Below are 288,358 nucleotides of genomic sequence, written 5' to 3' on the forward strand. Positions count from 1 at the left end.
GATAAAGATACTGATGTAAAATACACACCTAACCTGAGGGAATTACTGAATGAGCCACATGCTTTCCATATATCAGCTGAAATACAGAATTGGTCCCGCTGTCTTCTTGGTCTGTAGATAATTAGATTGGGAAAAAGTCTTCATAGACTCATCTGATATCCAATATCTGGTGTCTAAGTTTAGTATATGATCACTTGTCACGTCCCCAAATCACTAATGGACATGTATGGGAAGGTGTTAGTCCTTTTGTTGATATGATATTTATTATTTTAAAAATTGCAAAGAGAACTGGATTATGAGAGTCAATTCAGCAAATACTTTCTGAGCACCTACTTTTTCTGCTGATTATAAGCAAAAGCCCTCACTGCAATGGATGTGCTTCCTCTGGAAATGAGGGGCAGTGAGTGAGAAAGATAGAATTTAAGTGGTATGCTTATCAGGTCCCCCTACACACATTAAAGTTTTAAAAATGCTGTCTTAGAATTCAGTTGTACTATGAATGTGTTTATATTTTTAGCTTTTTATTGACATCTAGTTGTTTAATTCCTCCAACATTGTTGTTTTTTTTTTTTTTCAAGTTTTTCTTGGCTCTTCTCAGTTTTTGCTCCTTTATATACATTTTAGAAATGGCCTGTCAGTTTTCCCTAAAAAAACATTGGTGACACCTTGATCAGGATTGGATGCAATTTACAGATCAATTTGGAGAATATCGGTGTCTTTAAAATGTTAAGTTCTCCATTCATGAAAATGATATATCCTTCCATTTATTTAGATTTATTTTCATTTCTCTCAAAAACATTTTGTGGTCTTCAGTGTAGAGGTCTTGCACACCTTTCATTATACTTATTACTAGATACTTGATGTTTTTTGATGTTACTTTTGGTAGGCTAAAAAATGGTCCCCCCAATGATGTCAGGTCCTAATGCCCAAAACCTATAGATGTGACCTTATTTGGAAAAAAAAAGTCTTCATAGATGTGATTAGGTGAAGGATCTTGAGGTGAGGAGATTGTTCTGGACTATCTGGATGGGCCAGAAATGCCATCACAGGTATCATTATATGAGAGGCAGAGGGAGGTTTGACGAGGCACACAGAAGAGAAGGTCATAGGAAGTTGGGACTGAGAGACATCTGAAGATGCTGGCCTTAAAGATGGGACCGACATCACCAATGGTCCAAAAATGCCAACAGCATCCAGCAGCTGGAAGAGGCGAGGACAGATTCTCTTCTAGAGCTTCTGGAAGGAATGAAGTCCTGCTGACATCTTGATTTTGTCCCAATGAAATGGAGTTTGGACTTCTGGTCTCCAGAACTGTGAGAGAATGAACATTTGTTGTTTTAAGACACTTCTTCTGGAGTTGGTGTCTCTAGGTTAAAGAGGCCCCAAGTTCCTTGCTACCTCCATGTTTCTGTCCTCTCCTGCATCTTAGTCTAGCAGTTCTTGGTTCTTCACAATCTAAGTAGGTTTAAATTTTTTTACAAATCCATGGGCACCTGGGTTGCTCAGTCAGTTAAGTGTCTGAGTCTTGATTTCAGCTCAGGTCATGATCTCAGGGTTATGAGATCAAGCCCCCCATTGGGCTCCATGCTGGGCATGGAGTCTGCTTAAAGATGCTCTCTTTCCCTCTCCCTCTGCCCCCTTGCACGCACTTTCTCTCCAAAAAAAAATTTTTTTGTTTATAAATCCAGCTTTTATAGATGTTCTCAGCAGAAGTGTGGTTTTATTATCTAGTCCCACACTAACCTCACCTGCCATTTTCTTGTGTGTATTATAATTTTTAAAAGTTTATTCATTTCTTGGATTGTTTCTAACTTCTCTATATTACTCTCTTTCACTTCCTTTGTTCTTCCTCCTGTTTCTTTGTTTTATCACAGTCTGTTATGTTAAAACATAAGTTTTCTCCAAATGTCTGGTGAGACTTGTTTTTTAAAAAATATGTATTTTTAAAACAAGGCACTAAATGCAGTGGAGATGTGCGTGTGTGCATGTGTGTTTGTGTGTGTGTTTGTGTGTGTGTGTGAGAGAGACATTGTTAGTAGACTTCTTCACTGATCAGGGGTAACCTGGCAATTTTCTTGAGGGGACATCAGAATGTCAGTATATGTAGGTTTTCCCTTGAGCAGGGGTACACTCCTGGCTTCCAATGTCCTGGGAAGTCTCACCATTCAGTTTAATGACTTTTCACTTATTTTTTCAATATTCAGTCCATTTCTTCCCCACTTTTTTGAGTTGTTCCTGAGTTTAGATTACCTGAACCAGGAGGTAGAGTCTGACCAGCTCAATTTTAGGTGTCCATTTCTGGTCCAATCAGCTGTGATGGGGGACCTGGTCACGTAGCATATGGGCTGCCACTTTGTACTGAGCCTACTATTCATAAGGCACATTTTTACATCTTGGCTTGCTTTCCTTGGAGCACTTTTGAAAGTTCTGAAATCCTTATGTTTCCAGAGAAACCACTCCTCTTGACTGTGGTGAGTGAGGAAATAATCAAGCTCTTTTGTTGTTTGTTTGTTTTTTTTAAGATTTTTATTTTTTTATTTGACAGAGAGAGAGAGAACACAAGCAGGGGGAGTGGCAGGCAGAGGGAGAGGGAGAAGCAGGCTTCTGCTGAGCAGGGAGCCCGATGCGGGGCTCTATCCCAGTACCCTGGGATCATGACCTGAGCCGAAGACAGGTGCCCAACCACTGAGCCACCAGGTGCCCCGATCAAGCTCTTTTGGATCATCAGCTTCTTTTCTTCACAGACTTAGAAGTTTTCATAAGGCCAACCTGGGACACATTCCAGGTGATGGGATGTCCATCTGCTCATGGTGGTTAGTACCTGGGCTCTCTCAAAGCAACATCATCTGTGGGATAGGCAGGGGCAATAAGATTAGGGTAGAAACTTCCTTCATTCTTTGGGTGAATTCTGTTCCAAATTTTCACGAGGAGACTTGGGGATAAGCAGGATCCTGCTATCTGTGCATATTGCTTGGTAGCAACTTGGTAGAGTTGAACAAGAGGGAATCTACTTTAATCAAAGAAACTTCAGTTTGAAATGGAGCCACTCACTAGCTGTATGACCTAGGACATGTTTTTAAACTTGGGGTTCCAGTTTCTCCCTTTCTTTAAAAGGGGACTAATAAAGAAACTTTGTTCTGCTCATCTGCTGTGAAAACAGTAACCCGTCAAACACCTGTAGTTATTCCTTACACTCTAATCTTACAGAATTCCAGTGACTTGAAGGCATCTGCAAAGTTTTCGCCCTAGCAGGAGACCCAGCTTGATTCTGCATCCTCTTCTGCTGAGGACATTGCTAGATGGGGATATAGTGTCCAGGAACTTGGGTCAATGTTGAAGTATCATTCACAAAAGAGCTGAAATGGATGGTCTGAAAGAAGGGCTAGAGAGACATCAGCTTACAGGAAAAGCAAATTAAAAGCTAGGCAGTCAATCTGTCAATTCAAAAGAGCTGAGTCAAAAGTAAGAAGCTCAGTTGTGTACAAACTGGACTAAAACTTGAAAAATCAATCATGAGCGAAACTTTGAAGTGGCCTTGGGAGGCAGAGTCTGGAGTAATTCCCAGAACCAGGAGGTAGGGCTCCTCTGCTCTAGGCAGGACACAGCTTAAGGGCTGAAAACCCAGGCCCCAAAATAAGACAGCTTTACGATTTTTATTTTTTCTATTTATTTCAGTGAAAAATCTAACATCTACATAAGCCTAAGAAGTGAAAAGTAAAAGCCCAGATCTCTCTTCCCCCTTTGGAATCCTATTTCTATGCATTTACATCTACAAAATATTTTTTTTACATAAATGAGATCAACCTGTACATAGCATTATTTTTTCATCGAATAATATCCATGAACTCAACACATATTAATTGTGCACTATTTTAGGTGAGAGAGATGTAGAATACAACAGAAATCCATTTTTCCATATTGATCTGTGTCAGTTAACATTAGCAAAATTATTCTACTGTTTAAGGGATATTTATTGTTTTCTCTCAGTCTGAGTCTCGCCTTTTCATTTCAAATGGTGTCTTTCAAACCACAGCTTTCAACTTTGATTAAGTTCAATTTGTGATTTTTTTTTCCTTTTATGATTACTGCTTTTTTGGTGTTTTAAGGAAACCTTTCCCTATTCCGAGGCTGTAAAGATTTTATCATGTTCTCTTTTAGAAGTGTAATGGTCTAGGCTTTATGTTTTCTCTCTCTCTGAGTAGGACTTGGCCTGGTCGGAATCACAGAGATTGGTCCAGAAATGGGCAGCCACAGCTCAAACTACTGCATGAGAGGCTCCTTACCTTTTGGGGTGGTGAATTCTGTGGAATAAGTCCTGAGCTGCCGTTGACTGTCTTTGCTGCCCGAGAACGAAGCCTATGTGGAGGAAAGCAGAGACAAGAGATGGGAAGAGGCAGGTCCCTGATAACATTGTTTGAATACCTGGATCCCATTGTACCTGAAGCTATATATCCTTGCATCAGTTACAGGATAAACCTGTATTTCGACCTCAGGCAGTTTGAGTTGTATTTATTTCAACTACAATTGAATTTTAGGAGACTAATCTAACAAAGTATAAGGGTAACTAATCTAATCAGTCTTTTATAGATGGACATTTAGGTTGCTCCACATTTGAGTTGTTAAGTCTCTAACTTTCTGGGGCCAAGGGGAGAAGGAGAATGGATGAAGAATTTACAAAAAAGGAAAGGCTTTGTTTTGAGGGAGATGTGGTGAATTTCAAAAGAAGAACAAAGTCAGCAATGGGCTACTATGAACCTGCATAGCTGAGCCAAGGAGAGGGAACTCTTTCATTAGACTCTCCATTAGAGGACTGCAGCCCTCTGCCTGGGGCAGAGGAATGGCCTGGAAGAGATGGGGCCTCCTGCCTCAGCACCAGTACCAGGGGAGGGGAGAAGGCAGGGGCAAATGGCTGTTGCCATTATGAGTGCTCCTGCGCTGGGCTCTGATCCAGCCAACGCCATGCTCATGGTCACGGTCCTGGTGTCTGCCCTCTCCACAGATCTCTTCCTATCACACACTGCCCTCTCTGGAGGGGACCGTAGACCCTGAAACCCGGGGTCTTTCTGTGACCTTGATATAATATTTTTTTTTTAAAGATTTTATTTTTTTAAGCAATCTCTACATCCAACATGGAACTTGAACCCACAACCCTGAGATCACGAGTCGCCTGCTCTACTGACTGAGGCAGCCAGGTGCCCCTCTCTTGATATAATCTTGGATATAAATAATCATTTGAATTACTTTCAAGTTAGCAAGGCAAAATATCCGACAAAGGCATCACCATCATCATTTACCAAGGCTTATTTGAAAAGTGAGACTATATTGGAGAAGGAAAATACTTCAGCATATACTGTGGAATCAGAATGATTTCAACGACTCTACTGGATTAAAACCTTGGGCAAGTTGCTTCCTATGCCTCAGTTTCTTAATCTATAAAATGGGGATAGCAAACAATTCCTTCATATACTGTAAGGATTAAATGAGATAATTTTTGGCAGCATGACACATGGAACAGAGCCAGTGAATGGTAATAGTCATCATTAATAAACAAAGGCTCAGAAAAGTAGAGACATGCCCGAGTTCTCCTACGTAGGGAGAGTCCTGAACAGTCCTGAATGCATGACTTCTGCCTCTTGTCCTTTCCACTGCACTACACAGCTTCTGAAATGACTCTTTTAAAAGGACACAGGGGGAAGACACAGAATAGTCTCTCAGCCAGTGAGGGGAGATTGTGGAGATAACAGGATGTTCCCTAATTCCTTTTCCTTCAGCAATAGACAATTTTCCTTTCTCAAACCTTCTCTGAATCCTGGTCTATGTAGAATGAGGTCCTCGCAGGAACTGATGCTGGCCACCTCAATTTTCCCATTGTGTGGAAAATGTCTCTAGAATGTCCAGCTTCCCAGAGCTCCCAGCCCAGGCTCCCCCTAGTGGCTGCTGCGAGGCAGGCCCAGTCCCCATTGGGCCAGGAGGCCTTGGGGTCCAAGGAAGAGAGAAATCACGCCCTAAGCTCAACACCCTTCACAGAACATACCCAGCTGTGATGCAGTGCTTCCCTAGGGGGAGGATACACTCACCTTCTGCTCTGGGATTCCAGGACTAAGGGTATAAACAGTGATAGGGGACTGAGCTGAGGTCTTCCTGGAGACACATAGCTGAGGACCAGGGCGGAGGAAGACAAAGCCTTTGTGACCCCTCCAAATCTCACATAGCTTACCCATGTTGCTCAGGGTCTCCATGCCTCACCAATCGTCTTAACGGACATTCGCATCCAATCTGGACCTGCCCCTGGGGGACTGGCTCCAGAACCCTGTCCTGCCTTTGCCTGTTCTTGGTCAGCATTCAAGCAAACTCCTGTGCTTGAGAACCGTGTCTCTAACACTCAATTTTGGTGGAAGCCTGTGCTATTTGATCCCCGAGGACACCCCTGTGAGCTTGGTTCTTCCATTATCCCTGTCTTCAAGATGAGGAGACTGTGATTCAGAAGCCCTCCCTCTCCTGCCAAGGATCACACACCCAGGGAATGGAAAAGCTGACATTCGAGCACAGCGCTGAGAACTTCAAATACTGTTCTCTCTCCACCAGGCTACCCTGCACTGAACACAGTAATTATTTGTTACCTACAGACGCTATCAATCATAGAACTGAATAAAAAACTTGGAATCGCAGCAGAGAGGAAAAGCCTTATTATCCACAGTTCTACTTGTATCTCCTTTCCCTGCTCTTACCCATCTTCCTCCCTCTCTCTGGTTTGTTCTACACGCCTTCTTTTTATCTAAGAACTGCTGCCAAGCCACAATTTCCTGTGTTTTGTCTTGTTATCCAGGGACGAAAGTAGTGTCTGCTGGCCTGATCCGTGACTTGGGGCCATAATTACTTCTGGACTGTTTGGGTCCAAAGGGCTTGCTAAACATCTCAAAGAAATATCACAGTTTTCCGGTTCTTTCATCTACCCTGTGGAAGTTAAATAGAAGAGGATTAACGTGATTGGAACACTGTTAAATATCCTATTCTGAGGGACAAATATATATACATTTATTCCTCATCACAACTATCAGTACTTCCACTAGTACAGATGAGAAAACTGAGGATCTTAGAAGTAAAATGGTCTGTCCCAGGTCATATCTCTGGGATATAAAGCACTGAGATTTGAACCGAATCTGTCTGAATACCAGTCTATAATCTCTCTTATACCATACCTCCTTCTTGTTAAAATATTTTTTTTTCTTTTTAAGTCAACTCCAATGAGATGTAATTAACTTATAATAAAATATCCTCATTTTAAATGTACAGTTTGATGAGTTTTGACAAATGGATATACCTTGTCACTGCTACCATATCAAAATAAAAAAATATTCCCATTATCCTAAAACGTTCCCTTGTGCCCCATTGTGGTCATTTCCACCTCCAGTGCAGGTAACCATTAGCCTGCTTTCTGTCACTATAGATGAGGTCTTTTCTAGAACTACATATAAGTGGAATCATACAATATTGATACTTCAACACATGAATTTTGGGAGGGCATAGACATTCAGTTCATAGCAGTGTTTAGTTATAAATTAATTTTTAAAAATAGGATATAGGTCTATTCAAATTTTCTATTTCTTCTTGGGTCAGTTTTGGTAAGTTGCATTCTTTTAGGGAATTTGTCCACTTCATATATAAGTTGTCGAATTTGTTGATATTATGTTGTTCATAATTTTTCCTTATTATCTTTTTAATATTTGCAATATCTATAGTGATGTTCCCTCTTTCATTCTTGAATTGGCACTTTGTATCTACTCTCTTTTATTCTTGGGAAGTCTAGCTGGAGTTTTTTCAGTTCTATTGATCATTTCAGAGAACAAGTTATTATTTTCATTCATTTTGTTTGTTGTTTATCTGTTCTAAATTTTACCGTTTTCTGCTCTTGGTTTTACTATTTCTTTCTTTCTGCATTTTTTGGGCTTAATTTACTCTTCTCTTTCTAGCTTCTTAAGGTGGAAGCCTAGATCATTGATCCCATTTTCTGTCTATTGATTCAGAGTTTACATTTTGTTTGCTTGATCTTTCATCTCCATTACTGTGTAAATATTTTCCCCACTATTGCTCATTCTCCTATTATTTTGGAACATGTCTTGTTTTGTCTAATATCTGTTTTGATGGATTTAATAGATAGAACTATACTTTATTCTTCTTTGCATCCTGCACAAATATTAATGTAATGTTCTGCATGTAGTAGGTACTTAAAAATAATTATTAAAATAAATAATATTTCAGTGTGTTTCCAAGCATCAGATACAAATGGGTGGAGGACAGGGCATATAAGAGGGTTTGGGCTTAATATTACTGTTTGGTCATCAAAAGTCAGCTCAAACATCTCTTCTTGGAAGGAGACTCTACTGGTGGAGAGCATTACTTTCTCATTCAGTTTTCTTTATTGTATCATAATATTTAAAACGTTAGTTTATAAGTCTGTCTCCTACTCTAGTCTTAATTTTTTGACAGCAGGGCCCCTGTCTTGTTCCTCAGGGCCTAGCACAATGCCTGACATATAGAAATCACTCAATAAGTGTTTATTGGGCAAATGAGAGAACAAAAGGCCTTCCTCTGCCTCCAGAGTCTGGTGAAACATTCAGAACATATGTAACAATCTGTGCATTCTGCTGTGCTATATTTCAGAGGATAAGCATGCAGGCCTATTGTATTTTTGAAATGCATTTTAAATGGAAAAGCATTCAGCATGTGTTGTAAGTTACTGCTCTCACTCAGAGCAGGGTCCGGAATCAATCAATGTCTGGGACCCAACAGCAAGTGGACACCACCACCGCCCCCCTTTCATTGGTCTGGATAGAAAAGAACTGGCTAAAACCAAATGAAGCTCTCCTGTCTTTGTTCCCAGAGGTGAGGACTGTTTCACAAAAAAAGGAGGGTCTGCATCTCCATTGTCTCAGAAATACTGAATCCAGAGCAATTATGTAATAGGAGATGCCCCTCAACTCCAGCCAGATCAATGTGCTCCCCTTCTGGGGCTGCTATCACAGTGCCCTTTCTGAAGCTCTCAACTTCATAATCTCTCACGGGCTTAGATCTTGTTTTCCAAGCTCCTTCCCACCCATTACCTTCTCCAACCATCACAACAGCTGCTATATGTTCTGGAGGGCGCTGAATAAAGGAAAAAGATCCAGCTGGAGCCAGACAGCGCTGATTCAGCTTCTGCTCAACCACTTACTGATGGGTGGCAATGGGCAAATATCTTTATCTCATCAAGCCTCGGTTTTCTCACTTGTGAAATGGGGGTGATAACACTCACCTCACAGGCTTGTGGTGCTTGGAGCTAATTTGTACAACCCATATGTTTGGCACCTGTTAGGTGCTTGATGGATGGTAGTTATTATTTTCATGTTTGCAAATGTTGTAATTATTTTGGGTTCTTGTGGCAATTCAGGGTGAGATTAAACCAGGTGCAGTAAAGCAATGTGAGTGGACATGATATTGCTGCCAGTTTACTGCCTTCCAGAACAACTTCTATGGGCAAGAATAGAAGGAACTTAAACAAACAAAAACAAAAACCTTCCTCCAAATTAAATGGAGCAGAGGGAGGCCCTGTAACTTAAATAATGCTGGAGGGCTGCTCAATCCATCCTGGAAGCTGTATAGACCTTGTACTTAAAATGATTGCTTTGGAGAATTTGGTATTAATCGGTTTCTATGAGTATCATTTTTTTAAAAAAGATTTTATTTATTTTTTGAGAGAGAGCACGAGCAAGAGAGCAGAAGCAGGGGGAGCAGCAGAGAGAGCAGCAGAAGGAGAGGGAGAAGCAGGGAGCCCGATGTGGGACTTGATCCCAGGACCCTGGGATCATGACCTGAGCCGAAGGCAGATGCTTAACTGACTGAAGCACCCAGATGCCCCTCTATGAGTATCATTTAACAAAAATTGAACTGGCACCTCCTCTGTGCTAGATGCTATGGTTAGGGAGATAAATGAATGAATAAATCAGTAACTGAATGAACCTTCTCTCTCCAACAGAAGGCCGTACAAAGAGCACAGAGGATGGACTCACTAACTTTGTCCAGGAGAATTGGGGAAGGGTCTACAGAAGAGTTTTGAAGGATAGGTGGGTTTTCCTCAGATGATGCTATCACTGAGTCTTAATGGCCTGATGAGATTTTATGAAGGACAGCTGTGGGGAACAATGAAGTTGCAGGGATTAGCTGGGCATGATAGCGGAATGTTTGCTCTAGATTAAACAGAACTGAGTGAGAATCCATGCTCTGTCATTGTTGAGCTGGGAAAACTTGGAGAAGTTGACTCAGTGCTTGTGTTTACTCAACTTAAACTGGAGATACTAGTAATGCCTACTTTGGGGATTTTAAGAGATTAATAATTTCCCATCTTTCTCATATAGAGTTGAACTAATTGAAAGGGCAGAAATTAGATAGGCAAATATCAAATGCTGCTTTATACTAATAAAACTGTATTCAAAAACTTGGATGTTTAGAAATGAAGGGTTTCCCAATATTGTGCCCCAACATTAAACATATTCACTAGGCACAGGCAGAAAAGGAAACTACCAGCCCCTCTCCTGTGACAGATCTGCTCCACTAAGCTTACTCTGAGGCTTCCCAAGCAGACCAAAATACATCCTTTCTTTAGGAAGGCAGATCAAAGTGTGGTCTTGGATGTGGCTGAGCCATGTGTGTCTAGTTCCTTTTTCCCCAACCCGCCAATGGGCTGAGTGACTCTCCCCAGGGAGATGAGGGGGTGAGCAAGAGGCCACGAGTTTTATTCTAATGGAGATCCTTCCACATGAAAACGTGAAGCCACAGAAGGGGAGGCTGCCTCCAACACCTATGGCAAAGTGTTATTGTGAGGATGAACATGATGTAATATGTACAAAATACTAAACACAATGCCTGGCACACAGTAAACACTCAACAAATGTTAGCCTTTATGATTGTTGTGATGGCAGCAGATTAGCAGGGTCATATATATTTTCTGATATTCTTCCATTACAATATCCATGGAGATATGCAAAAAGACAAACACTGGAAGCTAAAGAGAAGACCATATGCCAATATCTGAGGGAGAATTTCTTCCAGTTGTACCGTTCATAAAGATACACATCTGGACTACACTCTCCTTTAGAAAACATGGAACCTCCTTTTGGGAAGGAGTCTAAACTGACCCCAAATATCAACAAACCCTATGCAGCTACATCCCTTCTGCATTTGGGGATTATCTTTTGAGCTTGACAAATGTGGTCCTATCCTCTCATTTCCATAAATTTCACCCCACACATATCCAAAAGCTACAATTCTCAGGATGTGTGATATATTTCTTCCTAAAATGAGTAGTTATCCAAGAAAAAACATTCTGGTAGAAATGGTAGAGTTTGGGGAACTGTGGTAGGTAGAGATGGGGTAGTGGTGGAGGAAAAGGCAGGATAAAGGATATGGTCTTTTATGCTCTGACAAAATAATTAATGGGAGCATCTGACCCAAACATCAGGGAGAGAGGAGAGCTCACCTCAGTCCTGCTCAGTCAGTGAGATGCTCACCTCCCCAGCCCTGGACTAGGGGCTGTGTACATCTATCCCTGTTTTGAGTCTAGATCTTAAAGAGGAATACTCTAGCACTCAAGTGCATATGGAGAGAAATCAAGGAGATTCCATGGTTCCCACCTGTTGGCAAAGATTGGGCCTTGTTTAAGGATGACAACAGTAAAAAAGGAATCCTATACAAATTATTATAGCATAAAAGAAATGGAAAATTATTCTCTAGGCACAGAGGAAAATCATAACTCTAAAAATTACTTACTACAAGAGTTAGAAAAGGTTTTGAAAGACATTCCTTTATTATTTTCAATAAGATCCAAGAAGTCATGGTCTCTCTGAAAAGAGATAAGTGAGTTTTATCAGCAATGGTTGGGGATAAAAAGGGAGCTTGCAAGTCAACTCCAAAAGTAAGACTAAGAATAATATCAGTGTTGGACATAATTTTATAAAATCGAATGGTTCCTGAAGAAAAGATGAGAACAAATGAAACAAAAATAAGAATCTAACTTTTTTTTTAAAGATTTTATTTATTTATTTGACAGAGAGAGAAAGAGAAGAGTAGGGGGAGAGGGAGAAACAGGCTCTCTGCAGAGCAGAGAGCCCGATGCGGGACTCGATCCCAGGACCCTGAGATCATGACCTGAGCCGAAGGCAGATGCTCAACTGACTGAGCCACCCAGGCGCCCCAAGAATCTAACTTTTAATCAAGAAGCTATTCTTCAGTGGGAAGACAGACAAGTGATTGGAGATCAACATGGTTTGGTATGTTCCAGGTGACATTAATATTCATTCTTGATGATATTTTTTGAATTTTAAGGAAAACAAAAAAATTCTGTAAGAATGCATGCAAAATAAACAATAAAACAAAACCCCAGATTATCTACAAAGGAGCCAAAATTAGATTTCTCTTTGGTGGCACTGATTAACTTAAGAAAATTGAGCAATGTCTGCATAGTTTTAAAGGGAAAAATGTTAACCACGTTTTTGTCAGAGAAACCAAGTGAGAGATGAATCTAAAATAATCCAAGAGTGTTAAATTGTTGTATAATAGGATAGGTGGTAAGCATTAAAAACAAACTTGAACATAAAACATTGAACATAAAAACTTGACTGTGTCAGTTAGGGTCCTGTCAGGAAGCAGTAACTAGGCATTTCAAACAGAGGGAATTTAATACAGGTGATTTGTTTCTTAGGGGATGGTCTTCTTGAAGACACAAATAGGCCATTACTTCTCAAACTTTAATGAGTATTGAAATCACCTGGGATCTTTTTCAATGCAAATTAAAATTCAATAGGTTTGGAGTAGAGCCTGAGATTCTGCATTTTTAAGAAGTTCCCAAAGTCAATGCTGCTGGCCCATTAACCACTTTATGAATAGCAAGGAAACAGGGGAAGCTGAGGCAACCAGAGATTAGGAATAGCAGGAAGACATACTTTTCCTTAGAACTGAAAGAACACTGGGAGGAGACAATGCTTCCAAAGCCTCGAACTTTGTACCATCAAGGGCTAGCTAGCAACATGGTCAGGCCTTCCTGATGGGAGCTGGGATCAAGGGGGAGGGGTTATCTGGCAGGATCTGAAGTTACAGTGGAGATGCAGCTGCTGCTGGAGACCCAGCTGGAGGCAGAGAGATAGGGAGTAAATGCCCTGGCTTCTGCGCTCCTTCTAGCCTCTGATCTTCTGCAAGCTTTTTCTACTAGCTTGAAGTACCTTCCCCAGTACGGCATGCAGCCTCACTGGCTCTCAGCTTCTCCCTCTGGGTCACTGTTAAATTTCCCATTCCTTTAATGTCCTGAACAATTAAGTTTGATTTCATCTTGGTTCCAATTTCTACCTCCAAACTGGTGCAAGTCAAACATATCACAAAGGGTTCTTTAGGGTATAGGATCTACCCTCTTAGAAAGAGTTGGAGAGGTGGTGTAGGGAATGAATGTGAGGGAAATAGCAAATATAGTTGTTATTAATAACAAATGTAGTTTTTCTTTTATGCTTATTATACTATGTGGCTCCTATCCTTCAGGGCCTTGAACACACCAAGCTCTCTCCCACTTCAAGGTCTCTGTAAAGGCTGATCCCTTACCATGGAATGCTTTTCCCCATCTGTGGCTGGTTAACTCTTGCTCACCATTTAGATCTTAGCTCAAATGTCTCTTATTAACAGAAAGCTCCCTAACACTCCAGACTAGGTAAGATATGCCTGAAGTAATTCCTCATAACATCTTTTCCTTGCTCTTCAATTTCAGCATGATATTATATATTTCTCTGATTATATTCTGTGTTCCTTTCCTCCACTAGGCCATAAGTTTCACGAGGGCAAAAACTTGTCAACATTGTTAAATGCTGTATTTCCCATGCCTGGAAAACTAGACTAATAAATGGGTGTACCTTTCCATTGCATTTCTATGAAAAAGCAAGCGGGGTGTTATGGTGGCTAAAGGCATATTCCTGCTTTTAATATTTGCATGTGAATATTGAAATAATGTAAAAAAAAGAATGTGATTTTTGGAAGGCACTTTGCCTTAGTAATGAGCTAGTTAATCAGGAGCTGATATTCTAAACTTTCATATGTTGCATCGTAAGTGTATCTACCTAAAGCTGGTGGATAATAGCAATGGATAATTGCAATTTGGATAATGGATAAAATAGATAAGAGCAATTTACCATTTGAACACTTACTCAGTGCCAGACACTGTGCTGCTTTGTAGACATTATTTCATTTAATCTTCACAACCACCTGTGAAGTTACTACTCCCATTTCACTAATGAGGATACTGAAACTCTGGGAGGCTGAATGATGTCCCATAGCTCGTAAGTAGCAGAATAAGGATTAAGACCCATGTCTTTTTGTATTAATCAACCAATATAATTAACTTTTACAACTTCTATATAACTAGTTTTAGGCTTAATTTAGTAGGCATATTTCTCCCTTTTTCTAATTCAAGGGAAAAAAAGGGAAATGACCTAAGTTATGAATACAATATAGTCTTCAAGGAACTTTATTGCTTGGATGAGAAAGGTAAGTGATGCAGGCACCTGTTTGTGCAGAGTATGGCAGCCTCCAAGGAATCCAGTGTGGGGTATATAGGTCTCCCACCTGCAAAGAGTCAAGAGAAATCTTGGGAAGTAAGTTCAAATTGGAACCATGAAAAATCTTGGCAGATTGAATTCAGTGGTGTGCCAGCTCATAAGAACTGACTGTTAAATTTTGAGGAACTTTGTGAGCTGATTATTAGCTGTAGCCTTTATTAAAAATTAAATTTTATAAAGTTATAATTTAAAATTATATTAACAATGAAGATAATATAAACTTGAAACTCATCATTTCCTAATTATTTTACTACAATTTTCTATTATCTATGCTTTTGAGTTATTTGTATCTATTGAAACGGAATGGTAAAAATACATGTAGTGGTGTGCCACTCTGCCTCTCTTCCTAACTCTGTGTTCAGTGATATTATGGAGGTCTCTTGAAGTGGTCTATTGTGGAATATTTACACCATGAAAGTCAGCAAATGGTACAAATCAGCTTCTGCCCTCCTGAAATCTGGTTGTTAAACATTTATCAGGACACTATTGCTTTAATCCCTGGGAACAGGGCAAGGTTCCAAGCCAATGTCAAAAGCAAAGGAACAGTAATGATTAAAACTGCAGTTGCCTGGAAAAAGAAATCAAGAAAACAGTCCTATTTACAACTGCACCAAAAATAATGAAGTACCTAGGAATATATTAAACCAAGAAGGTGAAAGACCTTTACTCTGAAAACTATAAAAAACTATGAAAGAGAATGAAAACACAAATGGAAAGATATTCTATGCTCATGGATTGGGAGAAAAAAAATATTGTTAAAATGTCCATACTACCAAAAACAGTCTACAGATTTAATGCAATTCCTATCAAGACCAACAGCATTTTTCACAGAACTAGAACAAATAATCCTAAAATTTGTATGGAACCACAAAAGACACTGAATAGTCAAAACAATCTTGAAAAAGAACAAACCTGGGAGTATCACAATTCCAGATTTCAAGATATACTACAAAGCTGTAGTAATCAAAACAGTATGGTACTGGCACAAAAACAGACACATAGATCAATGGAACTGAATGGAAAGCCCAGAAATAAACCCACAATTATATGGTCAATTAATCTTTGACAAAGGAGGCAAGAATATCTTTCCAACAAATGGTTTTGGGAAAACTGGACAGCTACATGCAAAACAATGAAACTGAACCACTTTCTAACACCACCCACAAAAATAAGCTCAAAATGGGTAAAAGACCTAAATGTGAGACCTGAAACCATACAAATCCTACAAGAGAACACAGGCAATAATTTCTCTGACATCACCATAGCAACACTTTTCTAGATATGTCTTCTAAGGCAAGGGAAACAGACACAAAAATAAACTATTAGGATTACATCAAAATAGAAAGATTTTTCACAGCAAAGAAAACCATCAACAAAACAAAAAGGCAGCCTACTGAATGGGAGAAGATATTTGCAAATGATACATTGGGTAAAGGGTTAATATACAAAATATATAAAAACTTATGCAACTCAACACCAAAAAACCAAATAATCCAATTAAAAATGGGCAGAAGACATGAACAGACATTTCTCCAAAGAAGACATACAGATAACGAACAGACACATGAAAAGATACTGCCATCACTAAGCATCAGGGAAATGCGAATCAAAACCACAATGAGATACCACCTCACACCTGTCAGAATGGCTGAAATAAAAAAGATAAGAAACAACAAGTGTCAGCAAAGATGGGGAGAAAAAGGAACCCCCATGCACTGTTGGTCATAATGCAGCCACTATGGAAAGCAGATATGGAGGTTCCTCAAAAAATTAAAAATAGAATTACCATATGATCCAGTAATTCTACTACTGGGTATTTACTCAAATAATACAAAAACACTAATTCAAAAGGATATATGCACCCCTATGTTTATTGCAGCATTATTTACAATAGCTAATTATGGAAGCAGCCCAAGTATCCATCAACAGATGAACAGATAAAGAAAATATGGTGCATATATATACAGTGGAATATTATTCAGTCATAAAAAGAATGAAACATTGCCATTTGCAACAACATGGATGGATCTAGAGGGTATAATGCTAAGTGAGATAGGTCAGTTAAAGAAAGACAAATATATGATTTCATTCACATGTGGAATTTAAGAAATAAAACACATGAACAAAGAAAAAAAGAGACAAACAAAAATCCAGATTCTTAACTATAGAGAACAGACTGGTGGTTACCAGAGGGGATGTGGAGAGGGAATGGGTGAAATATAGGAAGGGGGATTAAGAGCACACTTAATTGTTGAATCACTGTACTCTACAGTTAAAACTAATACAACACTGTATGTTCATTATACTGAAATTTAAAAAGAAACAAACAAAACTGCAGTTGCCTGTGGTTGCTCCCCTCTGTTATTTGGGATAACTAGCCCTCAGAAGGCTGAGGAATGGGGTTTTAGTATTTTACCAACAGAAATATTTGGTATAGATGTCCTGATGATAATGCAGTTATGAAGTAGAAATCATACACTATTAATATAAACTCAATTGGTAAAAAATTTTTAGGGGCTAGAGAAATCTCATATTAAGTAGTTATAGATGGGATGATGGGATTCTTTTTTTATTAGACCTGATTAAACTTGGAGGTAATGTGTGAAGTTTAATCTGTGTTTACAAATTTTACACTTGTCACTCCTGCCACTATCTGGCTACTGTCCTGCTGTCCATGACTATGAAAGGTATAAGTTGTTCATGTTTATCCTCCTGCTTCCTGTCTTTTACTAGTCAACATTTACCCCACTGGGAGTTCACTTTCCCTCACTTCTGGGTTGCATTATCAGGCCTTTTGGCTGCTGTGGGCAGTCAGATCCCATACCCTGTGGAGTGGCATTTCATCTGAGTCTGCAGGTTGTGGGAGGAGCCATAGACTCCAGGTAAGTGGCTGGCCAGCCCTAAGCAGCAGAACCACAAGGTCCTGCATGAAGTTCTTTGGCTGGGGTGGTGAGTGAAGCAGAGCAAATGTCTGGGAGTCCAGGAGACAGGTGAGACTGAGATACTATAAGGATGTACAAAAATAGGTCAGTTTATAGGGCTACTACTAGTATCTACATCATAGGGCTAGTGTGTGGATTAAATACATTACTAGTTGTAAAATGCTTAGCAAAGTGCCTGGTATGGAGTGAGGTCTCAGATACTATTAGCTAAAATGCAATCCAATTTATCATCTTTTTCTCCATAGACACTGATCTTTGTGAAATGCTCAGAGAAGTCCTCTCCACTCAGCTATGATAAAAATAGCATCCATCTGGATTTTATTTTGGCACACGAAGTGAGGTCAGAATCATGCTTTATGTTTTTCCAAATGACTTGACACCAGTCCAAACACCATGCATTGAATATTCTGTATTTCTCCCTTTGCCTTGAAATTTGATTTATAATATATTAAATTTGTATATTTATTTTCTAATTTACTTTTTAATTTTGTTCTATTGACATATCTATACATTCTGTTGTACTATTTTAAGGATTGTAGCTTTATGATAATGTATTGTAGGACATGATCCCATTTCTGCTCTTCTTTTTTTAAAAAGGATTTTCCCAGCTATTTTCACATGTTTATAATTTTAGATGAAGTTAAGAATCATTTTTTCAAATTCCTTCTTCCAAAAAAATCCTGCTGGGATTTTGATTGTGAATACATTGAATTTATGGTTTAAGTTAGGGAGAATTTGTGATGATAAAATTTACTTTAAAGAAACCAAAATATTGCTCTCCATTTATTCCAGACATAATGTTTCTTAGTAGAATCTTGTGGTTTCTTATAAATCCCAAACATTTTTAATTACATTATTCCTGGATAATTTATAATTTTCTGTAGTTGTGAATGGAATGTTTTCTTCTATCATATATTTAACTTGATTATTGTTTGTATATCAGAAATTTATTAGCTTTTAGTTATTGGTTTTTAAGCAGCTTTACTGAGCTAAATTCTATAATATTGTTGAATTCACCTATTTCAAGTGTGCATTTCAATGATTTTTAGTAACATTGCTGAGGGATGCCACTGTCACCATAAATTAGATACATTGCTTTTTCCAGTAAGATCTCACATGCCAATTCACAGTTAATCCCAGCTCCCATCCTCAGTCCCAGGTGAACAGTAATCTATTTTCTGGCTTTATAAATTTTCTGGATAATTCATATAAATGGAAATATGTAGTTTCTTATGTCTGGCTTTCTTTCATTTAGCATAATTTTTTTCAAGTTTCGTTTATGATGTTGCCTGTGTTATTGGGTTTTTTTTCCCTGCTGAATAGTATTCCACTGTGTATTTATATCACATTTTCTCTATCCATTCACCAACAATGGATATTTAGGTTGTTTTCAGTTTTGTGCTATTATGAATAATGCTACTATGAACATTTGCATGAAGTCTTTGTGTGGTCATATGTTTTTATTTATTTTGGGTAGATACATAGGAGTGGAATTGTTGGGTTGTATGGTAATTTCATGTTTAACTTTTTGAAAAACTGCCAAACTGTTTTCCAAAGTGACTACGCTATTTTATATTCCCACTAGCAATGTATGAACGTTCTCTATTGACTTTAAAATATTTATCTTGTATGTGACTACCTTATTGAATAATCTTTTACTTCCTAATAGTTTTTCTCTTGGCATTTGTATTAGTATATACTCTCAATTGCAAGTGGCAGCATTCCAACTCAAACTAGCTTAAGGAAAAAAAAAGAAATGTATTGGTTTATGTAAATAAGGACAAATGAAGTGATCATATACAATTAGAATTCAGAGACTTAAAAGATAATGAAAAGATGTGTCTCTCTCTCTCTCCCCCTATGCTTTTTAATATTTATCAGTCTTGAATATCTTGATGGATGCTGAATGATGATACAGTTTTCCTCCTTTGATTTCTTTCTAATGGATTATGTTAATCAAGCTCTTGCTAGCATACCATCCTTGATTCTCTAGAAGCAACCCCAGTTGATCATATTGTACTATTATTTTATGTATTCCTTCATTTTATTTGCTAATACTTTGTTTAGAATTTTTCTTTTTAAATAAACAGGCAATCTTGATCTTCTTTGTTTTGTACTATCTTTAACCAATTCGGTTATTACAATGTTTGCTAATAAGATGAATTGGAGAGTTCTCTATATATTTATGTGGCTTAAAATAATTTGAATTAAAAAATAATTTGAATAGAGTTGTTATAATTTGTTTGCTCAGTTCTAAACCCATTTGGACTTAGTGCCATTTTCAATTGGTAGATTTCTTGTCACTTTTCAACTGCTTTTAAAATTTGTAATTTGAATATGAATTTACAGTCTGAATCTCACTGGACTTACTGCCAAAATCGATCTTCTACAGGGGATTTTAATAGAACCCAGAGCTTCACAATACAATATTAAATTATCCAGGATATAATCTTAAATTACTTAACATACAAAGCACCAGACAAACGTGGTCAATTCTCAAGAGAAAAGGCAACAACAGATGCTAATCCCAACATGTTTAAGCAGCCATTATAACTATGCTACATTAGGTAAAGGTAAACATTCTTGAAATGAATAGAAAGGTAAATTGAATATTCATTATTTTATTTTTAAGGATTTTATTTATTTATTTATTTATTTGACAGAGAGATAGAGAGCACAAGTAGGCAGAGCAGCAGACCGAGGGAGGGGGAGAAGCAGGCTCTCCACTGAGCAGGGAGCCTGACGCAGGGCTAGACCCAGGACCCCAGGATCATGACCTGAGCTGAAGACAGATGCTTAACCAACTGAGCCACCCAAGCGCCCCTTGAATATTCATTCTTGAAGTGAGTAGAAAGGTAAAAGTCTCAGACAGAGAAATAGAAACTGCAAGAAGGACCAGTTGGGAATTTTAAAACTGAAAAGTGTAATATCCAAAATAAAAAATTCACTGGATGAGAAGATGACAGAGGAAAGAGTCTATGAATATGAAGATGGAGCAATAGAAATTATCCAATTTAAAAAACAAGAAAAAAAGATTGACAAAAAACAGAACAGAACTTCAGGCACCTGTGGGATGTTATCAAAAGGTCTAATATTTATGTCATTGGAATTGCAGAAAGAGAGGAGAAACGATGGGTTCAGAAAAAGTATTTGAAGAGATAATGATGAAGAACTACCTAGGCTTGGTGAAAGACATAAATTTGTATTTCAAGAAGATCACCAAGGGGTGCCTGTGTGGCTTAGTCAGTTAAGCGTCTGCCTTTTGCTCAGGTCATGATTCCAGGGCCCTGGGATCGAGCCCTGCATCAGACTCCCAGCTCAGTGGGGAGTCTGCTTCTCCCTCTCCTTCTGCCTGCCATTCCCCTTGCTTGTGCTCTCTCTCTCTCTCTCTGTTAAATAAATGAATAAAATCTTGAAAAAAAAAGGTCACTGTATCCCAAACAAGATAAACTGAAACAACCATGCCCATATATCCATCATAGCAAGACTTCTGAAAACCAAAGAAAAAGAAAAAGTCTTGAAAGCAACCAAAGAAAAGTGACATATTTCAAACAAGGGAATAATAATTTTTAAGACTGTAGATTTCTTACCAGAAAACTTGAAAGCCAAAAAACAGTGGAATGAAATCTTTAAGGAAAGAAAGCTGTCAATCCAAATTCTATATCCAGTAGATATTCATTAAGAAGAAAGGTGAAATAAGATATTCTCACTTGAATAAAAACTAAGAAAATGGATTCATCACTACTAGACCTGGTCTTCAAGAAGTGTCAAAGGAAGTTCTTCAGGTTAAAGGGAAATGATACCAGAGAGATCCTTGGAACTTCAGGAATTAATGGAGAGTAACAGAAATGGTAAATATCTCAATATATGGAATAGATGATTTTTCTTTTTATAAGTATTTTTTTTTCTTCTCTTAAAGTTTTAAAAAGATGTCTGGCTGCTGAAATCAAATATTATAAAATTGTCAATGCATCTAGATGTAATACATATGACAACTGTAAACAAGAAATAGAAAGGTAATGGTTGTAAGACATCTACATTTTACTTGATATGGTGAAATATTTATTCTAAGGAGGCTATGAAGTTAGTTATATACATTGTAATCCCTAGAGCAACCACTAAATGTGAACTTATTTATTCCTGGAAACATTCAATGGCCTGAAATCTACCCTGTTAAAAGCCACTCCAACAGTCTTCAAATTAGTGTTTGCATGGTGTATATTTTTCCATCTTTTAATTTCTAACTTCTTTTTTTTTTTAAGATTTTATTTATTTATTCATAAGAGACAGAGAGAGAGAGGCAGAGGGAGAAGCAGGCTCCCCGCTGAGCAGGGAGCCCGATGCGGGACTCGATCCCAGGACCCCGGGACCACGACCTGAGCCAAAGGCAGACGTCCAACCATCTGAGCCACCCGGGCAGCCTAATTTCTAACTTCTATTATCTCTTTATATTTGAAGTGAGTTTTTCAGAGGCAGCACATAGTTGGATTTCACATGTTTTTATCCAAATTGATAATTTTTGCCTCTTAATTAGGACAATTAGACCATTTACATTTAATATGATTACTCATACAGATAGGTTTAAGCCTATTATCTTCCCTTTTTTCCCCTATCTCTACCATCTATGCTTTGTTACCTTTCCTCTTTTGTGCTAACTTCTTTTGGATTAATTGAATATATTTTTGTAATTTCATTTTATCTCCTATGTTAGAATATTAGCTATGACTATTGTTTTAGAGATTGCTTTAGGGTTTATAATAGACATCTTTAACTTATCATATTCTAGCTTCAAGTAATGTTATACCATCTCATATATAGAAAAATAACATTTCAAAATAAGGTTCCACTTCTTTCCTTCTAAGCTTTGTGCTATTTTTGTCATATCTTTTACTTTTACATATGTTGTTAAACTTTCATTAAATAGTGATGGCTTTTGTCTAAAGAGTCAATTACCTTTACAGGCATTCATATTAAGAGAAGAATCTTATATATTTGTGTATGTAGTTACCATTTGCAATACTCTTGCTTCCTTTGTGTACATCTGTATTTTCATCGGATATCTCTTTGCTTCTGCCTGAAGGGTGTTTAAAAATATTTCTTGTAGTGTGGGTCTGCTGGTAGAGAATTTTTTCAGCTTTTCAATATCTGAAAAGAATCTATTTCACTTTCATTTTTGAAAGATATTTTTGCTGGGTATAAAATTCTAGGCTGACAGTTTATTTTCTTTTGACATTTTAAAGATATTATTTGTTGTTTTCTCACTTAACATTGTTTCTAGCAAGTTAGCTTTGTTTCCACATAAGTTATATATTGTTTTGTTTTATTTATTATTATTTTTAAACTGCTGCCTTTAAGTTATTTAGTTTTATCACTAGTCTTGAACAATCTGATCATGATGGGCCTTGGTATAGTTTTCTTCGTATTTCTTGTGTTTGGAGTTTGTTGAAATTCTTGTCTCTGTGGGCTTATAGTTTTCATCAAATTTTGAAAAATTATGGCCATTATTTCTTTAAATATTTTTCTACTATCACATTTTCTCTCTTTCAGGGACTCTAATTACAAGCACAGTAGCAACTTACAGTTTTCCCATAGCTCATTAAAAATTTTTTCTTTCTCTGTTTCTTCTTTTGGATACTTTTTATTGTTCTATCTTCAGGTCACTGACTTTTTCCTCTGCAAAATCTAATTTGCAATTACTTCTATCCAGTGTATTTTCTATCACACATGTTGCAATTTTCTTCTCTAGAAGTTTTATTTGGTTCTTTTTTTTTAGTCTTTATATCTCCATTTAATTTTTCTTAACATGAAGAATATAGCTGTAGTAACTATTTTAACATTTGCTAATTATAATATTTGTGTCAGTTCTGGTTGGTTTCTATTAATTTATTAATTTCTCATTACAGGTCTTATTTTCTTTCTCTTTTATATCTGGGAATTTTTGGTTGGATTCTAGACATTATGAATTTTTCCTTAATGCATGCTGAATTTTTTTATTTGTCCCCTTTGTTCTGGGGCATGCTTAAGATACTTGAAACAACTAGATCCTTCCAGGTATTGCTTTTAAAATTTATTGGGCAAAACTGAAGTAGTGCACAATAGAGGACTAATAATTCCCCACTATTGAGATAAGAGACTTTTGTGTACTTTACCTCACATTCTGAGAATCATAAAGTTTCCCAGTTTAGGTGGTGGGATCAGGCACCATTCCTAGCTATAAGTTAGCACTGGCTACTGTTATTTCTAAATCTTTTAGGATGTTCTTTACCCAGCCATGGCTAGTTTTGTCACACAGGTGTGCTTATACACAGCTGAAAACTCAAGGGAACCCTCTGCAGATCCCTGCAGTTCTCTTTCTGTGATACTCCATTTTCTCTTTACTCTGTCCCACAAATGCAAGCCACCTTAGTTTCCCCAGGCTCTCAGCTAAATATTCTTAACACAATGATTATTTCCTTTTGATGAACTGACCCCTTTAGTCCCTCTTTATCCATGGCAATAGTCTTTGTTTTAAATCTTGATATCATTACTGATATGTCAGCTTTCTAAGTATTCTACTCAATGCCCTGAATTGTGAGGGTTTTCATGCTGGCTGGCAGGAAAATGAACTATTCCTGGCTTTCTGTGAGCTTTGGGGATTGATCTCTCTGCTCTTTTTGGTTGATTCTTTCCCCAGCTTTTGGGTAGATTCCTCACAAGCACAAATGTACTCAGCTGAAGACTTAAGAGGCTCTGATGATCTCTGTAGCTCACTCTTGGTATATCTTTCTCTTCTCTGGTTCCTTGTTTTGTGTGCTCTAGCCACTCAGCCTCCCTTCCTCCCAGCTCTCTCTTCTCAACTCACAGAGTCTGCAAACCTCCACCTTAATTCTACGTTCCTCTGTTGTGGCCTAGAAATTCCCTCCAAGCCATAATTTGTGGCAACTGTTGAGCTCCTTTTCTATGTTCCCCTTCTCTCAGGTGTCACTGTCCAGAACTAATGTCCAATGTCGAAAACCATTGTTTAATATATTATTTTGTCCTTTTTTTTTTTTTTTTTTGGTTGTTTCAGATGTAAGGGCAAATCCAATTTTCTGTTACTCCATATTGGCCCTAAGTGGAAATTTTTATCTTTAATAACTTTAGAAGTATCTGTTTTATGGATACACCGTATCTAAGGTTTTTGTATTCTAGGTGGTGCATACTGTTGTTCAATTATGATGATTTATGTTTTCGAGTGTTTAATATTGTTATTTTTTATTATGAGCTCATCTTCAGTTGTGGTTTTTCTTTTCTTTTGGTCAGAATCTTGTGCAGCCTGCATTGAGAGCATCTCTCTCCAGATAGTTTTGTGTTCCCTTCTACCAGATTATGTTAACTTCTCAGCTCCACAGCATTCCCACAGATAAAAACCATTAAAGATGGACTCACAAAATATGCAAAATAATCATTTGTAGACATTGGACATCATCGGTGTCCTCAGATCACATGGAGAATGTAGAGTCAAAGTCCAAACCCATGTATGGTGTGGGCCCACATTTTTGCATTGCCAAGAGAGACTTTTTCTTTTTTCCATCCAGAGCCTAAGACAACACGGACAAACTTTCTTATGATCTTTGCATGCTGATAGTTTGTTTTGTTTTGTCTTGTTTTGTTTGCTAGAAGGTGGATATTTCATTTCTAACTCCTAGTATTAATAGGATTTTTCTATCCTCACAGAATGTTAAAACCCAAATCCCTAGATTACTAAAAATAGCATCTCTTTCCTTCCTCTAAAACCTTTGCATAGTCGGTTCCCATATTTATTATTCCAATTTGCAGTTTCCTAAGATGTAGAAATTTCTCTTTATTTCTTATAGTGTTAGCTATTTAAAAAATATACATTTGAGGGGCTCCTGGGTGGCTCAGTTGTTAAGTGTCTGCCTTCGGCTTGGGTCATGATCCCAGGGTCCTGGGATCGAGTCCCACATTGGGCTCCCTGCTTGGCAGGAAGCCTGCTTCTCCCTCTCCCACTCCCCCTGCTTGTGTTCCTGCTGTCACTATCTCTCTCTCTGTCAAATAAATAAATAAAATCTTTAAAAATATGTATATATATATATATACATTTGAAACTATTTTATAGTGTTAACTACACACACACAGACACACACACACTTTCCAGATAACTATATATTTTCTATAGATAACTGTTTTTCTTATCTTTTTTCCAGATAACTATATTATATATTTTGATTGCTAGTTAGTGGCAAAACTTATTGACTTATTGAGGCTTCCAGCCTTCAATAATTTGAAGTTAAAGAATAAGTATCTAAATACAGGTAAGAGAAAGGATATTAATAAAGATATTGTCAGCAATTAAAGGAAATGGTGGTTGGGTAATGGTACCAGGGAATGAAAAAAGCAAGAAGAGAAGAATGGGGTCAGGCGGATGAGGATAGGTGTAGTAAACCTAATAATCACCATTTATTAGGTGCTGACTATGTGCAGGGCACTTTACATGTGGTGTCTCACTGACACTTCCTTTAGAGAAGATAATAGTAACCCCAGCATCCAGAGAAGAGAATTGGAGCCCAGGGAACCAGAATGTAAGAGAGCTGATTTTAATTGGATCTATTTGCTTTTTCTATTAAACTATGCTGCCTCTCAGGTGTGTAGAGCACATCGGATTCTTGTGAGAAAGAAGAAGAAAGGTAAGATTATTATATTCTCTTTGAATGAACATTTTGTTCCTAAACTTACTGTTATTTTGTAATAAGAGTATGCTACTATACATAATACACATACATATATAGTTGACCCTTGAACAACACAAGTTTGAATTGCATGGGTCCACTTATATGCAGATTTTTTTCGATAAATATAGTACCATAAATGTATTTTTTCTTCTTTATGATTTTCTTAATAACATTTCCCTTTCTCTAGCTTACTTTAAGAATACAATATATAATACATAAAACATACAAAATATGTGTTAATTGATAGCTTATGTTATTGGTAAGACTTCAGTCAATAGTAGGGTATTAGTAGTTAAGTTTTAGGGGAGCCAAAAGTAACATGCATTATTCTAGAGGTGTCAGTCCCCCAACCCCTGCATTATTCAAGAATCTACACTACATATATATGTATATACATGTTCACATACATATATACATAGATACTTATTATTTATATGATAATAATGATAATTTTATCTGTATCTATATTTCTATATCTCCAAAGCGGGATTTTTCATGGTGATCCAGGCAACATTGTGCTATCACGTCTGTCTGATTTTGTTAGTGGGAGTCAGCTGGGTGCCAGGCCTGAGCACTCTTGAGAGGGTTCAGCAGAATTTTTAAAGGGCTAGATAGTAAATATTTTTGGCTTTGTGGCCCATGTGTTCTTTTGTCACAGCTACTCAATTCTGTTGTAGCATGAAAGTAGCTATAAACAATAGCCAGATGAATGGGTGTGGCCATCTTCCAATTATATTTTATTTACAAACTAGACCATGGGCCAGATTTGGGTCTATGGGCTGTAGTTTGCTGACCCTTGCTCATAAGTCTATTCCATGATGAAATGCCATGATCACATAAATGCATTAATAAACCAAAGCTTCCACTGCACACATGAAACTCTCAGAGGCTGAGTCAGGTAGAGAGAATGTGGATGGCAACTGTTGGAGCTCCCAGAGAGTTGAAAAAAAGTGAGATGGAACTCTGACACACCAGAGTTGTTGTCTTATCATAGCCTGACTGCAGAGAGAAGGTGGAAAATATTGGTGTTGGCCAGGGAGCTTTTCATAAAGATAATGATACTATTCCATAGACTTTTGGAATCATCCTTGTCATCCCAGAGCCTGGTGGGCCTGGTAGAATGACAAAGTGAGATTATAGTTTATATTTATTATATGTTAGAAAAGTATGTAAGTTTTAAAGTCTTTTTTAAATAGTTAAACTTAGTTTTAATATTAATAGTTAGCTTAGTAATTTTATAAAAAGACAAGGTGGCTAGGCCAAAGAGTGATTTTCTAGTTATGATAAATTCACTTTTGAATGTCATTGATCTTAGTTTCATCAAGGGTGTAACAGGCTGGGCTGAATTCAAATTGGGATCCACTGACCTGACTTGGCTGCTCAAGAATCTAGGACTCTGAGAAGAGATGGGTCCAGAATAATCCTGTTCTAAGCAACAAGGTTACATGGAGTCACTGTGCATCTAGTATACCGTTTACAGAGAGCAGTGTGAATTTTAGTTTGCTTCCAGTTTGGACCCAGACTTTCTTATACAGCTTTTTTGTTTGTTTCCTTCCTAGAGTTTCTAATTACCTGTTTTTGTGTTTCTAATTTCTGTTTTTCTGTTGACATGAGGATAATGTGCCTTTATCTTAGAATACAATCTATCTAGCTTCCATTTTTAAATAAAAATTTCTATTTAATTTTTTGAATATGGGATACATTCCCACAAGTCAAAGATCAGGAATTCTAAAACAATCCCCTTCCCACTTCATTCTTATATTTGCTCAGTTCCCGCAATAGGTAGCTACTTTTATTAGTTTCTTAATAATCCTTTCATTGAATTTTTCTTTGTACGTAAGCTGGAGCACCTAATTATTTTTTTTCTCTTCCCCTTTTTTACACAAGGGACAACATAAATATTTTTCTGCATCTTATTCTTCAGCTAACAGTATATCTTGGCGATCCTTTGTGTTAATCCATAAAGAGCTTTATCATGTGTTTTTACAGCTGTACAGTTTTCCATTGTATAAATAATCATGATATATTTAATTCTCAGTTTACTGACATTCTAATCTTTGGCTAATGCTGATAATGTTGCAACGAATAACCCTGTCTGTTTGTCATTTTACATGTGCCTAAGCACATGATAAATTCCTAAGAGTGAATTTCTGGAGCAAAGGTTATGTCCGTTTGAATTCTCATAATTATTGGCAATTTGTCCTCTCTACAGGTTGTACCATTTAAAACTTCTGGTAGTAATATATGAAAATACACATTTCTTCAGCAGCATCACACTATTCTGAAATCTTCTGGTTTTTGCTAGTGTGATGAGTGAGAAATAGTATCTAAGTATAGGTTTAATATACATTCCCTTTATTATGAATCAAGTTGAGCACCTTCTCATGTGTTTTGTGAACTGCTTACATATTTTTTCTGTGAATTTTTATGTCCTTTAAAATTTTTTTTTATTAGAGTTTAGCCTCTTGCTTGTCTATATCTGGATATTTTATATTCTAGGGAGATTAGCCTTCTGCTCTCATGAATTGCAAATATTTTCCTGAGTTGTCATTTATCTTTTTTTTAATTTAAATTTGATTAGCCAACATATAATACATCATTAGTTTTAGCTGTAGTGTTCAATAATTCATCAGTTGTGTATAATACCCAGTGCTTATCACATCACGTGCCCTCTTTAATACCCATTACCCAGTTGCCCCATTCCCTCACCCACCTCCCCTTCCACAACTCTCAGTTTGTTTCCCAGAGTCAAGAGTCTCTCATGGTTTTTCTCCCTCTCTGATTTCTTCCCATTCAGTTTTCCCTCCCTTCCCCTATGATCCTCTGCACTATTTCTTATATTCCACATATGAGTGAAATCATATGATAATTGTCTTTCTCTGATAGACTTATTTCACTTAGCATACTACCCTCCAGTTCCATCCATGTCAATGTAAATGGTAGGTATTCATCTTTTCTGATGGCTGAGTAATATTCCATTGTATATATAACCACATCTTCTTTATCCATTCATCTGTTGAAGGACATCTTGGCTCCTTCCACAGTTTGGCTATTGTGGACATTGTTGCTATGAGCATTGGGGTGCAGGTGCCCCTTCATTTCACTACATCTGTATCTTTGGGTTAAATACCCAGTAGTGCAATTGCTGGTTTGCAGGGTAGCTCTATTTTTAACTTCTTGAGGAAACTCCATTCTGTTTTCCAGAGTGGCTATACTAGTTTGCTTTCCCACCAAAAGTGTAAGAGGGTTCCCCTTTCACCACATTCTCACCAACGTTTGTTGTTTCCTCTCTTGTTAATTTTAGCCATTCTGACAGGTGTAAGGTGGTAACTCATTGCGGTTTTTTTTTTTAAAGATTTTTTTTTTTTTTTTTTTATTTGACAGAGAGAGAGATAGCGAGAGCAGGAACGCAAGCAGGGGGAGTGGGAGAGGGAGAAGCAGGCTTCCCGCAGAGCAGGGAGCCCGATGTGGGACTCGATCCCAGGACCCTGGGATCATGACCTGAGCCGAAGGCAGACGCTTAACGACTGAGCCACCCAGGCGCCCACTCTTTGCGGTTTTGATTTGTATTTCCCTGATGACAAGTGATGTTGAGCATTTTTTTTAATGTGTCTGTTGACCATTTTTATGTCTTCTTTGGAGAAATGTCTGTTCATGTCTTCTGCCCATTTCTTGACTGGATTGTTTGTTTTTTGTGTGTTGAGTTTGATAAGTTCTTTATAGATCTTGGATACCAGCCCTTTATCTGATATGTCATTTGGTGCAAGTGTAAGTGGGATCGATTCCTTAATTTCTCTTTCTTCAGTCACATTGTTAATGTATAGAAATGCAACTGATTTGTGTGCATTGATTTTATATCCTACCACATTGCTAAATTGCTGTATGAGTTCTAGCAATTTTGAGGTGGAGTCTTTTGAGTTTTCCACATAAAGTATCATGTCATCTGCAAAGAGTGAGAGTTTGACTTCTTCTTTGCCAATTTGAATGCCTTTTATTTCTTTTTGTTGTCTGATTGCTGTGGCTAGGACTTCTAGTATTATGTTGAACAATAGTGGTGAGAGTGGGCATCCCTGTTGTGTTCCTGACCTTAGGGGAAAGGCTCTCAGTTTTTCCCCATTGAGAATGATATTTGCTGTGGGCTTTACATAGGTGGCTTTTATGATATTGAGGCATGTTTCCTCTATCCCTATACTTTGAAGAGTTTTAATTAAGAAAAGATGCTGTATTTTGTCAAATGTTTTTTCTACACTAATTGAGAGGATCATATAGTTCTTGTCTTTTCTTTTATTAATGTGATCTGTCACGTTGATTGATTTGTGAATATTGAACCACCCTTGTATCCCAGGAATAAATCCCACTTGATCGTGGTGAATAATCCTTTTAATGTACTGTTGGATCCTATTGGCTAGTATGTTGGTGAGTATTTTGGCATCCATGTTCATCAGGGATATTGGTCTGTAATTTTCCTTTTTGATGGGGTCTTTGTCTGGTTTGGGGATCAAGGTAATGGCCTCATAGAACGAGTTTGGAAGTTTTCCTTCTATTTCAATTTTTTGAAACAGCTTTGGTAGAATAAGTATTGTTTCTTTTTAAATTTTTGGTAGAATTCCCCTGGGAAGCCATCTGGCCCTGGACTCTTGTTTTTTGGGAGGTTTTTGATTACTGTTTCAATTTCCTTCCTGGTTATTGGTCTGTTCAGATTTTCTATTTCTTCCTGTTTCAGTTTTGGTAGTTTTAAGTTTCCAGGAATGCATCAATTTCTTCCAGATTGCCTAATCTGTTGGCATATGATTGCTCATAATATGTTAAAATTTTCTGTATTTCCTTGGTGTTGGTCATGATCTTTCCCCTTTCATACATGATTTTATTAATTTGGGTCCTTTCTCTTTTCTTTCTGATAAGTGTGGCTAGAGGTTTATCGATCTTTTTAATTGCTTCAAAGAACCAGCTTCTAGTTTCACTGATCTGTTCTGCTGTTCTTCTGGTTTCTATTTCATTGATTTCTGCTCTAATCTTTATTATTTCTCTTCTCCTGCTGGGTTTAGGCTTTATTTCCTGTTCTTTCTCCAGCTCCTTTAGGTGTAAGGTTAGCTTGTGTATTTGAGATTTTTCTAATTTTTTGAGAGAGGCTTGTATTGCAGTGTAGTTCCCTCTTAGGACTGCCTTTGCTGTGTCCCAAAGGTTTTGAACAGATGTGTTTTCATTCTCATTAGTTTCCATGAATTTTTAAAATTCTTCTTTAATTTCCTGGTTGACCCACTCATTCTTTAGTAGGATGCTCTTTAACCTCCAAGTGTTTGAGTTCCTTCCAAATTTCCTCTTGTGATTGAGTTCAAGTTTCAAAGCATTGTGGTCTGAGAATATGCAAGGAATAGTCCCACTTATTATCGGTTGAGACCTCATTTGTGACCCAGTATGTGATCTGTTCTGGAGAAAGTTCCATGTGCACTTGAAAAGAATGAGTATTCTGTAGCTTTAGGATGGAATGTTCTGTGTATATCTGTGAAGTCCATCTGGTCCAGTGTGTCATTCAAAACCCTTGTTTTTTGTTGATCTTCTGCTTATATGATCTGTCCATTGCTGTGAGTGGGGTGTTGAAGTCCCCTACTATTAATGTATTATTATCAATGTGTTTCTTTACCTTGATTATTAATTGGTTTGTATAATTGGCTGCTCTCATGTTGGGGGCATAAATATTTACAATTATTAGATCTTCTTGTTGGATAGACCCTTTAAGTATGATATAGTGTCCCTCTTCATCTCTTACTACAGTCTTTGGTTTAAAATCTACTTTGTCTGATATGAGGATTACTACCCCAGCTTTCTTTTGAAGTCCATTAGCATTGTAAATTGTTCTCCACCCCCTCACTTTCAGTCTCGAAGTTACTTTAGGTCTAAAATGAGTCTCTAAAATGAGACCAATCTGATATCCTGTGTCTTTTGATTGGAGCACTTAGCCCATTTACATTCAGAGTAACTATTGAAAGCTATTAATTTAATGCCATTGTATTGCCTGTCAACTCTCTGTTTCTGTATATGGTCTCTGTTTCTGTATATGGTCTATATTACTCTTGGGCTCTCTCTTTGCTTACAGGAACCCCTTAATATTTCTTGCAGGGCTGGCTTAGTGGTCACAAATTCTTTCAGTTGCTGTCTATCCTGGAAGCTCTTTATTTCTCCTTCCATTCTGAATGACAGCCTTGCTGGATAAAGTATTCTTGGCTGCATGTTCTTCTCATTTAGTACTCTGAATATATCATGACAGCCCTTTCTGGCCTGCCAGGTTTCTGTGGATAAGTCTGATGTTAGTCTGATGTTCCTCTGTCTGTAGGTTAGGTGCCCCTTTTCTCAAGCTGCTTTCAGGGTTTTCTCTTTGTCTCTGAAATTTGCAAGCTTCACTATTATATGTTGGGGTGTTGATCTATTTTTATTGATTTGGGAGGGGTCCTCTCTACCTCTTGGACATGAATGCTTGTTTTCTTCCCCAGATTAGGGAAGTTCTCAGCTATGATTTGCTCAAAGATACCTTCTGGCCCTCTTTCTCTCTCTCTTCACCCTCAGGCACCCCAATAATTCTGATGTTGATATGTATCATGGCATCACTGATTTCTCGAAGCCTCTCTTCATGAGCTATTCATTGTTTTTCTCTTTTCCTCAACTTCCTTCCTTTCCATCAACCTGTCTTCCACATTGCTTACTCTCTTTTCTGCCTCATTCACCCTGTTAGAGCATCCAATGTAGACTGCATCTCAGTTATAGCATTTTTAATTACAGCCTGATTAGATCTCATTTCTGTACTAAGAGATTCTTTAGTATCTTTTATGCTTTTTTTCAAGCCCAGCTATTATCTTTATATTTGCTATCCTGAATTCCACCTCTGACATTCTACTTGTATCCATATCGATTAGATCTGTGGCAGAGAACATTACCTCTGGTTCTTTATCTTGTTGTGAATTCCTCCTTCTAGCCATTTTGCCCAGAGAAGAATGGATTAGTGAGTGAGCAGAATCAAAAATATTAGCCCCGACCCAAGCAAAATACACACTAGACAAATCCAAAGAGGTCAGAAACCAAAGCAGAAAAGCAAACAAAAACAAAACAAAATGAAACCAAAAAAAAAGGGGGAGAGAAGAGAGAATATAATCTTACAGCGTGGATAAAATAGGGTGATCCACTTGTTCCTGAGTGAATTTTGTCTGTGTGTTAGAAGATGCTAAATCCCAAAATTGCAAAGAAAGGAAAACTTATATATATATAAGTTTTATATATACATATATAAGTTTTATATCTATCTACACAAAAATAAAATTGAACAGAGTGAAAGGAAGCCAAAACTGAAGCATATATCTATAAAATGGTAGATGTAAAAAATAAAAGTTAAAAAGCAACTTAAAAACAAAGAGTTGATAAAATAAGAAACTAGTTGAAAAGAGAAAAAAGAAAAAAAGAAATGCAAAATTTTAGACTGAAAGATAAATGAATCATGAGAAAAAAACCTTGAGTTCTATATACTATTTTTCCCCTAGCGCTGGAGTTTTACAGTTTTGTGGGATCCCTAAACTTGTGCACCTGTTCTTCCAGTTGGTCTTCTGGGGGAGGGGTCTGCTGTGCAGCTTCTCAGGTGTCTTTGCCTGGGCGGAGTTGCATTGCCCCTTGTCAGGGGACTGGGCTCAGTGTAAGCTGGTCCTCTGTGTGGCTTTTGTTCCCTGAAGGCTTTCCACAACTCTTTAGAGGATCAAAATAAAAATGGCCCTGCCCCGATCTCCAGCCCCAGAGCCGAAAGATCGAGGTCCCCTATCTTCAGGAAACCTTCTGGGACAAACGGTCTTCACCTTTGTGTGTGCCAAACTCCGTAGACTCCTGTGGTGTGTGCCCACAGCCATCCTCCCAGAAGGAGTCTGAGTGTCACTCGTTACTGCCCTTTGTAGGGCCCTGGTGCTGAGAGCAGTTGCGGGATGGTGTGCGTACCTGCTCTGCCAATCCCGGGGGATGGCAGATAGTCCCCGAATTCCAGCCTGCTGCTGGATGCTCAGGCAGAGAATGGTCACTGGATTTGGCCTGGCTTGCAGTTTATGGCGAACCAAGCTGAGAGTCCCCTCGTGGTATAACCAGTTTCCTCAATCCACTGCTTGGGCACTCCACTGGCTCAGACACCCCCGTTAGTTCTGAAACTCCTGGGGTCCTGAGACCACACTGACCCACCATTCATCTGCCCATTTCATCCCCTGAGCCCCTTTCAGACAGAAATGTCTCTTGCTGGAGCAGATTTCCAAGGGTTCCGATTTTGCCCTCCAGGGCTATATCATTTTCCAGTGGCCAGCGTATGGAGGCTCCCTCCCCCCTCCATTTATCTTCCAATATCTCCCCTCAGACTCACTTCTCTGCACCTTCTACCTTGCAAAAAGCAATCGCTTTTCAACTTGTAGAGCTCCAGATATTTTTTTCTTACATCTGAGGCTGAATTCATGGGTGTTCAGGATGGTTCGATAGTTATCTAGCTAAATTCAAGGGACCAGGTGAAACAAGGTCCCCTATTCTTCCACCATCTTGCCCTTGTCATTTATCTTTTGCTATTTTGATTATTTAGTAAGTGAAATTTGACTTTCGTTATAGTAATTCTTTTTTGCTTTAGAGTAGTTTGTTGTTGTTGTTAGTTTTTACTGTAGTCAAATTTAACAATCTTTATTTCTGGCTTTTAGATTTTATGCTTTAATTAGAAAGGCCTTCCCTGGGCGCCTGGGTGGCTCAGTTGGTTAAGCGACTGCCTTCGGCTCAGGTCATGATCCTGGAGTCCCGGGATCGAGTCCCACGTCGGGCTCCCTGCTCAGCAGGGAGTCTGCTTCTCCCTCTGACCCTCCCCCCTCTCATGTGCTCCCTCTCTCTCTCTCTCTCAAATAAATAAATAAATAAATCTTTAAAAAAAAAAAAAAGAAAGGCCTTCCCCATTCCAAGATCCTAAAAAAAAAAATCACAGTTTTTTCCTACAACTTTATGTTTATTTTATTATCTGATCTTTTGGAATTTATTCTGGAATATAGTGTGAGATATGGATCTAACTACAGTCTATTGTTATTACTCACAGATACAGTATATACAAATTCACTTCCTTTTTAAAATTCATTTGTGACCCCAAATTGATACTTGCAGGGACTTTGCTGTCATTTGCTGACAAGTATTATAAAAAATCTGGGTTGCCTGACACATGCATGTTCCCAGCTGAGGCTGAACAAGGTGACACTCAGCCTTCGTATTTCAGCTTTTGAACTGTGAACGAGTGTCCTTCTTGTGGTCTATTTAGTGCTACATTTTTTACATCTCTGCACTGTTTGTTGGTAATTTTGCAGTTTAAAATGGCCCCCAAGTATAGCACTGAAGTGCTGTCTAGTGTTTTCAAGCCTAGAAGGCCATGATGTGCCTTATGGAGAAATATGTGTGTTAGATAAGCTTTGTTCAGGCAAGAGCTACCGTGCTGTTGGCCATGAGGCCATGAGTAGACACTGTGTATTAACAAGGTGTCTTTAAACAGAGACACCTAAAACAAGGTGTGTATTGATCAGTTGATAAAAACGTTGTGACCAGAGGCTTGCAGAAACCTAACCCTTTATTTCTCCCAGTGAAAATGTTTCAGTATTCACTAATTTAGTGTTTGCAGTGTCTTTATAGAATAGCACTACTGCTAATGAGAATTAACTATATGTGGATTTTCCAGATGACTCCTAACTGCCCCAACACCTCCACTGGATAGTTCATTTTTCCTTACTGGTTTGATATGTCACCTTTATTGTACATCAGAGGTTCATTTCTTGCTCTATTCTGTTGGTCAGCCTGTGAGTTCATGTACCAAGACCACATTAGGCTTTGTTAAAAAGCTAGCATAGTTCCCTCCTCATTTCTTTTCCAGGATATGTTTGTTTCTGTCTTTTACATAAACTTCTAGGGTCTCTTTATCTGATTCTGAAAAACTTAATTGAAAGTTTTGTTGAGTTAATTTACAAGTTAGCTCAGGGATGATTGACATCTTTATGATATTGAGTCTTGCCACTCACTCAGGCAAATCTTTTATTTCCTTTAGGAGATTTTTAAAGTTTTCTTCATATAGGCATTACACGTTTCTTTATTATTTTTTTTTATTTTTACTACTATTCTTTCTCTGAGGTTGTCAATCTCAGAAATCTATGGAAGATGGGAAAAAATATGTTCTGAGCCTAGTTGATGTATTTAAATATTTTCACATAATTATTTAAAGAGAGAGAAACATAAATAACAAATCAATTTTGGAATGATGCGGGGAGATTAATGAAAATGTAGGAAGGGCTTTATGGATCATTTTACTTATTTTAGCAAATACTTCCAGGGCTTTACTATATGTGTCAGGCTGTTCTGAGTACTTTAGAATTATTAATCCATTGAGTCTTACAACAACTCCATAAAAATGGGTATATTATCATTATCACCCCCATTTTACCAATGAGGAAACTAAAGTGGACAGAAACTTGAGGTTGAGCTGGTTGAGGGGGCAACTGGGTTCAGGCACAGCCAACTGACCTGCAGGGCCATGCTCTTCACCAGATGCCTCACTGCATTATATGGAGAAACAGTTGGAATGGGGACTGGATCATTATGGCCCCAAATACTGAAATACCAATGTATAGAGGTAACTTACAGAACAAATTTAATATGATTCTTCAGAACTTGAGAGGACCTCATGGTATCATTGACACTGTGGACACTAGAATAGAATATGGTGACGGGGGTGCCTGGGTGGCTCAGTCGGTTAAGCGGCTGCCTTCGGCTCAGGTCATGATCCCAGGGTCCTGGGATCGAGCCCCGCGTCGGGCTCCCTGCTCAGCAGAGAGCCTGCTTCTCCCTTTCCCTCTGCCTGCCACTCTGCCTACTTGTGCTATCTCTCTGTCAAATAAAGAAATTTAAAAAAACCTTTAAAAAAAAAATTAAAAAAAAAAAAAAAGAATATGGTGACAGAAGAGTCACCTTTATTTCAGAAGAGAGCAGGGATGGAATGTGGGTCACCTGAGAGAATCAGTGAGCCTGGGAGTGGTGAGGATACCTGTGGGAGTCTGTGGCCGGCCACATGGCCATGGGGAGACATTGAATGATGCCATTTGACCCAACCAACAGGAAGGACACAAATGGCACATGTCGCCAAGATAGGGAGGGAATCACCTCTCTGCATCCTTTCCCACAACCTCACATTCAGCTGCCAGCAGGATGACTGACAAGCAGATTTGTGAATGAATTCATCTCCAAGAATTCTAAGAAGAAATTCAACTGTTTCTTATTCTGATCAATGAGGCGAGATTGGCTGGCTTAATGGGACTGGGAGGAAGCCATGTTATATACAGCCAAAATGCTGTAAAAATGACCATATTATCTCACTTCATTAGATTAGGGTAGTCAGATGTGTACCCTAAAATTCAGGGTGAAAGATTCTAAATAGATAAAAAGCAACATAGGCATGAATGTATAAATTGAAACTGTGAAAAAGAAAAAAATACAGGGAGGTTATGAAGAGATGAAGAAGATAATTGATGTTAATTATGTGCCAACTGTGCCTGTCTGCTTTACACACATGTTGTGGCTCAGGAGTAGACCATTAAGACAATGAAGCATAATAGAAAGTCTAGAAACAGACTCTTGTATTTATGGAAATTTAATTTATGACAAACATAGCACATCAAAGAATAGTGATAGGAACATTGGGTCTCCACTTAAAAAGTTAGAGCCAAAGTTACATCCTAAAATAGGTTCCAGATGGAATATAGAGTTAAACATAAAAATTAAATGTTAGAAGAAAAGAATAAGAATATTTTATCATCGTGAGTAGGACAGGACATAAAATTCAGAAGCCATATGTAGAAAGAAACTGATGGATTTGACTATGTCAAATTTTAAAAACTTTTGAGTAACAAAACATATCAAAAAAACAGCCTAGGTGAAACGTTTTGCCACATTTATAATAATATTCAGTGTTCCTAAAAATCAATAACTAAAAGACAGAGAAACCCAATAGAAAACATGGGCAAAGAAAATGAGCAGGTGATTCATAGAAAAATACAAATGGCCAGTAATCAATGGATAGAAGTGCAATGTCCCAGTAGACCAGGAAGCACGAATTAAATGAATAATGAAATATTATTTTTTTACCTATATGTTTAAATGACTTTAAAACTCATAACACCCATTATTGGCAAGGGTGTTGGGGAACAGGTGCTCTCAAATGATGATAGAGTGAATTAAATTGATGCAGAATTTTTGGAGTGAAATGTTCTTTCTCTCAGACATAACAATTCAACCTTAGAATATTCATCCAAATGGAGGAGCACAGTGATAGGAGTCTGACCTTGCCTTTGGGAGCAAGGTAGCCTGGGGGCTAAATCATTGCCTGTTCGCTTATTCCCTGCTGAGTTTTTTGGCGAGTCATTCAATTTCTTTCTCAGTTTTGTCGTCTAAAAAATGGGAATGATAACAATAGCACCGAGCTCAAATGGCTGTTGTGGGCATTAAGTCTGTTAATGCATATGGAGGGCTTATATTAGCATAGTTAGCACCCAATTGTGATAACTATTGTTGTTATGTAAACACAATGGAGCCAGGACATTCACAACAGTATTATTCGTAAAGGTAAAAAAATTGGAAGTAACCAAAATGGTTGCTTTAATGGGGGAAAGGTTGAATAAATACTAGTGAAGACCTGTAGGCATTAGAAGAACAAAGAAGCTGGTTATTCATTAGTTAAATCTTTCTTTATTGAGTGTGTGATAGGTACTGTTCCAGCGCTGGAGATCCAGTAGTGGATGGAACAAAGTCTTCTACTGAAAAAGAAAATGCTCTGGTAAGTGTTGTTCAGAAGGCAGCTGCAGAACCATGTGCTTAGAATGAATTTATTAATGATCAAAACTAATAACCATACAAAAATCGACAGATACGTGGAATGCTGAGAAAATATTTGGAAAGATACTCAACACACTGCTATATCTGATTCCCTCTTTTCACATCTCCAAAATGGGGATGTGTCTTACAATTGACGGCATTTCAGCTAGCATAAAATAGGGCATGAGCAAGGGTTATCTTGGAGGCAGGACCTAAGGCTGGGTAAGGATGATGAGAGACTTCTGTATTTATTCTATATCCTTTTATATTGTTTGAAACTTTACTAAGAGAGTGCGTGTGTGACTTACTTGTGTAAGAAAGCAACAACAACAAATCTGTTGGGGTTTGAGGAGGGCAGTCCAGACCAGGTAAAGTGTTGCAATCCCACCCTGATGCTCAGGTAAAAACCTTACCTTGCAAATCTTACCTGAATTCCTTCTCTTCCTACCTTGGCCTGTGGGCCTTCTTGTACTTCGGCTTTAGGCAATGTTCTTCTGGTTATAAGTAACCCAAACCCACTCATATTAGCGTAACCAAAGAAAATGGGGAGAGGGATTATTATAAGAATAGGTAGAGAATCTAATCCTTGAAGAATCCAAGGATGTAACCAAGCCTGAACAAAGATGCCTTTAGGAGCCAGGCTCAGGGTCTTTCAGGGGCTCTCGCTCTCTCTCTCTCTTTCTGTTCATCTGGTCAGTTCATTTCCCTCCTTCTCTCTCCACAGAGGAGGGTTTTAGGCTTTCCTATCTACGGGATAGAAGACAAATTCCCCATGGCTGCCAAATTACATCTCTTTAATTCAAATGATGAACTGGTACATCTAGCATCTCTGGACCCCAAATCTAAACTCCTGTGAGAGAGAATCTCATTATTCAGTTTGGGTCAGGTGTCCACTTATGATCAATTATCTCGGGGGTGGAGAGCAAGGCCTATGTTCAGATAATGCTATAGCCAAGGGCTACTTTTGTGGCCAAAGGACTGCAGCTTCTCTGGAAGGCAGATTATGGGCAGAGCAGATGACTTCATCATTATAGCTCATTGATGTCATTTCCATGCCATCTTATTTCCTTGATTCTTTCTGTTCTGGTCCTAAAAGGCTTATAAGGTTTTGGTGCCCTGTGGTACCAACAAAGTCAGGATGCTGTTTCCCTCCCTAGATACTACTGTTTCTCCCCAAAATGGTCCCTTCCTTGTAAGATTCTTAGCCTGGCTTCTTGGCTTTGGGAGAGACTGCTAGTTTTACTTTCAGTGGCCTTAATTAGGTAAGACTTCACTAACAAACCAGTGACCTATTGGTTTATCTCTTAGCCTTTGGATATGGAATGGTCATTTTGCAAACAGCTTCCAATGTCTCCATTCCCCCCATATCCTAGCCTAATGGTGCTGGGATAACACAGTCTTAGCTCAACAGCTCAAGTTACTACAGAGAAGTCTGTTCAAGTGCTACCATTCCCTGGTACCAATACCACGGAGTAGGGGGCGGAAATCAGGACACAGGGCTCCCTCCCCTGAGCTGGAGAATTTCTCCAGATGACTGGTACCAGAGATATTTTGGGGTACACACAGAAGTCTCTAGGCTTGAGCTTCTTTTTTAGTGTGGTGACAAGAAATTTTCTTGTGAGCTGCTCTCTGAGGGTGACTGAGAACATCCTAGGTTTCTAATTTTAAATGGAAAGTAACATCCATCATCATCAACATTCTTAAAGCCCAAGCGAGTTGTAATGTGGAATTTTAGTGACTCACCTGGTCTCTGGAGTGTGTGTTAAAGGATACAAGGAAGGCCTTGAGGAAAATGAAAATGCATTGGGTTTGAGTCCTTAGGGACAGCTGCAGGGTGGGGCAGTGGAAAGGAGGGGTGGAGGGGGGGGCGTTGGGCCAATTCCCTTCAAGTCATTTTCTTTAGAAAATGGAAAGTGGAACCGAATCTAAAGATCAGCTGAAGAAGTGGGACTCCTTGATGAGATTCTTGTAATGAACTCATATCCGCAGCGGTGCGGGAAGTGGCCTGCACCATTCAAGGCCTGGGCAGCTGTAGGAAAGAACTGGACAGGCCAGTTCCTGTCTCTATTTTCAATTTGAGCAAAGGCGGAGACTTTGCTCGTCCTCTGCAAAGCATCCTTGGACCAATGGCACTCCATGCATTTTTCTGAGACTTCGGATCATTTGCAGTTTGCTCCACAACTCCCACACATTTGCCTCTTCGTGTCCCAAAGCTCTCACTGCTGCAACGTTCCCATAGGAATGTGGCCCCCTGCCAAGCGACCTCATGAACATTCCATTCATCTCCTTGGCTGGGAGGCAGCAAGGAAGCCAAATTGGCTGGTTGTTTAACCGTTTGGGTCCCAAACTCACCCTGAAATGAATGGTCAAGCTTGTTGGCCTTTTCCTACAATCATACAGAAACACAGAAGATAAAACAAAAGAGAAGTATTTATTTATTCATATGGTCCCATCTGAAAAACAGCTATTTTTAAAGGTAGCCTAATGAAAACCACATTCTCTGGTTCTCCTTGTTGTGAAATCATCTTCCACCAGAAAGGCATTTTGAAGTAATGAGGCTTTGTGAGGTGTGACTAAAAACAACGTGACTAATTTTTTTTTTTTTTAAGCCAACACAGCAGAATAGAGCCATCTAAATAAAGGTTATTGCCTTCCAAGTAATCTCAGTGGGACATTATCCTGCAATTCCAAGATGCTCAGACATGTATAAAATTCCTTTTAAGGAATTACTGGCTGAGTCTTGCTCTCACTGTTTTGCTTTCTGTTTATCATTCGTTCAGCATGTATTAGACGCCTCCTGTGTACCAAGCACTCTGCCAGGCCCTTGGGACAGAATGATGAGATGCACTCTCATTGAATGTTGGATAGGAGAAGGTCCTCGGGGACCAGTAGAAAAAGTTAGCTTGACCCAGGTTTGAATCCCGGGTTAGCCTGCTGCGAGTTGTGTAACCTCAGGCAACTTTCCTAAACTCATTGCATCAGTATCCTTGTTTCTAAAATGAAGACAGTAAAACCTACTTCTTAAGATTGCTTTGAAGGGAAAATCAGATGAAATGTGTAAGTAACCCTAACACGAGGCCAGTACAGAGTAAGTGCTCAGCAAATGAGAGCTCTTGTGATTATAACTGTTTGAATGATATAGTTAGTTGGACCATCTTTCTTCGGGCTAGAGCCTGAACGCAGTTTTTGAAAAATCAACCATTTTATCATCGTGTATATGGGTAACACAAGGTACAAAACTCAAGAGTGTACAGAAATGACAAAAACTTCTTCTCTTGAGCCTCTGCCCCTGGTTCTCCTCCCAGAGATGATCAATATGACCAGGATCTTGTGTATTTCCAGATTTAACTGTTAACTATATTTCTTGGGCATTATTTCATAATAACACTTACTGTTTGTTCTTGGTGAATCACTTAAAAAAAATTTTTTTATTATTTTTTTGTTTTTTTCAATTAATCAACACATAATGTGTTATTGGTTTCAGAGGTACAGGTCAGTGATTCATCAGTCTTATATAACACCCAGTGCTCATTACATCACGTGCCCTCCTTAATGTCCATCACCCACTTACCCCATCCCTCCACCCCTTTCCCTCCAACAACCCTCAGTTTGTTTTCTGATTAAGAGTCTCTTATGGTTTGTCTCCCTCTCTGGTTTTGTCTTGTTTTATTTTTTCTTCTCTTCCCCTATGATCCTCTGTTTTATTTCTTAAATTCCACATATCAGTGAGATCATATGATAATTGTCTTTCTCTGATTGACTTATTTCGCTTAGCATAATACCCTCTAGCTCCATCCATGTTGTTGCAAATGGCAAGATTTTTTGATGACTGCATAATATTCCATTGTATATCTATATCCCTCATCTTCTTTATCCATTCATCTGTCGATGGACATCTGGGCTCTTTCCATAGTTTGGCTATTGTGGACATTGTAAACACTGGGGTACAGGTGCCCCTTCGGATTATCACTTTTTTTTTTTTTTAATGATTATATGCCATTCTATTGACTGGATGTGGTATCCTAATTGATTTAGCTAGTCCCCTATCAATGAACACTTGTGTCTAATCTTTGGCCATGGCAACAATGCAGCCAAGACCATCCATGTGCCTAGCTCTGACTAAGGATGATAAACCAAAGGCATGCAAAAGGCTCCTAAGGCAATATCATCAGAATAAAGTACCTGATTGGAGGCAGATAATGCTGATCTGATTGGACACATTCTGGATCGTTTTCTCAAAAAAACTCACTCTTTTAATTCCTAGAATATTTATACCTGTTTGAAAAGTGCAGAGTCTTCATAATATTCTAAGAACGGTGGTATTTTAGCTCAGACAGGATTGTCTTAAGGCCCCCCTCCCCCCAAGATATATAATACAGGGACAAGTTTTTCTTTGGTTGACACCAATAGGTCAAGGATGCAGAGATTCCAGACAGCCACTCTAGGAGCAGCTGTTAGGAAGATTCACACTCTAAATTTGCTGCCACAGCTTGAGATGGTGAAATGTATTAAAATGTACCACATCAGTCAACATGGCCTCAATGAGATGAAGGCTGCCAATTTGGAAGGAGGGCAAATGTTCTCTGGCGGCCATCTTTGCTGATGCTCAGGCCCGCACAGGCTATGCGTGGAGTTGAATCAGAGAGAACCTATATGTGAGGTTCTGGCAAAATCCATGCACAAGTAAGACTCAGGGATTAGTTTTCCTGGATGGGTAATTATTTCTGAATCATGAGAAAGCACACGAGGAAAGGAGGCAGGGGAATGGAAGTCTTTCTAAGAAGTCTCCACCGTCAGAGGCGCGGATCCTCAAATGAGCTCCATGCAAATGAAAACCGGTCCCAGTGGCATCTCGAGCCAAAGAAGATTCTTGGTTGGGGTTGAAAAAATGTCAGATAAATAGTTTTTCCTTGCTTCTCAGCAGGCCCCAGCTATCACTGCAATCCAGATCTGGCCTCTGAGCGGTTCTGGCAGGTTTATCTTGGACCAGCTGCTGTGATGAAATCGCAGTAATTCCAGGTTTCCCTCAAATCCAGACTGAGCCAAAGGCAATCCGGGCTTCTAGCATCCGGCTTACTTCATTGCCCTCTCTCCGGTCCCTTCTCCACTTTCAAGCTTCTGATTTTTAAAAAAAAATTTAATTTCTTAAAAAATTTTAAAGTAATCTCTACAATCAACCTGGGGCTTGAACCCACAGCCCAGAGATCAAGAGTCACACGATCCACCAGCTGTGCCACCTGGGCACCCTGCTTCTGATTTTTTTTTTAAGCCGAGATAAGGGTGGTAGAGGAAACCTTCCAGGGCAGCCTGGAGATCTAGAAAATGTTTATTTCAGATTAATTCAAGAAACCTCCATTGAGTGAGTCTACTTAGGTGGGCTGCGTGGTGTGGGGCTGACTACTATGGATTGTGTAGCTGACAATATGCCAGGCTTCCTACACAAAAGATCCCACTTAATCCACCGACGGCACTATGAGCTAGGAACTATTATCCCTATTTTACTAAAGAGAAAATTGTCTTAGAAAGGTTGAGTCTCTTACCTTAGGACTCACAGCTGGATTTGAACCTGTGACCTGAACCTCAGGCCTCTGCTGATTCTTGCTAGGCTATAGCACTGGCTATGGGTAAGAAGGCCTTATTTAGAGTCCAGGAAAAGAGACTGGGACAAGAAAAACTAAGGCAAACAAAAGGGAGGAAACTGAGACCCAGATGACAGAAGGTAGAGGTAGATGGGTACAGTATATGGAAAAAATGACAGGCTTAGGAAGGGCTGCTTATTGAATTTCTTTTTCTTTTAAGATTTTATTTATTTATTTGAGAGAGAGAGAGAGAGCAAGAGAGAGCACAAGCAGGGGAGAGGGAGGGAGAAGCAGGCTTCCCGCTGAGCAGGGAGCCCGACGTGGGGCTCGATCCCACAACTTAAGCCAAAGGCAGACGCTTAACCGACTGAGCCACCCAGACACCCCTTTATTGAATTTCTTATAATTTCTTTAAAATAGCCTTCCTGGGCTAGATGGCTCACTGCCTGTCCCCCAAATTCTGGGCTCCCAGGAGGATGGCAGCAAATCTGGTTTAGGGCAAAAAGCATCCTCAACCCAGACAGGGAGATGGACTCTGAGCAGAGTGCACCTCAGCAACACCCAGCAACTTGTGTTGGTGACAAAGAGGAGGGTGGATTCATAGTGGAGCTGTGGGATCCTGAACCACATGATGTGTCAAGAAGGACACTTCTGAGCAAAGCTAGTTAACAAATGACTTTTATTTTCACCTGTGGCATCTTCGAACATGTTCTCTGGATCATCCTGAGGCAGCTCCAGAAGGCTGCTGGTAACAAAGGTCTAACATTCAAAATGGAGGAATTGCTGGATTCCGGAAATGGAATGACCTGAGGAAAATTCATTATCTAAAAAGTAAAGAGAGAAGAAGCGTCCCACTTCCCTGACGGTGAGTTCTTCCTGGCAAAGTCTCCAGCCAAGGGAGAGGAGACATTTTAATCTCTTGATTATTTTGTTAGAAACTTAATGTGAGGGCGCCTGGGTGGCTCAGTCGTTAAGCGTCTGCCTTTGGCTCAGGTCATGATCCCAGGGTCCTGGGATCGAGTCCCACGTCGGGTTCCCTGCTCTGCGGGAAGCCTGCTTCTCCCTCTCCCACTCCCCCTGCTTCTGTTCCTGCTCTCGCTATGTCTCTCTCTGTCAAATAAATAAATAAAATCTTAAAAAAAAAAAAAAAGAAACTTAATGCGAGGTACTAGAAGTCAGAAGAAAATGATAAAACTGCCCAATTTTGCATGTCCTGGTAGGGGAGGGGCAGTCTCCACTGACTAGAGCAAAAAAGACAAGGAGAGACAAAAATCGGTCTTATGATAACTTTTGGGACCTACATATCCATATACTGGCTTAATATTACAGTTTTTTTAAATTGGTAAACTAGAGCGTTTAGTAGGTTGAGAGGGACAGAGAATACAGTTGGTAGAAAGAAGGTGGTCTCTGACTTAGGTACACCTGAATTTGTTCTTGGGTCTGACACCCATGAACTGTGAGACTTTGGGCAAGTAAGTCCTTGTCCCTAAGCATTCCTATCTGCCAAACAGGATACAAAAATTATCCCAAGCCCTGGCATGAATGTTCTATATTTCCAAAATGTCTAGCATATTATGTGTGCTGAGTAAATGTTGGTTGAAAATAACAAGAATAGTACTATTTAATAATAATGATGATGATGATGATGATAACTACAAGGTACCAGATGATAAGCTCAAGCTCTGCCTTGCTCATCGCTGTATCCCCAGCGTATTACCAACCACTTGGCACGTAGGAAGCAACCTCTGTTTGTTGCATTAAACCAAGCTGGTTGGTTGTGCACCATCTACATGTAAAGCATGGTTTTGAACCCTCTTGGAATTATAGCAGCGAGTGAGATGCAGGACAAAGTCCAATAGACAAGGATTCAAGTCATGGAGTTCTCAATTTTGGTGATTTTCACCAGCAAGTTCGAGAAAACAGCATCCCCCAGGGTCAGAGAGAGTTGGTCAGCTCCCCAGCCACCCTCTCCTTTTTCCTTGCAGACAGAATCCCGGTTGTACTTAGGGCTCCAGGCCCCCTCTCCATAATTCAGGGAGGAGCAATCCTCACTCTTCGGGCCAGTCTTTCTGGTGATCTCATTCCCTTTGCCTGTGAGTTGTGGCTTCAGGGTGGCCATGAGGCTCTGTCCTGGCCAAGGAGACACGAGGAGGGAACATCACTAAAGGATGCAGGGAAGAAGAAGACACATAGGATAAACAAACTCTCACCCCCCCCCCCAAAAAAAAAACCCACCAGAAAAAACCTGTCTGCCCTCCACTGGCTATCGCTGAGGCTGCCTATGAAGCCTGGAACGGAAGCAGCCATTGCAAGCCCGTGTGGAGAAACACCGACCCCCTGACGGGGGGCCGAGCCGAATGCGGGAAAGAACCTGGGTCGCTGATGACGTCATGGAGCCACTGAATTAACTGGTGCTGGACTTCTTGTTACGTAGATGAGTTTTCCTTATGGTTTAGTCCAGTCAGGTCAGAACTTGTGCTTTTTTGTAGACAAATGCCACCTAGATAATACACTCCTTCCTGGCCTTGTTAATGTTGGTTCCCCTCACTTCCTCTTCCGGGAAACAGGACATGCATCCGCCAGGAATATTGTCGGAGGGGTTCCTGCCTTGTGTGGGAAATGCAGCAGGTCCTTTCCAACCCTGGAATTCTCTGTTCCTGTGCTCTGCGGAGAGGAACTCTGCACAGCCTCTGGAGGGGGTTTCTCAGGGAGATGGCAGGCAGTGGGGGGCAGGAGGAGTGTGGGGCTTGGAGGCAGACATCCTGAGGTGCATCCTGGTGATGCCATTACCAGTCCTGCAGCTCTGGCTGCATCACATAAGCTCTCAGAAACTCAGTTTTCCTACCTGCAAAATGGGGATAAAATTAGCCCCTACCTCAGGATGAGGATTAAATGAGAAAACCGTCAAAGTGCCTTTCCATGTGAACTCCTATTTATAGATAATTACTTTCAAGAAAAAGCCAAAACAAAGAGCAGAAACAAAAGGCTTTTGTTTACCTCACTGGAAACAGAGAAGTGAAATATAAAGACATTTGTTGGGAAACAATTTGGGGAAAGTGATGGTCTTCTCCAGGCAAGATTTCATGCTCTTTCCCCCACCAGCTTTTCCAACGAACACCACTCTTTCTCAGTGCTTCTAAAGAGCAGTACAGCTGAGAGCAGAGGAGAAAGAGGAGTCCCTTGGACAGTGGCCTGCAGCCCCACTGCCACCAACTATTAATAGCCCATAAACCCTTGGAGTGGAGCCCCAGCCCCTGCCACCCCCCGGGACAGCAGAGGGGTCAGAGCACTGCCTGATATGGTCTCAGAATCCTGGTGATCCCTGGAATTCTCCCAGTTAGGGAACTTTTGTCCTGCTGGGCCGGGCCTGGCTGGGCTTCCTCCTGCAGAGACCCCAGCCTGAACTGCTAGTCAGGTTCACATTCAGAAGCATGAATTGACCTCTTTCTGGGTCCCCAGGCCACATATTACCTGCCTTGACACACAGGATCTCATTGTACCCTCACAGCAATGGGCACGGCTATCCTCTGGAAATAGAACCCAGCTCCGAAAGGGGTCATGGCCTGTTCAAGGTCATTCAGAGGGCAAATTTGGTTCTCAAACCCAATTCACCTATCTCCATGCCAGTACTCTAACATTTGTATTAGACTGTGAAGTCTAGTGGACTTCTGGGTCTTCAACAAGACCATCCAAATGCCCTGGTCATGCTGGCAAGGAGGGTGGGGGGGTGGGGTAAAATGAGTCGGAGAGCAAGGGCAAAGCCAGCTGGCCCCTGGACTCTGTGGACTGGAGAAGCTGACCTGGCGTGGCTCTGGTGGCTACGGAGCCACGGGCTCAGAGAGCAGGTGGGGCCCCTCCTTCCCTCTCTGATCCTATTGCTTCCCCACTTAGACAACTTTAGAGACCCTCTCCAGTCCCCGAATGGGGGACAAAGATAGTCCCTTAGCTTGATGTTTGGGGTCCTTCATGACCGAACTCCTGCTCTTCTTTCAACATTTACTCCTATTCTGTACCTTCTATTCTCACCCACACCTACTGCCAGGAGCCAGGGTAGCATTTTGAGGGCAAGGATCAAATCTTAGGCCTTTTTGGACCCCCAGGTCCTGGCCCAGCATCCAGAGCAGCTGTGATGCCCAGGAACTGCCAGAAGAACTGCCTCTTGTCAACTGGGTCCAGAGAGCTGGAATAGGAGGGATGGGGCATAGGACGTGGGGCAAGGAGGCCACACACAGAGGAAGGTCCAGACTGCCCCTTCTGACTCCAGGGCTGAGTTCAAGAGATCCTGGGCCTGGGATGCTTGATCTTCTCTCCTTTAAGTTAAGTTCTAGCGCCTGGAGTTTTGGTGCTGTTGAGGGCATTAAGTCCAGGCTGTTTCCAAAAGGAGTCCTTCTCCAAAGAGTTGGGCACAAATATTAGACTGTGAGTGTCTGTCTTCCGGGGTGTGGATGCCGGTGCATCCTACTGGGGAATGAGAGCACAAGCATTTCCTGAGTGCTGGCAAGGAGCCAGGAATCATTCTGGGAGCTGGTGGCCCAAGAAGCACACCCAGAGAGGAACCAATCTAACTCAGATGTCATTTTTCCCCGACAAAGAGTAGGAAGGGGCTTCTTTTCTTTCCATGACCATGGCTCTCAGAGTCTGGGGGCCTGGATGTTTGTATTCTCAGTTCCAATCCATGTGTGTTCCCTCCTGCTCTGGGTTGGGCAAGAGTTAGCTCTTCGCCGGGGCGTCTGGTAGGAGAAGTCATTTCTCCGCTGTGGCTTCTCTGCGGTTGCAGCCTCAGGGAGCACTGCGAGCCATGGCATGGCCGTTGGACCAAGCTGCGCCCTCGGGGGCATACTCTCTTCCATGGTCCCTGTGCTCTTTCTGAGTCCTCTGGGAGGCTATTATCACTCTTATTCCGCAGGTGAGAGAAGACAGAAGGAGCCTCAGGGAGAAGCTGGAGCTGAATCTGGAACCGCAGTCTCCGTCCAGAGCTGCTACTTTGGTACTTGTGTCCCTCATCCAACTAATGAGGAGTCAGCTCCTCACCCAGAGGACAGTAAAAGCTCCAGGCTTTGCGCTCCATGCCTGGCCCAACCGCCAGGGTACCTGGAAGCCACGGGTTGCCCTTTGAAAAAGCATGTGGTCACTGAGACATGATGAGCCAGCCGCCAGGGGGACCTGGGGCTTTGGCTGGTACGTGCTTTGGACCACGGACAGTCCTGTTCCACCCCAGGCTGAGTCATCCGTGGACAGTCACATCGGGTCACTCTATGGCCTCATGTTACTTGTTTTATAGCATTTCTGGGGTTCTTGCAGACCTTCCCAAACCTCCTTTGGGGGACCGGTTTCATAGGCAACCGCTACTGAACTCACTTGCTTTTTCACTTTTATTTCCACCGCTCCTCATTACGGCTGTGCCGTTTCCTCCCACAGCCTGTGTCCCTAAGAAGGGAAAGAGCTCCTGTTTCAGGAGACGTCTCATATGCCAGGCATGGTGACGTATCATCTCTTTGAATTTAATCCTTATAACAGGCCTCTGAGAGTTCATTCCCATTTTTACAGTCCAGGATGATAAGACGGGAGGATTTAGTATCTTTCCTTACACAGCTAGTAAGGAGCAAAGCCAGAATTGGAACCTGGCCTTCTAACCCCACCTATACTTTCCCATACACCCACGGTCCCCTAAGGAGGTTGGCTGCTACTCTGGTGGCTACTTAAGCTCAAACTCAAGCTTGACCTCTGCTGTGGCTCCAGACTGGCTCTACTGAGCTTCCAGACTCTTCTATCCCAGGTGCTCTGCTCAGTCCTTCTTCCTAGTGATTTTATTTGCTGAGAATCCTAGGCTCTGAGAGCTGAATGGGACTTCAGAAGTCACCCAGTTCCCCCTCCCCTGGAGTCTGAACCTCTTGCCTGATCCTCACAGCTTCCTTGGAGGTAAGCAGGACAGGTATTGTTTCCTTCTTTTTTGAATAAGAAAATGTTTTCAGAGAGGGCATGTGGGATATTCTCCATTTGCCCCTGCAGTCCTGCTTTCAAACTTTCCCTACCCTTCTCTGTGCTCCAGGAGGCTGCAAGAGCTGGCCTCCCTTGGCCTCTGGGCAGGAGGCTAGAAGGCTGGAGTAGAAAGGAGGTTGTTCATGCTCTCTTGCTTCCTCCCTGCCTGGCCTCAGTTTGCCGGTGGTAAGTAGATTCCTTCACCGAAAGCCACAGCTCCTGTCCAGCAGGCCCTTCCTTGCAGCTATCGGTCTCACTGGGTCCCCACAAGACCCCTGTGCCCCTGGCCCTGGCATGGTACCGGCTGCCCCGTGCTGCTGGTCTCCAGCGTGTCACCACCCTTCAGTGATTCCCTCAGGCCTGCCCCCAACTTTGAAAATCATTCCTTCATTAAATTCCCATGAACCATCCCATTGTTAATCTTGCTCACTCCTTTGGAATGGTCCATCCATTTCCTGCAGGGACTCACCTGAGACAGAGGTGAAGTGACTCACCAAGGTCTCCTGGCCACTGAGGGGTGGAGTTGGTTTTTGAACATGGGGCTCAGGACTCCTTATACCAGGGCCAGCCGTGCTCTCCAGCCTGAACCCTTCTGCCCAAGACTGAGCACAGGTCTCCTGCGTGCATTCCTGGGGTATACAATGGCCTACTCTGGGTTACTTTTTGGGGACTGATTACCCTTGGCTCTTCTTAGGTCAACGTTACTGAATGCAAGAATACCCCTGGGTCAAGACCCTTCACTTTTCCCCCTGGTTGGCCCCACCTTCTCAAGGGCTATCATTGCTGACCCAGATATAGTTCAGTCCTTCAGCCTAGCAGTCAGAGCCCAGCCCTTGAGGGCCTTTCCTGGCCTGGGGCTCAGCCCTTTAACGATTTCCCTGAAGCTTTGAATCTGCCAAGCTTCTGGTCACTAGCTAGGCAGGGGGTCAGAACCATCCCTCTCTGCCTGATGTTGGATATCAGCCACCATGATTGTCTCTTCCCAGGTCCACCCCACCTAAATCTTGTCTGAGCTTCCGAAGCCACAGTGCTTGCTGCCTCTGACCACCGTTCATGGTTGGGCCACTGATCGCCAGAACTCTGCTGTCATCCACAGTGGCGAAGTTCTGGGAACTCTGTCTCCTTGAGGAGGACCACAAACAATGGCCAGATTTTGGAGCAGAGATACCGACATCCTTTACTCCCGACCCCTAGCGAAGGGAGCACTGTCTGGGCATGCTGTCAGAATCTCAGTCAGGCAGCGTGGACTCATAATCAGTAACAGTTCCGTGGAGAAATAAGAGTGCCAGGAAGGGAAACTAAGGCAGAAGTCGGGTGTGTTGGGGGAATGGTGATAGGCCACTGCTCAGATCACAGCCTCTTAGGCCTTGGCCACTAAGCATGAGTAAAATAATGTCACTGGGGCGCTGAGGGTGCCCCCTGTGGGCCCTGGGCCTGAAGGAGGCTGAGCGTGCGGGGGGAGGCCTCCTTGTCTGAGGTGCATGTGGTCCGGGGGTGTGTGTGCATATGCGGGAGCAGAGCAGGGGCCTACAGGGACAGGTGGGCCCGCCCACCTGGTTTTTTGCCCATTTCTCTTGTTCGCCTATGCAGGGGTAATCCCTCCCTTCTCTTTCCCTGCTGGTCTATCATGAAGCTTTTTAAAAAAATAAATTTATTTATTTATTTATTTATGCATGCCCCCAACACGGGGCTCAAACCCATGACCCTGAGATCAAGACCTGAACTGAGATCAAGAGTTGGACACTGAACCACTGAGCCACCCAGGCGCCCCTATCAATGGGGCTTTTATATTCATATCTCCCTCATCGTATGTCATCCTAGAAGGATCCTACTGCCTCCTCATCAAGCCCCGTCTTGAGTTGCAATAATTCTGACTTAGTCTAGTAGATAGAGCACGAGTGTGACATATTTCTATCCCCTTTGGGGACATCCCTGGGGAGCTGCTGGGCATTTGATTTAAATCCTGACCCTGCAATCCCTGGCTCCCCTGGACTGGAATGGCGGCGGGCAGGGCTGCCCCGAGGAATGGGCGAGAACTTGACCTGCAGAAGGAGCGACTCTGCCCATGGGCCACATTTGGGCCAGGACCCACGTGGGTCTTGCATGGGTCATGAACAAGCCGAAGGCTCCATTGTCGCACAAGAGCTAGAAGCAGTGTGGCTAGTGCAACGCACATGCGCTGGAGAGCAGTGCAGACCTGAGCTCTACCACTTCTGGGCTGTGCAACCTGGGGCAGCTCATTGACATCTGCAAAATGTGACGCTAATTACCCCTCCCTTATGGGCTCGTGAAGATTAGCAGAAATGCTTATAGACAGAGTGGGCGTCAAGCACATTAGCAACTTAAATATCATCCCACGAAAGCAGGGGTCAGTGAGGTCAGAGGCCCCTAGGGCCAGCTTAGCTTAGCCACCAAGAGGTTCTGTGGCCCTGGGCAGGCTGTCCACCTACGAGCCGGCAGGGCTGGATGCGGTGATTTCTCAGTGCCCTGGCTGCAGCAGGCCAGGGTCCCGGGCTGCAGGCTTGGAGATGCGGGGAGGCAGCACGAGGCAGACAGGGGCGCAATGGCAGGAGCACCTGGGAGCGAATGAGATACACCTGTCGGGAGCACAGATCACAGCACCAACAGCTGTGAGGGACAGCCCCTATGAGGAGGCAGCTGCGGTGAGGCCTGGGAGAGAAGCCAACCTGCCAGGCGCCTGCCAGAAGGACTCAACCCTCTCACCGGAGCGCCGAGACGCCCTGGATGGATGGAAGCAAGGTACCGGTCCTTGTGTCCCAGGGGTGGGGAGACTTCCTTGGCTGAGGTCGCTGGTGCAGTGGGAGCACCTGGGGGAGGTTGGGGAGAAGAAGGGAATCAGCGCCAGGTCCTGAGGGGGATCTGGGTGGGCGCCCAATACCCTCAGCAACAGCCTTGCCCTCCTCTGGCCATTTCTAGAGGAGAGACTTGGTGTGCTGGCTTCCCGGTCTCGGGGCTGGCCTGGCCTGGCCTTCTGCAGCAGAGGAGAATCAGTGTCTGTCCGTGAATACTCACCCTCTGCACGGGGCTGCCAGAAATTCTGGAGGCAAAAGCTGAGGAATTCGAAGCATTTATGACTTAGCGGGATTGTTCCCAAACTGCAAGCTTCTCTAAAGAGCCTTCTGGATTTCATTGTGGTTGCTTCTCAGCTCTTAGATCCTGGCCAAGGGCTCCCTGGGTCTCACTTTTCAGGGCTGGCCTCTGGCTGTAGGGTCTGGGCCTCTGTGAGGTTGGCTGAGTAATGCGTGGGTGTTTGCAAACCTTGCTGCCTGCCCCAAGGTGAAAAGCACAGAAACTGAAGTTAGGAGTTCTAGCCCTTTCTAGAAGGTCATCTTGGCCACACCACTTAACATCTCCAGGTTTTTTGCTCATCTCTCACATGGCTTGGTACCCCTGAGAACCTTGGGTAGTGTCTTTTCTAGAGGAGAAAAATCTGAGTAGAATAACATGCTTTTTTCTAGTAGCTGTTTCTCTTGACTTTGAATGGTAGCTACTATGTTCTTACAGATTCTGCCTCTTACCCTGATCCCCAGATGCAGCTAATTGGCCCAGGGGTGAGCATCTGACCCACACAGGGCTAGCATTCAGGCTCTTATTTGGAGCCCCACATTGGTATCCTAAGCTATAAATACTGTGCACAATGGCCAATAGCTTTCTTTTCTACATTTCCTCTTCCCTCCACTCCACTGCAGACATCACTGGCCAGGAAGAGTGCTGGATTGATTAGTGATGTCTGCCATAGGTGTGTGAGGAGCAGAGTAAGCATGCCGCTATTTGCCGACTCTGGTCCTGTGCTTGGAGCAATAACAGCAGTGAGAATTCATATGTGACACGAACTCTCAGCTTTACCCAATGTCCACAGCAACACTCTCGTTCAGTCCCCTCAACAAGCACTGGGTGATACAATGGTCCTGTTCAGTCTGGGATGGTCACTGTCAGAGTTGGAGCACAGCTTCAAGCCCGAAGAGGGTGAGGGGGGAAGGAGACACCTGAGTCAGGCAAGCAGAACCAAACCCCATACTTAACATGTGATAGGCGCCCCCCTTATATCTCACTACAAAGAAAGGGGCTCAGAGAGGTAAAGTGACTTGCCCAATAACACACAGCTAGTGAGTGCCAGGCCTTGAGCCCAAGTGCTATGTTCTAAGTAGAAGTTTCCAGAGCTTCTGGCTGTACCTAAAACATGTGCACTCTCGCGTGGGTCCATCCTGGGTCAGTGTAACTTGATTCCCTGACACTTTGGGGAAAATGTCGAAGAAGATGGCTGCTCGGTGGCTTGCTTGCTTTTCCCTGGAATTCCATTTTGAAATCTCTCATGGAGTTACTGTAAATATGCATGGTCGTGGCACCTTCAGCTTATAACCAGCATTCACGCAGAGGCCAGCGGGAGTAATCCTGGTTGTGAATGGAGGAAGCAGAGACTTTCGGTGGAGGGGCCTAGGCTGGGCCAACAGAACTATGCGCTCTCCGCAGGGTGGCCGGGCCCGGCCTGGACGGTGTGCCAGGATGGCTGTCCCCACGCTGCTTTGGTTGCCTGCGGCTGGGTCCACACACATTCCCTGAAGCAGATGCAGAAGCCACCCCCTGACCACGGGGTGGGGGGTGACAGGGAGGGGAGGGAGATTGGAAAGGGTGGAGAGAGGGCTCACGGGCAGCAGCTTGGCAGCCCCGGAGAGGCTTGGTTGCTAAAGACCCAGAGTCTAGCTGGAGCACCTGGGCACCTTGATGGCAGCGCCCTCCTCCCTGGCTCTTTTGTCCAGCTCACAGGCTGAGCGCCTGCCTCCATCCCCACCCCACCCCACCACCCCACCATGGGGCTCCGAGGCCAGCTGGTCCGTCCCCTCTGTGAACGATGCCCTCTGAGCTCAAGCCTTGCTTACTGCCCGGGCTCAGCCCTACCTGCCGGAGTCCTCCTGCCTGAACCATGTCCAGCCTGTGGGAGGCTCACCTGTGAGACGTCAGCCGTTCTGGCTGCTCTCCTGGGCACAGCAGTGCTCAGCTGTCCTAGCCCCCAGGCCCCTTCCCTCCCTCCAGACACAAGCCTCATGCTCAGCCTCTCCCCTGCTTTCTGCCTAAGGCCAGACAGCCCCCCAAATCCCCACTCCAGGGCAAAGGCAGGTCACTTCTTTGCTGGAGAGAGTGAGGCTCCCTCAGCCATTAACACCTGCGCCCCTTCCCAGAGCACCCCAAATAACCAAGTGTTTGGCAAGAAAAGACACAGAACGGACCTTCAAAAGAACACCTTTTGAAGTGTTTTGTTAAATCTTTCTTCATTCAGAGTTTCCTACAGTTAGTTAAGGAATGCTGCACCATTCCCCCTCTGCCAACCAACTAACTAGATAAATACATAAAGCATAGTCAAGAGGAAACACAGTATTTGAGATGTGAAAAGGAACACTGATCCACAGTTGGAATCAAACCCCACTGATCTTGCTCTTGACCTCCGTCTCTAGCCTGTGTGGCCCCAGAAATCTAGGATGCTAGGAATATGGAGGCAGCAGGGAATTGTGGGGAGAATAAAGCCTTCAGAGTCAGAACCAAGTTTGAGTCCCAGCTAGTGAACTTCTATTTTCTCTTCTGTAAAATGGGTACAACAGTTGCCCCTCCCTGAGAGGTTGCTTGCCCAGTTTTCTGCAAAAGCCAGCCCTGTGCCTAGACACAGGGTGGCAACACAACAAGAGTTTGTCTCAAGTCTTTGACCTCTGGAGCTCATCTCTGACTCACGGCCTCCTGACCACAAAGGGGCTTGGAGCTGAGCTTTCCTGAGAGGGAGTATCCGTCCCCTGGCAACACCCTCACAGCTTTGGTAAAACATGGGTTTTATCTGGCATGCAAAGAGGGTCTGAGCCCCCTAACTCCCTAGCAGGAGCCTAGCAGGGACTGTGGCTGGAGGGGGTCATGCAGAAGCCTGGGAGGAGATGTAGCCCGGTTCCGTGTGGGGTCTGAATCGGGGGTCAGAGGACAGTAGCAGGGTTTGGAAGTCACTTGACTGCAGGCACATGGGGACGAGGCCACGCCTGTTTTGTTATCTGCAGTATTCTGCACCTGGTGGCGCAGGCAATATTTAAATCTTTATTGAACAAATGAATAAATGAATGACAGCCTTATCAGTCAGAGCCTGGTTGCCTCAGGAATTCCTTCTAGAAACAAGGCAAAGGAGAACAGCTCCTGGCAGGAAACAGAGGTCCTCCGGCAAACAGACGGGTCTGTCTGGATGCAGGGAGTTAGTGATTGGGCAGGCAGCATAGAAGCGGGTTCGAGAGGCCCGGAGCAGGGCAAAGGGATTCTGGTCTCCGGACAGGCAAACCGCTGAGGGGACCGAGGAAGACCTCCTGAGTTCAAGAGGTTAGAACCTGAACGCTAGAGCCTGGCGGGCCGGGCTCACGGCCCAGCTCTGGCACCCGTGGGGCACGTGACCCGTATCAGGTACTGGATCTCTGGGCCTTTAGTTTTCCCTTTGTAAAAGGAGGATGCTAATAGGATGTACCTCACAGTCCTGTAGAGGGGACTCGATGCGATTATTTGTAGAAAGTCCACGCTGTAAGCGCGCAATAAGTACCACTGTCAGTATTATTGGAGAGGGGGGTGGTGAGATGATCTGAGCTGGGTTTCAAGACCTGGAGGCAGGGAACGGGTGCAGGATGGATGAGCCCAAAGGGAGACTGGTTAAGAGGTCATTGCAAAATCCAGGCATGAGGGGATGAAGCCTAAATTAGGGGAATACTCAGGGTTTGAAGAGGAGAACAATGCAAAACAGGTGGTTCATGAAGAAGCAATTGATAGAACGGATTGGCTGTGGTTGGGGTGGGGAAGATCAGGGGAGGGGAAGCAGAAAACTCAGAACTCCTTTGTGCATCTGAGAGCACCTGGGAAGGAGATGGCACCTCTGGAAGAGACAAAGGATGTCTAGAGAAGGAGCAGGTATGGGGCGGGGGGGTAAAGATTCAGCGTGGGTGTGCTCGGTTGTGCTAAGGGGAGATGTGAGGCTGGAAATGCCCAACCAGCTGGGTGACTATGTCGGGGCTAGGGAGGAGACGGGCCATAGTGGAAGCCAGGCAGAGACCTAAGAAGTATGGAGGATGCCCCTAGGCAGCATTTACATTTGTGGAGCCGGGAAGATGGAAAAAAGCCCAGCTAGGAGCCAAAAGAGCAACAGAGAGCGGGAGAGAAGCAGAAAAGTATAGTGTGCGTGACCTTTGTAGCTGAGTTCCTGGAAGGAGGTGATGGCCAGCAAGGTCAGAGGCTGCAGGGCCAGGAGAAGAGGTGTCACGGCCAGCCCCGTGTGTGAAGAGCTGACCACGCAGAGAGCAATTTCAGCTGCTGAAAAACTAGTAGTGGATTCTCGAGGTTCATAAAAGGAAGGGGGAAGGGAGGAAGTGGAACCAGCTTGGATCTGTATCCTTCCAGGAGAGTGTCCCAGAGAAGATGTGAACCGGGGCAGACGGTGGAACTGCTTGGAGAACTGGCTCAAGTGCCGGTTGTTTTTCACTGAAGGAATCTGCATGGTTTGGAGCGAAAGCCCAGATGCTGGAGGAGAAGGGGGGGCTGGGCTCGGAGGAGGGGCAGCAGCCTGGGAACTGGGGCGGGAAGATGTGAGAGGCAGTGAGATGTTGGGATGCTCTGGAAAACACAGGAAGCAAACGGCTTTGATTTCTCAGTAAAGGAAGAGGTGAAGACCTCATGCGGGGAGGAAGTAGGCAGAGGGGTCTGGGGAGAAGGTAGGGAGTGGGTGTTTGGGGGAGGTGAAGGGAATCCATGAGAGAAGACAGAGGACTCAGAGAAGGCAAGGAGCATCTAATGGCAATTGAGTAGTCCGCTGGTATGTGTCCATTCTGTGATTTGCTACAGCAATTCTATGCTGGGGAACAAGAATAAAAATGTCCACTAATGGGGCTGACCAGAGGGTCATTTGGAGAGGCAAGGAAGCTTTGAGTGCAAAACAGAGTTCAAATGATTGGCAATGGAGCCCGGCGTGGATTTTGGGGGACTGACTGACTGTTTGCAGAATAAAGACAATGATTTCTCAGCAACAAGTATGACTTCAGACAAATGACCCTAAATCTCCATTTGGCTTTAGGGTGAGTTGTGTGTTCTCTTATAGCAGCAAATCTGTATGGAATGTGAAATTACTGATCCTGGGGGCAGACAACCCTAAAGATTATATGGCAGCTGGGGCTGGGTTATTTTCTGGGAGAATCTACCTAGATTCTCTCTGAGATACCTACTCAGTGGCATCTGGTCCTATCTTGTCATTGTCACTGAATTATTTTAAATGAGCTGCATCTGCCACCCACCTCCATTGGGATGGAGGAATCCATGTGGGAAGGGACCTGTACTTTCCGATCCCATTTTGTGCATGGAAAGGGGCTGAACTCAGAACAAGGCTTCTTCAAATATTCCCCGACTTGATTGCATTCTGATCATGTGCAGTTTGGGGCCTGGCCCAGGGAGTTGACCGGGATTCCTATTGTCCTCTGGTGTTTGGTGTCCCACTTAACAATGCCAGGGCATACTCCTTGTGTGGGGATGGGAATCCTCATGAGAAAACAGGAGAGAAAGCTATCTTACTGACAAATAGCACCGAAGGCATGCAGGTCAGGAAGCCATTTAATCCGGATGGGTGAATTTTATGAATGAAAGAAATTTGGCAGGTCCCCTGATCAGGGTGGTTTCTGGTGAGCTTGGTCTCTCACAGGCAATGACAGACCTGGTCATGGGTCTGGACAACAAGTAATTCCAAAACGTGAGAGAGGGATATTATGGGAATGAGCTGCGAGAACCGAAGATGCAAGAACTCGAGGCTCAGAGATAGCACATAGAATGCCACCACCCACGAGCGCACCGCATTAACCGAAGACTCAGAGCGTGGACGAGATGAGGGTTCTGTGGCCTCGGGAACCTAGCTTAGTGCATGCGCCCCGGTCACCATTGTTATTGTCCATTATTTCAAGCCAACTGCCCCCAGTTCCGTGAGAGTTTGTATTCTCCAATATCATGACGAATGAGGAAAGATGGGGTAACCTCTGAAGCTGGAGTGGAAAAAGGCTTCCAGAAGCTGCTTTTCAGAAACACTGGCAAGTGTTTGCCAAGGGCGGGTCCAGTGTTTCTGTGGGCAGTTGGCGAGGCCATTGTCAGGGTTTCCGGAAAGACATGTGAGAGCCTCAGAGTCACACGGTCCCAAGCCCGTCTCCCATGCCAGACCAATGTGTAACAGATTAAATGTTTATCTATTGTCCTGTCTGCCTCAATAAAACATGGCAGTCTTTAAAACGGCTGTCTTAATGACGTTTGTGTGTCTTGGAATGCGGCCCTGGGCTAGCAAATCGCATCTGAAGATGTGAAAACGTGAAAATCGATAACAAGAAATGAAAAGGCTGTTTCACTGACAAAACCTCATTTATCTTAATCTGAGGGGCTTCTCAGAATTTCCTAAGTGCCCTTTGAAATGCCAGCGTCAAAGCCAGGGCCCACGTGCACTACGCGCCAAGGCCTGGGTTGCTCAGGCCACGAAAGCTCCTGAGAAGCGTCCTTCTGGGGCAGGCACCCACGGCACTGGTTTCCCGCCAAATTGCTCCCCAGCGGGGGTTTCCAGGGCTATTTCTGGGATTTCAAAACTCCCAGTGAAAATAATGTACCATAGGAATGAAAGGTATTTCACAAGACCCTAACCGTGAAGCCTAAGTGATCCACTTCTGGTAGGCTTTATTATAATGTGGTAGGCACGCTAACAGTAATTCATGCTGACTAATGTGAACTGGGAAAATGAAATTATTATTCCACCTCCAGGAAGCCTATACCTTGTCCTGCCCCCAGGCTGGATGACCGCATTCCTGCCTCCCCCGGTCTCCTTCCCCCTCCCCCTCCCTCTCCCCCCCCATCCCCCACTGAATCCACACAGGGACCAAACAGCAACAGTCCTCTGTGGTGACGAGGTTGGGAGCACTGAGCCCCAGGGATCTGCTTTCTGGCTGTAAGTCCTCCCCTTTGCTTCATGCACACAGCCCCATCCTGTCTTCTGGTTCCAGAGCAAAATGCAGGAGGCTTGGAGATGGCTTAGGTCCTCCTGCCCTGCCAGTAGCCCCAGGAGGGTGAGCCTTTCCTAAGCACACCCAGGCTTCCAGCTCGGGCTGGAGACCAGATTGGGGCTGGGCAGGGGCTCCATCCCCTCTCCTGGTCTCCTTTGTTCTCCAACTGTCATCCTGGTTTGCAGATGGAAGGCCAGTCTCAGACCCCCTACGCTGACTGCTTTCTCCAGTTTTCTCACCCACGGGCCAGAAGGCTTTTATGTATACATTGCTTGCCATTTTTCTGATAAAATCCACAGGCCTCTGCTACCTCCAGTCTGGTACCTCTTCTCCCTGCCTCACCCCTTGTCCTCTAGCCATCCTGGCTTTCTGCAGTTTCCTCCAGGGAGCCAAGTCTTCTCCTGGCTTAGGATCCTCACCTGAGCTGTTCCCTTGAACGGCGAGCTCTTCTCTTGTGTAGGTGTCCCTTGAAAACCTCACTTTGCCAGAGACCTCTCTTGACCTCAAAACCTAAATGAGACCTCTCTCATAGACTTTTGTATTTGTTCTCAGCGGCTATCACCATTTGTAGGTACCGCTGATCTGTGATGATTTTTTTGTGCATCTCTCTGAGTGAGCTCCACAAGGGAGCCTCCTTCACCACTGGACACAGCACAACTAAGACGTCATAGAAGTTCAGCACATACTCGCTGACTATCTGGCCCACTGGCTAAATTTTATGAACCGATGAGTTCCACAGAGCACTCATTCTGCAAATTTTTCAGGGGGCAAATAGGTCCCATGGTCAGATGCAATCTGGGCGTGCCCTAGTCTGTCTCCCTGTAGAGGGTCATAATATACGTCCGTGTAGGAAACTGAGATGCGCTCCAATTAGAACACAAAAAGCAAAAAATAAAACCAAAGCTGTAGAAAGCGAGTTTACTTTTCTTTAGCCTCACATTTCCCAAACGTATTTGAATGTGACATTTTTTTTACTTAATATCTACTAACATCCTGCAAATGTACTTTAAGACCTGCTTCACTGGTGGCTTTGGACTTGGGAAGTCCGAAACTCCAGATTGTCAGGCTTGGTGTGGGGGCTGCTCATCCTGCGTTGAAGACCCTCATGGATGCCCAGGCATGTATTCGCGTCTGCACTCACCACCCTAGTAAAGCAGGGGGCGCGAGCAAATTTTGGACCTAGCCTGGGCTTAGATTTTTCAGGGAAAAGAGAGGAAAAGACAGTCTAAATTTGGTATTTGCAGATATAACTTGGTGTTTGCAGATACGATCTTTGGAGTTATAACAGTGAGAAACCTGCACATACGAACTTGTCTTTTGTTGAGACTTGAATCTGCAGGTGTTGGGAAGCTGGTGGGTGGACACAGGTCCCTTAGTGGCTGAGAGAGTCTACCTCCTACATGGCATTTCATTTCAATTCAGTTCTCCTGTTCTTAGTATTCTCTTGAATTTTCCAATAGACGTAAATGAATTTTATGGGGAGGGGGGTGATTGCATGCCATATTAGCATGAGTGTAGGCTTCAGGACCTATCCCTCTTGAATAGCTAGGATGTTTTATGTAGGTAGGGTTCCTGAGGTGGAGCTGTAGTAGATGCAGTGGGTCTCAAATTATTTTTGATCAGCCCCTACTTAGGGCAAAACTGCTTGACCTGCAGACTCCATCTAGTCTCATTTTCCAGTGGAAAAATAAATTAGTGATAATTTGGGGGAAGTGGATTATGTATACATTTGCTTTAGCACTGGAGTATGGACAATTCATATTTGGACCACAATGTATACATGTCTTAGAGTCTGGTTATTGGAAAATTATAGTTCCAGAAGACTTTTGATGCAAATAAGCTTCAGTATGCTATGTAGCGTTAACCAAGCAACCCACAACAAAATAAACTGATAATGATAAAGCTAAGCTGACAGTAATTCATAATTAGAAAGGACTGACTGTAGCCATTGCAAATCGCAACCAACTCAAGGCCACACTGATGAAGTGCTGATAAAGAGTCTTCTCCCAGATTTTGGGCACGTCAACTCTGGGTCTGCACACGGGAAATGGGAGTTTTCTGATAGAACAGAGGAGCATTGCTAGGCTTATAGCACAATACACACAGTATTTAGTAACCATTAGTCCTTTCTTAGTCGACTACAAATTAGTAGCCATAGTTATATGTACAAATGAAAACTTAATCAAACTGTACACATTCAGCATAATAATCTAAAGGAGGCCTTTCAAAAAAAAAAAAAAAATTCAGAGGCCACCTGAGAATATGTCTGGTAACATACCCCTGACCCCCAACTACTACCCACTAGATCACAGTTTCAACTTTTGAGATCACTGTCTAGGCAGCATTCCCTCCTTCCCGGGGAGGGCTTTCATTTCCTAGCTCAAGCAGACCAGAGGTGTGCATTTGGATTTATAAAGTATTCATAGTCTCACTTGAAAAAGTTTTAATATCCAGTGTAAATCTCCACGATATAACGTTAAGTGAAAAAAGCAATGTGCATGGCAGTATGTATAATATGCTATTTATGTAAAAAAAAAAAGATTTTATATGTGTGTTAATGCTTTATATGGCCTGAGAATCTCTGGAAATGAATATGCAAAACGGATTCAAATAGTTGCCTCTGGGGAGGGTTATTGGCCCCTGGGGGAGGGGAGGGAGGCAGACCGGTTTTTTACTAGGGACCCATTCATGCTTTTTGAATTTTGTACCACTTATATATGAACTATTAAAAATATCAATGTAAAAAAAATAAAAATATCAATGAATGTAGGAGAGAAAAGGCACAATAATAACAACAACAACAACAAAAAATCCAGTAAGCCCACAGAGACTTGATTCTTGGTTTCTTTTTCTTTCTTTTTTTTTTTTTAAGAGGTGAGGGTGAAGTTTGGTTTATTTATTGTTCTGATGCCTTTCTCCACCTCCAAAAACACCACTGTGTATTAAGCAGGAGATTCTAGAATCTAAAGGAAAATCTCCAGGTGAGGGGAGATGACAGACCCAGGCCCTAGGCCTCTGGACTGAGGCAGAGACCTCCGTCTGGTTATTTAAAACCTTCCCAGTGTTCTGATGTGTTTCCATTACCATATAAACACAAAATACAAAAGGGGTGCTCTTAATGAGGCCCCTTGTACTTTGTACATTCGCAGCTTGAATGTAAAGAAAAAAGGACAACAAAGGAGACAAAATTCGCACAGCAAAGCATGTTTAAATGAATGCATTCCTCTTATTTCATCCCGCTTTCGGACTGCTCAAAGAGACAAAGCAATGGTTTATCTTGATTTGCTATCAGGAATTTAAATGAGCGCAAACAGAAATATTACACTATTTAGTGTTTCCTAATGAGAAAAATGTAATATTGCGTTAATCATGTAAAAAGAATTGTGTTCTTTTACATAAATTGGCACAAGAGAGTGCATTGTCTTTCTATCTTAAAAGCTCATTATGCTGAGTAACAATTATTTCTTAGAGCAAAATATCCACAGAAATATGTGGTCTATCTAAACTTTATGGGTTCGGAGTTACAGCAGGTAGACAGAGAGCAGGAAAGGTTTCAAAGCTGGAAGGAAATGTTTTGGACAATATGGGAGGCCTAACTTGGCGGGGTGGGCGGTGATGGTGATAGAGATCAAAATTAATTCCTCTAACTGGAGGTGGGCTTTGGGCAATGATCTGAAAGTAGTGACAAAGCGGGCACAGACTTCGGGTGGGTATCTAGGCTGGTGTCCATCTGGCAAATTTAGGAAAATTCTATAATGAAGTTGTAATAACAGAACGAGTTATTATTTACCCCAAGGCCTTAGGCAATTAAGGGCAACTGTTAAGTACCATAAGCCCCATCTCTGCCTGGGGGTACTCCCCTCGCATGTCAAGTGTGCAAATGCTTCCCCACGCTTCCTGTCCTTCTGGTCCCTCCCACTTCAGCCCCTTTCCTATTCCCGAGGAACGCAGCAGCCTAGGACAAGCAGAGCCCTGTATTTCAAAGCTGGGTTCATGGAGAGGGGATACAAGTAACCACAAACCCGCGAGTAAACCCACGCAAGGAGACTGCTCGACTTGGGTCTAAGTGACTTACATTTTTCCTCGCCTGAATTAGCCGGTAATTGCAAGTGGGCAGACTTAGCCAGAAATGGTCTAAATGATCAATTAGAAGGCAAAAAGGAGTTCCTTTCTTTAAAGTTCAAGGGTCCCTGTTGAAGAGCCCTACTTCCTAAGCCCTGCTCACATGGGCCTGCGCCCAGCTCTCCGTGGTGCCCGAGTATATTGTACATTTGCTTAACGATAATGAATTGAGTACTTATTTTGCAGGAAAATATAGGGCACTCCCATTACATGCAATCAAGCAAAAAGGCTGCAGAATGTGCCACTCCATTAATTTTAAACAGAATTCTTCCCAAATGTCACCCTGAAACCAGAGTATGGGGTGATTACAAATCTGAAGGAATTGAGAGTAATTTTCATTTGTACAAAGTAGTTGAGGGACAGGACTCCTGCCACACACACACACAATTAATTGAGTTAAATTGGATTAGCCGATGTCAGTGTGAATCACTAAGCCCTGACCCAGCCCGCCTAGTGGTGAGATGGGGCGGGGGGCGGGGGCTCTGCCATCTTTGAGAGCGCAGGTGCACGCCCCACCCCCCACAACTACACAGCGTGCAGAGTGTAATGTGATGGGCTAGTTATTAACAAACATGTTCAAGGAAGAAAAATGCCAGCCTCTGGCAACTCACTGAGCCTCAGTTTCGTTGTCTATAAAAGGGGATTATATTACCTGCTTCAGTGGGAGTCATGAGTACGTCGGAGCGCTTAGCGTGGTGCCCGGCACGTAGTTTGCGACCATTAAATGGTACCTATTACCTTTATTTTAATCTTCTGAGGGGGAGTCTCTTGTGCCTAAACTGGTTCCCAAATCACACTGAGGAAATCTGGACCTGGCCCCAGGGTGGGAGCGATGGCCCGTCAGTCCCCAGGGCCTGGGAGGTGCGAGTCAGCCCACTGAGTTACTGATCCTTTCCTTCCTGACTCCAGCCCTGCTGTCCCTGGGTGGGAGCTGGGTCGGCGGGAGAGCAAAGAGCTGGACACGGGAACAAGCAGATGAGGGCGGTGGGGGACGGGGCTGGTGTGCCCCTCACTCCATGTTCCGGTACTTGGTGAAGAGGTTGTACAACACTCGGAGTGTGGATTTCAGGTCACAGTTGACAATGTCTGCATAGAAAACAAAAACGCACGTGGCTTCAGTGGGGCCACACAGCCCCCTTCCTTCTACCACCCACCTCGTGTGTCCAGCATGGCCCTGGGGTGAGTGTCCCGCCCCCTCACCCCCAGGACATCATCTGGTGCTTCTGAAGAGCTCCCAGTGCTGCTGGGAGAGAAAAGCCTCCCCCACCAGACAGCCAGAGGCAGGGGGGCGGTGAAGGCTGGGCAGTGTGTACAGTAAGAATTCGGAGCAGGGGGCGGCAAGGCGCCGAGGTGCTGGGCGCAGGGGGTCTCGCCTCTCACTAAAATAAAGCAGACCCTGGAGCCTCCAGGCTTTGCTCTGGAGACATCTCCAGGTGGGGGGCCCCTGCCCCGTCTCCCGAGTCTCACTTGTGTCCGGGGCTCCTCTGCCTTCAGCCTCCGCCACCAGAGCCAGCTAGGAGTGGTGGGGAGGAGCGGGGGGGGGGGGGGCGGGGGCTATAGAGGGGGGCCCCAGGTGGGGAGTTAGGACGGAGCTGCCTCTCCCTGAGGAAGGGAGGGCCCCAGGGGCACAGAAGCCCACCTGGCAGACAGTACTCAGTAAACAGGTGGCATCAGGGGACAGACTGTTTCCGGTGGAGGACGGAGCAAGGCAGCTGGGTTTGAGGCTGGGAGTTTGTGTTTTCAGGAGAGTTCTGCCATGGGTTCCCCAGCTTTTATACAACCATTTCCTCCCTCCCTCCCTTCTATTTACTGGTCACCTTCTCTGGTTGCCCCTTGAGCCCTCTGCCAGCTCCTCTGCCCTACAAGGCCCCCCTCCCTAGTCTTGTCCTCCCACACTCACTCCCTTGGAGAGCTGTCCGTGGAGAGAACATAAGAAAAGAATCCTGTCTACTACTTAGGAGTGCGTATTTAGGTAAAAAATAAGGAAAAGTGAAAGAAAAAGAAAAGCAAAAGGCAAAAGCCCAATGACTATAAAAGTCAGGACAGTGGTTACATTTAGGGAGAAGGCTGAGGATTCTGTAGCTGGAAGGAGCACCTGGGAGCTGCGTGGTGTTTACACCATGGCTTGGCAGGACGGTACTTCACGGACCTGTAAGTTATGTCTTATGTACCTTTCTGTATATGTGATGTTTTGCACAGTAAGAATTTTTAAAAACCTGTGTAGAAGGTCAGATGAAGTAAGTGTTGTAAGAGAAAACAATAAATGCTCTGGGATTCAGAGGTGGGAAGTTCCTGCAGAGCCACTGGGAAGGAAGGGATTGGGGAAGATGTTGGAACTCTAGCCACGCCCTGGTCAACAGGAACAGGGGCTCTTGGAGATCAGGCAGAGCAGGAGGCCGGTGGCTCTGATAGGCTGGGTTGTGACCCCCAGGTTGGCTGCCACAGCCAGGCACGCTCGGGCCCTGGGGCCCAGGCTCTGCAAAGATTGACACTGACTGGGCCACAAGCTGAGGGTCCAGGGCCTAGGATTCCTCTGACCACTGCCCCCCACCCCCTTGCCCGCCCAGCCTCATCCCAGCTGAAACCAACCCTGTTCCACCCCAGCTGGGCTCGGACCCTGCTCCAAGCTCTCCTGCTGATGGATATGCTCATGGCCTTCCCAGGACTACTTGGGAAGCCTGGAGCTCAGCTTCCCTTTCTGCTCCCATGTCGGTTCAGGCACATATATGTATTTTTTCAGGCACATATTGAGCCTCTGTCGAGACCCTATCCAGTGGCTCCACCCTGCTACCTTGCCCTGCCCATCCAAGGCATTCTCCCTAGGTGGAGTCCTTTGCCCTGTAGGCTGATTCTTGCTTTTCCCTGACTGCTTGCTATTGAGTAGTTCTTAAATTCCACTCAAGTCAAACGTTAAGAAGTTAGGGGAGGAACTGTTGGAAAGCAGAGAGGGACAGAGGTGAGCTCAGCAAGGGAGTGAGCATGAAGGGGAAGGTAGGGACCACGGCAACAGGCTCCTAACTGGGCTCCTCGGAGCCTCTTGCCCTCTCCAATCCATGCAACCCACTGTAGTTAGACTATTTAGTCTCTGGGTATGGTTGTGCAGGATGTACACTGCACAACCTTAGGGTGCGTCATTCACATTTCCAGGGCATCATTACCATAGACCACAACATAAATGGTGCCCCTTGAAGTTGTACAGCTCACGACTTGTATGGCCATACACCCATTTCACTTAAGCTAAGGTTCAAAATCCTAAATCATGAATTTGCAAGGCATGATGTGAACCCGGCCTACCTTTCCAGTCTGCCTTCATGCCACACTCCCCCTCATCCACTCTGCACAGGTCACACGGACCTCCTTTCCTTCCTTCCCAATGGCTGCGCTTCTCCATCATCTTGGCCTCTGCACACGCTGTGTGCCTGGATTACCCTTCCCAGATCATTAACTCCTCATCTTTCTGCAGACCTCAGCTCAAAGCCCCACCTCCTTAGGGAAGCCTTCCGGACCCCTGGCCTGGGTGACGGTACCCTGCTTTATGATCTCAAAGCCCCCCTGCTCTTCCTTCATGGCACTCACTCCAGTTGTAAATTGGTGATTTGCGTGTTCATTGGATCCAGTCTGCCTCTTCCCTGGACGGCGTGTGACTTGATCACTGACAGCCAGCCTTGCTTGCTCCAGCACTTAACCTAGTACCTGGCATGCACAGACCTCAAGAGGTATGAGTAGATAGCTGGATGAATGAATGATTGCCCAGTGTCGTGCGAGCCAAGGAAGAAAATTCCAGGAAGAGGAGATAGCCAACAGGGCTACATGCTCCTAAGAGGGGAAGACTGGAAAGAGTTCCCAGGGGACACGGCTCCAACGGGTGGCGTGGGAGAGAGCAAAGCCATGTGCAGGGAGAGGCAAAGTATTACCCACAGAATGGGCAGATGCGGAATGGAGGCAGTGGGCCTGGGCACAAAGGAGGAACTTGGGGGCCTGATGGAGGACAGATAGGGATGGAGGCAGGAGGAGTTGTTTTCCCCTTGTAAGGACAGGTGAGTTGTGAGGTTTCTGGAGAAGGAAAATGTCCAATATGATGGGAGAATGTCTCAAACTGACCATTTAATTTTAAGGCCCACTAAGATTTGAAGCCCATCTTCGTGATAGCTGCATAACCCAGTTATGTCATTTAACTTCTCTGAATCAGTTTTCTCACTGGTAAAATTGGGTTTTACGAAGAACATCTAGAACACATTAAGGGCTCCCTAAATGGTCGTTCCTTCCCCTTTCCCATCTTTGCCTGTTAACAGAGCTGCTGCGTACAGCTGTGCAGTGTGTATACTGCACAACTCCTGGGGGTGCCATTCACCTAGACTAGGCCCTGGGAAACCTGACTTCCTTCTTCCTACAGGCCATCACCTTATCAAGAAAGCCAACGGTCACACAGTTCCAAGCAGGTCAGTAGATGGGCTTTCTCAGCCAGAAGAGGGGCTCTGGATTCCTGGGAATGAACTGTGACTCCATGCTACATAAACAGAGCCTCTTGAAAGCCCTGGCCTACTAAACTATGTGATTAGTAACTCAGTCCTGCTCTGATGGCCTCTGCGTGCTGGCCCAGGGCCCCTCTCTGGCAGCAGTCTGGATGCTGGGGCTCCTATTTAGAAACTACCAGAGCAGAGTCTGGCTAGCTCGCTGTGAGCAGGGGAGAGACCAATCGGACGCCAGGCTACTCCAGGGAGAAAAGAGCCTCCGGCCAAGGGGAAAAGGTTCCATGTTTGCTCCTCTTGCCTGGTGGTATGAGTGCCTCTTCCTGTTCATTAGATGACCATCCCAAATGAGTTCATGGCTCTCGAACTGATGCAGAAGTCAAAGGAAGGGGACGGGAAGTCTTCACAGTGGAAACTCAGTCTTTACCCAGAGGGACAGGGCCCTGGATGGCCATGCCCTCCATGGACCTCCTCCCAGTCTGGGGCAGTCACTGAGCCCCTTTCTCTGACGCTTCCCTGCTGGGTCCCCAGATCCCTTGAGCAAGGTGGGAAGACAGCGGGCAGCTCAGTGCCACCAGGTGGTGGGGGCTGGATTAAGTTGGGCAGTCGCAGGCCAGCTCCTCGGGGTGGGTCTGGCCCCCTCCCGATGGAGCTAGCTGATCCTGGGTCTCTGTCTGGCTTACCTTGCTTCTCCCTGTTCCCCACTTGGGCTAGGACCCATCCTCTGGAGATGGGTCATATTGGTGTTGGCCTGCTACCCTATCTGGGGAATCTTGCTATTTTCTGTACGTGTTAAAAAAAAAAAAAAAACAACTGAAAGGTGATAAACATCCAGAAAAGTTCATGGAACATATATTGGCAGTTTTCAATGCTTGAAAGAGAACCCCGAGGTAACCAGCACCCAAGAGAGAAGCAGAACGTTGTGAGTACCCTTGAAATGCCCCCTCCCTCTCCACATTCCGTTCACAAACCTCTTGCACCCAGCAAAGATAACCACTATCTGGACTTTCTATTTTATTATATTTTGAAAAGATTTTATTTGACGGAGAAGGGGGAGAGAGAGAGCACAAGCACGGGGAGCAGTAGGCAGAGGGAGAAGCAGGCTCCCCACTGAGCAAGGAGCCCGATGTGGGACTCCATCCCAGGACCCCGGGATCATGACCTGAGCCAAAGGCAGACACTTAACCGACTGAGCCACCCAGGCGCCCCAACATATGTACCTTTAAAGAGCAGATTTTAGTTTTGCCTGTTTTCATGCTTTATATCAGTGCGATCGTGCTACGTGTATTCTTTTGTGATTTTCTTACTCCAAATTATGTTTATAGGATTCATCTATGTTGTGTGAGCTGTTCACTTTTGTAAACAACTTTGAGGTGTCATTTGTCTTATTGAGATAGAACTATAATTATCCAGCTCTAATTTTCTAGTTCTTCAGGAATAAGTGCTTCTCCATTTGTCGTCAATTTATGGTCCATCTTCAGTGCCTTGAAGTGGTCGTGTTGGATCCTCGTGTCCAGTTTTATACTTGCTTTATTTGCGGAAAAGAATCACTGACTTCTTCATGCTGCAGTACCTAGAAGTCCTTTCCCTGACTTCTCAGTTCATTTTTTGTCATTGTTGGGTATTAATCCATGGTCTGATGATACTCCAACGCATCTAGTCTGATAGGATGTGCAGTCCAGGCTCGGCTGCCGTGGCTAGTATTGGGCTAGTTTCCTGGTGTATGGACACGTAACCTATAAGCGAGGTTACTGCATCAGATGGTGTATTAGTTTCCTGCTGCTGTTAACAAATTATCATGGGTTTGGTGGCTTAACACAACCCAAATTTGTTATCTTAGAGTTCTAAAGGTCACAGTCCAAAGTGGGCTGCCCTGGGATAAAATCAAGGCATCCGCAGGACTGCAATCTCTTCTGGAGACTCCAGGGAGCATCAGTTTTCTTGCCTTTTCTAGCTGCTAAGGGCTAGCTTCTAGAAGCCTGCATTCTTTGGCTTGTAATCCCTTCTATCCGCAAAGCCAGTGATGGCTGTTTGAGTCTTTCTTATTCTGAATCACGCCGACACTGGGTCTTGTGCTTCCCTTGTGATTATGCCGGAACCCTCCAGATGCTCTAAGATCCTCAACTTAATCACATTTGCAAAGTCCCTTTTGCCATGTAAGGTCACATATTATCAGGTTCTGGGGATGAGGATGGGAGCATTTTGGGGCCATCCTTCTGCCTACCATAGAAGGTAGTGCAAATCCTCGACTGTATTACGTAAAGACAAACTACTCTTCAAAAATGGTTATATTTATATTAACACCAGCAGTTTCTGTTGCTCCATATCATTGCTAACACTTGATATCATCAGTTTTGCCACTGTCTGGTCTGCACACTATTCTCCTCAGTGAATGGGGGCAAGAAATGGAACTATTTTCGCTATTTCCAGCCGCTAGCCAAGGCCTTCCCCAAATGAACTGATCACTTGGACCTCAGCTCCTATTACCTGCCTGGAATTTTTAGCATTGCTTAAAATCTGGCCCCAACTTTTCAACTTTTTAAATTGTAGATATTCCATCAGCCTGCTGGCTGATAGACAGGCTCCATTCCTGGCGAGTACTAGATTTCTCCTGAGTCTGCACTTGGCTATAATGCCGGAGTCTTAACCATATTCAGCGAGGAGTCTACTTGAATAATAATGGGGTAGGCGTGTGCACTGGAAGACAGGCGGGGTGATGTCCTAAATAAAAAGCCACCAGCTTTATGCCAGGATTTCAACTGCTTCATTGGCCGTGAACATGGTGCTAACACTTGGGCTACTAAAAGTTGATGAAGCCTGGGCAGCCAAGTCATCTGGGATGCACACCCAGCTCCCAGGAGATTTCAAGGTACGATGGAACTTTGAATGTCAAACAGCATGGCAGAGAGTGCACTTTCCTGAGCTTAAAATCCTTTGCCATGAAAAATGCCTCCACCACAGCCAATCTGATTTTGAGACACCCTCAAAGAATTACCCACATTGGCATCTTTTGTAAAGTCTGCAGCATTTACTACCGAATCTCACTTTCCAGGTAGAGGTGCAGAAGCCAGAGGGGCTGCTGGGGTATATACCTCTTACTAAGTACAGTTTCACAACAGGCCGGTTCAGTTCTCCTTTACGCACTGGAAATTTTCAGCATGGGGTGATGCCCAGTGTAACAACAAATAAAACAGATGTGTTTTTCCATTGCCATGGGTCAGGAAGTTTCATATTAAGCAGTTCAGTCAGTAATTGTACAAGAAATGTCCTCTGAATCCTGAAATATCCCTATAGGTTAATTGATCCTGGGAGAACGGTCTGTTCTGAGGGAAATAAACGTTTGACAGTGGATATATGGGGGGAGTAATACTTCTGGTCCGTGACCAGGAAGTTTCATATTAAGCGGCTCAAGAACGTGGAAACAGAAACGCTGGCCAGAACTCTCCTGCTGTCTCTCTTACTCTGAAGCGGGGTGTTCGTCATCTGGCCACGGGGCTCCAAGTCCATTCCTGATGGCATCAGGATGGCCAGAGTGACCTTGGCCCCAGAGGGCCCCTAGAAGGACGCCAACCTTGCTAGAGGCCCTCGGTAGTGACCAGATGCTTAGAACAGGTGACAGTAAGTGAGAATAAGGGATTGCCTTTTGTTGGCTAGAGCCAAGTTAGCGAGGTCTGTGACGAGACATGACATGGGGACCCAGCCCGTCTCTTCACGATCCATCTCTCCCCTCTGGTTTTCCTGCTTTCCCCTCCAGCTTCAAGTAAAAGCATTCCCACAAGATACTGTCCTTAACCTTTTTCTTCTCTCTGCATGCTTTCCTGTTGTTGGTCTTCCACTAAGTGGAAGATTTCCAATTACATAACCGCAGCCTTGATCTTTTCCCCAAACTCCAGTTCTGCTTGGTCAAGAGCTCGGCTTCCTAAAGCTGACATCCTTATGTCCCCTACCAAGCTTGCTTTTCTTCCCGGGTTCCCCAATGTTGCTGCCAGTGCCCCAGAGCTAAATATCTGTTCTTCACACTGCCTTCCAAAGGATCTCTCTGGAACAGAGCTCTGATCACGTCACTTGCCTGCTTAAGAACCTTCCATGTCGGGTGCCTGGGTGGCTCAGTTGGTTAAGTGTCTGCCTTCGGCTCAGGTCATGATCTCAGGGCCCTGGGATCGAGCCCCGAGTCAGGCTCCCTGCTCAGCGGGGAACCTTCTTCTCCCTCTCCTTCTGCCACTCCCCACCCCGCTCGTGCTCGCTCGCTCGCTCCCTCTCTCTCTCTCTCGATCTCTCAAATAAACAAACAAAACCTTAAAAAAAAAAAAAAAAGAAGAAGAAGAAGAAGCTTCCATGTCTCCTACTGCCTAGAGAATAAAGTCCAAACTTTCTGCCTTGGTATCAAGTCTGTCTAGGACCTAAACCAGCTCGCTTCATCCTCACCAAGCACTATTCAATTCATACTCTTAATATTCCAGCCAAATAGGTAACTGCTTACATTCCTTATCAGGTGCCAGGCGCTGTGCACCAAACACCATCACACTGAATCCTGTCATGTGCATGTCTCTCGGAGTTCCATTCTTATAGACATGAAAAGTAGGCTCAGAGATGGTGGGTAAGTTGCTGGAGGCCACACAGCTGGTAGGGTGGGGACTGGATCCAGGGCCATCAGCAGCTTAGCCACACCCTCTGCCGTCTCACAAGCAGAGCCCCTTCCCCTTTCCCAGGCGGGACTTGTGCTCACCCTGTCCTCCTGTCTGGGGTGCTGGCTCCTCCCTCCCAATGGCCAAATACAAAAGCCCTGCCTGACCTTCCTGGTTTAGCCCCAGGGCCGCCATCTCCATCAAACTGTCCTCTGCCCGGACCGAAGTGATGGCCCCTCCATTCTCTCGCTCTCTTAGCGCTACCTCTTTCAATGGCAGTTGATACCACTGTCATTCTGTTGTGGTTACTGGGGGCATCTTTTCTCTCCCCTGAGGGTGGCAAGTGCCTTGAGGTCAGGAACAGCCCACCCCTCTTGGCATATCACCATTGATGGGGCCGTGCGCCCCTAGACAGCACATGCCCCCCTCGATGTGGAGGTGTGGGAGGCTCAGCAATGGGGAGGGAACACACCCCACCCCTACTTGTCCACTTCCTTTAAACAACTAGGAAAGTGCAAGCAAAAGGGCCCACGGCTGGAAAACAGAATATTATCTGCAACACAGTGTTGACTCACCAGTGCTGATAAAATGGAATATTTCAGTCAGTAAGTCAATAATCGTCCGTACCAAGAAGACTCCCAGGAGAGACAAGGCTCACAAATGCACACAGCTCCAAGTGTGAGCATGGGAGCGCTGCTTGAGCAGTCTGTTCCTTGTGCATTTTTATTCAGTCTTATATTTGCAATCCGAACCCAGCAAATCAGGCCTCCTCTTTGGGCGGAGTTGGAGTGAGCAAAGAACAGGAGAGGCAATTATGCTCCGAGCAGAGCTGCCGGCGAGGACTCCTGCATCTCCCCCTGCCTGGCCGGGATACAGCTATGTGACAGGTCAGCACCCTGTCCAGTGACAGAAAGATCTGGAAACTGGGCACAGGGCAGTTCCTGTGGCCCCTCTGCTCAGGCCTTCCTCTGCGATCCCATGAGTGGGATCTTCACTTGCAGTTCACAAAGGATCTCTAGGACCGAGCAGCTTCGCCCTGTCCCACCTTCCCTGACGCAAAGAAGATTTCAGAGAAGAAACCCTTGCCCTGATGTCAAACATGAGGCTTGCCCTGTGCCCTGAACACCCATGTGCAGGGACAGGGTCTCTCAGTCCTGTCACAGACCCAGGAAAGAGCCAAGTACCTTCTGGCCGTGGCTTTGGCTTTTCCAGTCCCCCGTCTTGCATGAGCTCAAAGGCAAACGAGACGTTCAAGACCTGGGAAGAGAAATGTGGTGCCAGTGTCATTGTGCCCAGACTCCTGGACGCTTGGGGCTCCCGGCCCCTGACCCCGGGAAGCGAAGGAGCCAGCACTACAGCCAGAGGGGCAGAGGCCGAGTAAAAACGGGGCCCTAATGTGAAGGAGAAACAAAGCTACCAGGATGGGCAGCCTGGCCGGACCCAGCTGGCCGTTGGTGAAACGTTCCCGGAGAAGTTCAAGATCTTCTTCCTGGCCTACTGTGTTCCCGTGTCAACTGCCAGGACTTTAAACTTAGGGATATGAGTGTGCACAGTTGAAAGGATCAGATGGCAAGACATGGTCAAGAGGCAGAGAGCGGTTTCTGCTTTGGACCGGATGTCCTTTGTCTAGCAGGCAGGCTGGGGCAGCCCGTGAGAGGCATCGGAAGTAGGCTGGGGGTGAGCCTCAGGTCTGGCCAGCCTTGCGGCCACCTTCCTTGTCATGTCTGGGGAGAGATGAGGCTGGCCTGTGTACCTGGCCGGAAGCGTATGGCTAGGGGGCCAGGGCCAGACGGCAAAGGGAAGGGAGAGCTGTTCACGATGCTCAGGGGTCTGCAGGTGGCTCCTTCCCAGCTGAACTGTTCATCAGAACAGGCCCCACATCCCACTGCCGAAGACTCGGGGCAGCTGGGGAGCCCTTACCTTTTCCCTGCATGGCCCTAGCAGAGGTGTGGGCGGGTGAGTTGATGGGACACGCGGCCTGGGGGCCTCCCTTGATGTCCCCTCCCCTTACCTTCTGTTCAAAGCTGTCCGGGGTCAGGAAGAAGCTGTGCAGGGGCACGAAGTAGCCCTCCAGGAGCCCCATGAGCAGCACCAGGTACACCCCATCTGCAAACTGGAGGGAGTAGGTCAGGTGAAGGCACTGGGTCCCAGAGACCCCCAGGCAAGCCCTATCCAGGGGGCTCGTCAGTCGCCATGTCAGTGCCCCAAAAGCCTTGACATCCCCAGGCAGGCTGCTGGCCGGGGGTGAGGGGCGGTGGCCTGAGGCAGGAAGGTCCGCTTTGCAGCAGGCCCACCCCACGTCCGGCTTGTCCCCCACGGGAGCCACCACCCACGGTCCTGGTTTCAGCTGATCCAGCATGTACTGAGCACTGACCATGTACCCAGCCCTGATGTGGCATGGGGACCAGAGAGACAGGTGAGGCATGGCCCCTGCCCTTGAGGAGCTCCAGTTGGGTGGGGAGACGGATGTGGAGGAAAGGCAGCAGCTACTCTGATGGAGGGAAGCACGTTGGCCTGTGTGACCATGACAGAGGTTCCTCACCCCACTGAAGACGACAGAGAAGGCTTTGGGAAGTGGCTCTGCCCGAATGGAGAGCTGAGGGGTGAGCAGGAGTAGCTAAGGTGGGGCAGAGGGAGGCCGGCAAGGGGGTCCAAGGCCTATGGCCCAGTGACAGAGAAAGAAGTCTAGTGTTCTGTAGGCCTGGGCAGTCTCCTGTCTCACCTCTTACTTTATTACTGTTTGAGAGACAGCATGGTGCAGCTGGTGCGAATGTGGGCTCTGGAGCTAGGCCTCCAGCTGTCCTACTTTCCAGCTGGGTGACTTGAGAAAGTTATGTAACTTCTCTGTGCCTCATTTTTCTCATCTCTGAAGTGGGGATGATGATAGTATAGTACCTACTCTATAGGGTTATCGGGATGATAGACCAATTAATATGTGCAGAGTGCCTAGAACACCGTCTGGCATTTAGGCAACACTTACTAAATTTTAACTATTGCTATTACTATCTGGGAAGACAGCAAAGCAATCAGGATACAACTCCCTGGCTCTTGTTGACAAAGAACAACTGTGTGCTGAGGGCCACAGCAAGAGGCTTAGAGCCTGGTCCCTTCCATCAAGGGCAGTTGGGAACCTGGTCTGAGGGCCAGTAGATTCCTGGGCTAAGTGGGAGGTGCAGGTCTTCTGCTGACAGGGGGCATGGGCAAGGAGAGTGTGTGCTGGGCAGTTGGGGTGGGCTTTGTGGAGGCGGTGGGGGCCTGTGGGCTGGGAGACATTTGGGATGAGTTAGTATTCCCAGAGGTGGAGGATGGCCAGAACAAAGATCTAGAGGTCAGATGCATACTTGAAATTAGAGAACGTTTTAAAGGGGGTGGGGGCTCCCAAATCTTTGTGGGCATAAATCCAAGTTGCTAAAGAGTTAGGAGGTCAAAGTTCTTGGAATCATCTCAAGGAACTTAAAACTAGACAGAATTGCCTAGAACGTGGGCTGGACCCACTGTCTGAACTCTGCTGGGTGACCCGGCTGGTGGGCCTGTGACTCAGCCTTTATGATTGGTGTGCTGCTTGGCCTTGAACTTGACTTAGGAGCAGCTTCCTCCCTTCATCCATCCAGCTGGCCTTCAATTCCAGTGGGGATAGCCCAAGCCTGACTCATCCCAGGAGTCAAGGAGAGCAGACCCCAGCATCTGTGTCAGAATCAAGGCCCTCCCACGGAACGAGTCAACTGGGCCTCTTTTTGGTGGTGGCTGGAAGGGACTGAGAATAAAAGAATCCAATCTGTCTACTCACGGGAGGACCCTGGGTCAGGGTTACTCAGAACTCTGAGTGCCACTGACCTAGACCGTTCCCATCCCTGACCACTGGTTCTGATGACTTGGTGGTTGAACCTGCAGACCGACCCCAATCATGCCTGGCAGAGGCTCCCTCTCCCACCACTCCTTACCCATGAAAACTGAAGTGGGAATCCCAGACTCATGCTAGCTCTCTCAAGGGCACCTCACTTTTCCAAAGGGTACCCTGTCTCCCAAATGAGTAGATAAAGCTCACTTTATAGAGTACAGACACCGAACAGTCAGGGAGAGCTCAGTGACAGACCTGGGAATTGCCTTAAACATAATAGGAGATGCCCACGTCCTCAAAAGAAAACCATACTTATGAAGTTTATCGCAGATGAAAGGGGGTTGGGAAATAGGGTGCGTTATACAGTCTTAAAGTATCTCCTGATAATGATTAGTTATAAGGGTGGGGGAAGCTTTACAGTAGAGAAATCTGGTGGAGACTAACCAAGTGACCAAAGTTACTGTCACCAGTAATGGGCCTAATGGACAAAGTGCCTGAGAAGGGCAGTGTTACTGGGGTTGGAACCATCACTGTAAATGCATAACTTGAATCTAATCATGAGGGAAAAAAATTGAGAGACAGCCTTTGAACCTAGTGACCTGCACTCTTCAAAAATGTCAATGTCATGCAAAAAAAAAAACAGCTGAGGATTTGCTCCATATTAAAAAGAGACTAAAGAGACAGGACCATTAGAAGCAGCTTGAGAATATTACAACACCTGTGTTTCTTTGACTCAGAGGCTGTTGTCAAAAGTAGTCAAATATCCACGATTTTATGTGGTTCAACCTAAATAGATTAACACCTTGACGTTATAGTTGCTTGAATCTGGTAATTGTAATGTGATTATTTAAGAGCATACTTATTCTTAGAGATGTTTGCTGAAGTATTTAGGGGTGGAGGGAGAGAAATAGACCCTGAATGTGGTCAGATGCTAACAATTGGTGTATGTAGGTGAAGAGTATATGGATGTTCATGAGAATATTCTTGCAACTTTTCAAAATAAAAAATTAGAAAAAAAATCAGCATTCCAGGCAGTTCACCCCTCTGAGCAGAACAGAATGCCCCTCCCTCCTGGGAGAGCTTCAGGATCAGTATGGATCAGTATGGAAAGCCATCCTGGCTGTGCGGGGGTGAGGTACTTGGAACAGTGGCTGCACTCAGGGCTGTCACCCACCTGGGTTTCCAGTTCTGTGACCTCCAGGTTCAGTTTATTCAGGTGCTTGTTCACAAAAGTGATGAGTGTCTAAAAGAGAACCACACGCCAGGCATGAAGATGGAGACTCCTGCCAGTGTCAGACCCTGAAGGCCACCTCTGTGACTCTACTGTGAGGACAAGGACCAGTGTGATAACACAGGACGAGGTCCAGCTGAGGGTGCTAGCAGGGATCACTGCTGAGCTGAGAAGGAGCAGCCTATGAGGCTCTTCTGCAAAGCTCCTTGAGTTCCCAGGAAAGGACAGCCCCAGGGTTTGTGATCCCATGTACTATGTGACTTGAATAGCCAGTTTCAGGGCTGTGAAAGGGGCAGGAAGTCCCAAGAGGGCAGAATGATAGGTGCAGTGTCCTAGTCCAGGCTTGGGAGGGGGGGCAGAGAAGAAATGACCTCCCTGGGTCCCTCCTTCCAGACCTTCCCAGGGGCAGGTGCATGTGCCCTGGGGAGGAGTGAGGGAGGAGGCCTGATTGGCCAAGGGTTCAGTGTGGATGGGAAGGCAGGGTGCTCATAGTCTCAGAAGCCCCAGGAGACACTGTCCTCCTGATAGGAGGAGGGGGTGGATAAGGTGTCCAGTGGGAACGAGAATGTAAAGTGTACCTCACTTACTCAGAGTGGGAAAGCCCCGAGTTTGCAGAGAGCTGGTGAGGACGCCAGTTTCAGGAAGCGTGCAAGCTACCGGCATGGGTTCTTAATGTTTGGCTGCATCTCGCTCCCCTCCCTCCCAGGCACCTCTTGCTCACCTTTTTCACTACATTGAGTTTGTCTGGTGCGTGGTCGAACAAGGTGTCAAAGGCATCACGTTCTGGAGAAACAGGAAAAGGTAAAGTGGAGCAAAGACCAGCTTCCTGGTAGGGAAGCCCCCCCACCCAGGGCCCAGCCAAGGTGGCCATACCGTCAGCTACAGGCAGGAATTCTTCAGTGCGTGAAACAATGCTGGAACTCGGGAAGCAGGGCTTGGGGCAGAGATTCTGGATTGATTCTTAGCTTAGGGGCTTTCTCTGTTTCTCTCTCTCTCTCTCTCTCTCTCTCTCTCTGTCCACTTCCTACATTAACCCTCTTTTGGGCTGGGGTTGGGGGGCTCTGTTGGACAGTTTGACTTGGTGACTGGTCCTTTCTCTTCACTATTTATATCCATTACATCATGATTTAGTCACGGGTCTAAAGTGTTTCTGAAGCTTTTTGGAGGCGGAATGTTTTCCAAACGTCAAATCACCTCACCCCCTAATTTTCAAAACCAGGATAGCCACGGCAAACCTCGTGGTAGAGTGCACGGATGATGGGATTGGGAGCCTGGGAGCTCTGGGATAGAATGTGTGCTCTTGCTCTTGAGTGATCTAGTCACTTCAACCCTTGCGTCTCAGTTTCTTCTTCTGTCAAATGCCATCTGAAAACAAAACCTCCCCTAGGAGTGTTATGAGGATGAAAGACAAGAATGTATGTGCATGCGTTCTGTAAACTTTGAAGCGTCTGCTGATCTGAGTTTATTAGCATATTTCAAACATTATCCATAGTAAATATGGGATCGCTGAAAGTAGCAAGGCTGTGCCCCCTGCCCCCTGTTTTCCTTGCTGTAGCCCCCAGGCTCTTTGAACTCAGAGGTGAAATAGTGGATAGGATCGGAGGCAGGGAATGAGAAGAATGTCCAGGAGGGACGTGGGCCTGGGAAGCTTGGTGGTCCTGGGGCCTGCCTTTTCCTGCTCTTGCACCGATGAGTAAATCTGGGACTGCCAGAGGGGTGACTGAGGTCTCGAACATTCACAGACTGTATAAACAAACGCAAAGTTCTGGGAAACTGGAGCAGTATGACGTGTGATGAGGAAAGAGGGATAAGAGGGCTTCTAGAAGGGCCAGACTGAGGGGGAGAGTGGACTGTCCCGAGTGTGTACGTCCACCTCTTTACTTCCACAACACACTTAGAGCACGACTGTCCCGCCGATGTCCAGGGCCCATCCCGAGCCCGGCAATGCCAGTGGTCTGGTTACTGATGAGAGGACTGTGCCGCTGTGGCTCGTTTTCCTCTTCCCACCAGTAAGCCAACCCTCCCTACTAAGCCGCCCTGTCACCAGGCTGGTGCAGACACACATGCAGGAAGCAGGCCGAGTGCCTGTTCTTCCCAGCTGCTGCGGAATTAACTAGACCCCTGTGGCAGCCACCAGCACCAGAGGATAATCTTATGCAACTCACCATGCCTTCCGGAGAGAGCCCTGCAGGAAAAGGAGAAAGAAAACAGTATGAGTCTTCTCTCTCTGTCCTTCACTGAAGAGCCCACAAAGCTTCTTTCCTTGGCATTTTATTCTGCACTAAGTCTCCAATTGTCGGTCACCGTTACCCCATGACCACCTGTTTCTTCCCTCTGCTCTACAGATACGCTGGTGTTCACACAAAGCCTGGTATAAATGATACTTACAGGACTATTTCTTGCCCTATGTAAAATCCCACTGTCGCTTACAGTTGAGAAGGAATATCGGACTTGGGGTTGCAACATTCCCAACCATTGCACCGTCTGGGCTGCTATGGGCATCTGCCTAGGGACATCGGCTTTGTCTTTCTCCTGTTTATTCTGTGATTCCCGCCAAACTGCACCTGCCATTGACTCAAAATCGGTTTCTCAAAGAGGGCAGGAATTGGAACCATACTCATACCGGTGAAGCAGCAAAGTACTAACAGCACAAGCATTAGAACAGACTACTTAGGTTTAAATCCCACAGAGCCACTTGCTTGCTGTGTGATCTTGGGCAAGCTACAGAACCTCTCTGGGCTCCAGGTCTCTTATCTCTAAAACAAGGATGATAATGGTAAATACCTCAGTATGATGTTGTGAGCATTACATGATTTAATATGTAGAAAGATTTTAGTGTAATTCCTAGTATATAGTAAGTGCTCAATACATTTTTTCCTATCATGTTTTTGGTTCTTATCATATTGGTTTATTGCAACTGTACATCTATCACCTACTAAATGATAACTTGAGGGTAGTGTACTGGAAAGAATAATGAACTTGGAGTTAACTGTTGGAGAGCCCAAGGACAGCTGCTTTTCTACCTTTGGGATGGAGTCTTAGGAAGTGTAGGCATTGCTTTGTGTATTTATTATGAGTACCAATAGATATAAAAGTGCTTCATAAACTGTTATGTGTTGCCATTGTTAGGAGTTGACCTCCACCTTCATGTCTGTGTGGCAAGATGGCAGAGGGAGACCACAGGAAGCATGGCAGGCAGCTGACTCATTACTCTGCAAACCTAAACTTCATGTCCCCTGGTTCAGGAGTTTCTCACAGGCCACGTTCCTCTCAGGTATGTCTTTCTCTTCTCCAGAATGTGAAATAACAGGCGTGGACAAGCCCAGCAAAGGGCAGGGGTGTGGGGCAGGGCTGAGCCAGGGGACATGAACGACATGTCACAGGACCCAGGCCAGGGAAGTAGTGTGCCTTGTGGATCAGGTGCCCTCTTGACTTCCAAGACTAGCCCCCAGAGTGACGGAGGCTGCCTGACAGGCTCTCTGCGGGCCATAAACTGGGCATCTTGGGAAGGGCCACTGCCCATCTCTGCCCTACCCTGGTCCTGTTGAAGCCACAAGCACATTGTGGTTCAGACAGGCCACACCGGGGACCTCCCTCAGCCACCACTGGGGAAGCAAGCTGCCTAGAGATTGGGCAAGACTTGGAAGGCATGGGTCAGCTGTGAATCCTCACCACCACTCTGGTTACGCAAACGCTCCCCACTTCAGAGATACAGAAACCAAGGTCTGAACAAGTGGCAGAGCCTGGATTTGAACTCAAGTCAGGCTGGCTTAGAGGTCCCTGCTCTTTCCACTTCGCTGTTGTTCAAGGTAACATAGAAGAAAGTTGGGGCCGCAGGGGATGCTGAAAATGTCCTTTGCCTGTGGCCGGGGCTCAGGCCTGCCAGATGATCTCAAGACCCTTGCCCCCAGCGTCCTGCTTTTTCTACCTCAGAACAAACTTCGTTTCCCCACGGCAAACCTCTTACATATTCTGAGATTCCAACTGCTTAACGGAAATGAAAAAAACACAAAACACCAACCCACCACTCTGAGGTAGAAAAGGGCTTTCTGGGTCATGGCACGTGACCAAATACATCAGATTCAGAAAAGGAAGAAAAACGTCCTTTTGAAGGTTCACACTTTAAATTCAACCCCATGTTTATGGCATGACGATTTCATGCTGGTTGGCTTTTTTGGGCACACTTTTTCCTGGAGTGCCACAAAATTAGAATTTTTCAATCACGGCTAATTCTCTCTCCCCACGTCCCCACCCAAGTTTGTATCTTAAGCATTGAGAGGCATGTTTTGAATGCATGGAAAAGGCTAAACTATAATCATTGGCTGAAGTCTAATCCCTCTTGCAATCCCAATAAATGAAAACTAAATATCAGCAAATGGATGAATTTCGGAGAAACATCTGTGTTCCATTAGAGAATCGCTGGCAACAATGGTGTTGACATACTCTGTGTTACCAGTTATTTCCTCTTGGATTTGCCGAGACTGGAGGATTCCTTCTCGTTTCTGAAACAGGGGTGGGGAGGCGGGCGGGGAGGAGGAGAGAAAAATATGCTTTAGAAAAATACAAAAAACTGATTAGCATTCCTGATATTGAGAAAGTTACTGGTGTTTAAGAAATGAAACCCAGAGAAGAGATCGCGCCAGAAGCAAAATGAGGCCCCTGATTTCCTGGGACCGGACCATACCATTCATGCTTAAGGGCAATTAGTGTTTATTCCAAGCAAGTTGGCTGTTTCTTGGACGGTGAAATCTTTTCTTTCTTTATTGGAAGACATTTTTGCTGGAAGCCAACTGCCTCCTGGAGTAATCCACAGTAAACCGAATGGAAATGAAGGCCAGGGTGTGTCTGCCCTCCAGCTGGGGCCACAGAGGGTAGGGAAGAAACACATTTAGCGGTGGGGCTGGGGGAGAGGACAGAGGCCAACTGGGAGAATTTAAACAGAGGGAGAGTTTTCGGTTTTGTTTTTGTTTTTAAGGGATAAATAGGGGAGCTCTTCTGTGAGCTGTACGGTCCTGAGGTAACTGGCTTATTCTCTGAGAAAAGAGCACTAAGCACTCTGGAGGCCCTCACGCCTACCCACCCACTCATCCATTCATCCGTCGGTCTGTCCATCCATCATCTGTCCACCTCCTCCCATCAATTTATCTTTTTTCTTTATTTCATGAGTCAGTGTCTTCTCTGTACAAGAACTTATGTTGGACTGAGAGCAAACACTGTGGAACGTCTGACCTAACTTCTGACCTTGAGTAAAATGGGGTAGATGAAACAGGTAGGTGAGAAAGATTTCCAAGAAACAGTCCGGGTTTATGCCTGATGGCGCCGCTCGATTATTATAGCAGGATTCCCCGTTCACTCTCAGAAGTGTCATGTGTCATCAATTATGTGGTCACTCCAGGCAGACAGGACATGCTGAATGTGGGACAGAAGCAGGCACTTTCGTGGGGATGGTTGGGGACCCCTTCCAAAGGGAGGGTGTCCTTGAGCTAGAACTTGGCAGGACATAGAGGATTTGGCTGGACACAGAGGAGAGGATATTCCAACAGAAGGGATGGCCCCAGCAAAAAGGCAGATCAGGAGAGCACAAACGTGTCCGGGAGGATGTTTGGAGGGCTGGTGGCTGCCCTTAGTTGGTGGAGAGTCAACTGCGTGCCGGTCTGGAGTTTAAACCTCATTGTGTGGGGATGGGAGCCAGTAAAGGAGTGCTGGGGCTCAGGAAGACCTTCTGATAGGTGTGGGGAGGGAGATCCCTTTCATCAGGTCTCTATAGCCCATTCCCAGACACCTAAACGACAGTAGTTTGGGGATGGCAAGCGGTTGTCAGGGCAAGTTCATCTTACAAAGGCGGAGAAGAGCATCCAGAAGGAGCCTCCAAGCCTTAGCATTTCAGCTGAAACCTGCCTTCTTGCCCTTCTGCCCAAACTTCCAGAACCTTCTCTTCTAGTCCCAGTAGCCACAGAAACGAGAGTCCTTGCAAAATGCTTTTATGGAAGGAAAGGTAGAGCTGGATAAAGGCCAAGAATATATCTGCACTAGATTAGGAAGAACAGATTATCAAAGTAAAAAAGAAAAATGGTATCATTTAAAAGGGATCCAGTAAGGATAAATCAAGACTTTTTCCCAGATCAGCTTCAACATGTGTTTAAGTTTCACATGGGGCTAATGGAATTTGTGTCCTTGTCTTGTGAGGTTCTTCACAGACATAAAAACTCATCTTCAACTTCTTGCAGAATTCATTGCTTTTGTATAGAATGGAAAGGAAATCTGGGTTAAATAACCCCTGACGCAGCATCCAGATTCACCTTGATCTATTATTTGTTGCTTCAAGAACTCTCTCTGTGGTTTAGTCAGTGTCTTCTGACTAATTCTGAGTCCTGCTTCTGTTCCTGTTTAAGTTGACAAAGGAAGACACCCCATAAAACCTGACATGCATAGGTGCCGTTCTGTGTTACCTTGTCCTCTTTTTACCCTCATGCTAACAAAATGGTCCACAGAGAAATGAAACCGACAACAGCTTTCTGATGACCTGTAACTGAACTCAAATAAGGCATGAAACGTGGGCTTGCAGTTTCATGCCACTGTTGCAAGAGGATTCTACCCCCTAATCTTGAATCAGAGTCTTAAAAAATATAATGAAATGAATTTATACATTATTGACTGGTGAAAACAACACAGTAGGGATGGTTTGGATTCACTGGTAAGATGCTTGTACCAGGATGCTCTGGGCTGGTCACATATCCACGACAGACATAAAATGCTTGCCACAGTTGAGTGCTCAATACATGAGACCAGTTCATTCCTTTTAGCTGCACTTAGCCTCTGAACCACACACATTCTCACCTCCTCTGACCCTCTCTTCACCCTCTCTCTGCTCCTTAGGTGTAGTCTTGTCTCCTGGCAGGCAGGGCCAAGATGACCATTCCTATTATCCCCTTGATGTTTAGCAAGTTAAGTTCTCAGAAGGTATGGAAGAAATCCTTTATTACCAGGGCATGGCCGAGCAGCTGATCAAGGAGCACCCTCACAACCTCCTCCCCTTCACTAACATCTGATCCCTGAAAGCTCAGCTTTTGTCCTGGAGACTTGGCCTGGTGGGGTCAGGCAAAGCCTACCAGCCCTCAGGACTCTTCCTCACCAAGGGATGGTAGAGCCGCCATATTGTTCTCTTCTCCAGAACCCTGGCTAACCAGAGAGCTACTTATTAGGGGAGTCCTCCCTTGCAGCATGTTTACTTGAAAAGAACAGAAACAAGCAAACAGAATGCTGACCTTTCCTAAATGGGCATAAAGTTGGAAAATGAAATTGAATTTGAGTATGTAATGGGGTTAGGAGCAGAGTGAGAGAGTCACAGGGAAAGAGCACACCCTCATTGTGGAAATTATACAGCCATATGTGAATGGAAATTCCATCCAACAATCTGGAAAAGATGACCTGAGATCCCAGCCATGCTTCTGTGGGCAGGTGAAAAGCAGCAGTGCCCGGAATACAGGCCCGGCCAGTCAGGGGCTCGCTCTCAAACACACATGCACCCATGCACACAGCCCTGCACGTGCACGGGTGTCTGTCTCTTCCCAATATCTGTGCCTCATTTGTTTAACCAAAAAATGACTCTCCGTGGCTTGCAGGGTTTACACACAGGGATACACCTTTTCTCCTGATCCTACTGCGCACACTTCTCAGACCTACACACCTCACACCCTCGAATATACAGTACACAGACACCCTCCTGACAACAACATGTAAACCCCAGGCATATGCCGCACACAAGGCTAGCCCATACTCAAGTATCCTTTGCACAATAACTGATTGCTGCCCACATGCATCAGGCAGTGCACTCACATGTCTTCCAACATAGAGCATATCAAGGATACTCAGCATTCATTCCACTATCCTTGTAATAAGCTCCCCAGGCTGCCTTAGCTCCCTTACGAACTCAGCCTCTATCCCTCTTTAAGGGCGCAGATGTTTGTCGTGCTGTCTCACCTGGACCACAACCACTTGGATGGAGACATGATCTGGGAGTCGGATTGGTGCTCGGAAATACTGGGACAGAGCAACCAGCAGATGCAAGATGGCTACCAGGCTCTTGGCATGAACAGCTGAAATAAAAGATGATTTAAAAATTAGAGAATCTTCTTCCAGATCCTAGGCGAATATAAGCAGATATTCAAAATGTAGCAGTACCAACACCCAATGCACCTTCTATCCCCCACACCCCCACATCCCCCCACTAAGGATCTCACAGGCCTCCCTGTTAGGCCCCCTCATTCTTGGCCAAGTCCCATGGAGCTGCTCCTTGGATCATGTTATTGTTGGATTTCCAATATAGTGCCTCTCCACTCTAATCCAAGTTTCCAGTAGGGCCCCTGACAACTGCTGAATTTTGAGATCAGATCAGCCCTCTGCCACCCCCATGTTTTTGTTCATTCTATTCTAATAACCATGAGCATGTCTGCTCTGCATCCTCTTTTCCTTCCCACTTGACTGTGAACTCTTTGGGTTATCACTGCTCCTTGTGTCCCAAGGCTCTACCCAAAGCACGTCCTCAGTAAATGAACACTGAGTCAGGAACACTGGATCCTTTCCTTTGTTCAGGGCTTACGGTCCCTTGAGGAAGTCATGACATATCTAAAGGGCTCGGTTGCTCTTTTGAGTACTGTGTATGGTCAGCGTAGGCAGTGCCCCTTGGGGAATAGCGGGGAGAGGATGTTTATGACCCAACTAGCTTCTACAGCTACTGAGCAGCATGCTAGATGTTAAACCACTCATACTGGAGAATGGTGAGCAACCACTGAGTTGTAGTTTTTGCAGCAGCTGAGAGGAGAAAAATGCTGTGACATAATGGGTACACATGGGGTCAGGCAGACCGGAGCTTCAGTTCTCAGTTGATAAGCTCTGTATTGGTTTCCTGCCTACATGACCTTGGGGAGGCCATTGAAGGCCTCTGAGCCTCAATGTGCTCATCTTCACAAATGGGGAGAACAGTCCTGTGCAGAAATACAAGCTGTCAGAATTTCTAGAGATGATGAGAGCAAAGCTTCCAGCACGTAGCCAGTACCTAGGAATGGCTGATATATTTTTTTTATTATAACTTAGGAGAAAATACCTGGCACCGAGGCAATTCAGTCATATCAACACTCTCCTCTTTCTTTCTCCTAAAAGGAAAGATTCACCAGATACTTTACCTGCCTTCCCAGTCCTATCAGCCTCATGGGCTCCTCCTTACAGAGGGGCACTTAAGGAAAGAACAAAACATGCTCATTTTGTGTACTTAGCACAAACTGGGCCCATTATTAGGGTGTCGCTCTGTCTGCCCTGGGATTGATGAATCTGCTTCAGCAGAAGCTTTAAGAAATCACCAAGAAAAGGAAATGACTCAGACATTCCTTGGGAACTCATTAGAGTTACTTGTTATCACTGCTATTTCGAAGGTTTTCCACTGAGCAGCAGCTCCACACCAACATACAGCAGATGATCTGCTCCTAACTCGGCCTTCCAGAAGACGTTTTTTAGTTCTGGGCTTTTGGGCATCGTCCAAAGTTTCACCCACAGTGACAGCCTCAAAAAAGGCTCCTGGCATGGGAGTGACCTACTGCCAAGGTGTGCTCACTGCTGGGCAGAGGCATCATTGGGTTTGCCCGTCTGATCAGAACTGTCACACCATCAGTCCGGGCGCCAAGGGCTGTAAGGACATTGGCTAACTCTCTCCCTTTTAATGACAAAACATGATGCTAGAGAAGGTGTGGTGGAAAAGGTGGTTCTTACACACTGGTGACCTGTACTTCATCTTGACTGTCTCACTAAGCAACACGGAGCTATTTTATATGCACCATACAGATGCCAGTCTCTTCTGATGAGCGTTCTGTCCTCCTGGGAGTTTTTTCAAAAGAAGTAAATTACAGTTTCTCTCTCCCTCTTTCTCCCTCCCCCCCCCAACACACTACATGTGCAAAGATGTTAATTATTATGTGATATATCATCATTAAAAAAATCTGGAAAACACCATGTCTAATAACCAGAGGATCGTTTAGACCAGTGGTTTTCAAAAGAAAATTTTTATTATGCAGAGAAACCCTTTGTTTAAAAGCCATTAGGCAAAACAGAGAAGAAAAAAAGTACAAGTGCTCTGGTCCCCAAGTCCTAACTGCAGCCCACCCACAGCTGCCTCTCTCTTCAGTGATGTCTGAGTTCCTCCTAGCAAATCATTAGGTTGGGCCAAGCATGGTTTAATGGTTTAATAATTACTGCTTTAATAAATTATGGTATACCCACATAACGGAATAGTTTCCATGCACTGAAGATCACTGTTGAAACAATGTAACTATAAATGTTAATAATGTAATGTTAAACAGAAACAATAGAAACAACGTAAATATATACACTTAATGGATATACAGATATAATACATACATGTATACATATACACACATATATGCACACACATACAGACATGTGCTTATGGCCAAGACTTGGAAAGGAACATTAAAAAAACGAAAACATGGTAGTTTCCTATTTCAAAATTTTCTTTAGGTTAAAGACACGTCATCTTTTCCCATTAAGACAAATCCTAACAACCTTTGCATATCTGGGTACCCTCCTCATTGTCACCTCTGAGCATGTCTCCTGGTTTTCTCCCTGATGCTAGACAGAATCTAGAACCACTGTGATCTTGCACTCAAGTCAAGATGGCAATGTGCAGATCTAGAGTAGGGCCAAGGCTGTACTGTATAAATTGGGCACTTAGCCACTGTGCCGAGAGCTGAAAAACAATTTCAGAGGAGCTGCTGAGTTAGAAATAGTCCTCCAAATAGGAGTTGTTGTGGAACTATAAATTGGTGTCATTTTTGGGGGAGGCAATTTGACAATATGTATTATGACCTTAGAAATGTACATATACTTTGGCCCTAAAATACCATTCCTAGGTATTTAGCCTGAAGAAGTAATTGTGGCTATGAGCGGAGAGAACTCATCAGGCTATATTGATAAGAGTGGGAAAAAAAAAAAAACAATCTCAAAAATCCACCATTAATTAAATAGTTATGATATACCCATACAATGTCCTGTTACATAATGTTAAAAGTGACAGAGTATTTAATGATCTGTCAAAATATATATCTTCTAAACATACACAGACTGATTTCATCTTTGTAAAAATAAAATATATTTACATAAGTATGTATACACACATTTATCTATTTCTTACACACATACACACGCACAACTTGATGGAGCACACCACCAGGTGACAGTTCCCGTCTTTGGGTGGGCAGCTTAAAGGAACAGCATGTGCAGGCTTAGTGCACAGGCTCCACGACCAGACTCTCTGCCTCTCATTCCTGGCTCCATCACTTACCACCCGTGTGACCTTGGATGACGATACTCCTTTAGCAAATATTACTGTGCTTAGTAATTGCCAGTCACTCTTCTAGATTTTGGGGATTTGGTAGTGAAGAGACAAAAATCCCTGACCTCATGAAGCTTACATAAATTGTTTCTTAACCTCTCTCTGCCTCTATTTTTCCATCTATAAAATGGGCATAATAGAATTCTTTTTTTTTTTTAAGATTTTTTATTTTATTTATTTATTTGAGAGAGAGAGTGAGAGAGACAGCACAGAGGGGGTAGGGTCAGAGGGAGAAGCAGACTCCCCGCTGAGCAGGGAGCCCGATGCGGGACCCGATCCCAGGACTCCGGGATCATGACCTGAGCCAAAGGCAGTCGCTCAACCAACTGAGCCACCCAGGTGCCCAGGCATAATAGAATTCTTACCTTAGATGAGTGTGGATTATAAGGATCAAAAGATGTAAACTGCTTAGAATAGTACAAAGCACACAGAAAGCACCATAAATATGTTAGATCTTCATATTTAAATTTCTTTTATCTTTATAAAATTTAGTAATGAAAATTGTTGTGAATAGAACAGAAAGAAAAGGAAGATTTCCCTAAAGCACTAGATGAAGAGCCTTGTAAACTCATAGCTGTCCCTGACACCTTTATCCTGACTGGAAAGATGAAAAAATGTCAAACAGCCAGATAGGAGAACAGGAGGGACGGAACTTCTCCCGAGGAGTTAGGCCCACCACATTCCTTATGGAAGAAGCTACTGCCGCTCGTAAACAGGCATCATAGGGAGCTAGCCACTGAGAGAATTATCCCTCTGACCTAGTAATTCATCTCAGTTTTGGAAATCTATCTGACAGGAATAATTTAAGAGAAGCCAAAAGCGACACAACCTAAGACATTCGACTTGGCCCTGATAGGAGCCATAGGCGAGCAAATGTCCTAATAGGATCAACGTCAACATAGGGTTTAAATTTACTATGGGATTATCTCCCCCATGAAATAGAAGCAAAAGTAAGTACAAAGACCCCTTGGGAATATAGGAAATATGATCTAATATTAAGAGAAAGTAAAACACCAGAGTGTATGCGACTTCATCAAGTAAAAATAGGCATGGATATGGACAGTAGTGGGCAAAAAATGGAAACAGCTAGATGAGAGTGATAATACAGGGGATTATTTTCACATTTCCCTATAAGAAATGAAGGTAAATGCGAACCAAACAAATCATTAAAAGCCACTGAAGACAATGGTCCTGAAGTGGCTTTAAAAAGTTCCATTCTTCTGGGACACCTGGGTGGCTCAATCAGTTTTAGCGTCCGATTCTTGGTTTCAGCTGAGGTCATGATCTCAGGGTTGTGAGATTGAGCCCCGGGTTGGGCTCTGAGCTCAGCACTGAGTCTGCTGGAGATTCTCTCCCTCTGCCTCTCGCCCCACTCATGCATGCGCTTGCGTGAGCTCTCTCTCTCTCTCAAATAAATAAATAAAAATCTTTTTTTTTATTTGTTAGAGTGAGTGAGAGAGAATATGAGTGAGGGGGGAGGGACAGAGGGAGAAGCAGACTCCCCACTAAACAAGGAGCCTGATGTGGGGCTTGGTCATGACCTGAGCCAAAGGCAGATACTTAACTGGCTAAGCCACCCAGGTGCCCATAAATAAATCTTAAAAAAAAAAAAAAAAAGCCCCATTCTTCTATCTCAGTCTTTCCCGAACTGGATTCCCTGGTAAGTTAAAAGGTGTTTTGTTTTGTTTGGAGGGGTGCATGGAGATGGTCCATATTCAGGGAGTAGGAAGGATGAAATGAAACTAAGAAGGGGTCTTCATCAGAAGACTTTAATTTTCATGACTGTTGTGGATTTCCAAAATGTAAATGCAGCTCCTACACACGTGATCAGGTGCTCTCCCCTCCCCTCACCCCAACACTATAGGCATTCCCAGACCCTGGGGCAGCGTCCAGGGCCCAGGGCTTGGCCTCTCCTCCACCTGCTCTTGGGTGTTTCTGTCAGGCAGCAGACACCCCGTCCCAAGCACTGTGTGCTGTGCACGCAAAGATGTAATTCTGCTCCCAGTGTCTCGCCTCCGATGTCAGATGCTAGAAACTCGCTGAAGAGGTTGTGTCTGGCAGCTACTGGGTCTCTAAGTTGAGGGGTAAAGATTTCCTTTTCTTTCCCAAGTTGGAAAGGCGTGTTTTGTTTTGTTTTTTTTTGGTTTTGGTGGGGAGGGAAGGTGTCCACTGTAAATTGTATAAACTGGATACAGTAAGGTCTAGTACTTAACCCCGTAATACTTAACAGCAGAGAACACAATCTAGATCATTCTATTAATCTGAATTCTTCTTTTCATCTATTACAAAGAAGAAAATAAGTTTAGACTCCCTCTGAGAAATCCGTTGTTGCCGCTGGATTCACCCGATTTGCTGATTTAACGCGGATTCTGTTAGGGACTCATCGTGTCCAAAGTAGACTGGCAGGCCCTTAAGGCAGCAAAAGAATGGACAGTTTACACTTTCCCAGACCCTGGAGCTACACTAGCTGTGCAACCTGAATTTGAAAATCCCATTCCAGGGCCTGCAATCTCAGCCAGATCTTTGCTCCTTCTGGAAAATACGGGGCTGAGAGGAAGGGCATGGGCTTAAGAACAGAGCCAAGTCCTTGTACCCTTGCTCCTCAGCTGCCTGAACGTAGGGATCCCCACGTCCTGAAGCCTCTCTGAGCTGGAGACACAGCTTTCTCAAAAGGTTGTGCTGGGGCTCAGGAGGAGCTCATGATTGAGCTCCTCCTCCTCCCCATCTCCCATGAGCTTGCTACAATCAGCCTTTCACAGAAGGGCACACCGGACTTTGTTCTTTTCCCAGCAGCGCAGAGAAGTTCTCTAAGGAAGGGCATGTCTCTCTCAATGATAAATGGGTTTGCACCCCCCACCGTGGGCCTGCCAGCTTCCTGGATGGCTTCTTGGGGAAACCCTAGGGAGGGGATGACAGCCCCATCCTTCTTTGTAAAACTCACAGTCCACGTTCCACTTGATGCTCCTGGGAGGAAGTTTCAGGGTTTCGTTGATCTTCTCCAGGACAGTCTGCAGCTTTTGCTTCTGAGCAATCTCCGACTGGGTGACTTCAGCAACATTCAGCTTCTCACTCTCAAGCTTCTCTGGGGTGACAAGGGGGAAAGAGAGCCACTGTTATCTCCACAGACAACCCCAACTCACACGCTTACTTGCTCATTCATTCCCTCACACGTACTCCTGCACTCACACATTTGCTCAGTCCACAAGGGCATACTGAGCACCTGCTATGTGAGGGACACTGCCCTCCCCTCATCTGATGGTGGTACTGGTGACACCAGTATTGTGAGAGCTTGTGACTGTGTCTTGAATGATAAGCTCCCAGGAGCACAGAAGTGGGGCATGTAACCCAGCCTGTCATAATTGAACCCTTTTCCACCATTCTGGATTTTTCCTTCTTTTCAACTCTGCCTTCTCTAAGCATACTCTGGGCCCCGACTAGAAAGCCTTGTGTGCCTCCCCTGGGTCTTTTGCACACTTCTGTCTTGTGTATGTATGCATGTGTCATGCTGAATCACATTTATCTGTTCTAAGGAACTTCTTTCCTCTTAAACCCACCTGGACTGTAACTTATTTGATGTGTCCTGTTTCATGAATTCTAGGGCATACTTCCACCCTGCCCCCCCACATTTTAACATCCCTGAAATCAGTGTCTTCAAATTGATGACATTCTATAGTTGTGGTCAGCCAGGTGGAAGATAGGAGTTCTCACTGTTTCCTCGTGGGTGTAGTGTGGCCACTTCTATGTCTCAATCAGCCTAGAAGAACACTTTCCAAAAGTAGAAAATAAAAATTCTAAGGGAAATGAAAGCTTTGGGTAATAGTAATTTAAATGATTTTTCTTTTTTTGAGTGGTACTTGTAAAATGGTATGTTTTAAAATCAATTTTCTTGCATGCAGTGGCATAACCCCATAATACTTACAGGCAAAACACAGTCTAATCATTTCATTGGTCTAAATTTTTATCTGTTAGAACAACTTTTGGATTTCTGAATGGGAAGTATTATCTGCTGTTGGATTCACCTAATCTACTCTCCACAACTCATTCAGGATTGATAGAACTGACACTCTGAAATAGGTTAAAATGTCTTTTTCCTTCATTTTTAAGGACTACCCTCCAAAAGAATTAAACTTTATGTCAATGATCCCCTCATTGCTTATATTATTTCTTTTATTTTTCAGTAGTTGTAGCTTATCCGGTCAAATACGCATTGGGTAATTCTTTGAAGAAATTTCTGCAGGTTCTGTGGATTTAAGGATTCTTTTCTGCACCTGGATAGAATGAGCTCAAGCTCTTCTCATCTGTGAAGGCCCGAATGTTCTCCTTCTCTCCTCTTTAGTTGCTTATGGCCATCATTCTTTATTTCTAAATGTCAGGGATTTAATAAGCCTATATTTAATTGTCTTCCTCTTGATTGTTCGAACGTGAAGAGACCATGTGTGCTTTTTCCATTTTTAGGCTGTGAATTCTTGTCTTGGATCCTCTCCTACTGAAGAAATGACAAGCTGCTTGTATCTTATGTCGCAATCACAGTTTTGGTAGTTTGGTAGAGGCTGCCCAAAGTGCTAGGTTAAGGAAACTTCTGAAAGCTTCTCTTGGCTAAGAGAAAAAGATCACCAGGTTAGGATAGTGACGAGTGTCTTGGGAGAATGCTTGGGGTGGGGGTGAGGGGACGAGTGGCAGCGTCAGAACCACTCTCCAGCTGGTTCTGTTGTGGTGTATCATTGCCTGTGATTTTTCATATTTATAACCTTCTGCTGGCATTGGACTTCTTAGGTCTCTGAGTCTGTTTTCTAGCTCACTAACTTTTTTTTGCATTGTTGTCCATTCTGTTCTCATTTTTTTAAAAATTGGATTTTAGACATTACCTACTAGAACACTTAATTTTTTCTGTTTTTGCCAATATTTTTTAATTGTCACAATACTAACATTATAATGCTTTCTTCTTAAAATTAAAAACGTTCTGATTTTTAGCATCTGGCATTATTCAGGAGGAGACTTTTTATGGTTTGCTTATTTCTTTTGCATTACTAATTTTGGAGGAAATGTAATTCTGCTTTACTTTTTTTTCTACTTTAGTTATGCTTTGGGTTTATTTTTTTGCTTTTATTTTTATTGGATATTGTACTTTAGGCACTGATGTTGGTATAACGTAGATTTGAATAGATAGAATATCTGAAGTAACCTTTATTAATAGTTTTAGGTGTATCTTTTCATGTTCACACACACACAGAGTTCTCTCTCTCATTCTCCTTTAATGAAAGTGAGATTACCGTGTATATATTTTTCTGCTACCTTTTTTTTCCATTCAAACATATATCATGAGTATCTTTGTCAATATATATGGATATAATTCATTTTTGGGGTACCTTTTGACCCACCTTTACACACTCTGTCCACCCCCCAACCCCTTACCTCTGGTGACCACCACTCTCTTCCCTGTATCTATGAGCTTTTTTTTTTTAAATAAAGATTCAACATATAAGTAAGATCATATGGTATTTCACTTAGCATAGTGCCCTCAAAGTCCATCTACATTGTTGTAAATGGCAAGATTTTATTCTTTCTTTATGACCAAATAATACTCCATATAAATATACATACACCATATCTTCTTTATCTATTCATCCATTGATAGACATTTAAGTTGTTTTCATATCTTGGCTATTGTAAATAATGCTACAGTGAACATAGGGATGCACATATCTTTCAAGTTAGCATTTTCATTTTCTTCTTTAGACAAATAACCAGAAGTAGAATCAGTGGATCATATGGTATTTTCATTTTTAATTTTTTAAAGAACCCCCATATTGTTTTCCACAATGGCTGCACCAATTTACATTCTTAGCAACAGTGCATGAAGGTTCCCTTTTCTCCACATCCTTGCCAATATCTTTTTTTTTTTTTTTAAATGTTTTATTTATTTATTCATGAGAGTCAGAGAAAGAGAGAGAGAAAGAGGCAGAGGGAGAAGCAGGCTCCCTGCCTAGCAGGGAGCCCGATGCGGGACTCAATCCCAGGACCCTGGGATCATGACCCGAGCTGAAGGCAGACGCTTAACCATCTGAGCCATCCAGGTGCCCCGCCAATATTTCTTATTTCTTGTCATCCTGACACTAGCCATTCTGACTGGTGTTAGGTAGTATCTTATTGTGGTTTTGGTTTGCCTTTCTCCGATAATTGTTGTGCACCTTTTCATGTGCCTGTTAGCCATCTGAGTGTCTTCTCGGGAAAAGTGTCTATTCAGATCTTCTGTGCATTTTTAAATTAGATGTATTTGCCCCCCACCCCTTTTTTTTTGTTTTTGCTATTCAGTTCCATGAGTGCTTTATATATTTGGATATTAAACCCTGGCAAATATTTCCCCCATTTCGTAGGTTGCCTTTTCATTTTATGGATGGTTTCCTTTGCTATGCAGAAGCTTTTTATTTTGATGTAGTCCCACTTATTTTTGTTTATGTTACCTTTGCTTTTTGTATCAAATCCAAAAAAATCATCCCTGAGGCCAATGTCAAGGAGATTAATGCCTATGTTTTCTTGTAGGAGTTTTATGGCTTCAGGTCTTATATTCAAGTCTAAAGACCCATTTTGAGTTAGTGTGTGTGTATGTTGTAAGATAGAGGTCCATTTTCATTCTTTTGCATATGGCTGTCCACTTTTCCCAATGCCACTTATTGAAGAAACTGTATATTCTTGGCTCCTTTGTCATGAATTAATTGGCCATATATGTGTGGCTTTATTTCCAGGCTCTCTATTCTGTTCCATTAACATAGTGTCTGTTTTTATGCCAATACCATACTATGTTGACTACTGGAGTTTGTAATACAGTTTGAAGTCAGCATGGTGCCTCCAGCTTATTCTTTGTCAAGATTGTTTTGGCTTTTCGAGGTCTTGTGTGGTTCCATACAAATTTTAGGATCCTTTGTTCTATTTTCTTTTTTTTTCTGGACAATGTGTCTTTATTTTTATCTATTTTCATTTGCATATAATTGACACAAAATGTTACAATAGTTTCAGGTGTACAAAATAGTGATTCAGCAAGTTTATTTACCATGCTATGTTCACTACAAATGTAGCTACTGTTTGTCTTGATACATCTCCATTACAACATTGATTATATTCCTTATGCTGTGTCTTTTATTCCCATTTCTTATTTCATAACTGGAAGCCAATTTCCCCCACTCCCCTAATTCTGTGAAAACTGCCATTGGAATCTCAATAGGGATTGCACTGAATCTGTAGATTGCTTTGGGTAGTATGGACATTTTAACAAATATTAATTATTCTAATCCATGAACACAGAATATCTTACCATTTGTGATCTTCAATTTCTTTCAGCAATGTCTTATAGTTTTAAGTGTAAAGGTCTTTCGCCTCCTTGGTTAAGTTTATTCCTTGGTATTTTATTCTTTTTGATGTGGTTGTATGTGGGATTGTTTTCTTAATTTCTTTCTAAGGGTGGGCATCCTTGTCTTGTTCCTTATCTTAGAGAAAAAGCTTCCAGCTCCTCACCATTGGGTATGTGGGCTTATCATATAGAATCTTTATTATGTAGAGATATGTTCTCTCTGTACCCACTCTGTTGAGAATTTTTATCCTGAATGGATGTGGAATTTTGTCAAATGCTTTTCTACATCTATTGAGATGATCATATAATTTTTATCCTTCATTTTACTAATGTGGCATATCACACTGATTGATTTGTGGATGTGAAACCATTCTTGCATCCTTGGAATAAATCCCACTTGATCACGGTGTATGATTCTTTTAATGTATTGTTGAATTCACTTTGTTAATATTTTGTTGAGGACATTTGTACCTATGTTCATTAGGGATATTGCTGCAATTTTCTTATGGTGTCCTTGTCTGGTTTTAGCATTGGAGTAACACTGGTTTTGTAAAATGAGTCTGGAAGTGTTCCTGCCTCTTCTATTTTTGGGGAAGAGTTTGAGAAGGATTGGTATTAATTTTTTTTTAAATGTTTGATAGAATTCACCAGTGAAGCCATCTGGTCCTGGGCTTTTGTTTGTTGGGGACTTTCTGGTTACTGATTCAGTCTCCTTACTAACAATCATTTGGTCAGATTTTCTATTTCTTCATGATTTAGTCTTGGTAGGTTGCATATTTCCAGGAATTTATCAATTTCTTCTAGGTTGTACAATTGTTGGTGTATAATTATTCATAGTAGTCTCTTATGATCCTTTGTATTTCTGTAGTACCAATTATAACGTCTCCTCTTTCTTTTCTGATTTTGAGTTCTCTCTCTGTGAGTCTAGCTAAAGGTTTGTCAATTCTGTTTATCTCTTTAAAAAATCAAGCTCTTAGTTTCATTGATCTTTTCTATTATCTTTCCAGTTTCTAAACATGTCTCTATATGATACATGTCTCACTCAAACGTATGAGTATCTTTTTATGCCAGTACATATTGATATAACTCATTTAAAAATTTGCATAATATATTATGGGACTTATAACTTATTCGACCATTCCTCTGTAGATATATAGTCAGGTTATAAGCCACCTTTTTCTTATTTGTATTAAAGTTTCAGTAAACGTGTGTGCGCGCGTGTGTGTCTTACCAGCTGATTATTGCTAGTAAAAAGAAAAGCTGCTGCCTTACAGATTTTCTTCTTAAATAGAATCATCTTACCAAATCTCCTTATTAGTTCTATTATTGTTTATTTGAGTCTCTGGGTATGGAAATAAGATAAAACATAGTTATCTCTATTTTGTAAGCTTATATTATTTATTTCAATTTTGTGACATTTTAAAATAAAAGATTTGAGGACCTCTTCTATTTCTATCCCCTACTTTATTTTTAAAATACTCAACCCCCAAAATTTAACAGATCCACTCAAATAACCCTATAGTTAAATAGTAATTGCACTCATTGTTGCTAAGTATTTAAAGATAATTTCTTTCTCAAGACTCCTGGTTTTTCTCTTTTGCTCTTTATTAGGCTAATTTCAGCTAGCTACATGAAAATTTTCTATTGCTGAAATTTTATTCTTCCATGAAATTGTTTCTTTCATGTTTCTATAGTTCTGTAAATTGTTCATCATTAGTTTAACTTGTTATAAAGTAATAGGCATGATTTTGAAATAGGATGCTATTTAGAAAATTTCCTCAGGATTATTTTGTGAATCTTTCACTTGTTTTTGAATTTAGCATCCCAATGTGCTTTTGGAGAGATTATTTTTAGAAAACAATGAAATAGTATTCAAAAAGTTCTGAAGTATCAAGACAGAATAAACTCAATTACTCTGAATGGTAGAAAAACTGGGATGTTCTAGCAAACACAGTTACTATATATATTATACTATATTAATGTAACCATCCTTCAGAGAATTAGAGTACATAAAATACTCTTTCCAGTATGAGTGATTCCTGAGTTATTACATTTTTGTTTTCCAAATATACAGAGAGGCTTTGTTAGAATTTTTTTTTTTTTTTGTATCATGGCCAGAGAATTTGGTCTGTATAACAATTTGTTGAGACACACTTTATGGACATAGTCAAATTTTGTAAGTGTTCCATATGCAGTTGAAAATAGGGGCACCTGGGTGGCTCAGTCATTAAGTGTCTGCCTTCGGCTCAGGTCATGATCCCAGCGTCCTGGGATCGAGCCCTGCATCGGGCTCCCTGCTCAGCAGGAAGCCTGCTTCTCCCTCTCCCACTCCTCCTGCTTGTGTTCCCTCTCTCGCTGTGTCTCTCTCTGTCGAATAAATAAATAAAATCTTTAAAAAAAAGAAAAGAATGCTCTAGTTTTGGTATTGGTGGTTAATTGTATTCTCCAAATCTTCTCCATCCTTATGAACCTTTTTCTTAATGTGTTTATTAAAAGATATATGTTAAAAATCTAACACTGTGATGACAATTTATCATGTCCTTGTAATTCTGATTGTCATTTTTACATAGTGATGCACAAAAAAATACATTTAGGTTTAAAATGTCTGTATTTTCCTAGTAGCTTTAGTCTCCTCAATATGTAGACTTTCTATAGTAATGCTTTTTGCTTTCAAGTCTGTTTTGTCAGGTATTAAAATAGTTACCCCAGCTTTCTTTTAATTAGTATTACTCTAGTGTATGTAATTATTTCCATTCTTTAAACCACTCTAATGTGGGGTTTGAACTCACCACCCTGAGATCAAGAGTCAAATGCTTAACTGACTGAGCTATGCAGGTACCCCTAATTATTTCCATTCTTCTTTTTTTTTTTTTTTTTAAAGATTTTATTTATTTATTTATTTGAGAGAGAGAGATACAGCATGAGAGGGGAGAGGGTCAGAGGGAGAAGCAGGCTCTCTGCTGAGCAGGGAGCCCGATGTGGGACTCGATCCCAGGACCCCGGGACCATGATCTGAGCCGAAGGCAGTCGTTTAACCAACTGAGCCACCCAGGCGCCCCATTATTTCCATTCTTTAAAGCATTCTTTGTCCTCATAAATTAAGATTGTCTCTTGTAAATAGCATATAGCAAGATGTTGTGCTATCTAGTCTGACAATTTTTATCTTTTAAATGGATAAAGTCAATTTATATTGAGTGGGTTCATCAATATACCTGGATTCACTTCTACCAACTTATTTTCAACTTTGTATTTGCTTTTCTGGTTTTTTATCCACCCTTCCATCCTTGCTTTCTTTTGGTTTAAGGTTTCTCTTTTCTCTCATTTCATTTTTTCTCATGGCTAGTAGGGAGGTTATACACTCTGTTTTATTATTTTAGTGGCCACCGTAAAAGATTTATCATGTGTATTTAACTTAATAGAAATGATCCAGGCTTTCTCAGTCTGACTTACTGCACTTAGCCTGTTACTAAATAATACAGGACCTGAGCATACTTTGACTCTAATCATACTCTTCCTGACTTAAATGCTATAATTGTCTGGTACTCTATCTTATTTTTTTAAATAAACAAATTAGACATTATTTTGATTGTTTTATATTCATTTAATTATTGCTTCAATCTACCCACCATGGTGATCTTTTTAATTGTAGATATAGGTTTTTATTTCATTTTATTTAAAAAAAATTTTTTTTAAGATTTTATTTATTTATTTGACAGAGAGAGACACAGCGAGAGAGGGAACACAAGCAGGGGGAGTGGGAGAGGGAGAAGCAGGCTTCCCGCAGAGCAGGGAGCCCGATGCGGGGCTCGATCCCAGGACCCTGGGACCATGACCTGAGCCGAAGGCAGACGCTTAATGACTGAGCCACCCAGGCGCCCCTAAAAATTTTTTTTTGAGTATAGTTCACATGTTACACTAGTTTCAGGTGTACAACATAGTGACTCAACATCTCTGTACGTTATGCTATGCTCACCACAAGTGTAGCTACCATGTGTCACCATACAGTGCTATTACAATATCACTGACTATATTTCCTATACTGTACATTTTATTCCCATGATTTATTCATTCCATAATTGGAAACCTGTATCTCCCATTCCCCTTTGTCCATTTTGCCTATCCTCTACACCTTCCTTCGGCAACCATGAGTTTGTTTTCTGTATTTATAGGAATGATTCTGCTTTTTGTTTATTCATTTGTTATGTTTTTTTTACATTCCACATAAGTGAAATCAAAGGTTTTTGGCTTTCTCAGTCTGACTTATTGCACTTAACCTAATACCATCTAGGCCCATCCATGCTATCACAGATGGCAAGATCTCATTCTTTTGCATGGCTAATATTCCAATATATATATATACATACACACACACAACTTCTTTATCCATTCATCTATCAATGGGCACTTGGGTTCCATATCTTGACTATTATAAATAATGTTGCAGTAAACACTGGGCTGCATAGATCTTCAAATTAGTGTTTTTGTTTTCTTTGGATAAATACATAATAGTGGAATTATTGGATGGTAGGGTATTCCTATTTTTAATTTTCTTTTTAATTTAATTTTATTATGTTATGTTAGTCACCACACATTACATCATTAGTTTTTGATGTAGTGTTCCATGATTCATTGTTTGCGTATAACACCCAGGGCTCCATTCGATATGTGCCCTCCTTAGTACCCATCACTGGGCTAACCCAACCCCCTACCCCCCTCCTATTTTTAATTTTTTTGAAGAAACTCCATACTGTTTTTCACAGTGGCTGCACCAATTTATATTCCCACCAACAGTGCACAAGGGTTCCCTTTTCCTTTCCCAACACCAACAGTTGTTATTTCTTGTCTTTTTGATTTTAGCCATTCTAACTGGTGTAAGGTGCTATCTCATTGTGGTTTTGATTTACATTTCCCTGATGGTTACTGATGTTGAGCATTTTATCAGATGTCTGTAGGCCATCTATATATCATCTTTGGAAAAATGTTCTATTCAGGTCCTCTGCCCATTTTTAATTGGATTATTTGATTTTTTTTGGTGTTGACTTGTATAAGTTCTTTATATAGTTTGTATATTAACCCCTTATCAGATACATCATTTTCAAATATTTTCTCCCATTCAGTATGTTGCCTTTTTGGGCTTTTGATCTTTTTTTTTTTTTTCTCACGCTTTTTATTTTGATGTAGTCCCCCCAGTTTTCTTTTATTTCCCATATCTTAGGGGACATATCTAGAAAAATGCTCCTATGGCCAATGTCAAAGAAATTACTGCTTATGTTCTCTTCTAAGATTTTTATGGTTTCGGGTCTTACATTTAGACCTTTAATCCATTTTAAGTTTATTTTTGTGTATGGTATAAGAAAGTGGTCCAGCTTCATTCTTTTGCATGTTGCTGTCCAGTTTCCCCAACACCATTTGTTGATGAGACTATCTTTTCCCTGTTGTATATTCTTGCCTCCTTTGTCATACATTAATTGACTATATAGGCATTGTTTTATTTCTGAGCTCTTCATTCTTTTTTATTAAATTTTTTATTGTTATGTTAATCACCATACATTACATCATTAGTTTTTGATGTAGTGTTCCATGATTCATTGTTTGTGCATAACACCCAGTGCTCCATGCAGAATGTACCCTCTTTAATACCCATCACCAGGCTAACCCATCCTCCCACCCCCCTCCCCTCTAGAACCCTCAGTTTGTTTTTCAGAGTCCATCGTCTCTCATGGTTCGTCTCCCCCTCCGATTTCCCCCCCTTCATTCTTCCCCTCCTGCTATCTTCTTTTTTTTTTCTTTACATATATTGCATTATTTGTTTCAGAGGTACAGATCTGTGATTCAACAGTCTTGCACAATTCACAGTGCTCACCATAGCACATACCCTCCCCAGTGTCTATCACCCAGCCACCCCATCCCTCCCACCCCACCCCCCACTCCAGCAACCCTCAGTTTGTTTCCTGAGATTAAGAATTCCTCATATCAGTGAGGTCACATGATACATGTCTTTTTCTGATTGACTTATTTCGCTCAGCATATCACCCTCCAATTCCATCCACGTCATTGCAAATGGCAAGATCTTATTCCTTTTGATGGCTGCATAATATTCCATTGTATATATATACCACCTCTTCTTTATCCATTCATCTGTTGAGGAACATCTTGGCTCTTTCCACAGTTTGGCTATTGTGGACATTGCTGCTATAAACATCGGGGTGCACGTACCCCTTCGGATCCCTACATTTGTATCTTTGGGGTAAATACCCAGTAGTGCAATTGCTGGATCGTATGGTAGCTCTATTTTCAACTTTTTGAGGAACCTCCATACTGTTTTCCAGAGTGGTTGCACCAGTTTGCATTCCCACCAACAGTGTAGGACGGTTCCCCTTTCTCCGCATCCCCGCCAACATCTGTCATTTCCTGACTTGTTCATTTTAGCCATTCTGACTGGTGTGAGATGGTATCTCATTGAGGTTTTGATTTGGATTTCCGTGATGCCGAGCGATGTTGAGCACTTTTTCATGTGTCTGTTGGCCATTTGGATGTCTTCTTTGGAAAAATGTCTGTTCATGTCTTCTGCCCATTTCCTGATTGGTTCTTTGTTCTTTGGGTGTTGAGTTTGATAAGTTCTTTATAGATTTTGGATACTAGCCCTTTATCTGATATGTCATTTGCAAATATCTTCTCCCATTCTGTCGGTTGTCTTTTGGTTTTGTTGACTGTTTCTTTTGCTGTGCAAAAGCTTTTTATCTTGATGAAGTCCCAATAGTTCATTTTTGCCCTTGCTTCCCTTGCCTTTGGCGATGTTTCTAAGAAGAAGTTGCTGTGGCTGAGGTCAAAGAGGTTGCTGCCTGTGTTCTCCTTTAGGATTTTGATGGACTCCTGTCTCACATTGAGGTCTTTCAACCATTCTGAGTCTATTTTTGTGTGTGGTGTAAGGAAATGGTCCAGTTTCATTCTTCTGCATGTGGCTGTCCAATTTTCCCAACACCATTTGTTGAAGAGACTGTCTTTTTTCCATTGGACATTCTTTCCTGCTTTGTCAAAGATTAGTTGACCATAGAGTTGAGGGTCCATTTCTGGGCTCTCTATTCTGTTCCATTGATCTATGTGTCTGTTTTTGTGCCAGTACCAGACTGTCTTGATGATCACAGCTTTGTAATAGAGCTGGAAGTCCGGAATTATGATGCCGCCAGCTTTGCTTTTCTTTTTCAACATTCCTCTGGCTATGCGGGGTCTTTTCTGGTTCCATACAAATTTTAGGATTATTTGTTCCATTTCTTTGAAAAAAGTGGATGGTATTTTGATGGGGATTGCATTGAATGTGTAGATTGCTCTAGGTAGCATTGACATCTTCACAATATTTGTTCTTCCAATCCATGAGCATGGAACGTTTTTCCATTTCTTTGTGTCTTCCTCAATTTCTTTCATGAGCATTTTATAGTTTTCTGAGTATAGATCCTTTGCCTCTTTGGTTAGATTTATTCCTAGGTATCTTATGGTTTTGGGTGCAAATGTAAATGGGATTGACTCCTTAATTTCTCTTTCTTCTGTCTTGTTGTTGGTGTATAGGAATGCCACTGATTTCTGTGCATTGATTTTATATCCTGCCACTTTACTGAATTCCTGTATGAGTTCTAGCAGTTTTGGGGTGGAGTCTTTTGGGTTTTCCACATAGAGTATCATATCATCTGCAAAGAGTGAGAGTTTGACTTCTTCTTTGCCAATTTGGATGTCTTTTATTTCTTTTTGTTGTCTGATTGCTGTGGCTAGGACTTCTAATACTATGTTGAATAGCAGTGGTGATCGTGGACATCCCTGCCGTGTTCCTGACCTTAGGGGGAAAGCTCTCAGTTTTTCCCCATTGAGAATGATATTCGCTGTGGGTTTTTCATAGATGGCTTTTATGATATTGAGGTATGTACCCTCTATCCCTATACTCTGAAGAGTTTTGATCAAGAAAGGATGCTGTACTTTGTCAAATGCTTTTTCTGCATCTTTTGAAAGGGTTATATGATTCTTGTTCTTTCTTTTGTTAATGTATTGTATCACATTGATTGATTTGTGGATGTTGAACCAACCTTGCAGCCCAGGGATAAATCCCACTTGGTCGTGGTGAATAATCCTTTCAATGTACTGTTGGATCCTATTGGCTAGTATTTTGGTGAGAATTTTTGGATCCATGTTCATCAAGGATATTGGTGTGTAATTCTCCTTTTTGATGGGGTCTTTGGTTTTGGGTCCAAGGTAATGGTGGCCTCATAAAACGAGTTTGGAAGTTTTCCTTCCATTTCTATTTTTTGGAACAGTTTCAGAAGAATAGGTATTAATTCTTCTTTAAATGTTTGGTAGAATTCCCCTGGGAAGCCATCTGGCCCTGGGCTTTTGTTTTTGGGAGCTTTTTGATGACTGCTTCAATTTCCTTAGTGGTTATAGGTCTGTTCAGGTTTTCTATTTCTTCCTGGTTCAGTTTTGGTAGTTGATACATCTCTAGGAATGCATCCATTTCCTCCAGGTTATCTAATTTGCTGGCATAGAGTTGCTCATAATATGTTCTTATAATTGTTTGTATTTCTTTGGTGTTGGTTGTGATCTCTCCTCTTTCATTCATGATTTTGTTGATTTGGGTCATTTCTCTTTTCTTTTTGATAAGTCTAGCCAGGGTTTATCAATCTTGTTAATTCTTTCAAAGAACCAGCTCCTAGTTTCGTTGATCTGTTCTACTGTTCTTTTGGTTTCTATTTCATTGATTTCTGCTCTGATCTTTATTTCTCTTCTCCTGCTGGGTTTAGACTTTATTTGCTGTTCTTTCTCCAGCTCCTTTAGGTATAGGGTTAGGTTGTGTACTTGAGACCTTTCTTGTTTCTTGAGAAAGGCTGTATTGCTATATACTTTCCTCTTAGGACTGCCTTTGCTGCATCCCAAAGATTTTGAACAGTTGTATTTTCATTTTCATTGGTTTCCATGAATTTTTTTAATTCTTCTTTAATTTCCTGGTTGACCCATTTGTTCTTTAGTAGGATGCTCTTTAGCCTCCATGTATTTGAGTTCTTTCCAACTTTCCTCCTGTAATTGAGTTCTAGTTTCAAAGCACTGTGGTCTGAAAATAGGCAGGGAATGATCCCAATCTTTTGGTACCGGTTGAGACCTGATTTATGACCTAGGATGTGATCGATTCTGGAGAATGTTCCATGGGCACTAGAGAAGAATGTGTATTCCGTTACTTTGGGATGGATTGTTCTGAATATGTCTGTGAAGTCCATTTGGTCCATGTGTTATTTAAAGTCTTTATTTCCTTGTTGATCTTTTGCTTAGATGATCTGTCCATTTCAGTGAGGGGGGTGTTAAAGTCTCCCACTATTATTGTATTGTTGTCAATGTGTTTCTTTGCTTTTGTTATTAATTGCCTTATATAATTGGCTGCTCCCATGTTAGGGGCATAGATATTTACAATTGTTAGATCTTCTTGTTGGATAGACCCTTTAAGTAGGATATAGTGTCCTTCCTCATCTCTTATTACAGTCTTTGGTTTAAAATCTAATTTGTCTGATATAAGGATTGTCACCCCAGCTTTCTTTTGGTGCCCATTAGCATAGTAAATGGTTTCCCCCCCCTCACTTTCAATCTGGGGGTGTCTTTGGGTCTAAAATGAGTCTCTTGCAGACAGCATATCGATGGGTCTTGTTTTTTAATCCAATCTGATAGCCTGTGTCTTTTGATTGGGGCATTTAGCCCATTTACATTCAGGGTAACTATTGAAAGATATGAATTTAGTGCCATTGTATTGCCTGTAAGGTGACTGTTACTGTATATTATCTCTTTGCTTAGAGGACCCCTTTCAATATTTCTTGTGGGGCTGGTTTCGTGTTTGCAAATTCCTTTACTTTTTGTTTGTCCTGGAAGCTTTTTATCTCTCCTTCTATTTTCAATGACAGCCTAGCTGGATATAGTATTCTTGGCTGCATATTTTTCTCTGAGCTCTTTATTCTACCCCCCATGTGACCTTTGCTCATCTTTTTTTTTTTTTTTTTAAGATTTTATTTATTTATTTGACAGAGCAATAGCAAGAGCAGGAACACAAGCAGAAGGAGTGGAAGAGGGAGAAGCAGGCTTCCCGCGAAGCAGGGAGCCTGACGTGGGGCTCGATCCCAGGACGCCAGGATCATGACCTGAGCCGAAGGCAGATGCTTAATGACAGCCACCCAGGCGCCCCTGCTCATCATTTTTTGTTGCATTTCAGATCTTTCTTTGGGTTCATTTTTCTTGTTCCTGGAATACATCCTGGAATACATACTTTTTAGTGAGGGTCTGTTGGAAGTGAACCCTCTCAATTTATTTGCTTAAAATGCCTTCATTTTCTTATTTTTAAAAGTTTTTAAATTTAAATTCAATTTAATTAACATACAGTGTATTATTAGTTTCAGATGCAGAATTTAGTGATTCATCAGTTTCATATAACACCCAGTGCTCATTATATCAAGTGTCCTCCTTAATGCCCATCACCCAGTTACCTCATCCCTCCACCCACCTCCCCTCCAGCAACCCTCAGTTAGTTTCCTATAGTTCAATCGCACTTTTTTAAAACAGCTTTTTTTTTTTTTTTTTTTTTCTGGATAACTTACAACTTGACAATTTTTTCCTGAATTTTGAAGATTTCATTTCAATATCTTTTGGCTATTGTTTCTGATGAAAGACAGCTTTCACTGTGCTGTTACTTTACAGGTAATCTATCTTTTCTCTCTGCTTTTAATCATTTCTTTGTCTTCAGTATTCTTAGGTTTCATTATAAAGTGTGTAGGTATAGATTTATTTATCCTCTTTGGGAGTCTGTGAGCTTCCTTAATCTGAGAATTCATATTATTCATCAATTCTAGAAAATTCCCATTCATTATATCTTTAAGTATTGCTTATTCTTCATTTTCCTTATCTTCTCCTGCTAGGATTCCAATTAGCTATATGTTGGATTTTCTTAGAAAATCTCTCTCTTTTATTTTATTTTATTTTATTTTTTTTAAAGATTTTATTTATTTATTTGAGAGAGAGAGAATGAGAGACAGAGAGCATGAGAGGGAGGAAGGTCAGAGGGAGAAGCAGACTCCCCGCCGAGCAGGGAGCCCGATGCGGGACTCGATCCCGGGACTCCAGGATCATGACCTGAGCCGAAGGCAGTTGCTTAACCAACTGAGCCACCCAGGCGCCCGAAAATCTCTCTCTTTTAATTCTCTTTCTTATTTTAGGCACTGTTGTCTCTCTAAATTGCCTTCTGGGTAATTTCTTCAGTGCCAACTCCCAGTTCACAAATTCTTCCTTTAGTTGTGTCTAATCCATTGAGTTTTCTAATGACTACTTTTTCTTTTTTCATTTCTAGAAGTTCTGTTTGGTTCTCTTCTACATTGACTTGTCCAACTTTGATAGCTACTTTAAAAATATATATATATTTATTTTAGAGAGAGAGCGAGTGAGCATGGGCGGAGGGGCAGAGGGAGAGGGAGAGAGAATCTTAAGCAGACTCCATGCTGAGCACAGAGCCCAACTTGGAGTTTGGCCTCACAACCCTGAGATCATGACCTGAGCTGACATTTAGTCAGCTGAGCCACCCAGGTGCCCCTTGATAGCTACTTTTTAAAAATCATCCTTTCAATAGCCTTTTAAAATTTTTATTTTGACATATTTAAACATATTTTATATTCTAGGACTGATCAGTTGCTAATATATAGCATTTGTGGGATGAATTTACAGTTTATTATTCTGTTGATCTTTGCTCAAAGTGGCTTGCTTCTCATATGTTTCCCAATTTCTGATTTTTAGCTTTTTTGGAATTTCGTCCTTGGGAGCTCTTTGTGAACTGGGTTTAAAGTTCATTCCTCTAAAAGGACATATGTTTGATTCTACCTTAGGAAGCACTAATAATCTGGAATAACTTTTAACTACATCTTATTCTTGGGTTGTTTTGTCTTTTTTGACAATATAGCAAAATTTTTTTATTTTAATTTTTTTTATTTTTAATTGAAGTATAGTTGATATAAGGTTGAACAACATAGTGAACAACATTGTGATTCCATAATTATGTAGATTATGAAAAGCTCAGCATGATGTGTGTCTACCATCTGTCACTATATAAAGTTATTCCAATATTATTGACTATGTTCCCCATGCTGTACCATTCAACCTCATGATTATGTATTTTAAAACTAGAAGTTTGTACCTCTTAATCCCCTTCAACTATTTTCCATTCCCCCAAGCCCCCTCCCCTTTGGCAACCATCAGTTCTCTGTGTTTGTGATTCTGTCTTTATTTTTTAGATTCCACATATAAATGAAATTATATGGTATTTGTCTTTCTCTGACTTATTTCACTTAGCATAATACTCTCTAGGCCCATCTATGTTGTCCCAAATGGCAAGATCACATTCTTTTTTATAGTCGAATAATACTCTATTGTGTGTGTGTGTGTGTGTGTGTGCATATATCACATTTTCTTTATCTTCTTATCCATTGATAGACACTTAAGTTCTTTCCATAATTTGGCTATTGTAAGTAAAGTTGCAGTAAACATGGGGGTGCATATAGTGTTTACATTTTCTCTGTGTAAATATCCAGTAGTGGAATTATTGGATAATAGGGTATTTCTATTTTTAATTTTTTGAGGATCCTCCATATTGTTTTTCACAGTGGATGTACCAGTTTGCATTCCCACCAACAGTGCATAAGGGTTCTTATTTCTCCATGTCCTCACCAACACTTGTTTCTTGAGTTTTTGATTTTAGCCATTCCGACAGATGTGAGGCAGTATCTCATTGTCATTTTGATTTGCATTTCCCTGATGATAAGTGATTATGAGCATGTTTTCATGTGTCTGTTGGCCATCTGTATGTCTTCTTTGAAGAAATGTCTGTTCATGTCTTCTGCCCATTTTTTAATTAGATCATTTGTTTTTGGGTGTTGAGTTGCTGAGTTCTTTATATATTTTATATATCTTTACATATTTTGGATACTAACCCTTTATCAGATGTGTCATTTGCAAATATGTTCTATTCCATAGGCTGCCTTTTAGTTTTATTGATCGTTTCCTTTTCTGTGCAGAAGATTTTTATTTTGATGTAGAGCCAATAGTGTATTTTTGCTTTTGTTTCCCTTGCCTCAGGAGACCTACCTAGAAAACAGTTGTTATGGCTGATGTCAGAAAAATTACTGCCTGTGCTGTCTACTAGGATTTTTATGTTTTCAGGTCTCCTATTTAGGTCTTAAATCCATTTTGAGTTTATTTTTGTGTATGGTCTAAGAAAGTGGTCCAGTTTCATTCTTTTGCATGTTGCTGTCCAGTTTCCCCAACACCATTTGTTGAACAGACTTTTTTACATTGGATATTTTTACCTACTTTGTTGAAGATTAACTGACCATATATTTGTGGGTTTATTTCTGGGTATTCTATTCTGTTCCATTGATCCATGTGCCTATTTTTGTGCCAGTAGCATATTGTTTTGATTATTACAGCTTTGTAATATAACTTGAAGTCTGGAATTGTAATGACTCCAGTTTTATTTTTCTTTCTCAAGATTGCTTCAGCTATTCGGGGTCATTTGTGGTTCCATACAAATTTTAGGATTGTCTTATTTCTGTGAAAAATGCTGTGGATATTTTGATAGGGATTGCATTAAGTCTGTAGGTTGCTTTGTGTAGTATAGCTATTTTAACAATATTTGTTCTTCTAACCCATGAGCATGGAATATCTTTCCATTTCTTCGTGTTGTCTTCAATTTCTTTCACCAATGTTTTATAGTTTTCAAAGAACAGGTCTTTCATCTCTTTGGTTAAATTTATTCCTAGGTATTTTATTCTTTCTGGTGCAATTGTAAATGGGATTATTTTCCTAATTTCTCTTTCTGCTGCTTCATTATTGGTGTATAGAAATGCAAGAGATTTCTGTATATTGATTTTGTATCCGATGACTTTACTGAATTCATTTATCAGCTCTCTATTAGTTTTTTGGTGGAGTCTTTAGGGTTCTCTTTCTACTATATCATGTCATCTGCAAATAATGAAAGTTTTACTTCTTTGTTACCAATTTGGATGCATTTTATTTCCTTTTGTTATCTGATTGCTATGGCTAGGATTCCAGTACTATGTTGAATAAAAGTGGTGAAAGTAAACATCCTTGTCTTGTTCCTGACCTTAGGGGAAAAGGTCTGTTTTTCTCCATTGAGTATGATATTTGTTGTGGGTTTTTCATATAAGGCTTTTATTATGTTGAGGTATGTTCTCTCCAGATCTACTTTGTTGACAGTTTTTATCATGAATGTATATTGTATTTTAGTCAAATGCTTTTCTGCATCTATTGAAATGATCATATGGTTTTTATCCTTTCTCTTATTGATGCAGTGTATCACACTGATTGATTTGCAAATATTGAACTACCCTTGTATCTCAGGAATAAATCCCACTTGATTGTGGTGAATGATTTTTTTCATGTGTTGTTGGATTCAGTTTGCTAGTATTTTGTTGTGCATCTATGTTCATCAGAGATATTGGCCTGCAGTTCTCTTTTTCTGTGGTGTCTTTATCTGGTTTTGGTATCAGGGTAATGCTAGCCTCATAGAATGAATTTGGAAATTTTCCATCCTCTTTTATTTTTTGGAATAGTTTGAGAAGAATAGGCATTAACTCTTCTTTAAGTGTTTGGTAGAATTTGCCTGTGAAGTTCTCCAGTCCTGGGCTTTGGTTTGTTGGAAGTTTTTTGATTACTGATTCAATTTTATTGCTAGTAATCAGTCTGTTCAAATTTTCTATTTCTTCCTGCTTCAGTTTTGATAGGTTAAATGTTTCTAGGAATTTATCCATTTCTTCTAGGTTGTCCAATTTGTTGGCATAAGTTGTCATAATATTCTCTTATAGTCAATTTATATTATTTATAAATAATATATATTATTTATATTATTATTTAGCATTTATTTCTGTGGTGTCTGTTGTTATTTCTCCTCTCTCGTTTATGATTTTGTTTATTTGAGTCCTTTCTCTCCCTCCCTGTCTCTCTCTTTTTTGATGAGGCTGGTTAGAGGTTTATCAATTTTGTTCATCTTTTCAAAAACACCAGTTCCTGATTTCATTCAACTGTTCCATTTTTTTTTTGTTTGTTTCTTGTTTGTTTTTAGTTTCTATATCATTTATCTCTGCTTTAATCTTCTTTTTTTTTTTTCCTGCTGGTTTTGGGTTTTGTTGGTTTTTCTTTTTCTAGGTCCTTTAGGTGTAAGTTTTGGTTATTTGAGATTTTTCATCTTTTTGAGGTAGGCCTATATTGCTATAAATCGCCCTCTTAGAACCGCTTTTGTTGCATCTGAAAGATTTTGTACCATTGCGTTTTTTTTTTTTTCATGTGGTTTTTTATTTCTTCTTGATTTCTTGGTTGACCCATTCATCGTTTAGTAGCATGTTATTTAACCTCCATGTATTTGTGTTCTTTCAATCTTCTTGAATTTGTTGAGATTTGTTTTGTGGCCTAATATATGATCTATTCTGGAGAATGTTCCATGTACACTTGAAAAGAATGTGCATTATGCTGTTTTAGGATGGAATGTTCTGAATATACTGGTTAAATCCATCTGGTCCAGTGTGTCATTCAAAGCCACTGTTTCCTTGTTGATTTTCTGTTTGGATGATCTGTCCATTGATGTAAGTGGGATGTTAAAGTCCCCAACTATATTGTATTACTATTGATTGCTTCCTTTATGTTCATTATTAACTGTTTTATGTATTTGGGTGCTCCCATGTTGGGTGCATAAATATTTACAATTTTTATATGTTCTTGTTGGGTTGTCTTCTTTATTATTATATAGGGTCTTTATCTCTTGTTATAATCTTTGTTTTATGGTCTATTTTTTCTGATATGGGTATTGATCTCTGGCTTTCTTTTGACATCAATTTGCATGATAACCCCTCACTTTCAATCTGCAGATGTCTTTGGGTCTGCAGTGAGTCTCTTGTAGGCAGCATATAGATGGGTTTCATTTTTTAATTCTGTCACCCTACGTCTTTTGATTGGAACATTCAGTCTATTTACATTCAAAGTAATCATTGATAGATATGTGTGTTTTTTTGCCATTTTATTATTTGCTTTGTGTTTTTTCTAGTTTTTCTTTGATCCTTTCTTTTCTTACTCTCTTTCATGGTTTGTTCGCTTTCTTTGGTGACATATTTGGATTCCCTTTTCTTTATTCTTTGCATATCTATTACTTTTTTTTTTTTTTTTAAGATTTTATATGAGAGAGAAAGACAGGGAAAGCACTGAGGGAGAATAAGCAGTATTTTTTGGCATTTTAATTACTATGTGTCTTGGTGTGGACCTCTTTGGGTTGATTTTGTTAGGGGACCTCTGTGCCTCCTGGATCTGAATATCTGTTTCCCTCCCCAGATTAGGGAAATTTTCAGCTATTATTTCTTCAAATAAACTTTCTGCCCCCTTTTCTCTTCTTCTTCTGAGATACCTATAATGTGAATTTTATTATACTTGATGGAGTCATTGAATTCCCTAAATCTATTCTCATTTTGCATAATTTTTTTTCTCTCACTTGCTCAGCTTGATTAGTTTCCATTATACTGTCTTCCAGGTCATAATTTGTTACTCTGCTTCCTCTAGACTGCTGTTTATTCCATCAACTGTATTTTAAATTTCATTTATTGTGTTCTTCATCTTTTTTTTTTTTTTGGTCTCTTTATTAATGGTCTCACTGATATCCTCCACTCTTTTCTGGAGTCCAGTGAGAGTATCTTTATGATCACTAGTTTAAATTCTCTATCAGGCATATTACTTGTAGATACAAGTAATTTTGCTTAGGTCTCCTATTATGGTTTTGTCCTATTCTTTCCCTTGGGACATATTCCTCTGTTTCCTTATTTTGTCTAACTCTCTGTTTCTGTGTGTTAGGAAAGACAGCTAAATCTCCTGCTCTTGAAGGTAATGGCCTTTATGAAGAAGTCCTACAGTGCCCTGCAGTGTAGTGTCCTCTGTTGCCCAGGACTTGATGCTTCAGGAAATGTCTTCTATGTGTGTTGTGTGTGCCTTGCTGTTGTGTCCTCTCTGTTTTGTTTTTGTTTTTGTTTTTGTTTCCTTCATTCTAGTCATCTGCAGAGGTTCTTTTTGCCTGTTGTGGGAAGTTTTTCATCCCCAGCCAGGTGGGGCACATTTAACAAGATGTGAGCTGGTCTGCTTTTGAAATGAGACCTGCCACCACTGGTACTGAGGCCCCGCAAAACGTGGGTCAGGAGAGGTGGTATTGGCAGAGTTTGCACCAGTCTTCTTGGGAGGGGACCTGCAGCACCAGTACTGAGGCAAGCGTGACTGGGAAGGGTGGATCTGCTGAAATGTGAGGCATTGGCGGGGGGTGGACAGGGGTTAATGTAAGCAAGTTAGGTAGTGAGTGTAGGTGCTGTGCTGGTTCCTGTAGGTGGCTGTGTGTTTATGCTGGGGGGCAGGGGAAGTAAGTGGTGGCTGCCAGCTCCTTTGTTCCTGGAGGGGCCTCCCTATGATCCCTCACTCTCTGGGCCATGCTCTGAGATGAGTAAATAACTTTCCCTCCTGTGTGCCCCAGGTGTTTTTCAATCTGTTGTATCTCCATGGGCTATTTGCCCTGCTGTCTCATTAAGGGCTGGGACTCAGCTTCCTAATGCTCTCCGGACTCTCCTGGAACAGACCTTACTGATTTTTAAAATTTCAGGCTAGTTGTAAGAACTCATGAGATTTGGCTCCTTTTGCCTTCAACGCCAAATATGGGGATTTGTCTTCTCCATATGTGCTCCCCAGTGTGATAGTCTGTTTCTTCACGCCCCTGGCTCTCTCCCAATTGCAGACAGCCACAGTCCATTTCACTCCCAAACTGTGTCTCTGCTTGTCCTACCTTCTTCGATGTGGTCTCTTCTCTACCTTTAGTGGAGTTTCTTCTTCCTGTCTTCAGGTCATCTTTTCAGTTATTTATGCTGATGGGAATGTTACCTAGTTGTATCCACAGGATGAGGAGAACTTAGGGTCCTCCTACTCCACCACCATCTTTATAGCTTCCTACTGTCTATGTTTTCTTTGAGGAGTTTTATGTTTCAGGTCTCACATTTAAGGCTTTAACCCATTTTGAATTTAGTTTTGTGTATGATGTTAGAAAGTGGTCCAGTTTCATTCTTTTTCATGTAGCTGTCCAGTTTTCTCAGCACCGTTTATTGAAGACTGTCTTTTCCGCATTGTATATTTTTGCCTCCTTTGTCATAGATTGACTATATAAGTGTGGGTTTATTTCTGGGCTTCCTATTCTGTTGCATTGATCTATGTGTCTATTTTTTTTTTTTTTTTTTGCCAATACCATCATGTTTTGATTACTACAGCCTTTTAGTATATCTTGAAATCTGGGATTGTGATATCTCCAGCTTTGTTCTTTCTAAAGACTGCGTTGGCATTTTGGGGTCTTTTGTGTTTCCACACAAATTTTAGGATTTTTTTTCTTATTGTTTTGTGAAAAATATTGCATTGGATTTGTAGATCGCCCTGGGTAATATGGGCATTTTAACGTTAATTTTTCCAGTCCATGAGTGTGAAATATCTTTTCATTTGTTTGTGTCATCTTCAATTTCTTCCAACAATGTTTTATCATTTTCAGAGTACAGGTCTTTTACCTCCTTGGTTCAGTTTATTCCTCAGTATTTTATTCTTCTAGGTGCAATTGAAAATGGAACTGTTTTCTTAATTTCTCTTTCTGCTACTTTGTTATTAGTGTATACAAACACAACAGATTTCCTTATATTGGTTTTGTATACTGAGACTTTACTGAATTCATTTATTCCAGTAGTTTTTCTGGTGAATTCTTTAGGATTTTCTATGTATAATGTCATGTTGTTTGCAAATAGTGACATTTTTACTTCTTCCTTACAAATCTGGATGCCTTTTCAATTTATTCTCTGATTGCTATGTCTAAAACTTCCACTTCTATAGTGGCATGATTTTAGAGGAAAAGTTTTCAGTTTTTCACCACTGAGTATGATGTTAGCTGAAGTTTTTCATATATGAAATTTATTATGTTGAGGTATGTTCCCTTTAAACCAATTTGTTGAATTGTTTTGTTTTGTTTTTTATGAATGGATGTTAAATTTTGTCAGATGCTTTTTCTGCATCTATTGAGATGATTATTTTTATTCTTCAGTTTAATGTTGTGTATTACATTGATTGATTTGTGGATATTGAGCCATCCTTGCATCCCTGGAATAAATCCCATGTGGTTGTCATGAATGATTCTTTTCTAATGTTCTGAGGAGGATTTTTGCATTTATGTTTGTTAGGGATATTGGCCTGAAGTTTTCTAATTTTTGTACTGTCTTTGTTTGGTGTTGGTACCAGGGTAATGTTGTCCTCCTCAGAATGTATGGGATGCTTTCCTTCCTCTTCTTTTTGGAATAGTTTGAGGAGAATAGGTATTAATTCTTTAAATGTTTGGTAGAATACACCTCTGAATTATTCTGGTCCAGGACTCCTGGACTGTTTTGATTACTGATTCAATTTCATTACAAGTAATTGGTCTGTTTAGATTTTCTGTTTCTTCCTCATTCAGTTTTGGAAGATTATGTTTCTAGGAATTTATCCATTTCTTTTAGGCTGTCCAATTAGTTGGCATATAATTTTTCATAGTATCTTATAATCCTTTGCATTTCTGTGGTGTTGATTGATACTTCCATCATTTTTTATTAACTTGGGTCCTCTTTTTTCTTGATGAGTCTGGCTAAGGGTTTATCTGTTTTTTTTTTCAAAAAATCAGCTTTTGGTTTTACTGCTCTTTTCTATATATTTTTTAGTCTATTTCATTTATTTCTCCTCTGATTTTTATTATTTCCTTCTAATGTTGGGCTTTGTTTGTTCTTTTTCTATTCCTTTAGGTGTAAGGTTAGGTTGTTTGAGATTTGTTTCTTGAGGGAGGCCTGTTTATTATCATAAATTTCTTAGGACTTCTTTCACTGTGTCCAAAAGATTTTGGACTGTTCTGTTTCCATTTTCGTTTTTCTCCATGTATTTTTTGATTTCTTCTTTGATTTCCTCATTGACTATCGGTTGTTTAATAGCATACTGTTTAGCTTCCATGTGTTTGTATTTTTCATTGTGATTGATTTCTAGTTTCACACTGTTGAGGTCAGAAGAGATGCATAGTATGGTTTCAAACTTTTTAAATTTATTGACACTTGTGGCCTAACATGTGATCTATCCTGGAGAATGTTTCATGTGCACTTGAAAAGAATGTGTATTCTGCTGTTTTTGTATCTATATGTATCTGTTAAGTGCACTTGGTCTAATGTTGTTCAAAAATACTGTTTCCTTATTTTTTAAAAAAAATTTTGTTTATTTATTTGGGAGGGGGCAGAGGGGGAGGGAGAGGAAGAGGGAAAGAATCCCAAGCAGATTCTGCTCTGAGCACAGAGCCCAACATGGGGCTTGATCTCATGACCCTGAAATCATGACCTGAGCCAAAACTAAGAGTTGGTTCTTAACTGACTGAGCCACCCAGGCACTCCAATACTGTTTCTTTATTGATTTGCTGCTTGGGTGATCGACCCATTGATGTAAGTGGGTTGTTAAAGTCTCCTACTGTTACTATATCACTGCCAAGTTTGCCCTTTATTTCTGTTAATATTTGCTTTGTGTATTAGGTGCTCCAAAGTTGGATGCATGGATATTTACAGTTGTTATATCCTCTTGTTAGACTGATCCCTTTATCATTATATAATTCCCTTGTTTGCATCTTATTAAAGTCTGTTTTATTTTTTTAAAAGATTTTATTTATTTATTTGAGACAGAGAGTGTGTGTGCACAAGCGGGGGATGGGGAAGGACAGAGGGATAAGGAGAAGTAGACTCCTTGCCAAGCAGGGAGCCTGATGTGGGGTTCAAACCCAGGACCCCGAGATCATGACCTGAGCCAAAAGCAGACACTTAACCGACTGAGCCACCAGGTGCCCCTTAAAGTCTGTTTTAAAGTCTACTTTGTCTGATGTTTATATTGTTACTCTGGCTCCCCCCACTCCCCACCTTCTTTTTTCATTTGCATAAAATACCTTTTTCCATCCTTTCACTTTTAGTCCTTATGTGTCTTTAGGTCTGAGGTGAATCTCTTGTAGGCAGTATATAGATTGGTCGTTTTTTTTAAAATCCATTCTGCCACCCTATGTCTTTCAATTGAAGCATTTAGACCATTTACATTCAAAGTAATTATTGAAAGTATGCACTGATTTTCAGTTTGTTAATTGTTTTCTAGTGGTTTGTGTTTTCTGTTCCTTTCTTCTTTTGTTCTCTGTCCTTGTGATTGATGGCTTTCTGTAGTGTCATGCTTGGCTTTCTATTTTTTCTGTATCTATGATAGGTTTCCAGTTATCATGAAGTTCATATATAACAATCTAAGTATATGACAGTCTGTTAAATTGATGGTCACTTAAGTTCAAACACATTAAAAAAGAACTGCTTTTTTACATTCCTCTCTCCATTTTATGTATATGTTGTCACATTTACATTTTCTTATTCATAATTTTCTTCTAATTATGGCCTTTTCTTTTCCACATAAAAAAGTCCCTTTATTTGTCAGGGGATCTCTTTATCTGTTCTTCAATTCTGAATGATAATCTTGGCAGGTAGAGTATTCTTGGTTGTAGGCTTTTTCTTTTCTCACTTTGAATATAGCATGCCATTCCTGGCCTGCACACGTTCTGCTGAAAAATCAGCTGATAGCCTCTAATGGGGTTTCTGTTGTGTGTAACTGTTTTCTTTTCTGTTGCTGCATTTACTCATTTTTAAAAAAGATTTCTTTTTTTTTTTTAATCTCTACAACCACTGTGGGACTCGAACTTAGAACCCTGAGATCAAGAGTCACACACTCCATCAACTGAGCCAGCCAGGCACCCCTCTCTCGTTGATCTAAAAATTCTAATTATTACGCATCGTGGTGAGGACCTCTTTGGGTTCATCTTGTTTGGGGTTCTCTGTGCTTCCTGAACCTAGATGTCTTTCCTTATCCAGGTTAGGAATGTTTTCAGCTATTATCTCTTAAAATAAGTTTTCTGTCTCTTTTTCCCTCTCTTTTCCTTCTGGGACCCCTATAACGCAAATTGTATTGTGCTTGATGTTGTCCAAGAGATCCCTTTACCTATCCTCATTAAAAATTTTTCTCTTTTTTCTCCCTCCTACCCTTCTTTCTTCCTGTTCAGCTTGGGAGTGTTCCATGACAGTGTTTGTCAGATCATTGCCATTCTTCTGCATCTACTAATCTGTTCATTTCCTCAGTGTTTGTCAGATCGCTGCCATTCTTCTGCATCTACTAATCTGTTCGTTCCCTCTAGTGTATTTTTCATTTCAGTTATTGCATTCTTCAACTTTGATTGGTTCTTTTTTATATTTTCTATCTCCTTGTTGAAGTTTTCACTAAATTCTTCCACTTTTCTCTGCATTCCAGTAAGCACTTTTAAAAAAAATTTTATTATGTTACATTAGTCACCATACAGTACATCATTAGTTTTTGATGTAGTGTTCCATGATTCATTGTTTGCATATAATCACCCAGTGCTCCATGTAATACATGCCCTCCTTAATGCCCATCACCAGGCTAACCCATCCCCCCACCCCCCTCCCCTCTAAAACCCTCAGTCTGTTTCTCAGAGTCCATAGTCTCTCATGGTTCGTCTCCCCCTCTGAAATCCCCCCCCCCTTTATGTTTCCCTTCCTTCTCCTAATGTCCTCCATGCTATTCCTTATGTTCCACAAATTAGTGAAACCATATGATAATTGACTTTCTCTGCTTGACTTATTTCACTTAGCATAATCTCCTCCAGTCCCATCCATGTTGATGTGAAAGTTGGGATTCATCCTTTCTGATGGCTGAGTAATATTCCATTGTATATATGAACCACATCTTCTTTATCCATTCATCTGTTGAAGGGCATCTCGGCTCCTTCCACAGTTTGGCTATTGTGGACATTGCTGCTATGAACATTGGGGTCCATGTGGCCCTTCTTTTCACTACATCTCTATCTTTGGGGTAAATACCCAGTAATGCAATTGCTGGGTCATAGGGTAGTTCTATTTTTAACTTTTTGAGGAACCTCTGCATTGTTTTCCAAAGTGGCTGTACCAACTTGCATTCCCACCAACAGTGTAAGAGAATTCCCCTTTTTCCAGAACCTCTCCAACATTTGTTGTTTCATGCCTTGTTAATTTTTGCCATTCTAACTGGTGTAAGCACCTTTATGATCATTACTTTATCAGGCACATTGTTTATATCCGTTACATTTAGTTCTTTTTCTGAGGTTTTGTTTTGTTCTTTCATTTGGAGCATATTCTTCTGTCTCCTCATTTTGCTTGATTTTCTGTTTGTTTATATGAATTAGGCAGAGCACTACCTCTCCTAAACTTGAAGGAATGGTCTTGTGTATATTCATTCCCAGTGTAGATTGTGTGTTCCTGGTGATTTTGGCTGGCTAGTTGGAGCTGTGCCTGCCATGGGTCATGAAGTGGGTCTGGGCTGGAGTGGTCTTGGGGCTCAGAGTGTGCCCTGACAGGGCAGCTAAAGTGGGCATAAGCTGGTGCAGTCCCTGGGGTCTCTATGCAGTGGGCATCCTGGAAGAACAGTCGAAACTGAAGTGGGTGCAAGCTGGAATGTCCCTAGGGCTCTCAACACGAGGTTGGCTTCTCAGGGCAGCTAGAGCCAAGGTGGAGTACAGAATGGGGGGTCCTGGGGTACTCCATGTATGGGATGCCCTGGCAGGGTGGCTGGAACCAAGGTAAACACAAGCTGGGAGTTCCCAGAGTGAACTCTGCATATGGGGCACCCTGGAGGTTGGCTGGAGTTAAAGTAGGCATAAAGGTCCCAGAGTACTCTGTGCTGGGGGTGCTCTAGCAAGCCATCTGAAGCTGAAGTAGTACAGGTCTGGAGTGTTCTGGGTGCTGTATGCCTGTGTCACCTTGGATGATGACTAAAGCTGTAATGAGATGACCAGGGGTATCCTGTTGTGTGCTGTGCTGGGGCCACCTTGGTGGGACAGCTGGGGCTGGTATGGGCTAGGGGCCCATGGCTTGCTGAAGTGGTAAGCCAGCTAAGGCACCCAGACTCTGCTCCCATCCATGTTATCAAGGTGGAGGGGGAATGTAAACCATAGAGCTCACCAGCTCCTCCAACCCAAAGAGATTTCCAGCAGCTTTTCAATTGTTTGGCAGAATTTTAGGGCTGGCTTTTAAATATTCCAGTTGCTCTTCTAAACTGAGTTTTTTTTTTCTTTTTTTCTCTGTCCCTGGTGTTGGGACTGGTGTGGGCTAGTGGCCTGGGGCTCACTGAGCTGGCAGGCTGGCTATAGTGCTTAGACCCTGTTCCTGTCTGCACTATCAAGGTGGAGGGGAGTGGAAACTATGGTGCTCATCAGCTCCTCTGACCGAGAGAGTTCCAGCAGCTCCCTTGCCATTTGGCAGGGCTCTAGGGCTGGTTCCTTTATATTCTAGTTGCCCTTTTAAGCCCAGCTTTTTTTTTTTTTTTTCCCTGTGTCCTGGGCAGATGAATCTGTTAGTACTTAGTACTGTCCCTCTCCAATGCGATTCACAGCATCAGGGGTGAGGTTCCCTTCATTGCCATGTCTCTGTCTTGCTGTTTTCTATGTGTCTATCTTTTGTTGTGTAGCTGTTCAGTCAGCCCTCAGTTCTTCAGGAGGAATCGTCCTATAAATAGGTATAGATTTGATGAGTTGAGGATCTTCCCAAGTTGTCATCTTGGACCAGAACCTACCATCTCTGTTTTAAAGTCTATTTTGCTGATGTAAATATTGCTTTTTTGTTTTTACTTCCATTTGCATGGAATATCTTTTTCCGTGTGTATGTGTTCTTAGCTCTGAATTGAGTTTCTTTTAGGCAGCATATTAATGGGTCTTGTTTTTTATCTGTTCCTCCACCTTATGTCTTGGATTGGAGCAACTAGACCATTTACATTTGAAGTAGTTATTGATAGGTATGTACTTACTGCCATTTTGTTAATTGTCTTCTGGTTATTTTTGTAGGTTCTCTGTTCCTTTCTTCTCTTGCTCTCTTGTCACTGATGACTTTATTTAGTGTTATACTTGGATTCCTTTCTCTTTATCTTTTATGTAAGAGAGATTTTTGGCTTTTGGTTACCATGAGGTTCATATATAATATCCTAAGTATATAGCAGTCTATATTAAGGTGATGGTCATTTAAGTTTCAGTACTTTCTAAAAGAATTTCATTTTTACTCCTTTCCCTCCATGTTTTATGTATATGATGTCCTATTTTGTATCTTTTTGATTCCCTTAACTATTTTTTAAGATATAATTGGTTTTATAATTCTTTTAATCTTCATACCAGCTTTACTCCCTTTAGTGTATGTTTGCTTTTACCAGTGAAATTTTTTTCTTTTCATAATTTTTTAAATTTCTAATTATGGCCTTTTCCACTTAAGGAAGTCCCTTTAACGTTTGTTGTAAGGCCAGTTTAGTGGCGATGAATTCCTTTAATGTCTGGGAAACTCTTTATCTCTCCTTCTATTCTGAATGATAACTTTGCTGGGTAGAGTATTCTTGGTTGTAGGTTTTCTCTTTTCATCAATTTGAATATAGCATGCCACTCCCTTTGGGCCTGAAAATTTTTGTTGGAAAATTAGCTGATAGCCTTATGGGTTTTCCCTTGTGTGTAACTGTTTGCTTTTCTCTTGCTGCTTTTAAGATTCTCTCTTTATCTTTTTGTCATTTTAATTACTATGTGTTTTGGCGTAGACCTCCTTGGGTGCATCATGTTTGGTGTTCTCTGTGTTTCCTGGACCTGGATACCTGTTTTCTTCCCCAGTTAGGGAAGTTTTCAGCTATTATATACTGAAATAAGTTTTGCCCCCATGTTTCTCTTTTCTCCTTTTGGAACCCCTATCATGCAAATGTTATTATTCTTGATGAAGAGTTCTCTTAACATATCCTCATTTTCTACAGTTCTTTTTGTCCTTTTGTTATTCATCTTGAGTGCTTTTTACTACCCTGTCTTCCAGATTACTGGTCTGTTTTTCTGCATCCTCTACTGTTGATTCCTTCTAAGGTGTTTTTCCTTTCAGTTATTATTCAGCTCTGCTTAGTTATTTTTCATATTTTTTTGAAGTTCTTAATGAGTTCATTCACTCTTTTCTCAAGTCCAGTGAGTAGTTTAGGACCACTACTTTAAACCCTTTGTCGGGTAGATTGCTTATCTCCATCTTGTTTAGCTGTTTTTTTTCTGGGGTTTTTGTCTTTTTCTTTTGTTTGGATCATATTCCTCTTATTCTGTCTGACTCTCTGTGTTTCTTACTATGTAGTAGGTAGGTCAGGTATGTCTCCTGGTCTTGAAAATAGTGGTCTTCTGTAGAATGCATCCTGTGGTGTCCAGCACAATCCCTCCAGTCACCAGAAACAAGTACTCCACAGGTATCCTCCATGTGCGCTGTGTATGCCCTCCTGTTGTGGTTGGGATGCAACTGCTGTGGGCACACTGGTGGGCAACACTTGCCCCTGGCATGGATGGCTGCAACTACTGTGGGTATGATGGTGGGTGGGACTAGCTGCCCCAAGCCTGGGGAAGGAGTTGCTCTGGAAAGGCACTGGTACTGTCTGGGGCTGCCCCATGGCTGTGGTAGGAGCTGCTTTAGAGTTACAAGGTAGATGGAGAGTGTCAGAACTGATTTCTACAACTGTCCAGCTAGCTAGGCTGAAGGAGGGCAAGAAAAATGATGCCTGTCAGCACCTCCATTCCCAGAGAAAGCTCCTGCAGACACCTACCCCACTCTGGCACATGTCCTAAAATTAGTTAATAATTCTCCTGGATGTACACCCGAGGCAGTTTTCAAACTGCTATTTCCGTGCTGGGTCTCAGGTCAAGTGATATAGTGTGTTGGCCATTTAAGAGCAGAGACTTGGCTTGCTACCCCCACCCACCAGAGTTAAGCCCCAGTGATTTTCAAAGCCAGCATTATGGGGACTTTAGGCCCCCCAGGTGCCAGATTTGGGGCTTGATCTCCTTACTCCTCAGGGAGGTCCTCTGGTGCCTATAATATCCCTCCCGCATGCGGGTCACCACTGTTCCATGGTTCCCTACCATGTTTCTTCCCCTCCTATCCTTCTCGATGTGGCCTTCTCTTTAGTTGTAGAGATCTGCTCTGCTACTCTCAGGTCATTTTTAGAGTGAGCTGTATTACATATTAGTTGTTGTTTTAGTGCTTCTGTGGGACGAGGTGAGCTCAGTATTCTTGTACTCTGCCATCTTCCTCTCTCCTTCCCATCTTGGGGCTTTAATCCTAGCCCTAAATCTGTGTGGGTACAGACATTTGATAAAGAATTATCAAGGGCAGACTTTTTGTTGTCATTCCACACATATCCAAGGATGAGACATTTATCCTTACTGACTCTGTGGGGGACAAGATTTCCTAGTTTACCCACTGAAATTGTTGCCCTTCAGAAACCCCTGGCTTTATCCAGGGGTCTCTGATCCAACTCCATCCAGGCTTTTTCTCTTGACCCTGTATGTGTGACCTATTAAACCTTAGGCTATAGGCCATTAGGAATTAATACTTATCTTACTGGATTTATACTTCCTTCATTTTGGCATCAGAACAATCTCCTTTCCTTCCACACCAGTTTAGGCATGCAATACAAAAAAAAAACCTTTTTAAAGTCTTACCCAGATTTTTAAAGCACGCCAAGAGGATTTGTCTGAACACCTAGTTAGCCATAATGTTGAACACTAAAATCTATTTTCTTCTTATTGCACTAAGTAGTATATCCAAAACATAATGGTAGTGAGAGCCATCATCTCTGACTTGTTCCTAAGACCATGTCTTTGATATGTCACTAATATATTCACTGTTAGTTTTCATCTTTATCATAGCTAGGTAGTTTCCTTTTCTTACTGTTTCACTTGGGATAGCTGCTGAAATGTATCAAGGATTATTTGACATCTGATAGAATAATTCACATTTGCTACTGACATTTATATATATAACTCTTGTATTTTTTTAATAAGATTGATAATATACAAACATGGAAAAAATTCAAGCTGTGAAACTTAAGTCCCTTCTTCCCATTGTAGTCCCAAGTTCCCTGGTTCCATTCTACAGAGACAGTTAATTGTGACTATTACCGAAGATGTTCTCTACATACTCAAGCATTAGATGTGTCCCTCAACTCACACACACAGTAAACTATATGTACAGTTCTGCACTTGGACTTAGTAAGAAATTTTAGAGAGCTTCTCTACTACTTATAAATAAAAGAATAAAAATAAAAAGACTGCCATCCAGCTTGAGGCCAGAAAATGCTTCCTCCATTTTAAGAATAGCAGTATACATTATCTGCAAGTATCCTAGAATCAATGACCATTTTAGTGGGAAGACCTTAGAGCATGCTGTCCAAAAGAACTTACTGCTATGACAGAGATATTCATTTCTGCACCATCCAAATGTAGTCAGTAGACACATGTGGCTCTCAAGCACTTGAAGTGTAGCTGGTGTAAGTAAATACGTTTTTACTTTTGATTACTTTTAATAGCTACATGTGGCTAGTGGTACTATATTAGCTCAGCTGGAAGGTTGTAGAGGCCATCATCCTGGTTTTACAGAAGAGTGATCTGAGCTGCAGAGAAATGCTTTAGTGGTAGAACCAAGATTGGAACTTAGTTCTCCTGTCCTTCTCTTCATTCCTCCTCCAGTCTTTCACAGCTTCTACTTCAGCCTACATACTTTGGGGTGTGGGGAAGTGACTGTCAAAACCAATATGATCAAACCCTTCAAGATGTTGCTCCTCCTGGGATTCACAGGATCATCCCCATTCAACATCACTGGTTTCCTTTAGCTGCTTATTCCTTACATTGCTAGGTTTTCTTGAAACTTTCCCCCATCTATACAGCTCCCCCTCTAATTTGATATCATCTTTACCTCACAAGGAGGTGCTTTGTTGGTATTTCCTCCACTTCCTCTACGGCTCCTAGGTCACCTTCAAAAGCCCCATTTCTCATCATGTCACTTGGCTCACAAGCCATCAGCAGTTACCATTGCCTACCCACCCAATGCAGTCTAAAATTCTTTGTTCAAGGCTCTTCTTTCTCTAAATTTTTTTTTAATTTAAATTCAACTAGCCAACATAAATTTCAGATGTAGTGTTCAATGATTCATCAGTTGCATATAACACCCAGTGCTCATCACATCATGTGCCCTCCTTAATGCCCTCATTTTAAAATGGTTTTTAGATTTCTAGAAGAGCTGAAATTATAGTTCAGACAGTTCCTGCATATCCTGAATCCAGTTTCACCCATTGTTAACATCTTACATTACTAAAGTACATTTGTCACAACTTCCGAACTGACATTTGTACAGGACTTACTGTTCACACCTACTCATCATTGTCACCTTTAGTGTCCTCTATTCTGTTCTAGGTTTTCAGACTTTCCTTGCTCTTCATGACCTTGACATTTTTGAGGCGCACTGGGTTTTTCCTATGTTTTTCTCATGGTTAGACTGAGGTGATGGGTTTTGGGGAGGAAGACCACGGAAGTGAAGTGCGCTTTTCATTGCATCGTATCCAGGGTGTATGCTATCAACATGACTTATCATTGGTGATGTTAAGCTTGATCAGTTGGTCAAAGTAGAGTCTGTACCTTGTTTCTCTATTGCAAAGCTATTTGTCTCGCCCAACTCCATACTATAATCATTGGAAGCACGTCACTAAAATGCAGTCTACTCAAAGGGTGGGAGTTAATCTTTGAGGGGGTTGTAAATACATGAATTATTTAGAATTATTCAGTGAGGAAGAGTTGTCCCTTTCCTCTTATTTAGCTATTTATAACAGTATGAACTTAAGGATATTGATTTTACACTTTGGACTACAATTCTACTGTCATTCATTGTTGTGCTCAAATTACTCCATCATTAGCTACTGGGGCTGTTTTAGGTTGGTCCTGAATACTTTCAGCATGCTGTCCCACAGATAAATACGTTTTTTCAGCCCCTCTTTTTGGCACTGCAAGAGTCTCCAGTCCTAGAGTTTGCCAATTCTCCACATACCCTGGTTTCTGTTATTGAAGAACGGTGCAAGAAATCAAGATCCGGGTCTCGTCTGTGTCAGCCACAAGTCCCACACAACCAATCTTGATGATCACCTACCCACACACTCCTTGTCTGCACAACACTCTCCCTGCACTCACCCTGAAATCAACAGGGGCCTACCAGCAACATTTTGTTGTGCTGACTAAAATGTTCTTTTCCTTCCACACCTGGTTGAAATTCTCCTTCCATGAGGCCCCATTCAAAATGCCCCCTCTTTCATGTCACCTTTCCTAAACTACTTGATCTCCCACAGCCCTCTGTACTATCAAGCACTGTGTTACATCCTATGTTACACTGCAACACATTTTTTTTTAAATTTTTTCTTTTTAGATTTTATTTATTTGAGAGAGACAGAGATAGTGAGAGGGAGAAGCAGGCTCCCCGCAGAGCAGGGAGCCTAATGCGGGGCTCGATCCCAGGACCCCGGGATCATGACCTGAGCCGAAGGCAGACGCTTAACCGACTGAGCTACCCAGGCGCCCCCACATTTACTTTTATATCCCTAAACTCAGCAGTTAGCATGTAGCAAATGAAATGGTTGTTGCTTAATGACTATTAATTGACAAGAGTAAGGTCAGTGTAAGATGTACTCTCTAGGGTCTATCAGGGACAAAGACACAAACACACACTCTAAAGTGAAACAAAAAACCCTCCTGCAGAACCTTTATGTCCAAGGGACCCTTCTCCATCTCATGCTTGAAGATCTCCTGTTTCCCATATGCTATTGGGAAAATCAGAAGGAAGAGCCTTATGACTTTCATCCCTCAAAACAGGTGAGGACATGCACATGTTTAAAGATAAGAATCGGTTAAATAAAACATACCCTAAGGAAACTCACAGAGCTATCCCAAGTCAGGAAAGCTTATGTTCACATGAAACGATTATCTTGTGCAAGCATTTTTCTGGAATCCTTCATCTCCTGCCTCTCTCGGTCCTATCGCCTAGGTGTTGGGGATGCAAATAGAGCAAGCTTTGGTCCTGAGGTGTGGGAAGGGCCGGAGCTGTTGGTGTGAGAGACTTGAGGGGATGGGGTGGCATCATAAATGGGCAGGCCCGGCTGGCCAGCATCTGCATTTTCCCTGGCAGCAGCACCAAGGGTACAGAGAAACAGCCAGGCTCAGGAGGAGCAGCTCCTAAGGCAGATGTGTGCCCTCTCGTCTTCCTGGATGCTGTGGATGCCCCTTCCCAGGGCTCCCTGGCTCACCTGCAGATGGTGCCCAGCACACCCCATCAGTTTCCATCTCCAGCCCTAAAGCTCTCCTGCTCAAGAGCTTCTCTGGCAGGAGTACAACCTGGAGGCCCTTAATTCTTACACAGGCAGTCCTCACCCAGTGGGTGACGGGAGGCAGAGGGTAAATGCCTCTGGCCCCTGTCCTGGGAAGGATGACTTGAGGTGTGTTGTCACCTGGTTTCTCAGAGGGAAAACCGCAGGACTGAGCGCTGGGTGCAAACAGAGCCGCCGTCCTTATGAATGCGCCCTCAAAAGGGCCTATCTCTTCCCCTCTTACGTTTCCCACCTGATTATTCACTTTCTGAGATTCCCTCTCATATACACTTCCTCAACCCATGTCTTTGTCCCAGCATCTGCTTTCAGGAAAACCTAAATTTGGAAATGCTGCCAAGGCAAGACCCAGGGAACAGTGGCTGCTGGGTTACGCAGCTCAGAAAGAAGGACTGGGGAAGGGTATGTCAGGACAACCTCCCAGACATGCCTGGGCTCTCTGAGAAAGGCAAGCAGAGTAGACCGTGCTGCCGAACAAGGAGCATGTGGCTGTGCAGCGGAGACCCAGGTATGACCCTGCCTTCACAGAGCTTGTGGTCAGAGAACTCCCAGCCAATGCTGCTCAGCAGAGTGGGCCTGTCATCTCAGGGATGCTCACCTATTCAGGCTTTCACCAAGACCGTAAAACACACAAAGCCTTTTGCCGAGAGATTCTTGCCTCCAGATCTTGGTCATGTCTAGGTTCTGAGTCCTTGCTCCATGAGGTCATCAACCTGGTTCCCTGGATTCCAGATCCATATCCTGCTCTGGAGATGTGACTCGCTAAGCACATCCAGACTCCTGGAGGTGCCTGTGGCATTTCCATTTTCCTCTAAGTGCCAGTGTTTCATAGTTTCCTAAACCCAACCTCAGCCCCTCCTACTCCCATGCCCAGCCCCAGTACAATTTGAAAGTGGATTTCTGGGAATGATCATGCCTGGTTCATCTTCGAACTCCCAGGTCATAGTACCGTACCTACGTATAGATGTTTATGTGCGCTACAGATAGCAAGTTAAAAAGTCTCTCTCTCATATGCCCAGATATTGATTCTAAATACAATATTCTAACAAAAGAAATCAGAGCGGGGCGCCTGGGTGGCTCAGTTGGTTAAGCGACTGCCTTCGGCTCAGGTCATGATCCTGGAGTCCCTGGATCGAGTCCCGCATCGGGCTCCCTGCTCGGCAGGGAGTCTGCTTCTCCCTCTGACCCTCCCCCCTCTCATGCGCTTGCTCTCTCTCATTCTGTCTCTCTCAAATAAATAAATAAAATAAAAAAAAAAAAAAAAAAAAAGAAATCAGAGCTCTGTGGAGAAATGGCTGATTCCAGGGCCAGAGTAAGTAAAACTTAAGATGAGTCTGGGACATCTCATGATGCCAGAAAGTAAGGAAGTGCTAAGAACAAAAAACATGCGGTGGCATGTCCAAAGTGGCCAGGAGCCAACCTGAAAGAGCTCCAATGGTCAAAGCTGGAGGTATAGGAACCAAAAAAAAAAAAAAAAAGGTAATATTGGATTATAATCTAAAGTATAAAATAAATACCCTTGTGTCCATACTGATATAAATACTGAATAAATAAATAAATGGGCAACTTTTCCTAACAGAAGGATTCCAATTAATAAATGTGGAAGGAATGGGTGTGCCTGGGTGGCTCAGTCAGTTAAGCATCCAACTCTTGATTTTGACTCAGGTCATCATCTTGGGGTCATGAGATCAAGCCCTGCATCAGGCTCCATGGTGGGTATGGAACCTGCTTAAGATTCTCTCTCTCCCTCTGCCCCTCACTTCTCCACTCTCCCGTACACGTGCTCTCTCTCTCTAAAAAAATGAATGAATGGATGAATGTAGAAGGAATGAAGAAAATAGAAACTATCCACTAGACCAACCACAGTAATAATTGAGGCAGATATGCTCCAACAATTAAAATCAGTGGGGAAAATTTAAGGAAAAACAAGATATTTGCATAATCTTATCTCTCCCGCCCCTAAATATATGAATCACTAAAAGAAAAATAGTAACTTCACAGTGAAGAACTCTGACAGACACCACCTTAACCAAGTGATCAGGGTTAACTCACCAGTAATAAGACATGCTAACCTCAAGTACTCCCCTGATACAGTACACTGAGAAGGACCCATCACGTCTGTGGTATTCTTCCCCTAAATATGTAACCTTCATCTAATCCTCAGAAAACATCAGACAGACCCAAGTTGGAAGCCATTCTAAAAAATAATCAGTCCTTTTTCAAAAGTGTCAAGGTCATGAAAGACAGGAAAGGCAAAGACCGTCACAGGTTGGAGGGGACATGACTACTGAACAAGGTGTATGATTCTGGATTAGATTCTAGAGCTGAAAAAGGAGATAAATGTAAAAAACTGGTGAAATCCAAATAAATTCTGTAACTTAGTTAATCATCATGCTGAGGTTGATTTCTTAGTTTTGGTCCTTGTACTGTGGTCAGGTAAGATGTTAGCATAGAGGGAGCTGGGCCGGGGGGTCAGAAACTCTGCATTCTCTTTATAACTCTAAGTCTAAAATTAGTTCAAAATAAAAGTTAAAAAAAAAAAAACAAAACCTACTGACAAATGGCCTATGAAGTGTTAAGACAAATAGCAAAATATAAAGAGGATCTGAAAGTTCTTAGAAGGCTACCAGGGCAGGAAGCAGCATGCCATGGAGAAAAGGATTTTTGGAGCCAGAGAAGTTACGGTGGCAGCGGTGGGGCTGGAAAGTCGTGGAGAAAGTTCCACCGACCTAGCATAGAGGGAGCCAGTACTTTCTAAGTGCTTCACACATCCTACCTGGTTGAGAAATGGGATGGTTTGACACATGCACTTGGGAGTCCGGTTGTCACAATTTGTGACTAACAGAATATAAGGGATGAAAGAGAAGGAGCAAGACAGGAGGACTCCTAGGTTTTTAATCTGAGCAACTGTCTGTGTGGTTGTGACACTATTCATTCCTCTGGAAAGGAGAATGGCTTTGGTGGGGAGGGGGAGGAGATAAGCAGGTCAGTTTGGGGCAGGTTGGTTCCAAGATGCCTGGGTGACACCCAGGTGGGCATGCCTGGAAGGCAGAGGAGTACCTTACAGCTTCAGAGAGTGATCCTCAGAGAGGTGATGGCTGGAATGTAGAAGTAGGTGAAACACCCAGGAAGAGGATGTGAGATCGAGAGAGAGGGGAGGGGGCCACGCATGGAAGACTGAGGAGTCCCCACGATTATGCAGAGATGAAAAGCGTACCAAGAAGTCGGGGGAAGTGGTGTGTGTGGGAAGCCGAAGAGAACCAGGAGGGCATGAGATCCCAGGAGCCCCTGCGCTGGGGAAGGGGGACGAGACTTTCAGTAGTGTCAGAGGCCACAGCATAGGAGGTCATCGGAATCGACACTGGTGGCCTCAGAAGGGAAAGCCGGTGGAGAGGTTGGGGTGGGACCCAGCTTGTCCCTCAGGGGGACATGTTCAGTGGTGGGGGAGCAGATACAGTGCCAAATATTCTTTTGATAAACTTTGCTGGGAAAGAGGAAGATAGAAAAATAGAGGGGAAGTCGAGGTTGGAGGGGTCACCCCAAACTCCATCTCCAGACTGACTCCTCCCAGGAGCTCCCAAGGCATATTTTTACCTGCAAACTGGTTCTCTCCACCCGGTTATCCTGCCTGTAGCTTTTTAATATGTGTGCCCAGCCATCTACCTACAAAGGGTCTAAACTTAGGTTGACAAAAGCAGCGTTGAGATCTGAAATAATAATCGAATGTGACTGCCCCGTGCCTGACTCAGGGCTCCACAGACGTGATGCTAGGCGGTTCTGGAACCACGTGCAGAGGCAAGATTACCTCATGACCAAGTTCCATCACTCCCTGACCACGTTCCACCCTTGCCCTGAAAGGCCCGCACAGAGCATTTTGAGACACTTTCAGATCCTGACAGGAAATTTGCTTGGGGAGGTAAAAGCTGCAGTCACTGAAAGAGACGCTCAGTTGAGGCTCTCGGCTTTTCTACACGGACACGTGCCAAAGCCTTTTCCTCTCCGTGTTGAGCTGCATTTACAAGCCTTTAAATATTAACACTCGCTAATACTGATGTTTGAGCACCATATCAGTTTAGCTTCCTAGAAATGACTAGATTTTATAACACTCATTCATTCAGTACACACTAAGTGCCCGACCGCATGTGGCAGGCAAACTACAAGTACTGGAGACGCCTGGATACATAAGTACGATGTGGTGTTTCCTGCCCTTGAGGAGCCACAGACATTTCCCTGAACAGCTACAAACAACATGGAATGTCATAGAATAAAGGCATGTATATTATATACACATCTGTATGTATGCGTGTGTATATCTGGGGGAACACAGAAGGTGCATGCCCATCACTTCTAGAGGTGTTTGTTGGAGGTACGAGAGGCAGGTGTGCTCTACGAACCCCAAGATTGGTTTGCCTGCCGGAGAGAGGGAGAAGGGCCCGAGGTGGGAGGAACAGCATGGGCGGAAGTATAGAGATGTAAATAGGCGTGCGTAGTAACGTAGCAATGGTATTCACGAAAGTAATAAAACCAGTACTCATGAAAAGGATGAAAGACATTGACGGGGCACTCACTGCATGTCAGGCATGATCCTAGGCACTTTACGTTGCACAAGCCATGCGTGTGAGGGAGTCCGGAGCTGAGGCTGAAAGATAGCTGGGGGTCGCCTGAGGAAATGTCTGAATGCGGTGCCACAGGGCCTGCCTGGGTCCCCCTGGCAGGGGAGAGCAAGCACTGGAAAGACTAGACTTGGGTTTTCAGGAGGCTCGTCTGCTGGTGCCGTGGGCTGGGGGCAGTGAGCCGGGAGGCACAAAGGTGAGGCCGGAAGCTGTTTCAGGAGTTCAGACGAGTGAAAATGGCAGGGAGGATGGATGCAGGAGACAATGTGGCAAGAAGAAATGAGCCCTGGAGGCCCCCCACATATCTGACGTCACAAGAAAGAGGGCAAGAAACATCTCTGGAAAAGTAGATGAGCTCAGCGTGAGGGTAGCTAGGAATGGAAGTCCAGAACTTGGAGCAGAGGTTTGGACGAGAGAGAAAACGGGGAACAGTTGAGGAAAAGTCCAAATTCATTCAGGCTGAATTTGGCCTTTCAACACTAAGATCAGCCCTGAATTCGCCTTTCTCTCCCTGGAGGCCTTATATCTCCACAGGAACACACGAGGGGAACATACTTTCCCAGAGACAACACACCTAGACACACAGAAGCCGAACATCACAGAGGCACAGGTTCCCACATGCTTGCACCTGACCTAGACAGGGATACACAGAGGAACACACACACAGGTCCACAGATCACAGAGGTACACATACACACACACACATACGCCCAGAGGTAACAGAGGTATATATAAACATGCACTTACCCCCACACACATGTAAATAGACCTACAGAGGCCACACCTGCACAATTTTCTAGAGGGGGTAAGGCATGTTTTCCAGTACACAGTGGAGTCTTTTCATCTACCCAGCTGATGACCTTCAACTGCTAGGGGGAGCAGCCCCATCTGGTCATTGACCTCCCTCTGCAATTCATTCCGGTAGAACAGATTGCAGGAGGACATCTAGAGGCTCCCCTGTCTGTCATCCCACACTCTGCACAGTCCTAGTCCACTGCACATGAGCTGCTGTCAGCTGAGCACAACTCCTAAGTAGGAGTCGGTGAGCCGTCCCCGCGCCGATCAAGGCTCTCCACTGCAACATTCAACCCCCCTCTCACCAAAGAGCTTCTGTAGGACTTGTCCGTCGTATAAATCTTCAGCCAGGTCTTTCACGATGATTCTTTCACCGACAAGCACATCATTAATCCAGTCAATTAATACCTACAGGGAGAGAGACCGAATAAGAGAAGAGTCATGGGTATTTTCTTATAGATCAGCTTTCTTATCCTGGACAATTAAAATCTAAATGAACTTCAGATTTGGAAAGCAGCAGAACTGTCCATGTGACTCAGGAGATGGATACAAAGCAGTGTGAACTCTAGGGGCCCTGCTATTTTTCCGGTATAAGCGCTTCTAGTGCTGGTGACACCAGTGTCCCTGCTGATATTTTTTGGCCCCTTACCATTCCTTACCCCAATGGCAAGCGACATTCACACAGTGTTTGGGTGTGTAGCTAGTACCAGGCAACAGTACTGACTCTGGAGTTACACAAACTGGGGTTAGTGACCCACTAACTGATTTGGGTAGCTCTGTCATCTATGGACCTCGGTGTGTACCTGGCAGGCTAGTTTCTGCTCTGAGCCTCTGACGGCCCACCTCTAAAATGGAGGAGGAAAAGACCTCCCACTTGAGGTAGCAGAAAAGAATCACATATGGCAAGGGCCAAATGCTCAATAAATCTTATGAATAAATATGAATATAATTATGAATAAATAAAGCTTTCCCCTATTATGACATTTGGTCAGGTGTTACTATCACCCCTATGTTCAGGAGGGGAGATCAGACGCAGAAGTGAACGTACTTGCCAAGGTCACGTTGCTGACTGGACAGAGACCAGAACCGAACTCTTGTCTGTCCCCTTTTAAGGGACTGTTCTCCTGGCCCCAAACGACATCTCCGTGGGGCCAGTTCGGTCTCCTCTCTCGGCTCTCTCTCAGCGGCCGTCATTACCTGAGCACCCCCTGCATCCAGCACCGAGCGGAGCCATTCCACGGCCAGCTCCTTTAGTTAATCTGCACAACACCCGTGAGAGGGAGGGAGCATTCGTTTCATTTTTCAGGTAAGGAAACTGAAGCTTGTTCAAGTCCGTTGTCTTTTATTTTAAAATTTTTCAGGTCATTTGTTTATTATTTTTATACAGTAAAATTAACTCATTTTAAAAGATACAGTTTGGTGAGTTTTGGTCATTGTACACAGTTGTGTAACCACCACCACAACCAAGATGCAGAGCTGTTCCCTCAGCAGAGGAAGGTTCCTTTGGGCTCTTTGTGCTCAGTCAGTCCCCTTCCCTGAGGACAGGTGTCAGGCAACCACCATAATTTTGTAAAAATGGAATCACAAAGAACATCACCTTGTGTGTTTGACTTACTTTGACTTAGCAGAAATAGATTGCCTTTATTACAGGGGCTGTAGTTGGGCTGGGTTTCCAAACCTGGGGGGAGCCCGGGGCCTTCACAGCACATTGTTCTATATTGTTCTACTGTTGGTAGGAGCTTCCCTCCTTACCCTTCCTCCCTCCCTCCATCCAGCCATACCCGATGTATCCCCTACCCACCCACCCAGCATTTATGAATATGTGCTCCATGTCATATTCTGTGCTGGATCCTGGGGTACAATGATGAAATAAGAGGTGGTCTCTAACCCTGAGAAGCTCATCATTTAGGGAAGGAGACAGAGAGGTGTCTGAGTAGTGGTAACTAGTCATCAGGTGGTGACTCTGAGGGGACAATCTAAGGTTGAACAGGCAGCTAGGACATGAGACCCCAAACACCACCCTCAGGAGCATGGGCCTCAACCGTCAGTTGGCAGGAATCTACACACACGGTTTGAACAGGAAAATGAGAGATCTGATGCACATTTTGAACGAAGCACTTTGGCATCCAGTGCCTTTTTGTCCTGTTTTGAGTGTAGCTTGGAGAAGCTAATGAAGAAAAACACAGGATGGGGAATCCAAAGGGGGATGGCATAAACACTTTTCAGGGGATGACCACATGCCAGCCCCTCTGCCAGGTACAACGTACACGATGTAATTCAATCCTATCTACTTCTGTTTGAATTCCATCTCCTCTACTCAGCTGGGACCATACACAAACCAATGGCTTTTCTAAGACTCACTTTCCTCATCTGTAAGCGGGGATGACATGAAGTCTTACTTTGCAGGGTGCCTTTGAGGGCCCTTGAGAAAAGCAGAAAGACTGCATGAACCTGAAGATCGTGGCAAATGTGAGCTCATCTGCACTAACTTCTCTGGCACTTACGATCCACACCATTCCCTGGGCAGCTGCCATGTGCCATTTTTGTTAAATTTGAGATGTCCACCTATGGGACCACGAGCTGCCCATCCAGAGCAGGTGGTCTACAGACGCCTGTTGAACCCGGGGGGGATGGGGGGGCGGGGCAGCTGACGCCCCTCCTGATTTCTTCTTACCTTCATCAGTTCTTGCAGTTTGGGGTCGCTGCGGGAGTTTGGGTCCACCATTGTTCGCACTTCATTCTCCTCTTTAAAAGGAAAAGGCAGTCAGTGGGGGTGGCTCCACTTGAAGACATTAGGCTAACCCAGAGAACAAGAGACCCAGTTACCCAGCATGGTGTCCTCCGGGTCCAGCTCGAAGGGGATCGGGCTGAGGGGCAGGTTGATGGCGTTCATGCCTTCCTCCTGAAGCTCCGATACTGCAAGAAGAAGACAGGCAAAGTCACACTGCAGCCCACTGGTGATGGGGAGGTGCTCTGTTACAAACGTGTTTGGGATGGACATTAATACAACCAGTAAGGTTAGCTTATAGCTGTTACTCAGCCTGCAACAGATTCCCTGCCTCTCCTCACGAACAGCACCGAGTAGTCCCCTTCAGGTCACCTCTTCCGACTATCACCTCACTCCCTTTCCTCGGGGAAACAGGCCTCTGTCTGCTCCCAGACACGATCTCAGGATAACCACAAGTGAGGTGGGCACTCACATCTTTCTGAGGTCTCTGCCTGTCACCTCCTGCCTGCCCCTCCTTCCAGGGCTTTCTATCTGGTGCACAGTGGGGGCCCAGTAACCGTTTGGGTGAACAAGGTCACCAAGTCAAGGCCACATTTATGTTGTAAGCCATTTCTACCCTTGGTGCAACCCTCCTTTGGCTTCTCTCCTTATTTGGCTTCCCTAAGTATTTTTCTGATTATCCTACCTTCTCTTTTCCCTCCACCTCACCCCAGCCGCTGCTCCAGAACACCTCAGTCTGGCCTCTTTCTGGGCTCTGGTCCCGTCCCTTCAGCTCTAATGAGTAGGGGGACCTGGGGGCCAGGCATCTCCACGCTTAGGCCCATTTCCTCAGCTGAATGTCAAGAGTTCGACTGGATGGATGGCCAGCGAGTCCTTTTCACAGTTTTCAAATCCTAGAAATCTACAATTCCACTTTTCTCAAGGAAAACAAAAAGAGGTCAATGGCCACTCAAGCCTTCCAGCCTGCTCCCCACCATACGCACCCCCCCCCCAACCACCACAATGAAGCCTCAGAGAAAAACAAATCCCTACCATAAAACCACTGTGTGATGGGCATTCGATGAACACTGACCTTGGATCACCCCCCCCACCCCTAAAATCAGTGACTGAAATCTCCTCACCTCTATTCACTTCCAGTTTGGAGAATTACTTTTCACCAATTAAGCACAGAAAGGCCATTTGCTCTGAAGGCAGCGGTCACCAAAGGGCTCTCAGAGAGCTAATATGGCAGCAGCAATCAGCCTTAATAAAAGCAATGTCCCATCTTTCCATTTGTTGTTTTTTTTTTATGGAATCTGGCCTCCCTGACTGCCAGCATATAGTTGCAAGAACTCTTAAGCACAAGGCAGTCACTTACAAAGAGTTCTTTCATATTAGCAAACTCACTGATGTTTGCAGTTGGACTGGGGACGAGATTGCCTAACAAAGAGAGTGAAACACACTCTACCCTAAAGAGACACAACTTGCATTATGAAGCTGGTATTTAGTCCCGTTGCTGTGGGCTCTTGACATTCATACGGGATATCAGCCAGTCACGGTCTTGAATCTGCAAATTCACAGACACCCACCATTCTATATAATTCCCCTCATAAAACATAACTGAAAAACATAAGCCACACCTTCAAGGCTAAAATGATTCTGACAAGCCTAGGATCACGTTTGCTTTCTAGTGAAAAACAATGGACTCCTGCAGTTTTGTGAGACTCTTAGAATTTCTTCTAATATTCCTCCTAAGACTGGCAGTTCGCTTTCTTTTCCAGGCTGTTTCTCACAAAGAAGCAAGATTTCCACCACTGAACAAGCATTACTGTGCAAGCACTGGGCAGCGGAAGTGAAGTCACGCTTAAATGGGGGTGCGAGGCTGGGTGTACTGGCCGGTGAAGACACTAGCTCCTGCCCAGGACCTTCTCTACCTATGTCCCCGCCCCCCAAGCCCCCCCTCCCCCCAGGGCTGCACTGTCAGTACAGTAGCTACCAGCCACACGTGGCTATTCACATTTAAATGAATTAAAAATTCGATTTCTTAGTTGTACCAGTCACACTGCAAGTGCTCAGGGGCCCACACGTGGCTAGCGGCTAACATGCTGGACACCACAAATGTAATGATGTCCATCATTACAGGAAATTCAATCGGATGGTGGTGTCCTAGTTGATCCTATATCTCCAAATGCTGATGATGTCCACATTTAAATCTCCAGACAAGGCCTGACCCCGAACTCCAGGCTTACCCAATGTCTCCTCTTTGGTCTATTAATAGAGATCTCAAATGTATACCTCCACAACAGAATGATTGTCTACACCCTCACCCCCACCATGACAACACTTAAACAAGACCGTCATTCCCCTGTTCTTCTCTTCTTCAGTCAGTGGCATCACCATTTTTACAATGGTTTAAGCCAAAATCCAAAAAATCATCCTTAACTTCCCCTTCCTTATGTCTTGCATCTAATACATTGGCAAGTCTTGTGGGCTCCGCCTCTAGACCAGGATCCAATGCCAACCACTTCTCACCATCTCCACCACACCATCCTGGTTCAGGCCACCAGTATCTTTCACCTGGACAACCAGAACCACCTTCCAACTGATCTACTGCTTTCTGATGCATTTTCCCCACCCCTGTCTACTTCCCACAGCACAGTCAGAATGATGTATAAGGATGTAAATAGCATCACTCATTCTTCTGCTTTAAGCACTCCTGTGGCTTCCCATCATACTCAGAATAAAGCTCCAACTCCTTACTAATACCCACAAGGCCCTCTGGTTAAGCCCCCTGCTCCCTCTCATGTTTTATTTTCTGCAGAGCACTCATCATAATCTGAAATAATAATCATCCATATGTCTGTTGTCTGTTTCCCCCCACCCCCCACCAGAAAAAAAACTGTGAGAAGGCTGGTACTTTTTCTCTTTTGTTCACTATTAGATCCTCAAAGAGGAGCCAGAGTGCCTACATTCAAATCCATGATCTACTAGCTCCGTGACCTTGAGCAAGTTCATTAACTTCTTATACCTCAGTTTCCCCATCTGCAAAATGGGAGTGATAATATTACCCACCTCCTAGGGTTGTTGAGAAGGTTAAATGAGTTAATATATGTCAAGCACTTGGAAGAGTGCCTGGTAGTTGGTAAGAATTGTGTAAATACATTATGTGGGGGCACCGGAGTGGCTTAGTCAGTTGAGTGTCTGAATCGCGATTTCTGCTCAGGTCATGATCTCAGGGTCGTGAGATGGAGGCGCACGTGGGGCTCTGCGCTCAGCGGGGGAGTCTGCTTCTCTCTCTCTTTCTACCCCTCTGCCCCTCCCCCTGCTCGCATGCACGCGCTCTAAAATAAATAAATAAATCTTTAAAAAATAAAAAAAAAAAACTACTTGTTGAGTAAATGAATAACCCAAACTGTTAAGACCACCGTTTGACTGCACGGGTTATGAATTGAGCCAGAATTTGCCAGAGCAGTGTAGAGAATGCAAAGAAGGATTCTAGCTTGTTCTCAGGGGGAAAAAAAAAATTATATTTTGGCCTGAACCTGTGTGCACATGTGTGTGCGTATGTGTGTGCTTCTATTTTGTAAGGAGAGAAAAGCCGCATCTGTTCCAAGACTGTTGTACAGCCTGAGCTAATCTGCGAATATAGAGATATTTACACCTCCAAAAGGGGACTAGAAATGTAATATTTGCAGCAGTGACTCCTCAAGATGGGTCTGAACAGGATCTTTTTTATGTGTACATCATCGTTAGAATGTTTTCAGATGAAAAAAATCCCCAGTCAGAAACACTCCCCTCTGCCCTGCCTCTTTAATTCACTCACAGAGACATAACAAACCCTAGGAGAAAGGCTGAGATATGTTTGCAATTGGAAATGTTTTTTTTTTTTTTTCAGGAAATGATTTGGTACAGGAACATCATTCCCATCCCATTAACTGCTGACTCTGAGCCAACTGTTTGTAAAAGTGAATATGCAAACTGCCCGGTTCAGGCCTAGCCCCCGCCCCATGGGGCCACATTAGTGGCCACTTTCCCAAAACAGCCCTCTTGCTTTGGAGGCTTCCTTTCTATTAAACCCAAGCAGGACCCAGCAGAAGCCCCTCGCCAATCCCTGTACTCTGAAAGAGAAAAGAGCTGCAATTGAATTTTCTCGGCACAGACTAGGAATATGATGTTTATCCCTTGAACCTCCTCTAACAATCTGAAACTAGGGCTGAATGTGCAGCCCGTGGTGTCTCGCGGCGCCATTAGTCATAACTTAATAAACAGATTAAATGCCCAGCTGAAGGTCGAGCTCGAGAAAGCAGGGTGATTGCCTCAACTCCTGCCTGAAGTGCTCGCCATCAGAGAGGGGGCTTTGGCTTTTCCGGGAAAGGCAGGCTGACTCTGGGTCCAGTGGTGCCGCAGAAAAAGTATACGGATGGGCTTTGGAGTTTAGAAGAGCTGGATTTGAATCCTACTTCTATTTTTAGGTGGGGCCTTACATAAGCGATCTAACCTCCCTGAAATTCAGTATAAAACAATTCTCTATAAAATAACGTTGTAGCTGACACTGCTGGTCTCCTCGCTAATATTTATTTTACTCTTTTTCCCTGCTGAGAGAACCCTCATTTTATTCCAGGGTACACTTCCCCCTCCTAAGTTCCAGGGGAGATCCTGACTGGTTTAGGCTAATCACGATAATCTTAATTCCCTTGGTAGTGACTGATTCAAGCATTGCCATGTGATACAACGAGTTGTGAGAAAACTTCTAGAAGCTTCTAACAATAGTTTTCCTCCATTTTAAAGAGAGGCCCAAAGAAGAGAAGGTATTTTTCTCCTTCTCATCATTATTATATCAGGATGCTATGCCTGGATTTGCTGCAGCCATTTTGTAGTCACGAGGTGAGCTAGCCCAAATCCAAAGAAGAAACTAATACGCTAAGATTGGCAGAGAAGAAAGAAAGGGGTTCTTGTTGATACTGTTAAGCCCCACCATCCCTGGAGCCACTCTAGCTTTGTGTGTCTTGTTATAAGAGATATAATAAGCTCCCTTATTGTTTAAGCCAGTAGAGTTGGCATTTTCTGGGGCTTGGAGCTCAAACTCCCTAATTAATACACAGGACACCAGGATTATAAAGTTGATAGATGAATAGCGTAGGTCTACAATGAATGGTAATTTTCCTTTCCTTTTTTCCATGAGAAACATCAGAGCTGCAGGCATCTCTTATACTTCAGAATACATACAGGGATTCAAAGAATACCACAGAGAAAACAACTATGGAGAGAAGAATGGACAGAGGTTTCCAAAATTACAAAAGGGTCCATTTATGCAAAGCCAGTAATTTCATTCGTTCAACCAGTAAACATTCCTAGGCACCTCTTCTGAAGCAGACCTTGCGCCAGCATTGGGAATATAGGCCTGGGAATTTGACAGGGATCTGCCTTAATCGGCTCACAGATGGTGGGAGGGGCAGACACACAAACAACATGCAGGATGCTGCACAGAGGGGTGAGAGCCACGTGACTACAGGGCTGTGGGAGCTCAGGCAGAATGAGGGCAGCTCTGGATGGAAGACTGGGGAGTATTCCTAGAAAGGGGGAATTTGAGTTGGACTTTGAAAAACAGGAATTTTCATTTGACCCAGGTGCCCCACAAAAGGCACATCTTGTGTAAAAAAACATCAAGGTGTGTAAAAACCGGGCAGGTGTTGAGAGTGATGACTATGCCTGAGCACTGGGAATGGGGGAAAGGGGGGGCACAGAGGGGAAGAGAGGGAAAGGAACAGAGGAGCAAATAGGTAGGCGAGGTCCAGAGTGTCGGGGGTCATGAATTCATCTGTTCCCTAGCATTCCCTGTACCATGCTCCCTGTGTCTAGAGACAAAACAGCAACCAAAACAAACCAAACATACCAAAGGAGTGAAAGAGAATAGCTAGGATGCTCTTTCTCCTTCAGTGGAAGTGGGCACCAGTGAGATATTTGGGCTGCTCTAGATCCTTATCAGGACTCTGATGATTAATCTCTGGTCCTTCTGAAAGCTCCTAAAGCTCCCTTAATTCCTAAATGGATCAAGGGCCCCCACAGACGTCCTTGGCAGCAAGACAACTAACTTGATAATGGTCTAGTCAGCAAGCCCCAACAATTTTTGTCTATGTGAAAAATCAACCTGAAAGAATATCAATCAAAAAACTATAGTTAACATCATACTTAATGGTGAGAAAATGAATGCTTTCCCCCTAAGACTGGGAAAAAGGCAAAGATGTCTCCTCCCACCATGCCTATTCAAAATCATATTAAAAATTCTAGTTAGTACCACAACACAAGAAAAGGAAATAAAAGGTATAGAAATTGGAAGCGGGGTGCCTGGGTGGCTCAGTCGGTTAAGCATCTGCCTTTGGCTCAGGTCATGATCCTGGAGTCCCAGGATCGAGCCCCACGTCAGGTTCCCCGCTCAGTGGGGAGTCTGTTTCTCCCTCTGTCCCTCACCCTGCTTGTGTTCTCTCTCCCTCTCACTCTCTCTCTCTCAAATAAATGAATAAAATCTTAAAAAAAAAAAAAATGGGAGCAAGGAAACAGAACTATCTTTGCAGATGACATGGCTATCTATGTAGAAAATCCCAACTAATTGACCAAAACAAACAGAACAAAAATCTCCAAACTCCTAGAACTAGTAAGCAATTATAGCAAGGTTGCAGATACAAGGTAAATAAATGCACAATTGCCTTCCTTTATGCCAGCAATGAATGATTGGAATTTGAAATTAGAAATACAATATTATTTACAGTAGCACCAAAGATGCAATACTTAGGTATAAATCTAACAAAATTACATATAGAATCGATATGCAGAAAATGATAAAACTCTGATATAAGAAATCAAAGAAGATTTAGGTAAGTGAAGAGACATTCAGTATTCATGAATTACAAGACTTGATATTGTTAAGATGTCAATTCTTCCCAACTTCCTCTATAGATTAAATGCAATCCCACTCAAAATCACAGCAAGCTATTTCGTGGTTATCAACAAACTGATTCTCAAGTTTACACAGAGGGACAAAAGACTCAGAGTAGCCAATAAAATGTTGAAGAAAAATGACAAAGTTGGAGGACTGACACTACAAACTTGAAGAATTACTATAAAGCTACAGTAATCAATACAGTGTAGCACTGGTGAAAGAGTGGACACACAGATAACTGGGACAGAATAGAGAACCCAGAAATAGATCCACACAAGCACATTCAACTGATCTTTGACAAGAGCAAAGGCAATTCAATACAGAACGGACAGTCTTATCAACATATGGTACGAGAACAACTGGACATCTACATGTAAAAAATGAATCTAGACACAAACTATACACTTTCTGCAAAATTTAACTCAAAATGATCACAGGCCTAAGAATAAAACACAATACTATAAACTTTCTAGAAAAAAGTAGAAAACCCAGGTGACGCAGGGTTTGGCAGTGACTTTTTTTTTTTTTTTTAAGATTTTATTTATTTATTTGAGAGAGAATGAGAGACAGAGAGCATGAGAGGGAAGAGGGTCAGAGGGAGAAGCAGACCCCCCGCTGAGCAGGGAGCCCAATGTGGGACTTGATCCCAGGACTCCAGGATCATGACCTGAGCCGAAGGCAGTCGCTCAACCAACTGAGCCACCCAGGCGCCCTTGGCAGTGACTTTTAACCTACAACACAAAGGACAATTCACAAAAGAAAAATTGATAAGCTGGATTTCATTAAAATTTCTACTCTGCAAAAGATATTATTAAGAGAATGAAAAAACAAGCCATAGACTGAGAGAAAATATTTGCAAAACATATGCTGGATAAAAGACTTATATGCAAAACATCCAAAAAACTTTAAAAATGGAATAAGAAAACAAACCAACTACAAAATGGGCAGATCTAAACAGACATGTCACCAAAGAAGGTGTACAAATGGCAAAAAAGAATATGAAAAGAGGTTCAACATCGTTTGCCATTAGGGAATGACAAAACAATGAGATACCACCCCATTTGTTAGCATGGTTAAAATCCCCAAAACTTGACAACACCAAATGCTGACAAGGATGTGAAGCCACAAGAACTCTCATTCATTGCTGGTGGGAATGCAAAATGATATAGCCATCGTGGAAGACCACGTGATAGTTTCTTACAAAGCTATAGTTTTAACATATAATTCAGCAATTGTGTTCCTAGTATTCACTTGATTTGAAAACATACATTCACACAAAATCCTGCATGTGAATGTTTATAGCAGTTTTATTCATAATTGCCAAAAACTTGAAGCAACCAAGACATACTTGAATAGGCAAATGGATCAATTGTGGTATATCCATATATGGTGAAATATTATTTGGTGATTTTTAAAAATGAGCAAAACGCCATGAAGAGACATGGAAGAACTTTAAATATATAATTCCTAAGTCAAAGAGGCTAGTCTGAAAAGGTGACACATGTATGATTCCAATATAGGACATTCAGAAAAGGTAAGACTATAGAGACAGTAAAAAGATCAGTGGTTGTCAGGGGTTTGAGGGAAGGTTTGAATAGGCAAAGTACTGAATATTTTTAAGAAGGTGAAACTATTCTGTATGATACTGTAATGGTATATACATGATTTTATGCATTTATCAAGCCCACAGAATTTTATAGCACTAGGAATAAACCTCAATGTAAGCAAATTAAAAAAAAATCATTTGGGGGGTTGGCGGCTCCAGGGGTGGGATGCAGACTGTGATAATTGAACCTAACAGAATTGCAAATGTACGAGACAATCTCACGGGAAGGGGTGAAGGGGATGGTGCTGACCTAAGTATTGTTGGAAATGGGTGGTGTCTGTGAAACCCAAGTCAAAAGGAATTGCACATAAGCATGGACTCTAGTTGATAAAGTTATTTGCTATGGGGGTGCAGGTCAACAATTCTGATGCTGCTACACGAGCACACTGGAATTGGACAATTAAGTCAACGGTCGGTGGATGGTAGAAGCCAGGTTTCTCACTGTGGGAGTGGGAGGTTACAGACAAGCCTGGGAAAAGGCTAGGATGATCTATGTGGTAATGGATTAGAGGTGGAGATATCAGTAAGCACTCATGTTTAGCTTAATATAGACACAGATGATTACAAATGGAAATATTGCGAGGTGGGAGTACAGTTGACCCTGAACATCACAGGTTTGAACTGCATGGCTCCACTTTATTGCATTTTGTTTTTGAGTGGACAGCAAAAGCCACAAGGCATTCATTTACAAGTGCTCACCCCACTCCCTGCCAAATCAAAGGCAGCTGGTAAAGAGGTTGCACCTTCTGCCCTCTGAATAGCTGGAGAGCCCCCCCCCCCAACAAAGGCTGTAAGAAGCCCCTAGGGGCCCTAGACCTGGGCAGGGCTACAGGTCACCCATATGCCACCAGAATGGTCAGGTCCAGCACCTGGGGCTGGCCAGCAGGAGGCTGAGCTGAAGTGGAAGAACGTGTCCAGAGGGCAGAGGCAGCACTGTGCTCAGAGCCCCATGCCCCTGCACTGAATTGTTCAGGCTCCAGGGAGGCACTAGGTTGGCCACAGACCTTGGACCCTCTTGGGCTGGGTAGGGACCCCTCTTCCGTGGCAGCACCCCAGCCCCTTGGCCTCCTGGGGGCTGGGGTACTCACAGGCAGCCACAGCTGCCAATGGCCCCAGGCCAGTGGTACACCTCCAGGCACGTGGAGCGGCTGTACTGTGCCTCCAGGCTGTTGTCACACCCACAGGTGGGCCTGGTGGCTGCCACTGCTGAGCTGAGGCCACTAGGCTGCAGAACATCACCATCTCAGGGTGCCAGGCCCACTACCACCTCCCCTGTCCCTGTCCCAGCCCAGCCTGGTGTGCCTATATGTGGATTTTTTTTTTCCAATAAATATACCTAGAGTACTGCAAATGTATGTTCTCTTCCTTATGATTTTTTTTTTTAAGATTTTATTTATATATTTGACAGAGAGACAAAGCGAAAGAGGGAACACAAGCACAGGGAGTGGGAGACGGAGAAGCAGGCTTCCCACTGAGCAGGCAGCCCAATGCAGGGCTCGATCCCAAGACCCTGGGATCATGACCTGAGCGGAAGGCAGATGCTTAACAACTGAGCCACCCAGGAGCCCCTTCCTTATGATTTTCTTTCTTTCTTTCTTTTTTTTTTTAGATTTTATTTATTTGAGAGAGAGAATGAGAGAGAGAGAGAGAGCACATGAGAGGGGGGAGGGTCAGAGGGAGAAGCAGACTCCCCGCTGAGCAGGGAGCCCGATGCGGGACTCGATCCTGGGACTCCAGGATCATGACCTGAGCCGAAGGCAGACGCTTAACAACTGAACCACCCAGGCGCCCCTTCCTTATGATTTTCTTAATAACATTTTCTATTCTCTATGTTACTTTACTGCAAGAATACAGTATATAATACATAGAACATAGACTATGCATTAGTTGACCGTTTATGTTATTGTGAAGGCTTCCAGTCAACAGTAGGCTAAGAGTAGTTAAGTTTTGGGGAGGTCAAAAGTTATACACAGATTTTCTTAACTGTGAGGCTGGGGGCCACAGCCTTCTCACGTTGCATTACTGAGCTGCTTCTTCTGCTTCCCTCTTCCACTTTTAAGTACCCTGTGATTACACCAGGCCCATCTGGACAAGCCGGGACAATCCCTCTATTTTAGGGTTGACTAGCAACCAAAATTCCACCTGCAACCTTAATTTCCCCTTGCCATGTAGGATAACATATTCACAGATTCCAAAGATTGGGCTATGGTCATCTTTGGGGGAGACCATTATTCTGCCTACAACAGCTTTCTTGGTTAAGGGGACAAGTTCTGTTCTTAATACTCACCCTTGGGTACGACATATGGGTTCACTTTTCCTCTATGTGAGATTGCCAAAAGAAAATGCAAAATTCCAAACCTTTCCATCCCAGCCCTTAAACTGGAGGACTTTTATTACTTTTAACTAAAAGGATACTTGTTTCAGCAGCCATAATATAAAGCATCAGGGAAACATGGGAGCCAGCCCGTGGTGGCCTCAGCAGACTGTCAGGGTCTCAACACACTCCCCTCTACTTGACAGAGCGATTTAGTCACCAGGGTCTGAAATCCGGCCCTTGGAGTATAGCCAAAAAAAGGAACTTAGAGGCTGGTGTTGTGATGGGGGCTGACAGGGAGATCTATAGTCTTTACGAGTCTTATAGTTTCCACCAGAGTCTTTGTTTTGGTCAGTTTTATAGTCTCTGCAGAATTGGAAGGCTGCCAAGCAAATGGCCCCTGGACATTTATTCATTGTTCAGCCCAGCACGTGATTCAGCCGCCCTCCAATTACTAGTAAACAAGGAGGGAGATGGATGCACCATTGGCTGGCTTTGGGCAGTCAAAGCAATCTGAACTGAAACATTGGTGGAGGTCTCAAGTAAGTCATGGGAATTTAAACACTGAACAGGCACAGAGGGTCCTGGGGAACAATACATCATTGTTCTTTGTCTCTTGCCATGCTATGTCCTGTTATCTCTTTATATTGAGAACCAGAACCATTTCCTTGGTCTTAAAAAGGAGACCTACTCCTACTTAAGCAGAAGGTGGTGTGGATGTGCCAGCCTGGCAGTTGATAAGCTCCAAGCCGTTGTGCATGTGTGTACTCCTGTGTGCATCCATACACCTAAACCCCTACAACAGCCTTGGGGAGACCACAGAACTTGATCTGGCATATTGCCTAATTACATGCAAAGTATGGGTACAATGAGCAACCCAGGACAGCCAGGGTGGAACCGGCACGCCTACTAGCTCTTTCCTTCCTAAACACATATGGGTACCTCTGGTGCCAGGCACTGGGCCAGGGGCTATGGATACAAAGATAAACAATTACTTCCCTTCTAGGGTCAGTAGGTTCCTGAAGGGCAGTTACCTTTAGGGGTCCGTAGAGCCCAGTGCAGGGCCAGGCACACAAGAAGCATTGAGTAAGTGCTAGGAGGATACTTTAGTTGGGGGCAGGAGGGGAAAGACACATACACAAACTGCAATGCAATATGAGTAAGGGCCCCCATGTGGTTCTGAACCAAGTCCTGAGGGCAGAGTGCCCTTCCAGAGTGGAGGGAGCAAGAGAGGAGTGTGTGGGAGATGGAGGGGCCACGGGAGGGCAGGAGAGCCCCAGGACGGATTTTGGCCTCTGTGCCTCACTTGCTTCCCTCTTTGTGCACCACCTGAGTGAAGTTTCCTTTCCTCATTTCAGTTCTCTGTGGCTCTTGGACCTTCATGTCGGTATCTTTTTTATTTATGAATCCTGAACAGCCAGTCGTTTGTTTTTGCAGTGGCTCAGTGCTGCTTAAAAAGCACCACATCAACTACTGGTGCACTTGAATTCCCAAGTGGTGGCCTCCATGGAAACGAGCTCTGGGTGTGGCCGGCGAGTGAACATGGCATTGCTGTGTCCTGACTGGCTCAGTTCTCTGGTGGGCTAATTCTGGATTTGTCTACAGGTCAGTCAGTCAGGGGTTTATCCTGAAGGAGCACAGTGTGTGGGGACTCTCTCTCAAATGAACAATAATGATGACTCTCTCTCAAATGAATAATAACGATGACCACTGCCCTTCCTTTGTACCAGGCATGGAAACGTGCCTTTTTTTTTAAACACATGGAAACTTTTTTTTTTAAAACACATATTAACGTATTTAATCTCCCCAACAATCCAATGAGTAGGTACTGTTATTATCCCCATTATACAGATGAGGAAAATGAGACCCAGAGAAAGTGTGTAACCTGACCAAGGCCACACAGCTAGAAAGCAGAACTCAGGGGTCTCGGGCTAGCTGGCTGCAGAGTTCACATCCTTAACACTACACTATAGGTTGTCCCACTTTTATGTAATGGCATTTATTTATTTTTTTATTTATTTTTAATGAAAACATCTAGAACATGGTCACTTCTGCAATTCCACGTAAAGCTAGGAGAAAGTTTCATGGCAGATCATCCTGAATATACTAAGCCCTACAGGTTGGTCACCTTACAGAGGAGGCTCAGCCTCTGTGAAAACAGATGAAAAAGGAGGTGACAAATGAGCAGTATTTTTGTTTTGTTTTAAATAATGGGTTGATTTATTTCTGGCTATAAAAGAAAAACAGGCTCATTGAAGAGAACTTTGCAAATATAAAACAACGAAAAGAGAAAATTATCCTACTGTTTAGAGATAAACCCTGTTAACACATTCTATTTTGTTACCAGGTTTTCTATGTTTCTCACACACACACACACAGCACAGCACATGGCTCTACAGCCTTCTATCTCAGAATCTCATTATCTTCCCATATGCCATCAAAAATATCACTTTAAACAGTGTTCTCAATTTCTATCGAAGGGCCATACATGCGTTACTTAACCATTCCATAACTGTTGGACATTTAGGTGCTTTCCAACCGTGGTGGGAGGCGGCTGAGTGGGAAAGGGTGAGTCATTCCCCAGCTATGAAGAGTGAATGGGCCTCCAGCGGCGGGACCAGCCAGTGCAGAATGTGGTGCCCGTGGGGAACTAGATGCATGGCCCGTGTGAGTCAGGCCACAAGCTATTCTCTCTCTTTCATGGGTAAGGAGTCTCAAGTTCAGAGTTTAAGAGACTTGCCTGAAAAGTTTCCTAGAAAATGCTTCGAACAGTTAGTCATGCTCTTTCCCCTGTGTCTTGGTTTGGAGTCTCCTGAAAGCAGGAAGGAACCCCAGAGAAAGGGGGTGAGGGGCAAGGGGAATGACGTAGAGACAGGGGAATGAAGGGCGCGTATGTTCCTGAGCCGCTTACCTGTGGGAATGGAGCCCCATCCCCTGTGCGGGCTCTCTGAGGAACCTGTAGGCTGTCTCCAGGAGACAACTCCTCCGTAGTTGAGGTTCCCCAGTTGAGGGTGCTAGCTTTCCACACCTCACGCTGTGCTAGCTGCTGGCTGAGGGACTTCAGAAGCCACAGCCCTGAGACGGCAAAGTGGACGTGCCAGGTCGTGGTGGGGTCTGCTGTGTGCACCAGTCATCACAGCCGGGCTGAAACAAGAGGTGGCCTTAGCGCTCATGGTCACGTTCACCCAGAATCTCAGTGGGCCAAGGGCCAGCGCAGGTGTGGCTCTAGGTGACGGGGGGAGCACCAAGAGGGAAGAGGGAAGGCTTCGTGAAGACAGTGGTGCCAGACCCTTTTGTGGACAGACCTCTGTTCTTTCCATATCACTTCCCGGCATTTGTAACCACACATCCGTGTGCGTATCTGTAGGACACCTGGCTTGCCCGTTCTCCTGAGTGCTTTGAGAGGACAGGGGCCTTGCCCACCGCTGTGCTGCCAGCACCTGGCCCGTAACGAGCACTCAGCGTGCATTTAGCCAGTGAATGCCTGGTACGGCAATGCTGGCCCCCGAGAAGTCTGCCCTTCCAGCAGAGTCCCACGGCCAAGTCAGCCTCTTTATCATCTTCTACAAGACAGCCAGACATTCATACTGGGTAGGTCTGGGCTTTAAGAAGAGAAGGATATGGAACTGGACGCAGCAAGGGAGGGAGCAGAGAAGGCATGTGAGCATTGGTTCTGAGTGTGAGGGTCCCAGATGTTGACTGGGAGGTGTTTTTGCTTATCACCGAGACCTCCTCAACATCAATGACTAAGTCCCATCCCCAGCTGGAAATCCAAGACCATCACACCAGAAGTGGCAAAAGGCTGCTGGTTGTTGTGCATCACAAGGACCATTGTGGCTTCCTGGTTTTGTTTTTCTTTTTTCCCCGAAACCAACAATCCATGTTGACAGCAAATCTGCACAGAGAACCTATTACAAGAAATTGTAGCAAATCAGAGATGCTTTCACTGTCTGTCTGGCATGCTGCTGATTGCATGCCTGACACGTCCACGGTAGCTCCCTTTTGTGCAACCCTCCATTTGATTCAATTCTACAGGTAATTATTGAGACTTGACGACGGGCAAAACAATGTGTTAGGAGCCTCCCTCCAGTGCATCTTCCAGGCCCAGAGCATAATTTAACTTATAGACAAAATAAATATGCACAACTGAAGCACAGAGTGGAAGAGGCCACAATGAACGGTCAAGACCATTTCAAAGAATATAACATTATACCCGTGGGACCCAGTGTGGGACAGCAGGTACCACCCACTCATTCATCGGTTGAAATATGCATTCAATGGAATTGCCAGCAACTTTCCTGGGCCAGGCACCGCGCTGGGTCCTAGGGTCAAAGGGATGAATAAAACCCAGCCCCAGAGTATAGCCTCGCACTCTGGGGGTACGACAGGAGTATCACTTAACTCATCTGACAGTGCAAGTCAGTGAGGGCTTCACAAAGGCAATGCTTCATTTTCTTCTTCAAGGAGAACTAGGGGTTTAGTAGGTGAAGAGGGAGCAAGGCGGATCAAAGAGCTGGAGACAGGAGAGTAAGCACATTTTCACGAAGATTGCTGGGGAGTAATGTGTCTGTGGGGTGTTAGAGAGTTAAGCCAAGGGCCAGAACATACAAAATGTGGATTTCATCCTGAAGGCAATGGGGAGCCGTGGAGGGATAAGAAAAGCAGAGTTTTGCAAGTTTGCAGGATGGCTGTGGAAAGTTCCCAAGTGGGCCTATCTAAGCACAAGTCTTCCTGGGATGTACCGCCATCAGGCAGTCTGAGCTGGCCTGGGCTCTGGAGGAAGATAGACCTCGGCTCCACCCCAACTCCATCTCTTATTTAACTTTCCTCCGCCCCGGAAAATGGGAATCGTAACACTTAGCTCACAGGTTTGTAGTGAAGCTTCGATGACATAACAACACACATCAAATGCCCAGCATTGCGGGACACGTGTCAGTGCGCGTTCGGTGCCTCCCGACCTCTTCCCAGCGTGCAGGGAATGTGAGTGAGCACGAGAGAGAAGGACTGCTCAGCGATGGGCTGCGGAAATAGGAATGACTTTGGCAGGAGCTCAAAATGAAGTTGGAGGAGATTTTAAGAAATTATGATGTATCCCCTTGTCGTGGGTTTCAAACAGATGAAGAGAGACAGCAACGTGAAAGAGGGAAGAGAAGGCCCATGAGTGCTTTATAGTGCAGAAGGGTGCTTTGGAGCAAAGACATAGTGAAGGTGCCCAGGCACGCTGGAGAAGGAATATCTCAGGGCTGTTATGGAGCCTGGAACATGACACTTAGGAAAAGGGAGGGCTCTCTGGTGATGGCGGTGGGGGTGACAGCCACGGTGGCCCTAACGGGCCGTAATACTGCTGATAGCAGTGATTATGGTTGGATAAATTTTTAGAGGTGGAAAAAAATAGTGCTCAGTACCCACAGCATCTGGATTGTGGCCTCTAAATAATAATTCTATTTCCCCCTAGAAGGAGTTAGGGCTCCTTGGAGAAATGGTTGAGTCTAGATCTGAGGCAGAAAATATGTGAGGTGAGCCTGGAACATCTTATTGCCAGAAACCCATAAGCTATGAATTTCCACTAGGTAGGGCTAAAGACAGAAAAAATGGAGCGCCAATAAGGATAATAACAGCAATGGATCGAAATGCATCAAATATACTTAAATCCATGAGTTAATAATACTAGAAAAACAAAACAAAACACCGCACGACACCTCTCAAGTCACGTCTGGAGGAGGTTAGGAAACCCACTCATTTTAAAAACTAGTGAGTAAAGGGAAAAACAACCTAACATTAAATGATGATAGAATAAATGAATTAGAATATAACCATTGGGAAACCCCTGAAGAATTAATGGACCTGGGCAATGGTGGCCAATGGCTCCCCACAAATGAGACACAACCTAATGTACAATGTCTCCCCTTCCCCTGACCCCCAAAGAGACACACCAACATCAGTCCTAGATCTACCTACCAATCTTCAGGAAATGTAGGGGTCAGAGGAACACATTAACTGACACCATCAAGATGCAACTGGCAAGACCTAGTCTGTGGGAAACTCCATAGGTTTCTTCAATACCAAGGAATAAAAGAGATGTGAGAGAATATCACCCAATCGCAATGCATTAGTCTTATTTCACTCTTGATTCCAACAAACTATAAACATAATAAATAAATGAAACAGTCAAAAGGATGCGCCAGGATAGCTGAGGATGTTAGGGAATTATTAAGTTCTCATCTGCATGTAATATAATTCTATGTTTAAAAAGAACCCTTATCTTTAAGAGCTACGAATGAGAAATATGTACTGAAATGATCTATGCGGGATTCACTGCAAAGGAATCTTCTGGTGAGGGCTGAGGGTCAGATGGAGGTAGACATGAAACAAGGTCGACCGTGGACTAATCATTGTTCGAGCCGGTGGTGGGTTTCCTGGGGTGTGCTACGCTATTCCTTCTACTTTTGTATATGTATATTAAGAAGTTCTTGTTTGTGTTTTTGTCATGGTACTTAAGAACGAGATTCTGGGTGTAGGGAGCAGAAGGAACCCACAAGCTTGTTTTGTAAAATAAAGAGGCAGATCGGGGCAAACCACTGAGAAGAAGGTCAGTCTAGAAAACAATGCAACTAATGTGGCAAGCAGAGATTAATATTCTCCATATATAATGACTTCATTATAAAAACCCATAATAACAGTCTATCAAAGCCCCCAAGGAAAGTTAATTAATTACAGTAAGTGGCAATTTATATGAAGAAAAAAATATGTAAAAATAACTAGTAAATATTGGGGGAAACATTCACCCCTATGGGTTTGCACAGAGAAGTGGGGAAACAATGGAACCTGTCAGGGGCCTCCCAGGACCCCCTCCACACCTTCCTTCCCTCTATGCCTGCTCCCCCCACCACCCCAATCAATCAAAGGGCCAACACCAGCTCTTCTTAGGACCTCAGGGGTCAGCTGTAACCTCCAGATCCCTCAAAACCTCCTGCTTTCCCCCCAGAGTTGCTATTCTCTCTGGCTGAGACTGTCAACACAAATGCTTCCCAGAGGGTACAAATGAGTGACTCTGGGGTGTAGACATTCATCAGTTGGGCTGTTAATCTGTGACAAAAGAGCCCAGGGAGGAGCCACATCTCCCCTATCCATGTTCAGGGGAGCCGAGAAGGCTCACTCACCATGGCCATCCCTCGGGTCTCCATGTGGCCAAAAGGTGCTCATGGCTACTCTTTTCACTCCTTTACTAATTGTGGTCTTTTCAGAACCTGGATCAAGGAGCCCACATTGTCAAACCCATGAGGAGGCATTTCAGCCCAGCCATAAACCCAAACATGTAACTTATCAAACCACGTTTAATCTTGGTGGAAACTGAGTGGGAAGTCTTGCCAAGAACTTACATGCACATCAGTCAAACCCATGTCAGTCCCTGTCTTAATAGATTTATCCCAAACTATTTAGGGAATTGGAAAGGCCCATTAGGCATTATTGATTATGAGCTCGTCAAGTAAGATATCTGTCCTATTCATATTATTGCCACAAATGAGAACTACAACACCCTCTCCACTCCAGCTATGGAGTAGAGCTGGCTGTTAGGTCTTAGGACAAGCATTTAGCAGTCTAATTGCTCGAAGAGGCCAAAAGCTTCTTTCTCCACGTTCAGAACGCACACTTAGATTTATCCTCATGCAAGAACAGAGGACATAAGTCTTTCACTCCTTTGTTCACTCCTCTTTGTTCATTTCTTTGTCCACCCTCATCTCATCCCCCCACCCCTAAACATCTCTCACATACGTGCGCGTGCCCACGTGCGCGCACGCGCACACACACACAACACACACACACACACACACCCTCCCTCCCTCCATAGTTATCTCTAACAACAGAGCGAGGCTAATGCAGGGCAGATTAATATAAACAACGTTCAGAGGCAAAAGGAGGGGGCACCTACCATCTCAGAAGCCCCAACACCAGAGAGGAGCCAGGAGCTGGCCAGGGCACCCCCAGCAGAGAATCACCCCCACGGCCGCATGTGCAACTTTGTCTAGGCTCTGACGTACCTTTAGGGCAGAGTGCCCCACAGCCCATGGTCCAGGGTTTCAGCCACAAGCATGGTACCTTCCTCCCAGAGCTGACGACTCCCTGCGATGGCCCCACACCCCTCTGTTGTCAGGCCAATTTTCAGAGGTTTGGAGGTCTGCGGAGCTATAGGATCTTTTCAACTGTTTCCTGAGGACAATGCTGCCTGCTTGATACAACTCTCGGCTCAGTGCATCAGTTGAAAACAAGTGGCTGCCTATATAATTTAATATCATGCCACATGAGACTCATAGACTTGCTGCAAAGCAAGCAGGATTCTGCCTCTCGCCTCTTGGCAACTGGAAATCCAGAAGGCCTGCTTGTTTCGGCTCAGCCTGGCTCTACACCTCGAGCTACCTGTCAGAGCTGGGCGCATGCAGAGGCCGGGCTCCGTATTTTCCAGGGGTCATCCCTGCAGAGAACTGAGTCTCATCTGGGGTTATCTGGAATTTCTTAGTCCAGCCACAGATTCCAGAGGCAGGTTGAGGGTACGGCTGGGTGAACCCAGGCCACCCTGAACACAGAGCGGCCATGCTGTGCCCTCAGCCTTTTCTCAGTTGTTGTGGGGGACCCGTCCTTTCAGGAGAGGGAAACTAAACTTGTAGTTAGATAATGAAGGTGTGAGGGTACCTACATATTTCTTCTAGGCATGAGCTTACCATCTTAGGCAAGTGTTAAGAACAAGAAGAAAACTCTCTTGTATTTGAGTGTTGGTTGCTGTGGTCCTTTGAGTTTGTTGGCTGGTTGGTCTAATGCAAAGCGCTGCTGTGCACCTGTTTCCCTTGCAGATGAAGCAGGGAGGTGTCCCCACACTGGCACTGGGCTAAATGGATTCCGCAGATGCCGGGACCAGTTCATCTGTGCCCTGGTGGAGTTCTGCAGAGACACGGGGCTGGATCCCAAGATGCTGGATCCTGGGGGGACTCGGCACGGATGCCCACCACTGTGGTCAGTCCTCCAGGACCCTTGCCCTAGGGGAGGGGAGAGACTCCACAGGGAGACAGAGAAGGCCTTACTGAGCATCCATCCTGGGCTGGAAGGAGGCACCACAGCCAATCAAGCAGGGGATTCTTAACTTCCTGCTCCATTGGACCCCAAAGACCAACGTATGGATCATGCTGGGAGACAGTGCTGCAGAGCTGTGCTCAAGGATGTTCAAAGCTCAGGAGGGCCAGACACCTGAAAAAGACTGCAGGTACATTTTCCAAGTCAAGGTGCTTTGCGCTCCTAAATGGAGGGAGGGGAGCTAGGCTCAAGGAACTGGCCCAGACCCTCCTTTGTGGTCCCCTCTACCAGGCTGGCAGCTCCAGATGGTGGAGGAGGTGTTGATTGGGGGTCACAGGGAATAGGAGGCTATCTGGGGTACTTTTCCCTTTTGGAAAAGACTAATCCTCTAAGGTCCTACAGACCACTTAAAAGCTCTGGAAGGAGAAATCCTGGTATGTAATTACCATGCTACCCGTAATCATTTGAAAAACGGGGCCTTTTACAACCACCAGCTTTATGATTATCCTTTAAGAAGCACCACATTCATCAAAGAGCCCAAACCTAAAAGGCACAAAGTATGCAAATTTAGCTAACATTTTTGGATTCATAATGATCACATGGCTGGCATTCAGTTGACCTCGCACTTACTATCTCATTTAGTCTATGGGATGCAGAATTTGTAAAAGTAAATTTATGTCATACCTGCTGCCTAACACATCAGAGTATGTAAAAGAGAAGTCTAGAAATAGCACTGCAGGACTGGACTAAAAGGTTTTGATTCACAGCAAAGGAAATTTAATTAAAGCATGTAATGTCAATTACTGTCGTTCATAATCATGTTATACCTCCCAAGAAATAATACAGATATAAAAGTCTAGAGTTACCTGCCTGTTTGATGTAAATAGGATAAAATTATCTAAGTTCTGAAAATATCCAGATATCAGAAGAAAAAAAAAGGATTTCTACCTAGTGTCATGTGTCATCAAATTTCATTAAGTAGGGACATGAGTATCCAGCCACAAAAGAGCCCATCTCTCCTCTGAGAGCAGGTCATAAAAATTTTCAAAGGTGCCTGGAAATCTGGGGTTTAACATGGTCATGATTTTTTTTTAGCTTCTGTAAACAGATGCTCCTGCTCATTTTGACAAGGCCAGGAGAGGCTGAGCGGTTGCTCTGGACCCGTCCCCACCACTTTTAGGACTCAACTTGGTGATGAGTACCAGACCCTTTCATGGGGGTAGCATCTAAATTCCAGTGGAGGGCAGCAATCATAGGGAAGCACCAGGGCAGAGGGCATCCATGGGCATCTAACACCCCACCATTTCATTCCCTTGTCCTTCAATCACTTGTGGTAGATCCTGAGCTAAAGAGTGGGCTTACTCCAAGGAGCAAGAAAGCAATAAGGTCCCTGCATTCTTAGGATCACAGTGCAGTGGGGGAGATGGACACTGATTTTAAAAATGTACAAATTCATAATTACAAGGCAAGCTCCACCAAGTCCTAGTTTCTGCATATCTGAAGTGGGTATTACAGGGTATCTATCCCAGGGGATTGTGGCAAAGATGAAATGGGTCAATACCTGCAGAGCCCTTGGCTTAATACATATTAAGACAAATTCCATTGCTATTACTATGACTATTCTCATTACTGAGCGGCCTTACCAGTTACCTAGCTGTGTGACCTTGGGTCAGTTACCTAACTTCCTCATGTTTCACGTCTCCCATTCGTAAAATGGAGTAACAGTAATTCCTAACAAAAAAGATTAAATGAGTTAATAGGTAGAAAATGTTTGGAAAAATGCAGCAAGAGTAAACTCACAGTAAGAGTTTGATAAATGTTCGTTGCTAGTGGTGACGTCAGCTCATAATATGCTTACAGTCTATCGCAGGATTTCTCAATAGAAGCACTACTGATGTTGTGGACCAGATAATTCTTTGTTTTAGGGGGTGGTCCTGTGCATTGTAGGGTTTTTAGTAGTATCCCTGGCCTCTACCTACCAAATGCCTGGAGTATCCACCCACCCCTGCCCTAGCCATGACAATCAAAAATGTCTCAAGACATTGCCTAATGCCACCTAGGAGGAAAAACCGCCCCCATAGAGAACTAATGGTCCAGATGGGAAGTGTAATGTACCAGGAAGAAGGGAAACAGTGAAGATCTAGAATCTGTGGTCATGAGGAAAAAAGCAACAGGAGGTCAAGGAGGGAGCCTGTCAACAGAAAGCCAGCAAAGGCAGCTTAGAAGAGGGGCCATAAATACTGCTTCATGACCATTCTGAATCTATATTCCTTTTGATAAACATAAAATCACTTTATTGAGATTTGAGACTTCAAAACAAATTAAACATCATGAATAAACCCAAATAAAAGCAATTTATCAAATATAATTTTCCATTATATACGGTTCCCTTCTTTCACCAAAATCCTGCTAGAGGTTCTTGGCTAAGTGTTACCCTACACTGATTTAGGGAAGGGACCAGGGAAATGGAACCTTCAAGGTCACCCCTGAAGAACTTTGGAGCAATAATCACTGACATCTGTGGAGGTGAATCCAAATTTTAACCAAGTAGCAACGAGTGAATCTGCCTTCAAAGAGGTATGTCTGGTCCACCCTGACTCCCAGCTGCTGCATCCCATCTCTTCCCCATGACTGAGACCATTGGACCCTCACTGGTAACTCACTCCTGCCTCAGTTTTCAGGATCCAACTTGACTTGAGGCTGTCCTGGGCTCCACAGCATCATCATTTGACCCCAGTACAGTGCTTCATTCCAATACTAAAGGCAGTCCCATTGCATTACCCAAGTTCTTACTGTTGACCTTCTGCCTTGATCCCTGTCCCAGAATTTGCTTAGCACACCACCCCAAGCCCTGCACAAGTACCCCCACCTAGAGTCAGGCTGCTTGGGGCTGTCACCTGCTTTTCTGCACATCTGAGCATCTTCCCTTCAAACTCCTGCTGCTGGACTCAGTCTGTCCGATGCGAGAGCCACTGTTTTATTGTGGACCCTTCGCTGATGCTGCTGTGTTGGGGTGGTGATCAGAGATCGCTGTACCCCATGGTGGCCAGACTGTATCTTCACTGTGAGCATGTGGATCAGCAATCTGAGTGCAATCCTATCACTGAGGAAAGAGTCAGATCCACGTCCCATCCCTCCCTGCCTTTCCCCTTCTGTTGTTGGTAACTGGCTATGCCCCACTATAAGCAACAGAATCACATTCTCTGTGTCTGGTTATCGCTGTTGTGTGGTAGATGAATCAGATGGCAGCTCTGCACATGTGACTCAGTGATAATGTATACACGTGATAAATGGAGCACCTGCCGTTTGCTAGACACCCTATCAGGTGATGGGGGGACAGGAAAACGAATACTGACTGAAGGTTTATTCTGTACTATACATTCATTTATGTGCTTTCCATAGAACTATTTAATTGTAACTCACAGCCATCCTAAGAGGTAGACATTGTCAAGAACATGTCCCGTATGAGGAAGAGGCAGTAAGGCATCTGAAAGGTGGTCCTGCTGAATTCAAAACTCATGCCCGTTCCCTCATGACCAGGAGTGGTCTTTATGATGTATAACTGGAACCCTACAGGGTTTCTATTTTCTCTTTCTTTCAACTTTTATTTATTTTTTTTTAAAGATTTTATTTATTTATTTGAGAGAGAGAGAGAGCGCAAGCAGGGCGGAGAGAGAGAGAGAAGCAGGCTCCCCGCTGAGCAGGGGACTTGATCCCAGGACCCTGGGATCATGACCTGAGCCGAAGGCAGACGCTTAACCGACTGAGCCACGCAGGCACCTCTCTTTCACCTTTTATAAATTTTCATAATATACATGGGATCCACTTTCAGAGCTAGCGACTGAACTCAGAGCACTCACACCAACCGTCCTCAGTCTCTCCCTCCAATCTGTTTCTGCTATGAAAATTCAGGCGTCAAGCACTTTACTCGAGGTCACAGAGAAAATGAGCTGTGGAATCCCACACTCTCAAGGGGTCTGCATATAAGTACTTAATGTCTACGGGAGCCGCTGCCCCAATGACAAGGTACCAGTGGGACCTGGATTTCCCAGAGGAAATCAATGTACCCCAACAGACAGGGACCTGTCTGCAGAGCTTGGGGTTCAGCAGTGTACTCTGGCCTCTCTCTTCCTGCTGGGGACAAGAGGTATGCCAGAGATCCAAGAGTCGGCCACGCACTGGCTGCATGTTTTAGGAGGCCCATGGGGTTTGGTATTTGCAAGTTTCACATTTGCACAACGAACCCTCTCCCTGCCCTTCCTCCTTTTAACAGATTAGCATTTGAGGCATTAAAAATACCACAAAAATAGACACTAGAGATTGTATTCACTTTTCCCTTCAGCGGGGGTAACTAGATTGATCTTTATGTGAATGGATCTTGATTTTATGGTTGAGTATGTACTGCTACATTTGAGGATTTGAGTAACACACGGAAGGAAGCTCACCACCTGTTAGAACCAGGCACCTGGGCATTCATCGGTCCCATTCAGGACACAAGGAACAGAGACAGAGGACAGAGCGTTCTCCAGACGAAGAATACAGCACCACACTGGAAGCAGCTACCCATCCTGAATGGAGATCTATCTAAAGACGCAGCCAGCATTCACCCTGAGACAATTTACAGAAGACCGGAGTCTGAGCCCTGTTCTGACTCTTCTGATTATTTTTGTGGAAAATCTGGCTACATTTAGACTGTCTGCATCCATAGTAATGCCGCAATCTGCCAGATACCACAGAATACACTTTTACTATAGGAAACCGAGGAACTATACAATTTAAACTTTTATCTGATCCTTATAATTAGACAAAACTAGCTCTCACATGACCACAATCAGTACTGCCAATATATTTAACATTTTAAATATATTTTAAAATTTTATTTTAACATTTTAAAATATATCTTCTCTCATCACAAAGCGAACATATTTGGTGTTTTAATGATAAAATATTTTATTTATCTTAGACTATTACATCTAATCATCACACAATTGTTGGCACTTTGGGATGTTTCACTGTAGGTGAGATATTTATATCACATAATTATTGGTAATTTGGGTTGTTTGGGTCTAGCTTAAATATATATATCTATATATTTAATTTATATATATATATAAATTTAACTTATATTAAAATAAATATTTATTTAACTAACTAACCAATATTTTTTCCTTAGGACATAGTTCCAAAAGTGGACTTGTTGGGTCAGAGTGGTGGATTGTTTTTGTGATGTTACATATCATCACACTGTTCTCTAGGAGGAAAAAGGAAAGAGAACTTTTTTTTTTTATTGTTATGTTAATCCCCATACATTACATCATTAGTTTTAGATATAGTGTTCCATGATTCATTGTTTGTGCATAACACCCAGTGCTCCATGCAGAACGTGCCCTCCTTAATACCCATCACCAGGCTAACCCATCCTCCCACCCCCCTCCCCTCTAGAACCCTCAGTTTGTTTTTCAGAGTCCATCGTCTCTCATGGTAGGAAAGAGAACTTTTAATGCCTTCTGCAATGCATGTACCCACAAAGCCCTGCCCATGTTATATTTTATAGCTTTTGTTTATTTTTGATAATGTGATAGGTGTGATAGAGTAAGTCAAAGTTGTGTTAACCTGAATTTATTAAAATCCCTTGCTGGGATTTGTTTGCAGTGAATGTTTCGCTTGTGTGAATTGTCTACTCATATCTTTGACCATCTGTCCAGTGAAGTCTTGATTGTGCCCTTTAAGCTTTATATAAAACTCCAAAGTGTCTGGGTATTAAGTTTTTAGCTGTTATGTTTATTGCAACTATTTCCCCAATCTGTTGCTTCTCTTTTCATCTTTTAGTTTTGTTGATTTTCTTTTTTTTTTTTTTAAAAAGTGTTTTCTCTTTTAAATACGATTGAACCCATCAAACTTGTCACTGATAATTTCTTCAATTGCTTCAATAGTCAGAAAATTGTCTTTTCTCAACAATTGGGATAAGTATACCATTAAAAAAAAAAAAACTTAGCTCTTTAAACCATCTGGCATTTGTTGTGGTATAGGGATACAGTGACCATATTTTCTGAATCAAAAATTGGAGCATGTGATCTGACAAGTGCCAGTATTCTTATGGGCAGAATGGGACAGAATATTTGAAATCGAGACTGTCCTGGAAAATTGAGGACATATGGCCCCCGTATGTATGGAGCAAGCTGTTACTTTAAAGGTGCAGTGCCAGGCCCTCTTTTCTCAGCTCCTGTCAACTCTAAGCAACAGAGATTTCTAGCCCGAGGCTCACCTCACCTGAGTCCTGAGCCCAGCCTTACTAGGGCTGGCAGGATGTCCGTAGGGTCAGTCCCACCGGAAAAAAAAGGATCCAGAATTGGTTCTGTTTCTAACCCCTACTGTTGTCCCTCTAGATCCATCTCTTCGTTCCTTCCCCTGCTTCCTGCCCAGGAGTGGCTGCATTAATGGGCACACTTGCCTTCTGCCTTCAGCTGAAGTTCAGTCAATGGGAAGAGCTCCAAGAAGACCAGGAGAGAGGGAGGAACTTGGGGTATTTATTTCCTGATTCCCTTGTTGTGGAGTCACCATGACCCAAGGACATAGGCTCTGTCTGCTAGGTGGACCCCCTCATCCCCCTCATACCGTTTTTCTTATCTCTGGATTTCAGTAACCACTCAGGCCTTGACAGCTCTGCCGGACCCTTCCATGGAGGAAAGGATCTCTCAATTCCCCCCGCTGACTACAGGATGGCTCCACTGTGGACAGACCACACACACTGCAACCCAGCCGCTCACACCATCTTGCAATCCTGAAGCTCCCATCCTGGTTGTACCCCATCTCAGCTGCTTTCCCTTCCCCCAGGCCAGGGCCAAGGTCTTGGAATGCCTCAAGGTTCACCTAGGCTGGCAACAGCCAGTGACTTCTTTCTTTAGGAGCAACTGGAATGCCAGAGACTGTATCATGCCTTTGGGACATTCTGGACTGAGTGTCATTATACATAAAGATGGGATCAGTCATCACAAGCACTGGCTGATAATTATTAGATCTTCCTATTCCTGGTCCCCCACACCTTCATTAGTGGAGTCTCATTTCTTCTTGGCCCTTGAACCTGGGCTCACGGTGCTGTCTGGAGTACCTTGCCATGCCTCCTTTTCCTGCTTTAACCACAGCACTGCCTGATGCCCTACTGCACGTTCCCACTGACAACGTGAATTCCACTTCTGCCAAGTCCGTACCACTTGGGGGCAACACCGATACGCCCACTCTCCAGGGAAACCAGAGCAGAGAGAAGGTGAGGAACAGGAAATTCAAACCTGCCTCCCTGTAGCTGCCCCACAGGGCTGGAAGTGACAAGCCCTACATTCAGCTCGACGAGCACCCACGAAGCCAGGCTCAGGACTATCAAACCAGGCTCAAAAGGATGAGGCCAATGGGAATGCGATCAGAAACAGTAAACTTAGGGCAGAGACAACAAGCAAATGGTGATCCACGTGCACGAGAAGATTTGGTAAGGCTCTGAAGGAGAAACAGGGTTCAAGCTATAACTTGAACGTAGAGGAGAGGAAGTATGCCTGGAAACAAGATCTTTGGGACAGAAACCAGCAGCCGCGGTGACTATATTAAATCACTGTTGGCTGAGGGCACAGGGGAGGGAAAGCCAAGAGTAAACTACACTTGCTCCTATATGACAGCCACTAGGCTGCATCTCTGATTCCTCGGGGCCCAGAACAGGCTTGAGTAAGAGCGGCATCAATAAATGCCATTGGAGGGGGCACCTGAGTGGCTCAGTCATTAAGCGTCTGCCTTCGGCTCAGGTCATGATCCCAGGGTCCTGGGATCGAGTCCCACATCGGGCTCCCTGCTCAGCGGGAAGCCTGCTTCTCCCTCTCCCACTCCTCCTGCTTGTGTTCCCTCTCTCGCTGTCTCTCTCTCTCTCTGTTGAAAAATAAATAAAATCTTAAAAAAAATAAAAAATAAAAAAATAAATGCTATTGGAATAAAGAAATGAACAAATGCACTTAACTCTGTTATGGCCAAAAGCCAAGGGTTCAGCTCTCTCTCTTTGAATCCTCCATCTGCAGGGGTGAAGTGTCACCCAAGAGAGGAAACAGTTTGGGATAGACATGTTTAAAGCAGTTAAGTCAACAAGCAACGCGGACCAGTTGGATACAACCGTCCAATGGCTAGGGAAACTGCCTTTATTTCATTGAGGCAGCTCCAGGGCAGGCTCTTGTCCCCTCGGGTCCTCAGACTCAAGCTTGGCCTCTGGTTTCTCGGGGAGCCTGGCGAGTAGGCTCATTAGAGCTCAGGTGTTAGCTGCGCTGTCCAGAGTTCTAACTGGCATAGCTATGTACATCTGAGCAGTGCGGGCTTTCTGTCTTGGGCCCGAGGCTTCTGTCCTGCACAGTGGCTATTCCTTCCTCCCTTTTTAAAGCAGTTTCAAGCTCCTAGTGTTATATTTGTTGGTTTCGAGAACACAATGTTTTCCCCCGCATTTCCTATACCTGTCTGGGGCTCCATGTACCTTTTCTTCAGACATTGACCATCCACCATCCTGGGTGAGAGTCTCAATGTCTTCCTATTAATACCACTAATACAATACAATAGCTTATGTTTGCCTGATGCTTTACAAAGCTTGCCCACACGTCTTCCTTAATTCTATAACCCTGCTTACTAGATATCATTTTCATCAATTGGCACTGAGACTCAACTGTGCCCGGTCCCCCAGCAGCAGCACCAGGCACTACCCGAGGCCTAGGACTCCTTATCTTCATTCACAGCTGCTGCCTCTTTATTTCTTCTGACTCACTGTAAAGAGTAGGATCAAGCAGAGCTGATGCCCTCCTGTCTCTGGTATTGAGCCGGTCCATGCATCAAATAAGGGCACCACTAGCCTACAAGGGGTGAGGCTCCTTCCAACTCTGACGCTCTCTAGGATTCGATCATCTCACAACCCTTCAACCTGCTGGCAATTTTCCACAAAGTAAGCTTACCTCCGCGAGTCCCCCCCCCCCCCCCCCATTTACCACACACTATGCTTGACGATCAGCTACTGCTATCTGTGTTTGAAGCTAGGCAGTGAACTGGAGAGCCGTTGCATATCTCCAAGTTCCTACAGCGTTCTGGAAAACTGTGTCACATTGCACAAACAGAAGAGTTAACAGCAGCAGAGGAAAAATCACCAAAATGTAACCGTTTTGTGTCCCCCTGCCTCCCTCAGCAGATTGGGTCGGTGACCTCTCTCTGAGTCACAAAAGGCTTTCAAACTTGTTCTGATTTACATCTACAGGAAACAGAGTTTATGTCTTACATTTTTCTTTAAAAATTTTTTCATTCCCAAACCACAATTTATTTCCTTCTATATGGAAATTCTTGATAATACCTCAGGACAAAAATATACATACATAATAGCTTTCCAGCTTTATGGTGTGGATTAACCAAAACCACTCATTTCAACAAGAGCCTGGAGGCTTTCAGCCAATTACCTTCAGAATGTATTCTGTGAGATTTAGCTGGGCGGTCCTCTCCTCATCAATTAAGTCATGGGAAAAGGCTCGGGATCACCAATGATCTCACTTGGACAGTGAGCTGCAAGGAAAAGCATCTAAAAAAAAAAAAGTTTTCTACCAGAGTTTGGAGGCAAGGAGCTATTTTCATTATTTTTGGCATCTGAAGTATGGCAGATGGTCTAATCTTTTACATCTCTATATTCTGAACTCGATTCCAGAGGAAAAATAAAGAACCACAATTTTGCAGAGGTCAGGAAGACAAAGTTTCTAACTGCATCCCCCCACCTCCACTCCCCAAGGCTAGGCCTCTGTGGACCACAGCCATTGCTCTTTGGTTGCAAATGACAGACCCCCCCCCCCACCCCCGCCTTTTATCCCCTCTTCAAGTTAATTAATTAAAGGCTATTAAAAAAATAAATACTGTGGTAGGCAGAATGCTAAAATGGTCCCTCAAGATTCTTTATCCTAATGCTAGGACTGTAAGTATGATGAGATGTTATGCTCTGATAATGTTAGATTACAAGGCAAAAGGAATTTTGCAGATATAATTAAGTTCCTGGTTAGTGGATTTCGAGTCAATCAATAGATTATCCAGGCAAGCCTAGAGCCTAACCTAATCACACAAACCCTTTAAAAGGACAGAGTTTTCTCCTGCTGGTAGCAGAAGAGGAAGTCAGAGAGCTGTGGGAGCAATTGGATGTGGAGGGGGCCACATGGCAAGGAGTTGAGAGGGGCCTCTTGGAGCTGAGAGCGGCCCCTGCCAAAAGCCAACAAGGAAATAGGGACTCAATCCTACAACTGCGAAGAATTGAAGATTGCCAACAAGCTAGAAGGCGTCTGGAAGCAAATTCTTCCCCAGGGCCTCCAGATAAGAGGCCAGTCTCGCCAATACCTTAATTTCAGTCTTGTGAGACCCTGAGCAGAGAACCCAGCCCACCCGGACTTCTGACCTACAGGACTGTGAGATAATAAACGGGTGTGGCCTGAAGCTGCGAAATTTGTGATAATTTGTCCTGCAGGAGGAAAAAACGAATACAGATCCTCAGACAAGTCAATGAGCAAAACAAATACAAATATAGTCAGGACACAATGGGAAAGAGAGAAGCCCCCCCAGCCAGCAAAACCTTCTCCTCCCCTTTCAGGGACACCTAGGTTCTCTCCCCTCAGCTTCTCTTTCTTCCTTTTTTTTTTAAGATTTTATTTATTTTGAGGGGAGAAAGCACGCACACACACACACACATATACACACACCCCCGTGAGTGAGCATGGAGAGGGGCAGAGGTAGAGGGAGAGAGAGAATCTTAAGCAGACTCCCTGCTGAGCACAGAGCCCAACTCTGGGCTTGATCTCAGGACCCTGAGATCATGACCTGAGCCAAAATCAAGAGTCAGATGCTTAACCAACTGAGCCACCCCGGCGCCCCAGCTCAGCTTCTCTTTTGATCTTGACCAGCTTCCTGCGCTTACATGGGATGAACATGGCTGTCAGCCCCAAGCCTGACTGACCCCACATGGCCAGAACCTATCAGCAACCAAGAAAGTCACTATGTCCTTCGTTCAGATTCCTGAGAGAAGCTAGTCGCTGGTCATTCATTCATTCAGCAAGTAATAACTGAGCACATCCAATGTATGAAGGATCATTCTAGGTGCTGTGGAGATGCAACAGTGAACAAGATCTATTGCTCATAGGGAGTTCACGTTCTAGTGAAGGGGAGAGACAATGAAAAGGCAAGCAAATACATATGTTATGCCAGCAATGGTAGGTTATAAAGGAAAACAGATCAGGGCAACGGGATAAAGGGAAACAGGAAGTGCTGTTTGTAAATAGGTGGTAAGGCCTGGTGGGAAGGGGTGGGCATTTAAAGAGATTTGAGTGAAGGAGCAGAATATACAAATACACGGCAGAAGGAACATTCCGGAAGAGGGAACAGAAAGTGAAAAGGCTATGGGATGGAAACTGACTTGGCATGTGTGAAGAGCAAGGAGGCCTGTGGAACTGGTGTGGAGGAAGCAAGGGGAAATAACAGGAAATGAGGTGGGAGACATGGCATGGGCCAACACAAGTAGGGTCTAGAGGCTGTGATAGGGACCTTGGAAAAGCACTAGAGTTGACTGCAAGGCAGTGACGGGGACTGGCTGCTCTGGGGTCAGAGACCCAAACAAGGTCTAAAGAATGGCCTCCCAAGCCTGCTCCTTCAGCTAGCTCTCTGGGCGCTGCCATCCCCAAAGAAGGCAAGTCAGGTAGACAACGACTTCATGCCCCCAGTATAGCTAAGACCAACCCTGGTTAATCCAATCATGTTTCAACCACTTCCTAAAGGGGAAGTCTGAGACCAAATCAAGAGCGAAGTCCACAGGCAGTAATGGTAAATGCAGTGAAGAGGGTCTGTACGAAACGCTGCTCCCAACGCAGACAGCAGGGATCTCCTTCCCTTTCTCCTGCCATGTAGTTCTGAAGGAGAATCAGCAGAGCGGTCCCATTTCCCATCCATCCTTATGTCCCAGGAGAGGAAAGTGCATTAGGACACATTCAGCTCAGAAATCAGCAGTTACTGTTCATAAAGTCCCCCTGGGACCAGAACTAGTGGGGGTCTCCTCTGCCACATCCCCAAATCTGTCCACTCTCCGTCCTAAACACAGTCTTACCCATGCAGCCCCTCTCCTGAGTTCCTCCCGGAGACATGAGCCACTCGGGCTCCACAGTGCCTACCCCAGCTGCATTCTTCATCAATCGCCTGTGAACTGGCTGAGCCAATCCCTAACTTCAAACTGCCACTTCTCTCCCTTTTCTTCCCATTCTGGTCCACGTTTTCCTAGAATGGATCCAACAAACATTTATGGAGCATCAGCCTCCTGATACCGTGCAAAGCAGGAGGGATTCAAGCTCTGGGTTCAAAATCTGATTCTGCTACTGACTAGCTGCCTTCATTGGGGCAAATAACTCCATCTTCTGAGCCTCTTCTAGAAAATGGAGATACCTACCTTGAAAGCGTTTTCAGGGGTTAGGGATAATGTAAGTAAAGTCTGTAGCATGAAGCTGGACACAGAGTAGGCCCTTAGTGGATATCTGCTCAATAAGTGAATAAATTAATGAATGAGAAAGTTTGAAGTATATCTGATGATTGGATATTGATGAAGAAACTATGACGAATGCTTCAGCAGAGATCATGCTGCTGTCCTTCCCTCTTTTCTTTTCTTTGCCTCCCTGGCAAACATTTCCCACACAGGCTGCCCAAATCCAGTTCTGGGCTTCGGCTTCCATGTCTTCTCCACATGTTCTACTCATAACAGATGAATAGTCTCCTCCTTCCCGAAGGATCTTGGATGCCAAGCATGGCCCTGATGCTCCTTTATCTATAAAATATACCCACCTTGCCTTATATCCACCATTCAAGACTACTCTTCCAATTCAATTTGATTTCATGTGAGCAAACCTTCATGGAACACCTACTGTGTGCAAGGCAACGTGGATATAGAGATGAAAAGGCCATGGTTTCCACACAGAGCTCATATTCTAGTGGGGGAGCCCACCAAGATGGTCAGTTCATACAGTACCACGATGACAGCCGTAGAAATATGTCCACGGGGCAGTGGCAGCATGAGGGCTGATTAGTCTCTGGTGAGGCCCGGGGGTGTGGGGGGAGGTTGGGAAGAGAAGGCTTCTTGGAGGGAAGGACCCAGGAGGTGAGCTCTGAGAATGTACAGGCTCTTGCCTGGCCGAGGAGGAGAGAGGATACCCTTCCTCAACCTCACTTCTTCCTTCCCAGGGACCTTTTACCTTTCTTATTCCTCTAGAAGAGTGTTTATCAAGCAATCTGAAGAAAAGGACCAGTTTCTTTCTTTCTTTCTTTTTTTAAATTTCCAAATCATTGTAGACTGATATTTTGCAATATATGATAAAATAAATTATTACCAGAAAATGTTGAAATAACAAAGCTTACACAAATACACGCACATTCATCACACGCTCAGATGCTGCAGCAACATTGAATCGCTATGAAAGTTTCTGTGGTGGTGATGGTAGCACGACAGCGTGAATATGATTAATGCTACTAAACTGTGCCCTTAAACAATGGCCAAAATGGTAAGATTTATGTTGTTATATTTTACCACACAAAGAAGTCTCACTTTCATTTTCATAACATCCCAGAGGAAACTTCGGAGTTACTTTTAAGTCATTTTTTCTTTTTTTTGCTTTCAATTGTGTGAAACTATGATTTATAAAAAGAAATATATATTTGGTCTTCATCCCCATTTCTGGCACAGAGCTCCTAAACGCTTGGAATTTCCTAAGTGATAAGAGCAAAGTTCTGATTTTTTTTTTTTAAGATTTTATTTATTTATTTGACAGAGAGAGACACAGTGAGAGAGGGAACACAAGCAGCGGGAAGTGGGAGAGGGAGAAGCAGGCTTCCCGCCGAGCAGGGAGCCTGATGCAGGGCTCGATCCCAGGACCCTGGGACCATGACCTGAGCCGAAGACAGACGCTTAACGACGGAGCCACCCAGGCGCCCCAAAGTTCTGATATCTTAACAAGCTCCTTTCAACCACACCTGAATTTATATTAATGAAGGGACTTCTGGAAAGCCCCCAAGGATGGGGGCTGGTTGCCAGGGGAATCAATCTGATTAGAGGTTGGCACTTAACCCCACCCCATGACCTCTGGGATGGGGAGGGTCTGGAGGTTGAATCAATCACCAGTGGTCAATGATTTAATCAACAGTGCCTTTGTAATAAAACCTCCAAAAGTCCCCAAAAAGGAGAGCTTCCGGTTCAGAGACCTTCCAGTGGGTAAACACAGGGAAGTACTGGGAGAGTGGTGTACCCAGAGAGAGGGCGTGGAAGCTCTGGGCCCCTTCCCCCCACACCTTGCCCTATGCATCTCTTTCATCTGGCTGGGCCTGGGTTGTTGTGTTTTTTTTTTTTCTTAAGATTTTATTTATTTGAGAGAGAGAGAGAGAGGGAGCACAAGCAGGGGGGCGGGAGGGGCAGAGGCAGAGGGAGAAGCAGACTCTCCGCCGAGCATGGAGCCTGACACAGGGCTCGATCCCAGGACCCTGGGATCATGACCTGAGCCAGAGGCAGCCACTTAACGGACTGAGCCACCCAGGCACCCCTCTGGGTTATATTCTTAATAAACCAGTAATCTAGTAAGTAAACTGTTTTTCTGATTTCTGTGAGCCACCTAACAATTAATTGAACTTGAGGAAGGGATCATGGGAGCCTTCAATCTATAGTCGTTCAGTCAGAAACACAGGTGGCATCTAAAGTGGGGGTAAGGGGTGGGGAACGGTCTTGTAGGACTGAGCTTTTTTTTTAACCTGCAGGATCTGATGCTATCTCCAGGTAAACAGTGTTATAACTGAGCTGAATTGTAGGACATCCGGTCAGTGTCCACTAAGAATATAAAAACTGTCACTAATACTTTTAATCGTTTTTTCTTTTAAAATAGTTTGCATTTCCATCTTTTCCTTCCCAACCTAACCCTGTATGTCTTCAAATCAGGTTCTGGTTCCTTCAACAGTCTGTCCAATGCCTCCCTGGCTCCATCCTCCCAATCAAAAATGTCTTCTATATAAGGAAGCTAAACGAATCTTCTTAAAACACTGCTTCATCGTATTCTCACTCAAAAATATTCAGTGGCTCCCTGGGGCCTCTGGCAACAATTTTAATTTTCCCCACCTAACTTTAACAGAAGCCTCTGACTATATCACTCATTACTTGCTTTGTACTAACATGACATTTCTGTTCCAGGCAGTCAAAGATTCTCCCAGGCCACTTGTCCCGTCTACTCTGGCCCACACTCATCTCTCCATCCCCAGAACTCCTGCCGTCCAACATCAGTGAAACCTGGATGAGAGATGGTTACTGAATGCACAGAGGAGGGGAATGGGCTCTAGCTGCATGGTGTGTGGTTTCAATCAGTCTGAGAGCAGGGACCACTTCTGCTCATGCTCTCCATTGACTCCTGAAACTAGTGCCATAAAAGAGGTGATTAAGTGATTTCTGATGGGCTGCCGGGTTTGTCAGGCTTATGGTTAGCCTAAGAGAACATGCCTCTATCAGCTCAATCATCCCACTGAATTAAGTCTAGCAAATAATAATATCTTCCTAAAATGTGCATTATCCCTAATCCTGGGAAGAGGAAGATAAAGTTATCTGCTTTGCCAGTGAAAATGCAGAGGTACAGCCAGGAGAGAAGTCAGTTGCTGTTTCCACCTGTTTCCACTACATACCCCAACTTTTGAAATGGCAACTCTTCTCCAGGCTTCAGGTATGTCCCATTCATCATCCCTGATGGCCTGTGAATTGCAAACACCCAACATGGCAGCTCAAACCCTCTGCTAATGCCATGGGCTTGCCCACCCAGAGCCCACACGCCCTCACACTGGCTCTTACTGCCCAAATGAACACTTTTCAGTCCTGGGACTCATGCCCATCTTCTCAGAAGCAGACTGCTAGGCACCAGCCAGTCATCTGGGTGTTTCATTTCCCATCTGTGTTTAATGAGAAGGATGTTTTCAGAAGTGGCCTTTGGTAGGGTCCACCCTCTTCATTTCTTCCCATGTTGTGGGATGAGGGTCTTGGCGAGTGAGAGGAGAGGGGGACAGAGGACGGGAACTAAGGGGATAGATAACACTTTTTGGGAAGCAGAAATTAAAGGGAGAGCCAGTGGGGAAAATGGAACAAGGGTTCAGGCGGAGGGGGGAGCCGTGGGTGACACCTGTCACAGCCAAGGAAGAAGAGCTCGAACACTCCAAGAAGTGGACGGTTGAAGAAAGACCCTGTGAAATGAAGAAGGAAAACTGGGAAATTGGAGGGTCACAGGTAACCTTCAACGGAGCAATTTCGATAGCAGCAGAAGCCAGACTGCAGTTTGATGCATTCGGGGAAACAAAAAAGCAGCACTACCGATGAGCTTTCCCGACATTTGGTGAAGAAGGGAAGAGAAGGAGCTGACGGAGAAGCAGGGCCAGGGGTGGCACTGAGGGCTGGGGTTATGTTAGAAGCCAGGGGCTTGTCCCGAGTCATTTATACAGATTAAGTGATTATCTCCAGCAGCTCTTAGCAGGCCCTCGGCAGGCTCAGGATAAAGGCCGTGTGAATTGATTCAGGCTGGGGATTGCTCAGTTGGAGCAGAGGAAGAACAAGCGGAGTGGGGGTGCGGGCGGGGGAAGGGGAGGATGCTGGAGAATGTGGCTAGAATCATCCATGACCCACCAGGCTGGGGTGGGAGGGGACGGAGGATCTGGGAGAACAGAGGGTCAGGAGCTGGAGGTCCTTACGTTGAACGACAGAGTGGTAGAAACAGGACATGGAAGGTTGCAGTCAGGGAAGGGAAGTTCAGAGGGCAAGTGTTGGTGATTCCAGACAGGAGCCTGGTGGCAAAGTCATGTGCAGGAGTAGACAGTACGGTCATGGGAGCAGAGAAGACAGAGGAACTACATGGCTGGGGGACAGACCAGTAGGGGACTACTGAGAGCACCAGGGAGGAAGGAAGGAGTGTGTGACAACGCCACGTGCCCAAGTCCTCAGTGAGTGCGACACAGGCCCCAGGACTTTGTAACAGATGGCGGTAGGCTCACCAGGCACCTCCTCTTAAAAAGAGGAGAGGCGGGGCACCTGGGTGGCTCAGTTGTTAAGCATCTCGGCTCAGGTCATGATCCCAGGGTCCTGGGATCGAGCCCCGCATCGGGCTCCCTGCTCAGTGGGAAGCCTGCTTCTCCCTCTCCCACTCCCCCTGCTTGTGTTCCCTCTCCTGCTGTGTCTTTCTCTGTCAAATAAATTCAATTAAATAAATAAATAAATAAATAATAAATAAGATCTTTAAAAAAAAGAGACAGAGGAGTGGCTTCCAAGGGGTCCTGGAGGACACTGAACTGCAAGTGTGCATGGAAAACCAGAGAAGCCTGGGAAGAAAGTCATGTCCCGGAGACAGGCTGGGGTTTCCAGGGAAAGCTTGTGAGGAATGGGTTAAGGGGTTACGGGTGTCATGTTGGGGGGTTTCTTGACAGTAAAGCCAGGACTCCAGAGGGAGAGCCTGGTGGAAGAGATGACTAGAAAGGCCTGGCAGGAGAAAGGGGGAGCTGAGCCGGATGGGAACGAGAAGAGAGAAAACACAAATAGTCAGAGGAGTGGGCCCCATCTTGTGTTGGGCCCCACATAGAGGGAACACAAGCCAGTGGACCACTCTGAGAAGTGGCGTCCATTTTCCAGAGGCCCCTCGCTACCCGAGTGGCTAATTCTGGCCCTTACTGCCTCCAGACCTGCAAGCAGATGCCCCATCACCTGACTGGTTCCAGCAAGTGCCACAGAGAAGGACAAGGGGCAAAAGTCAACGTGGGCCTGGCAGCCGTGCACCGAACTGAGGTACAAGGAGAGGGAGTGAGCAAAAACAAAGGGACTTCATTAAACCTAGTTTATTACTTTGGTTGGGGAATATTCCTCTGAGGGTTTAAAAAGGCATAAATGCCTTTATAATCCTAAAACGCATGCCGTAAAGGAAAGCACAGGCCTGTCCCAACAAGCTCCCTCTCTGTGCCTGGCCCATTCTGGGTAGCCAGCTCGTCTGTAAAGCTCACAAATACATTCTGGAGAATAACAAGGGCCTAGTTCTAATTAATCTGGCCCAGCCCTCAGCTGAGATAGCAATCAAAGCAACGGGAATGCAGAATTTATCCGCGCTCCTCGGGCTGCAAAATGCCCCCCACTTCTCTCCTGCAGGGAACGTAGGGCTGCAGAAGGGCTCCATGGCAGCGTGTTGGCCTTGCCCCCCTGCCTTTCAAAACAGGATGGAAAAACTGCTTACGTGGTCTGATATTTTCACTGGAGGGCACTTGGAAAATCAGAATTTGAGGGCAGCCTGCACACAAGTCTCGAGGTCAATCGTGGCTTTACGAAATTGTAGAGCAGAGAGTGATGGTGCTCAGACCCGCGCCGTCGAGGTAAGGCAAGCTAGCTTTCGGCCCGCCTCCCATTTCTCTCTTTATTTTTATCTGCAGGATCAGGAGTGTTGGAGAGAAAAGAGGAGGCCTGGTAACAACAGCTTCCCCGTCATTCTTGGTTACTTACATCTGTGGTCAATTTTCCACACTTTATTCCATAAAAGGTAAACGAGGCACGGTGCTTGCAACAGGATAATCTAAACAATATGAACCATGTTACTGTTCAAGACCATCTGGTTGATCATGCTCAGCCATAGACTTTTAACTCCTTGAGGTAAGAAAGATGCCAAGCCCAGGGTGGCAAGGCCCTCCTCTGGTCTTTTCCTCCAGAATCTTTTCCTCCCTCCTCAAGTCAATTAAAACAAGGACCTCTACGGTTTCTGCCAGGCCTAATATTCTAGGCTGGCTACCGGTGAAACTCTGTGTGCTTTGTGAATGAGCAACTCGCAAAAGGCTTCTACCAAATGCCTCTTCTCCTCTTTCTCTTTAAAAGGAAACATTAAAAGCTTTGGAAAAAAAAAAAAAAAAAGCCCTACACACAACCCAAACTAAAACACTCTCAAGTGCTGGGGTTGTTTCCTTCATTTCTGACTCTCCTACTTAAAGCCGAGGGATCATTTACATAATTTTAATTTTAAAAAGCAACTGACACCAGTGAAGATACGTAAAGCCCATGCTTTGCTTTTATTTGGGCTTACACATTTTCTGGCCATCTGTTATTCAAGAAAGTTGCAAACTCAAATAAGAGATGGGAAAAAATTGGAAATCAGATGGTGTTTTTCATCCTTTGGGTGGGGAGCTAATGATAAGAGATTCCGGGAAAGTTTCAAATGGGTAAGGTCATCACAAAAATGAGACTTGGCCTCCCTCTTAAGGTGCAGCTTTCCCACCTGCAGAAGGAATTCAGCATTTGACCCAGAGGTTCAAGGGCATTTTATTCTTCAAGTGGGTCATTAAGAACTCTAGCTTTCCCTAGCAACCTCGAAGGGTATTAAAACCATCAAAACAATTCAATTTCATACACCTTTTAATATTTTAAACCCTGCCTTGCAGTATTCCAGCACGGAAGCACCTTGCAGCATCACGACTACAACAGAGCCCTCATTTCTGACCACGATCTCCTTTTTGTGTAGCCACAGATCAGAGATAAGCAGTCAGTTTTCTGGAAAAAGGTTTTCAGAGGTCAGAGTAGAAAAGCTCAAACACAATGGCCATGCCAGGCTTCAACAATAATGTCTAAAACCAACAATGCTAGAACTACTACGAATTCCCTCTTCAAACAACATTCTGGAAAATCTTGATATGAATAGAAGAAGACATAAAAGCCCAAGGGATAGCCAAGTTGGCAAAACATACACAGGATAGAATGTGGCTCTTAGTGCATCCAACCACTTCCCATCTCATGGCCAGGATGAAGCAGTTGTGTTATTTTTTTGCTTTGTTCTGTTGACCTGTCAAACCTTCTGCAACATCCCTCCTTCCTCCCTCATCCACCTTGCAGGCTGGCTGCTCTGGATGCAGAGTACTGAGCTGAAGGAGTTAATGGTCACCCGGGCAGCCCTTGGGAGACAAGGCTTCATATCCCATGATCATAAATCTCTTTCAAGGCAAGTTGGAATCGGGACTCGATTTTACAACAGCTCCTAAAATTCAGCATTCATTTTCAATTAGATCAAATGACATTCACATCTATTTATACTCTCTTCATTTCCCAACACATTTATCTCATGAAATGACAACTGGAGAACACTCCTGTCCTAAACATGCACAGTATTTTTAAAAAGAGTTACTGAACAAGGTTGAAAAATTAGTCAATAGGCCTCTTACTGGAATTCACTTCTTAAATTCTTAAACATCTGTGAGCAAAGTTCTTTAAAGCAACAGGCGAGAAAGAAAATGAGGAAGGAAAAACAACAACAAAAAAACAACCCACGACCTAATTACTTGCCTTCAGTAGTAATTCCACAACCCAAAGCAAAGTAGGAAACATTTCATGGCTGTGCACAAATGATTTTATTATGTTTGGATACTGATCACACTACAGTTCTTTCACAGAATCCTTTCCCTTCCACCTCTTTTATGATTTGGGTCAAAAGGCAGGAGACCCGATGTAAACTAGTCCCCGGACCCCATGAGGGCCAGGGCTGTTGCCGGAACAAGGTAGCCAACAACTTATTCCCAGCTGGGTTTGAAGGAGCACTTGGGTTCAGAACCCATAGCAGAAGAGGAGGGAAAGTCCCCGTGGGCGGGCGAGTGAGGCACTGTGACGGAGCGCTGATAGCAGAGAGAGTCACGAGAGTCAGGGAGGTCTGGAGAGGGTGAGGTGGGGCGCGGGGTGGCACGGGGTGTTGGGACACAGGCACGGTGAGGCCCAGGCGGGCAGAGGGTCAACGTTTGGGAGGTCTAATGGGTGGTAAGGCCCCGGTGGGTGGGGCTGGGGGTGTGTTGGTGCAAGTGAGAGCACCCAGGGTTTTAAAGGAACTGGGATGTGGGGGGAAGTGAGAGAAGCTACCTCCAAACTGGTCGTGGACTGGCGCGAGCAGAATCATTGGATTCTGAAAACGCTCGCTGGATTCCAAGCTGCTGAGTTCTTCTCTATTAAAAACAAAATGGGTCCCGCGGCCAGGAGGTGGGTCTCAGCCTTCTGGCTGGGATCTGGAGGTGGGGGCTGAGCACACGGGGTGTTTTGTGGCTCAAACCCTGTAACTGAGAGGATGCGGGCAGGGGCACAGTCCAAATACTTAACAACGGGCAGAATCCGGGCACTGTCCCGTCCATTGTGGGAGCAGATCTGGAGGCACCTGCTGCTGCCAGACCGGGGGGGTTGGGGTGGGCAGCAGGGCTGGGGAGGGACAAGGTAGCCTGCAGGAGGCGACGGGGCACTGGCCGGATGGGAGATCAGCTGTTTACCAACCAGGGCAAAAATAAACTTCCGTGAGTCAGCCTGGGGAGTGGGGCAGACAGGTTATTCCCGACTCCCACTTGGCCGCTTTTCCACATCTGTGTGAAAGGGATATTGCTTAAGAAAGGAAAATCAGGCCGAGGGTGGAGCCAGGGGGAGCTTGTTTTTGTCAAATTTCTCAATAAAAGTTTGCTTTGCCAATAAAAGCTTGCGTTTGTGATAGTAGGAATTGTGTCTCTTTGTTCTTGTGCGGAGAAGGTCGTGAACTTCTCCAACCCGTCAGGCAGGTTCGGGTTTCTTTAAGGAGGCGGTCAGGAGGGAGTTTTTGAAGAACACTTCGGGGAAACTAGGCCAAGTGCTCTGTTTATAATTGTCCTCTGTCACCGCCACAGTTTTTGTCTTTAAAGAAAGATACCATGGAAAGAAGTGTGAAATGTGCAGTTCTAGGGACTCCGTGGACCCTCACGAGGAGCAGGGAGTCCTGCGGCTGAGGGCTCAGGACTCCAGCAGCAAGCGTGGGGTCAGACTCTGGAAGGCAAGGAGCCCCAGCGTGATGTTTTCTGCTGGAGGCAGCCTGGGCCACTGAGCCCTGAGCGTCTGGGAGGGGCAAGGTGAAGAAAAGAGGAGACACTCACCCTCATTAGGAAGGAAGCCGGCTCCTACCAGCTCTCTCCATTATTAAATCGTTAAGAATTCATTGGGCTGGTGGTTAGAAACAGCCATGATTAAAATTTAAAACATAAACTTATAATTAAATACATTATGCGTAAAAACAGAGGTAATAAATACTCAGACTCGTCACTTATTTTATCCACGCCCTTGAGATTATTTACATTTGCAGTTTCTATATGGTAGAAATACCACATAATGGTGTGCTATTGTCCCTCTCTCTCCAATTCCACATTCAAGGATCTCACAAAATTGGCCACAGTGGGGGTATGTGCACTTTGGAAATCGGCAAACATTACAAGTCAGTGCTTGATTTCTTGTTTTGTCGATTATCTAGAGTTAAGAAAGTGATGGAAGAAACGTCAATAATGCAGATTAAACTTAAAAGTGAGTCACATCTGAAGTCATTACATTGTGAATAGTGTTCTTAAAAAAAAAAAAAAGAGGAAAACGCTCTCCCAGTATTCGAAAACTCTTATCTGATTCAGCAAAGATGTTCATGTCTTAGTGAATGAGTAAGTTCTGACATACTTAATGCTGAAGCGGAAAGAGGTTTCAGTTTAATGAACATGCACAAGGGTGAAAAATAGGTTAACAAATCACATTATCTGATTTAATAACAATGAATGTATTGGGAAAGAGTTAGTGGATTGGGATGAAATTCTACTGAAATGGTTGAATTGTACCCACAAGTCAGCTGTGAACACAAGAGCTCAACAAAAATAAAAAAAAATTCTGTGGCAACCGACTGGCTTATGGAGTTTATAAGGAAGTATTGGACATCTTATTATTATTTGTGAATTTTGTGCTACAGATCCTTGATATCAGAAAAATTTACATTTATATACGCATTTACACATCGCTTCTCGGCCTTTTGGCTAAGATCAAGTGTATATATGCATTTACACACATACTTTTTTTCCTGGAGAGCTGGTTGTTAAATATTTACCAGCACCCAACCGAATGAGGGTGTCTGCAAACGCCTCCCCTGCTTGGGGAGGGGTTTTGTTCTCCCCATTCCCACTGTCACAGGGTTAAAGGGTTAGCACTTTTCCCAAACTCTGAACCTGATTCTGGATTAATACATGTCACACTCTCCCTACCAATCCATATAATTTATTCTTCCCCCAAATTCCTGAAGCTCCCTCTGTTTTTTACTCACATGGTACTTCACAAATGCTACCTCTGCACGGGCTTTTCAATTTATAACATTTTTTATTTATGCCCCCTCTCGTTTTAGGTCTCAGAGGCTTTTTCCATGCCTTTTAAAGGTGCCTGCAAGGGCATAGGTGCTCAGAAATGTATTCATTCAGTTAGTCAATAGGTCAACATACGCTCATGGACTCTGACCTGTGCACTAGACACTTGGTCAAGCCAGAGATTTGGAGACACGTGAACAGTTGCCTGTCCTCAAGGATTTCACAGCCTCCTGATGATGACGGAAATGGTTATATGAGGGTGGTCAGGCTTTGCTAAGGACCAAATATGCACCAGGTGCTATATCTAGGACTTTGCATATAATGTTTAGACATACCAGTGTGTGTGGACATGTGGCGGACTAGCCAAAGACGTTAACTGGAGATTGTACCTTGGTCATCAGAGTTCCCGGGACCCAGCTCTGTCCTGTCTTAGTAATGCCAAATGTCCACGAATGAGTGGCCTCATATTAGCATCTAGTTATCCACCCCCTCTGTTTCTTTACTTCCTCCCGCTCACCTTACTAACCTTCCTTCCTTTCCAATGAGGGACAGTCTACGGAAAAGGAAACTGTGGTGACCCGAACCTGGTATGCGCAAGCTGGACTGCTTTCCTAAGGTTTGTAACCTGGCCGTGCCTAATGCACACGGCCTGACACCCCACCCGTGCTTACATCTCTGCTCACCTTCCGTGCCACTCTGCAAATATCCCAATGCCCTCACAGAGAGCACTTGGTACCCTTGCAAAGGGCCGCTCGCCCACTAAAGGAGGTCACATAGGCGGGTCGTGAGCCCTGTCCTAGGTTTTCCACAGCTGGGGAGACTTCTCCCAGGAGGAGGGAGTACTGAAGAAGGCGGGCAAGAGGTGGGAATGGCAGCCACACTTGGCTACCCTCTCCCGCTCTCGTCACTCTTCGAGCTTCTGGGGCACACACTGAGACTAGACCCAGTCCTGGTCCCTGGAAACCAGCATCAGGTCTCCTCCCATCTCCCCTGGATAACCTGATGGAGGTATACTTCTCACCCCTGTCAGTCACCTTTTCTCAAGAGAATACAGTTCACAACATGGCAGCTGTATTTGAGGTTTTCACCTAAAACCTTACAAGCTCAATTCACCCACAGATGCTCCACTCTGACTTTATTTGGCCCACTAGGTGATCCACATCAGTTTCCAGAGAATTCTTTCTTATGCCTTCACGCTCCAAAACTTGCTTGTTGAAAATGTGTCTGTTAGGGTAGAAACCATTTCTAGAGCAGATTAAACCCTCCCCTGCTCTCTTCAATAGAAAAGGCTGCACAGAACGTAACCCTTGCTTCTAGTACTGCGAGGCCATCTGTCCTGCTGGTAATTGTGGATTTGGGCTAAAACAACCACGGGTTCATGGTGATAGTTTCATTTTTCTATTTTGGGGAGGGATTTGAACAGGGTCAGGAGGATTGGTCAGACTTCAGCAGGCAGGGAGAGGAGGGGAGGAGAGGAAAAGAGTGGGCAGCAGATCCCATATCTGATTCTACGACACTAAATTGTGAACCAACTTCGTTATCTATTTACTCACTAGTTTAGTTATCTATTTCGGCTTGGTTAGCTAATTTAGCAAGGAGTTATAAACAATATTCCATACAAATGACACATTTCTTTTAGAATAATTGCATTTCCTTTCTCAGTTCTTATTTTCTTCCCACTGTATCAATTAAGGAAAAGCTTGTTTTATTAGTCTGATTTGCATTTCATTTCTGATCCTATTTTTATTTCCTTTTCACGCTGTGCTTTTGCTGATTACTTTCTTTTATAAATTTCAAATTCTTTAAAATGAGACTTTAAAGACTTTTTTTAAATGTCTAAATAAATCATACCTATTTATTCCCACATTATCATGTTTCCCTTTCTCCATCCGGGCCCCACCCCAGAATATCGGTTTCTCTGCAATTACAGAGCACCCCCAGTCTAAGGTACGACCTCTTACCTGCACTGCTGAAAGAGACCCTGAATTTATCAGCCTACACCTACGCTGCCCAACTCCACAAGCCACGCAGTGGCCAAGTGATGCTGTGGCAAGGCCACCCAGTGGTCAGAGCTTGGGCTCTGGAGGCCCAGGACAACTGGTTACATACTGGCCCCTTTACAAATGTGCTTGTGACTCCAGGCTAGTTGCTTAACATCTCTGGGCCTTGGTTTCTTCAACTGGAAAATGTGCATATTAAAAGTACCTACATCATATGGATGTTCTTTGCATTAAATAAGATAACATATGCATTTTGCTTGGAGCAATACTAGGCACATTTTTGGCTTAGAAAAATCTCTTAAAATGGACATCAGATTGCTTAAAGCTGGTTAAAAATCCAAATGCCCAATCCAGCACCATAAGGGCGCTTTGGATCTGGACCTGCCTCAACCCATGTCAATTCCCCCCAACTTATTTACCATGCTCTACTCATACACTGGCCTGTGGTTGTTTCTCAAACCCACAGAGCTCTTTCACACCTCAGGGCCTTTGTACATGCTCTTCCCTCTACCTGGCTTCTTCATTCATATGAATGTAATGTAATCCATCCTTCAGCTCTCGCCTTAAATGTCACTTCCTAATCTGAGGCCCCACCCAGCCAGCCGGGTTAACTTCATCCATATCCTTCTCTTTCCTTTGTAGTACTTAGCACAATTTCTTACGACATCTTTATTTGGTGGTATACTTATTTAATACCAATCTCCCCTACTGGACTGTGGACACCATGAAGCCAGAGGCCATGTTTATTTTGTTCAACCCTGAATCTCCCACCTGTGGCACGTGGGAAGGAGGGCATAACTCAGCAGTTACCTGTTGAGTGAGTGGGAACAAGGGGCTGAATTCAATCGGGAAGATGAGTATGGTCCTTTATGGAAACTCTTCTGCCTGTTTCTCCAAATAGGTTATACTAGTTTACAAAAGCTCTAAATCCTGCCCATGGCCAGAGATTTTGTTAGTTTTCCTGGTAACAGAGTAAGAATCGCTAATATATCAAGACACTTGTTCAGTAAGTATCTCTGAATGTCTACCACATACTTAGCGCTATGTACTGGCCTGTGTCTGCTGAACAAAAGAAATGAGAGACCTGAAATCTACCTTCACTCCTATCCCTACAGGGACCTTAGACACAGGAGAGGTACATAATAACACAGAAGATAATTAGATGATACGACAAGGCTGTGAATAGTTATTTGCCAAAAAGAATGACATGCTCAAGGAATACATTAAGATGAGAGCAGAAAGAAATCACTTGGAAAATCACAAAGACAGGAACTTTGGGTGGGTCCTCAGGGTGAATGAGAGGTGAGGGGGAAAAGGGCATTCTCTGCAAGAGAAACTCATAGTTGGGATGACGGAAGGTGGTCACTGTACTGGAGCTGGGGCGCGTGTGAGCGGACTGACCTGGTGGTCAAGCTGGGGAGTACAACAGGGGGACACTGAGGGGTAGGAGAGAGCCTTGAAGAATCCTGTGAAGAGGCGCTATGAAAGCCTCATTCTTTTCAATAGCCAATATCATGTTCATCTTGCCATACAGCATTTTGCCCTGTGTTTCACAGGAGAGGTTTACATTCGACGGTGCTTACTGAACTAATTATGTTGAATAAAAAAATAAAAAAGTTCTGTCCCCTCCATACATTTCTAAAAGAAGCCCCTAATGGGTTCTCCAGAGAACATCTATAAATCTTCAAATATCAGTTACATAAAAGGTTTCAAAATACAAGATTGTATATTATATAAGTCATATTAGGGAGTAAATAAGATCTCGATCTAAAACACCTGAGGACAACACTGAGCGAGAGAGAATGCTAGGACTACCCTGTACAAGAATATAGTTTAATAAACCATAAATAATTTCCTATAGACAAAGGGGAAATGTTTAAAAAATAAACAAGCGTGAGCTATTTTACAAAGACAGAACCAGCACTAGATGGGGGAAATTATTAGGACAGTTCAACGTTTTCATGTAAAAAAATCAATTTTTAAATCTAAGAATTCTATTGGTGGATGCTGAGAAGGCCATCATTAACATTCAATGTTAATTACTTAAAAGAAGTCTTCAAAATAGGAAGAGGAGATGGATACCTTAAGATAAAAAAGATCACAGATTTAAATCTGAGTTTCAATATTATTCTTTTGTAAAAAAAAAAAAAAGATTTATTTATTTGAGAGAGAGAGAGAGCACAAGCAGACGGGGCAGAGGGAGAGGGAGAAAGAGAATCATCCAGCAGACTCTGCACCAAGCGCTGAGCCCGACAGGGGGCTCCCTCGCACGCCCCTGAGGTCACGACCTGCACCAAAACCCAAGAGTCAGACACTTAACCGATTGTGCCACCCAGGCGCCCCTCACTATTATTCTTCATGTGGAAAGGGTAGATTAGTGCTGTGCCTTAACACTTTCTGCAATGATGGAGTATTTATTTGTGCCGTCCCATGCAGTCATAACAAGTCATGTGTGTCTACTGTGCACTCAGATGTGGCTAATGTGACAGAGGAACTGAATTTTTTACTTTATTTAACTTTTAATTTATTTAAATTTAAATGGCCATGAGCAGCCATGGCTGCAAACACAGGCAGAAGCCTAAGATGCCCTTCTCAGCACTCCCACTGGAGCGATTATTAGACAATATTGCAAGACAAGATGGAAAAGAACTGCAGAATAAATACGGGAAGGCAGAATTAGAACTATCACGTTTTTGCAGGTGATACGAGAGAGCAAATAGAAAATGCAAGATCAACCAAATGCATACCATTGATGTAAAGCTAGAAAAGGCAACGAAAAATGGTGCTATGCCCAATACTGAAACAAAGGAAATACTTGAGAATTTATGTATCTAGGTGCAGAAGATATCTAGTGAAGTAAAAATGATAAAAATCATAGTAGGAAAAATAAAAGAATACCTAAACAAAGTTATATCCACTGCTCCTCACTTAGAAAATTTAGAGTAATATCAGTAACATTAGTCCATAAAAAAATAGAGTAACATAAGAACAATTGAATTCCTGCCAGAATGTTCTAGAATGTAATAAATCACTAGCAAAATTAATAAGGAAAAATAAATACATAATAATACCAAAGAAGATTGTTGGAGGGTATAATAATTAAATTTAAGGATATATTATAAAGTGATCTTCATCAAGACTGAATTTTGCTGGATCAAAGCCAGGACAAAGACTAATCAAACAGTGATTCCAGAGATGGATTTAAGCACCGATAAGTCCTTGGGATACAGCAAACAAAACAAAGAATCACAGTGATGAATGAAAGAATCACTCTTTAATAAATGTTAATGGAACAATCTGGTATCACTATGAAGAAAAGTAGATCGTATTCGTAACTCGCCAAACACGATAATACTTTCCAAATTGGTCAATGAACTAATTAAACACAGAGAGCACTGAAAAAAAATTATGTATTTATGTCAGCTGTAGCAGAGAGAGAAATCCATGCCTACTGAAAAACAAAATAGTATCCTAAGACTAAAGAAAGGTAAATTCAAATATTTTAAAGTCTAGGGGCGCCTGGGTGGCTCAGTCGTTAAGCGTCTGCCTTCGGCTCAGGTCATGATCCCAGGGTCCTGGGATCGAGCCCCACATCGGGCTCCCGGCTCAGCAGGAAGCCTGCTTCTCCCTCTCCCACTCCCCCTGCCTGTGTTCCCTCTCTCACTGTGTCTCTCTTTGTCAAATAAATAAAATCTTAAAAAATATATATATTTTAAAGTCTACTTAAAGTCTCATTAATAAAAAGTAACAAATACAAAGGGGGCAAAAGGAAGTTCGAAGTTATGACACAGACAATGGGTAAATATTTAAGATCCAAAAGTAGGAATGAAATCTTACATTGTGATATAGACATACACTGCCATCAGCAATGAGAACACACTTGACCGAGAGCGAAGGGACAGAGGAAAAAGAGAGAGAGAGAAGAAATGTTAGTAAGTCACAGCCCTATGCCAGACACTTTATATATCTGCACATGCACACTGGGAACCACACCGGATAAACCAGCACCTGGGAAGGGGTTCAGTCTCACTACTAAAGAAATAGGAATCAAAATAACTGAATACCTACTTGAAAACAATATAAGAGACAACGATTAGGCAACATTGGCAGAGCTGACGGGAACACGCGTACTTAGCCACTGCTAGGGCCACTGCAAATGACCCCAGGGTTTCCGCAGGCTTTCTGACAGCGTGGAACAAGAACCATAAACCTTTGGATCCTTAATTCCTCTTGGGGACTACATCCCAAGGAAATACACAAGAGGAAAAGAGAGACAAAAAAAAGAAAGAAAAGTAAGAAATGTGAACAAAGTTTCTAACAGCAGATTAAGAAGAACCAATATCAAATCGGTTTAAATGTCCAACCATAGGGGAGCAGGTTAAGTAAATTTGGTGTAGTGATTCATTGCGATTCTATGAAGTTATTAAACACTGTAAGTGAGTAGTAGATCTATGGATGGAGAGGTAAATATGGAACAATTTTTTTTTTTTAAAGATTTTATTTATTTATTTGACAGAGAGAGAGACAGCGAGAGAGGGAACACAAGCAGGGGGAGTGGGAGAGGGAGAAGCAGGCTTCCCGCGGAGCAGGGAGCCCGATGTGGGGCTCGATCCCAGGACCCTGGGATCATGACCTGAGCCGAAGGCAGACGCTTAACGACTGAGCCACCCAGGTGCCCCAATATGGAACAATTTTAAGTTTAAAAAAAGAAACAAGCCTAAGACTCCTAAATGGGAAAGCACTACAAAACATCTCCAATTAGACACAGAAGATGACAATTTGACAGCTGTGGGTCAAAGCCCTTCCCTGGCTGGAATACCCTCCAAAGCAGGGAGAAGTCAGGTTAAAGCTATAGCATCTGGGGACACCTGGGTGGCTCAGTCGGTTAAGCATCTGCCTTCAAATCAGATCATGATCTCAGGGTCCTGGGATAGAGCCCCACGTGGGGCTCCCTGCTCAGCGGGGAGCCTGCTTCTCCCTCTCCCTCTGCCTGCCACTCCCCCAGCTTGTGCTCTCTCTCTGACAAATAAATAAATAAAATCTTAAAAAAAAAAAAAAAAGCTGCAGCATCTGGCTTGCATGGTCACCTGGTAAGGCTTTGAATTCTATCAATAGATCATGAACCGCTCAATCAAGAATGCTCCAGGCCTGACTTGTTCCAATATTTCTAGAGGGTAGACAGTTTAGCTCCAAAAGAAAAAGATCAGAAAAAGATAAGATCAGTCCCAATATTTTTAGAATGCATCCTTTCGGCTTTTCCAATTATCTTGTGGATTAAGGAAAGGAGTGTCCAAATTCTATTTGTGCAATTCCAGTTCAAGAATTTAAACCATTGTTTTCCATTGAAATACATAAATGAGTAAAAACACTGCAATTAGGGCACTGAGAGTCTGATGTATCACTGCCCTTGTAATCATCCCCAGCCTGCCCACAAAGGACAGCCTTGGCAGTTAGGTGTCAGCAGGTGGGCAGCTGAGATATGCTCTGGTAGGTATCCTAAGACCATGTGAAGTCCATTTCAGCAAAGCTGTTCTGTAATTACCGCAAAGGTAGGAGATCTTAAAAGGCAGATTAAAGAAAAACATGTCTGTTGTTAGATCTGGTATTTAGACTCTCAGAGAAAGAACCTGATATATGTAGTTGGAGTCACCGCCTCATACATTCTCTCTAGGAAAGTTCATTCATTCTCATGGCTTAATACTCCAACCCTCACCCCGAAGCCCAGTCCCATGTCTTTGCCTAGATTTTACTAACTGAATATAATGTAAACACTTGTATTTAGGGCTGAGATGTCCGTAATCCTTGTTACCACGCTTGGATGTCCTCATCGGGGCCACTCTCTGTAGTTGGGTCTGATCCTCAGACCCCTTGCCTGTCCCATGTCAAGGAACCCATAATGGCAAACACCTGCATCCATCAAGCTACGACACTGAGTAAATTCAGAATAGTACCACTTCTCAGAGCTGCTACAGATTGAAAAATACTAAACGTCCCAAACAGGTTGATGTGAATTGTCAGACAGTTGACAGTTGCTTGGGTGACCATTGAAGGAAACAGGAATTTATGACCTCTGACAGCTAACTCCTTCCAACGTTGCTGGGAGGCAGTGGGTGGTGTGAAGAACACAGGCTCTGGACCTGAACGCTGGTTATGCCGCTTACTTAGCCGCATGACCGTAACAAAATGTTTCACTGGGCCTCAGTGGTTTCCATCTATCAACTGGGAATAATAGATTGAGTGATTTAAGACCTATAAAGTGCTTAGAACAGTGCCTGATACATAGTATGCCCTCAACAAATGTCAGCTATTATCATCACCCTCATCGTTGCTAAAAACAAGCCTTTGGGCTCCGAATCTGAGCCCACAGAACAATCATTGCTGCAAGTAGAAAGGATGGGCAAGTAGAAGCAAAGATGGAAAAAAAGATCTGGAGTAGACAGAGTCACTGGAGTGGTGGCACACCAGCCCGCAGATCCAGAAACTTCTACCTGCAGAGCCTCTCCTGCTGCCTTGGGTTCTGAGCACTTTCCGCGTTCCTTCCTCCTAAGGTCCAGTCGCCGTGCGGTGGCTGCTCAGCCTGCAGTCTCTGGCTTTTGTTTTTTCAGAGTTCTTATCAATGTGCATCCTCAAAAGAAACCCCCATTCCTTGAGATCATTTGAATAGTACTCTTTGCCTGTCTGAAACAAGATCAACTTGCTATGGCCTTTGTTTTCTAGGTGAAAAGTACAGCACCAAGAGCATAATCAATAATATTGTGATACCGTTGTGTGGTGACAGATGGTGACCATGCTTACTCTGGTGAGCATGGAGTGATGTGGGGAATGGTTGATTCACTATGGGGTACACCTGAAACTAACATAACATCGTACGTCAGCTATACGTCAATTATTAAAAAAAGAAAAAAAAGAGAGAGAGGATATTTAAAAAGAAGAAAAGAAAAAGATGCGAAGAAGCACTGAAGCAGAGGAAATTCACTGCAAAGCCAGCCGGCCCCTGGGCTCCTGCCTCCCAGCACAGCGTCTTTCTAGCCGAACTTCCTCCTGGCTTGGGGGACTGTCTTCCTGGACTGCTGCTTTAAGTGCGCTGGCCTCTCTACATGAGACTTGCCCCGCCTCTCAGGGCTTGGTAGCGACAATCATGGCCAGGGTTCTTCCTGCCACGGTATATTTCTCTCCATTTAAAAACTAAATAACAGAAACCGATGGGCGTTGCATGGGCTTCAGATGTTTCTTTGCATGCCCTGGCTGTGCCGGATTCACTGTGACTGGAACCCTTACAGGGAAGGCTGAAAGGGACTAAGAATTTAGCTCTGCAGTCATTTCCTTGGGTCTCTGAAAAGCCCTCCCTCTCTCTTAATTAGCAGCCTTGGCTTCCTCCTGGTCCTGCTTTTTCTCCTATACAGTTGCAAAATCCAGTTTAACCCAGTCTGTAGACCCTCCCTTTTCCCCAGCCAGGAGAATTTGTCAACTTCCCTGCTCAAATTTCACCCAGTAATTCCTTCCCCAATGTGCACCCTTCCCCCCTGTTCTGTAATTACCGCAAAGGTAGGAGATCTTAAAAGCCCCCTCCCCGTCTTAGATCCTCAAAGACCTGTTATTTCCCTCATCTTCTCCTAATTTTTTATTCTTATTTGGACTTTTTGGCTCCCAGCCCTTGAGGACCCTTTCTTTTTTCTGCCTCAAAGAGTGTCTGGTAATACAGTATTCAGTATTCTCTTGATTTTGGGCTGAGATCCAATCCCAAATTGCCTTCCCTCAGTTATACTTTATCTTTTTTATTAAGTCTCTCTGTACTGTTCAACACCATGCAGAGTGGTGTCTTTGGTCTTCGTGTCTTACCTTCCACAAAAATTGAGTAGAATTTGCTTCTTCCAGCTTTCTTCAACTATAGATCACTCCAAAAGAACCCCTTGGTTGGATAGGACACCAAAAGCACAGGAAACAGAAGCAAAAGTAGACAATGTCAGCATTTAAAACTTCCGTGCATCAAAGGACACAACCAAGAAGAGTGAAAAGACAACCCATGGAATGGGAGAAAATATTTGCAAACTGTATATCTGATAAGGGGTTAGTATCCAGAATATATAAAGAACTACCATAATTCAACAACAATAACAAAAAAACCACCCCACCTGACAAAAAAAAGGGTAAAGGACTTGAATAGATATTTCTCCAGAGAAGATACCCAAATGGCCAATAAGCACATGAAAAGATACTGAAGTTACTAGTTATCAGGGAAATGAAAATCAAAGCCATGATAAGATACCACCTCACACCCGCTGGAATGGCTACTCTCCAAAAACCAGAAAACCAGTGTTGATGAGGACATGGAGAAACTGGAACTCTTGCACACTGCTGGTGGCAAAGTAAAATGTTACAGCCACTGTGGGAAAGAGTATGGCAGTTCCTCAAAAAATTAAAAATAGAATGATCATATGATCCAGCAATTCCACTTCTGGGTTTATACCTCAAAGAACTGAAAGCAGGGACTCAAACAGATACACCTATGTTCATAACAGCATTACAACAGCCAAAATGTGGGAGCAACCCATATGTTGACTGGCAGATAAATGGATAAACAAAAATGTGGTCTATGCATATAATGGAATATTATTCAGCCTTAAAAAAGAAGTAAGCATGGATACACCTCGAGGACATTATGCTGGGTGAAATAAGCCAGTCACAAAAAAACAAATACAAGGTACTCAGAGTCATCAAAATCACAGGGACAGAAAGTAGGATGGCGGTTTCCAGGGTCTGGGGGTGGCAGGGTTAATCGGAACTTGCTGTTTAATGAGTATAGAGTTTCAGTTTTGCAAGATGAAAGGAGCTGTGGAGACAAGTTGCACAACAACGTGAATGTGCTTGACACTACCGAACTGTACAATTAAACATGGTTAAGATGGTAAATTTTATGCTATGTGTATTTTACCACAGTTAAAACAACAACAACAAAAGAACCTCCCTGATCACAGCCTGGTTACTTCACTAATTCACTTACTAATTTGGGCAAGTTATTCATTCTCTCCGTGGTTCGATGTCCTTACCTGTAAATGGGATTTGTTCGTACCTACCTCACAGGCCGTTGTGAGGATTAAGTAAATTACTGCACCTGAAGTGTTTATAAGAGTGCCCGGCACAAAGCATTCTTCAATAAATGTCAGTTATCACAGCAGTAATAATTATTATGATTACAGCATGCGAGGTGCTCCTGGAAGCATTTTCCTGTTAGCACATTTAGTCTTCAACCCCCAAGAAAGCTGAAATGTCACAGGTGAGGAAACAGAGGCTCAGAGAGGTGAAGGGACCTGCCTGGGTCCCAAAGGCAGTGGGTGGCAGGATAAAGATTCGGTTAGGCCCCAACGAAGTACAATTGCCTTACGGAGAAGAAGCAATCATCGTGCCGGCTCCAGCTCAAGTCAGAACCAGAGCTTATGTCCCAACCAGGAACTAGGGCTGGGGGAGGCTGTGGTAGGGATGGCTGAGAAGCTCGGCTCTACTCCAGGCCCACAACCCACCAGCTGAAGAATCCCAACTGTCTTTTGTCGTCCTCCCACACCCATCCTGCCCCCAGGGATGAGACCAGCTGGACCTAACAAAGAGAAAACAAGACCAAAGTGGGAAGCTGGTCCCAGAGGTCACCACAGCCCCCAAACACATGGAAGCACAAGATCCAGAGGGGAGACCTCTGAGGCCTGTTGTGGTCAGGGTTTGCCAGGGCAGCTTCGCCAAGCCCACACTGAGGGAACAAACCCATGCCACCCAGCCAGGGACTGGGAGCATCTGTCATGAACAAAAGCCCAGGTAGGTGGCCCGCGCTCCACTTTGGCCTCTCATTGGGCCCATGCCGACTTCCTTGGAGAATTTCTGACAGTGGGGCAGGAATTCAGTTCCTGATTTTCCTCAGGGCCCAGAGGAGTGTGCCAGCAGGAACTTTACAATGACTTGCACTTTGTTTTTGTTTTGTTTTGTTTTCTTTCAAAATGTTTTCTCCTCTCCACCTCGACTCTGAGTCTTGTGAAACACCCAAGCTGGCCCTGAGTGGCCTATGGTCACTTCCCATCAGAACCTGGTAACGCTGGGGTGTTGAAGCCAGAGGAGAGGGTGCCACCTGGCCAGAGATGCCCCCAAGTCAGAAGGGTATCTGCTGGCTCCGGCCTTCTGAGGAGACTCAGGTCAAGCTATAAGCAAGAAGGAAGCCTAGGCGCCGGGGGGCCCTTAAGGCAAAAAAGATCCAAAAACAGGATTTTGACATTTGGGAAAGTTTTTTTTCCCCTCCCAGCATTGGGAGGGGCTCTGTAAACACAAACTGAACTTGGGCCCTTCTCTGTGGAAAAAAAGCTTATTAAATAAATCCTCTCTCTCAGAGTGAAAAATCCTCCTCTCCTACCAATTATTTTTTATATTAGGCAAGTAATACATACTCACTGTAGAAAATAAATTAGGAAACACAGACGGAAAAATTAAAATCACTCCAAACCCTACCTTCCAGACTTACTCACTGTCAACATTTTAGGTATGCATTCCCAGATTTTGCTCAATGCAAATATATATATAATGTAATCATTCCGTGTCAATAATACACAACTGCGTTGTATTTTTAATGACATTATAAAGTATATTACTACCAGCTATAGCACAGGATTGGTGTCCAATCATATATGATGGCCACTGATTTCTTAAGAATAAACTCATAAAAGTGGAATTGCTGAATCAAAATGTTGTTATAATATGCATAAATCTCCCTAATCGGTCTGTTTCATTGATATGCAAGTTTCCTTAAAGTGACAGACGTTTGCACTGTGCTTATAATCTGAACCAGCCCCTGGTTTTCTCAAATACAGTTCTCCATTATAAGTAGTTCCAAAATAGAACTCCTTAAACTCCTTGTCTATGAGCTCAGAAATGACTCAGTGGCATTTAAAAAAAAATACACAATTCTATCCGACTTTAGTAATCAGCTAAACAGAGATCCACATGACAGATGTACCAGGATATTTGCCACACAAAATGTATTTGTGCAAAATCAAACTTAACTACCCACCGTCTGATCGGCCCTCCTCCTCTGCCCCTCCCTTCTCCTTCCCTTCTCCTTCTTCCTTCCTTCAGTCCCTCCCTCCCTTTCTTTTCCCACCCATCCAATCATCTATCCGTCCGTCCATCCATCCATCCATCCGTCCATCCGTCCATCCATCGTTCTTCTTCTCCCTTTCAAGATCACTTCCCTTCTTTCATTTCCATTCCCTCCCTTCTCTCTCTCCCTTTCTGTCCTTCCTTCCTCCTTATCTTCTTTTCCTTCCTGAGGCAGTAGGGAACCTCCTGGAAGCAGACAGCAACGGAGCCGGGGTGAAGGTCCCAGCTGCACCGAGAGCTGTGTAAACTGTCTGTGAAATCCTCAGTTTTTGTTATTCATTATTTAAGTTCTGTGGAAACGAGCGAGCTTTGAAGTCTACTGACTCATCCTCCTCTTTAACTTCTTATTTCCTGTAAATGATCCATTAGTTTTTGGCAAGGTTCATGTCACACAGCATTCCCATCAGAAGGGGCTGCTCCAAAACCCTGGACAATTTTAAGACTGCCTTGGAACTGGAAGCAAGATGGGGCTGTGTAGACCCTGCTCTCTTAAAAGTTGCTTCCACCAGCCCTAATGCTGCCTTGAATCAATAATGTGAAGCACATGCTCCATCTGCCTGCTGAAGGGTGACAGAGCCATTTATGTTCGTAAGGGCCGAATTTATTCTACAGATGAAAATCTTTCTAAAGCTAGTCACACAGGCTAGTCGATCAGTTTCGCCAAGGGGAAAAATTCCCCCCTCAGTCATTCCACTTTAGACCTCCTTGCCAAAGCAGCCTGTTCGGCGTGGCATTAAGATGTTGAAAGGGGAAACAAATGGACATTATAAACAGTTCTCCTAAGTTCCCAAACTTTCTGCCCCTAATAAGGCATGCATAGAATAGCGCCAACAGCAGAGGCCAAGAGCCTCTCCGCAAAGATCCAGGAAGCTCTGCAGGACTCTCGTGGATTTCAGAGACCTAATAAATCAGACGCTTCTTCTTTAAGAAAAAAAAATTAATGGGGGGGGTGGGCAAGAAGTACTATTATCAGCAAAATGCTAGATTTCTCACTCTTTTTTGCCCCCTGGCTGAACGGCAGCAGAAAGATATCCCTTTGACATGAGAGCAAATAAAAGTTTGAATTATTGACTGCTCATGCTAATGCTGAATTTTACTAGCACCATATTTCACAATGAAATTATTCTAACATCTATGCCTCAAATTAAGATCTGTGATAATATGCACTGCAGTCCAGAAAACGTCTTCGGTTCAGATGATGTAAAGGCTGATCCCCCTTGGGAGTCAACACTGGCTGTTGCTTCCCATCGGCTAAAACTCTCCTCATCCCTCCAAATAAATTTCAGTATTGATGACATCAGGGAGCGCTGCCAGGTTAGCAGAGCACATCTGGGGTGGGGGTGGGGTGGGGGGGGGGTGGGGAGGGCAAGACCACTTAATCGTCAAAGGGGTTGGTATGTCTTAAAGGCTGCGTTATCAAAATACGGCTTTCTCCTATGATTCACCGAAGCCAAGGCCTAGGAGAAAGCTGAGCCTATAGCACACAAAACTTGACTCTTCCCACTCCACTGTACTGGAAACCTGGTTTCCAGTTTCTCATTCCGTCTCTGCTCCAGGGGCCCCAGGGGCCTGTTGGGAGTATTCAGAGATTTCCAGGGCTCCCATGCCCACCCATATCAGAGCAGCCAACAGCTCACTTGTCAGGAGTAAATCCCCCCCCAAGTGGTGAGGTCCTCAGCACTGCCCTCCGGCCCTCCACACTTCACCCCATCAGTGGGGAGGCAGGTGAAAAGCAGGGAGCGAGGCCAGCCTGCCAGTGTCCAGGCAGGCTCCTGGGTCCAGTCTTAGGCTCTGAAAAGAACACGGCCCTTGAATCTGAGTATTTGTTCCTCTGATGTAAGCGGAAGGTATCTTCTCCTCCCAAAGCCTTCACGTAGCAGAGCTGGAGGCCCAGTGGAGAGAGGCTCCTCAACGTCCCTCGGGGAGGCTAACCCCCCGCCCCCAGCACCTCTCCGCCCCGCACATGGGGCCACTGGCCAAACAACATTAGAAATCCAATTCCATTTTTAAAATTCCTTCTCACAATTCCTTTCACTTCCTATGACAACAAGATCAAATGTTTGGCAGGACCCGTTTGAATCTATTTTCACTTTCCAAGCACAAACTAGGCGACCAAAAAAAAAAGAAGAAGAAAAGGAAATTCTCTGCAGCCACAAGACAAGTCCGGCTTTCTCCCCAGCTACCAAATCGGAGCATTATGCACACGGGAAGGTCACCATGCAACCAAACCGGCTCCAAATGCTGCTATGTGCTCTCGTTTCATCTTGCGATTCCTTCAGCTCCACATTTTAATCGCAGTTTTAGAACCTTAAATTCCTTCAGAGGCACTAAAACACAACAGAATTTAGAATGGTATTGAAGGTTACCTCGAAGCAAAAGAGCAGGAGTTTCGGGCCTCTTAAGATTTTAACACGTAAACCACTCAAACCCCTCGGAGTCCTCATAAAACACAGCAAACTGACTCTGTTGAATCTCTGACCAAGGAAGTAGGCTGCTGTGAAATGTAAATAATTCTTCACTTGCATCTCTAGCTTTTCTGTTTTAATTTTAAAACTGGAGTATAATTATCTCTTATTTACTAGAGTCGCAAACACTGCCAAAGGGAAAATAAACCACTACTTTTGGGATGAAGTTGCTGACAAAGGTTTGACAAAGAAAAATAATTAATAGCTCCGTGCTGGCACGGGCGAGTCTTGCACGCAGGGAAGTGAACTTGGCTGAGGGTGTGCCAGGCAGGGCTGCCAAGTGGCCCGCAGACCCCATGGGGCCCGGCCAAGGGCACGGTGCACACCCGGTCCTGGGAACCACAGTGCCTATACTGGGACTGAGGCTATCATGTGGGACAAAAGTCCAAATGGTTTTTGCACATCCTCATTTAGTCACGGCTCTGAGCAGAAATTGCTTTGCTCTCCGGTTACAAATTCTCTTTTGTTTAAGAAAGCTGTCCGTGGACGATTAATGTCTTTCAGCTGGGGGCTCAAGTGTTCTCCAAGTTTGGTTCTGGGCTTTACCATTTAGGATTCTCATCCTTAGAAATGATGGAAGAACCTTCGGGACAGGGAGCCACCTGATGGGCACCTCGTGGGAGCATAATCATAATTGAGGGGCCCAAACAGAGGAGAGCTGCGGGAGGATCACGTGCAGCTGGGTCAAAACCCTGAGGAGGAGGTGGAGTCTGTCTCTTAAAACATGGGAGTTTACATGGGTTGGAAGAACAAATATTGTTAAAATGTCTGTACTACCCAAAGCAATCTACACACTTAATGCAATCCGCATTAAAATAGCAACAGCATTTTCACAGAACTAGAACAAACCATCCTAAAATGTGTATGGAGCCACAGAAGACCCTGAATAGTCAAAGCAATCTTGAAAGAGAAAAAAGAAACTGGAGGTTATCACAATTTCAGACTTCAAGTTATACTACAAAGCTATAGTAATCAAAACAGTATGGTACTGCACAAAAACAGACACATAGATCAATGGAACAGAATAGAAAATCCAGAAACAAACCCACAAATATATGGCCAATCAAAGCAGGAAATTTGTATTTCCATTGTTTAAATGGAAAAAAGACGACAGTCTGTTCAACAAATGGTGTTGGGAAAACTGGACAGTGACATGCAAAAGAATGAAACAGGACACTTTCTTACACAAACATAAACTCAAAAATGGACGAAAGACTTAAATAGGAGACCTGAACGTAAAAATCCTAGAACAGAGCACAGGCAGTAATGTCTCTGACATGGGATGTAGCAACACTTTTCGAGATGTGTCTACTGAGGCAAGAGAAACAAAAGCAAAAATAATCAGGACTACATCAAAATAAAAAGCTTCTGAACAGCAAAAGAAACAATCCACAAAACTAAAAGGCAGCCTACTGAACAGGAGAAGATATTTGCAAATGACATATCTGCTAAAGGGTTAGTATCCAAAATATATAAAGAACGGATATAACTCAAGACCCCAAAAACAAATAATCCAATTAAAAAATGGGCAGAAGCCATGAACAGACATTTCTCCAAAGAAGACAGGCAGATGGCCAACAGACACATGAAAAGATGCTCAACATCACTCATCATCAGGGAAATGCAAATCAAAACTACACCTCACACCTGTCAGAGTAGCTAAAATCAAAAACACAGGAAACAAGAAGTGTTGGCAAGGATGCGGAGAAATAAGAACCTTCATGCGCTGTTGGTGGGAAGGCAAACTGGTGCAGCCACTCTGGAAAACAGTATGGAGGCTCCTCAAAAAATTAAAAATAGAACTGTCCTATGATGCAGCAATCACATCACTAGGTATTTACCCAAAGAATATGAAAATGCTAATTCAAAGGGAAACATGCACCCCAATGTTTATTTTTTTGTACCCTAATGTTTATGGCAGTATTGTTTACAATAGCCAGGATATGGAAGCAGGGCAAGTATCCATTGACTGACAAATAGATAAAGGAGAGGTGGTGTGTATACACACACACACACACACACACACACACACAGAGGAATATTATTCAGCCATAAAAAAGAAGGAAATCTTGCCATTTGCAATGACATGGTTGGATCTAGATAGTATTATGCTAAGCGAAATAAGTCAGAGAAAGACAAATACCATATGATTTCATTCATGTGGAATTTAAGAAACAAAACAAATGAGCAAAAGAGGGGGAAGAGAGAGAGACAAACCAAGAAACATGATTAACAAATATTTTAGATCCTTTTGGGGTGTGTTTAGGGGATTGAGAAGGGGTCAGGTCTTGAAGACTCAACTATGGAGAACAAATGGATGGTGACCAGAGGGGAGGTGGGGGGGATGGGCAAAACAGGTGATGGGGATTAAGGAGGGCACTTGTCCTTGATGAGCACCAGGTGATGAAAATAAAAACTTAAAGTGTGAGTTTAGAGGATCCATCATAACTTTGCTTTTTAAAGTAAACTTTTTTGTTAAAGTATAAAAGTCCTTTGAGTATAAACAGTGTTACATTCTAACAGTATTCCCCTGTATTCTCATTCATCTATCCTGAAGGCTAGGAAGTTCATGGCCCCAGAACAGTAAGACATCATTCTTTTTATCATTAATGATGGATTTACTTGTAATGTCTATACATTTCTGTCTTGTGTGATTATCCCTTCCCTTCCTCTCGTCATGTTTTAAGATTAACAAATATTTTAGATCCTTTTGGTGTGTGTTTAGGGGATTGAGAAGGGGTCAGGTCTTGAAGCCTTAACAAATCAATGTGCCGAGCCTCAGTTTTTGTCTATGAAGTGGAGCTAATATCTCTGTGGCAGAATGGGCAGGGATGATGCCGGTCTAATTCCCTTGGATGCCCCAAGGCCAATGCCTGGCATGGGCAGAGGTCTCCATCCCAACGTTGGCATGGAGTAGGCACTCAGTACACGAGACCTATTGTTACTACTACTACTGTTAATAGTATCAGCCACAAGAACAACATAATAGATGTTATTGACCCCAGAGAGCAATTTCTAATTCAAGCTTCATTATCTCAAATTAACTCGGCTATTTTTCTTTCCCCCTCCTCACAGAATTCAAAAAAAGCCTGGAAATTTTAGCTCCAACGTCTCAGTGATAATCTTGGCTTTTAGGAATAGCCATTAAGAGTTTCTGATCCAAGGAGAAAAATTAACGCTGAAGTGGAAGCAGAAATTGGGAAATGTGAATGAAGTGCAGGTCTGCTCTTGGCTATAACAAGAGCATTTGCTTCTGCAAACATTATTTCTTAGCTATCAGTATCTTTTGTCCCAATTTCTGCAGGCAGAGACCTCTGGGAGCAAGAGCTCGACCGGGGCCCACACATGTTTTCAGAACAGGCTGGTACATCCTGTCCTTGGTACAGAGCCTGGCACGTCCGTAGCAAAACAGACCTCTCTTTTGACACACTTTCTTTGTGGATTCTGTCGGACCCAAGGCTTGCTGCACAAGCCACTCCCGAGCCTTCCTCTCGGGCAGGGCTTATGAACTACTTCCCAGAGCCCCCTGCTGGCCCTTTCCATGTTCACACTGCGTTCTCACACCCCTCTGGGGCCAGGAGAAAGCGCCTTTGCACCCAAGGGCTCACCACGGGCATCCGTCATCCACTGGGGTAGCTCACATTTTGAGGACAAAAGCAACACGATCTGCATCGAGGCAGTTACAGATACAGCACCTCTCTACGATGCCTGTCATTGGGGAAGCATCTCTTGAGCACCTACTGTGTGCCAGGCCCCACCATGGGCATGAGAAAAAAGGATTATGGTTCAGTTGCTGCTCTCAAGAAGCTTCCAGTCTGGAGGAAGAGGCAGAGATGTGACCCAAGAAGGACACTCTAAAAAGAGATGTGCCAACTTCTGTGGAGACCCTGGCGACGGTGCTAGTTGTCTTAGGGAAAGTGGGAGAGGCATCAGGGAGGAGGTACATGTTTAACTGGATCTTACGAGTCTTTTCTTAGAGACCAGGAATTAGCGGGGCAGAGAAAAGAGGGAAGGCATTCCAGGTAGAAGAAGGAACATGACTCAAAGTCTAGACCTCTTCGGAGGATGTGGAGAAGCTGGGGTGCTCGAAGCAGGGCGAGGAGACTGGGGAAGTGGGCGGGGAGGACAGAGGGCCTGGAAGGCCACACCCAGGCGCGTGGACTTCATCTTCCCCATTGTGATTTTCCAACCTGTGCTTGAGGCTTCCCACAGACATTTGATTCTAATTTCATGGATGCTGAGGCTAACAGAACAGTACAGTAGGCATCCGTGACCCACTGACTTCAAATTTCTGTGCTCAATCCATCTAAGCAGGAGAAAAACATCAAATTCCAACAGAGGGACATCTTGCAGAATCCCTATGAAACACCGGGACCCCCGAAAACGGACAAGATCATCAACAACAAGGGAAGTCTGAGAACTTGTCAAGAGGAACCTCAGGAGGTGGGACAATTAAATGTAACACGCTATCCTGGATAGAATCCTGGAACAGAAAAAGCGCATCATTAGGTAAACACAAAAAAAAATCTGAAGAAGTACAGACCTTAGTTAAGGGTTACGTATCAATATTGGTTCACTACTTGTAACAAACGTGCACCCTAATGTAAGATGTCAACAGTAGGGGAAAACAGGGCATAGGGGAACTCTGCACTATCCTCACAATTTCTCTGTAAATCTAAAACTATTTGAAAAAATAAAATGTAATTTAAAAAAAATTCTGTGTTCGTACCTTGTGACATAGGATTTCTGCAACAAGCCCATGAGCTAGGTACTATCAGCGTCCCCATTTTACAGAAGAGGAAACTGAGGCACAGGGTGCTCAGACAACTAAGTGGTAGAGCCTGGATTTGAACCTAGTCTGTCTGAGGCCAGAGTCCACACACTTAATATGCATCCTGCCTTTCAGTTTTATAGGCTGTTATTTCATTGACCAAGAAGATTCCCTAGTGATTTTGCTAAATATTATGATTGTTCTTATTTAAACATTCGAAACCACAGCTATAGATGGGGTGGGTAGGAGGAGGGACTAGGTCAGAGGTAGGGTCTGGAGCGAATGTTCTGGCAGCCGCAGTGAGAAGGAAGGGTGGGTGCAGGCACTGAGCCTCTGTGGCTGTGATTTTTCTAACAATGTCTCCAAAAGGAAGAGGAGAACCAACTGGAGAGAATGAATTTCCCTAAAAGGATAAAGTAAAAAGCCCTTGCATATGAACCCTTTGTATCCAGCCCCAACCAATCAACCTGCAGGCACTGCTAAGCCTCTAAATGTATGCCTGGCCCGGGGCCTGCCTCCGGGCTCTCTCTCTCTCTCTCTCAACTTCTCCCACTGTGGGCCTCCTTCTAGTTCCTTGAACTTCTGCGGTTGTACCTACTGACCCCTCCTTCTGCAACGTTCACCCCCAAGATCTTCACATTGCTGGCCCTCTCACATTGTTCAGATCTCTATCCTACTCAGTGCTATACTCTCAACTTCTCTCTGATAGCACCTGATGGTTAGTAAAGGGAAAATAAGCACAGCCTGAGTACCAGAGCTGGCGGGGCCCAGAGCCCATGCCAGGGGAGGGGCCAAGTCTCAGAGTGAATACTTCCTGTGGGCTGGTGGGCTGGGGTGCTTCATGGAGGAGGCGGCCTGGGGACTGGGCCCTGAAGACTGGGAAAAGGCAGATTGAGGGACTTGGGGGGGGGGCAGTGCAAGGCAACCCCAGCCTCCTTGCAGGTCCTTGTTCCTGGGTCCCCTAGCCTGAGGGTACTGGAGCTGAGAGCCCAATCTCTTACCTTGAGCTCTGTAGCTCCCCTTGCCCTTCTAGATCCATGAAAAGCAGGACTCGCTTTGCCAGTGTGCTTGAAGGTTGTAACGTGCCACCTAGAGGCACATAAGGAATTTGGTACCCCTAGAGGTTACAGAAAACACCAAGTCTAGCTGGTCAATTCCCCCAAAGCACAGATGCCAAGCAATAGACAGTGAGCGAAACCGTGATTTAAAAATTCATGGGTCGGGGAACCTGGGTGGCTCAGTCGCTAAGCGTCTGCCTTTGGCTCAGTTCATGATCTCAGGGTCCTGGGATCGAGACCCACATCAGGCTCCCTGTTCGGCGGGAAGCCTGCTTCTCCCTCTCCCACTCCCCCTGCTGTATTCCCTCTCTCGCTGTCTCTCTCTGTCAAAAAATAAAATCTTAAAAAAAAATTAAAAAATAAAAATTTACGGGTCATAGGTCATACTGGAGTGTACTAACCCGGAGGTTAGAGTATCTGGTGTAAAATCCTTGTATCTGTTTCCTATTGCTGCTGTACCAAATCACCACATATTTCGTGGCTAAAAACAACACAGACTTCTTATCTTACAAGTCCGGCAGTCAGAAATCGAAATGGGTCTCACTGGGCTAAAATCAAGATGTTGGCAGGGCTGCATTCCCTTCTGGAGGCTTTCGGCGAGAATCCATTGCCTCACCTCTTCCAGCTTCCAGTGACCTCCAGCATTTCTGGTTCTTGGCCCCTACACCATCTTCGAAGCCAGTAATGTTGCATCTCTCTGACCTTCCATGGTCATGTCTCCCTCGGACTCTCTTCTGCCTCCCTCTTTCACTTTTAAGGACCCATGCGATTACACTGGACCCACCTGGATAATCCAGGATGCTCTCCCTATTTTAAGGTCAGCTGGTTAGCAATCTTAATCTCACCTGCAACCCCAATTCTCCCTTGCCATGCAAGCTAACATACGTACAGGTTCCGGAGACTAGGACATGGACGTACTGGGGTGCCATTAGTCAGCCTATCACAAACTTCATCTTTTAAGGTCAAACTATAGGAGGTAACCATTTTTCTCCACAATAGGAAAATAATAATTACTACTTATCAAGCACTTACTGTGTACCAGGCACACCACTAGGCACCTTACGTGCATTATCTCATTTAATTGTAGTTTATGTTCAATGAAGCAGGCTCTGTTAATTAAAACCAGATTGTGTTGCTCACCTGCTATAATCCTCTAATGGCTCCCCATAAGTCTTTGGGGAGAACTCACAGCATTTTCTGATGGCCCTGTGAGGCCCTGGGGAATCCAGCCTGGGCCCAACTCCCAGCCCCATCTCCTGCCAGCCTCCCCTCGACCTCCATGTTTCAGCCATTGTGGGCCTCCTTCTAGTTCCTTGAACTTCTGCGGTTGTACCTACTGACCCCTCCTTCTGCAACGTTCACTCCCAAGATTGTCACATTGCTGGCCCTCTCGCATTGTTCAGATCTCTATCCCACTCAGTGCTATACTCTCGACTCCTAAAATAGCTCTTGGCACATAGTAGGCACTCAATACATATTTATTAAGTGAACAGATCTGAACTACGTAGATGAGGAAATGAAGTTTCCAGAGCTAATCAGCTAGGATTCCAACGCAGGCCATGTTCTACACCTAGCTTCTCAAGGAACCACCCCCCAAGCTTCCCATCAGAAACCCACGGTTTAGGGGGATGTGCAGGGCTGGAAAGCCCGAGACCAGCTCTCAAGCAGTCCCCTACTCAGTGAAACAGTACCACAGGCCAGCTGACCAGGCTGCCATATCCCAATCAATCAATGAGCATAACCGAGTATGGTCTGTGTGTTTGGCCAGGAAGGCAATGAGACAAGGAGAGACATGGTCACTGCAAACCAGAAATTCCTAATCAAGTCAAGGAAGCCAATCCAAAACATGAAACAATCAGACATACCAGAAGGCATACGATCCAGGGTTCACTGCTATGACAGGAAGGGCTGCAGGGCCAGACACGGGACGGCCCAGTGGGGGCCACAGCGGCTGGGTTTAACTAGCAGCGCTGGGCGAGTGGGGGGTGGGAGGTAGAGAGGAGTGCACGAGCAAAGGCACAGACCTTCGTATTGGCCCGAAATGTGTGAAGACAATCAGCAGCAGGTGCACATGAGGAAGCAAAGGAAAATAATTCAGACACTAGAGGTCTTAAAAGCTGAGGAATTTATACTTTATCCTTTAGAAGGATGGGGAGTCCTGGCAGATTCTGGAGCAGGATAGAAGCCCATATTTTAGGCAGATTTATTTTAGCAGTGGAAGGTAGCATGGACTGGACAGCAGGAAGACCTGTTCTCTACGAGGTGGCTCGGGTGCCGAAAGGCCTCCAACCACCAGCACCCCACACCGCAAAGCCTTCTGCTGGGGCTCTGCTCCCTTGGATTTAGCACTGCCCTCATGCTAAGGGCCTTCAAGGGGGCTAAGAGGTGCATACCCTAAGTGAGGATGACACAGGCAGAAGCCAACACTCCAGGCTGTGAGGACGTCCTGCTGCAGATCATTTGGGCAGCTGGGAACATCCGGGAGGGGATGAAAGCAACCAAGAGGGAAGAAAAAACCCTGGGAATGGTGACCTGTACCTGGAGCCGAAGCAAGCCGCAAAGTGAATAGTTATAGTTTCCTGATTTTAGAAAACAACTTGAAAAGCTGGCTGGAGGGGCGCCTGGGTGGCTTGGCCCATTAAGCATCCAACTCTTGATTTTGGCTCAGGTCATGATCTCAGGGTCGTGAGACCGAGTCCTGAGTGGGGCTCCACAATGGGCGTGGAGCCTGCTTAATATTCTCTCTCTCTCCCTCTCCCTCTCCCCCTGCCCTGCTGGCCCCCTCTCACTCTTCCTCTCGCTCTCCCCTGAGGGAAAAAAAAAAAAAAAAAAGAAAAGCTGACTGGAAAGAATTTTTGATTCACCAAGCATGTTCTAAATGAAACCTTTAAGAATATCCCTTAGAGGAGACAAGCTCTACAACTCCAAAGAATAACAGTCCGTATTTCTACAGCCTTCCCCTAGCGTCCGTTCCACCTGCAATGCCTGATGGATTCACCATTTTTTCCTGAAGATATCCAATGCACAATTGAGGCCTCAGGAATCAGCCTTAAAAAAAAAAAAAGACAAAAGATGGTTCCAACCTCCAAAGGAGCTGATCCTTCCATAGTCTAATCATCAGCTGCATACATTTTAAACATCAGAATTTTTGGTTCACTTTGCTGTCATTTGTGGGGAGTCCAAACAGATGTCATCAGGTTTCTCTGTGGGTGACAGCAATAGTGGTCCTGAGCGCCATTATTTTAACGCATGTCAGGGAAGGCCACCGCACTGTGGGCTCCAGAGACTGAAATCCCAACCCAGCTAACCACACTGAAGAGCTCTTTAAAAATTCCTTACGGGGGCCTCTGAAGAACCCAATACGGGGCATCAGCAATGAGCCAGTAAGCCAGCAGTAATCGGGAGAGTATTATGATAGCACCAATATTGGAAGACTTTTGTCCCTTCTCAACATAGTCCTTCGTACCCCTGCCACGGATAGCAGCAACAGCAGGAGGTGGCGCCGCAGGGGTGAAAGGCCCTGCCAGGCTCACCGGCCACTCCCCCGGGCTCCACCGCAGGTGCCTGAGTCAGGGGGCAAGCTGAGCACACAGCGGGGGCAGAGCACGGAATTGGACGGGAAACTGAAATTTTGATTTCAGACTGGACTAGACCGCCACACATACATAATGCCCTAAATGAGACTGCCCTGCTAGCTGGAAGAGACTGGAAAGTCATGCAATCCACCTAAGATATCACAGGGCATATTTTAAGGCTGTGCTTGCAAAATAAAAAGTTTTTCCTGGTTGAATGCCTCTAGTAGTCTGCCTATTCAATCAATTTGTTACAAAAATCAAAACAACAATAGAATATCATTTGGGGGGTAGCAAATTAACAAAGAGAAAAACACAATGCCCAGTTTTGATGAGAGTGAAGTAAAACAAGTCTCTATATACTTCTGGTATATTTCAGTCCATTCAGGCTGCTATAACAACATACCCAAGACTGGGTGGCTTAGAAGCAACAGAAATTTATAGGTCACAGTTCTAGAGGCTGGAAGTCCAAGATCAAGGCACCAGCAAGGTCAAGTTCACTGGTGAGGGCCTTCTTCCTGGTTCATAGCTCTTCCCTTCTCCCTATGTCCTCACACGATGGAAGCGGCTAGGGATCTTTCTGGAGCCTCTTATTAGGGACTAATCCCATTCATCCACCCTCATGACATAAGCACCTCCCTAAGTTCCCACCTACTAATAACATTGCATCAGACATTAGGGGTTCAACAGATGTATTTTTGGAGGACACCAACATTCAGACCCTAGCATGGTAGAGATTTTCTTGGGCAGTGACTCTCAAACTGTGGGGTGCATACAAGTCACATGGGGATCTACTTAAAATCCAGATTCTGATTCAGTAGGTCTAGGGAAAGGCCCAAGAATCTGCCTTTCTCAGGAGCGACCCAGCTATGCCGGTGCAGGGATTCCAGCCTGAAAAGCATGGTCCTAGAGAAAACTTAGCAATGTATATCAAAAGCCTTAAAATCTCCATAACTTTTGACCCACTAATTCCCCATCAATGATATATTCTAGGAACTAATAAGGAATATGTAAAAATAAAATGCACTGCGGCGCCTGGGTGACTTGGTTGGTTGAGCATCCGACTCTTGGTTTCAGCTCAGGTCATGATCTCAGGGTTGTGGGATCCAGCCCCGCATCGGGCTCTGCGCTCAGCAGAGAGTCTGCTTGAGATTTTCTCTCTCCCTCTCCCTCTGCCCCTCCCCACCATAAGTAAATAAATCTTGAAAAAGAAAAGAAAAGAAAATGCACCCAAAGATGTCTATCACGATGTTAAAGCTATAGGAAAACTTGATAAAACCTAAATATTTGACAACTGGAAGTTCCTAAATAAATCATGGTCAAGTCATTGGGTGAAAAAACCAGTAAGTATCAAGTTCTTATAAAATGTTTCATGCTATGGAAAAATATTCACGACATGCAAAGTAAAACAATCAAAATACAATTGGGGTATGTGGTATGTGATGGTCAGTTTTATGTGTCAACGGGGCTAGCTTATAGTACCCAGTTATTGAATCAAACACCAGATGCTGCCGTGAAGGTGTTCTGTACATGTAGTCAACATCTACAACTGGCTGACTTTGAGTAAAGGAGAGTACACTCTGCAGTGTAGGTGGGCCTCATCTAATCAGCTGCAGGCCTTACAAGTGAAAACTGAGATTTCCCTAAGACAATGGAATTTGGCCTCAAGACCGCAGCCTTAACTTCCACTTGAGTTCCCAAGTTGCTGCCTCAGATTTCAGGCATGCCAGCCTTTAGACTCATGTGAACCAACCCATTAAAATATATCTCTTTATACATGTGTTTGTGCATGTGTGTATCTGTATCTCTTAATATGTGTATATGAGCATATAAGTGTATGGGTATAAATAGGTATACATATATATATCCCCAATTGGTTCTGTTTCTCTGGAGATCCCTCACTGATAAACAGTATGATTCCAGTTTTGTAAAAACAAAGCTAAAAACATATATATGTAGAAATTACATTTAAAGAGCCTGGGTCTCATTAATGAATCTATAGCATGATTCTAATTTTATTAAAATAGTAGATATATGAGGGGTGCCTGGGTGGCTCAGTGGGTTAAAATAGTAGGTATATGAACGATGCAAGAAAAGAAAACATATCCAAATATTAACAGTGAAAAAGACTAGGGTTTATTTTAACATGTCTCTATGCTTAATATTTTTTCCTAAATTTTTTACTCTAAGCATGTGTTCCTTATGTAATCAGGGAAAACATAATTACTATATGATTTGCCAGAGACACTGTGAAATTTTAAGTGGCCATCTCACCTGCTACTCAAATCGAACGTTTTATTCTTGGCCTTTCCTCCAGGCCTGTCCCAGCCCCACTTTCTAGTGTGTCCCATTCTGCTTCCCGCCCCTTCCTTTAATCTCTTGAAGGAAAAACCCATTAAATGGGCAAGGCAGTAACTTTTATCATCCCTGTTTCATAAATGAGGAGACTGAGGCTAAGAGGGGCTGAGTGGTTGGGACACAGGTGCCCACTGGTAGCCGACGCAGCCCCGAGTCTCTCCTTCATAAACCGTAAAACGAGGCACAGGTGAGTGATTCTCATCACTCTCCCACGCGGACCGTGTGAGCACCGTGACAATTACATCATGGGGTCTTCTCCCCGGCCTTCCACAGCCTTCCTCAGTGGCTGCAGACAACGGAATCATTAAGCTCCAGAGAAGATGAGGATGGCAGGGTCAGATGCCAGGACCGAGGTGGCTCCGGGCTCTGCCACATGTCCAAAGCATTTGATGACTCAAGCTCCACAGCTGGAAGCAAGCGGGGCCACCCACACGGTCCCAAATGGAGCCAAGTTCAGTGCTCTTTCCACTCTCAGCAGCTTCTCCAGTCCCCACCTAATTATAGGAATAAGGCCCTGGCCAGCTGCTGTCCCTGTACCCATGAAGGGATGGCCCCACAGCAGAAGACTTAGGATCCAAGAGCAATTCTCCCCGCCGGCAACTTGGAGTTTTTGGATTGGCTTCCAGCACCAAGGGCTTTCCCTCTTTATCCTCCTGGGTCTGCCCAGACGGAGCATATTCCTGAAGCCCTTTAGGCCTGGACCCTGAGGCCCTCCTTAGCACGTCCAGGGAACTGGACCCTGCTGTACCAGCATCTCTGCAACAAATGGGCTGATCTCCCCCAAATTATGAGCCCTGCACCCCCAAGCACAAGTGCCCCCAGAGTATCCTGCTATAGCCGGCAACCCCAAGACCCAATGGTAATCCAGGCTGGAATGATACCCAGTGTTTGCTGAACAAACGAATAAACACACTGCACATAGGCCATAACTGAGATCTTGGCAAATCTCCTAAGCATCTTCCCAACTTAAAAAAAAAAAAAAAAAAAAAGAGCCATATTAAATCATACCCTAGTTGGGCAGCCACCTGGGATGCAAGTTTATAAGAAATGCTACAACTCCCTGGAATAAATTGGAAACATGGTAACAGTTAAGTCAGGTTTCCACATTCTGCTTCTTCCATAGCTGGTAAAATAGAAATTGGTCCCACTTCTGTCAAAGAAGATAGTGCATTTCGTGGCAGGGGATAAAAAAGGCAGACTCCACTCTGAAAGCTATGTTGAGTGAACATGTTTGCAAGCTGCAAGGTGTAACTAGAGGCCACACAGGGCCACCAACCCCAAAACCAGCCGGCTCACAGCAACCTAAAGTCAGCAGGTCCAGATCAGCTGAAATTCTAAAATCACCCTAGACATTGTGAGCCATTTTGTGGGAATAAATAATGTGTTTGAGTAACTAAATTTTAACTCCTTTACTGTGTTTTCCAAGATCTTGCTTAGTTCAGAAACTCACATGAAATAAACACATATAATCCCCTAGTTTTAATATAAACAGGCTTACTAGCTTTATTTATATAAATCACAGTTTCTCCCCATCCCCACTGCATAAATGCTGACACCGTACTTCAAGTATTTGGCTGATACTCTCTGGGTCCCACCACATCCCAATCCCTCCGGCATAGCTGAAATGCTCAAAGCACTGGCTGGGCACTGGAAGGGGAGGGCACTCCTATCCTCAGCATGTGGAAGCCTCCGGGAATCAGCATCCTTGAAGGTTGTGTGGTATCCTACCATCCGCTAGCGCACGAATCAGGGCACCTGCTCCACGTCCTGGTGACCTCAAAACCAAGGCCTCTGGCTGCTCATGACAAAGCTGGAAAAGCCAGAGGATTCCTCCTGCCCCTCCTCCCTCAATTAATTAACAGAAATAGCAGAGGAGGGGGACGAGTGGGGAAAGCAGAAGGCAGAATGGAGTAGGGGTTTCACAGTGAAGCCCTGGAAAAGAAAGGGAGAGAAGGGAAACAGAAAAGAAGACCACACCTTAGAGCTGCCCCATACTGGTCTCTGTGGGGAGGGAGGGAGGTGGGGAGCTGAGACTTGTGCTATTGGGCTTGATGACCTGTACTTCACAAAGATTTAAGGGGCAGAGCTAACCACGGGCTGTAGAGAGGGATTGAGAAGTAACCTTCTCAGCTGTGCCAAGTACATTACAGAAAAGTTACCAGAAGCATCAGAAAAAGGTGTTCAGGTTTCTGGGACTGGGTTGAGGTCCGGAATGGAGACTCAGCCACTGAATCATGAGATCAGAAAGGTATTAAGCTTTCAGATAGAAGGCCAGACCCCGGAGGAAAATGAGCTTGTTCTTATGCGTACACGTGCATTACGTGCAACAAAGTGGAACGGAACAGCTCCACCCTTCACATGTACTGAGAGCTCATTATGTGCCAGGCACCGACAGGTACTCATTATCTGACGTCACAAGAAAGGCACCAGTTAGTATGTCCTCTGTAGAGAGAGTGGGAAGCTGAGGCACAATGAGGTCAGGTCATTTTCAATTTTCCAAAAGTGACACAGGTAGTAAGTAACCAAGTTCAAAATGGAAATGAATGGCACAGTACCCACCAAAATTAGTCAGCACGAACTGAGCTCTTCCCATGTGAGCTAGCCATCTGCCACACTCCACATCCCCTCTCTGCCATGGTTGGGTTCAGTCAGGGGATGCGGTAGAACGTTCACTCCTGGGCCCCTCCCTGCTGGGCCATGAACCGGCAGGGACTGTCACTCTCCTCCAGCCACAGCTGTGTCCCCAGCAGCAGGTCAGCACCCCGTTCCCGTGTCCCAGAAGGCCTCAGGGTAGTCCGTGTTCCCTGCTCTTGTCAGTCCCGGGGTGCCTCACCCTCACTGGTTCCCTTCAACCCCACCCACAGCTTTGTAAAGGTCCCTTCATTCCCGCACTGCTCGGAGAGTGGGCCAACTCTTCCCACCAGGACCTCGGCTGACACCCGGGGCTCTAGGCACTTCACACGCATTTCTTTTTAAGATTGTATTTATTTATTTGTCAGAGAGAGAGAGAGCACAAGCAGGGGGAGTGGCAGGCAGAGGGAGAAGCAAGCTCCCTGCTGAGCAGGGAGCCCGATGAGGGGCTCGATCCCAGAACCCTGGGATCATGACCTGAGCCAAAGGCAGATGCTTAACGACCGCCACCCAGGCGCCCCAGCACTTTACACGCATTTTTATTCCCGATGTCAATCCTAGCGGGTGAAATTATCCTTATCCTATAGCTAGGGAACTTAAGGATTATGATGGGTTCACTAAGGGCCCCAAGCCACATAGTTCACTCCGTGGCAAGGCTGGATTAGGCACAGGCGGTCATACCCCTGAGAGAGTATTCTCCTTAATGACTGTGCGATATTGTCCTCTAACCAGAGATGCGTAAAGTGTCTCCACATACGGGGCTGCCTTGATCGTGGTCTATTTAGTAAGAGGAAGAAACACTTTTAGTGCCATTAAAGACTGGACGTGGGATCATGGTTTCCCAACCGTATTGCTCCCCAAAGGTTATTGACCTACCATTGGACACGAAGAAGGGCTGGTAGGCGAAGAACTACATTTCAAAAACCAACCCTTACAAAGTATGAGCTATCACTCCCATTTCACAAATGATCTGTGCTTCAGGACAATGATCCCCAGCTTCAGGGATCCCCAAGATTCATGACCAGTGTGAACATCAATGCCACAGAAACTGGCCTGGTTCCAGCATTTTCCATGGTCTGTTGTATGCTGCAAAGAACTATTTTGCAAGGGGTTAGTAGGAGCTTCTTGAAAAATACGATCCCATAGGCAAAAGAAGTTTGGAAAAACTGAATACTATATCTTACTTTGCTGCTGCTTTGGAAAATCAGAGAGTGCAGTAAGCTTTAATAGGAAAAAATGAAGCTCTTTTAACCTAGCTTTTCTGAACTAATTTGAACATAGTATGCTTTTTTGTGGACACTTATTAACAGCTTTCCTACATATAAAATTAGATAAACTTTCTTTCTAAATTCCATTAATATCCACATATTTTAGCTAGTTTAATTATTTTGCCTATCAGGTCACTATAGGTTCCAATTATGGTCTTTTGCATTGTCTAAAAATATCTACTGAGCCAGGGAGGGGACCCGAGACTTGTCAAGGGGGAAATCGGCTGCAGGGAAATACCTTGGTCCCACCATTACTGCTACACTCCGCCATCGTCATATACTTTGAAAGGGCACACTTTGGGGCATACAGAGATATCCCTGCCTTATGGATAAATACCTCCTAATGTTATTAAAAAGCAAACAAGTCCTCAACAAGTCCCTTTGGGGGAAATACAGGTGAGCATTTAGTGCTAGACTCCAGCCCAAATTGCCCTCGTCACTCCTCAGGCCTTGCTTGGCCCACACTGCTAACATACACAGGAATACGGTTAAATGTCTGAGTTCAGGCATCTAGAATTTCCCCAAATCATCCAGATTTCAAAAGGTCTTCCTATTTCGCTCATAATTAATAAAAGTACATCAGAAATTCCAATGGATCAGTAGTTTCAAAAACTGATTCATTCAAGCTAGCATGCAATACTTCCTAAATAGGTCCAAAAAACAAAAGGAGAAAGAAAGAAAAAAGAAAATAGAGAAAACATAGCCGAGGACATATCGGCAATACTCAAGAAAAGTCCCTGTGTTCGTCCATGTGCACTGTTACAACAATACACCATAGCGTGGGTGGCTTCAAAACAACAGAAATACATGTCTCACAGTTCTGGAGGCTAGGAAGTTCAAGACCGAGGTACCACCATGGGTACGTCTGGTGAGAACCTGCTTCCTGGTTCATAGCCAGCACCCCAGCCCTATGTCCTCTCATGGTGGAAGGGCCAAGGGCTCTCTCTGGAGCCTCTTTTATAAAGGCACTAATTTCCCCCAAATGATCTCCCGAAGGCCCCAGAGACTAACACCATCACTTGGGGGTTAGGATTTCAACATATGAATTCGGGGCGTGGGGGTGGAACACAAATATTCAGACCATATACTTGCTACATTATTGGTACACGGTATTAGGTATGAATTCAGACGGATTTTTCTAAAGATGAGGACCACCATCAAGATCATATAAAAGCATCCCCCAATTCTGGCAGCAGAGAAAAGGGGAAAGACCTCAGTAATGGAGATACCATACATCAGCAGGGACAGACTTTATATCCAGGTTTACTTGGCTTCCAATCTAAAGTAGTGTGAAATCCCTGCCAAGTCATAATATTTTATTCTAGTGCTCAACTGGGTATAAAACCGAAGAGTAAATATAAATGGCTACAAGTGTGGAAAATGTTCAACCTCATCAGTAATCAAAGAAACTCAAAATAATTAAGATTGTTCCCTTAATTAAATGATAATATTGAATGCAGAAAAGGATGCAGTTAACAGGCACACTTCAGACTACTCTGGAAAGCACATGTTGGCACATCCCTTTTAGAAAGTAATTTGGGGGGCCCCTGGGTGGTTCAGTCGGTTGGGCATCTGACTCTTGACTTCACCGAAGGTCATGATCTCACAGTTGTGGGATCAAGCCCTGCACTGGGTTCCTCGCTCAACGTGGAGCCTGCTGGAGATTCTCTCCCTCTTCCCCCTCCCCTGCTCTCTTTCTCTAATAAATAAATAACATATTTTAAAAAAAAAAGTAATTTGGTAATATCTAACAAGAAATTTAAAAGGCTTTATATTGTTTGACCCAGTCATTCCATTCTAGGAAATCTACCCTATGGAAATAATGTTAAATACGGAAAAGTAATTATACTAAAACTATTCATCATCATATTTTTATCATGGCAATTAACTGGAAACATACCAAACCCCATGAAAAAGGGACTGGGTTAGTAATCTATGGTACATCTTCCAGATGGAATATTACTATTGTCATTAAAGATTATACTCAAACTGGGACGCCTGGGTGGCTCCGTCAGTTAAGCGACTGACTTCGGCTCAGGTCATGATCCCAGGGTCCTGGGATCAAGCCCCACATCGGGTTCCCTGCTCATCAGGGAGCCTGCTTCTCCCTCTCCAGCTCCCCCCTGCTCGTGTTCCCTCTCTCGCTGTCTCTGCCAAATAAATAAATAAAATCTTTAAAAACAACAAACAAAAAAATTTTTAAAAAGATTATACTCAAGAATAGTTTACAGTAACATTGTAATGAGAAGGGTAGTGAGCAAAAGAAATGTGCATACAGACTAAAAATAAACAAACAAACAAAAAAAACATAGAAAAATACTGGAAATAAGTATGTTAAAATGTAAACAGTGTTTGTCCAGGTCAGTGCTGCTTAGAGTATGATTCATAGACCAGCATGAGTCTGTGAACCATGTGTCACTTCACAAAACAAGAAAATAATTGAGAAACTTTTAGCGATTTGCTATTCCTGTGACATCCGAGCACAAGCTCCAAGGAATCGTACAGGTAAACAGGGTATAGACCAGCTTGACTCTTGTCAAACTTAGAGAGTTACAGGTGACATGAGCTACCCAGGAGTCACACACAGGAGGATGCCACAGTCCATGAAGTACAGAAAACAAAAAAGAACCAGCCTTTATCTAGACCACTGGTCAGGTGGTAGCATTGTAGACAAATACGTTGACCTGCCTCTTCTATATTTTTCAATTTTTTAAATAATGCTACGTTGCTATTATAAGAAAAACCAACATTTTTTTTTTTAATGCAAGGAAAAAGAAGAAAATAAATGTCACTTAACTGCTGTAACTTCGGAAAACGGTCTTATAGAAACGTACAAACATAAACTGAGAAGCAGGATGATAATAGTGGTTAAGAAAGTAGCTTTTAGAGCTGACAACCTGGGTCTGAATCCTGGCTCCGTTATTTACTAACTAGGGGCCAGCTCTTCAACCTCTCCGTGCCTCGGTATATTCACGCATAAGATGGGGACAATAATAATAGAATCTATTGCATAGCTACTCATGGGGTTTGGCAGGATTAAATGAGTCAACATACAGTATTAAAGCCCTACAACACAGTACGCTCCACATAAAAGTTCACTGTTATTATTACAGATCATCGGCAGGGGTGACAGTCACAGCCGGACCATGTTTCCTAATTTTTTATTTGCAAAATTGTCAAGAGGAATGTAGCAGTGGCACTAAATACCAAGTATTAAGTGCTTTAGGTGCTCTGGCTTCCATGCTAAGCACTGGACATGAATTACCTCATTAATTACGAACAACCCTAAAGATCAGTACTAAATTCTTCTTTCCCATTTTGTCGGGGAGAAACTGAGGTTCAGAGAGATGAAGTGACTCGCCCAGGGTCACCACACTATTAGGTCTGTCTCCCTCCAGGGCGGTGGGCTAGGCATAGGAGGACAGGGGTCCCTAGAGGCTAGACCATGAGCCCCTTGAGAGCAGACCTGCCCTGTGCCTTCTTCCCAGGGGGAGCCAGGGTCACCAGGCCGTTCAAAAGATCTGGCGCAGAGGAAAAAAAAAAATCCAGCCAGGGCCCTCACTGCATCCCCCTCACCCAGCCAGCAAACAGCAACTGGCCTTCCTCCGCCGTCTGGTCGGTCTGGTTGGGGTGTTGCTCTTAGGGAGTGATTTAAGCCCTGAGGAAGGCAGCTCTTGGAATGTAGCAGGAGGATGTAGGGGCTCATGAGTCATTCCTCCCCCCTCCTCGCCTGTGGCCCTGGACGCAATTTATTATCTTCGTCATCGGGTTTTCTGCTCCTGGTTGGCTGGGGGTTGGTGGAGCAGTCATCCCTAAAAGGAAATCAGTTTGTTGGAGGCAGAAAGAAGGACACTGGCGGCACCCAGCTGTTTCTGGGCCTGGAGGAATTCAAGGAGGAGCCGAAAGGCCTGGGCCAGGCTGGTGGACGCTTAGCAAGACCCTGGCTTCAGATATCTACTTGAAGATGCTCTTGTGGGACTTTCTCCCCCAGTGAGAAATCTGGACTCTGCAGCAGAGAAAGGCCATTCCAGAAAAGCATGAGGCCGACGTATCCTGAAAGAGAGAGAACAGAAGTCCTTCCCTCAGAGAATGGGGGGCAGCGGGGCCTGGGAGTGGAGAGAGAGTTAAGCACAGACAGATTTTCCCTTGAAATCTAGAACATTCTGTCTGTACCAAGCACCGAGGACAGGAGCCTGAGAATTTGATGCCTAAAAATGTGTGGGCAAGGAAAAGCATTCCCAGCAAAAGGAAAGATCAGGCTGACTTTTCATTTCCACGCTCTCTTTCAAAACTGAATTCTTCACAAGAACTACGAGTTTTAAAGCTTGGGTAGCACTTTTCTTCCCTAGCATTTCCTTTTTCGAGAGCAATTTGGTAATATCCAACAAAAGTCAGGCCTAACAAATTTTTGAGTCAGCAATTCCATCTCTAAGAATTTATTATACAGATAAACAGACACAGAATGCCTTCATTTGTTTGCAAGCAGGCTTAATGCAGCACTGTTTGGAGCCGCAAAACACCACAAAAACCTTAAATGCGCATCAATAGAGAAATGGTTAAAATAACTATGGTACACCCAGGCAATGCATAAAGTTGTTTTAAAAATGAGGTAAATCTGGGGGCGCCTGGGTGGCTCAGTTGGTTAAGCGACTGCCTTCGGCTCAGGTCATGATCCTGGAGTCCCTGGATCGAGTCCCGCATCGGGCTCCCTGCTCGGCGGGGAGTCTGCTTCGCCCTCTGACCCTATCCCCTCTCATGTGTTCTTTCTCTCTCATTCTCTCTCTCAAATAAATAAATAAAATCTTTAAAAAAATAAAAAAATAAAAAATAAAAATGAGGTAAATCTGGGCGCTGGGTGGCTCAGTCGTTAAGCGTCTGCCTTCAGCTCAGGTCATGGTCCCAGGGTCCTGGGATCGAGCCCCGCATGGGGCTCCCTGCTCAGCGGGAAGCCTGCTTCTCCCTCTCCCACTCCCCCTGCCTGTGTTCCCTCTCTCGCTGTGTCTCTCTCTGTCAAATAAATTTTAAAAATCTTAAAAAATAAATAAATAAATAAATAAAATAAAATAAATGAGGTAAATCCATATGTGAAAGACACGTGCATACCTTGGAGATATTGCAGCCTTGGTTCCAGACCACTGCAATAAAGCAATTATCACAATAAGTAAAATGAAATCTTTGTTTTCCCGGTACATATAAAAATTATGTTTACACTATATTATAATCTATGAAGTGTGCAATAGCATTATGTCTTTAAAAATGTATACACCTTAATTAAAAATATTTTATTGCCAGAAAATGCTAACCATCACCTGAGCTTTCAGCGAGTCGTAATCACTGATCGCAGAGCGCCGGAACAAATAATGACAAAGTTTGAAATATTGCAAGGATTAGCAAAATGTGACACAAAGGTATGAAGCGAGCAAATGTTGTTGGAAAAATGGCACCAACAGACTTGCCTGATCCAGGGTTGCCGCAAACCTTCAATTTGTACAAAAAACATGCAACATTGGCGACACGTGATAAAGCGAAGTGTAATAAAACGAGGTATGCCTGGACGCAAGATGGGTAAATAGGTAAGTGGAAAAGTATAAACTGTCAAACACCCTCTACAGTGGCATTCCAGTTGTACAGAAAGAAGACAAGTGCGTATGCTTGCACAACAGAGCATTCCTGACACACTATTATTACATTACTACATACTATTATTATTATTATTACTGTTATTACAGGCTACACCAGTCTATCTAAATCCCGACTATAGGAAAGAAGGAGGAGCCCTTCCTTTTCAGTTTATATTTCTGGCCTCTTTGAATTTTTTTACTATAAACATAAACATGTTTAGCTAGTTTAATGAAAATAGGAGCAATAATATTAACTGGCTAAACATAAGAGGCGAGTTCCATGAGAGCAAAGACATAGGTCTTCCTCTAGGGCCTTGACCGTGTCTGCCAGGGGCTCAGATTTCTAGAATGCCCACTGAGAGCCAGGCCCTACTTTAAACACTTTGCAAGTCTCTACTCCTTTCATCTCCATGACAACCCCAGGGGGGTGGGAGGAGTACCACCCCATTTTACAGATGAGGAAGCCTGGGCTCAAAGAGGATGATGAACTTGTCCCAGGTCACACAGCCTCTGTGCGGTGGGACCAGTCTGGTGCACTCCAGAGCCCAGAAACCTCCCTCCCAGGCTGCCCCTCAGTAAACGGTTGAACAAATGGAAAACCAGAAAAACTGCCAGTATCTTTTAAGACTAGAGAAACTAAATTATTAAACAGTCACTCTTGTTATGGTTCATTCATTGTTATTAATGATCATTATTGATGAATGAAACATAAACACTATGCAGAAAAGCCAGCTGCGTTACAGTGGGCAAAGCACTGGACTTGAGCTTGAAGGAATTAACTCAAATCCTTGCTCTGCCCCTTAGTAGCTGACACCCTGAGCAAGTCACTTCACCTGAGCCTCTGTTAGCTCATCTGTAAAGTGGGGATGACAGCACCTCCCGGGGTTACTGCGGGGATTAAATGTTTCATCACACACGAATGCCCGTGTGCCTGACACATGTTGCATACATGTAAAAATAGGAGAAGAGGCTGAGGATGAAATAAACTATGCTCACAGCATCACCAGGCCGACCTCCCTCTTTCTCAGCCTGCTGAGTTTGAAAAGTGAACTGACAATTTATATTCATGTATACTCCAATGATCCGAGGAGGAAATCAGGGTTTTTAATTGTTCTGATCCTGCCTCTAGAATATTGATTTAGGACATTTAATACCATCTCCAAATGCCAAGCTTAATTTGCATCAGGTCAGAAGCTGGGCTGCGGAGCCCTGGCTGTTGATTTTAGGCAGGGACTTGGGAGGGCCCGCAGCTCACCTTCCTCCTGGCCCGCAGCCAGCCGAGAGCTGGCTTCACCTGGGACTCAGAGAACTGGCTGACTGAGAAGGCCGAGTCTTTGATGGATTTTCACCGTTTAATTAAAGTGCAGCTGGGGCCCGGGGCCGTGCTGTACCTTTCAGCGAGATATTTGTCGCATGCTGCACAGCTAGCCTGTGTGGAGGCCGCTGGGCCAGGGCAAAACCCACCCTCGGCCTGGATCCCCCTCACCCAGGGAGCCTGTGTATCTGCCTTTTGGAGGCCCCAGGTTCGTCTTCAGGAGCTCAGTTCTCTGGGCACTAAGCGCTGCCTCTGGGAGAATCTCAGAATTCAAACACGGGCCAATGATGCCCAAACAGAGCCCCTGACAGCCTGCTTTAGAAAATCTTCCAGGCTGCTCAGCTGTTCTTTTTTTTTTAAGATTTTTTTTTTTTTAATTTGTTTGTCAGAGAGAGAGAGAGAGCAAGCAGCGGGGAGTGACAGGCAGAGGGAGAAGCAGGCTCCCCGCTGAGCAAGGAGTCTGATGCGATGCAGGGCTCGATCCCAGGACCCCGGAATCATGACCTGAGCCAAAGGCAGACGCCGAACCCACTGAGCCACTCAGGAATCCCTGCTCAACCGTTCTTGACGAACATGTTCTGTGCTCTGAGCCCAACCTCATCACTTCATTTACAAACTAGGGGGCTACAGAAAGCCCATTCATTAAAGTTTTCTTTTTTATTATAATTATTACAGGAAATTTCAAATACACCCCAAAGTGAGAGACTAGTACAACAAACCTCCATGTACCCACCATCGTTCTGCAATAATGAGCAATTCGTGGCCGCTTGTTGCTACACCTCAACCCCTGCACTGCATTATCCAAAGCAACTTCCAGACGTTTTATCATGCCGTCCACTACACATTTCAGTATGTACCTGGAAAAGATAAGGACTTCCTTCTTTTTTAACATGACCACGACGCTGTTCTCACACCCTACAAATTAATAATGATTCCTTCATGTCATCCATTGCCGGTGAGTGGTTACTTTTTCCTGATTGTCCCATAAATCACTTGAAGAAGTTGATTTTTCTGAAGCAGGATCCAAACAAGGTTCTAGCTGGGGTTTGGTGGCGTGGACTTTCTCATCTTCTCTCACCTTCCCTTCAAACCCCGTCGTGCCCTGTTGTTTCATGTGAAGGTGCTAGAAGCCCAGAGACGCCACTTACTTACACCGGGAGGCATACCCAAGCGTTTGGTTTTAGCCTCCTCACCTGGAAAATGGGAATAATCATAATCCCCTATCTCATGGGGGTAATTATGAGGATTCAATGAAATAGAACATGTAAAATGTAGAGAACAGAGCTTGGCACTGAAAGACAAATGACTTTGATAGAATTTGATAGAATTCCCAAGCCCAGCATCTGGGTGGCAAGAACACGGAGTAAAAAGTGGTGTAACTCTCCACACTTAGTTCTCTGACTTTGAGCTGTTGTTCACAGTGAGATGGTAGAATGTTCTAGTTAAGAGCAAGGTTCTGGAGCCAGACTGCCCCGGTTCAAATCCTAGGTCTTCCACTTGCTAGTGATGGCAAAACAATGCGTGTATTTGCCAGAATTCATTTCCTTTCCCTCTGGGCCAACAACTATGTCTCCTTGCCTCTCTTGCACTGAAGTGCGGCCACAAAACTGAGCTCTGGCCAGTGGTAAGTGGGCAGAAGTGATATGCATCAAGTCAGTGCCTGCCAGGTAAGAACCTCCCACTGAAGTCTTGCTCTCTTTCTCACCAGGCCCCCTTGATTGATTGGTGAGGACCCAAAGAACATGGAAGAAGGAAGACTGGTAAGATGAAAGGTACCTGGATCCCTGAATGACCATGTGGAAGGCAATCCAATCAAGGGGGCTGGAGTTGGGGGGCTGGCTGGCTCAGTTAGTAGAGCATACGACTCCTGATCTCAGGCTCATGAGTTCAAGCCCCGCACTGAGTGTAGAGATCACTTAAAAAAAAAAAAAAAAAAAATGATGCCATGGGGTTCTGCTATAAGCAGGAAATAAATTTTTATTATGATAAGCTTCTGAGAATCTGGGGCTTATCTGTTATAGCAGCTAGTGTTACCTTAACTAGTACATGAGCTTTGACCTTGGGCAAGTTACCTGGCCTCCCTGTCCTTCACTCTCCCCATTTGTAAAGGGACAAAGCTGCTAATACCTATTTCATGGGGTTGTTAGGAAGATCAAACATTAATATATCTGAAGCATCTACTACATTGCCTGGCCCATAGAGCATCATAAGCGCTTGCCCCTGATGCCCTAATGGTATTATCATTGTTTTTAGTATTATTATTTGAAGTGTAATAGTATACCAACAGGAATTTCCCACATTTACAATTTGGGCCTAAAGTTTTATTCCAATCAATTTCCAATTTAATAATGACAGCCAGTGGTAAAACAGGATTATGACCATTTGCTTAACAGGAAATATTTCAGGAATACAGTCATTCTGCAAGATGAATAGCACCTCATACAGGATGCGACAAGTCTCTGGCACTCCCCACCAACATTAAAAAAAATGGGAGGATGAGACTTTCTTGGCATGTACCTTTCTGGGTGAGCAGCCAGAGTCCTCTTCATGATTAGGACTGGGGAGATGTGCAATGAACTCTATGGGTGCATGGTTACCCAAGAAGATCTACAAATGTCCAAAAAGCACATGAAAAGATGATCAACATCATGACCTTTCAGGGAAATGCAAATGAGAACCACAGTGAGCTACACTTCACCCCACCGCGATGGCTACCATCAAAAAAGAAAGACGGTAACAAGTGTTGGTGGGGATGTGGAGACACGCCCTGATGGTGGGAGTATTAAATGGTGCAGCCCCTTTGGAAAACAGCCTGGCAGTTCTTTAAAATGCGAAACATATTCTCTTGTACTCGAGAGAAATGAAAACATATGTCCACACAAAAACTTGTACATGAAAATTGATAGCTACATTATTTATTACAGCAAAAAGTGCAAACAATCAAAATGTCCATCAACTGATGCATGGATAAACAAAATGTGGTATTATCCATCGAACGGGCTATTTTTCGGCCGTGAAAAGGAGCAAAGTACTGATATATGCTATGACATGGATGAACCTTGAAAATACTACCCTAAGGGGACGCCTGGGTGGCTCAGTCGGTTAAACGTCTGCCTTCAGCTCAGGTCATGATCCCAGAGTCCTGGGATCAAGTCCCTCATCAGGCACCCTGTTCAGCAGGCAGTCTGCTTCTCCCTCTCCCTCTGCCCCTCCCCCTGCTTGTGCACTCACTCTCTCTCTCTCCGACAAATAAAATCCTTTAAAAAAAAAAAAAAGAAAAAAGAAAGAAAATACTACCCTAAGTGAAAAAAGCCAATTGCAAAAAACCATATATTGATTGTATGACTCCACTTATACGGAATGTCCAGAATAGGCAAATCTGGAGAGAGAATATAGATTAGTGGCTCCTGGGGGTGTAGGAGAATAGGGAGGGAAGGTAGGGTGACTGCTAATGGGCACAAGGTCTCTTTTTGGGGTGATGAAAATGTTCTAGAATTGTGTCAATGGTTGCACAACTGTGAATATACTAAAAACCAGAAAATTACACTGTTTAAATGGGGAACTGTACCTCAATAAAGCTGCAATCCTAAAAAAGAATAAATATAAAAAAGGTACCCATTCATTCACAGAGATCAAACGACCTCTCCTCTGGACTTGAGCTGCCATCAGAAAACAGAGCACAACCCCACCTCATCTGGAGCCTTTGAGAATGATATGGCCTGTGTTAAAATCCAGCTTCACCTCTGTGTACAAGGACTGATGCTGTGACATAAACATGTAATGAGTCTAAAGCTCAGGAGAGAGGTCACGGCGGGAAATGGAGCTTGGGGGCTTACCAACACATCCAGGTAGGAGGTGAAACTGTCATCCACACGCCCACGAACACAGATAACCCAATGATACCACCCCCCTCCCCCGAACACAACTGCCTGACCCCAGAGATACAAGCAGGGTTGGTTCTCCAAGCCCTCCCCCTTTAAGGACATAAGCTAGACCATGAATCACACTTCCCCAAACCAGTCATACTAAATAGGTGAGGTAGCTGGGAGCCCAACTCACTTAAATTGGTGTCATGTCATTCGAAAAGCTGACATTCAGGTCTTACAAATTGAACGACAATTGTTATCTATCCAATTCATGGCTCTGGACTCCTGTTTCCCACCTGCTCCAACACCAATTTAAGCAATTCTGAACTTTGATCTCCACAGCAGAATGTCTCCGATTTATTGAAGTGTCAGGTCCCAATTGTGCTAACATCCACCCCCGGCAGGGCCATTACCAGGTGTGAAATCTGGGTGCCCATCACCCCAGCCACATTGAGCACAGCGACAACCACAAGGAACAAAATCAATCTGCCTCTCCATAGTCATCATGGGAGCCTTGTAATTTACCATAATGACAGGCGTGGAGGAAAAGCAGGCGAAGAGATCGTTCTGTTCTCCAGGCCCTTGGACATGTGCTGGAGGGGCTACAGAGTCCACCAGGACAGGCCTTGCAACTGTCAGCTAAGAGGCAGCTACTACTCCTTGCAAAGGGCTATTTCGGCACTTGCCCGTGTCCTGGGTTGCTTTAAAATGCAACTTGTGTTTTGCAAACAGCATCAAAAACCGTTGGTTCCTGCTGCCCCTGCTTCTCCCAGCTGTCACTAGTAACTACCTGTCATCTACAGGTCGGCCCCACCAGGGCTGGGAGTCAGGGACAGCTCAGGCTTACCGTAAATAGGAAACCCCTCTCCACTAAGAGGAAAGTTGATTTCCAAGCCGGGAGTGTAGGGGGGTGGGGGCAATGAGTGAGGCGAGACCCAGGGTTCCTGTGTGAGCATTGGCAGACTCATCAACGACCTCCAGTTGTGGGGTCAGGATGAGTCCACATTGGGGCCGTAGCCTGCCCCTGCCCCTCACCTGCTCAGCTAGGGTCCTGACCTGCCTGCTAACTTCTGCCGGTGTCTGCCCCCAGGCCCCTGAAGCTGAGACCCCAGCCTGGACTTGGATAAGCCCTTCAGATTCAGAACTCAGGCACTCAACAGATGCCAAGAACCTTGGGACCCTGTCACCTCAACGCCTGCCCCAATAAACCTGGATTGCCCCGTCCCCTCAACTTGGAGATTGGGGCTGCAGACCCTCTTCCTGAACCCCTCTCTCATTTTGTCTCTCCACAGGGGCTCCCACACACCCTACGGCCAAAGCCATGTTGTCTAAGACAAAATCTGCTTTAGAAAGAATTGTTTGGGGTTGGAAAAGTCAATGTCATACTGCAATTGGCAGATTAATGGTTCTACTGATGAATATATCCTGGGAAGAAGTGCAGAGCCTGCTCCGTGGAGCACCCTGGTGTTTTGGGGAGCCCTGCGGCCTGGGTTTGGGTCTCCGAGGGAGCAGAAACAGGCCAGCAACCTCACTTTTTTGTAGTCCCACATCATCATCATCCCCAGGAGACCCACCGTGTGCACGACTCCTGTGTCAGACTGGGTTTTTCACAGAATAGAAGAGGGGAGGGGCCTCTGGATTTTAAAAGAGATAGGGAATGAGTGAAGGGAGTGGAGTATGATTCAAGGATGAATAAATGCCCTGACACACCACTCCCGGGGGGGGAGTCTGCCTCCACAACCGACGCCCGAGAAACGCTCCCTGGGGTGCTGGGTGTGATAATTACGTGCTCCAACTGGCTCAGATCCACTCTTAGCAGATGAAATGAGACACCTGACTGCTGACTCCTAATGCAGGTTGAGGAAACTGAGCCCTGGAGGCATCGGCCCAGCCCACTCTTGTCAAAATCCATCAGAAACTCAGAAAGCTCCCGAATCCTATCCCTCCTCTTGTCAGCCTGGGGCGGGGAGGGGTTTCTTCCTCTGGCTTCAAGACCCAGCTTGCAAGCACCATGTGTCCTAAGGAGCCCTAAACCCTGGCAACCTTAATTTGTCCACCGTAGCCCTCAGTTCACTGTCTTGTCATGACCTCCCATTTGTGGTTACCAAGTGTGGGGCAAGTCCAAGAATTCAGCAGTTGGGAGGTAGGGAGGGAGAGATCAAGACAAGGAGGGACTCCTTGACCAAACCTTCACTGGGTCTCACATGAAGTGGTGAGAACTCAGTGGGGCAGGGGGAGGCTGTGACTTCAAGGATGACCATTCCCAAGGGGACTTCAAGGATGACCATTACCAAGGCACCTCGGGCCTTGTTAGAAGAGCAGGCACTTGGGATGATAAACCAGGCCACATATGGATGGAAGGATGGCCCCAAGAGAATGTTCTGAAATAAAGATCTGCCTGTTCTAGAGCTCACTATGAACATGTTACTGACCAGGAGGGAAGTTTGCACTCGCCTGACCCATCACCGTCCCATCCCACCCCACCCCATCCCACAACTCAGTGACCTGGTCCCATTAGCCAGGAGCAGACAGAAACTTCCAGCCTAACAATGCTGGTTTTACTTTCAAACAGCCTACTGGGAAGACCACCCAGACCCAAAAGCAGGAATCTCTGTTTATCAGTGATAAACAATCAGTGTTAAGCAAGCCAAAAGTCACCCTTTGGCCCTATAACTGTACTTCTGGGTCTCCATTCAAAGAAAATTATTCTTCATTTTTTAAAGTTTTAGGCAGCATCATTTTAGAAAAAAAAAAAGAGGACCAAAAGAAATGGGTAAGTGAGCAAGAGGACATTCACTCAATGAATATTATACACCTATAAAAAGTATGTTTGGTAAGATTTACAACACAAAATATATTGATATAATAAATGAAAAATAGAGATACAGAATTCTTATCTATGTAATATACATGGTATACTTACAATTATAAAAAGGAAAAAAGTTGTAAGGAAGAAAAAGAATAGACCGAAGTAAATCAAAATTCTAACAGTGATTGCCTTTGGGAGGTGCAATTCGCATGGCTGTTTTCTATTTTCCCATAAATCCCTAAAGCATGGGTTAATTTTATAATGGGAAAAAAAAAACACTTTTATTAAAAAATTAGATGCTAAGCAATTTGGTTCATTCTTCCTTCCCCCAAGAGTGTGCGGTAGTAGAGAATATTTCTGTTTCAACCGATGAAGTCCACCGCTTCTTCCGTCCACGGCCTAACTTCTCCCTAAGGCTGGTTTGAAGGGAACACAGGGTCTCTAGCCACAAAGACGGTTTTTCTAAGGCGTTGGCAGGCTGGTGTGTTCACAGCAAACAGAATTATCACTTAGTAAATGCTAGTGGAACCAGATTTTCGGCAAGGCCTATAGCGATGTCTCCGGGCCAGAACACAGATGAAGCAGCTACAATTCACAGCTTGTGCTCCGAGCCAGGCTCTCCTTTTAGTAGGTCCTTCCGGGTGGGCCGGAGTGGGGAGTGTTGTGGTGATGGATTTCCCTGGTTTGGCACCTAGTGAGTAATGGAGCTGAGAAGCGCAGGAAGGGCTAGGCAGGCGGGGGAGGGCAACCAGCAGGCTCCGGGGGAATTACAGGAATTCTGAATCTCTTGCACAGTTTTGGTCTACACCTTTCTTTTGTCTCCCCCAAACCTTGCCCAGAGGCTGTTTCACCTCAGCCCGCCATCATTTTAGCTCCATCAGGAAAACATGCAACGCCATTTTCACACAGCAAGCTTTTCTGGATGAAAACAAAAACGCAGGCCTCTACACTCAGAGGGATCTCCACCCTTGACCTGCCTGCACTGTATCATCACTGCCTATAGATTCTAGGACCCAGGGCCTTAGCGTGCTTGTCAAAGAGTGGGGCTAAGTGATAATGTCCCTCCACAAAGGGTAAAGAGATCCCTGGTGGGAGAAGGCAGTTTCATCTCTCTCACACACACACACACACACGCACACACCCGCACACGCGCGCAGCCAGATGTTCAGGCCTGGATGAAAGCAGGGGACCAGGATTGTCATTCAAGGTTAGGCAGAGTTTGAAGTAAGCTGGGGACACCCTCAGGAGGAGTCAGATGCCCACTGATGATTCAGGCAGTTGGTTCGCCATTTTGTAGGGCACTTGTTGAGTACCTGGAACCACGCAAGGCACGTGCGGTGCAAATAGGAGCAGGACGGACAGAACTCCTGCCCTCCCAGACACCACAGGGAAAAGGAGGGAAGGGACGAGGTCCAGGGCCTAAGCTCGATGAGGCCTCCTTGTCCTGGGGGCTCTAGTCCTCAGACAAAACCTTCATAGGGATTTCTTCCTGATTTCAGGCTGCAGAACACACTGAACACTTAACAGAACGTTTGTGCCCCTTTTAAAGTATTTTATTTTTGGGGCGCCTGGGTGGCTCAGTCGTTAAGCGTCTGCCTTCGGCTCAGGTCATGATCCCAGGGTCCTGGGATCGAGCTCCGCATCGGGCTCCCTGCTCGGCGGGAAGCCTGCTTCTCCCTCTCCCACTCCCCCTGCTTGTGTTCCCTCTCTTGCTGTGTCTCTCTCTGTCAAATAAATAAATAAAATCTTAAAAAAAAAAAAAAGGAATAATTTAAAAATGTATATTTTATTTTTAAGTGTTTTTTTAATTACTGAAATTGTTGTAGAGCTTTTCCCAAATGTGTTCTTTTTTCCATGACAGTGAATAGTGATTTTAGATGCTTACATATGTTTACATGAGGATTTCATCTCTTCTGTACTAATGGCTAAAACATAATTACGAACTGTGCTTGTTAACCAAAGAGAGATATTCCATGAGACAAGGACTCCTAATATGGAGGTGTCCTTGGGCCAGGGCCCGCTTATCCTGGTGCCCATCTCCTCCTCCCGACACTGAGGTGCCTTCATTAGTGGAGGAAAGAAAGAGGTCTTTGTGATGATGTCATTCCCAGACCACCCTACACAGACAATAAAACTGAATTTGAGAGAAGCCTGGTGAAATGAGAGCTCAGAAATCATAGAACACCAGAGCTGCAAGGGCCCTCAGAGGTTCTGTAGCTTAATCCACTGACATGAGAAATGGACAAAGAGGAAGAGGCCTAAGATTACACAACCAGTTAGCAGGGGACTATTTTCACCAAGGTAAATATGGGGAAATTCTTCGCATGGAAACTCCAGTATCATCATGTGTTAAACACTACGCCGGGCAGGGGGGCTACGGGAAGGGGGCCCTCAGCGTGGCGTGTGACACGCACTCCCACAGATGGCCACAGGGCAACGTGGCCAGTGCCACAACAGAGCCACGGACAAGGTGGCATGGGACCACAGAGAAGGAAGCACCTCACTTCCTGCGGGAGTGAGGAAGGCAACCAGCAGAAGGGGATATCTGAACGGGGTTTTAATGACTGAATAGGAGTTTGGTGTATAGGGAAAGGAAGAAGGTCATTTCAGAAATATGGAACAGCACGTACAGAGGTTAGCACGTGTGAAAGAACGTGATGTGTTTGGGGAATAAAGAGCGGTTGGGTGCAGCTAAAATAGAGGCTTCCTGAAAGGGAAACAGAGGCAAGACCAGAAGGGGAGACTAAGGAGCAGCTGAGGAGGTCTTGAACGCCCTGAGGGGGCATTACCTTGGTGTTAAAAAAAAACAACAACGGTATATTGGCAAAATAATGAAGGGTGGATTGAACAGAAAAGGACCAGAGACAGGGAGACCAGTGGGGTGGATATCTGCAACATTTCAGGTAGAAAATAAAAATGGAAAAATTTAAAAAAAAAGGAAAAGAAAAAGAAAGAAACAATCTTGAAAAAGACAAAGAGCACTTCTGGGGCCTGACCTGAGGCGGGAATGCAAGGCGGAATCCACAGGCCTCCTGGACAGATGGCTGTGTTCAGGGACAGGAGAGAGCAGGGGTGGGCAAGCCACTGCCCCGGGGCTGTCGCGGGCCCGCCATCTGTTTTCTTGCAGCCCCACTGCTAAGGATGGTTTTCACATTTTTAAAGGACTGAAAAAGAATGAGAATATTTTGTGACACATGAAAGTTACATGAAATTCAAATGTCAGGGTCCAGTTGGAGCAGAGCCATGCGTGTTCCTTCACCTCCCGTCTACGGTAACAAGGGCAGAACCGAGCACAGGCTGGGGGACCAGCAAAGTCTGCGATATTTGCTATCTGCCCTTTCAGAAGAGGTTGCCAAGATAGAGGAAGACTGCGGCCTCAGGCAACTGGCGGGATGGTGGAAGAAGAGAAGCTGATTGGGGCAAGTGGCACGGATAGTAATGCCCTCGAGGGCGTGTGGAGTTGGAGGGTGACACACCCAGGAGATGGGTGCCCTACAGGTGAGAGATCTGGACTTAAGACATGGATTTGAGAAGCATCAATGGGCAGATGGTCATTGAAGCCATGGGAGTAGGTGAGATAATCCACGGGAGAGGAAAAAAAAAAACCCACTCCAAAACAGAGAGCAAAGCCGGGAAGTCAGAACCCCAGGAAATGCTGCTGAGGGGGCAAATAGGCAAGAAAAACCCAAGAAGGAGTCTGAGAAAGACTAGTCAGAGACATAGGGAACAATTTCAGTGTGAATAAGGTCAAGGGAGAAGATGTCTTGAGGAAAAGAGAGAGCTGAAGAAATGTCAAATGCCACCAACAGCCCAAGTGGAATGAGGATGGAAAAGGAGACTGTGGGTCCTGGGAGCCCTCAACCAGCAACGCCTGCACTGTGGGAACAGGCGGATGTGCTCCCGCTGTCCTCCCTCCCACGGCCCCTCCTGCTCATCCTCTCTCCACGGGTCCACTATGTTTGAAAGCCTCAGGGCGCAGGCCCTGGACCTCTTCTACTTTCTAGCCCAGACACCCCCCCGCCCCCGAACTGGGCTCTTGGAACCAACTGTGAATTCAGCATGGCCGCTGCAAAGTCAAGCAGGCCCCTCTATTCAACAGGCCCCACCCTCTTTCTCCCCAAATCAGCTCACCCAGAGACTTCTCCAGCTCAGTGAAAGCACTCTCTCTTCAGCTGTTCAAACCCAAATCCCTGGAGTCATCTCGATTCTCCTCTCATCTTCCATCCAACCATTCAGTAAATCCTACCCACCACATCTTCAAACTACACCCAGGCTTCAGCGCCCACCCCTCCACTCCAGGCCACCGCCGCTCTCCCCTGCCTCCTAGCTCATGTCCCTGCTTCCACCTCTGCCCCCCCCACAGTCATGCAGCACCTCACCAGAGCCATCCTGCTGAAACACAAGTGCAGTCATGTTATTCCTCTAGGCAAAGCCCCTGAAACCTTCCCATCTCACTCTGAGTAAAGGCTCCAGGCATACGATGGCCTCCAGCACCCTACACAACCCGCACCTACCCTCCGTCTAATCCCTGAGACCTCACCACCTTCCACAACCATGCTCACCCTCTCCTTTTTTTTTTTTTTTTTAAAGATTTTATTTATTTATGTATTAGAGAGCGAGAGAGAGAGAAACAGCATGAGAGGGGAGAAGGTCAGAGGGAGAAGCAGGCTCGCCGCTGAGCTGGGAGCCCGATCACCCTCTCCTCCAGTCACAGCAACCTTCTTGCTGGCCCTCCACATATCAGGTCCACTCCTGCCTCAGGGCCTTTGCATTTGCCATTCCCTCTGCCTGTAGTGCTCTTCTTCAAGATACACATATGGCTCTCTCCCTCACCTCCCTCAGATCTTTCAGAAATACCCTTCCCAGGGAAGTCTTTTCTAGCCATCCCATTTTACAGTGCCAATCATCTCTCAACCCTCAACACTCTGTGTTTCCTTGCCATGCTTTATTTTGCTCTAAAGCACCTGTCACTACTCTAATACAACACACACGATCTACCAATTGATCTTGTTTATTATCTGTCTCCACTGCTAGAATGTAAGCTCCATGCGGGCAGAGATTTTTGTCTGGATTTTCCCTGCCATATCCCAGCACAGCGCCTGGTACATGGTAGGCGCTCAGTAGAGGATTCCTGAAAGAACGAGGCTAATGGGTCAAGAAATGATGAGGAGATAAGCAAGGGAAAGCCATTAAGGCAACTCTTTCAAGATCTGCAGTTGAGTATTAAGAAGAAACCAGTATCAGGAGATCTTCTCCAAATGGGAAAGACTCAAGCGTATTTACAGAATGTTGGGGGGTAGAGCGGCATGAAAGAGACTGAGGACGTGAGAGCAAGGCTATTTGCTATGCCGAGTCTGGGAGGGAGCAAAATGAATGGCCTCACAAACAAGGGGACAAGGGACCTCTTTGGAAGAGACTAGGGTAGGCAAGGAGCCATGAAAGGAGGTGTAGATCTCGGGGAGCAAGGGGAAATTGAACAAGTTCACACCTAGTACTCAGTTTTCCATCTCAAGGTGTGGGGAAGAGTTTGAGTGGTGAGAGTTTGAGGTGGCACTTTGGAAAATGAGAATGCATGCTGATTCGGGGAGAAGAGAGTTGCTCAGCAGGGCTGGGGGTTCCCCCCACTCCCGAAACCATAAATATGTTGCAGTTTGGGGATCTTCCCCAGTTACACTGGAAGGCCAATGAGAACCAAAGGGGTAAGTCCTAGTATTATTTTAAAATTATTAAGTTAAAGCCCTTACTGGACACGTTGGACATCGAACAAAATGTAAAACTCTAAGGGATAATAAATACAAGGGTAAGTGATAGGAATAATCATTGCTGCTGACCCAACTTAGGGCACCTCCAGCTGGCAAATACAATGCAAGACGGTGTCCCTGGAAAGAGCAAGTCTTGAGGACAGATCTAGAGAAAAAAAGACGAAAGGTGACCCTTTGGCCAAGGACTCTGAAAGGCTACTCTAAGGAGCCACAGAAGAGGGCTGTGTATAGCGTAAAGGAAGGCTGGAACCGCAAAAGAGAAGATCCCCAGAGAAAAACAAAAGCCACTTAACTACAACTCCTGAAAATGGGCCAAGATATTCTAAAATGCTGAAATATGGGGCACCTGGGTGGCTCAGTTGGTTAAGCGTCTGACTCCAGATTTCGGCTCTGGTCGCGATCTCTGCGTCGTGGACTCGAGCTCCCCCTGGGGCTCCGCAGGCAGCACAAGTCTGCCGGACATTCTCCCCCTCTGCCTCTCTCCCCGCTCCTGCACACATGCTCATGCTTGCACTCTCTCTCTCTCTCAAAAAATAAATAAAATCTTCTAAAAAATGCTGAAATATGACATTATGGAAATAGGAGTATCTGATGTGCAAGGAAAGATCCCTAATTTCCAAAGGGACCAAAGCAGGGTCATAAGAGCTTCAGAGTCATGAGCTACTAGGCTATCTGCAGAACCGGTAGAATCTTCTACAGTCCATAATGAAAAGACTATTTCAAATTTTAAGGACTATGTCACATTGAGCTATCAATTTTAATAGCTACTATTCATTATTCATACCATGCTATGCATATTACATGCTTTATTCCCATTTTATAGATGAAGAAACAGAAGCTTAGATAAGAAAGTTGTCCTAAGTCATAGCAATAGATAAGGGGCTGGACCAGAAATCAAAGCCAAAGGTGTCTGGTCCCAAAGACCATGCTTTTAACCTCTCTTTTCTCTTCCTAAGGTTATTTTTCCTTATTGAAAACACAGGAGTGATGACTACTTTTAACGTATTCTTATGAGACTTATAAGTCATTCTATGATGTATGTAGTAGGTATTTGTAGGAAGACATATTGTTATATGAAATTATTGACTAAATATTCTAACACGTATTATGTCTTTCCAATGTTTGTGTTCTAAGTGGGACACAACAGGGGTCAAGTGAATGAATGGCAGTCCCTGGGCCCAGGAGAATTCTATGCTCAAGGTCACATCAGTGACCTTGAAGAATCATGTTCTAGAATATTATAGGGGGGAAGTAGGAGAAAGCAGTTTCTGCAAAGCACACAGCTGTGAGTTTCTGCAAGATCCAGAGCAAGATCTAGCCTTACTATTACTGAAGTGATGATTAGTGGGCCCTTGACAGGTAAAGCACTGATCACTGAGACCCAGCACACACTCACCAAGAGCAGGTGATTTCAGACCAACCCAGCTGCCTTCTTTGGGCTCGCAGAACTACCACCTACAGCGGCAAGCAGGTGGGGCTGGGTGGTGGTGGGCCCCTTTAGAAGAAGCAAACTCACCATTTACATCCCCTGGATTAGTTAAGAGTCTGAATGACAGAATCAGGACTTAACAGGTAAGTAGAGCAAGGATAAAAATAAGATCTTGCACCTGGTTTCAAAAACCCAATTGAGTAAATCTGAGACAGGTAAGGGAATGGTTCAGGAGCCACAGACATGAAAATGTTTTTGAATAAGTTGGTAGCCAACTCAATGAGAGCTAACAGTGTGATGTAACGGACAGAATAAGGAAAAGCGGCCCTGGCTGCATTACTAGAACCTGGTGTCTGGGCTAGAACCGAGAAGGGTTCTAACCTGGGTGGGCTGGGCTCGACTACCACACTACTATGGGGGCTTCCGGGCAGCTCACTTTGAAAGGGTCTGCTGGTTATTTTCATTTCCCCCACTCCCCACTGTGATCGCTGCACGGCTCTGTGTCCTGAGGGAGCTGACCCCTACATATGGCATTGTCCATACACCCTTGCCCGGGTGACTTCCCCCTGGGTCCAGCCAACTAGAAGCACCCACAAGAGACTCAAGGGCAAGGAAAGAGAAGACACAGAGTATCTCTTGTGCCAATGTCTCCCTGCTCCATCTCCACGTTACTGACAGTCGCTGTGTCTCTCTGTAGCTACAGTTCCTGTCAGGCAGCCCCCTTCCATAGTTCCAGCTCTCTGTGGGTTCCAGGTGGCTGCCCGGGCCCCGTCAGGTCTAGAGGTGGTAACAGCTTCCACCTGTCTGTCGCTAGCCCCTAGCTTCCTTACCATCCTTTCTGGCTTCGCTTACCCCTGCCCTCACCTCTGAAAATAGTCTCTTCATGACAGTATTTTCAAAATCCCAGTTAAGCTGACCTTCTGTTTCCTGCAGGGCTCCCAAATGAAACTGAAGGTATAGGAAGCCAGCGGGCCATAAAATAATGCCTATGAGGACCGACTTTAAGAACAGAGGATGTTTGTACAGGTGAAGGGAAGACTCCAGGAAACAGGCTAATCCACTTGAAAAAAGTGAGGGGCTACCATCAGACTCATTCTTCTGGCTCCAGAGATTCCGGCTTCTGGCTCTAGAGATTCTCAATCTCTAGACAGAAACCAATTCTGTATTTTTACAACAAACTTTTCTAAAGAGTTGGCAAAGGTGGGTTGAGCACACCGGGTAGGTCATGAGCTTCAGAAACTGAGAGTTGTTTAGTCTTAGCTAGAGAGCCCACACCAGGAATACAGTAGGGAAAAGTCAGAAGGGTAATGAAGGGCTTTCCAAGCCAGGATTTCATGATTCGCTACCAGCTATACACTCCCCAGACAGTGGTTCACCCAAACAACCAAACCGGGAAAAAACCTTTTTGGAGCTGTTTGGAGCTGTGTTTCGCTGCGTCTCACTCCAACACAGAAAGTAGAAGTTTAGTCCTTTGTGTTAAGTTTGATAACTCTCAGCACGGAAGTTCTTCTTTACGCTTTAAGGTAACTCAGAAACACGGAATTACGTGACACCCCGGGATCGCAGCCTTCAAGAGCGCTATTCCCAAACCACGAAGCAGTCTAGGAAAAATTTTAACCAAGCAACTTCCATCTACACATCACCAGAGCTTCTTCTCAACTGTCACTTCATTTTTCAAACCAAAAGCCAAGCTGTGAAATCTGCCAATGAGACAAAGTGTTTTACATGCAAATTGTCCTGGAAAAAAAATAAGATCACTTCCATTCACCCTGGTGGGGAAAAGAAAGCGTTTCTTACAAAGAGCCCTCCACCCCTGAGTTCACAGAAAGGTCACAGCGCGATGCTAAGTGTGTCTAATCCAGGTTTTCCCCTTGAGTGCGAGTTTGTCATTTATTACAGGGCCCAACCGCTAGGAAAGCCACTCATTCATTCAACAAACATTAATAGCGCCCTACTGGGCCCTGGGGGCGGATGCAAGATCCGGAGGCCAACTCTGCTTCTGGGGTTCCGTGCGTCCAGGAAACGAGCTGCTCTCAAAGGCCAACGAAGGCAGCGAGCGAGAGTGCGGCGCCCAGGAAAGTTTCCGCAGGAACTTGGGGAACGCCAGCCTTCGGGCGCCGAGAGGGCGGGGGCGCGGGCCTCCGGGAGGACGCCGCCTCCGCTTGGGGGCCCGGCCGCCTCTCCGGGCCCCGCGGCGCTCGCCCCCAGCCCAGCGCGGGCGTCGCCGGGTCCCGGGCAGCTGCACCCCGGCGCCGCCAGGCCCTGGCGAGCAGCACCCCACCCCTGCTACCCCGGCCACCCCGAGCTGGGCGGCGGCGACGACCCGCGGGCCGCACTCGGCCCCGGCCCCGCGTTCCGGGCAGCGCGCGCCCGCGCCACCGCGCGCCCCCACCGCGTCGGGCACCCGCGGCGCGCTCCCGCCTGGCCCTGGAGCCCCAGCCCTCGGCTCCGGCCCTGCAGCGCGCTGGGCCCGGACGCACTCACCCTCCTTGGCTTTCTTCCTCCGGGCCAGCGTGCCTCCGAGTTTCCCCAAGAAGGAGTCATCTTTCTTCCGGGACGGGGGCGACTTGGGAGTGGGGGACTTGGGGACAGAGGGCGACTTCTGCGGGGACGTGGCCATGGCGGCGGAGCGGGCAGCCGCGCGCGGGCCGGCCGGGACGCGGAGCTGGCGCTGGGCGGGTGCGGCGGGACTGAGGCTGCGGCTTTCCAAACGGAAGCGGAATTATTCCAAGCATTTGAGGCAGCTCACGCTCGCCTTTCCCTTCCCTCTCTCCCTCCCTCGCGCCGCCCTCCGCCCTGGAAGGAGCTGCGCGCTCGGGGCCCTGGCCGTTGGGGCCTGCGCCCGCGCCCCTGGGCTGCCCGGAGCAGGGAGAGTGCCCCAGATCTGCCCCTTGCAGGACGTGCGGCCTTGTCTGTGTGTGTGAGACCCTGCTGCCTGGGAGCGCTCCAGCCTGGAGGCCACATTTTCCCCGGGCTCTGCACCCAACACAGATCCTGGGACAAATCCGGGGTTCAGTGACTGCTGACGCGAGGCGACCTGCTACTCTGTCTCCCAGTGTCTTCGCGCAGGCTGGTGGGTGAGGAGCTCGCTCTTCCCCTGCATTTCTACGTGTACAGTTATTAGGCCATGTCTTGTGTCCAAAAAGAGCGTGAGTCCACTCCGGGAAGAGAGTGAACCAAAATGTGTTTAGGCATATCCATGTTGCTACACTTCTCTATGGCAGTCAACCTCCTCTTCACCCCCATCCCAGGGTGAGGAGTTTGAAGTTCATGAGAGCAGGGCTGAGACATCTTCTTACAAAACACCCGTTTCTAGAAGCTCAATGGCTTGTACAAAGGAGGATCACACAAATGTTGGTGGAAACATGAACGGGAAGGTACATCCATGGGCTCCTGTGAAACAGCCCTGTGCCCCAAACTTATCCTGGCTAAATGAAAGCAACAGAATGGCAACCAAACTCATTTGGGATAACAGGGGAGTGGCACCAACCCCAAGATTCAAGGACTCTTGCTAGAAATGATTAAAAGGCACGTTTTATTGTGCTTGCCCCCCTGAAGTTTGGGGCTCTCTGGGCTGTCTCTCCCCCCCACACACAGCGCCTTGGCAACTGTTTCCTCCAAGTAGCTACAGCTGGTTGACCCTGGGTGACCACCAGACCCAAAGAGAGCGAATGTTTGACTGGAGAACAGCCAATCAGATGATCTCAATCAAGAATCAGAACTAAGCTAGAGACTCATGTCAGAAGCCGAGCATCTAGTGATGATCATGAAGACTCCATTTACTGGAGTGTTCTTTTTAGTTATATGCAGGGGGATGAGCAGAGAAACAAACCAAGGGAGCAAGGAAGTGGGTTCAAGAAGCCAGGTGGTCTGACTACGAAAAACCCTGGGTTAGTAGCTGCTTGGACCTTGAATCTCTTCCCAGTGCCCACTGCAGTTCCCCAGAGGGCCAACCCGTGCTTCCTTCCTAGGACATATTCCTAAAGCTTTAAATAACACATCCGCCTTCACTCCAGCTAATCAGCAAACTAACAAGCAATAATTCCTGAGAACAAAAATTTAACGCACAAGACCGCCAATAGAGTCTCAGCAGAGTATGTGTTCATTTTATCTTTGTGTAAGAGTCACAATTCTACCTTTTTTTTTTGGAAAATTATACTTACTTTTTTTTTTTTTGAAAATTATACTTTAGCCGATGCCTCTTACCTACCAGAAAGCAGAGAGGTCATGCTGACCGCTAAAATTTTCACCCAGGAGCAAGGAAAGATTACGACACCGTCCCAACGCCAACCACCATCTCGATAAATCTTAAAGGAGATATGGAGAAGCCAAAATAGATTTTGTTTTACATCACTAACAATTCTTGTTCAGGATATTGAGTACATAAAAATATCTCCAACATCTGATCTCTAGCCCTGTGAACTCCTGTCAGGGTATCAGGAGACACACAGCTCAATAGTTATGTGATCGCAGCCAACTCTACTCACTTATCTGGGTCTCCATTTCTTCATCCACAACATAAAGTGGGGGAACAGAAAAGTGGTTATCTAAACTGATTGTGCATCACAATTCCTTAGGGAGTTGGTAATAAACATTCACAGGCCCCATCTCTAGAAGTTCTGATTCAGTACACCTGAGGTGAAACCAAGGAATAGGTATTTTTTAATAGGGATTATATCAGGTGATTTGATGGGGCTGATCTACGCACTGATATTTGGGCACCTGGAGCCACTTCCAGCTCCCACATCCTGCGGTTCTCTTTTCTTCATCAGTTGCTGGTATTGTCAGCAAGGCTTAGGTCCTAAATGTGGCATGATCAAAATTATACGTGGAGATCTCTTGAATTATGCTCATGCATGCTTTTGCATTTACAACCCTCTTTGGTAATGTTTATGCATGCCAAAGTTTGAAAGCACCTGAGCAAGACTAAAAAAGAGGAACAAAGTCTTGGTTGTTGAAAGCTGGCTCTCAGAAAACACCAGCAAAATAAGCTGTGGAGAAGACAAAGCTTGAGTTTATTGTACACCATGGTAAGAAGAGCCCTGCCTTGGCAGAGTCTGCATAGAATCTTGGACTGGGAGAGGGCAGAGTGGGGGATACTTATAAGGTTTTGGAATCTGGTTTAAGGCAGGTCTTTCAATGAGGGAGTGCTTATTTAATTTTGGCTAAGGATCATACTAGTTTAGGATTGTTAGGTAAAAAAGGCAAATCTTTTAAAGAATCTTGGAGAGTAAATAATCTTTTTGATGCTATTGAAAAGTTTAAAGGGTTTACGTTCATTTCAGTAAGGTTTTGGGAGAAGGTCTTGAAAAGCACAATAAAGTTGTTTGGTTTTAAGATTTTATTTATTTATTTATTTGAGAGAAAGAGTGTGCGAGCAAGCATGAGCACGGGTGGTGTGGGGTGGGGTGGGGTGGGGGGGCAGGGGAAGAAGCAGGCTCCCTGCTGAGCAAGGAGCCCGAAATGGGGCTCGATCTCAGGACCCTGAGATCATGACCTGAGCCAAAGGCAGACACTTAACTGACTGAGCCACCCAGGCACCCACAGTGAAGTTATTTGTAACTCTTATCTTTCCGTGAAAGATATTTTTGGAATAGTGATGTTGATAAAGACAGTGAAATGGTGAAGTCCCATTAATGTAAACAGAAACTGTATGGATGTGAATGGTTTCCAGGGTCTATGTATTTTACAGATGTCTTGTTTACAAACCTTCCTGCTTCTAAGATAATTATCAGTCTCTCTTGAAAGAGAGAGTCCCACTAGGGAATGAGTGGTGAATTATAAATCAGTGCCCCTCAAAGTGTAGTCTGAAAACCAGTATTGATCTGCAAACTGTTATTGGTCCTCTATGATATAAATACAGAAATTGAGAGTGTCTAGAAACTTTTATAGGAATTTAGCAGTGCAATTTTATATTTGTTTGATATAATAATAAAAATTGGAAGCTTATATTTGGAATATCTTTTCATTTTATTTTTTTGATAATTCTTTTTTTACTGTATTTTCCAAAAATATTTGTCTGAGATGGATTGGTCCTTCACCATAGATCATTTGGAAAGTGCTGTTCCAAATTGCCCCAGTGTGCTTACAGAGTTCAGACACTCTCTTTTGATATTATGTGTTTCTAGTCCTTATGGATATGATTTGGTTCTGCTCAGAAGATTAAATGAGTTGATACACGGGAAAGCATCTTACACGGGGTCTGGCACTGAAATAGACTGAATCTAAGTCCTGCTTAATCAAGGACACACACCTCATGCTGTTCTTTGATAAGATGCATAGAAGACCCTGCACCAGCTCCCTCACTGTAAATTGGTGTCTACAATTATGGCCCCACTGAGGAGCCGCCCTTCTAATGCTTGGTCATTGGTCTCATCTTACCCATTTAAGGTAAGGTTTAATGATAAGGACAGCTCATAAATGAAATGTGTGTTGCTGTGAGACTCTATTGAATCTCTAGGTCAGTCTCTCCTTGAAATCTAGAGCTAGACATACCACCCTGGGAGAGAGCAAACCCAGGTTCTAGTCCTGGCTCAGTGGCTAGGTGACTCTGGATGAATGACTGGCTCTTCTGTACTTCCATTTCTGTCATCAGGAAAGTGAGGGCAGTACCTATTAAAGCTGAACATCACACACACCTGATGATCCATGATTTCAATCTAGGTTATACCCAAGAAGAATGAGTACATTTGTGCACTCTGATACATCTTCTAGAAAGTTCATGGCAGCACCATTCAAATGTCTATTAAGAGTTGACTCCATAAATAAGTTGCGATAGTCGCACAATGGAATATTATACAGCAAGGAGAGTGAACAATTTGTAACCACAAGGAGCAACAGAAAGGTAGCTCACAATATTGAAAAGAAATCAGATGCAAAAAGAGCATATACTCTGTCATTCTATTCATATAAAGTTCAAAAACAGGCAAAACTAATCTCTGACGTTAGAAGTCAGGATAATGATGAACCTTGGGAGGGGTAGTGACTAGAATGGGACAGGGTGGGTGGGAAGGCATGAGGGGAGGCTATGGACTGGTAGTGTTCTTTTTCTTGATCTGGGTACTGGTGACATGGGTGTACTCACTTTGGAAATTCATGGAACATGCACTTAAATAATTTCAACAATTTTCTATACATATATGCTTCTTCAATATACAATGACGCCATGACATTACCAGTCCATAGCATGCCCTTTAGGGTCCCTTTTATCTCCGTGGTCTCCTTCTGCAACTCCCTCAGTGGCCCACATCACTGTTCTCAAACTAGGTCACTTCTGTCCCCAGACCTTCCCTTAGGAGATCATTTTTCTAGCGGAACATGTGCTGCTCTCATCCACCCAGCATTGTTCCCATCCTGGTCCTTCGATCTTCCCTTAGCAATTCCCACAGGGCGGGGGTGTTGTAATTTACAAGGCAGGAGCAGGTAGTGGTGAAGGTTTGGGGCTTGAATCGCCATTCTGCAGTCAAATATCTGTGCAATCTTGTGCAAGTGATTTAACATCTCTGTGTCTCAGTTTTCTCATCATAATGCAAACAAATGAGCACTTGCCTCATAAGGTTATTGGGAGGATCAAAAGAGTGTAAATAAACTACTTAGCTCAGTGCCTAGCAGATGACAAGTCTTAGCGCAATACAGTGTTGATTATTACATTTCATTGGAGACTCATAAATGATATCATTACCTCCATTTTACAGGTGAGTAACTTGAAACTCAGAGAGTTTAAATAACTTGCTTCAGATCACATAGCTGATAACTGAGAGATTAATACTATAGTCCTTAGAATCCGTTCTCCCAAAATATCTCCCACAATTTTTAGCTAGGCTGTGGCTGCTCAGAATAAAGACTATATTTTCCAGCTAGGTGCAGTCACATGACTAAACTTTGACCTATGGGATGTGACCAAAGTGTTATGTGACAGCTTCCAGGAATCCTAACACATAGATGGAAAAGGGGTATTCAGTTTCTCGTGTCGTCAGACTACGTAACACAGGCCAAGCCTCCCACTGAGAACAACTGGAAAAGCTGGACACTGAGTGTAAAGTAAATCTTCTTGAGAGCATTTGAAAGCTTACAGGGACACAATCTCGGAGAAGAAGGGGCCCCAGAGAGGTGAGCCCATCACCTGGGTCTTTTTCCTCCCCAGTTTCAGAAGAGGCAGCTGAGAAGCTGAGAGGTTGAGCAGGACAATTGCCAAGCTCACAAGGATAAGTAGGCAAATGTTCAGGGGCCACAAAACCAGGGACCCCCCCGGGACCCTCCCCGCCCCCACCTTGCTTTAGTTTGGGACTCTAGAAGACTGCCCTTTGGTAGACAAAGAGAAAATAAAGGCATTTACATTAAAAAGCACAACTGAAAAAATTGTTAATAGCAGACTCAAACAGAAGTAAAGCGTATGACATAAAGAAAATCATTCCAGATGGAAGCTTCGTGACACAGGGAAGAAGAAAGCACAAATAAAAGGGTAAATTCAAAAGGATATTAACTAAATAAAATAATCATAATGTCTTGGTTTAAAAAATATAGAAATCAAATTAAAATACACAAAAGCGAAATCATTTCAATTGGGAAGTGAGTAAACGGAGTTAGAGTTCCAAGGTCCAGGCACTGTCTGGGAAGAAGTAAAGGTAACAGTTTATATTGGACTTTGATAAATCAAGCAATCGTGTTGTAGCCTCTAGAGTAACCATTAAAGAATAGTAAAAGAGTAACTATAGTAAGATAATGGAGAGAAAATTGGAGTCTGTGTGCTCCACTCAGATTTCATAAATTGTATTTGTGATCTACATCTGTCATATTTAAGCAACTTATTTTTGCATTCTGTTTTCTTTTTCTTTTGCTGTGTTACTTTTGTTGTTGTTGTATAGATTAAAAGCCCAGGAGATAGAGGTAAAACAAGAATCTCAAATTAAGCTACAATCAAACTGGAAGAGGTTTTCACGGGGGAAGTTTTATATTTCCCATACGTGAATACCATCTGTTATGGGTTGAGTTGTGTCCCCTAAAAATATATTGAAATCCTAACCCCAGAACCTCAAAATGTGACCTTATTTGGCAATAGAGTCATTGCAGATGTACTTAGTTATGTCAAAATAGGATGTCAGGCAAACTGGACGAGGTTGGGCTCCCAACCCAGTAAAACCCCTGTCCTTGAGAGAGGAAAGTTGGAGCACAAACATGCACAGAAGAAGGATGATGTAAAGATACACAGGAGACAGACAGCTACTGGAATTATGCTTCCATAAGCCAAGGGATGCTTGGGGCGGCTTAGGAGGAAGCACTGCAGGGAACACACCTTCCTGTTGGACTTCTAGCCTTGAGAACTGTAAGAGAAGACATTTCTGTTAAGCCATCCAGCTTGTAGTCCTTCACTATGGCTGCCTACAAAAATAATATACCGTCTAAGGGACAAAATAGGAGGCCCCTGAGGATCATGAAGAGGGTTCTACAAAGGGTTTGGATCTTAATTAATAATCAGAGGTTGTTTGACCACATCAAAGCAGTGGGGGCGGGCGTGCTGGTGGTGAAGAGAAGCCAGCCAGAGTCTCCTGGGGACTTCTTTGATCACTGAAAGCAAAGTGTGCTCTCCGGATGAAAAGAATGTGTGAGAGAGAAAATGGCTCTGGAGTGGGACTCTTAAGTGAGAACTCTTAAGTGAGTGTTCCTCTTGGGAACACTGGGGTATTAGCAGTGGCCTCTGAAGGCCAGGCTGCCAGCGAGCATGTCCTTCAAGAGGGCTGCTTGCACAGGCTAAGGCAGCCAGATGGCAGCATGGGGCGGCGGAGTGGGGAAAGGCATCAGGGCAGGGAAAGTTGAAAGACCTCAGCCTTGGTTTGTCCATGGGGGTCTGGGGGTGGGGTGTTGTTGAGGAGCACACAGGACAATGCCATTCAAATGGCCTCTGATCCAGCCACGGTGGAATGTGTCCCACGATCTTGGAGATAGGCGACCCGCTTACCTATCCTTGAAGAGTCCCGTAATGAACTGTAGACAGTAGAGGGGGATTCCTCACCCGAGCATGGTAGCTGAGGGCCCGCTACACGCACAGATGGAGCTCTAAATTCAGTGTCTCCTGCTCGAGTGGTCTAACAGAGGACTGGAGAACACTCTAGAAGAAGAGCAGCAGGGGCAGAGCTTCTAAGGAGAGAAAGGAGTGGTCAGACACTTCAAACTCAGCAAGGCAAGAATACCTGGGGTCCCAGTGATTCTGTTTGTGTGTGGTCCGTGTCCCAGGCCACGATATTATTCCCACGGTCTCCCCTACCCTTTCCCAGGCAGGCGTGACTGTAGGAGCAAGGTCATGGTGGTCACGGTTGTAATCCACCTTCCTCCCACACCTGCCTCCAGACTCCTGTGGCCTGGAGGAACAAGTCTCCACTCCCATCTTTGCTAGGGAAGCTATTAAGGCTATTTATACTTTAGGTATTTCCTTGTAGGGAGGAAGGTGAGAAATATTACATCCAACCATGAGCTGGAAGCCAGTCACCATGGCCAGATGGTGTTTTCAGGGTGTGCCTGAGAAACCGTTGGCCAAGGAGGTCAGCAGAGGCCAGCTCGGAGACACAGAGTCCCAAAAGGGAGGTGACAATGCACTGGGAAGCGGGGTCCCTGGCCTAGCTTACAGCTTCTACCTCCTCTCCTGAGAACTGCCCCCATTCTTCCCTGTTCTACTGAGATTTGAGATGTTGTTTTCTGTTTTCTACTGTTGGGATTAGAACAGTTCAAGATTCACCACGGCATTCCAATGACAAAGTCCGATTCTGGCCATTCCCATTTTAAAACTGGAGCCTAGATACAGCAGATGGACTCTAGCAAGGAACCTGGGAGGGAGGGACGGAGGAAGAGAGGAAGGTTCAGCTCCATTTCACAAATGAAGACATCAAGGCATAATCGAGGCTTCCAGTGAGCAAAGGCAGAACTGGAACTGGAGCCCTGAAATAGTGACTCTTAGCTCGGGTTACTGTGTTTGGAATGATCATCCTTGTTGGGTTTTTCTTGAGCTATTGATTTGTTTTCAAATCACACACTTACGGTGTTGGGACTACTACACACAAACACACGTGCATTTCTCCCAAATTCTTACGGCAACATTTTCAATTATTCTGGGGATGAGAAAGGAAATAAATTCAGAGGTATTCCGACCTGCTGCTCCAATAACAGGTTATTTGGTTCCGTTTCACCCAGGACCATGAGTGCTGTTTTCGGGTGACTCCTGTCCTGCCCCTCTCTGCCTCTGCCTGATCTAAGGGCCTGCAAAAACCAGCTGGTCCCCAAGACGCTCCCTCTGTCCTCACCTTCTCCCGTCCCTTCAGCCCTGTGTTCTTGCTTCCCTACCCTTGGGACCTGGGATTTGATGATGTCATGCCATGCTTCTCTATTTGAGGTCCATGGCAGTGTGTCAGGGACACTTGGTCACCCGGGATAAACAAGATGCATCTTCCTAGAGTATCATGTTTATTGAAAGATGTTTGTGAGGGGTGGTGGAGGTTAGGTAACTTACCTGTTCTAGAAGATTGTTCTCATGTTAGAGTATAGCTAGATGCAGGCTGGAAGGAAACACAAAGCACTTCAAAGGGGCAGCTTTGGCTTCCATGCCCAGATTTCCCCTGAGCAGGGCTGGGCACTGACGTGCTGGGGGAAGGTGACTATGGGAACTGATCTAGGGAAGAGAAGGAGCAGGAAAACAGAAAGTGCAGGTCCAGGTGGGGACACAGGGTAAGGTTGTACAGCCCGGTGGTCGAGGGCCCAGCTTCTGGAGGCCGACATCTGGGTCTAGCCCCAGTTCTACTGCTTCGTACCTGGACTACCAGGTAAGCCGAGCCTCTGTGTCTCAGTCTTATCTCCAGAATGGGCTATCTGAAGGATTTTGCTTTCAGGATTAAATGCAATAATGCACTTACAGAGGTTATTACAGCACCTGGCAGGTGAGATGAGCTGAATTCACAGTATCCAGTACCATGATCAGGGTCTGAGGGCTCCTCAGGGGAGCCCAAAGCATTGGTTTTGCTTTTCATTTTTCTAGAAACAAGCTGGGAGAGGGAGTGAGCATGACGCTACCACGCATGCCCAGAAAGCTGAGGGATGGTGAGTTGCAGCAAACGGGCCAGCTAAAGGCTTAGAGTCTGCGGCTCTGAGAGCCAGAGGAGGGCAGATGAGCCCCAGCACGAGCACAAGAACACTGGCAAAGTGCCATCAAAAGTGGCTGGCCTTAGCTGCTGCTTTCCCTGCTGCCGAAATGTTAGCGCTTGCAAAACAGGGGCTCTTATCTGCAGTTATGTTTACTTTTTGTTAATATTCAATGGAAAAAAATGGATCATGGCAAATATTCCATCAGCAGACAAAGCCTTCCAACAATGGGGAAACTCGGTGTGAAATGCTGGGGACTGGCCACTGGGTTAGTCTGATGTGGCAATTCTGGTGTATTGAGGGGCCACATTTCATGTAAATTTGCATGCACTGGGATTAAGAGCGGAAACAAACAAACTCGGTCTTGAAAGTGCTCATTGAAGAAAGAGGCCAGTTCGGTGCAGGTGGGAGCATTCCTGCTGAGTGAATGTAATACAAAATCAGGCCAGGCCAGGTAAGAAGGTAAGAGGACCGGTGAGGTGGAACCAGGATGGGCTCCATCTCTCCCCCTCCCCAGCTCTGAGGGTCACTTTCTTTGTGGGAAAAATTAGACCCGAGGCTTGACTTCACTCCTCTTCCCAATCCAGTCCGATTTGCTGGTCGGGTAAGTCCTTCCACGTGCCCCGGTGGGAATAAAGCATCCAACTGTTAATTCACAGACTCCCACTCGAAATCAAAGCTTTCCCCCGTTCCTTTCACTGCAAAGAAAGAAATGGAATGGACGCTGCCCTCCTAAGTGCCAGACCAAGCCCACATGAAAACGTTTTGATTCCTTTAACAGAAAACCATTTAATTTTGGTTCATTTCAGTATTTATAGCAGTGCACATGTAACGCATTTCAGTCCACATGAATAGTTCCCAATGGTTGGAGCAAATTAATCTCTTACAAGCTACTCAGCAGTGAGGTTAGAAGATAAACAGTAGGTGAGATAGTACACGCTTCCCTGTATGTGAACCTTCCTATTACAGTAAACTACATTCGAGCTCACCACATCCAATGACTGCCACTCTCTCTGTTCATGTGGCAGCCCCAGCTGCCCCCTGCCACCTCTGCCCTGCTGGGGTAGTTCTCTGATCAGCCACCTGGGTGGGACTCGCTGCCATTTTCAGTTTGGAAGGAAAAGCCCGTAAATCTGCTTCCTGGGAAGACAGACATTGCTGAATTGTCATGTACCTCCAGAATGCAGAAAACATCAATTTCATTGCAGCTCATCAAAGTTGGAAACACCTGCCACTTCCTTTCTCGGTTGCAATTAACATGCTGCATCTCAGCATTGATTGCTTCCAAGCAGCCTAGCACTTCCAAAGTCAAGGTTTAAATGAAACGGTACAACTTGATACTATTTTTCACAGTTTTAGAAACGAACTTATTTTTATTGCCAAAGAAGCACTGCAATTGTTGGGGGTAAAAGTCTTTATGCTTGAGATAAATGTGAGTAGAATAGGCTGATGCTTATAATAAAAATAGTTCTTTATCTTTGTATTTATTTGGGAGTAGTACTTGTTTATCTTTGCATTTATTTTTGGGTGGAGTGGAGGACTAATATTCTTCCCTCTATGCCAGCCCCTACTCGGGGCTGCCCGACCCCATAGGCAATCAGAGAATGTTTGTTAAACAAACAGATCAACAAATGAATGGTTTGGAAGAGCAAGCTTAAGAACTGTCCTCTCAGTCCATCTTAAGTAAAATCCTTAACTTGGAACTATCATGAGCCCTTTAGTTTAACTTAGAAGCTGTGTGAGCCTGCGTCTAAAATATGATCTGAGACTGGGGCTTTATGTTTCACCCAGAGTCTTATGTTGTCCAGCTTCGATCATGAGTGTTCTTTTATGGGACAGAAGAAGTTGTTTTCATCATAATCCTATTCATATTGCATTAAAAAAACCTATCTTTAAAATGTACAGTATTTCACATTTTGAGGGTCTTAGAACATTCTTTATTTGTGCATAAGGAATGGAACTATTCAAAATAATTCAACAGCAACATTATTTGTGTCCTTTTGGAAGTGTTCATTGGAATGGTTTTATGTACTGTTAAGCTGAAAGCCGGTGTAAGTAGAAGGCTGTTACATATGAAGTTTATGTTTCAACTTGGCCAGATAAGACTCAGCCTTAAACCACAGAACATAGTCTTTGGGAGAGAAAGTGAACAAATTGCTTCTCTCATCTATTAACAGAATACTAGGGCTAAGAAACACCTTCTTTCTTGGCCCTCTTGGGAGAATCTTTCTTTTAGATGAAAATAGAACAAATTAAAATAAGGGGCAATTAATTCTTTTGTATAATAACAACACAGACACTATACACGTGAGCATCCTCTGTTAAAGGTACGCAAGCACCAAGTAGCACACTTTCATGTAACTGACAGAAAAGACTGGGTTCGGATATTTCTAAACATTCTAGAATAAAAACTGAAGTTCTATATCTTTTTTATTTAAATGAATTTTTTTCTTTAAATAAAATAAAATTCCTGAGTATCTGTAGTCTTACCTTTAGATACCTAATGACTGAAAATATTATTTTAACTACCTCCATAAATCTTTAATACTATACAACTCACTGCCCCAAACATCTGGGTTATTTGTATGTTAAATAGCTTATATACCAATATCTTAGTGTCAGTAGTATAACGCAGGAAACCAGAATTAGGAGGAAATCATATTAGCAATTTCCACCAAATATATAAATAAATAAGAATAAATAGCCATAAATGGCACAGTTTTGATAGACAGATGCCTGCACATATTCCCTTATAGAAGAATTCACGCACTAGAAGGTCTGATTCTTTTTTAAAAGAAAGGAAAAAGGAAGATGAAGGAAGGAAAGTAGAAAGGAAAAGAGAACTGCAACCTTTGGACTTTGGTATGCCATAGAAAGGTTGCATTTAACCCCACCCCAAATGTTGGCAGGCTTTGGGAAATCCAGTTACATTTCTAATTTCTGGCTTGTCGGCTGGCCAGATTGGCATGTGCGGACAGCATCTCCGACAGAAGTGGTTCATGGTCAACTTATATGGAGGAGAGTCAGGTCTCTGGTCAGAGCCAACTGTTGCAAAGCACCTTCTGTTCAGTGACACATTTACACACTTGCAGAAATGAGAGAGGCCAAACATACAACAAAGAGTTCCTCAGTCCGTCTCTTGTCAGCGACAGAATGAATCTTCAAAGAATCCCATTGAGGGAAAAACAATCAAATACTTTCTGACAACAGATCACTATGTAAAACAGATCAGTTTTCTTTGGTTCCCATATGACCCATCAGAAGGGCCCAGGAATCCCTTGTCAGTGCACAAAACTCCATCTCCTGGCTTTCTTTTCATACTGAAAATGTCATTTAAAAAAATCCATGACCCAGTTTGGGATTTGGTCCCTGCATTGTAAATGGGATCACGGCACTCAGCTCCCCGGTCAAGTCAGAAGTGGTTTTGTCCTTGTCCCGTGGAGTTCCTGGGGAATCCCTGGAGAGAGTGTAGGAGATGCTTCTCTTTGGACCTGAGAAGATTGCCTTCGGGAAGCATTCTCACCTTGGATCACTAATGGGTATGTTTTCAGTAACTGCACCAGCCTCACTGGTACTTATCAACAAATGAGTTTCCCTTTTTGCCATCACCAACAGTTATATAAAAAAGCACTGGAAAACTATTCATTTTCTAGAAATGCTTTTTTTTCCAGGGACAAAGTTTTCTTTCCTTTTTTTTTTTTTTAAATAAAATTAAGGCTCAAATGTTGTATTAAACTCTCATTGCTTATGTATATTATATTAAGGCTTATAAATACAACTGGTAAATTAAATTCACCCTGGATTGAATTAACACCTGCTATATGAGTTATTTGCTTTATGTAATCAGTAATCTCAAGGTTTCTCTTTTTTCTCTGGAAACACAATTTAAATATTAACCTAATCTTTAAACTGCGGCTGCTTCTTTCTGACATTTGGAAACCGGTCATCCATGCAAAAAAAGGCAAATATGGATATATTTAATGAAAAGGCAGCTTCTTAAAAATCTGAAGATGTGTAACTCAATGAATTGGGAAGATAAATGATAAAGGCAGCAGGAAAGTCGATCTCTGTGTCACTTTCTTGGGAAAACAATGCTGGTCATCTGCCAAGGTCACCTCCAATGTGAGACCTGCCAAAGGGACTGCCGATCTCATAACAGTCTTTGTATTTTCTTCATTATAATCTCTGGAAGGGTCTCGGGCAGCTGTACTCCATATGGAAGAATTTTAGTGTTTAAGAAAAGATGGCGATAGGGTATCCCTTAAGTTCCAGGTACGGCAGATCCTGCCAAAGGAACTGTGAGTGTGTGGGGCGTGCCTGGCCCCATCCGTCCTCAGCCGGCACCCTGGGGGGGGCAGGGAGCGCCTTGGGCCTGCTCATGTCCTGCTCAACTGACGGCCCCTGGAGAATATGAAGCTTTCAAAGTGCTGGTCTTCAGCCTTTTCTTTTATGCGCTGTTCCTCCAAGGAGTCCACGAGTCTGTCCCTTTGTTCAATCACTTGCATCATCTCGCTGAATATTTCTCGCTCCTCATTCAGATCATTCTCATCTTTCTGGCTCTCTAAAAAACAAAAAAGGAAAAGCATGGGACCTCAGGTAACATTTGGCCCAGGGAGAGAGTTCTTGGCGTGGGCATTCTTGATTGTTTTGGACTTGTTCTGCTTTTTAATTTCCATGGAGAAAACAAGGAAATGAATTTAACACCAGGGAACTGTTCTTGAAGCCACAGATTAGCAAAGAAGCTGCTTTGTGCTGCAGTCAGCTCAGTTTTCACCTTGAGAATATATATAAAGCAACAGGGGGAAATCCCTTTGTGAGGAAAAGAAGATCAGCCAAGCCCCACCGAGTCCTCCAGCCTCCCCTCCCCCGCAAAAAAGAAACCAACAAAACAACAAAAAGGCTGTTTTCCCTAAACATGTCTGAACTACAACAAAGAAATCTATGTGCAAAGTTTCTAAGTAAACCATCCGCATTGGTGGCTACGATTTCAATGACGAGAATCCTATTTCATCTGTAGTGAATGACAAATTTCAGTCCTTTGAGTAGAGACCAGGCAAGAGCAAAATAAGGCTCTGGCTGGCCAATGGGACTGTGTCTCCACACTGTAACTATTTTTTCCCTTTTGCCTTCAGAGTACAAGAGCTTCTTCCTAATTGGCCTGACGCATCCGATTGCCTAGGGGACATAAGATTGCTATAAAAGGAAGGGAAAGAGTAAGAAACAGGTAGTAATGACTTTCTGACAGTCAAAATAGATGTTAAGGCAGATGGAAGTCTTGTCAACCAGATTACTGCCTTGGGAGAGGACTTTATAATAAATACCTTCGCCCCTTCCCTTTAACTGGGGTGTAGGCAGTGAGCCCGATCCTGGAGCAGACAAGGGCCACTGTTTCTCACGCCAGGCTTAGTCCTGAGGACAGGGTCAGGAAGAAGGTACACATGACAAAAGGAAGGGGGAGAAGCACTGTTCCCTTTGCACCTCATGTTTTATGGGAGAGAGAAGAGAGAAGCAGAGGTTGAGAGCTCTGTGCTCCAGCCTCTCTACTCTGGGCCAGGAAATGTCATACCGTTTGGTGGGAACACTGGGGGCCAAAGGATTCTTACCTTGCCCCTTGTTTGGAATTCTGGGAAGAAGCCAGCTGGAAGGGCACCTTATGTGTAAACATGGGGCAGTACGTTGTGGTTGGGCAGAGAACGGTCTGAGTCTGGCTCCCCAGATTTCGATCTGCAGTGTATGGCCCAGGTGGGGCCCAGAAGTGCCCACCAGCCCCAGAGTCGCCAAAGGTAGCTGGTCATAGGGCTCCCCCATGTTGAGGAGTGATGTGGTCCCACAGTGGAGACCGTCTGGCCAAGCTGAATGGAGGATGTGCCGAGGTGAGAATGAGTAAGCCAGGGAATGCCACCAGGCTCCAGGCATGCTAAGGAGGGGCCAGGCTGTGGAGGATGCGAGTTACACACCTTGGTTGCAAATGCCAGCGGAGAGAATGGCGGCCCAATGACAGGACACAGCTGTGTGGGGGCTCAGTGAGTCAAAGCAACCAGCACAGATACCTAACGTCTCAAAGTCACACAAACCTGCCTCTCCCGCCCGGTTACCTGGCCTTAGGGAGAAGGGCAGAAGGTAAAGGTGGCCATCTCCAAGGCGGAACATTTTCATCCCAAAGAGACTGAGTACTTCCTATAGGAACTGTTTAAATTATTGCGTCAGACTGAGCTTACTAGAGAGGGATAAATAAAGTTCTTTCCTTTCTTGCTAACTAGTGGGATAAAGCTTTTGTGGAAGATGAGCTCAGGCATAGTCAAAATGAAGAAGGCTTTTTTTTTTTTGTACACCTGAGAGGTGTGAAGAAATGTATGATCCTCACTCCTCAGTAAAAATTAAAAAAAAAAAAAAAAAGAAAAGAAAATTGAAAGGTGGCTAATGGGGTCTGTTGGTGGTATTTATTTTACCATCCTGAAATGGAGCAAATTTAAATTTTTATTAGGTGTGTAAATCAGATATTATGCTGTATGGTTTGTTAATCTAGGTCTAGTCCAGTGTTGGTCCTTATTTGATAATCAACACAGAAAAAAAATTCCTTTCTCAATGTTGGCTTCTCATCAACGGACTCATCTGAGCCCTTCTGACAAATATAAATGATGTATACCAATTTTATCTGTTCTATACAGTGCAGCCCTATAAGGATTTTGCTAGAAATAGAATTTTGTTGCTATAAAGAAGGTCTACAAATCACTACTATGTGGGAAAGAACAGGAGACCCTGAGTCTGTGGTGGTCTGTTCCTGAATCTCAGCCCCCTCACTACTTACCTTGAGCGTGCCAACCGTGTTGAGACTCGGTTTTCTAAACTGTAAAATGGGGATAAAATGCCTAAGTAAAAACAACCACGATGATTACTAATATTTACTAATATCCAGTATTTACTAGGTGCTTCCCCTGTACCAGGCAACCCCATAGGGAGGTGCCATGTTTGGTCCATGAGGTATAAAGAAATTGCTGAACTTGTTGAACTTGTCCTTTTAGACCTAGGTCTAAGTGCAGGAAAGCCATGCACGGATCTGGTCCCACAAACGCACAGACACAAAACATTGAGTACGCCCAGCATGCTGGAGCCAATGAACACATAAATCAGGACAGCGCGTCAACTGAATTCATTTCATTCTCCCTCCTTCGTGGTGGGGATCATTTTCTCACACGCGTTGCCCTGGCCTGGCGCATGTGGGGAAGGCTGTGGCCAGTACCGCGTCTAGTGCCCGCCTTCCTCGGCGCCCCTGTCCTGGAGGCGTCTCAATCATCCCCATGTGTACCACAGTCACCTGTCTGCGCATTGGCTTCCCCAGTGGGACCCCAGAGCCGGGGTGCTCTTCATACGCCAGGCCCACACGAGACTCTCCGCAAGTCTTTCTAAACTGAATAGGTGGGGAAGTGAATGAACGGTTTCGTTCTATTAGCTGGTGGGATGGAGTCCAGTGCTGCCTGCAGCCCAGGTGAACGAAGCCAGAGCGCCTTGCTGTGCTGGTGGGGGGCTTGCACCTCTCCAGCCTCCCCGTTCACCTCCAGGCTGCTCGCCCAAGCCGGGAAGAGCTCCCCGCTTTGGGATTTGCGGCATGCTCTGGGCAAGTGCCTTTCTGGGGAAAAATGTCCTTCACGGGGGCCCAAACTCCTATCACTGTACTCACCCTCCTTGAGCATTTTCTGTCTTAACTTCTGTTCCAGTCTGCTTTGATGATCTTCCAATTCTAATTCTTGGGCCCTGGGGGTAAGAAAACGTTCACACCTTGTAAATACCGAAGATCTGCCTAGAAGCACTGCCTAGTAAGCTCACGGACTATAGCTGCTGTAGTCTTTTTGCTTTTTTTTTCTTATTAAAACTGGTGTCTTGGAATCTCTCTAAATGGAAAAGTCTGGGGCTGAAGGAGCCGAGAAGGGCTGCTGGGATACGCTCAAGTCCAGAGACGCTGGAGCAGCTGAAGGTTGGAATGTGATCCCCGGGGGCGTTTGGAAGGCCACTCAGGCCACCCTCAAGATGGATCATTAAGAAATGGCTAGTATAATCCAGGGGAGAGGAATGACAATCTAAAACTCTTTTCTCTCTTAGGGGCAACATGACTTCAAGTATCATCTCTAACAACTCCCAAATCTCTGAATATGGTAAACAACAAAACAAGGAGGAGGAGACGGGAGTGGGCCATTTTATCCAGGTAGAGCAAAAAACATCCAGACAGCTATCCATTTGGTGGTAGGAGATGTGGAAAGAAGAGTGAGTGATGCTTTGGAGTCATCAAGCTGGGGTCTCTGTTTCCACCAATAGAAACAGCAGAGTCAAGAAGTGAAGTTAGTTCTCGGTGAAGGTCAGTTTGGCACTTCTTGACCTCTCAATGCCTGGAGATATCCCATGTGCATGCAAGGGGATAGGCTAGGCTTTGTGCAATGTGGAGGTTCCCAACTCTGGAGCACTCAGGAGAAATGAGGACCACACACAGATTGTCGCAGGGCTCAGAGATGGTAGGTGGAACCAGGTGATCCCTAAAAGGAAGACTATAGAGAAAGGAAAGGTTGAAGACAGGAGCTTGGAAATGCCTCCATTGAGAAGCCAAACAAAAGAGATGTAACCAGGGAGGAAGCCATCAAAGCTCTGAAAAGCTATCAAAATAAGCAAGGCAGCATCACAGAAACCCCGAGGAGAGAGTTTTGAGAGAGAAGAGAGAGGCTGAGGTGAGAGAGGCTCACTGCTACAGAGACACCAAAGGGGGGAAGGGCTGAGAACCTTCCCTTCCAGCTCTGCCACAGCGCGGGGGTCGTTTTGCTGCGCCCTGCTGTCGCTGCCTTATTTCTACTACTTCTCCTACTACTTGGGCCAAGATCCCTGCCATGTTCAATATCCTGCCTTTTGTTATTGACCCTGAACTTCTCTTGGCCCACTCTGGTCACCCATGGAAGTGTACCCCTCAAGGCTTCCTGTAGGAAAGGACTTTCTGGGCGGAGTGCAGAGAGCTGACTATTGAGGCACAATCCACTCAGTGTGGTGCTCAGGCCACGCTGTCCCCGGGCAGCTCCCAGCCAATGACAGAGCACAGCGGGCAGTCCTGGAGCTGGACTCCCCTGATGGCATCTCTGTTCCAGTGCTCCCTCTGGCTTGGCAGAGATGGTCTCAGGGTTGCACTGCAGTTCGGAGTCTCCTCTGCCCAATTCTCTTTCCTCCCCCTCTCCTTTCACAGGTGTCATGACCACAGAGGGTCTGAGACTTCCCTCTTACTCCCCCTCCCATTCCCCTTTATCCCACCATGTCTCTTATACTTCTTTTTCTTTTTTTTTTTTTAAAGATTTATTTATTTTAGAGAGAGAGAGAGCGGGGGGGGGAGGGGCAGAGGGAGAGAGAGAATCCCAAGCAGACTCCCCACTGAGCGTAGAACCTGACGCGACGCGGAGCTTGATCCCGGGACCCTGAGATCACGACCTGAGCCGAAATCAAGAGCCGGCCGCTTAGCCGACTGAGCCACCCAGGCGCCCCATCTCTTGTACTTCTAATCCTGTCTTGGCGTCTACTTTCCCAAAGCACTCAAGTCACTTGTCTAAGATGTTTGTCTAAACTAAAATCAATCCTTTAACAGAGCTCCCACCTGCTTTTGTCTAGCTCCCAGGCCTGAGTTCTTCCCTCCGGCCTCTCTTGGAGAAGGTTCCCTCTGGCCGCATGCTAACTAGGGAAGCCAGGCACCGAGCGGGAGCAGTGGGAGCCGCCGCCCTCCTGATTCTCCCAGGGAGAACCTACGCAGACTGCACCTTCACAAGCCTCCACGGAGCTCTCGCCATGTTTTCTTCTTGCTGGTGTGCTGTGTGTTTGCATGTCTGTCTCCCTGAGACCACGAGATCCTAGAAGATAGGGACTGTGGCCCCGCTCACTCTTCTCTCCCCAGTACCCAGCAGTTCCTGGCACCAAGAATGTGTTGGATAGGTTTTTGTTGAATGAACGTTGTGATTCAGATCTGGTCCATAGGCAGGTGGTATGACTGTAAAAAGGGCTTCGCAGGGGCGCTTGGGGGGCTCAGTCGTGAAGCGTCTGCCTTCGGCTCCGGTCATGATCCCAGGGTCCTGGGATCGAGCCCCGCTTCGGACTCCCTGCTCAGCGGGAAGCCTGCTTCTCCCTCTCCCACTCCCCCTGCTTGTGTTCCCTCTCTCGCTGTGTCTCTCTCTGTGTCAAATAAATAAATAAAATCTTTAAAAAAAAAAAGGGCTTTGCAGTCGGGGGGCAAGAACAAGTGTTGCTCTGAGTCTCAGCACGTGTATCAACTTAAAAAACAGTGATCAAAAAAATAATTACTGGGGCGCCTGGGTGGCTCAGTTGTTAAGCATCTGCCTTCGGCTCAGGTCATGATCCCAGGGTCCTGGGATCGAGTCCCACATCGGGCTCCCTGCTCCGCGGGAAGCCCGCTTCTCCCTCTCCCACTCCCCCTGCTTGTGTTCCTGCTCTCACTATGTCTCTCTCTGTCAAATAAATAAATAAAATCTTTAAAAAAAAAAAATAATAATTACTAAGGAAGATGCCTTCTTCCTCATTCCTGGACTTTCTTTCCATGTCCATGAACCTCAGTGAGTGTAATTCCTGACCTCCTTCCCCAGTCCCCACTCTTACTCACTCTCACCCAGGAAGAGGCAAATTTGGGAAGAAACTAGGTGAACTCAGCTCACACCCTTTTTCTCTTGGGATCAGCCAGCCTGGAGCAGACCTGTGTTCTTGATGACTTTGAGCCTTGCCATAGGTCTAGGGCAAGACTTCTCGATCTTGACACTATTGGTGTTTTAGGCTGGATAATTCTTTGTTGGGGGGGCGAGGAGAGGGGGTATCCTGTGCATTGTACAATGTTAAGTAGCACTATTGGTCTCTCCTCACTAGATACTAGCAGCATCTCCTAAGTTTGACAACCAAAAATGTCTCCAGATATTGTTGACTAGCCCCTGGGGGGGTGAAACTGCCCCCAGTTGAGATCTGCTGGTCTAGAGTAAAAGCCTTGCCCCTAAGAAACAAGTAGGTCCATTAACTTTTGTGATGACATAGGTGAATATGTGTCATTCTGGGGTCAGGTTAGTGTAGTGGGTTGAATGGTTACCCCCAAAGATATGTCCGCATCTGGCCGAGTGACTTCAACTCTATAATAAGATCCACCTCTACTTTCTGATCTCCTTCCAGGCTGCAACCTCGCATTCAGAGAGCACAGCCAGAGAGGTCTCAGTCCCTCAGTATGTTAAATATGCAAAGAAGTGGCCAGGCAGATCTCCCCAAGCCCTTCCCAGGGTTCGTACTCAGAGGCCAGACACATGCTTTCCCATTGCAGGTGTGTGACTGCAGATGCCCTCCCCCCCACCAGTCTGGGCGACAAGGACAGACTGAAAATACCTTATCCAAATGCTCTCCAGCTCCAGACCCATCACCTGACATCTTTTTTAGCCATAGGACTCCACAGAGAGAACAGACAACTGAAGATTCTTTGCACTAATGTCAACATGATATGCAAGACGCCAAATATCAATTTGCCTCAATCACAATTCTGTATGCACGAGGAGAAAAATTCCTGGTTCTTCAACCCGGGAGGGCGAGCCACCCCACTCCCACCCCCTTTGCTTTTAGGACTCACTGTTATCTGTGTTGCCTTACTTACATGATCAGTAGCTCCGACTCATATCGCATTAATTTATTCTTCTCTAGAGCCAGCTTAAACCATTCCTGCAAAAGCTGTGCTTCATCTTGTGTGCCTGAATCTGCTTAAGAAATCAACAGCAAATGCGTTAGATTGGCATTTCTCTCCCCGTGATCAACCTGCTTAGGAGCTGCGCTAGTGGGCCATGTTTGTAGCGGAAAAAGCCTCAGCAGGCAGCAGCCCCCTGATGGCCTGTTGATGCCTCAGGTTTCGGGCCTGACAAATCAAACCCCCCTGTGCATGCCCTGGGGGAGAGGTCCTCTTGGACACCGAGGGCAGGAATCCTTCAGCTCCAAGGGTCATATAATCTTGATAATGTCCTGCCACAAATGAAACTTCTCTTGCCTACTAGTAGATTCTCTATAAAACTTCTGTATGTTTATGCATCACATTCTCCACCAAAGAAAAGCCTAGTAACTCCGCTGGTTACTATCTCCTCCTCCCTTTCTTCTCCCAAATCAAATGATTACTGAGTGCCCAGGTGGGGTGTGGCTCCCTTCATGGGGCAGAGACACCCACGCCACATTTAATCATAGAGGGGTGGTGATGGGCATCATCATTTTTTGCACAAAGAAAAGCCAAATGATGAAAAAAAATGTTATTAGCTTTGAGTCTCACTCGGAGAGTTATAGTCATACCTTCTTATAACTTAGATTTATGACCTTCACTGAGCATAAGAATAACCATAAGAAAACCGACACTGCTTTTAGATACGCAATGTTAGATGCTAAAGGTTTAGATAATACAATGTTAAAATCTGGGCATATTTCAAAAGTAGCAACATGGAGGTGGCTTTTTAGTATTTCACCCTGAAATGAGGACACAGGCTATACTGCAAAGCTCATGGCCATTCTAGACAGATTTATTATACTGGAGTGTCCCATAGGCAGAGGGGAAAAGAGTGCAGATGGAAGTTATACATGACCTTGAGCCTTTGCTTCTTCATAGGTTAAACTGAACAATAAGACACACAATATAATAGTAATAAGCTACTGTTTATTATGCAGTGATCACATGCCAGTCAGTGGGCTCCGTGCATTACATGGGACATCACATTTAATCCTCATGACAGACTCACCAGTAGGTTTGCTTATTGTCACCACTTGATAGCTGAAGACAACAGAAGTTTAGAAGATTAATTTTCCCAAGCTCACAGTTAGTAAGTGGCAGAGCCAGGGCTTGAACTCAAGTGAGCTTTATCCTAAGCCTGGGCTTTTTGCTGCTTGAACAGCACTCCCCCTCCTCCTCACTCCTTCCTTCCTTCTTATAGGCATGTAAGGTAAGTCACATCCCTAGCACATTGCCTTGTACCTAGTAGGTCATCCATAAAAATGAGTTCCCTTTTCTCCCTGTCTTTTTTAAAAAAGATTTTATTTATTTGAGAGAGAGAGCACGAGTGGGGGGAGAGGCAGAGGGAGAGAGAAAGAGAAATGCAGACTCTCCACTGAGCAGGGAGCCTGAAGCGGGGCTCCATCCTAGGACCCTGGGATCATGACCTGAGCCGAAGGCAGATGCCCAACCGACTGAGCCACCCAGGCGCCCCCTTCCTTGTCTTCTTGACCACCTTTTTATTGATATGGACACTTGAGTCTAGAGAGATTTATATGAAGTGCCCCAAATTATATAATTAATGGGTAAACTGGTGCTATAATGCAGATCTTGACTTCTGATGAATTCATTCATTTGTCCATTTCATCCATCCATCCATCCATCCATCCATAAATTCATTCATTCATCTAATAACACCTATTTATTGAATAGGTATTGAACACTGCTTTAGGTACTGGGGATACAGTGACAGATGATGCTACATATCATGAGAAATTTGGACATAGTAAGGCATAATGCCTGCCATCTCTCTCTCTCTTTTTTTAAGGCTCTTTTGAATCAGATGGATTTAAAGAGCTAGAATAAAATAGACCATTAGGAAACTCCTGCAACAACAAAGCAGCAAAAAAGTACTCTGGGAAAATGCCGAAGGGAGGGTTTTCCTGGTCAGGATATGAGGCTGGCTTCCTGAGAAAGGTGGTATTTGAACTGGGATGCTGAAGAATGGATAACACTTGGGGAGGAAGTAACGAGGATGGGAGAAGACATTTCCAAGAAGAAGGAATAATGTCAGCAAAGACATGGGGATGGGACAGAAGGCAGTAGAGACAGAGATCAGGCAGGGCTAAGGGGGATGGAGGGGTGCAGGGTGAGGTCTGGGCGTGTCTGAGGATCTCATCATAGAGGCCCCTGAACGTCATGCTAAGGCTATTGTACTTTATGAGGGATATGCAAGGTGGTCAAGTAGGATAATTTAAGTCAAGTTTTACACAGAAAGGATTAAAAGGGAGAGAGGGAGGGAGAGAAATAAGCAAGATGTTATTCTTCCTTAGGTTTCTTGGATGAATGAATGAATGAATGAATTTATAAACATGTTGAGTACCAAAGTCTTCTAAGTAATGTTCATGGTGCTGAGGGGCAGGGATGAATAAGCATTGGTTTCGACTCTTAGGGAAACTGGGAGCTTGCAGTTCAGTGGGGAAACCCAACACTGCACAGCCAAATAGAATACAATGTGTCCCCTTGCTATGACAACACTGAAAGAATAAAGTATATAGACCAGAGATCACATAGAACATAAAAGTTACTTTAAACTCAGACTTGGGATCCAACTTGCACTCTTCCACACCCCATCACATGGGCTTGAACACTTAGCGTAGCCTCCCTGAGGCTCAGCCTTCTCATCTGTTATGGAAATGCAGCAGGATTCACTGTGCACACAAAGACCTTAACCCAGCCCCGGCACGTGGTTTAAGCTCAATAAATGGTAACGGTCATTTTCCAGGATGCAACTGAAAGGGAGTCTGAATCAAACAGACTATCAACAGCTCAGAGTGAAGAGACCCTCCTGCACCTTAGCCCAGCACCCTAGGGCTGCAAAGGTCTCTTAGCTGCCATGTGTCTTCACTGCGCTCTTACTACCTTGCACACAAAGGTGGTCTTTCCACACTGGCGGTGGTGAAGTCTGATGACTCCGTGTTCTATTTGTACAACTGATCTTTTCCTTCACCTGAGTCAAGATTTTCTATGTATCTTGTTAAATATCATCTTGTTTATTCTGTTCCATCATAGGGAAATCTTTTGAATATTTTATCTAGCTGACACAGACCTTGCTTTGGGATTTCTGCAGAATTGATAAATGGGCATCCTGGACCTTTATGCAATATTGAAAAACAAAATGTCAGATGGGACTGGACCAAGAACAGAGCCATCTGGCCCATCATCAGGGACCCTTCTCAGGCTTTGGGTGAGGCTGTTCTACAGACTCTAAATGCACCCGATGATCCAGCACACATGTCTATGTTTTGTCCATGAGGCTGTCACAGGAAACTTTGGTAAAATAATTTCCTGAAATCAAGCTTCACAATGTCTGCCATGTCCATTGGCACTGAAAACCTCACAACTCCACCCAGAAAAGGAAATGACATTTGTTTTCACAGCTTCTCAGTAAACACCAGTGGTTCCTAGTAATCTCTAAATTTCTTTCTAAATATTCACAATTTCTTTAATAATCCTTTCTAGAATTTTGACAAGGTTCAGAATTCATATTTCTTTCCCATGTGATGTGAAACATAGAAAATATACCGGCCTTTAGTCTTGGGTTCTGGAATTCTCCATGGGTTTCCAAAGACAGAGGTTACAACTACCAGTTATTTCAAACACCAGGAGGTTAATTTGGTTCATTCAACAAATTCGGATTGAGTAATGCCACACTCAAGACACGAATCTATATACCATCTTTCACCCGGGCTTAGAAACCTGAATTCATTGCTCTGACCTCATTTTTCTTAACTGGATTTCTCATCCAGATTCAGTTCCCTCTTCTAGATGTGTTTAACATTTCTAGATTGAGGACCATTTTCCTTGATAAAGAAAACAGAAAAGCTGAGAGTTGGAAATTCTGCCTTTTTTCATCATGTAACATTATACCATCTGCCCGAGCACTGGGCCTTTCCTTTCCTTGTTCTCAATCCAAAAGAAACAGCTTTAAAGGCACTATTTTGCTGTCTTTAGAGTTTTTTTTTTCCCCCCAGATTCAGCCTCTTTGCTGCATTATACCCACAGGTTCTAGCCAGACTTTTATCCTGCATTACATGTTTCCTTCTTAATTTCTCTTAGGTATCCTTCTCAAACGTGGTCCATGAGAGAGTCGCCTTGTAGCCGTACTGATTTCTGCTGATGCTGTACTCAACAAACACAAGTTGAACTGAATCATTCCATTCAATTTTCTTTTTTTTTCCATGAAATAATTTACAATAGTTTTTTTGGAGTCTTCCTTTCCTCAACAGTCAAAATCACTTTGGGGGATATCTTTGAACATACCAAAATTGATCCATTTTCCTGTTGATGGATATCTAAGTTGCTCTTCATGTCCTGCTCTGGAATATACACTTGCAAATGAACTTCTTGAATAGTATGGTATGCAAAGGGTCGGTCAGTTTCACAGCAGAAAGCCAAAGTGTTTTCCAAAGAGCTATGACTGTTTTTACTCCCACTAACATTGAATAAAAAGCTCCCCTGGCTTCTTACCCTTGCCACATCCTTAGTATTATCAAGTTTTATAAATTTTGGTAATTTAATAGTTTAAAATAGTTTCTCATCATAGTCTTCATTTGCATTTTCCTAGTTACTAATGAGTATTCTTTCTGTGAAATATATATTTTTATTATTTGCCTATTTTTATTTGTTTTTTTTAATTTAAATTCAATTAATTAACATATAATGTATTATTCGTTTCAGAAGTAGAGGTCAGTGATTCATCAGTCTTATAGAATACCCAGTGCTCATTACATCACGTGCCCTCCTTAATGTCCATCATCCAGTTACCCCATCCCCCCAGCCCCCTCCCCTCCAGCAACCCTCGGTTTGTTTCCTACGGTTAAGAGTCTCTTATGGTTTGTCTCCCTCTCTGATTTCGTCTTGATTTATTTTTTCCTCTTTTCCCCTATGATCCTCTGTTTCATTTCTTAAATTCCACACATGAGTGAAATCATATGATAATTGTCTTTCTCTGACTTATTTCGCTTAGCATAATACCCTCTATTTTCATCCACATCGTTGCAAATTATTTGCCTATTTTTATACAGGCAGATATTTGCTTCTCTATTTCTTATTGATTTGTAAGAGTTCTTTACATAGTCTAGAACACTGATTCTTTTTTGGTTATATTTGTTGCAGATGTAGTTTCTGAAGTAGTGGCTTATCTTTTCTTTTCCTTTATAGTGTCTACAGATTACCAGCTTGAGGTTAAAAAGATTCTTCTTAACTTTTCAAGTTTCATTTTTCATATTAAATCTTTAATCCTTATGAAGTTGATTTGTTTGTATGATGTAAGGCTCAATTTCATCTTTTTCCTCTGTTGAAAACCACACTTGTCCCAGAATCACTTATTTCCTGTGATCTGCAATGCTACTGTAGGCTTATATCATGTTTCTGTATATGTGAGATTATGTTTGAGTCTTTTGGTGGCTTTCAGTGAAGCATTAAAATTGGCTTCATAAAGGTTGTGTATGGGGCGCCTGAGTGGCTCAGTCGTTAAGCGTCTGCCTTCGGCTCAGGTCGTGATCCCAGGACCCTGGGATCGAGCCCCACATCGGGCTCCCTGCTCCATGGGGAAACCTGCTTCTCCCTCTCCTACTCCCCCTGCTTGTGTTCCCTCTCTCGCTATGTCTCTGTCAAATAAATAAATAAAATCTTTAAAAAAAAAAAAAGGTTGTGTACATTTTTGTTTGATTTTCTCCTAGGTACCATATGTTTTATGCTAATGCAAGTGACATCTTTGTTCTTTCATTTTTTAATTGCTTGACGCTGAGATCTAGAAATGCAATTGCTTTTTTTATTTTAAGTTTATATTCAATCACCGTCATATAGGGTCTTCTTATTTTTAATAATTTATTTGTGCATTTTAGGGGGCTTCTCATGTGGATAATTCTATTATCTGGAAACGACAAAGATTTGCGTCTTCCTTTCCAAACCTTAAGCCATTTTCCCCTTGTCTTACTGCACTGGCTATGGTCTCCTGTGCAATGTTGAATAGAAGAGGTAATTATTCTTATTTCTGATTTTTAAAGAAATGCTTCTAATATTTTACCATTTAACAGTGATGTTTGTTATAACATTTTCAAAGATATCCTTCAAACTAATTCTATCCTGTTCTATTCCTTTTTTGCTAAAAGTTTTTGTCCCAAATGAGTGTTGAATTTTGTCAAATGATATTTTCTTCTTATATTGAAAAGACCATATGGTTTTCCTCTTTCATTTGTTAATATGGTGATTGTTAAATCACCTTTAGTTTGCCAAATTTTAAAATTAATTGCATTAAATATCATTTATATTCTTTTATTTTTTTTGAATCTGCTATATCTACAATTATGTCTGCCCCCTTCATTCCTAATCTACTTATTTCTGTCTTCTATTTTATTTTTAAAAATCAATTTAAGAGGGTTGCTTCTAGTCTTTTATTAGTCTTTTCTAAGAACCAACATTTGGCTTGCTTGATCCTCTCCATTTTACAATGACTCTATTTCATTTCCTTCTGCTTATTATCTTCTTTCTTAGGTTTATTTTGTTTTTGCTTTTTCTAAATTAAGTTGGAGGCTTAACTCATTAACTTTCAGCCTTTCTTCTTTTCTAATAAAAGTATTTAGGGCGATACCTCTCAACAGCGCTTTCACTGCATCCCCTGAGTTTTGATCTACTGTTCTCCTTTTCATATTTGATATATTTTAAATTTCCAAGTATTTTTAGAAATATATATTTGATTTTTTCTTTGATCCACGAGAAATATATTTTAACTTCCCAAATGAATGGTTTTAGAAAAACATCTTTTGGCTATTGACTTCTAAGTTAAGTACATGGTAAGTACATGGTACTATAGGATGTGGTCCGTATAATTTAGGTTCTCTGAGATTTATTTTATGAACTAATATGGTTAATTTTTATAAATCACCATGTGAACTTGAGAAGAATATACATTCTCTATTTAGGGGTAGAGGATTTTATAAATGTCTTTTAAATTAAGGTTATTAGTTGCATTGTTCACATTTATACTAATGTTTCCTCTGCTTGACTATCATTGAAGGATATACTAAAATCTCCTGCCACAGTAGTAGAAATTCTCCCTGTAGTTTATCTCTTTTTTTTGTTGTTATATATATTTTGAGCCTATTATAGTCGATACATATACATTTAAAACTGTGATATCTTCTTGGTGAATTGATCATTTAAAAATTATGTAGTAATATGGGGCGCCTGGGTGGCTCAGTTGGTTGAGCTTCCGACTCTTGGTTTCGCTCAGCTCCTGATCAGGGTCCTGGAATCAAGCCCTGCATAGGGCTCCGTGCTGAGCACGGAGTCCGCTTCCCTCTCCCTCTGCCCCTCCCCCCCGACTTGTGCTTTCTCTCTCATTCTCAAGTGAATGGATGAATCTTTTTTAAAAAATAAAAATTATGTAGTAATTTTATTCCTGTTTATTCCTAATAATTGTTTTGGTATTAAAGGCTATTTTATCTGTTTTTAATGTAATTATCTCCAGATTTTTTCCTCATCTCTTAAATATTTTTGTTATGGGGAGAATTTTAAACACAATACATTACCCCAGCTTTATTTAGTTAGTATATATTTTGCCATCCTTCTACTTTAAAACTTGTTGTATATTTATATTTTATATGGATACAGTTGTCTTGTTCATTAACTTTCATTATGATTACTGAGATATTTGGACTTGCTTCTGTCTTACTTTGCGCTATCTTTTTAAAATGTTCCTTTGTTTTTATTTGGAATTGAGTTGGGATTTTTGTTTGGCTGATTATTATTTTTTAAAATTTCTTCTCCCTTTGTTTCCTCCAACAGATTTGGAAATTACTAATTTTATTTCTATTGTTTTAGTGTCTACATTTAAAATTTAAATAGGTATTCTTAATACCTTAACAAAGTTTAAACTTATTATCTTAGCCTTCTTTTAAACAATATAAGGGCCCTGGGACACTTTACTTCCAATCATTCAACTCCAAACTTATATCTATTTTAGTCCAATACTTCAGTTCTGTTTTAAAAATCTGTATTATTTTATATCAACAATGTTTATTTGATTTACTTACATGTTTATTTTTTTTATTCACCATTTCTTTTTTCATATTTCAGATCATCCTTCTGCGTATCCTTTTCTCCTTAAAGTATATTGTCTAGAATTTTGTTTATACATAGTTAACTCTATTGGGGGGAAAAATGAACATTTCTTTATTATGCACTTGTTCTTGAAATACAGTTTTTCTGTGTCTACTGTTCTAGCTTGAGAGTTATTTTTTGTTTTTAGCTGTTTGACACTATTACTCCACTGTCTTGTAACATCCGTTATTGCTGTTGAGAAAAGGGCTGTTAGTAAAAATTTCATTCCCTTTTTAGATGACTTATCTTTACTCCTTATCCACTTTAAGATCATCTCTGAACTTGATGTTCTACATTTTCCTTCGTTGTGCCAAAGTAAGGATGGATGTATTTCAAATTTATCCTGATTTCTGTATCCTGGAGCCTCTGCATCTATAGATTGTCTTTCGTCCATTTGCAGAAAAAGAAAGCTAACATTTATAAATGCTTTGTTGTCATGTTTCATCCATTATCTCTTCAAATAATACACAACCTTAATTTTCTCTATTCTCTCCTTCCAGGACTCTGAACATATACCACACATACCTTCTCGTTTCATCTTCTATGCCCTCAAACCACGCTTTCATGTTTTCCATCTCCTTCTCTCTCTGTGCTGCATTCTGGTTCATTCCCTCAGATATACTGTCCAATGCACTCATTCTCTCTACCGCTGTGTCCAAGCTGCTGTGTAGTATATTCAGTGAGTTTTTAATTTCAATGAATATATTTTTCATTTTCAGACTCTCCATTTATTTATTTTTTTTAAATCCTTAAAAAAAATCCCTGGCCATTTTCTCAACTTTTTACTTGAAAAAACTTAAACCTAAAGGATTAAGCATTGTATTTAGTTGTTACGTTTCTTTAGTCGCCTTTCATCTAGAATAAAATTCCTAGATTTCCCCTGCCTTTTGTTTTTTTATGGCATTGACATTTGTGAGTTATTTTGCAGACTGTCTCTTAGTTTGCAACTGTCTGATTATATCCTTAGGGTTAAGTTCAGGTTAAGCATTTCTGCCATGTAAGTGATGCTCTGTCTTCTTGGTACGTCACAGCAGGAAGCTCATTATGTTACATTTGACTGTGGTTACAGCTGGTCAAGGTGAAGGTGGTATTGCCGTCCACCTCTGTAGTGTTTTTTTCTGCTTGCTCATTTTTCTGTGTAATCTATTTCTGTAAACGTTTGACGCAGAGACATAGCATATTCTGTATTTAATCATTAATAACAGTTGAAGTTCTTGGCCATTTAAATTTGTTGTTTTGGCCATTCTTAGTGGCTCACTTCCTTGTGTTTTATAGGATTATTTATCAATTATCATCTCATAGTTTATTGAACTTAATTTGAATCCCGAGGGCGTAAACTAAAGCATGGTTTCTTTCATAGAAGATCTATACTTGTTTTTCAGGGAGTTAGAAGAACTGACATAATGTGGGACTCTTGAGGTTAGCTTCCCTCCTTTTTGTTAGTCCCAAGGCTTAAACTTTAAAACCACTGATATTTATCCTCAAGGCAACCCTGGATTTCTTTTTTATGCTTGCTTCCTTCCTGGCACGTGTAAGTTTCAGCACACTTTCCTTCTTCTTCTCTTCTTTCTTCTTGGCCCTGAGAGGTTTACCTCACTTACTTGGGAGCCTAGCAGTATTTTGGAAAGTAGACTTGTGGTGAATGGCCTGTTATAGCATCTAGTCCACCGTTCTGCTGCTCCATGCTTCTCGGGAACTGCATTCTGTATTTCTGGTGGAGTCGGCCACTTGGTAATCTCGTTTCAAATATTTTTCCAGGTAAAGATCATTATGACCGTGTTTTTTAAATCTGAGGGTTGCAAAATTAACCTAACGGGTCATCACAAGCACTAAAATAAGACGGAATGGAAAGTACTAGTCTTTTATATGTAGCAAAATTCAGTTTTATTTCTTGATGAATTGTATTCAATTATATATTTATATGTACTAACTTGTGATATAAAATGCACGTCTTGCTGTTGTCATGGTGGTTTTTTGGTGTAAAGCAGTTCTCTAGGGCACATAACTCTGAGACCTTGATACACCTGGAAACCACGCAGTGGAGAGGACTCAAGGTTTCTTCTTCAGGAAGAGAATCTCGGGCTCACCCTCACGGGGCCCATCTTTGTTGTAAGGCCACTGACTTTCTACAGGGTGGCCATGGAGGCTGGTATCTGAGGGGAACGCACAATCAATGGATAATTCCTATTTGTCGAGTAAGGCAATCTGCAGTAGGCCCTGAACATCCCTGCACGTCTCTGCTGAGTGTGCCAAATGGCAAGGCGCCACCATCCTCCAGCCCCGAGCCATTCCTGCAACCACCAAGGAGGTGATTCTGAGAAGGAGATCAGGATCCCACAGGGTGACTACTGTACAACGACTTGCTTCCTGGGAAGGGGCTGGCTTGTTCAGTGCTTGCTGTAAAGGCTGCCAAGTACCCTGCCCTGAGCCCCTGGGCTGTGGCACCATCCACTGTGTGCACGGCCACCTTCTGGGCCCGCCAGGTCAAACTGCAGCATTCAGGTAGAGCGCAACTTGTACCGTGCTGCGTTCCCATTGCTTGCTGGCCTGTGAGTAAAAAACTCCCGTGCTCTGATGCACTGAATTTCACTGGGTACTTTCAGCACAGAGAGTTGCAGCAAACCCATCCAAATTCCTGGCTTGCTTAGCCATCAACTTTGGAATCTTGTTACTCCTGGCCATTTTCTATGAATGATGTCAGGATTCAAACTCACAAGCGTCTGATTCCAGTATCTGCATTCTTTTCAGGACACCTCATTGTTACATTATCAAGGAAAGTATTATTTCCTCTGCGCCTCAGCAGCCGTCAAGATAAAAACCACAGAGTGTAAGCCAAACTACTTCCCTCTTCCGGGCTAAGTTAGGCTTGCAGTTTCTCTTGGCATAACATGTGCTCCTGCTGCCACCTACCGGCAGCCTCACACATCCTGCTATTTCTTCGTAAACTCAATCTTGGCGAAGGAGAAGCCATCTGGCTCTTTAAAAACCTTCCAAACAAACAAACAAACAAACAACAAACTCAATGCAGACAACCAGCTGGTAAACCTTCCCCAAAAGTTGGTAGAGCTATAAGGGAAAAGTAATTCCCATATACCTCCCCTAAGGACAAATCTTTTCTCCTTCCAAGCTGCTCTCAATTTCATCAGATTTCACCTGCCTCCACGTATTGAAAGAGAGGACAGATTCGGTTATCCACACCATCTAAATTTGAATGGTGGTCTCCTGCAAAACTGGGGAATTCCCTGGCCCTTGCACTTAACACTGACCACCGCATCACCAACAAAGCAGTGGGTAACAGTGCCTTGACCAAGAAGAGTCTAAGTGGCTGGCAAAGCTTGGCTTGTTTTCCTCAGAGAGGGTGGGGCCCAGGGCAATCAGGCACATCGTGAACCTTAATTCTGGGCAGCTAGGAGCACCGGGGGAATCCATTCCCTTTTCCAAGGACATCCAACCGTAACACTTCTCCCTGCCTCCCAACACCCACCCTACAGGATATCATGACTTATCATCTAGGGTGGGTGGTTGGATTTTTGTTTTTCTTTGTTTCCCTTTCCTTGACAAAATGGGGAACAACCCTTCCCGGGGGTGGGGGAGTTTATTTCCGACTATTGGGAAGAAAGAAAGGAGGAATTGTTGTCATGACAATTAGGAGCTCATCAAAGCTTCATTTTGCTCATCAGCCATCACTGCCCTCCGTCCTGCGCCCCCGCATGTTCCTCTAGTTCAATGCCCGCCTAATGAATAACTCCTAGGAACAAAAGAGCCTTTCAGACTGGCACACGTAATTATTAGAGGAACCTTGCATAACTGTCACAGACTACTCATGTTTTCAGGCCTGTCTCTAAATTTGGTTATTCACAACCTTTATAGCTCAATATTATTGCCTAACTGTGATCATTTTCTAATTATCCTAATAATACCTATTAAATAATTCCCATTAAATCACTTGAACCAGAGCGGTACAAGCCAGCTCAAATACAACTTAACCTAATAAGCATTGGTCATTCATTAAGCACCAGGGCAATCTTTTAAAGGGGCTGAATAGAATATTAAACTGCAAAGGGATATTGTTACTGCACAAATGTCATTACAAATTGGAGTGTATTAATTTCGACGCCTGGTTTGCACATCTTCCATTTGGTTTCCTTCAGGGCCGCTCCCCTTGACTCGACTCTTCCAGGCTCCAGCCCCACGTTGATCTGCATCTGTCACCCACACAAGGACAATCAAGGGAGAGAAAGGCCCATGAACAGAACAGGGGAATTAAATTACTAAGGATGTAAAGGGAATGAAGGGAATCCATCTTCTGGCTGGGTTGACACACCTTTGAAAACAGAAGCTGGCTTTCTTCAGCCGATAATTCAAAATAGCCTTTCTGTACACTTGGGGGAGAGGGAGATTTTCAGAAGCTTGAGAAATGTGGTGCCTAGAATTTAAATTTCAAGCGGCAAAGATGAGCAAGTCAATTCTTTCACGGGGCATGAGTGTGATATTTAAGAGTACTTTGTACAAATGATATCAGGTGGCTTTTGTTGAATGCCTGCAATGTGGTAGGCACTCTTGGGAGGCACTCTGCCCACCAATGCCCTTAATTCTCAAAATGACCTGGTAATGGTAAGGATTATTAGCTCCATTTCTCACATAAGGAATCTGCAGCCTGAGAGGTTAAGCGATTCTCCCAGGGTCACACAGCCTAAATGCAACGGAGCAGAATTTGCACATGGGGCTCTTGGATGCCTTTCCCCACCAGGCCACCCTGCCTCCCCAGCAAACTGAAATGTGCCCCAGCTTTGCTGGCTTATCCTTTCCATTTCTAAGGCTCTCGCTGAAACCTGTGGACTCCCAAAGGCCAGTGCAGAGCCTTCTTGATGGGGAATCTGGCCGTATGGACAACAAGGGCAGTTCATTGTACTGAACGTCCCAGCAACAGCTGTAGAGACAGGCAGGGACTCTCACTCCAGGCAAGAAACAGTTACTATTTGTGTCATGAAGTCTACTCCTGATAGGTGGATTTGGGTTATCTTTGCAAGGAAATGCACAGTGTATTTTAGTAAGGAAAGGAAGAGGGGCACCTGGGTGACTCAGTCGGTTAAGCGTCTGCCTTCGGCTCAGGTCATGATCTCAGGGTCCTGGGATCGAGCCCCATGTTGGGCTCCCTGCTCAGCGGGGAGTCTCCTTCTCCCTCTGTTCCTCCCTTGCTCGCGTTCTCTCTCTCTCAAATAAATAAATAAAAATCTTAAAAAAACAACAACAACAAATACTTACTAATCGTCTATCCCATGCCAGATGCTGTGTTAGGACTTCCACATAAATCGTTTAGGCCAATCCTCACCACAAATCCAAGGTATGATGATCACTCCCACTTTATAAACCAGAACCGAGGCTCGGAGGGAAAAAGTCAGACCCCAGCATTTCCCTGAACCACGCCGCTACTGAGGCTCACACTGCGGGGCCCCTCACTTGGTTGAGACCTCGCAAGGCTCTGGGAACAACCCTCCCAATTTTGCCCACGTGACTCTGTACAAAGTTCAGTCCTCACGAAGTCCAGGTCTGCCCCTGCTGCTAGCATCACTCTCAAATAAATGAACTTCTGAGAGAATTGAAATCCCAACCTTCCGCTATGTTGTTGAACAAGTACCATATTGCTTAAGCGATTACACACAGAGATATGTTTTCAGGGTCTGGTTTTTCACACGTGATATCCAAAATGCAGAAGGCTAAAGACATCACATCCAAAAACTAAAGAGACAATACCACCCTCCCACCCACTAACTCTAAGGGCCCCTCCAATTCACTAGCCATAAACTAGTGCTGGGCTGGCTTCCAAAAATGTAGGTTTCTTTAAGCCACCCCTCACCTCGGAATCCTTTGCTGACTCCTTGTTCACTGAGGCACTTCACGTCTTTTCACATTTGGCCTTTGCAGGTGCCGTTCCCTCTTCCAGAACAATCTCCTCGCCTCCGAGGTGAATAGGTGAATTCCTATCCTTCCTGTGGTTTCCATCGTCATGGATCACCCCTTCCACGTGCTTAGCCTGAGTGCCCTTCTCCCCAAGGTCAGCGAGGAAGCTCGTGACGGTGCTCCCCATGCCCCCGTCCCCGAATGCTTGTTCCTATCACTATACCTGTCCTTCTGTAGGGAAGTCTATTTATTCACGTGTCTGCATCCTTCAATGGACTATGAACCTCTCAAAGGCAGAAACTGGGCCATGCTCATTGTTATAGACCCACTGTCTTCATGTCCCCCACATGGTAGGTCTTCACCAGAGGAATTCTGTTTGGATCTAAGAGTCAGAAGCTATTGGTGGAATACTTACCATTTCTTGTACCAGGCAATACACTAATTTATTTTCTTTATATTATTTTATATCTAATTTCTTCTCTAATCCTTGTATCAGTTCTAAAGGAAACCATAAATATCCCCATTTTAGAGGAGAAAATGAAAGGTCATAGAAGTTTAGAACGTGACCGGCCCAAGGGACACGGCTAGAAAAGGAAGAAATGAGGACTTTGAGTCTAAGTCCAGGCTTTGATTCACTACTAATGTTGTCTGAATGGTTCTCCTGAATTTCTCATTGGATTGCCAAGAACATTCACACTTGCAGAAGTGAGACTGGGCAGGCCAGAAAGCCAGGTACAAGGCCCACAGGCTGACCAGGGCCCTAGGAATTTCAAAGTGGACCGTCAGTTTGATTTTGGAAACCTGCGTTAACAGTTGCACGGGGTGACAGCATGGTTGGACCAGCATGATTCTCAGACCATGGACGTGGGCCCACACCCACCTCTGCCATCTGCCGGGCTTCCTACCTGCTTCTCCTCTCAGCGCCTTCTCCAGCCTCACGCCTCGGATCTCCGAAGCCCTCTGGTGCTCCTCCACCTCCTCCAGCTGCCTCTGGATGGCCTGCAATGCCAGGATCGTGTGTCACGCGGGGACTCTTGAGGGGCAGAGTCACGTGAGGGGGCTGATTCTGCTCCTTACTTTTTAAGAAGAAGAGGCCCTGTCCCTTATGATGTCCCTCCTTGGGTAAGGACCTCTGAATTCCCAAACAACTAGACCTTGATGTCTCCCTTCTTTAGTGTGAAAACATAAAGCAAGGAGTCTGTCTATAAGCTCAATCTGCCCCCACATAGACATGAGGACAGTCGTCTTTGACCAGGCCAACCACACAGACGTGCCCTCAGGCAGAGGATGCTGAGCTAGGTGGGTGGTTCTCACGGCTCCCAGACTCTCCCGAGCCTTGGCCTCTGACTATGGTCATAGCATACGCAGAGCGGCAGCCTCTACTCAGAGCAGGATGAGGTTCTGGGGGCAAACACAGAGCACGGTCACATTCCATTTTGCCAAGAGCCAGCAGATACTTCCCGAGAAGTTGGTCTGGAGCAGGAGACCCCGGGCCAACTCCCGGGGCTGGGTGTGCCTTCCTCGGCGTGTCTAGCTCCTGTCCTGAGCTATAGATTGCACCTCTTCTTTCCCTGTACCACAGGGCGAACACCCAGGGGCCTCTTAATATGCAAGTGTGCAGTGGCTGTGAGTAGTAGATTATGAAGACAAGACCCCGTGAGTGACAACCTCATACCCTCCCTAGACTCAGGATTGGCACCTATTCACATTTGAGTTTGCATTTACACTCTTAGTTTTCCTACGGCTATTTCTCTCTTGTCTGTATAAGGAAGGAAAATGAGGGGACAGCCTCTCCCCGTATACATTCTGTTCCCCAGCAGTTTCCTCTGCTCTCAAACAGCATGCTGCCAGAAGGCACATCTCTTGGCAGAATAGACATCACACCTGGCTGAACAGGGACATGAAAGGAGCCGGCAGCTGTCTGGGCAGGTAGAATGTGTGTGTTCTTCCTCCTTTACCTCACTGCAGCTCTGTCTCACCCCCTCTCCTCCTTAACTCCACATCTTCTCCGTCTCCCCTGGATTCAGAGTACAATCACTGAAGTACCTCCAACCCTGTGAAAAGACGCGAGCTGGGGTTGGGCCTGAGCAGCCACCTGGCTCTCCTCGTCCCAGCTAAACATAAAACCCGTCCCAGGGTTTAATATACAATCTGAAATAGATGGGAATTCTATGTAACGCCACCATAATTTCATGCCCTCTCTCTCTTTTAAAGACAATTCTATTTTTATAAATCCATCTCTTGATGGCAGGATGTTGAATCACTCATGGAAGGGCAACATTTGAATGACTTTATGACCGACCGTCATGCATTTATGGCTCTATGGTTGTTATAGACTGAATCGTCCCCCCCACCACCCCAAATTCATATAGTGAAGCCCTAACTCCAGTGTGACTGTATTTGGAGATAGGGCCTTTAAGGAAGTAATTAAGGTTAAATGAGATCATAAGGGTGGGCCCCCAATGCTGTGGGAATGGTGACCTGATGGGAAGAGAGATATCTCTCTCTCTCTCTCCGCCTGGGCACAGAAAGAAGGCAGTGTCTACAGGCCAGGAAGAGAGGCTTCACTAGACAGCAGTCCTGAAGGCACTTTGATCTTGGGTTTCCAGCCTCCAGAACTAGGAGAAATACATCCCTGCTGTTTAAGCACCTATTCTGTGCTATGTTGTCGTGGCAGCCGAGCAGACTAATACAGTGGTCAGTCTTGGAAACCAAGGATGAAAATCTTGAAGACTAGAAGGGGCTAGCAGATGAGGCTTCCAAAGGCTATCATGGTCCTTATCACCACCTGCAGTCTGGAGGGAGCACGTAAGGAGGGGGCTGCCAGTCTGCCAATCCATATCCTAAAGGCTTATCTCGTTCTCACAAGGCCAAGTTACAATGTTTCAAGGAAATCTGTTTCAGAAGTTGAGAGGGGACAGAGGGACTTTGTGGGGATTTCCCCTGTCTGCCAGGTGAAAGGGGTGACTCCCTTGTCAGTCACTGTGAAGGGGAAAGGACTTTGGGTTAAGCGGCTTCCTTCCTCAACAAGACTACATGGCCAGATAAAGGGGGTAACTGCAGAAAGGAATAGAAGGGAACATTGCATGAATATGGGTGGTCACTCTAAGTCCTTCTGTCCTAAAACCTCGCTATTCTTCAAGGCTAAGTCTGGGGTCCTCAGGGACGTGGAAAATGCCTTGACTTTCTGCTTCCTTTGCCTGTCTGCGACAGATGTGGGCAGACCCACTTGGGCAGAAATGTTAGAGCTAACAATCAAGACAGGGAATCTATATTGAAATACTAGATGCTTATGTTTTTGACGAACCTTGGAATAGAGACAGCTCCTGATAGTTGTCAGTTCAGCAGGGACGCTGGCAGGAAGTCAGGGGAAAGTTGTATCCTCACAGAGGACAAGACTAAGTCCACTGCTATGTGGCAGTCAGGGTTTGGGATGGTTCCCATGGCCATGTGTTGGCTGTCATTCCAGGTGCACTTTGCAGGATACACGTTTGCAGAGGGAAAGGCAGTTGGGAGTGGGCCAGCTCAACACCTGGGCTCCTCAGGCCCCTGAGTCCCACCAGGGATCGAGTCAGGGCTTTAGAATGGCCACAGACCTGGTCATTCAGAGATGAGAGACTGACCTTTCCCCCAGCCCGCCTCCCCCAATACAATAGAGACTTCCAAAGGGTTTTCCAATCCAATTTCCAGGTCCCAGGCCCCAGGTTCACTCATTCAAGTCAAGTTTGTTTTCTGACCTGAGCTTTATGAAGTCTTTTCAATTCTTCTTGCTTAACCAATTGTTTTGTGGCTTTCTCCAGCTTCCTTCTTCTGAGTGTCTTCCTCTCCTACAAAAACCAAAAGAGAAGAAAAAATGTATCTGAGAGAAATGGGGTTAAAATCTGCAAAATAATGACAAAGGCTTCTAGTTGCTCCAAGCAAACCATTGCTTAGCTTCTAGAACAATGACGTCCAATAGAACTTCCAGCGATGATGGAAATGTTCTATATCTGTGCTAAAATATGCAAGCCACTAGCCACCTGTGGCTGTTGGACATTTGAAATGAGCTAGCATGAGTAAGAAACTGATTTCCCTGGGCTTGTAAGATCCAGAACACTCAAAATCGATGCACTGAAATCTTGATGCGGTCACTTACAGGTTTGAAACACCAGAGAAAGGAACAGTTACAGTGTGGCCAGATTCCCATAATTGTAAGAGGAGACACTTCTGGTTGCAGAGAGAGCAGAGAATACTGGTGGAGCACTGGGCCCGGGCGCCTTGCAAAGCTGGCATCAAATTCCAGCTGAGCTGTGTGAGTTTCAGCCTGCCACACAACTTTCTGAACTTCAGAGCGATGAAAATGATTGAGTGCCTACCTTGTAGGGATGTTATAAGAATTAATTGAGAGAATGTGGGTCATGCCCTTCCTAGAATACTTGAAAAAGATATGGGATAAATACATAAATACCATGATTTTTATTATTAGTGGCATGATTATTAGATTATCATATTATAAATCAGTGTGATTATAATTTACGAAAATCAATTATTTTTCCTATGTTTACAGAGTAAAAGTTCAAATTGAGCTAGTTTTACTATGAGTTTGTCTTCTTGGAGCATACTCATCCACTTTCTACATATTAGGATAAAGATTAGAGCATGCTAGAGATTTCTTTCTAATGCTGGTAGAGACAAATATGGAATTAAAAATTTGTTACAGCTAGCCTGGTGCCTGGGCAGTCAGTATCTGTGGTTGAACTGGATGTTTGCCCATTAAAGAGAGTATAAATCCACAAGGGAAGAATGGACCTAATAGGCGTACCCCAGATACTGCCAGAGGAATCCAGGTCCATGACGGAGGTCAGAGATTATGCCTGAAAAGCGCCTACATTTGCAGGGCCTCGTGGATCCTGGTCATTCAGTCACCCATTCCATGGATAGGTGTGGGGAGACGATCATGCTCCTCAGCAAAGCAGCCAGCTTGGAGGCCTCAGAGTGTCTACAGATTGTCAGTGAAAACATTGATCTTGATGAAATTTCATTTTTTTAGAATTCTCCTTAGGACCTAGAATTGTAAAGATCTTTTTCATCCTTGGAAGGAAATTCTAGCTCTCAGAACTGAAACTTATTCCGTATCATATCATCCCTATTTCTAGGAGATAACTTCCAGATTGACTGTCAACCACTCTGAACAGAGGGTCTGGCCCATTTGGCGGGGGGGTTGGGGGGGTGGAACCCCACCATTAGGCAGTCTGAATCTTTCTGGAAATGTTAGGGCAGAGGGGCATGGTGGAGATCACTTGTTGCTGCCCAGAGACTGTCTAACTCAATCTATACACAGACTCACAAATATCTCTTGAGCTTCCATTATGTTAATTTATATAATAAATCCCAGCACATCCTGAGTGCTATGTGGCAGATATTACACTGATTACTTCACATGTATCAGCTCATTTATTCCTCAAATTACACTTACGTTATAGATATAAGGCAATCAAATCTTGGACCAAAATAACTTGCCCAAGATGGCCCAATTAGTCATTGGTAGAGCCAGGAGTTAAGGTCAGGTAGCCTGAATCCAGCATCCACATTTTCAGCTGGTCTACACGGCCTTTCCTATGCCAAATACTGCGCAGGCACATCAAGGACCCCTGCCTTATAGAAATGTCAAGGTTTCCTCCTAAATTAAGACCATTTAATATAATTTCAAGGGGAGGGGTGTGCCTTGACAGCATCACACCATCTTAATACTTCTAAGCAGCAGAGCTGCCAAACCCTTCCTGTTTTATCAAGAGTCAGCAAAGCAGAACCTGGAGGAGGAAAGAAAGTCACTATTGCCTTTAATTAGAAGATGTTGACACAGAAAAGAAGGCTGATCTGTTCATAAATGCTCATCCAGTCTTATGACGAGCCGGGCTCGGTCCTTATAGCCTCAATGGTGGCAATGCCAGCACAGAGAGGCAAGGACAGAGGCTTGGGGTGAGGAAGGAAAAGACAAAGGACAGAGAAAGGGAGAGGTCTGGCAGGACCCTGGACGAGCGCCTGCCCCAGTCTCCCAGGTCCAGGCCTGGCTTTGGGAGGGGAGCGTTGGGGAGGGCCCAAGTCCAGGGGAGGGGTGGAGTGTTCACATCCTGTCTCGGGTTTCCTGCGCAAAGGTTCATTTGAGCTGAGTGGGCTCTGTGCCAAGGGGCTGGGGACACACCTGTATGGGACAGAAGAGATAAAGAAACCAGAGGGGGGAAAAAACCCTTGTTCCTTCAGGGTGGGCCTTTGCGAAGTAGTAAAGAAAGAACTTTTGGCCAGCTTCCCTTCCTGTAAGAGTGGTCAGAGGCCAGGTGAAGCAGGCAAGCTTTTCCACACCGCAAGCTTAAGTGCTGACAGGCTCTGTTCTGGGCCGGCAGGAGGATAAGGAGCTACTTGCAAGGCTTGCCCTAGATCTCATGGTCTTGCTATTTGATGTGTTTGGGCCATTCCATTCTCTTATTCTCCGTGAGTGTTGGAATGGCTGTTAGAACGGCTGATGAATGTCTGTATTCATTTGAATACAGACTTAACTCAAGGTCACTTAAGGGGATGAGAGGGACAGGAACAAAACCCCAGGAATCAACATAACACACCAAATTCATTTGTGTTGAGTACTGAACTAATCAGATGCCCACAGTTAGAAATGAGAAACGCATGCATATTCTCTTTCATTTGCATTCCCTCCCTCTCTCCCTGTCTCTCCCTCCCCCCTAACACACACACACTCTCATGCTATGTCCCAGCCCCCTCCTGACTTGCTCTAAGCTGGGCCGTGGGGAGCTAGAACCCCCGAGTGACTTGAGATGACACCAAAGTTCCTAATGGCAGATACGGAAAAGTTGAGTCTAAGTAAATAAATTTGGTTCTCTCCCTTTCTCCTCAGATCCTCACTGCTCCAAAAAATAAACACTGTTAGCACAGTGAACTGCTTGTCTGTTCTCCTGGGAAGCATTTTAGGTCCAACCATTCATCCCTCAGTCCCAGTGAAAATGCTCCAGCCCCAGTAGATCAAGAAAACAACAGTGAGGTTTGGTTGTGGGATGTGTCTTCATGTATGTGACACACAGATGCATTTAAAGACGTACACCAATGTTTGCATTTTTAAAATCTATGGGTATGGGAGTTGTTTGAAGTGTTTTCCAGAAATACGTTCACAAAGCAAAGAGAACGGCCATCTCCCTAGCCGGCACGCAGCTAGTCCCTTCCACAGCAGGGACTCTTGGAGTATCCATGTCTAGATGCAACTGCATGGTTCATTTCATATTTCTGATTAGAATAAACATAACATTTTCCATGCAATCTGCCTCTAGTGCTTCTTAAATGAAGCTGTGTTTCCCCCAGGGAAATATGCATCTGCTTATTGTAATTTTTTCGATGGCTTGCTTGTTGGACCACATATTAAACCCACTTTAAGAGCTGCAGTCACCAAATGATTTTAAGTAAATATGTCTGTTTTTTTTTTTTTTTCCTGCCAGTTGGAGTCTCTTGAGAAAGGCAAGCTTCTAAAAGTTAGAAAAAAACAGATCATTCTTGGGGTATTCCAGGTAAAAAAAGCAGTTGCTGTCAGATGCAATGAAACATGCTCCTCCTAACGAAAAACCACTGCCACTGGAGTCCACATTGGGTCTGAAACCTGGATGGTAAATGGCCCCCGCAAGCAAGGCCCTCTCTGGTTGGCCAAGTGTTGTTACCTTTGACCGCAAGGAAGGCTGGGGATGAAAGTCTTCATCTGCAGAGGAGGGGCTGGTGGAGGAGGTAGAAGAGGCGGCCCCTGGCACCTGCACTTGGATAGGGATGTGTTTGGGACCTGAAATGGGAACAGAAGAACTCACTGAAATCCCAGCTTCTTTTCCTGCCTCACGACCCAAAGCTGCCTCTCCCTCCGCCCTTCTTACCGCATTCTCTTCCTCCCTGCCCTTCCCTCGCTGCACCTGCCATGAGCAGGAGGAGACAGAACCTAAGGGCAACTGAAAATTTGGCCCTCCACGTTAATTACATTTCTGGGTCCCTGCCAAGGGCTTTGCAGCTCTCCTTTCATATTTAAAAAAAAAAAAAAAGGCATTATGCAGAAATCAATTAATTCCTTAAACACCATTTATATGGTGTGTTGCTTAGAACGCATTCAGAGATGAAATCTGTTATTAAAATGCTTGTCTGAAGTTAGCTGAGTTACCTAAACGCTCGTGTAAGGTTCGTTCTGCAGAGTAATTGAATGCAAGAAAGTCAGAGCCAGTTCTTAAACAAATCGCCCTTCTGTGGCTCACAGCATCTGGCACCCATTTTTACTACATGACATCTGCTCAGTATAAAAGAGCTGGCGTCAGAATGTCTGGTCATAGAAAAAAAAAATCCCAAATGTAATCAGAAGCAAAAGGACTCTAAGCCTAAGGTTTTATCACATAGTCTCATGCAACATAAATATTTCATTAATTATGGCTAAACAAATGCCACTTTTATTTTCCCAACTTGCAGATATTATCACATCATCGAAGTGATGATTCAAATGCCAGGAAAGGCAGTTGAAGATAGGGAGGGCTCAACAATGCAGGGCCCAGGGGAGAGCTGAAGTCCAGGAGATCTGCCAACCTCTGAACAAGAGGTAGATGGTTAGAGGCGGCCAAGGGCCCGTGTTCACTAGAATCTCTTTGTGATCTAGCTGGGGACCGTGTGGGGTAAAGTCCTCCAGGTGCCACAGGAGGCTTTTATTCTTCTCAGCAAGAACATCTGCCCCTGCACATCATCCTGATGCAGAGTTAATGAGTAATGTCTGGATGAACCCACGCTGGATGCTGACTATCACAACCCGTGAGGACTCCATGAGAGGAAATGTACGAATCGTTGCTCGGCCATGGCAGCCTATATCCGAAGAGAAATATGTGTTGGGCGGGGAGGGGGACGGAGAAGCAATTCCATGTGACTCACATTCCCTCCAGCCTGCCTTTTCCTCCCCGTAATTTCCAACGATTTACCCCAGTGGGAGAGGCCAAGTTTTAGAAAATAAGGGTAATTTCAACCTCCGGGAGCACATTTACATATGCTGTTATTCAAAGCAAAATAATGCGGAACATCTATACAATAGCACAGCCTCCCTGGGGAAGGAGTTAACTGTTTTCCACTACAATTTGCCAGATGGGGAAGCTCAGGTGAAGAGAGCATCAGAGGGCAGCATAGTAATGGAAGGAGGCACCATTGGTGGTGAGCTCAGATTGTCCTCCAACTCCGGCTACTAGGTTACTATGGAGGAATGTAGTCATGGAGTGTTCACTTCTTAGTGTGTGAGCCTGAGGAACTAACTTCACCTCCCTGAGTTTCTGGAACTCACAACTTCTAACTTGCAGCACTGTAGTAGAAGAGTAAAGGTAATCGATGGAAAGAGCCTGACACGGTGCCTGGTTCATTGGAGATGCCTAAATAAATCTCATTGTCATCAGCAGCAGCAGCAACTGCCTCATCGTTATCATTGATCCAAATCAACAATACCGCAATATTAACAACACTGCCTAATTAACCTTCATTGTACAGAAGTAGAATAACCTAAAGTAGAAACTTCCAAAAATGAATATAGTAGTTCCACTTGCATCTTATTTTGAAACCGAGAAGAAAATATTTCCGAATATAATGCATTTCTTAAACTTCTGGCAAGCGTTATATATAGTTACCTCTGAATCTCTTCCCCTTTACTCTCTTCCACCACAGAACCACCGATTCCAGAAATTTACTTTTCAATTGCAAAGTTAAAAAAAACTTGGCAGCATTGTTCCACTCTGGCTATAATGGAGTGACTGATTCTGGGATTGATATCCCACCGCACAGCACTAGAAGTTGGGACAAAATCTACGAAGCAGCTGTTTCCAGACATTGGGCAACAGGCAGTGCAGAACTGTGATAAACGTAAGAACAGAAGCAAATGAAGCCCTACAATCACACTAGCTTCCTCCCTAGAGGCACTTTCCAGGCCACAGTGCAGGTAGGAAGAACCTAAACAATATAGCAGGTTTGTTGAGTTGAAAAGACAGGGATCAGAGTTTGAGTGAGTGGAGGCAGCTGGAATGTGTCAGGGTGGGGGGTAGAGGAGAGAGCTATGCAGAAAAAGCACGTCAGGAATAAGCACAGAAGTCCCCTTGAGTCTATTGCTTAATAGTAAACTTTAGATGCATAGAGAGGAATTGCATGAGGTTGGGCCAGTGACTGTTGGAAAATTATAGGCTAAAGAGCCTCTAAAGCTTTTTACAGGATTGGGAAATACTCAAGTTCCACCCAGCTAGGGTAGAACAAACTTTGGGGGCATTAGAATAGAGGCCACAGAAGAGTCATACTTTAGTAATAGGGACAAATTAGCCCTAGGGTAAAGGTTATTATAAACTGTCCCAAATAAGCTTAAAAACAACCTTGAAAGAAACAAATTCATCTTCAAATTACACTACTGTCTGCCAAACATTTTTACTGTTTATACAACATTCTTTAAATGAAGAAACAAAGTCTAGACACCCTACAATGTAATCGTCACCAAACCTAGCAGCCAGAAAGCAATTACTAGATTGCAAAAGAGCAGGACAACAAGCTCACCATCAAGAGAAAAATCAGTTAATAAAAGCAGGCTCAAAGATAATGGGATTAGCAGACAAGGATTTAAAAATAACTATTATAAATATGCTCAGGAATTTAAAAAGACAGCATGAACAGAATGAGGAGGTAAAAAATATAGAAGAAGAACCAAATGGAACCTATAAATATGGAAAATACAAAATCTGAAATGAAAATTTCACTGGATCAGCTTAATAGTAGATTAAACATTGCAGAGGAAAACAGTCTGTGTAATTAAGTAACAACAATAGAGATTATCCAAAATGAAACACGGAGGGAAAAAAAGACTGAAAAACTGAATAGAACTTCAGTGATCTGTGAGATAATATGAGGTGGTCTAAAATACGCATGATTGGCGTGCTGGAAGGAGATGGCGGGAGATAGAAAAAGTCATTTATGTAATATTGTTGAAAATCACACAAATTTAATGAAAATTGTAAATTCCAAGAAGTTCAATAAGCCAGAAGCAGGGTAAACATAAAGAAAATCATAGCAAGGCTCACGATAATAAATTTGCTGAAAACCAGAGATAGAGATAAAATCTTAAAAGCAGACGAAGAAAAATGATATATTACATACAGAGAAACAAAGATAAGAATGTCCATGGACAACTCATCAGAACCTAAATAAACCAAGAGATAATGAAACATCATTAAAATGCTGGAAGAAAAGTCTGTCAGTTTATAATTCTATATCCAGTGAAATGATCCATTCAAAATGAAGAAAAAATAAAGGCTTTAGGATAATTTGTTGTTAGCAGACATAAATAAGAAAAATGTCAAAAGAAGTTCTGTAGCAGAAGGAATATAACACATGGAGTGAAGAGCTCCAGAAATAGTAAATATAAAATAATTTCCCTTTTGGTTTTTAACTTCTTTAAAAGATAGTCAACTATTTAATGCAGGATAGTGTGAAATAATAAGAAATATATAATTTGGTCTCTGTCCCCCATTCCCACCAATATTTGGTCTTTGACTCCAGTTCCTGACACAGAGCTCCTGAAATGCTTGTCATTCTGAGTGAAAAGTTCCCAAGTCCCTTGAAACTTCCCATGTTAGGAGCACCTTTTGTTCTAATGAAGTGACTCTTGGTGAGTTCCTGGAAGATGGTTGGTCATTAGAGAGACCAAGCTGTGACTAGAAAATCTCAAAATCATTAGAAATTAAGCAATACTTTTCTGAGAACCAATGGATCAAGGACAAAATAAAAGTAAATTGAAGCTGATGGGATAAGAATATGGCATAACAGGGGCGCCTGGGTGGCTCAGTCATTAAGCATCTGCCTTTGGCTCAGTCATGATCCCAGGGTCCTGGGATAGAGCCCTGCATCGGGCTCCCTGCTCAGCAGGAAGCCTGCTTCTCCCTCTCCCACTCCCCCTGCTTGTGTTCCCTCTCTTACTGTCTCTCTCTCTGTCAAATAAATAAATAAAATCTTAAAAAAAAAAAAAAAGAATATGGCATAACAACATAACTAGGATGTAGCTAAAGTAGTGATTTGAGGGAAATTTAGAGCTTTCAGTGTACACACTGTGCAAAAGAAAAGTTGAGAATTAATGCTGTAAGATCTATTTCAAGAAGCTAGAAGAAGAACCAACAACTGAACCTAAAGAAACTAAAAGGAAGAAAATAATCAAGATAAGAACAGAGTATGAGAGAAAATAAAAACAAAGCAGAAATAAAATAAAAAATTAACAAAGCAAAAATTTGGTTCTTCAAAAAGATATAACATTGATGACTTCTAAAAAGAGAAAGAAAACACAAATTACCAACATTGAGGATGAAAAGTCCTCCAGAGTATTCAAGGAAGCTATTATACAATCTTATGACAATATATATGAAAATTTGGATAAAATGCACAAATTCTTTGAAAAACATGACTTACCAGAACTGACATAAGAAGAAATAGAAAATCTTAATACTTACATATCTATTAAAGAAACTGAATCCACATTAAAAACCACCCTACAAAGAAAATACTAGGCTAGATGACTTCATTTGTGTTCAAATGTTTAAAAACCAAATAACACCAGTGTTAAAACAAACCCTCTTCCAGAGAATAAGAAACGATGGAACACTTCTCAACTTGTGTTACAAGGCTAGCATAAATTTGAATCCAAAACCTGACAAAGATATTGCAAGAAGGAAAATTTCAGACCAGTAATTCTCATGAACATAGCTGCAAAACTACTAAAAATGATTAGCAAATCCAATATAGTGATACATAAAAAGATGATACATTATGACCAAGTTGGGTTTACTCCAAAACATTTTCAAATCTCTATAAACAATCAATGTAATTCAGTACATTTCCGATTAAAGTAAAAAAAAAAAAAAAAACATGATTATCTCAATAGAATTAAAAAAGCTTTTCATTAAATTTATCATTATTCATGATAAAAAAGAGTAAGCTAAGAGTAGAAGGAATCTTCTTTAAATAATAAAGAGTACCTATCTTAAAAATCAACAGCAAACAATATATTCAGCAGTGAAATATAATCCCTCTGTTATTGGGAGAAAAAGACAATGATGTACATTCTTAACATTTCTATTTAGCATTTATAGGCAGTCCTAGGCAGAACAGTAAGTCAAGAAAGTTAAATAAAAGGTATACCAACTGGAAAGGAAGATGTCAAACTGTATTTGTAGACAACATGATTATTTATGTAGAAAATTCCACAAAAAAGCTCCTAGAATAATAAGTGAGTTTAGCAAGGACAATATAAAAAGTCAACTGTGTTTCTATATATCAACAATGAGCAACTGAAAATCAAAATGAAGAAAGCCATTCCATTTATAATAGCAACAACAACAAAATGAAATACTTCAGGGATACATTTAATAAAATATATGCAGAATCTACACAATGCAAGCTCCCTAAGAGAAATGAAAGAAAACCTAGATAAATGGAGAGATATTCCATTTTCACAGACAGAAAGACTCAGTAGTGGTCAATTCTTCCCAAATTGATTTATAGATGAAAAACAATCCCAATCAAAATTCTAGCAGACTTATTTGTTAGAAATTGACGAGCTCATTCTAAAATTTATACAGAAACACAAAAGACCTAGAATAGCCAAAATAAATTTTAAGAACAAAACTGGAGGATTCCCACTACCTGTTTTCCAGACTTACTCTAAAGCTGCAGTAAGCAAGAGTTCATGTTATTAGTTTAAGGATAAACATATAGATCAATGGACAGATTAAAGAGTATAGAGATATACCACACATATTTAGTTAATTATCTGTAAAGGTGCCAGAATAACCCAATGGGGAAAGAATAGTCTTTTTAACAAGTAGTGCTGACAATTAGATATCTATAGACAAAGAAACCTTGACTTTTATTCACTATAAAAAATTAATTAGAATTGGATTATAGATCTAAGCCTGGAAGCTAAAAACTGTAAAAGTTCTGAAAGAAAGCACTGGAGACATTCTTAGTGACTTTGGGTTTAGGAAAGATTTCTTAACTATAACTCAAATTATAAAAGAGAAAAATTAATAAATTTGACTTCATGAAACTAAAAACTTCTTTGAAAGATGTTGTGATGAAAATAAAAAGACGATCCACTAACTAGGAGAAAACACTTGTGAATAAAGATCTGATAAAGGATTTATAGCTAGAATTTTAGGAACTCTGGCTAAATAGAGGACTAAGAATATTGTATATTCTTAGATCAAAATACTCATTATTCTAAAGCTAGCAAATGTCTATAAAATAATCAATTAAAGACTATCATTTTTTAACTGCACCAAAAAATCGAATACTAGGGAATATATCTAATGAAAATTGTGCAAGATCGCTATAATCACAAAACATGGACAGAAACTGAAGAACACCTCAGGGAGGTGTCATGTCCATGGATTTGAAGACTGAATATTGCACAGATGTTAATTCTCTCCAAATTTATCTATAGATTCAATGTAATCCCAATCAAATGTTCAGAAAATATTTTTGTGGAAATTGACTAATTGGTTCTGGAATTCACATGGAAATACAAAAGGCCAAGAATAGCCAAGATAGTCTTGAAGAAGAACAAAGTGGAGGGTGTATTCCAGGCTGTGAATATTTATTATAAAACCACTTAATGAAAACAGTGTGACTCAGGCGTAAGAACAAACCAATCAGTGGAACAGGATAGAAGATCCAAAAACAGACCTGCCTAATTTATGACAGTGTCACAGCAATAACATGGGGGGGAGGGGAGGAAGACAGCCTTTTTAATGAATGCTGTTGAATCAAGTGGATAACATAAAAAAGTAAATAAAACTTTACCTCACAGAATATACAAAAATCTATCTTAGTTTGGTAGTAGACTAAACTGTGAAAGGTAAAATAATAAAACTTCCATAACTGTTGTACAATAGAAATATAATATGAGCCACACATATAACTTAAATTTTTTAGCAGCCACATGAAAAAGTGTAAAAAGAAACAGATTTGCAATTAGTCTTAAACATATATTTTATGTAGCCCTAAATTTCAAAAATATTATCATTTCAACATGTGGTCATATACAAATTATTGAGATATTTTACATTATTTCATTCATACCAAGTCTTCAGAATCTGGTACATGTTTTATACATTCCTGTTTAGGTGACACATTTTTAACAGTTAAAGTAAAATGTAATTCAAAAGGTTGTGTTTATTTTTTTTTTTATAGATTTTATTTATTTATGTGACAGAGAGAGACACAGCGAGAGAGGGAACACAAGCAGGGGGGAGGGGGGAGAGGGAGAAGCAGGCTTCCCACTGAGCAGGGAGCCCGATGCGGGGCACAATCCCAGGACCCTGGGATCATGACCTGAGCCGAAGGCAGACGCTTAACGACTGAGCCACCCAGGCGCCCCAAAAGGTTGTGTTTAATAGAAGAACATTTTCCATTCAGTATTTAAATTGAAATTTCTTAACATTAAATTAAAAATTCAGTTCCTCACTCATACTAGCCACATTTCAAGTGTGAAATCATGGCTACCATATTGGACGGCACAGTTCTAAACAGTAACACAGAACATATTTATGACTTCAGAGTAGGGAAAGGTCTCATTACCAGGGTGTAAAGCCAGCAATAAAGGAAAATACTGATAAATATGGCTGCATTAAAATAAGTATAGTGTTTATTTATAGAAGTTTGTTAGTAATATTTCACCTTTAAAGAGTGAAAAAGTGAGCCTGAGAGTGGGAGAAGATATTTATAATACGTATATCTGACAGAGAACTTATATCCAGAATCTACACAGATTACAAATCAATAAGGAAAGGGCTGTCTACACAAGAGAAGTATGGGCAAAACGACTAGAGAGTTCATAAGAGAATATCTAATTAAGCATGTGAAAAGTAGTGCAACAAGGTTAGCAGGTAAATGCAGATTATAGTTTTTTTTTTTTTTTTTTAAGATTTTATTTATTTATTTGACAGAGGGAGTGAGAGCAAGAACACAAGCAGGGGGAGTGGGAGAGGGAGAAGCAGGCTTCCACAGAGCAGGGAGCCCGATGTGGGGCTCGAACCCAGGACCCTGGGATCATGACCTGAGCCGAAGGCAGACACTTAACGACTGAGCCACCCAGGCACCTGGTAAATGCAGATTAAAACAATAATGAGATACGTCCATAAACATGGTGCCATCCAAACACAAAACAAAACAAAACTGAGACTGCCAAGTGTTGCAAAGATGGAGGTCAAGGGGAGCTCTTATTTCCGGCTGGAGTGTATATACACTGGTACAACCACTTTTGAAAACCGTGGGACAGTATCTATTAAAGCAAACCATGTACATGCCTATCCCACGACCTAACAAGTCCACTCCCAGGCATACACTGACAAAGTCTGTCTTTGAACAAACTTTGGGCAAGCTCCTCTGAGCCTTCTTCTTGGCTAGGCCTCAACCTTGGCCTGTAAAAACTACAGACTCCCCACATAAACTACTTAGCCCACCCACTTCTTCCTACATGGAAGGAAGTAGGAAGAAAAAGTACCTGCCTGAGAAAACTCAAAAGCTGACAAAGGAATTTAGTGTTTGTTCTAGCCCACACCTGCTGATAGGTCCCTGACTACCCTTTCTTAGAACAATTACTAAAAAGGGCTTTAAAGAATCCTTCCTCTGTCCTTTTGAGATGTATATGTATCTCCTACCACTCAAGAATGTCTTTCTCAAGGTCGTGAAAGCCAGTCCTTTGAAATGTAATCATCAGGAAGGCTAGGACTTCTGTCTCCCAGTCTTTATGGGAAGATAGAATCCTAACTTCAATAATTGTCAGCTAACACACATATCTGGCCTAATCAGCATTTATACTGACTGAGCCTTTGTAATTTTTCACATCTTTGACGCTACTGAGTCTCTGTTCAGCCCCTCCCTGTTCCCTCAATCTCCCTGTAAAGGACCCAGCCACCTCGGCATAAATCAAAGGTGAGTTCAGTTCATATTGGACTCTCTCTTCTGTTGTAATAGTATGTTGTTAATTAAAATCCATCCTTAACACTTTTCACAGCATCTGGCTTTATCTTTGACAATAGCCAATAGAAACGATCGGCCTTGGGCGCCTGGGTGGCTCAGTTGGTTAAGCGACTGCCTTCGGCTCAGGTCATGATCTCAGGGTCCTGGGATCGAGCCCCACATCGGGCTCCCTGCTCCGCGGGAAGCCTGCTTCTCCCTCTCCCACTCCCCCTGTTTGTGTTCCCTCTCTCGCTGTCTCTCTCTCTCTGTCAAATAAATAAATAAAATCTTTAAAAAAAATAAAATAAAATAAAATAAAATAAAAATAAAAAAAAAAAAAAGAAACGATCGGCCTAAGAAGGCTCAAAGCAGCATTATTCACCATAAAAGCAACTGAAAACACTTAAGTGCCCAGCATCAGAATGCACAAATAAATTGTGGCATATTCACACAAGGGAATAAGAGGTAGGGAGGCAAAGAATGAACCACTCCTGCACATAACAATATGGATCCCCCGCCCCCACCCCAATAATATAGGCTTGTATTTTCTGTTGTTGTGAGAGCAAGGAAGTCAGATTCAGCACCTACGAGACCCATTTATTATCTCACAGTGTGTAGGTCAGAAGTACAGGCAGGCATGGCTCAACTGGGTCCTCTGTTCAGGGTCTGACAAAGCTGCAGTTGAGGTATCTACCATGCGGGGGTCTCAGCTGCAGCTCAGAGTTCTCTTCCAGCTCATTCAGGTTATTAGCAGAATTCTACTCCTGGTGGTTGTAGGAGATGGGGCCCATTTTCTCACTGGCTGCCAGCTGGAGGTCTGTCTTAGCTCCCAGAGGCCTCCTGGCCATAGGGCCTCTCATAGTATGTCAGTTTACTTCTTCCAAGCCAGCAGGATCATATCTTTCTCACCCTGCGCGTTTCAGGAAAGGCCCCA

The 288,358-nt window shown here is 43.8% G+C and overlaps 2 protein-coding genes and 1 pseudogene across 16 annotated transcripts in view; 1 reads left to right on the plus strand and 2 right to left on the minus strand.

The window, feature by feature from the left end:
* Nucleotides 1-63,957: 63,957 nt before the first annotated feature.
* PARVA (parvin alpha) lies at nucleotides 63,958-235,779 on the minus strand. Its single transcript, XM_032426903.1, has 13 exons — nucleotides 234,960-235,779; nucleotides 137,421-137,510; nucleotides 137,269-137,339; nucleotides 134,900-135,002; nucleotides 93,397-93,537; nucleotides 87,035-87,150; nucleotides 83,498-83,556; nucleotides 81,220-81,239; nucleotides 79,776-79,837; nucleotides 78,998-79,066; nucleotides 75,997-76,098; nucleotides 75,170-75,242; nucleotides 63,958-65,977 (listed from the first exon to the last, which is right to left on the minus strand). Exons 1-13 carry the CDS (start codon nucleotides 235,093-235,095, stop codon nucleotides 65,901-65,903), a joined length of 1,119 nt encoding a protein of 372 aa, XP_032282794.1. The 5' UTR covers nucleotides 235,096-235,779; the 3' UTR covers nucleotides 63,958-65,900.
* LOC116646583 lies at nucleotides 180,077-180,222 on the plus strand (annotated as a pseudogene).
* An 8,822-nt stretch (nucleotides 235,780-244,601) lies between the features above and the next one.
* The window catches only part of LOC116646400 (F-actin-monooxygenase MICAL2), a 221,846-nt gene continuing 178,089 nt past the window's right edge, over nucleotides 244,602-288,358 (minus strand). For 6 of the 15 annotated variants that reach the window (XM_032427094.1, XM_032427093.1, XM_032427095.1 and 3 more), the window contains 6 exons: nucleotides 278,100-278,215; nucleotides 274,143-274,232; nucleotides 271,311-271,404; nucleotides 256,252-256,354; nucleotides 252,277-252,350; nucleotides 244,604-249,159 (listed from right to left, as the gene is read on the minus strand). In XM_032427094.1, coding sequence (XP_032282985.1) covers nucleotides 248,975-249,159; nucleotides 252,277-252,350; nucleotides 256,252-256,354; nucleotides 271,311-271,404; nucleotides 274,143-274,232; nucleotides 278,100-278,215 — 662 coding nt within the window. In that variant the 3' untranslated portion in view covers nucleotides 244,604-248,974. Of the gene's footprint in view, nucleotides 249,160-252,276; nucleotides 252,351-256,251; nucleotides 256,355-271,310; nucleotides 271,405-272,371; nucleotides 272,460-274,142; nucleotides 274,233-278,099; nucleotides 278,216-288,358 lie in introns of those variants that run through there. The other 9 variants (XM_032427091.1, XM_032427102.1, XM_032427101.1 and 6 more) reach the window with 6 other exon arrangements.

Source organism: Phoca vitulina, unplaced genomic scaffold (assembly GCF_004348235.1).
Source record: "Phoca vitulina isolate PV1807 unplaced genomic scaffold, GSC_HSeal_1.0 scaffold36, whole genome shotgun sequence".
Taxonomy (NCBI): Eukaryota; Metazoa; Chordata; class Mammalia; order Carnivora; family Phocidae; genus Phoca; species Phoca vitulina.

Bases quoted from the DNA above. Each gene is read 5' to 3' on its own strand.
- PARVA (XM_032426903.1), bottom strand. From the start codon at position 235,095: ATGGCCACGTCCCCGCAGAAGTCGCCCTCTGTCCCCAAGTCCCCCACT. The intron at 137,511-234,959 runs GTGAGTGCGTCC...TTCTTCTTGCAG, and splicing joins GAGGAAGAAAGCCAAGGAGG to TATCGGAGCTTCAGGAGGAA. The intron at 83,557-87,034 runs GTGAGACAGCAC...CCCCTGTTTCAG, and splicing joins TCCAAGTGGTTGTGGTCCAG to AAACGAGAAGGAATCCTCCA.